A 284734-nucleotide genomic window follows, 5' to 3' on the forward strand; every position below is an offset into this window, starting at 1 on the left:
TGGCGTTCGGAGGTGTACGTGTGTGTTACCCTCCCAGAATCCCACATTCAATACGGTTTTTAAACGGTACACATTCTGCTTTTCAATGATTGGTAGGTTTAGGATAAATCCTAACTCTAGGTTCTGTGGGTTCACAGAGATCGGAATAGCACTGCCGAGACTATATGCCAGATGTACCTGTGAAGGTTGTACAACAGTGGTGGTAGTGGTCTTGAGAATCTGTTCAACCAGTGTTAGTGGAACTAAGTACGTGGGGATCTTCCCGGTACTGAGGCTACTCACGGAGGAACTGACTTCTCTAAGGAGATCTTGCATAAGATCCCTGACTATTCGCACATACGTTATGTCCTCACTGACGATACTTGACAAGGTTGTTAAGGCATGCAAGGTGTTATTGATTAAAGCAGAATGCAAGTTTACAGTGAGTATGGTTCCCTGAACCGTTTTGGTCAAGCCTTGTAACTGTTCACTCTGTATTAGGAGTCTCTGTTGGATTTCCGGCATTTCTTCTTCGAGTTCCCCGACATGTCTCTGAAGGGCCTTCAGGCTGACCGAGTTGGCTGCGGAGAGGCCAATCGAGAACAGCGAGCCGATGCCTGCTGCTGCGGAGAGCAGTGCACCGAGGAACCGCTTGGGTCGCTTACCGTCGCTGAGGTCTTTCTCAGTGACCATGAATTTGTCCAACTGTTCAAGCATGTGAACCGTTGCCTGTTTCGCATGCTCGATGGTGTCGGTGGTCTGGATTCCGCTTAGCCTTCCCTCAGTCAGCTGGGGGGGCTTGCGGATGTGGTTGCGGTATACATCCCAGGGGTCTAGGCGCACGTAGAACCTCTGGGTGTATAAGCCGCACCGGGTGATGAGAAGTCCAGGCGACCCCTGAAGGATGATGCCCGTTGGGGGGCCTGGTTCAACTATCACCATGGATGAGGTGACTCGGAGGCTGAGCAGGATGCCAAAAATCCAAGGGAGATCCATCCTGGAACAGATGAAGCGGAGAGATGTGATCACTATTGGGGAGTGGATGGTGGTAGCAGGGTTAGTGCATGCAGGGTGTTATTTGCATGCAAGTTGCCAGGCCCTACTAGTGAGCTTGTTATTGGTCTTGGCCGAGAAGTTCTCCCCCCTCGCTTGGAGGGGTTTCAACCTCTCGGCCCGGGAGACTGAATGGCTTGAATGGTTTGATCTGATTTGCATGGACCCATTTGTATACCGGGGGTTGTCTTGGCTTTGGGATCCTGATCCGGTAAGCCACCGGTGACAGTTTCCCCACGATTTCAAACGGGCCCGACCACCTCGGGAGGAACTTCCTTGAGGTCCCTGCGGGATGAGCATATTTGAAGTAGAACACCTTGTCGCCCACCTGGTACTCCTTTGGGGATGCAGCGCGATCATAGTAGGCCTTTGCCCCCTGAGCGCTGGCTTCCAAGTTTCCTTGGGCCCAGGAGAAGGTGGTTTTAAGGTGTTCCCGCAAATCGGTCACGTATTGATGTGCAGTGTAGGCTGTGGCCACACTGACATCTTCGGGGTGGTACAACAAGTGGAGTGGAAGGGTCATTTCCCTGCCGGTCATCATCTCAAAGGGAGTGACTCCTGTGGAGCGGTGCGGGGTGGACCGAATGGCCATGAGCACCAGGGGGAGTTTCACGTCCCAATCCTTACCATTGCTGCTGACATACTTCCTGAGCATGTGCGTGATGGTACGGTTGGCCCGTTCAACTTGACCAGATGACTGGGGGTGGTATGCCAGATGGAATTTTACCTCCACTCCTAAGATGTGGTACAGGTTTGTCATGACTTGGGACGTGAAGTGAGTACCTCTGTCGGAGTCGATGGAAAGGGGAAGTCCCCAGCGGCTGAACACGTGGTTCAGAAGGAGCACAGCGGTCGTGGTGGCTGTGTCGTTGGGTGCTGGGAGGCACTCGACCCACTTGGTGAAGGAGCAAGTGACTGTGAGGAGGTATTTGTTACCTCTGGCGGACTTGGGGACAGGTCCGACCCAGTCTACTTGCAGGTGCGACCACGGGAAAGTGACCCCCCTCCTTTGGAGTGGGGCTCGGTTCAGTGGTTGTGACGGTTGGAACTGGCAGCAAACTAGGCAGCTCTGGACGTATAGTTTGGTGTCATGGGCCATGGTGGGCCAGTATGCCACCTGCTGGAGGGTTTGGAGGGTTGCGTGGGAGCCGCGGTGGCCACCCACCGGTAAATCATGTGCGTGTGCTAACATGATTCCCCTGTGGTCGGTGGGAACCACCCAACGGGTGGGACCCTGGCCTTTAGTGTGAACCAACAAGCCCTTCTCTAGCGTCAGGTGTGGCAGCTCGCGGAAGAAGGCTTTCAGTTCGGTTGGGCTGCCCGCTGGAGCTTGTGGGGTCCCGTCCGTGTACAGGTCCTCCACCAGCTGTCGGACAATCACGAGCACGGGGTCTTGTTCCTGCATCGCGATCAGGTCTGCATCACTTGGCTTGCGTCCGAGGTGAAGTGTCTGTGCGTCAGCGTCGGCACCCTCTTGCCTCTCTCGCGCTTGCCTGCGGGTGATAGCGTTGACCCCACACGGTTGAGGAGGGAGCCACTCGTGTCGGAATTCCCAAGGCCTACCCTGTTCTGCCCCCAGCTTGGCTAAGCGATCAGCCTCATCATTCCCAGCTTTGTCGGGTCCTTCAACTTGGGAATGACCCTTGACCTTTTTCCAGTACACAGTCATTCCCTTGTCAGTGACGAGCTGGTCACATGTCAAAAACAGCTCGGCGTGTTTGACGTCTTTGTTCCGGGCATTCTTCATGCCATTCGCTTTCCACGTGGGGAAGTGCGAAATGAAGCTATGGCGGGCATAGTTCGAATCAGAACAAATCACCAGTTGTCTGATGGATTGCCCAGCTGCTTGCTGGAGGGCGATGACCACTGCTGCGATTTCGGCGTACTGACTGGTTTTCGGACCCAGCTGGAAGTGATCAGGCACCTCGCTTCTGCCGACCCAAACAATGCCCACGCCTGCCCTCATTTGGCTGTCGTGGTGGAAAGAGCAACCATCGACATAGACTTTCGGCATGCCGTCACAGATGTTTTCATCATGGTAATGATGATTGGAAGGGAGGGTCTGTGTCTTGACCAGGAGAGGTTGGATGTTGGACTGTCCCTCACAGTCACAATGTTGGCACGCAGCCAGACCTTGGCCCAAAGCCATTTTGTGGTTTTGTGCGTATTTAACCTCGATGTCATAACCTTGGAGTGCCATCATCCAGGCCGCGATGCGGCTGTTGGACACGCGTCCTTCCCTGAGACGTTGGCTGTTCAGGAAAGAGACTGGTTGATGGCAGGTTTCGATTGTCACCTTCTGACCCCCAATGTAGCTGCGGAAGTGCTCCACAGCCCAGACGGTGGCGAGGAGAGATTTCTCACAGTCGGAGAACTTAATCTCTACACTGCTAAGAGGTCGGCTGGCGTAGGCCACGACTCTCTTGTCTGTGTCGTACTTCTGTGCCAGAGCCGCGCTCAGGCATTGAGCAGAGAACCCTGCCTCAAGGAGGAACTCTTTGTCCTTATCTGGGTACGCCAGACAGGGTGCCACGCAGAGTTTCTCCTTCATGAGGCGGAAGGATTGTTCTTGGGGGGCTCCCCACTCAAAGGCCTTGTCTTTGCGGAGGAGTTCTGTGAGGGGTCTGGCAATGTCCGCATAATCCTCGATGAATTGACGGGAGTAGTTGCAGACCCCAAGAAAGCTCCTCAGTTCTGACACATTAGTTGGGGCTTTGATGTCTTGGATGGCGCGAATCCTCCCCGCTTGGGGTTCGATTCCGTCAGCGCCAACTGTTAACCCCACGTATTCAACCCTGGTACGGCACCACTGACCTTTGCGAAGTGCCAGTTTGGCGCCTGCCGCCAGGAGCTGGTTCAAGACGTGTCTTATCTCGGCTAAATGCTCCTCAAAGGTGCAGCTTCTCATGAGGATGTCATCCACATAGATGAGGTTGCCTCGGGCGGCGGCGTCACTCATCGCTTTGTGGAGGAAGATGTTGAACTCAGATGGTGAGTTTGAGTAGCCGAATGGGCACCGGTTCCAGGTGTACTGGCGGTTGCCAAAGGAAAAAGCAAGTTTGTACTGGTCAGATGGATCCACTTTCATGGTCCAAAATCCATTTGCCACGTCGACTGTGGAAAAGAAACGAGCACCTTTTACTTTGGCCAGCTCCTGATCCAGGTGGATCATGGGCCAGCGAGAAAGAGGAACCTGTTTGTTCAGCGGGCGATAGTCGATGGTAAGCCGCCATTTACCAGTGGGTTTTAATACTGGCCAGATTGGCGAGTTGTACGTCGAGTTGCACTCTCGGATAATGTTCTTCTCTCGCAGTTTGTCAAGGATCTCCTGGATGGATTCATAGGCAGCCAGCGGGATTCTGTACTGGCGTACGAAGGATGGTGGCGCCATTGGGTCGGTAGGAATGCGCACTAGGTGAAGGTCTGTAACCCCACAATCATGTGCATCCCTAGCAAAGATCGCTTGAAATTCGCGGAAAACATTTCTGAGTGCTTCTCGTTGTTCCCGTGTCGTGAGAGCATCTGCTTTTTCAAGTTGCTGCTCAATCTCTGACTCAAAACCAGAGTACGGTTCCTCCGGTGCAGACCCTGGCTGCCCACCGGGGTTCTCAGCACTTTCTGGTTGAGTCGCCAGCGCGTACACTATCATGTCACCTTCGGTGCTGAGGGTTGAACCACAGATTGCCTCCTGTGCGAGGGCTTCGTGACGAGCAATGGTGATCATGCGGGTGGGGAACGTGTACAACACCTTGTCGAGTGTCTCGTCCCTGATGAGGGATGGAGGTAGGTCGCCAATGACGGGCACCCTGAGCTCGAAGTCGTGAAATGAGCTGTCGACCAAGACGCCTAGTGGTTTTCCCGCATTCACCTGAACCGGATTGTGGGTCAGGTTCTGGACTAGCAGGTAGGCTGAGCGGTTGGTTAGCTCTAGAAGGGGTGTGCCACAAATTGTCAGGCAAAGGTCAGAAAAGCACGGTAAGGGTTGAAAGAATGCTTGTGGGCCAAGCATCCTCTGCCCCTTGAGGAGTGCGAGACGGATTGGGAACCCGGCTGTCCGTGCTGGAATTGTGGCTTCCAACTCACTAGCAGCGTGACACGCCTGCGGGATCGTCTGACCGGATGCCATTTGCTCCGGCTCGGTCGTCAGATGCTGCGTGTCCGCGCTCGCCAGTGACCACAAAACCTGGTTCACGGCGTCCAGCTGGACTCCAAGCCTGACAAGGAGATCCGCTCCTATGTGACAAGGAGGGCGGAGCTGCGGGACGACACTCATATAGTGCATGGCTTTCTTCTGCCCTATCTGCACGGAGAGGGCACATACACCAGTTGCTTTGATTAGTGTCTGCGGCGACCCTGCAGCAAGCAGGCGATGGCTGTGCTGCACTTGGACAAGGAGTGCGTTGTGTTGGCACAGATCCTTTAGAAGATCGGCATCAATGGCAGATTTCTCTGACCACAGAGCCAAGAGTGTCTCTGGGACCAAGGTCCCATTCAGGTGTACCCCCCCCACGATGTGGGGATTGTATAGTGGAGATCCATCGTTCGCCAGTGCGCATAGGAATGATGGATGCTCTCTCAGAGACTGATAGCTCCTAGACTGCCGCGACTGCTGGCCGTCAGGGAGCATGACAAGAGGGGTGTTTGAGCCAGATTCTTTGGAAGGCGTACACATGGGATTAGAACTTCTGGACTCGATGGCAGCGTTCATGCTGTCAGAAGAGGGAGGGTCCATGTCTGGACCGATTCGAGTCGGGTTGCGTACTTGGGCCCAAAGGTACCCGCGACGGCAATCGATCAGTGGGGCTAATCGGTTAAGGAGATCTTGGCCAATGAGTAATGGTTCTGTGTCCAGCGTGGTGACATAGATGGGATGCACCAAAGACATCTCTTGGAAAGTGACATCCACCCAGACGCGTTGGGTGATGGGTGAAGTGTCCTGAGTGAAGCTTCTGATGTTAATGCTGCAAGCTTCGACCTGCAGTGGCTTTCCAAGAGACAGCAGAGCTCTCGCAAGCTCGGCGAAGGTGGCTGAACACATTAGGCTTATTTCGGACCCGGAATCTAACAGCGCGAGGGCGTTTACACATCCTCCCACCACCACGGATGTGTAGATGCGGTTGGCGTTCTCTCGGTGCACGAGATTGCCTAAGAAAGTCAGGAACGGCAAATCGGTGGACTGGGAAGCTGTCGTTCTTGAACGTTCTCCCGCCTCACCTGTTTCTCCCCCCCACCCGACAAGGTAAACCTTGTTTGTGGTGGGTCGGGGCCGCCGCTCTAGTCAGGAGGGAGGGGGCCTACGTCCCCGTCCCCTTGAGGGGGGGTGGCGCCCCCTTTGGTTGGACAGGTCCAAGTTCTGTACAGCCTCTTTGATGCAGGTTTGAACCCACTGCTGTAGCTCAGTCTTTAACTGGTCAGCTCTGTAGCGACCGTGGTCCCTTTCCGAACCTTTCATTTTCCACTTTGAATTCGGGTCGGGCCCTTTCTTCGGTTGGAAGTTTTGTTCTGACCTGGCCCATTTTCCACCCTTTTGATTCTGTTGTCCCCCCTTTTGATTTGGTTGTGCGCCTTTCTGCTCAGACGGAGAGGGTGTACCAGACCCTCCTCCAGCATTCGTTCTGGGTGTCGGCAACTCATCGCCCTCAAGCCTCAAATCCGTGTTTTCCCTTGGCTCCATTTCCAGGACCCTCTGGTCAATGTCAGGCTTCTTACCCGGGCATTGACGCAATTCCCACACCATCTGCGCGTGCTGGCGCAGTTCCTTCATGGTGGGTTTGGCGGTCCTGCAAAATAGAGCCACATCGAACCTCCCACTGTCGTGGAGGTTGTTGACAAACAGAGACTTGAAGGCGTGATCTTCCTCCAACCCCGGTGCATTGCGGCCTTGGAAGTAGGCCACTCGTAGGCGCCTGTAATACTCCTTTGGAGGTTCAGACTTCCGTTGGGTGATCGCGAATGCACCAAACGTTGCCGAAGCAGGGTCATTGTACAATGAATACTCTTCCCGGAGAGCCTGGCAGAGGGTGGAGTACCGGTCTCGGGTGTCTGGCGGCAGGGATTCCATGAAAACATGGACTGTTCTGGACGTTGTTTTCCAGAGAAGCTTTAGCTTCTCCCGCATGGAAGGACGTGCGATGTCGAGGAGGCAGCGTTCAACCTCACGGAGGTAGTCCTCGATACTCGCGTCCTTGTTGCTCGGGTCAAAGCGTTCGATGTCCTTTGCGAGGGATTCGAGCTGGCGGGTCCGGACATCCCACCCCCTCACGGGACTGGGGCCGTCAGAGTCCTCTGACGACAGTTCCCCGTGGACTGCTGTCTGACGCGGGTCGGGGCCGCTAGGGCCATACAAGGGGGGTCTACTGGGGTGTAGAGGCACCCTCCTGGACCCCTGCTCCCGACTGCTAGCGTCGCGTGGGGGCTGCAGATGGGAAGGAGTGGCGGAGTCGTCGAAGCGCACCGTGCTGCGGCTGCGCGTGGGCTGAAAAGAATCACCATCTAAGCTATATGAGGCGTCATACCTCTGCGTTGTGGCGCATGAGGAGTCGATAGTGCCAGACCTCTCTGGCGAAGCCAGATTACGACGACCCCAATTAGGGTCACGTTGCGCACCTAGGGTGGCAGTGTAAAGCTGGTGTCGGAGATTTTCTTCCCTCTCCATGCCCATCGCGATTAGCGACTGAGCTTCTTCTAGGTTTTCCTTTAACTCCTGGATCTGAGGCTCACTCTCTAGTGTGCACTCATCGACCTTCGTCTCCTTATGAGGAGGCAGAGCCCGTTGCTTCTCGGGCTCTGAAGGCTGATCCTCGTCCTTGGAGGCGTCCAGCTCCTGTCGGAGGCGAGCGTTGTCCTTGGATAGCCTCTGGTTGTCCAGACGCAGCCGATCCGTACGCTCCTCCGCCTCCTTTGACTGTAGCTCTGCTCTACGCTGGTAGAGCAGGCTGATCTGGCCCAGGACGTCCGGCACTGTACGTGCCGGCTTGTCCCCTGGGTTGTTGACAAAACTTACCAGCTCTCGGATCTTTTCTTCGCAAATCTCAACGCTGTAGCGTTCGAGATTTGCTTTCTCCTCCAAGGAGAGACGGACGAGGTGGGACACCACGTCTCGTATGGCCGGCTCAGTTAGCACCGGCGGAGCCTCGGCTCCCTGTGCCCGGGAACTCTTACCCTCCATTGAGTGGTTGAGATTTACGCCCGAAGTCAACAACGTTAGCTGTGGTTAACGGCAAATTAGCTTTGCTACTGCACAGGTAACGGCTGTACCTGTGTCTTACAAACCTCTCGGTTTCGTTAATTGCTCGAGCTGCACCCTATCCAAGTTAGTCAGATGCGTCTAACACCTTGGCGAGCAATATTGTTAGTGTCTATTAATCGTAGTCAGAAATCTTAACACAGCGTGTTAATCATGCGTAGAATGCAGGGAAAGCAAGGCACTAACCACTTCACAACTGATTTCACACCACAAGTGACTTTGTTCGACAGTGCTGAAAAAGTGTATCTTGAAAACCAATTCTGGGAGAATAAAGTTAACGGCTACACCTTAAGTGAACGATTCAGGATTATTTTGTGCAGTTATTCGTAACAATGCTGGTTTACAACACCCTCACACGGGGCACCATTATGTTGGGGTCAGCGTGTGATCAGAATATGCAAATTACCCTAGTGGTAGGCTACCGGAAGGTTCTACCCTGTCAGAGGTAATTTACATATAAACGAATCGCCAAACAGAAGTAAATTGTTATTTACGGGTTGACAATTACTGATCACTAGCGGTAGGCCACCAAAGTAATGGATTACTGGAGTAATAGATTACTAAGGTAATGTACCAAGTGTAAGTTATGCAAAGCTATAAAGGTTGATTGGAGTAAATAGTCAGTTATCGGCCAACAGCTTTGAGCTAAAAAGGGTCGCCTGACGGGAGGAACCTCCACGGGGTCCAATCGCGAAGGCGGTCCACCAGTGGCACGACCGGTCAACAGGCGTGACGGGTCACTCCTTTGTTGACAACTGCGGGTCAGTGGCGTGACCTACCGAAGCGCCTGTGGACCCACAGGAGGCGACTCGCTGGAGTAACCGGGGAAAAGCTCAAGCTGCGAAGGCGTCACAAATGGCTATTGACCTATCAATGAACAACGGTACTTGATTACGAGTGATGATTAAATTACGGAGAGCAACCTATGATTCAAGTTATCAATGAAACAAACCTGCGATTTGTAAGTCAATAACTGAGGGGAGGCTGAATTACTTCGGTGGAGTGGACCACCGAAGGTGATCTGCAAGTAATTTAGAATGGATTGTTAATCAAACAAGTTTGGTTATTTATCTAATAACAATCGGGAGTAATCAAGGAGGAGTTGGAATTAATTAAGTAAAGTCGGGGTTTACTAATTAAATACAATGAGTTATTTGAATGAGCTAAACCATTGAAATTGAATTAAATGCAGTTAGGATTATTAATTGGATAAACTTGCGCTTTATGAATTAATAATACTGGATAATTGGATGCTGAGATGCACGAAAACCACTTAAAAAATGATTAAAAGCACTCTTGAGTATTAATTGAATAAATTGACTAATTTATTAATTAATAAAGCATACAAATTATCTATCTGCAACAAAAATAAATGAACAATAGCTTAGAGACAATTCAAGTTGTGATTAGGTTAACTGGGTAACAGATCAATCAATAATAGTGCGGGTAATTAACCACAGAAAATGCGATGAAACACTTAAAATTATTTAAAAGCAATGCGGGTTATTCCCGTGGAAAACCTGCATTCATTCGCCAACGCCTCCTAGGTGTGTTAAATTACCCAAAGCGTTAAAATCATTGAAATTGATTTAAACCATTCAAACTATTAATCAATTGAATATTACCGTTACTTAATCAAAGTCGGGGCACCAGCTGAAGTTAGGGTCTTAAACGAAACATCAGTCTTAAAAAAAGAAAGTTCAATTAAAATGTTTAAATTATTATTTCTGATTGAAATGATAATCGCAATTTAACTGAAGCAGGAAAGGAAGGCTGTAAATCCGAGCACTGACTGTTACAACCAGCAGTTGTCGCTGAAAAGCACACAAAAACCACCAAGAATCGTTCAATTCAACTATTAAGTGTTTATTAACAAACGTCTATTCCTAAATCATCAATCTATGAATCACATCTAATCAATAAACATCAAGCAAGATCTCATAAAACAACACAATACAAAACAAAGCCAGCTAATAAAGTGTGTGTGTGTGTGTGTGAGTGTGTGTGTGTGTGTGTGTGTGTGTTCGAGTGTGGGGGAGCGATGTGTGTGAGTGGGTGTGTGTGTGTTCGAGTGTGGGGAGCGATGTGTGTGTGTGTGTGTGCGGGTTTGTGGAGCGAAAGGGGCGTGACTTGGTGAGAGGGTAATGACCACGAACGTCCACCAGAGGGAGGTAGACGTCGGCGGTCCGGTGTAATCACCCGATCTGGCCACTAGGTGCGCGTCGGCGCGCGGGGCAGTTGTGATGACTTAATGCAACCACCAGATGGCGGTACGAGCGGTTGCAATTACCCACGCGACTACCAGAGGGCGCCAAACGGCTCGGCGACCCGGCGAGGAAATCGATGTGATTACCCACCCGGTCACCAGAGGCGCTCGGCGTGCTCTGCCTGGGATAGCGTGACGTCACTGAGCTCCGCACGGGCCGTAGCCGTCGGGAGCGCGCCGGATTCCTTGTGGCCGAGAAATCCGAGCCGCAGTGAACTACACACGGTCCCAGGGACGCACTGAAAGGAGGCGCTTGGAGGCAGCGGCGGCCGTACCGTGCGCTGGTTAGTGAACAGGGAAACAGAGGAGAAGAGGAGAGAGAGAGAGGAGAGAGGAGGGGGTGTCTGACTGTGTACACTGACGCGACCGCCTCAGCTTACACGTACAGAGTCCAAAAACGGCTGTTCAGGCAGATATGGACTCTGGGAGCAGAAGCGTGAGCTGAGGATGAGGAGGCTCGCGCGTGCGTGCGATGATTCGCGTGGATGGCCGTCCACGCGTAGACACAAAAGTACTCAGAAACAGGGATCGGCGTCCCAAAGTTACAAGTACCAACAATAAACACACAGCAATAATAATATCACGTTATTCTAATTCCTGCCCAGACTCTAAGCCTTACTTGGTTGGACGAGGGGGAAACGTGCTTCCGTGGCCAGGTGAAATCCGTCGATTTGTGGCCGCGGGCGGTTCTCTGGCGTCCCAGAAAATAGAGACCTGACGTGGACTACGGAGGGGAAACCCGTAGTGTGATCCGAGGGGCGATCAGCAGCTTCTTGCGATGAGGGGGGGAGTGAAGAAGCGATGCTCAGGTCGGTCTGCAGACGAGCGTGCGGTTGCAGCGCGCGCTCGGGGTCCGGAGGATGCAAACAAAAAAAGGGAAGAAAAAAAAGAAGGGGAAACCAAAAATAAAGGGAATTCCCGCTTTTCTTGAGCTCGTCCAGCGAGGTGAAGAAAATTCAGGCCCGGTCCAGGTGCGTTAACACGAGGCGCTTTGTCTCCTTACGAAAAGGTGCGTCTGGGTTGACGCGATTTCGTTTTGGAAGAGGCTGGATCTCTTCCCGGGCCTGAATTTATACCGTTATGATGTCTTCCGGGCTCCCCGCGGCGTTGGCCGTGGTTCAGCCAATCCACGCGGGGTTGGCTTGCGCGTCACCGGGCCGGTGACCCGGTGATGACGGGATTTTGGGTCCCCCTGCCGTCGAGCTGCAGTGCCGCAGCTAGAGGAGGGGGGACCCGGGGGCCCCCCAGGGGGGGGTCATGTGATCAATGGCGAATTTTCCAGGGTTGAGCACATGGTTTCTTTGTTCTCAAAGAAACGTGGCTCACCCCCCTCCTCGCCCCCCCCCCCTTCCTCATGAGGGTGAGTGAACAAAGGATTTTGGCTCCAACACCAGTAACATTGCTGCTCTGCTATTTCAGAGCAGGAATAAGAGCTAATCAGAAGATTCGGAACAAATTATTCAAAGAGGGACATGTTGTCCAGTGAAGGCCCAGACAGACCTGCAAGTTTACTTCACTGCCTCGGGTACTGGATGACTATAGATGCGGCATAAAACCAAAGAGTACTTGCAGTTAGTTTAGGATACAAATGAAAACTGGTACCAGGCAGCATCTGACAGGTTTACAAACACCCAAATAGTACATTCTGCAGGAAATTGAGATCACGCTGCTGATGTGAGATGAAGTGGAGATTTCAAAGGATTGCACAGTTTTCTACGGTCTAATGGTTTGCAGGCCTTTCCAGAAGAATATAATCATAAGTTCTTGTAGTAAGAAGGAGCATTTGTTGTGCAAGTATGTAAAATGATGCCAAGGAGTCGTTGCTATTTCTGTAACCTTGCAAGTGGAAAACAGACGCTAAGTGCTTCTGAGCGGGCAGAAACGTGATCGGTGGAAACTGGAATTTCAGTGCCTATAACTCCGCCGCCTTCACTGCATTGTCGATGCGCGTTTACACCGAGCGAAAGAACGACGGCCACTTTCAGGAGGCCTGGCAGGAGATAAACTCTCAGACACATCATCGATCGCATGCGCACTAAAACAATCACACAAGAGTTGTGAAGGTAAAAAGGAAGGCAAAAGCGTGACCAGTGGAATCTTGACAAATCTCTAAAAAGCAACAGAACCTGGAAACATGCATAAGAAAATTTGAGATGACTCAAGACAAAATGCAGATTTACAGAAAACTTGATTTTATGATGCCCAGATGGGTTGGCACTTTTTAATCAAGTTTCTATTCTTTTCTATTCTAACCCAGCGTTTGTTGCTAAGTGGAGATTTGGAGATTTTGATGTTCGGCTGCAATGAATGAGGTTCTCGCTTCCCAATTGAAAAAAAAGCTTCAACGTCATAATTCTTATTGTGATATGTTCAAACGAACTGGAATGAAGAGCAGCGCTTGACTGGATGAAAAGGAAATGTCAGGAGTGTTCTCTGGGAATCTCTTTCAACATGTTCCCCACAAAGACTTACTGTCATGAAGGACGAAGGGAAGAGCTTCAGACCGAGCAGGAACAATGTTGAGTGGCCACGGCCAGGGAGGACGGCACTGAAAGAAAAAGGCAGAAACATGTCAGTGTGTCATCAATCCGTGTGCGATCGTCTTCAATGGATACCGAAGTTGGGCTTGATGAAAAAAAACTGTTTAAATCCGACAGAATTAGTCCAACTTACATGGTCCAACATGGTGGAAGCAGCATTGCTTCCACTGGTACTGGAGGCACTGAATGAAAACAAATGAGAAGAGAAATCCACTGACTGTGTCCATATTTTGAAGACAAATGTGTAAGTTGGTAACAGGAGAAGTCTTGACTTCTGATGGATGTGAAAGCTATGTAGAGGTCACCATTGCTGAAAGAAAGCGACTGTTACCGAAAGACACCAATTGGTGTGACCTGGAGTTTCTATGTGACTGATGGTTTCGGTGACTGTACATTTTGTTGAATACTTTTGATTCATTTGATGATGAAAATTCACAGGGAGCCTGTAACACTGACACTGAGCATATGAAAGCTACGCATCTGGCATTGTGAACATCAATATTTCAGTCTGTATCTGTCACAATCAACAATTTATCGCCATACTTTCTCCTTTCTGGCAGGAATCCATTTTCTTACGGCGAGCCTGGGTGAGAAGATCATAAATCTCTCTCAGTCTCACTCTGGAGATACAAATGCTTCAGGCAGATTCCGAGATAATGTCAAGAGTTTTACTCTGCCACACTCATTGAAATCTGGTGGGCTTACGTGACGCCTGTTTAACAAAGCCGCAGATCCGCCTCGGACATATCCCTGCTTGTTGCTGCAGAGCTCGACCAAAGCCGGTGAAAATGCCTCAACATCTCAGTGCAGCTGTCAAGCAGTTCTGCACAGCGTGGACAGACTGCGGCGTGAAGTTTGGCCCTGGGAGTGTTGCTCTGTCGGGAGGTCAGTGGATCTGCTTTGTTCGGCTTCGCTCGGCGCGTCAGCACTTGGCAGCTCCTCGTTATGATTTCATTATTACGAGCCCGACTTCGGCGTGATCTCCCGGTCACTGCAGGCAACACAAACAGACACTCCACCAATTACTGTTGGCTTGACTCATCTGTTGCCGGGGCAACGCCCCCGCGGAGGCAGGGGAGCGGGATAGGGAGCTCATTTCTGCAGGTAATCTATGGAGGGATGTCAACAACAACAACACACACGAGCGGCCGCACACACCTTTTCTTTACCTCTCTGAGTGACAGAATGCAAAAGGCATGCAAGGCCTCGTCACCTCCCTTTTAGTGTCGACTCCCCTCCTTTTCTGCTCCTTTGCACCACATTTCTTACTTTTACCCATCTATCTTTCCTCTCCACCTCTCCCATCCCATCCTCGCGTCCCTCTTCCATTCTTACCCCAGCAGGCTGCAGATGGTGCTTAATGGACGCATAACTGAGCGTAACTGCCTCCTGAATAATTCGACAGGCACAAGGTGAGGCGTAGGACAGCTCCATATTCCAGAGACACACACACACACACACACACAAACACGCATAACCGTTGTGTTTTTTATATCTAAGTTATTCAAATAGCTTGAAATGTGTCAAAACACTGCGATGTATTCATGTTTTAAGCATTTAGTTTTTCAGATTTCACTGGTGGGCCTGGATCTTCTGATGCAGATGAAAACAGAACTGAAGTAATCCAGTGAAGAACACAGCATCAGCAGCTACAGTTGCCTCTGCAGTGGTCACTTTGCACCGAGTAGAGTTACAAACTTCCTTTCTCTTTACAGAAAACTCTTCTTTTCTCTTATCTCCCATGTCTATATACTTGAGATGTAACCACCTCATTCTATTTGTGTGTGAGGAGGACTTATGTTACTCATATTCAAACATGCTATTTTGATTGTTTGTTGTTGTATGTGTACAGTATACAGTTGATTGTTACTATGCTTAATGAGCCTTGAATTTCCCCTCAGGGACAATTAAAGTGACTTAATTGAAAATTTGATCAAAGAAGACATTCATTCAACCAGTATTTGCTGTTATTACTTCATAATATGCTTCTTCCTATTATGACAGGGTACTGCAGTTAATCAATAATTAATCAATAAAAAACATGAAAGATGATGATTGCTAACCAAATGAAACACAGAAAGTAAGACAAAGACCAACAAAGACAAATTAAAGACCTTTATAAACACATCAGGAGGTATAGGGAGGCAACAAGACGGGGAAAGCTGAGGAGGAGACTGTGCACAAAACATGGAACAGACAGCAACAAGAATGAATAACAAACACATCAGTTAAACACATAAAAACATGTAACATGAAGCCCAGGTCAGGTTAATATAGTGACTGTAGTTAAAGTTTTTCTCCGGTGCTGAATAACACACATTTGCTACTAATCCACACAGATTGATGCCTTTTGTGGATCATTGTTAAAGAATCCTTGCACATTTGAGTGAATAAGCGTTAAAACAGGAGTATTTTCCCTCGTCAAATTGCAACCTGAGCTGCAGTTTAAAGTCCAATCTTTGTTACATTGCTGCTCAGACGCTGTCAGATGTAAACAGCCTTATTCAAGTCCAGTCACAAGCCTTCAACACGGCGGGGATGTGGACTCTGCCTCTGCCATTTCACGGCATTAACACAGTTGTTTGGGAGCCATCCCTCTAGAGTTTTGGCTTTATACTTTGTCTTGCTGGAAAACAAATCTTCACCTCCGTGGCGCCTCTTCTTATGCAGGCTGCATCACGATGTCCTCCAGGATCCCCCCGGGTTTTACTTCAATCATTTCTCTCTCTGCTCTCAGAGGAGCATCTTCATAGCGTGATGCAGCTGTCATCACGCTCTGTGCTGGGGAATATGATGTTCAGCTCGATGGCTAAAAAGGGGAAAATTTGGCCTCTCCAGATCAGGTATGAAAAATTTTTTTTACATTCCATTTAGTCTCTTAGTCACCTTTTTGTGATTCGGCTCCATTGTGTTCATGTTGGTCACGACTCACCTGAAGGTGGACTTTTCTCATACAGCAGCGGTTACACAACAGTCCGACAGAGCTCCACAGGTGAATTCAGTTGGACTGGTTATATAACTGCAAAAGACAAGTGGCTGCAACGGCTCTGATTTAAAGATGATGAGTTTTCAGCTGCTTCCTTTCAGGGTCCCTGCAGCAGATCAACGTGTCTGATGTGGCACAAGCTGCAAGCTTCAGGTTAAAACCCGCATGAGCAGTCGGAGATAATTTTCTGCATTCTTGAATTTGGTGCTCTAATCTGTGCATTATTTTTTTTGGTTCAATTTGCATGAATCTGTATTAACTTTGCTGATAGTCTTCTTTCTTTCAGTGCTGAACTCCTACAGACACTTTGGTTTCTTGTAGACTCACCATGTGACACTGACCACTTCCCGAGGTGGTGTGAGTAATCAGATTACTGTACCCTGGGGACATTCGCACCTCTACTTTCCTGTGGTCAAGAACAATGCATCACCCGAAGCTCATTTTAATGCCACGTAGAAATCGGTTCTTCGACACTATAAATGTATTTAAGTTGGGAGTAAATTAAGCCGTGATTTGAGAAGTGCGCTGGAAGATGGTATTAAAAATTCCTGGCAGAAGCGTGTGGCTGTAGATACAGTAGATCCTGACAGCTTTGGCTGCTGTACGAGCTCCATTTGCATGCACACGGGCTCGCACTTGACAACCTCTTAAGGCTCATGAGCTTTGATTTATTAAATGGGAGACAAGGAGGTTTTCAGAAAGTTGGGCGTGGATTTCAAGGTTGTCCCGGTTACTGTAATATAATGTGAGGTGGGGATATGCATGGAGCAGTCGTCTGAGGTGGATCTAATTTATGGGCCGGCTCGCTCTGCCGTCTGAGGCAGCGTGAGAGACGAGAGAAACAAATCCAGCTTCCTAACATCTGACTTGAAGTGAACTCTCAGGCCTAACAGGGATATCATAACCAGTCCTAGTATTTATAGCTCCCGAGTGTGGAGAACGTCAGGAAAACTGTCTCTTTTCTGGACACGAATCATTACAGATTTTATATTTATATTATTTTCAGGGAGATCTCCAAACACTGAGACTTTTAACAAAGCTTTGTAATTTTGTAAACATAAAAATGCAATTGCAAAGAATTCAGAAGTGTTTAATGGGTTCGAATCTACGTTTACGGCCAATAATTTACAAAAAATTCTACTAAAATTAGATGTTCAAAACAATTTAATCCTATTTCTAATCAGGGATGATCGCTTTCTTCAATTCATAACCAGTTACATATTAATTTGCATTAATTCTCATGACTTGTAAATGTAACATCTGTAAAACATGTGTGTATTTTTTGTGTCTCCAAATGTTTCATTTATGTGTTGCTTACAATTATAAGCGTCTCAAAAATTGATTGTAATGGAAACGTTACAACATTGTTTTTTATTATTTTTTAACTGTATTAGATTAATTCGACTGAACACAGATTTCATTAAAGTTGTATCATGTAAACACTTCTGTCTGATTGAAATGGTCACCTTTACTAGTGGATTGTTTCACACTGTTAGAGCTTTATGGCCATTGCATGATCAGTCTTGACCAACAGAGCAAAGCATTATGGGATTGTGTGTGTGTGTGTGTGTGTGTGTGTGTGTGTGTGTGTGTGTGTGTGTGTGTGTGTGTGTGTGTGTGTGTGTGTGTGTGTGTGTGTGTGTGTGTGTGTGTGTGTAAGGCTGCTCCAGCTGTAAGACCCACTATATAAGTCAAGTTCATTTAGCACAATTTAACAAATGTCACAGTAAAGGTTTGGTAGGAAACAGAAGCAGAAGTGAGCCCCGCTCCACTCTGCAGACGCTGCTGCAAACACAAATTAAAAAGTTTTTCAGGGACATTATGTTAAAAAGAATAAGGTTCAAGCGGCTAAATTTTGTTAGGGAGCCCGCGGGCTGAGTGAAACACCTTTGTATTGGCAGAGAAATTAGTCATTAGAACTGCTGATGAGAAACACTAATAGGGCTAATGAAGCACTTTCAGGCAAAGCAAGGCAAACGTGTGAACGCCATTACTGTCACTGTGGTGCTGCTCTTGCAGTTTGTGTTAAAAATATACCTGACCGAAGGTGACACCGAGATAAATATTTAACATAAAGATAAGATGGTGAGAATGTGAGTGGCTCTCTCGCCTCGCAGTGAGACAATCCTTGCTTCTAGTTGCAGCGTTTGCATGTTCTCATGCAAATCAGGTGAAATAAGAAGGCTATCTGCAGTGTATGAGTGTGTTGTTATTTTTTATATCGGCAGACTTTGAGAGGGGAGGAGTTAACCAGGGAGGGGAGCTGAAGGTTGTGGTCTTCGGACGGCCCGTGGACACCAGCGCTGCCCTCGGTGGAGGAGTCACAGCGGTGGCGAGTCCTCGCGGCTCTTCCCCTTCACTTCATAAGTCCATCGCATGTCTGCGGCCTGCAGCGAGAGGAGTCAGCTCTTTAGGTAATGGTTTTTGTACATGGCCTCAGGCTGATCTGCCATTTAAACTAATTCAGTCCTGACAACGCAGTACGAATGAATGTCAGCAAATAACTGAGGAGTGAATGAGGAGCAAGTTGACAGAGCTGTGAGAGAGTCCGCACAGAACAGACAGTAAGGCTGCATAAATGCCTCATCAGCTAATGACTGGACATTAATCACGTGTGAAGCACAGTTAAGACAACTTTCTCCATGAGTAGTTCCTGATTAACTGTGAGCCTGCCATTGAGAAGCACAAACTGGTAATGACTCATTACTTTGTTGGTAATTAGGGTTTGTTTTTATTGTGTGTACTCTGAGTGGGATATTATACAGCGCAGCTATAAAGCCGTGTCTTGTTGATTCACGACGATCAGAATCAGCGATGCTATTGCCTTTCCAAAAACAATTTCATCTTCAAGATTTCTCGAATGCCACACAATCTGACCCGAATGTGAACACCCGGATATTAACATAGTCTGATGATTAAAAAACTTTTTGGAGAATCCTGCTGTCGCTGCGAGACTCTGTGATTGCTATGAAGGAACTCACGTTGAATTCCCATCACAAGCTCAGCATCCACTGGTAAATCATGAACTAACTACTCGGTATGATGTACTCCCCAAAAGTAATTACTGATTAAGTAATGAGCGGTGAGAAACGAACGAGGTGGCACTGCTTTGTGCAACTGAGCGTCTCCTGCTGAGCTAATCAGGAAGTACTCACAGAGAAAGTGGTGTTTAACTCAGTCAAAGTAGCAATAAAGACCTCGAGTCTGGGATGGCTGTAACCACGACAACAGAAGCCACATGTACCTGGATGGAGAGCGTCGCCCTGTGCCTGTTGCAGGCTGCGGTTGGCGTGAAGGACACAGTGATGAGGGCTCCAGTGGAACCGGCGGGAGGTAACGTCCCAGAGAGTGGCGTCACCGTGAACTCGCTGCTGCTGCCCGGTAGCAGAGCTGCTGCGAAGCGCTCGCTCCTCCTGGAAACAACACTTCAGATTTACTACTGGCAGAGCATGCACACGTCGAAGGAGTGGCGCACAGCTGCGATGTAAATATCTGGGAGTTTTACTCCGGCAGGAAGGACTCTCAGGGAGTCAGCGGTTTTAACAGATGTCTCCATCAGTGAAACCAGAGATTCAGTCGTGGCGTCTTCGACGTCTCTGATCCAAGGGTGGCGCTCTCCAGAATGATCCAGACAGATGGGATTTTAGTGTAGATTATTTCTCTGTCACTTTCTCACCTGCAAGCATTTTTAGTTGCCAAACCTTTACAGCTATTCAGATAATAGCTATAATGGTATAACAATAGTCCTTTCACTTCCTTCTTTTTTGTTGTTGTTGTTGCTTCAAAACAAATCCTTCTCGTGATTCGACCACATTTTGGGAGAACAGAGGAAACAACAATACTTCAACAGCAAAGCCAGAGTCTAACCTGACTGTCCGGCCGACTGCGCGTTCAGGCTCCTCTCTGGACACTAACACAGTGTCAGATTTTAAGATCAGTCTTAAAACTTTTATGATCCGTCTTTACACTGCTCACACTCCTCAGTCCCTCCTCCGCCAGTACATTTAGGTTACCACTGCATGTCTCTTCTCTCTCTTTGAACCTTCCTGCAGTGATCTCTGCTCATCCTGCAGGTTGTTGATGCTTGTTGATGCTGTCTGTTGTCCACTTGTTTGTGTCTCTAACACCAAACAGTCCAAGCAGAGAGCTGTCCCCCCCTGATTCTGTATCTGCTGGAGGTTTCTCCTTCTAGACAGTCACTTTTTCCTGTCCATTCTCGCCTTACCAATTTCTATCTATCTATTTCTTGTGTGAGGGCAGATAAAAGTGAACAGGGGTTTTATTGTGCCGTTGCTTCAATGGTTCATTGAGAAACAGTGAATCAGCCAGGGAGCATGAGGTGACAAATGAAATTTCGGGTTAATTTTTCACTGAACACATCTTCTTTATCACCCGTCTCTACATCCATTCAAGCACTGCTCTACAGTAAATACAAAGGACACGAGGACGACTCCGGGTTCTGATTACCTCCAGTGTGAATTCTAATCTGTTATCAAACCAATTTTTCTTATCTTCACTCTCCCGTGCGGTCGATACTGCAAACGTGCGGGACACACACACCAGGAGATCAAAAAGAATATCTTATGGCTGCGCTTCATGTTAGAAGGTATCGTGAGCTTGAATTCAGTGATTAGAATACTTGGAGGGAATGAAAGAAAATAATAATAAAATAAAAAAAACTGATAACGGGGGCGCGCACGCACGCACGCACGCACGCACGCACGCACGCACGCACGCACGCACGCACGCACACACGCACACACACACACACACACACACACACACACACACACACACACACACACACACACACACACACACACACACACACACACACACATTCACCTGGTGGTGCTGGTCAGACGGAAGCCCACCGCTGAGGTCTGGCCTAATTTAGTCGTTTCCATTAAAATTACATCATCCACCTGCGGCTGTGTTGCAACAAGAGAAATGGTGAATTTCCAGATCTTGCCAGACACAGAGTGAACTGCGACGATCGCCAAGCTCCTGGACGCACACACACACACAAGATAAAAACACACACACACATTATTACACATTGTTTCACAGTCTTTAAGGTAGTTGTCACCCAACAGTCAACAGGCTCTATCAAAATACTTTGCATAATTTGATATACAATATTATTTAAATTAGTGAAGGAAAAATATTCATCTATTGTATTTAAATTCAGAAACACAAACACGAGTGTGTGCAAGCATACATTACAACAAAGAAAGAGCCAAGTCTAAAGATACCGGAGCAACATTCCCACATTCCGAGTATGTTTATTGATAACAGGTATACTGTTTATAAGACCCAGAGAGATCCACTGCTTCCACAGCCGCTGTCACCGAGGCAAGAGGAGCAGCAAGTACAAACGCACCCGAGCTGAACTGAAAGGACTTCAGCAGTACGGCTCGTTTTTGCCGCTTTGGCAGTTTTGAAGCACTCTACATGATCATTCACATACATCCATATACATCCTAATGGTGAGGAAGGTTGGACTGGTTGACAGATGGCGGCTGAACAAACCTTGGGATTGGAAGATAACTTGCTTCAGTCGCTACTGACCTGCCAAAGTTAACTTCTGATGTGTTTTTCTTTTTGGTTTTCTTAGTTTTCTGGAGTTTTGCACTGTGTGGGAGTCTGCCAGAGAGACAGCTGGCGGCTACTTTTTATAATGGCTGAGCTCGTATTTTGTTATCTGTTCTTGTTGGTGGCTTTTTATTTTATACTACACTTAAGATGGAACTTCTACTACATGCAGAAAAAGGCAAATAATTGAGTTTTATTTTTCTACCCCAGCGGGATCAATAGAGTTAAATCTAACGTAATGTAATCTAAAATATAACATTAAAGAGGCAAAACCATGGTAAGATTCATGATGCAAAGACAAATAGGTAATGAAATATAACTGAAAAAAATGTTTCTCTCTTGATATATAGATAAATCGATAGATAGACCCACAGATAGATAGATTGATTGATGTAATTAATAGCCACTGAGATGTACCATGCAACTGAATCTCAATCTGACTCCAAGAAAAGTTGGAGAACCACAATACTCATCTGAATGTATCATCGCAGCAACATGAGTGGCTGCGAGAACCATAATATTTCACTAAAAGTGAGAAAAATGAAACGTGGCGCCTGAGGGAAGTCAAAAAATCATCAAAAAGTCATTACAATAAATCTTCTAAGGATCTGGAAGATAAATTCTAGAAATAGAAAAGTGATTAACATTCCTCCTGTTGGGATTATGAATATCTGTAGAAGATTTCACAGCAATCCATCTATTTGTTCCAGTGAGGATCTGTGAAGGCAAGCCGCCCTGCCGCGATGGCGACATAAACATAAGTGCAGTGTTTACCAATGAAACAGCTTTATGTGTGGGAGAGCACCAGCCGATTTTACTTATCTAGCAATAAGCAACTAATAAGTGAGTTGCTGTGGGCTGAAAGTGGAAAAGGGAACCTGTATGCAGTCAGTTCCCCGTGGTGCACGGACGAATGCCTTCGATTTAGAGTCTGCATTCCGCGTGTCTGTTTTCCTCATATCAGTCCTCCTCTCTAATCTATCTTGAAAAGTGTAATTTGAGCATTCCTATTTATCTCCGCAAACATAATTCACTAAACTGGTCTTTAATATTCTCGCTTTCCGCTTATGGTCCTCGACCTCCTCATCTAAGCGTTCACGGTGGAGGAATAACATGTGGATAATGGAAGAGCCTATTAGCAGCACCACACCCCCCGTCATTTCCTCGTGGAGAAGTCATTAGCTCTCCGAGGTATTGATTCGACCGGGGAACGCCTCATTAATGGACTCTCCGGATGGAGACAGGAGCTGATGAATGAATGCACTCTTCACTCAGCAGGATGTCACTGCCAGTGTACAGTGAGCAGGACAGTGGGGAAAAGCTCACTCGTGATTGAACAGCGTGTTTTCATTAGACACAAGCTGGAATTAAATGAGGAGCTGAAGTGATTCCTGTTTTCAAACAAGGTATGTTCCCATGTCAACAGCAGGAACGTAAAGGAGATTTCCAATTCAAATAAATAAGATTAGTGCTTTCACGTCATTCCCACGTCCTACAGGTGAAAGAAAAACTGCAATGCACCAAAAAGACTGCATGCAAGTAAACATGAATATTAACAATCCAGGAGGTATAAAGCCTTTAAAAATCAGTTTTGCAAATGTTTAATGAGTGAGGATGCAAACTGTGTGTTTCAGTGAGTCTCCCCGAATGTAAACACAACTTGTGTTTGTTTCCCTGCAAAGTCCACAGGGTATTGAGCTGCTATGGAACTGTGCCAGCATGAGGTGCAAAGTGGAGAAGGAACTCTGAAGGGAAACTCTCTGCTGGTGGCACCGAAGACCAGACTGTTCATTCAAAGAGGTCGCAGTAGCAGCTCGGCTCAGCTGCATTAACATGATTTCACATCACTTGTGTTTTTGTTAATCTGATTAAATCCATTCCGACTGTCCTGTACACATGAACACTGAATAAAGTCATGACATGGACACTGATGTGCAGGCTCATATGAACCAACATCATCAGTGGAGCGATCCCAGAATGCTTTGCGCCTTGACGTTGGCCGACTGTGAGACGCACACAAGATCCAGCTTTACCTGGAAGCCTGCTGGTGTTGGAGAGAGATTTGTCAGCTCCAGACTGTTGGTTTCTTTTGGACTTAGTTAAACAAGTAATTATGATGACTTTAACAACTGCTAAGTCTTGCAACTATTCAATTATAAGTTCAAGAGCAGCAATGTGTCTTTAATTGAAGTGGGATAGTGCCAGTCGAATCTGGTAGAAGTGTTTACAAGACACAATTTTAAATGGATCATCTTTTATCCATGTAAAGCAAGCATTTCTATTTATTTATTTTTATTATAAACCAACTTGGGATTTCGGGGACTGAAGTAGATCCCAGCTGGCTATAGTTATCAGTCTGAGTCAGATCCAAACTTATACATATTCGATTCACTCATTAACCTGCTTCTGGACTGCTATAGGAAGCCAGAGAATCTGGAGAAAACCCACACAACGAGAAAAGCTCCCAAGCCTGGGCTAAAACCAGCAAACTTCTCACTGTGAGATGGAAAATTGAACTACTACACCAGTGTGCTAATGTAATGATGTTCAAATTAATTTATAAATTATTTTACATGCTCCAAACAGACATGTAAAGTAATATCAGCAAATACACAAGAAATGAGAGTCTAAAGATCATAAGACTATGAAAGTATATAATATGAGTAGAAACTTAAAGAAAAAGGCTTTTTCAAATGGTTAAAGGCCATCGAGTTGTTAAAATATTGATCTGTAGAATGGTTTAATAATGGGTTTTCACCAAGTCACGAGAATCCTTTTTAGAAAGTGAAAGGAATAGGAAGTGGAAGCTCTAAAAGGAAGCCTGACACACTGTTCTATTAATCAGTAATGCATTTCAGAAGCATGTAGCCCTGTGGGCTTGACTGGTGGGATCAGTTGTTTGAATGCAATTAGTTTAGGATTAGGGTAGTGTGGGCAGAGCATGAATAACAAACCAGTGATTTAAGGGGCTTGTTGTTATTGGGGTGTTTTTGTGTGTACATTGTCTGGCTGATGACTCACAGGACTGTGGACTGTATTTTTGCAATTATTAAAAGTGGGTTTTTTGATAGATGGTATAAAAAAATGCCATAGTCATTAAAAGTGTTTTTTTGATAGATGGTCGAAAAGAAATGCCATAGTCATTTACTTAATCTATAAAAAAAATCTAATCAAACCTCTCATCAGTGTCATCCATAATACAGAGCAGCGCTGCGTTACATGATGACAAGACATTAGACTGAGACTCATTTAAAGCTCTGATGGATATTCATCATTTCAGTCAAGCACTTCAAAAGCAACCCAAAACTATCAGGGAGGAGAGACGATTTCTTTCTAGTCTGCATCAAAACATAAAAGCTTCCCATCGTCTGATCTGACGTGACAACAATCATTTTTATGCAACTTGAAGAGGTGAAACAAAATGCCATGAGATCCAAGGCTACATAGACTCAATTTCCAGGGGCTCGTTGTCGTATTTTCCTTCTTATACTTTTCCTTCTCATGCTGAACATACCAATTCAGTAACTGTACAATTAAACAAAGTTTATATTCCATTTACTAAGGCTCATAACATGTTAACGCCAGAGGACCTTTGTAAAAGATCAGATGAATAAACTCTTGAAAACATGGTAGTAATCCATAGAAGTTCTCTGCTTACAGCTCTGAAGATCATCACATTTTAAGCTGAAATCTCAATGCAGAGCCTGGTGAAGCAGAGCAACTACATCAGCAGAAGAACAATCTAAAATCCACAGACTGACCGTAATTGCACAACAGCAGTATGGAAAAATGCCTACTGGTCTGATGCGTCTGGATTTCTGCCGCTACATTCAGTTTGTTGACTCGGAAATGAAACGGTGGATTATCAGTTCAGCAATCCCAACAAACTGAGTCTGTTCACAGTTTGAGAGTCCTTGACGTGCCAATTGGCCCTTTTTCTGAGCAGCGTTGATACTCGGAACGTTTCCAGTCAGCACTGGATCCCTGCTGTTCCTTCACCTTTTTTTCGGATCTCTACCCAGCGGCAATGGTTTCAGTTCCCAGCTTGAAACTCTCCCTTGTACTCACCAGTGCTCCAGCTGAACTCTCTGTGGTGATAGTTCAACTGAGGGGCACCGACGACTGCAGCTAGGACGGTATCGCAGAAAGAAAATCAGACTTTATTGATCTGCTTGAGGGAATTAGTCCTCTGCATTTAACCTGTCGTTACATTAACTACACATACTGGGAGCAGTGGGTAGCCATAGTACAGTGTCCGGGGAGCGATGGGGTCAAGGGTCATGCTCAGGAACCACAACTGTTCCAATTAAATGTATTAGCACAAGGTCAGCCAATACGCTGATCACAACTGATGAGTATCTCAAAGATCGTGCAGGTTAGGTTGTTTTTTTTTATATCTATTTTCAACATATTATCAAACCTGCCAGATTCATGTTTGCAGTGTTATTTTAGTAAATGTTCAGCCTCTTGGGGAGATTCATAATCATATGTGGCTTTACCACAAAAAGCAGCTGGCAAATCTATAAAATCCAGTTTTCAGGTTCCACCAAAGTTAATGTGTCGTCTTTGGGGATCTGACCTAACATGCAAAGGCCTGTTAGAACCGCGGGCAGCTAATGAGCCGGCCTCCTCTTTTACCTTCATCGGAGCGCAGCGGCCTTTAAGCTACAAACATTAAGACTCAGCACATGCCGACAGTAACAAATGGATGCAGTAGCCACACCCACTTGAGAGGGGCAGAGAGAAGACGGGAGGAAAACTGAGAAGGACAGTAGATAAATGAATGCAGTGTTTACACATGTGTTTGTGTTCTCTGGATTTTACGCAGCTGACAGATTGTTTGCATGCCTTCCTTCCTGTTTTGCGTCTGTGTTTCATCCCTGTATGTTTGTGCAAGAGCGAGCCAGTGCTGTGTGTAGCTGTTTGTCTGATTATTAGACTCCTTTTTTTCCCCCTCGCCTCACAGAGGAGGTGTGCACATTAGTTTCTCTGAGTGTGTGCAGTTTTGTAAAGGCTTTGTAACTTCTGAGGCGTTTGTGTTCCTCTCGGAGAGTCTCATGCTGGTGTGTGGGTTCGTCTCACTTTCTCTCATAATGAGAGTTGGTCTCTAAGTCTTGGGATGTGCAGGCGAGCGCTGGTTTGTTTGTGTTCTTTGGTGTTTAATGCGTCTGTGGTTTGGGTCTCAAGCCTTTATTCTGTGTGTGCACTGCTTCATGCTCCTCACTGCACTGTGCTTGTGTGTGTACTTAAGATGGAATATTTCCAACAAAAAGACACACTCTTCCTCCAACTGCCTGAATATATCTCTGTGTGGTTCGTGTCTGTGAATATGTGTGTGTGTGTGTGTGTGTGTGTGTGTGTGTGTGTGTGTGTGTGTGTGTGTGTGGGTGTGTGTGTGTGTGGGTGTGTGTGTGTGTGTGTGTGTGTGTGTGCGCGTGTAGAGAGAGAAGTAACCTGCATGCTCTGAGAGGAGTGTAGACCAGATTAAGGCTGAGCGTTATGATGCCGTTCTCCGGGTCCCTCCTCACTGCTCCAACCGAGGCGGAAAGGCAGTCCTCCGCCTCGCGGCGCTCCCCTTCACCGTCTGAGAGCACCTCGCACTGGAAGTCTTCCATCACCACTGTCAGCAAATGAGAGGATGTCACCCAGGAACAGCTCAATGAGCTGCAGGAACACAACTACTCCCAGGAGTCAAAATGTCCACAGTTACATTCAGAAATCTTACGGGAGACGTTGTTTGACAACAGTTCGGGCTCTAAGATCACACGAGGAAGGTTTATCATTTTGTCTGCACTGATGTTTTAAAAAATAACTGTGAAGGAAAACCATATAAAGTCAAATCTAATCAATATCATACGAACAACATTCTTAATGCTGCTGTTAACGATCCACTTGATCATAATCAGTCCTCCAATTGACTTTATTAAAGTGATCATGAGCAGTCAGATGTGTTATCTTTGTACAATGCATTGAGATCGATGATGGAAGATTTTAGAGATTAGATTGAGTTTCCCAATAAGTGGTGCAAAAAGATAACAGCTTATGATTAATTACACTGCTGCACCATGTTGTATGATGTGAATAGCACATACTCCCTTTACACATGGTGTCCAAACAGCAGGTCTTATACAGCTCATTGTTCTTACGGATGATATAAAAGCTTCTTTTTTTTTTTTAGATACTGGATTATCTTTGATGCTTTATCTTTGATCACCGATATCCGGTCCATGCATCACAGAGGAACAGTGAGAATTTGAAAACATTGCCAGAAGGCATTATGGAGATATAGTATTGACCCGAATGGAGCAGAGGTATGAACACTGAGCAGCAAAGTCACAATGCTGAATAAAAACTTTAAAAGATGCTACAGAGGGGCTGTGTAAAGATGTGTGTGTTGGTGTAAGTCTGCAGCACAAAGCTAAGTAGAAGCCAGGCTGAGTCATCCTGTGATCAGTGAGTGAGTATTTATGTGGTGAACAGTGATTGTGACGGTAGCCTGAGCCTGGTGTCCGACCTGCGGTGCTGAGGCGTCGTTTTAACACAGTGACATGCTACTCTGATGAATTACTGTCAAACAAAGTTGCAGTGTGATCATCAGTCACCTGCTGGGGTGCACTTGATTTCCCAGAGGATCTGATCTCATCATCAGTGTTATTGTATTCTCTAACCAGTCACAATATCTGTGAGTGGAAAAGTGTTGTCACTGCACTAACTTCTATCCCTGAGTGCAAGAAGCTAATTCTTATTGAAAAGCTTCAACTTTTTCCAGTAACATGAGACCATTTGGGCTTCACAGAAGTGTGAAAAAAAACACTGAACAATAATCACCTCCCTGCCCTCTCCGGTCTTCATTCCCTGGTACACATTCAGTGAGCCGTACATCCACCTTCTTCACCAGCTGGCAGCCCGCTTCACACCGGAGCACGCCAAGTTCAGAGTCCTCAGCAGCAACCGCCGCAGGAATCCCACAGAGGGGGTAAGTCCAACAGATGGTGGAGCGCTCCGACTCTGACCTGAAATGTTGCACGTTGTACTCTCCAGCATTCAGAATGAACACTGCTGATTTTAGACACAGTCCATTGGAACAAAGCACATGCTATTACAGTGAGCCATTAATACAAACCTCACTAATTTAACAAAACAACATTCAACAAGTGAGAAAAAGCACACACAGAAAAACTAAGGACATTTGTTGTTGGCCAATCGTTTTTTTTTTAAGGCATTCATGCTTTATCTTTGTAAATTACAACTAGTTCTCAACTGACCTACCTAGTAGAATAAAGGGGGAATAAATCAATGCATAATTCTCTTAAACCAGCTACTTATCTGCAAAAATTAATAGTTCTGCTGCTCATCCCACAAATGCTCAATGCAACTCTGGCACAATCTGAAACGATCTATTGTTATACAAAGAAATATCATGCAGAAACACATAATATAAACATGTTGTATCATGTGTAAATGGCACATGAGGTTGTTTTACTACTACTACTACTTTGAAGTATGTACATATCTTTAGATAACACTTGGTTGTGTTTTTTCACTGTTTGTCTCATAAAGCGTTAAAGACCTCACACCTCGGATATCGAAGCTGATCACAGCATATTGAAATACAATAAAACTACAGTGTACACTAATGCAAACTGTTTATTCCACCAGATTTCGTTGAGCACTTTACATTTGTGAAACTCAAAGTGCACATGTAGCAGTCAGAACCACTCTACCACAGCATGGAGGCACTGAGTGATGATACTGTGTCAGCCAGAGTTTCCTCCAGGTGTAAGAGTGTGTGTGTGTCTTGGATTCAACCCGTCTCATACTAATTGTACAACAGATATGTTTGATAACATGGACGCTCGGGAAGACACACCTCATGCCGTTGTCCAGACGTCTGATTGGCTTCATGCTGATGCAGAGCCAGGCCTGCTGCAGCTCCACAGATTTGGGGGCAAACACGACAGGCACATCCAAAGTGTCCCCTTCACTGATCAGTACACCTGCAGCAGAGAGGGAACAGTCACCAACCTGTTTCCCAGAGCAGGAATAAACAGCTCACTCAGGACACCAGAGCTCATTGAAATGCATCACGGTGGCTCGTGTGTGGACCGATTCAAATGAAAGTTAATGTAACGAGGTCCGACTTGATCTTTGCAGGAGGCTTAGCTTTTTTCTGATTCATCGAGGCTGCTTTTGAACATCTGCTGAAAATGCTTCTCAGTTTTTGCTTCTAATTTAAAGTTACTTACTCAGGAGTCTGCAGGTTCTCGTTGCATCAAAGCACATTTCATAAACTTTATAGTTGGCATGTTTTGTGCACTGTGCCAAAACCACTTAAAACATAACGTGTGCAGCATGAAAACAGATCCCGGCTACTCCTGGCTTGATGAGACTTGCAGATTATTGACTGTGATTCGCTTCAAAACGTAACCCTAATTGGATCCAGTAAAAACAGATACAGCAGCTGCTTCTGTTTGATGCTTCTTTGTGCATCCGGTTTACAATACATGTTGTTGCTGCATCACCTTCAGTGTGGCTCAAAGGTACAGAGAAGACACCCCCTCCTCTGACGGGGCTGGAGCTGGGCGCTCCACTCGGGTCTTCGTCTTTAACATGAAGAAACATGCACAGCTTTATGAGCATGAGTGTGTCACATACATGTAACAAGAACAAGCGAGTGGCAGAGTGCAGCGCCTGTGACCTGTGAGCGTGACACTGAGCGTAGCCGGGAGCTCCGTGGGGTTTGTGAAGGGAATGGTGATGGAGGCGGTGGAGCCAATGGCTGATGAGACGCTGAGGGGCACCTCGCTCTGCGGCGTGAGCCCGCGTCCGCTCAGAAGCACACACCATTCCTGCAACTGAACGGCGACAGAGACAGATTAACACAGAGAGAAGTCGCCAGAGGGAGAGTAATGAAGTAAAAATAAGAAAGCATGAAAGGAATACAGAGGGGAGGGAAACAAAGAGAAGGCCAGGTCAAAACATGAAGCCAGTACATTGCAGGCTCTCTGCATCATAACTAATCACAGACTGCTGAGTTGATCAGGACCAGTTGGAAAATCTTATTATAATTTTGTCAAGGGTGACCAGAAAAACATTGAGGAAGCCAAATGAGAATGTCTGGCTTCAGCGGGAACCGAACCTAGTCAGTACAAACGTGACAGCTTCATTATTTTGACTCAAATATTGAAAGATTAAGTTCCAAACATCAGAAAAGTGGCAAAATCTAGCTTTTTGTGTGTGTGTGTGTGTGTGTGTGTGTGTGTGTGTGTGTGTGTGTGTGTGTGTGTGTGTGTGATATGTTTGTATTGTGTGGTTAGCGTACAGTGCCTGGTTTGAGTCTGGGCTTAGGGATGGCATGCAGTTTGCATGTTCTCCCTCTGTGAGTGGTAACCAGTGTTTTTTCTCCTTTCACCAAGGCTTCCAGGATTTTGTGCAAAACTTTTACAACTAACACTGTGCCTTTCTGGCCTAACACGAGTCATAGAGTCATGGATTTGGAGTCCAGAGGTCACAAGTTTTATATGATACAATACAATAGCAATTTATCCAGAAAATTGCGGAACTTGCACATAAAATTGCACCATCTGCAGCCACGTTCTATCAATATTGTAACATTTTAAAGTCTTCTGCCATCAAATGACCAATAAAAGCATTGAATTCAGGTAATTCTGATCTTTGTCAAGTCAAACAATGGCTCAAATTTGCACAAATGACAGAGAATCAACATCAAAATAAATCCATTAGTTTGGTTGGGACAGTTTTAGTTATTTGATACCGCTGATAAATAGTACTGTTTCTATACTGTTGCACAGTTTTGTCATAGTCAAGGTTTAACCCTTTTGAGGGACACTCACTGAAATAGTCGATGGACCTTTTGAAGTCATAACAATGGATAAAAAAAAAACACGATTTATTTTGAAAGAAAATCTTGTCTCAAAATGTCTCAAAAACTGAGTAATCTTCTCATTGCATTACTGTAAATGATTATGCGGACTCTATTATATTGTTTATGTTTATTCTAACTTGTTTAATGGGTATCGTGATTAATTATTGTAATTTTCCTCATATTTTACCAGATTTAGAAGTTAAATGTTTGAATAATTTTTAATGTCAATTTGAGTTTAAAAGCAAAAGTTTTATGTTTTGTTGTTGTTCGCACAACTTCGTTGACAATGAAAAGCAATGTGTAACACAACTCTCTTCTTATGTCTTATGAAACTGTAACATTGGAAGAGCTGGGAAGAAATGATAAAGATTCCAAATATGATTGTTTGTCCGATAAAGGATTTCTTACTAAATACATGGAGTCTTCTTGATCTATGCCAGACTTGTCACAGCGTTTATGGATTTGTAATCATAGATTAGAACGTGATTCTCTCGACTCTTCATGAACACAAATACTGGATTATAGTTTCAAGATGTGGACATCCATCATCTTGTACAGTAAAGTGAAGGTCAGAGAGAAGCAGGGCCGGGTGGGGGATTTTCTGTATTATGTGGCACTGGGGATGTAAAGCTTCATGAGGCGATCAGACTGCTCTGGGTTTTATGTGGACGACTGAGAATGATGAGACACTGAATTAAATGAGAGCGCCAGCTTAAACCAATTTAAGATGGAAAAGATGTGACGTGTCCCCGTGTGAGTGCGAGTCTGTGTGTGAGACATCACAGGGGATTGTGATAGATGTGATCCACTTTCTCTCTGAGTGTGTGTGTGTGTGTGTGTGTGTGTGTGTGTGTGTGTGTGTGTGTGTGTGTGTGTGCACACCTGAGGGCAGGTGAATGTGATCTTTGCTTTGTGGTTCCCCTCTCCGATGGCTGAGGGGCTGAAACGAACACCGAGCTGGGAGGAAGACTGGGGCTCCACGGTGACCTGGAAAAAACACACACACACACACAAACACACACACACACACACACACACACAGGAAGCAGCTTTTAAGGGGACAGTAAGGACAGATTACTGCACTCGTGCTCAAAGAAGCACTTTAAATCACACTGCAGTAAAACTCTCAGCTTCCATCCAGTTGTGCCGTAAGTCTTTCCCTTTATGTTGCCAACACTCACTCTTTGTTGCTGGGTGTATGTGTGAGAAGACAACCTGCTGTGTTCCGGGCCTTTTATGTGATGAAATCTAAAGCCAATCAAATATCCAATGAGAACAAACACTATCAGCTTCCCGAGGGAAAGGAACAAAGTGGCTTTAAATGTGGGGCTAAAATTGATTCAACATTTATTGTGAACAATAGATTATAAAAAGAGGGGTAGTGGCACAAAGGTGAGAGTGAGTGTCTGTGCGTGTGTGTGTGCGTGTGTGTGTGTGTGTGTGCGTGTACTGACAGTGCCTCCTGAATCCATCTCCAGTGTGTAGTTCCTGGGGTTGCTGTTCCGTACAGTCAGCTGCAGGGTCTCTGCTGTTGGGTTGACCAGGGGAATGTTCAGTCTAGTCCACCTAACACACACAAACACACACACAAAATACACAATCAAATGACACAACTGGCAAAGCAGCGGAAAGAGAAGCTCCACCTGACCCAGATAATGTGTTTACAATTTCCTCAGCTAATTACAGCGAGTGCAAATAATATGCAACTCTGATCATCGTTCATTAGTGTGGTAATGTAGTTACTGTCTCTGAGCTTGTTAGCTCGCGTTAAAACTCCATGAATCTGAACTTTTTTTAACGCCGACATAATTATTGCTCTGCTGAAAAATGTACCTGCTGCTCTTTTTACAGCCAATTCAGTCTGAAACTGTTTTACAGTGTGCATCAGATCCGTAGGCTTTCCCACCTCAGGCTTCAGAGAGATACACATTAGAAATAAAATGTTAAAAAACAGAGTTTAATTCAACGTGGACAAACACCATGTTTCGTTTCAGGATTGCAGGCTGCATGTTCCATCAATTAGAGTGTCTTTTTATGTAACTGTTATTTCATTTTTTATTTTTATTTTTTCACATCTCTTTTCAGATCTCCAGTAGGACGGTATACCTCTGTGGTTAATTCATCTGAAAGCAGGCCTTTGCATGCCAAGGCATTTCTCATCTGTCAATATCCATTATTTTTGCCCTCCAGAGTTTGGTGTGCTGTAATGGCTACAAAAAAGTCTCGGATTTCACGAAGGACTACATTTAAATGGTGGAAAGGATTTGAAGGTTGGATTTAAATGTGCAGATACAGATTTTCTTAGGTGGGAGGATGTTAAAAAAAACAAAAGGTCTCATTTGTGTTAAAGGTTATAGACTCTTTGTTGCCATAAATCCTCTATCTTTTTTCTTTGTCTCCTCGCTGTATGTGGCTGTGACACACTGCCTCTTTCCACCTGTGATCACTGCAAACAGGTACATTACATCTCCCACACTGACTGATGACTTCCTGATCTTTGTTACTCGGGCGGAAGTGACAGCACATCTTTCTCTCTGCCGTGTGGCTTTTGTCACCCCACACATTCCCGCTGCTCCAATAACCGGGGTTTTGCAGTTGAGGGAAACCTTCCTGTCGACTCCTCACATGTTGAGCTCTTTAGGGAGCTCGTTGAGTAAAAGCTGTCAGGTGAAATTGGTCATAAATTCAGGGAGCTGCGCCTCAAAATAGGTGAAGGCAGTCAGGGGGGTGATGACAAAGACGATGTCCCACAGCAACAACCACAGTCCATGGTGACGGCTGCAGTTTTTCTTTTCTCTCTCGCTTTCTTTTCTGCTATTTTCATCCACTGCATTGTTGTGATGCTCAGACACACAACAGCCACAGTAATGATGACACTGAATCCAGACTGTGAACCTCTTTGGACATGGAAGACTTCATTAGAGGAGGGACGTCAGTGTAATAACACAGGAAATGAATGTGGGTTCATCAACACAAAAGTTACAATTTTGGAAGAAGTATAAAAGTGGATGTTTTTTTCCTTGTTTATGGTGCATGAGGACATCGACAGCGCAGTCACAAGGTTTATCTGTTTTTATTGTTATCCCCGTCTTTATTGTGCTCAAAAGAAAAAAGTAATAAAGTCCAATTATAAACAGCAGCACTGTGGTTGTGTCTTAGTTCTTGCAATTACACTCCTCATGAAGATCCAGCCGCTATATTACAGATACAGTGTGTGTTTACTGAAGGAGAGCGTTTGCATGTCATTTCCTAAATTACTGTATATGAGCTATAATGCAGGAACTCTACACAGACCGTATATATTTGCACTTCAGTTTTTTGGTCAGATTGTACCCAGAATCCCCATTGGGATAATAGATTCACTTGCTCTCTCATATTCAGCTGCTAACTACTAACACAAAGCAGCAGAATTAAAACATCTAAGTATTTGTAGCTGAAAAGTTTACAGATCTCAATCTTTATTAATGTAATTCACTTATTTTCATCAAGGCACATCTAACAAAGTTTGATCAGGGATGAAAAGCCACGATACAAAAGAAAATCTAACATCACAGTTAAAGACATAACATGAGGGTTCAGAAGGCAGCAATAACTCAGATTTCTGAGGAGCGATAGGCTGGAGAGAAACCCTGTGGCAGGTCAGATTTCAGCTAATACTCATTTTTAAAGTAAAAGTTTTGGCTTGTTTGTGGTGCATTTCCATTAAGAACAGCTGTATGTGGCCCCTCAGTCACTGCAGAGTGAAACCCTTCAGTTTATTTACATCACTTCAGGTTCCGAAATAATCCTGGATGTACTTATACAGACTTTATAAAAAAAAAAAAACCTCTTTGAATATTCTTAGATATTTTATTTTCTACAGAAGAGGAGTGCTCTTTAATGTTTCAACATCTCTGGAGGGGATTGTTTAACATGCACAGAGAGTGAGAGATTAAATATTTTCTTCTAAGTCCACTGTACTTCATAATTTCATAATCATCCGTTACACACATCAAAGAGGAGTGATGTAATCTCATTCCTTCATTGCCACTAATCCTGCAGAGGATGAGTGCGGGCGTGAGACTGTGTGTACCTACTTTCCCAGCTGACAGCAGGTCTGAGGCTCAGTGATGACAGGAGGAGGAAGAGCATAGAGCTGCAGCTGGTACCAGAACTCCCCCACCGCCTCCGACTGGAACAGAACACTGGCAGAGAGCACAGACAGAAAAAAAAAAAACCAAGGCACATAATGATGCACGATACAGACATCCTGCATTGTTCAGTACTGATAATACAATGTTGGCTTCCTTACAAGTTATGATCTCTAACAATGGATGGTCATGGCTGCTGAAAGAATAAAAAATGTGTGGTTTTAATCAGTTTTAGATATATTTTATTGTATAGATGAGACTGTCTCAAGACTTTGCAGTTCTGCAAGCCAATTCCTAAAGATATATACATTATTGTTTTTCACAGGGAATTGTTGGATGATGGTCAAGGAAGAGATTTTATGATCATAGTTGCTCATTCCTGGTAGAAAAAATGCATCATCTCTTTTTATATACTTACCCACTGCTTTGTTTTCATGATATATATTTTGCGAGTCCTGTGAAGGGCTATAATGAACAATGAGGTCTGGGCTCACCTGCCTGTGCACTTCCCGACTCTCCACGGAGAGAAAGAGGCTTTGTAGATGAGAGTCGCCCGCGGTGGGACTGAAACCTGCACGGCTCCGCTCAGGCTGCCTCCTTCCACGCACACGTCCAGCGTCAGGAGCTCTCCTCCAGGGTTGTTGACAGGGATCTCTATGGCAACGGAGCTCTGCGAGTGAGGAAATGATTGAAAGATAATCTTTAATTTTCCTATCTGATAACACCCATTATAATTAATCTAATTTAAGGGATTATTGTCCACTTCAAGCGAGCATGTATTTGTGCCCAGCAAAGACAGAAAAAAAAAAGTCTGACCACAAACTCGTTTCTCCTCTTCACATCTCTAGAACAGCAGCTTATTGAACTTACCATACTAACACACTGCACGTCAATGACCTTGATGGGTGCTGCTGGCTCACAAATGATCTCCAGGGAGAAATGCACTTCATAGCATGCCGATGCATTCCCTGAATGACAAGCAAACATAAGCATGAATACTGTGTTGGTGAAGAGACGTGTCCACACACTATATCATACAGCTAAGTATGGAGTGGTTCATTGAGACTACACGGTATGAAAATCACAGATTACCTTGGCTTTCATTGACCTCCTGCATAGCACCACTTTCTACAAAGGACACACAGCCTGAAAGAGAAGTCAGGAGGAAAGATATTGTTACGGCACATGTCAATGTGCATGCGGACAAGTATTAGATGCGTAGAAACAAATATAGTAATGCAAGTTGGCAGAAATGGATGCAAATCAGGAGGAAGGTAAAGAGGTGTTTTTAACCTTAAGGCAGCTGGAGGCTGCCGTTGGTTATTTAGACACATATGATGGAAATAAACACACACATTCATCTGTGTTTCATCTGCCGCTCAAAACACAGAATGCCTCAATATGAAAGACCTGTTTGTTTTCCACGCTTCCATGGTAACACGCTCAGGGTATATGGAGCAGTGCGACCAGGTTCGATCTCAAGGCAAGGAAGACCCGTTACAACGGAGAGGTCTGTCACCACCTGTGTACACACAAACAACCGCAGCTTTGAATGTACAGGTGCCATGTGATACATGTTAGTTTCACATGATTCCTGTAAAGCATCTGTATTCCCTTCTTTCTTTTAGCAATGACAAAAACATCTTTGAACTAAACATATAATTTCTTTGGAAGAAAATGAGATTGGAGGTTTATGTTTGCATAAGTTTAGTCATCTTTGTTCCAACTCTTTTACTGCTTCTTTTTTTGTAAATTCATGGATAAAAACACATTTTTATTAACAATCACACAAGCCACAAGCAGCGATCGAATGCAACCAATGTTCTGTTTATGGCCACAGATTGCATTTTATGCTTTTCAGGGTTAATGCAAAAGGAAAAACTAAAACCAATACCTGTGAATTAAACAATAAACTGTACTGACACAACTTAACAGTCTATTTTTTTCCAGTAACCAAACCCAAACCCATGCATCAATTAGAGTTCACCAGCAGTGTGTGTGGCTGTTATTCATATTCATACCTTCAGAGAGCGTTTATTCTGGCTGTAGTTGGGCACATCGAGCTGAGTGTGAGTGGTCTTTCCAACAGGGCAGTGTATTAGCACATGGTCTACAGGCAGGGGGCGCTCTCCCACTCCTCTGAGGGAAAACACGTGTTTTGTGCCATTGCAGTTGTTCTGTAAAGACAGCAGGCCCTGTGGAGGGGACAGTGAAGTCCGGAGGGAGTTCCAACAGTGTGAAGAAACAAAAACAGCTTTTTAAAAATCCACTCCGGACAGGGTTCAAATAACACAGTTAGGTCTGGTCAAATGTGAGGTTAAATGACTGGAAGGCATTGGAAGTACTCGTATTTTAAGAATTAATTGCATATCTGGTTGCATCATCAATTCAATAATGATATAATTGTGGAGGGTTTCAAACATCTGAACATTCGATAAAGTAAGACAACTCCTCTCAGTGTTTCTGTCAGAGGTTCTAAGCTCTCGTTTGGTCCTACTGTGTAAACTTTAATTTACAATACAGGCTTTTAAGCCCATTTTACACACAGTAAACTGTAGTATTCTGTGCATGATGCCAGTCAATCTATCTCCGTTGAAAACCAACCAATGAATATTCTGAAAACATTTATAATAGTATCTTATTGAGAAAAATAGGAGGAATTTCAACATGAGGGCATTTTCTTAAGGACGACTCATTGTGCAAAATATCAAAATATTCTGATTTTCTTTTTTAATTTGCAGCTCTTGCTTTGTCCTTCATCCAAAAATGCCACAAACAAATTGATTCTTGAGTCTTTTGGCAAATTTGCTGAACGATCTGAAAGAAAAGAATGAACTGATTCCTCGTGTTAAAGATGGCTTTCCTGCTATTGCCACTTTGGCAGCAAAAAGAGAGCTAACTGCTTTTGCTGCTCTCTTGGAGGTGTCTGCTACTTGAACTAAAATGTGAGATTCTTAGAAGTAATCCCCCACCGGAGAACCTGAAGGGAACCACTGCTCCAGGAGAGCAGCTCACCCTCTGCATTAGAGCAAAAGTTTGTCCAAAGATTGTTTCTTATAGGCGGTGTGCTGCTGTGTGTCATAGAAAGTATTGGAAGATGCACGCAGCAACAGAGCAGGCTTGAATTCCCAGATATCATCTTAACACCCACACAGGCCAGACAGTGTGCTGCTGTTTGAGGCCTGGAAGATAAGTGGTGGTACTTGAGCTGAAAGTTCCCTGTGCGGATGCAATGGAGAAGGCTAATGAGCAGAGAGGCTAAAGATGAGGGTTTGGTGGATGAGCCGTGGCAGCGGGGGATTTTTTAAAGTGGGCTTTCTTGAAAATTATTGCTGATGTGTGTAAAGTTCCTGGACACACACCAACCCAAAGCACAGATTGCACAGTCGATCAGAGAGTGTACTAAAGCACAGAAGTGAAAGATAGGAGCAATAAAGCAAGACACAACAAAGCAATGCTGTACCGTGACGGTGTGTTGTGCAGCAGGGTGAAAGGTAAGAGGGTAGCAGACCCTGGTCCCTGCAGGCACGCTCAAAACACTTGGCCCGGAGAATCCTTCCCCACACAATCCAGCCTGTATTTTCCAATCCTGCTGCGTCTCGTTGTGCTGCAGGAGACAAGTAGCCATCAAATAATCTACCAAGCAAGTGCTACAGGCACTGCTGTGGGCAACATCAAGTCAAAACAACACACATTGTCACAGTGTTAGATGCCATCAAGGATCCCAATTTAACCTTGTTATTATTCAGATTTATGCAGCAAGGCGCCCTAAAGTTCATCAGATCATCTACTCCATAAAAGGCACCTGTGGTGTGCGAGCTTTTTCTCTGTCTCTTGTTCTTGAGTTATTTTTCAGTTTCTTGCAAAACAAGTCAATTAGCCTCGTAATTATCAGAGACCTTTTCATACCAACATTTGCATGTCACATATTTTTTACCGTTTTAATTTGCCATCTCAAATTGTTGCGGTACAAAATCTCCAATTCAAAAAAGCGGTTGAGATGAAGCATAGAAGTTGATCAAAAACAGGTTTACGGATCTCATGACCTCATATTGTGGAATGTGCCTTTATACCCAGGTGTGTCATGTTTTCATCAAAACTACGTAGTTGTCCAGGTCCCTCACCAGTGGTACGAGTTGTGTTACAGAGCGGTGAGCCGGTGAAGTGAAGTCCAAATGGATGGATTCCTCCTGTCGTCACAAAAGGGGATATTTAAGCAGATGAAACAGCAGGAAGTCCAACCTGATGTTTGCTCTTCAATCAAGTCCACATGTACCTGTGAAGTCACCATCGCCTCCAATGAGTAGACCCTGGTATCGCACCAAGACCTCAGGGCCAACTTGCATTCATATTTCCCCACCGCGTCGGCCTGGAACTGTAATGGGATATCCACACAGCCGCAGTCTATCAACCAGAGAGGAGAGGAGATTCAGAGTGCAGGAGGAGGACAGCCAGAGCAAAAATATTGACAGCAATTTAAGTAAATGCCATAAGTGAGACTATTAGTGGGTTTCAATCATGAGGATTCAACCTGAGGGAGCAAAAAGTCAAAAACTTGAGGGGTATTTCAAACTGGAGCAGCCAGGGACTAAATTCACTCCTGTACAATAACTCGGGATGTCAGGAAAAGTCATTTCTCCAAGGGAAGCACTTTCTAGCAGTTCAGCATCTTTTCAGATGAACTGAACTTTGCTGATAGATCAGACACAGGCACTGCAGTTGCCATAGATGCAGATATTAAGAAGTTAGTGGGACGTCATGACTTTGGATTACACATGTTCCTATTTTGTTAAATCAATAATACATTCTGGATAGAGGATAATGTCAGCTCCACTGTAAGTATTCAGTCAAGACCTGGCAGGAAGAACAAGTAGAATAGGAAGCAAAGATGAGTATTAATTGAGAAAATTACATTTCCTGATTGTTTCATTGTGTTCTGCCACGATTTCACCTGCTCATTACATTGACTCGCAAATCATTTACTCAGCAGGGTTTCGTTTTTTTGTTTTTTTGTTTTTTCTGCGTGTTAAAAATAGCTCCTAATCAGCACCATTGTTTTAAATCTGTGATCAGTGCGACTCAAGTCATGTGTCAAAGGGAATTCCATTTCACACTTCAGCTAAAACAAGGCTGGCTGCATTTAATTAAAGTGGCTTCACCAAAATGAAAGTGTCAGTCACTGAACACCTCTCCATCAACGACACAGAGAGACACCAGAGTGACAAAAAAAAAAAAAGTGGGGTCTCCTTTTATTCTGGGTCTAATATTCAGCTCATGGTGTTATGATGAGTTCTGCTTCACAAACAAGAAGGACCATGCCAGTCAGACATCAGCTGGTGATCATACCAGGGAGGTGAGAAGTCGGCTGCAGGAGCTGCATGTTGTTTTTAACAAGCACTTTCAAAGCTGGAGTGAAAGCAGTGAGCCAAGGGATGTGAGCTAAGAATAGGCTGATGACACTGGAGAGACTGTAAATAAAACTGTACGTAACCAGGAAACATGCAGTTCAATAAAGTAAAGCTGTTAAATGTGCGGCCCATGTCCTGATTCAATGTGCTTCCATTATCTTTATTTTAGAAGATGAAATTCATCGTCATATCTTTATATTTGTGTGTGTGTGTGTGTGTGTGTGTGTGTGTGTGTGTGTGTGTGTGTGTGTACCTGCAGGGTTTTCCCACGGTATATCAGTGTCTTCTTTTAAAGGTATTGTAACAGTGCAGGGTAGAGTGAAGTATTGAGGCAAAGAAACTTCCACACTGTATTCCAGTTCTTCACCCTGCACACCAACATGGATCATTAGCACAACATGCATCATGAACGCATGAATAAAGTGAAGTGTGCGTGCATGTGTGTGTGTGTGTGTGTGTGTACCAGCTGTCTGCAGAGCTTCTGCGCGGCCGTGGTCGCCCTCACAGTGCTGCTATGCATTGTGTGTGTCAGCAGTCGCCTCCTGCGCTCGTCGATGCTCATGCAGTGCTGAGCCCAGACGGCCAGAGCCTGCTCCCACTGCATATTGATCCGGGGCACTCGCAGCACCTCCTCACACAGCTGCCCCACCGTGCACTGAAGCCTCAGCACTGACACACACACAGCTGTGGCTGCAGCACAGAACAAATACATGAGGACAGATCGTATATAACGTGCTATAATGTAACACAGTACGGGCAATAAGCAGATGTGTAGTACACACAGTGTAGTTAAGCTGCACCTATTGATCAGATTTTACAACAGGGATGCTCAACTTTGAACTTTGTGAAAGCATCAAACGAAACTGCTTCCATCACCTCTATCACGAGGATTTCGGAGCAATCTTTAATCTAAATAACTTTATGTGTGTCAATCAATGCATGTATTTGTTATTTTGACCTTGAAATAAATTCAGTCACACAGTTTTTTGGAGGAATGTTGATTAAAACCTGATTCACATGTGATTAAAATGACACTCATCCTCCAATTAACTGTGAAAATAATAATCTGCCAGTTTTTGGCTGCAAAGTATGTATACAGGAGCTGCATGTGGACTCATTTTTATGAGTTTTAATCAGGCCGGGATGTCTTCTAGCTGCTGTGCATGAGTAGGTGAATGACTTCATTCTTAAATGCATCAATCCACTGAAAAGTTAGGTTGCTGTTGCTTTGCACAATGCTGGTATTGAACACTTTCTCTGGTCGTATACACTGTAAAAGGTGCTGCTTTAATCAGACGATACTACACAATGTGGCACAGTCACATTGTGCTACGATCGCACCTGAATCCTGGGGGATGGACTCGATGTGAGCACTGGGCTTTGCAGTCAGAGGGGAGGGAAGGGGCAGTTGTGACGTGGTTTTCACCATATACACCATATCTCCCACCTGGAAACACAAGTGAACAAGCAATTTCAAGCATAAGTCCTCATGTTTTCTCATCAGTTGTTCTCTTTCAAGAAGATTCAGCTTGCACAACAACCAAATGTTTACCTTTATACACACGCTGCAGGATAATGTGTTTCTGCTTCCAAGTAGAATGTGTAGAAAGGTTTGGCAGCATGAGATTTCAGGATGCTGGTGTGTAATTTCCATTTCTAATGTGTTGTCTCAGATATTGATTGGAGGGCAAGAAAAGCGATTCAATTCAAATTTATTTAAACTCATTGCTGTCATCTTGTTCCAGACTGCCAGAGGAATTAGAAACTGGGATAATCTTCCGTCTGCACTCAGAGCTGTCTGCAGTCTTTCAAAATAGGAAAACAAATGTGCATTTTTTTATATGGGGGGGGGGGGGGGGGACTGAGACACTGAAACTCATAGCGACTCATACTGACCAGTGAAACAAGCAGCACGGAGCAGTGCTTAGTGCCGGGGCAGAAGGGCAGATAGTGAATCCTCAGAGTGGCTGTTTGGCCTGGCTTCAGATAAACGTCCCTCACTGCACTCAGGAACTCACTGCCTTCACTGTCTGGATGCATAATAAAATGTCAACAGCACGCATGAATTAAGGCTCTGCAGTCACACAGAGATGATGATTAGAGCAGTAAAGCCTGTGTGTACATTAGTGCTGTTCGCTCACCTTCTGTCTGCTCAACACAGATCTGGTGTGAAGGCATCTTCTCCATACTGAAACAGGGAAGAAGAGGAGGGCAGAATATCACAGCCATTTGAGGCTTGTAGATATCAAACTATGTAGCTTGATTTGGGTAAACCACAGATGACTCCAGCTCTTGAGTATAGAGCTGCATATATACACGATATATTTAGATATTCAAAATTAAGTACAAAAGATGTGGAGTCTTAGTGACCAGCCCCAGAAGTAAATATTCCTCCTGTTATATCAAGACTTCTTCAAAGTTTGTGGATTGTGTCCCTTTTCGGAGTGGCTGTGGTTCAGTTGGTAAACTGGATGTCACCTAATCCAGAGGTTGGTGGCTCGAGCTCACATTTCACTCTGTCCGTATCTCTGAGTGTCATTAGGAAAGACCATGTTACCCCCGGCTGTCATCACAGGTGTGTAACTAAGTGAAAGCCGTGAAATGTGGTTTATAAGTAAAGTCTATTTACAAATCACTTACATAAACCAGAACTGCTGTCAAGTCTTCTTCCTGGTTTTTATGTAAATGTGAGCCTTTGTATTTACTGTACAAACAAGTAAAAGCTGTTGTCTCATCCAACTCTCTGCCCCAAAGCGTTGTAAAAACAACACGCTAGACTTGTTGTCACTGTACCAGACAGATGATATATAGCCATTCGTTACAAACAATTTACTCCATGTGTGTTCTACATGTTACTGACGCAGCGAGTGAGTCGTGTGTCTCGTACTCGACCCTCGACGAAGCCTGATCAAACAGACTCTGTGTGGTGGTTTCCGGCTCCAGTGGGTTGGACCCCGACTCCACCAGCACCACCCTAAACACACAATTGTTTTTTAAAAGTCTTTAAAAATCTGCCTTTCCAAAGTGATCACATACAACCATGTTAATACGGTCTAATTTGGATCCCTCCATTCACCCACCTGAACTTTGCCTCTTCATAAAACATGTTTGTTAGCGGCACTTGGATGACTTCCAGCTGGTAGCATGGAGACTCGCACTCGACAGTTTCCTGAGGAGAGACAAAGTGAAACAGGGACTGTGTCGTCTCTTCATGTCTGTACATTGTTGGAACCAGCCATCCCTGTCACGTCACACACCGAAACATTGGTGATGTGCTCCCGAAACAGCACGTCAGCGCTTTGCGAATCAGTGAGAGGCTTGAAGACAACTGCTCTGTCAGTGGGGTGACCGTCGGTGTAAATCACACTCACTGTGGGCGTGATGTGAGTGATGTGCGTCTTCAGAGCGAAGGTCAGAGTGGCACAGCAGAGGCCAAACACAGGGCTGGATATGAGCACGAGGACTGCCTCCATTGGCTGCAGGAAGGAGCAGTTGAAGTTGACGGTCACTACTTTGCTCGACCTGTGAGAACAACAAGACTCGTTGATGATTTCAATTTCGAACCTGAATGCATTCAGTTTGGACTGAGCTGGATGTTTAGTGTTTTTCCATCACACAGGTCTGCCCAGGACAAGCCTTTCAGAAGTACAGATGCAAAGGCAGCACATACTCACTAACGATACAAGTTTTATTGAAGTATTAATTGTTTATGCAGATTGCAAAGGAGCACACAATGTTTCATAATTAAAATCTTATTGCACAAGACCGCTATTTTTCCTCAATTATTTACGCTTCATCCCAGAAAAACATGGCTGTAAACACATCATTAAACAGTATGTGTGGTCTGAGCAGATTGTGCTCAGCGCACTGCAAACAAATTTTAGATTAAAATGGAATGTTTCAATTAGTCTCCCAAGGTAAGGTGACTTCAGTCTGGATACACAGCAGACACAGCTCCACTTCTACTTTCTGTTAGTTTTCTCATTTTCTAGATGTCACAAACAGTGGAGGAGGGACGGTTATGAGAAGTATGCGTGCAAGGTTTGGGATTGGTTAATTCACCTTTTGTCACTGTGTGTTGACAAGTGTGATTACTTGCAAGAAATGCAGAATGTCTACGGAAAATAAGAGGATTGGTAAAAGATCGAAGAATCTCATCAAAGATCATGACATGTTGTGAATACAATGGAGCTTAAGGGGATGGAGAAGGAACCAGGAATGAATATGAATTTGTTGATCTTCTGTTGAGTGGATTATTCTCAAGCTGCACACGTTTTATAAAGTGATAACGTTTCATCTTAATATTAAACAGGCGACTACAGGTGTGGAATAAATGAAGCGGAACAAAATAGAAAACATTTGCCTCTGAAATATAAAGCAGCATGTAAAAGGAACACCTCGTAGCTGTTTCTTGGTACATTTCCTTGAGATAAAGTCACCCAGGTTGGGAGTCACTGCTTTGAGGGATTTCAGGTCAAAATGATTATGAACTTTAATTTCCTGAATTTTCCATACTTGGGAGGAATGGTGATGGTCGATCCATCGGGAAGAGAGAAGAGAGGCGCATCCTCTCCAAACAGGAGAGCCTTGTATCGAACAGACTGGGAAGATGGGTTCTTCACACGCACCTGTACACACACACACACACACACACACACACACACACACACACACACACACACACACACACACACACACACACACACACACACTAATCTTGCGTTGCCTTACAAAGTTAAACCTATTTCTGCTCAGGTTGTAATGTGGCTTAACCTGACTGTTTGGATCATTATCCCGATGTATATTTGTCAGTGTTTCTAATCCTGTTAGTGGATGTGACGGGGCCTATAATCCTATTCATGTCTGTCTCTGTGGTCCTGTTGTGTGTTTGTGTGTGATCTGAGTTAGTGAGCATGTATGTCTGCAGGCGGGTGTGTGTGTGTGTGTGTGTGTGGCGAGGGGATTATCTATCTGTCCGGGTTCTTTTCTGAGCTATTTCCAGTCTTTATGCACCTCATTTATTTGATTTACAAGTCATGCAGTCAAATCTTTCTTTCAGTGTCTCCTTAAAAAAGTCAGTATCGTGTGTGTGTGTGTGTATCGTGTGTGTGTGTGTTTGGGGGTTACCTGCTTGCTGAAGGTGCTGTGCAGGCCTCCTGATAGAGTAATGGTATGTACCGGCACATACCGAGGCAGCTTCTCGTACAGGTGAACACACAGGATTAGCATCTGCACCGGGTTGGGATCTGACAGGTCTGTGGGCTGAACACATCACGCACACACACACTGAGATGCACAGAAACACACAATGTGGGTTGTTGTGCAATCACTGACATAATCATTACAATATAAAGCTAAAATAATCAGCTCATTATTAATGATTGATGCCAAAATTAGACAATAAATCGGAGCAACTAAGCATAAAGAAATGAAATGAATCAGCTTTTAACACTACAACTGATGTGACGTTCACAAAGTGGCATTACCTCAGAAATATTTGAAGCAAGCTGTTAATCATCAAATGCTCACAGATGCCTACAGCTAAATATGAATCAGTTAAGTGTCTGTTGTATCCCCACTTTGCTGGTATGACATTTAGATGTGGAATAGAAATGCCGTGTTCATTGTAATGTTACATCTACTTTTCAAACATAGACTCCCTAAAGGGGAATTCCAGTGTTTTCAAAGAGAATTTACAAACATGAGGTGGACAAATGAATTATTTACCATGGAAGAGACCGTATTTAGTCATCTCCACATTAAAGTAATGGGATTCACAGGATCTGTATGCACGGTGTGAATAATAATCATATATATTATTTGAAACATTATGCAATTCTAAGACTGTAGGATCTGTTGTATGAAGCTGTTACATCCACTGACAAATCTGGGTCTCCCCGGTTCTCTGGTGTTTACCTGAATATTTATGTTCAGGCCAAGTGTAGTTAAAGCCCGAGCCACAATGATGTTGTTGTGGAGGATCTGCTCCAGACTGCTGGGTGAGGAGTACATCCTCCGGAAGTGGCTTGTTATCTGTTCATAATCACACGCTCAGTGAGTAAAATTATATCATTTGAACATCTTCTGAAAACTTTTATTTTAGGGTGTTTATGTCAGGGTCAAACTCCTACAGGTACCCCCTGCCCAGCCAGGAGACATCTGTAAAAAAAAACCCTGCATGTGTGCACTATCTAATAATTGTGTCTCTTTAGGAACACACACACACACACACACACACACACACACACACACACACACACACACACAAGTAGTGCTTAGCATGATAAGAGTCCCCCTTAATCCTGTTCAAGACTAATTGCATCCTCATCACATCAATCACACTGCCACTTGCAGGTATTACCAACCATCTCTCACTCTAAACACCCGACCCACACACTGAAGACGACCTACACACACACACACACACACACACACACACACACACACACACACACACACACACACACACACACACACACACACACACACACACACACACACACACACACACACACACACACACACACACACAGACCAGATAAGGGCAGTATGCAGCGAGAAGAGCAGCGAGCACCAGTCCATCTGCCAAGTCCAGGTCAAAGTTCACTATCCAGCGTGCTGACGGGACTCCACCTGCAGATCAATACCAAGCACAACCCGTCAATCAGTTATATTTGTGAATCTGTAACACACACAGAGGTACCAACATAAGAAGAGGTTTTATGTTCTTAAAACCTACGGAAGCGTAATAAACCAGGAGAGACTCTTTTGGGTTTGGGAAAAAATGCATTGAGGATTCATTTGTCATCTATTGCAGAAAAGCAAAGGTAAAAATGTGTTTAGTGGCTGTTGTTTGTGGGGTTGGGGGTTGGGGGTTGGGGGTGGGGGGTTGACTTTTTACCAGCCTGGCCTTAAAGATCAAAATGAGTTATGCGTGTCACCTGAACTAAAAAATAAAGTTTGACATTCCTGGTACATGAGATCTGTATTTGGTCGGGGTTACTTGAAAGACTTTGAAATTAAATTATAAGAAAGACTTTAGACACCTTATTGAACAAAACAGCTCAATATTCGACTGGCTGACAAATGAGCCTGCAATATATCACATATGTGACTCAATTATCAAATTAAAGTCTGAACATCATGTTTTGATCTCGGAGCTGAAGCACCTCAAAACTCTGCATTGAACCCCCAATTTAACTTGAATTTGAAAAAATAAAAATAAAAAAAGAGGTAGTCTGTCTTGTACCTGTGCCCCGCACTTTCTCCCTCATGCTGTGATAGTGCACGTTGAGCCATGAGAGCAGCTGGAGCTCCCTGGGCGAGTAGATGTTACTGGCTGAAGTGGCTGTGAGGACTTCATCTGAGTGCACGTGGTCCAAAGGTGTCTTCACATCCTTCTCTGACACACGGCATAACACCAGCACCTGTGTGGAACCAGATCCTCATATAACTGTAGTTATGCGAGTTGAAGCTATAATATATGTAAGTGATGGCCGGTACCTTGAATATCTGCAGCAGCACATCGGTCCAGGATCGTTTGCTCAAAGATTCATAGTCGTAGTTCAGACTTTGCTTCGTATTGTTTGACTGGGAGGAACACAAGCAGATTTGCTCTTTAAATTCAAGTAAAAGACAAACAATTGGACTTTATGATGGAACTATAGTGTAAGCACACTTCATACCTGCTGGGAGCACCAGTGTTTAAACTCCAGCACATCCAGCAAGTACTGTGGTCTGATGTGACAAAGGCTGGCTCCCTGCACCCTGAACACACAATGACCGTCATCCAGAGAATCTTACAGTCTGTTTTAAATGGTGCCACATGTGTCAATAAGTTGGGAAAGCTGGCAAATAACCAGGAGTTTGCCGGTTCGAATCCCACGCCTGACAGGTCAACAACGGTCTGCTCAGGTCAGTGTCAGTTGAGATGTGTAGCATGTAAAAGAGGCCCACCTTAAAAAATCCAACACAGCTTTATGCCACTGGAGCAGCCGATTGGTCCGCTGCTCGATATCAGCAGAAAGAGTCTGACAGCGAGGAATACCTGGAATCTGTCTGCCTGTCAGGTGTTGGAGCATGTCAAACACAGACCTACACATGCAGGGACACAGCACATAGTCATGGAGAGACAGCTGAACGCATGTATGTACAAACACACGAGTGTCCACTCCAGTGTGAAATAGAATCCCTGTGGGACTTAAAAACAAAAACAAAAGAAAAGAAGCTAACAAATTTTAAACCTTCATCGAGAAAGTGAACGGATTTGTGAACATCTTTTCTTTTTTATGAATAATAACATGAAATGAAGAAAATCCGACAACATACAGACGTTTATAGTTTCTTAAGTAGTTCTTATAAATAGAACATCACAGTGTCTTCCCCTCTTCACTTTTGACACTTTTCAAGGGCTAATTGTTTTTTCATACTAAAAAACATCGTCATTAACACATGTGGGTTTTTTTAAATACTAATACATTTCTTATCTCCAACCAGCTATGAAATTGCCTTTGGTAATTTTAGACAGTAATTTTTGAATGCATTATGAGCATGTTAGCAAAGTCAATCAGAAATGTTAATTATCATCATTGGATTTCTCTCTTCACTGCTGATGTAAGTACTTACTCACCTTTGGTTTTTATTTTGACTGACACGATGAGCTTGTCCACTGGACTGGTCTGCATCAGTGTTTGTATAGACGCTGAAAGAGGAGAGGAGATGAGCAGATGTGGCCTCTTTCGCTGTGTTTGCAGGGTGTCTGGGGTTTCTACCTCCTGAGTGTGTGCGGGACAGTAATGGGGTGCATTCCACCGGGCCATCCAAAGAAGCTGAACCACTTCTCCACAGCAAACAATACATTTTGGTAGTAAAGTCCCTCCTCTGTGTCGGCAGCGGGGAATTCTGGGACACCGAGGGTGGATGAGGACTCTCTGTGAGCAGAGCTGTCCGTGTCCCTGCTGGCCGTCACGCTGTCGCTGTCTGGAAAGGAATCTGGAGAGGGAAGATCCAGGCACTGTCCACACCAGCTCGCATGTGATACAAGATACACAGCACTCAAAACGCTTTCCGACCTGAATTCTTATTAGCTGAGCTGTTGTGATCAAACGATGAGGCTGAAGATGAAGTGGGGCCAGAGGCAGGACTTGGTGTGTGATAGCGCTGAAGGATCGCCTCAACAGCTGTGGCTCCTAAATGAAACACAGGCTCTAAGAAACAAAGCTGAAGGTCTGACAATGCATGCAGAGCTTACATATTGAAAACAGTTTGAATCCTGCAGACTTGTTTGGTGGCACATATATCATAGGTGTTCTATTCCATCAATGTCACAACACCTGTCTTGAGAACGATCTGCTGCTCGGAGTAGTTCACAGCCACGTAGGGCCACACTGTCAACAGACAGTTCTCAGTGATTGCATACAGCTGCACCTGAAATCTGAAAACAGGCATTAAGATGGATGAGAACAAGAACATAGAACTGTGCTACCTTATAAAACAAGTCAAATACTAAAACTAAATGTTGACCAGCAGAAAAAGTGAACCTATGACCAAATGAATCTGGACTGAGCACAAATAAAACAAGGTTACCTGTTGTGTAGGTGGTCAGAGAAGGTGATGGTTGTGCAGAGAGACAGAGGTACGGCAGAGCTGAACTCCACTGTGCACATCAGGGAACGGGCACTGGTTTCCTGTTGGTGTCAGACAGAATGAAAACGTGATCTTCAGGCACATACAGGGACATATTAGCACAAATTTCACTCATGCCATAATAAACTATTCAATCACTTAAAGCCTCTCGTGATTCCTGACTAACAGAAATGCCACACACAGGATCGTCCAGGCTTTATTTACACCACATGAAGCTGAATTCCTCAGCGATGGTTCACTAATTAGATGAACTGCTCCGACTCCAGCACTGTACCTGGTGGAGGTCCTCAGCAGGGATGGTGTTACCCTCAGGGAAGATGATGGAGACAGGCTGTATCTCCTTCCCGTCTTCCAGTTTTACCTCATCCACTTCAACTGACACGCTTGTTCCCCTGCAAACGTCAAACCAAGCAGACAACAATCAAACTAAACTAAACTTGCTTTCTGGGATTGCAGGTTTTCTGGCAATATTACAACTGTAGACTGGACCTAATGGGAGTTTTTAATTCAGTCCTGGGAATGTGGGACAGTAGCAGCACAGCCAGAATTCAGTCTAAAATCTGAAAACAATTTAAACCACTTAGGAAAGTGGATTAGCATGTTGGCTCACAATATAAGCACGCATCTAACATGGCTGCAGAGCTGACAGTTAATGAGCCCTGTCTCCACTGATCAAAGTCCCAGTGCAAAGAGTAACGTCGTCAAGTCTGCGAGTGCGGCTTTGTGTCCTCTGCATTCTTTGAGCTCCACCGGCTAAACGCAGATAGTAAATTGCCGCAAGCGAGAGAAATGTAAATACAATCACAATTTATCAGCATTATTGCTCAGCCGACACAAACAACTGACAACTAGGTACAACAGTGATCGCAGTGCAGTCCACATGTGATGCAAATAAGAAAAATGGAGTTACACATTAAGTCTCAGGTATGCTGAGAGGGACCTTGGAAATTACCTGTGTGTGTATGTGTGTCTGTGTGTGTGTGTGTGTGTGTGTGTGTGTGTGTGTGTGTGTGTGTGTGTGTGTGTGTGTGTGTGTGTGTGTGTGTGTGTGTGTGTGTGTGTGTGTGTGTGTGTGTGTGTGTGTGTGTGTGCAGTACAAAATAGCCTGTTCGTGTGCCAACCTTGGGTATCCGTCAGTCAGCAAGGTCAGAGTGGCTTCTGCGTTGGTCCTCAGTGGCACTGGCTGGAGAAGAATTATTGGGGGATGGATGGTGATGGTTGGGACCTGGAGGGTAATCGTGATTGACAGCTCTCTGTATGGCTCTCGTCCCTCATCTACTCCCATCTCCTCCCCTCTCGTGTCTCCCAGGTAAAGAGGGAGAGATAGTTGGATTACTCTTTCAGAGCCTGGAAAATAATTGTAAATGCAAAGTTGATGAGAATGATTTCACAACACATATATATTTCCTGTTTGATTACATTACTCTCTACACAGCTGACATACTGTATAGTCTGTATTTACTCCAAGAAAAACACAAGTATTTCTTTAATGCCAAAAATAGCCTTTAGATCTTAAATAGAAGCAGGTTTATCTAATCTAAAATATAAGGATTTACTTTTACTTTACTGAAAAAACAACATCATTTAATAGAAGTATGCATTCTTAATTGGATTTTTCTCAAAGTACAAATTGCTGCTTTGACAAGAATAAATGCTGTTCCATGTCGTGTTGGTTGGTAAGATACTGGCACATGCTAAATGTCCCTGCTTTCAATACAACATAAAAATAAACTCGCTGCTAAATATATTTCACCCTGACAGGTGCCATTGTAATGAAAAAAGCTTCTGATGATGTGAAGGATGTTGTGCATAAGAAAAGAAGGTATTTACAGCGAGGTGTGTTTTTGTGAGAGAGGGCACAGCGGAGGGAAATACAGCCATCCATCATAGAAACGTCTGTCTAGTTCCAATCATTGTTCACCTGCTCCGATGGCCTCAGGCTTGATGCTGACCATTAAACACACCGACCGGCCCGGCCCCAGACTGCCTGAAGACGGAGACACCATACAGAGCGCCCTCTCGATTCTGTTTTCTGCCGGTGCTGCTATGACACTGCAGTCAAACCACCAGCGCACCCGGCCCCCGGTGCACGCACGCCAACACACGCTGCCTTCACAAGCTGCTTTCAGCTCCACTTTCTGCAGGGGGAGGGACGAGGAGCACAGCAAACAGAGAAGCACAAGAAAAAGCTGTCACTGTCTGAGAGTCATAGAAGTACAAACAGGAAGGAGTGAACAAGAGAAATCTAGAGAGAGTTGACAGATGTAATCAAATGAATGACAATCCGGGTAATAATTGTGGCGGTAAAATGAAACATGAAAGTACTGAGCATGAACATATGGTGCTACCTGTGTTGGAGTGTCAGACTGTGGTTCCACTTCAAACTGCAACCTCGAGGGGGATATTTCCAGTGGGGCACACAGCACTAGATTCATTTACACAAAGCAAAAGAAAGAAAAAGCATTGCATTTCACCATATGAACCTTGACACAATACTTTCTATTAAAGTCCAGATTAAAAAAAAATCCCATGTTTAGATCTTGTTGTTCATTTGTCTCGTCATTCAACCCAAATAATTGCCAAAAAAAACGTTCAATATTAATTTACTTTCTTCTCTGTCATCTTGTCAGGCTGTCTCTGACGTCTGTTAATCGTTGACTGAAAAGGTCTTTTAAGACAAATACAAAAACCCTGCTTCTCTATAGCGAACCCACCTGTGGCCTGTACGTGTGGACACTGTTGTGTCGCCATGGTGACGGTGTGAGACAGAGGTATGGCCGTGTGCTTCCTGCTGCCAGAGGAGGAGATGGACGAGGAGGTCACGGTGGTTGAAAGAGAGGTCAAGGTGTAGGGCCATCTCACTCCGTTGACCATGATTGGCAGGACAAAGTCATAGCTGGCCATCTGGGGAAAAAAAAGGACAATTCCTTCACTGGTCATTCACTACATTTTTATAATTCTAACTAAATGTAGCCTGCATCCATAACGCGCTCTGATTTGGAATAAAATACCAAACTTGACAGGTGTGCTGAGTTTCCTAACAAAGCGTCAATTCACAGACGCTTCATAAGCATTTCAGCTCGGTGTACTCCATCATCATTAAACTGTTTGTGTTGCAGACATTCTGAGAGTCTTTGCCTCAGTCAAACCTGATCTGGGGAGAATACAAGGGAATAGTCCAGTGTCTGAAAGCCCTGCAATTCCACAACACTCACACCTGGCAGCCTCTCTGCACACAAGACAAACACAGCAAATCAATGACTTAAAAATACACATAAAATTGAAATACATCCATTAATAATAATAGATATGAAATAGTAAATCTGCATATGTTGCACAGCCTCTACAACATAATGTACTGTCCTCATTAAGTGCTTACTTGCTGACGGCTGAGGAAGTCCAACAGAGAACTCGTCATGTTCAGACAGGTCAAAAGTGACGCAGGCGACAGCTGATGATCGGTTTGTTAGAACAAATGGCGCGACGCTCTGTGAACCGGCATACACCCCATAGAAATGGAAATGGTCCTGAAACATAGAGAGGGAATTATTATGAGAAGAAGAAGCCAATAGCAGAGACAGACATGGCAAAACTTGTAAAAAGTCAGCAGAGAGCCAAATCAATATCAAATTCTCAATAGTGTAATTGACTATCATTATTCTTTCAAAAAGTTAAATGAATAAAAATTGTCTGAATTCTTTTTTACTTTAAAGTTTGAGGGAGAAAAGTTAGGCAGTGACTCTTCTTGAAGGTCCAGAGATACTTAAGAATCGTGTCCTGCCACAAGGAAACAAGTCCAGCACCTCCACAAATAAAAATGAAGAAGAAAGAATTTTATTTTATTTTTATTTCAAAGAGGAGAAATGTACGAAAGCAGATTGGCCTTGACTCTGCTTCTCTCAGAGGAGCAACCCCTGCTGTTTCTGAATGCACACACACACACACACACACACACACACACACACACACACACACACACACACACACACACACACACACACACACACACACACACACACACACACACACACACACACACACACACACACACACACTTTACTTTCCCGCTCTCCTTTATTTTAAGAATCAGCCAAGTTATCGTAACTCTGGAGATTAATGATGATTAAATGGGTGGATGGGTGGATGGATGGATGGATGGATGGATGGATGGATGGATGGGTGGATATAGTGAATTTAATTGCTTTTGCTTTAAATTGCCAAGAACTGAACAGTGTGCCATCTGGTAAATTCTTTTATCCACAACTTTGAAGTCACGCAAACAGAAATCTTGGAATAGGTCCCATTGTGATGTAAATCTATTGAAGCACGCTGTACACAGGAGGAAAAGAAGGAGGGGTTGTATTTATTTCACTTATGCTGACTCACTTTAACAGAATAAATTGAATTGCAGACAGTGAAGACGGTCACTATGGCGAAAATATCCATCATATTTCCGTTCATCATGACCTACTCTGCAAGCAGAATGCTTAGAAAGGGTTTGAAACATATGACATGTTAAGCGACTCATTCATCATGCGGCATAATGAAAAGGCAGCCTGACTGGTCTCCATTCCAAACGCACTGTCACTTTGTGAGACTATCATAATTTGTAACCTGCTAATGATTTGAATGCCTTCTCCACCAAGCATTATGCCGTTGAAATGATGTGTCATTCATAAATCTGTCGAGGTGTCAAAAGACTGCTTCGACTGTGGCAGAGGGAATTCATTTTGTGAGCTGAAACCTATGTACAGATTATATATTAAACAATGAGTGTACTCTTTGTTCAACTCAAGCTTGCTGTGTTTGAGAATAGCTTTACAGCAGCAGCTGTTAATTTTTATTTGATTTATTGTGTAAATTCACTTCAATCCTCTGAGGAAACTGTATGAACCAGACAGATTGGAGCTGTTTATAGATGAGGATCACGTTTCAATCAGCTGCTCAATGATGAAGGATGGACATGATTATGGATGGATGGATGGATGGATGGATGGATGGATGGATGTTTTACAGGGTTGAAATTGAGACTTGTTCAGGTTTAATTGTGGTATAATTAAAAGCATGGCTTGGATTTAATTTGTTAGACTTTCTTATCTGGCAGTACTGATTGCTGTTGTTTACCGTCCCCTTGTTCTTTCAGAGTGTGTACACAAACACTCACCACACTGATGTCTACATTTGGAGGCTCCACTGATCCGCCCACTCTCATCTCAATGGACTTCATGTTCCTCAGAGCTATCTGCAATACACCAACAGCCTCAGCGTTCTGCGAGTTCTTTCCTGCACAGCTCCCGTCTCTCTCTTGCACTCGCTCACCTCGACTGTGGCGTCAAACTTGACGACGCACTCTGGAATAAAGTTGATCTTGAGCACGGCCTGCCCTCTGCTTGGCACCGTGCCTTTAGATGGACTCACCAGCATGCCAGACATTGGGCACATATCTAAAACCTGCCTCGGACAAAACACGCACATAATCAGACAAGTACACAACGGTTAAACAAGTGGGAAATACTGTATGGTGTGTGTGTGTGTGTGTGTGTGTGTGTGTGTGTGTGTGTGTGTGTGTGTGTGTGTGTGTGTGTGTGTGTGTTTGTGTGTGTGTGTGTGTGTGTGTGTGTTTGTGTGTGTGTGTGTGTGGGAGGGGGGGGACCTGGTAGTAGGCATGGTTCTGTCCTGTATTTTGTAAAACTGCCGTCCTGGTTGAAGGCATGTTGAGAGGCACTGATCTAAACATGACCCACTTCTCTGCCAGCTGAACACTGGTGGCTCCAACCTGAGAGGACAGAAAACTCATTGTCTTATTCAATGCACGTTGTTGTGCTAATTCATATGTAGGACAGCCACTCTCCAATAACCTGCTATGTCTGATTAGTCATTTTTCCAACTCCTCTGGATGTGACAGCCCCGGCAGCATGTAAATTAGGAAGGCGAATACAACTTTTAAAACTGAACGACAGGTGCAAAAGAAGAGTTTGTGCACTCCAAATTTCACAAAAATCAAAGGACTGACTCAAAACGCAGCACATGTTGTTGCTAAATTGTGCTCTGCTCTCCCGAGGCTGCTGTCGGAGCAGAAATCCATATCTGGCTCTTTGACAGATTTGGGCTCATATAGTTGTTGAACACCAGGTGAAAAAAAATGAGTCAACAAAGAGGCTCCTTCAATTTGATAATTCATCACATACCATTTATCAGTCGTGGTTTAACTGGTTTAAAAATATATATTTGCAATTCACTCCAATTGTGGGTTTTTGGACTGACATCAAGGTGACATGATGCACTTTCTGTTTCAGTATCCATCCGCGAAGACGAAGCTTCAAAATAAGAAATAATACAACCAAAGGATGCAGGGAAGACTCTTTTACCAGGACTGGATTTCGAATGAAGCTTGCGTGGGCTGAGAGAATGGGTTTATTGATGCTTTGCTACCGCGTTACTGCATACCTCTGGGATCCAATGCAGCCTTCATGAATCAAAGGTGACAAGCCTACAAGTACTGTGTTTGATTCTCAAATACGACATTGTAAAGTGGTTCTTGCACACAGACGTAACACGGTATGTTATAGACAGACCTTGGCGACACAGTGAAGACGTTGTGTGTTGCCCTCATGGACGCACAGGTCAAAATCTCCCTCTGAAGGCGAGGTGAAGGAGGGTTCCCACACCACCTCGCAGTCCAACTCTTCGCCTGCTTCCACCACACCTGGAGAGGAGAGGAAAAGCTTTAACCGGTCAGCTACACATCCGGATTGCTAACATAGTTCTATCCAGAGAAAACTACAATGACGAGACTTGTGGCACCTGTGGCCGGCCGAACAGAGAACAGGATGCCGCTCTCTGTGACGACTGGTCGCCATGTGAACTCGGCGGCGCGGTTAAGCTGGTTTCTCAGCGTCACTGAGCTCCTGTATCCCGAGGCAGCGAGCAGACTGGGGCTGGGCTGAATCACCAGCAGGTTGGTGGAGAGGTCCAGAGCCAAGGGGACGACCTGGGCCTGGACCAGTATCTGACCTGGGTGCTGCTGGTTCACAGAGAAGGAAACCAGACTGAAAGCCAAAAAAAGGACTGTGTTTTAGGTGGAATTGGGAGTTGGAATTGAGCTGTTTCTGTCACATACCCATAGAAGGGACCCAGCTTGTTGCTCAGAAATGTGAGGGGCAGGGCGCTGTGAGAGTGCGGTGGCAGCACGTGGGACAGCGGAGAGGAGCCCTGGAGCTCAGGGAAGTCAACTTCCAGCTGGATCCAGACGTGCGCCGACAGATTGTTAACCAGCTCCAGGTTCTGAACACACACTGATTTCACACACACTTCACCGAAGTCCACTGACAGAGGGCCTGATGAAAAAAGAACGAGATATTTACCTTCTGTTTCAAACCTGATACTACTCTGACATTCAGTGTGAGGAATTTAAAGTAAACCATAAATACACTCGTGTCTCTTTGCACTAAAACAAAGGAAAACATTCGGAGGAGCCCAAAGATTGATATTCAACAGTTATAATGCTCCAATTTGACTTGGAATCAAACTAAGCTGTATATGGTCCCAGGACTGAAGTAAATTTGACCTCTGGGCCTTTGACAGATCAGTAGCTGATTTCAAATATAATGTGTTCTTGTGTATTTTCCAAAGGTTTTTCCAAAGACAATCAAACCTATAACAACTTGGTAGAGCTCCTGAGCAGTCAGAGTCCTGTTACAGTCTGCCACCTCCTGGTTGGTGGAGGGAACTGCATTCATAACCGCTGAACCCTGAAGAAAGACAAGAAACAGTTCAGCTGATGAGAAAAGTTTAACGAGAAATGTTCAATGTGAACATCAGGACATTTACCGTATTGGTGACCTGTCGGGTGACTGATGCTGTGTTTGGTTTGTCTGACTCTGAGACCTCGCTGTCCGTCAGGTCGGTGATGCGCAGTGAAGGAGGAACGAGTCCTTGGGCAGGAACGATCCCAATGTCGACGTCCTGCATCAACCTTTCTTGCTGTCTGAAAGCAAAAGCCCACAAACCTTAGAACATGTTCACAAACAGAAGTGAAAAAAAAAGAAGAAAAGATCCTCAGATGAGCTTTTATCTCATAAAGAGGCTCACTTTTCCTTGATCCTCTGGAGTCGTGTTTGTCTGAGCTGCTTGGTGAAGTCTGCATAGACCTGACGATCCCGCTGCCTCTGCTCTTCCTCATCCTCGGTGAGAGCATAGTCCGTGTCTACATAGCGATAGCGAGGTAGACCAGTGAAGATCGTCCTGAGGATTGCAATGAGAGGAGTACCGTAGTAACGGTACATGCAGTATGTCTATATGAGTCACACCATTATTGTCAGTTCAATTCAACCACTCCTTGACCAATTGTTTGGATTCTGAAGACATTAGTTTGTTAAAGGAAATCTATGAAGATGGGAGCTAAAGATGAAGGGAGTCCCCTTCTAACTGTTGTGATATTAATCCATGAGAGGTGATTGTGGCCATTAGCAAACCGTTGTCTTCACCTGTACAGTGTGTTTGGAGAAGCAGGCCTGATGCTGGAAGCTCGGTCATTAGGGAAGGCCAGGAACTCCTCTTCCTCTGTGTCGGCACTCTTCTCCCTGCGATGTTTGTGTAGCCGTGTTTTGTCAGCACTGAGGACGGCGGTCCGTACTATTTGACGGCAATGAGCAAGTTCACTGCGTTTCACGTGAAGCGGAGATGTGACTGAGCTGGACACTATTGCAGTGAAAGGCAATCGAGGGCATTAGTCTCAGACACTCACATTACTCATAATTCTTACGAGTGATACTCACAAGGATTTATTTTTGGCATCCTGTGTGTTGTCTCACTGTGGCAAACAGCAGAAAAATGTAGCGTGACCATGTGGAAGCTGCAACGCTCAAGTTCAGCGACGTCCTCCGCCGTGCCATCGTCCTTTTTGCAAACCACGTAACCCAAGACATCCAGTTTCTGATGCACCTGGAAGCTCCCTTGCTGCCGTGCATTGAAAGACAAGACTACATCCTGGGAGTCACAACAGAGACAGCAATATTACGTCACTGCTGTACCTGAGTACACGGATAGATCACTGCATCTGTGTGAATACCACTGTTCTGGCACTGTTGTACTGTGAATACTGCAAATATTTTAATACTAAGACTTCTAAGAGTATTTTTCCCTCGGTATTTCCATGTGTATAGATCTATATTTATCTAAATATCAATTTATATATAGTCTATTCTCTTGTGAACCATCTTTAAGTATTTGTGCAATATTGAGCTGATGTGATGACTGAATTTCCCCATGTGGGATTAATAAAGTCTGATCATATCTTATCTCTTATGTCATCAGGGGCTTTTTGTCACCTGGCTCTGCCCTGGGCCGATGGTGCCGGAGGACGGCTCAGTGCTGAAGTGTGCCACTTTGCGGAAGCTGAAGCTGACAGGAAGCTGAGGACAGAGGTTCTGCAGCACACACAGAAGATCAACGTGTTGGCCTGTCACGCAGCTCAGGAAATCAAACCTCCCAGAGGGACTGGGAACCAGAGACACAGGCAGGCCGGAGCCTGTTACTGCCAACTCTGCATTGCTGTTTGCTGCAGAGACAAAGAAAAGCAACATGATCACTGTCAGCCTCACTCCATCAAGGATAAGCTCAGAGCATTGATCTGACCACAGCTGTAATTAGTATTGTGAGTACCATGATGGTGAGTGAAGCCATGTTTGCTCCCCACAGACTCAAAGAGCAGGAACAGACAATAGTCCTGCCTGCTGGGTAGAGAACCACGCTTCTTTTCTCTCGTCACACTGAAACAGACAAAATGCAGCATGCCAAGGTGTTACGGAAAAAAGAACAATGGCCACTGCTTCCTTCAACCAGCTCCTCGTGAGACGTAACAGGCTTTCACAGCTGCAAAACAGCGCCACCAGGTCATAGTGGCAAGAAATATATCACATCCGTAGTGACAACCGTCGGCCAGTAGGGTTTATATACGATGTTTCCACCGACCGTTAGTATGAAGCATTGGTGGTTCAGTGGTAGAATTCTCGCCTGCCACGCGGGAGGCCCGGGTTCGATTCCCGGCCAATGCAACATCCTTTTCATATTTTTTGTTCCTGAGTTGACGCAGATCACACAAATATTGGTAGTATTTCTTCTTTTTTGCAAAAGTTTCGAAATAAACTTTCTTTAACCCTTTACCCCTTCAGTGAATTGTCCATGCTTCATAATTGCCGTGGAAAAAATGTAAATGCACGATTAAATCATCTTGAATCAATATTTAGTTTAAAAATGACCATAGAGAGACAATATGAAACACTTTAAGTTCGATAGTGCTTTGAAAGTACCTATCAAGCTCCTCGTTAGTATAGTGGTAAGTATCCCCGCCTGTCACGCGGGAGACCGGGGTTCGATTCCCCGACGGGGAGTAGCTCATTTTTATTCCCCCTATTTTTTTGTTTGTTTTCACGCAAAACATAAAAATCCTTAAATAAACAAAAAACTAAAAAATTCACATACATACCGTCAAGTAAAATATTAAAATGACTGTTTTCACTGTGAGGTATTGGCTGTTTTTAAATATGCAGTCGGCCATTAAAGGGACATTCCCTGTTTTTGCACATAGTTAAAGAAAGAAAAGTACCTCTTGCTGACAGGGCTGAAGCGTACTGCCACTGTGGTTTTTCCAAATGGACCCAGTTTTCCCTGTTTAGGAACACAAGCCAGGACCTGGGAGACGTCATGGCTGGCTGGACTGCAGTTCTTCATCTTTTCCAGCAGGGCGGCGTCTGTGCTCCGCTGGAGGTCTGTTCCCTGCACAGGCAGCACAGTTGATGTTGCATCCTTGTATAGTGTCTCAATTCCATCCACGCCTTTGACTCCTGGGAGACTCACTCACCACCTCAGTCCCAGCAGCACTGCTCTGGATCACACACAACCAGTCGCAGGCTTTAGGTGAACTGTTCCTGAGAACCACGTTCTCCACACAGGAGGTCCCGAAGTAGACCGGTCCAAGCCAGAGACAGGACAGTGGATCCCCCTGTGCAATGCCACAAAGTGAGATATGTTCACAGCAGCTCCTACGTGGACATTACACTAGGTGGGGTCTGGAGTTCAGTGCTACCTGCAAGTCAAAGATCTCAAGGTGTTGGTCCATCACGTCAGCTTTGACGGTGAGAACGACAGCAGAGCGATTCTGGAGCTTCACTCTACAGCAGAAAGACTGTGTCACTCAAGAATTCTGTTATTTTATGAAAGGGCTTTTCTGTGCAGGATACCAAATGTCTAATAGACATCCACAATTAATTCACCACATTAATTATAAATTATTATTGCATTTCGCTGTATTATTTGATACTTGAGCATAACTGGTGTTATAAGAACAAACGTACTCGGCTTGGTCAAAAATGTGTCTCGGTCTGTCAGCGCACAATTTCAATTTCAGCCACTGGGTGGCGCCAGGAGCCACGACTCCACTGCAAGGTGAAATACTGAGAGAGGACTCTCCACTGTACTGCACCTGGAATACACCTGCAAAACACACACACACACACAAACACAAACACACACACACATGGGTCAGTAGCTATTGTTATAAAATGATCAAGATATTTGATTTTTTTCCACGGTCTGTATGAGCATAATTCACTTCTCACCTGGTGCTGATCCTCGATTGATTATTGGATGATGTTTGCTGACCAGTTGACCGCTGGCGGCAATACAGCCAAAGTCTACTTCTGAATCCATTAAGAGGGAACAAGTCCTGGGAATCCTAGAGGAGTATTAACAGGTTCATTTAGTGTGTTTACATCTTATCACTCAGTCCCTGATGGGTTTATGTCACATTTGTTGTGCGCTCACCCCATGAGTGGAATTTTTAAGGTGTGTTCACCATTGACATGAACCAGGAGACCATCTCTGACCTCCTCCTCTTCCTCTGGAGTGAACTCTAACACGCCACTGACAGACAAACCAGGAGCCACCACCACAGCTGGACTGGAAACCGTGAACCTGAAAAACTGTAAAAAAACGAACAGGCATCGCAGGTTAACTAGAGCTTGGAGAACATACAGAAACAACAACTTCAATTGACAAATGCAAGAGACTATTTTTGGACATACTAATGGCAAAAGTCATAAGTTTTCTCAAGAGATCAAGGATATATATAAACTGAGATTCCAATTATGGACTTTAATAGCGAACAGAAACTAATTCATGGACAGTTTGCATGTTGTTAAACCAACAATTTGTTTATAGAATTAATTAGACAACCTTATTCATCCCAACTGGGCATAAAACCATATACTGTACAGAAGAAAAAAAATCAATACGATCCACTAAAGTACATTTATTTTAACTATAATCAGTGATATTTGGAACAAAGGCTTTTCCTTATTCCAACAGAAAATGTGTCACTTGCTCCATATATTGTTAATGCAATGTAATTGTGCCACATTAACAGGGCACAGCTTATGACGTCATAAACAGTATAGTTTTGTGGACACAAAATACTTCTTAAGTATTTCATGGTCGCAAATTGCTATTTTGTTTCCACATTACAGTATTTCTTGGCCATAACATTGTATTTCATAGCCATTAATATTTTGTGGCCACAGAGTACTACTTCATGGGCACATTACAGTAATTCCTGGCCACAGACTAGTATTTCATGGCCACAAAATAGTATTTCCTAGCCATTAATATGTTGTGGCCCCAGAGTACTACTGCATGGCCACAAATTACAATTTTGTGGCCACATTACAGTATTTCATGGCCAGAGAATAGTATGTAATGGCCACAGACTAGTATTTCATGGCCATAAAATAGTATTTCGTGGCCAAGGAATTCCATTTTGTGACCACGAACGATAGCTGTCGTTTACCTTAGTTAAAAACTCACAACACCACGTCTAACCTCGTAAATTGTATTTAAGTAAAATGTGACTTCACCGTTGTTGCAGGCTTTTGGAAAACGATCTTGTTGGACGTTTTTCCTGCGTTCGTCACGGTGACAGTCGTTCTGTACACCTGGCCGACCCTCACGTCCCTGAACGTCACACACGGAGGCTCGACTCGAACACAAGCCGCAGACATGGCAGCAAACTTCTCGACTCACACGCCGAACGTCTCACGGTTATAATTTCGACTTAACAAGAAAATGTCTGGGTGACTCGCATACCGACAGATAAACTTTACCGCAAACAGGTGGTTGCTAGGCGACGACTCCACGAGGAGCGCTCGTTTTAGGACCTCGCGCTGGCCGAGCGGAAGAGGCGTGAAGAGGCTTTTGGACTCCAAACCTTTGTGCTTATTTAAACCTTACTCTTTAACCTTACTCTTACCGTACTCATTTTTAAAATAAAATGTTTTTCATTAATATTTCCTCACCCTTTCCTTGGTTTTTTAGCTTTAACACCACCTGTGGGTAAACCGCAATTTGATGGTGCCATGCACAAATCAATCGTACCTTCCAATTAGCTAATAGACTAATTAAATACAAAAATATTCAGACTGTATATGAAAGAAATCACAGTGAACGCTCACAACAGAAAACACTTTTATAAATCAAATAGGCCTATGTACAAATGTGTACAAAGAGGGAAAAAATACTAATAATTCTATAGATTTATTACACAATTGTTTTTATATCTTTATGAAATAAAAAATTTGTCAATGGTAACACATCATCAAAGTGTGACATTTACGTCAAATAAAAAAAGATGGAATCAATCAGGAAACAGCAGCAGTACTCTCCCAGATTTCATCATCATACATATTGGAAGTAGGTTTGATTATATCCAAGTCCATTTCTGTGGTCTCCTCAGTATTAATGATGCAACTTCCTCCAGCATCATCAGCACTTTCACTGGTTTTTAGAGAATCACTGGTGACACCTGCTGTGATCGAGCCCGACGTGCCACTCAGACCTGACCGTCCCTCTCCATTCATCAGAGGAGTATCCTGGGGAACAGTCCGGTGCGTCTCTGGTGTCTCTTTCTGCTCGTCCTCATGCTCTCCGGCTGCTGAGCTTCTGGTCTTGATCTTCTCCTGGTTCTGTGGTTCGCTCTCCAGCCCAAAGAAGCGGTTCCGAACGACATAGCGGACACACTGCAGGAGGACGTTCCTCTCGTGGCGGATGTCAGGTGCCAGCAACTAAACAAAAGGAGAGAAATGAAGAAGGCAATCAAAAAGTGAAGGAAGGCACTCAAAACTCAGTGATTCACGAGCAAGAATTTTAGAGTCTCCATACCATCTCAAGTAAAGTGGGTCGACGTATCTGTGGTGTATCGTTGCGTCTTCGTCCCCTTCCTCCTCTGCCTCCTCTTCCCCACCTGCCTCTTCTGTTGCTCTGCAGGTGATAGTCAGGCTTTTCCAGCATTCCTGGATGATCTGAGTTTGTTTGAGAGCCTCTGAAGGCCCCTCTGTCCTCTGTGCTTGGTGGTGTTCTGCTTAGAGCAGTCTGGGTTTTCGGCACCAACTCCTTGGCTCTTCGGATGGGGGCGGCTGAGGGAAAAAAAACAAAAAAACAAAACATGAAATGTGACCAGCGAGCTGAGAGATTACAACCTAACTTTGAGGTATTTGTGTGTTTTTTTCCCCCACAGCAGCCAAGTAGGTAACAACACATTATTTTCTCGTAGCTCAGACCTGAAAGCTGCATGGTGGAGGAGGGTGGTGAACTTACCTTCTGGTTCTTGGTCGCTCTCGCTTTCACTCATAGAGCCGTAGTTGGCCATCAGGCAGCCCAGAGCTGAGCTCATCTGTTTCGGGGCCACGACCAAACTGCTGGTGGTGGGATCAGCAGCCGGGTCGTCCGGGTCAGAATCTGTCAGCACGTAGGAAAAAAATCTAAGTCTTTGCAAAAATGTAATCAAGCAACTGTAGCGTGAATATCTAACAAATATCATTTAGACTCAATCGCTGCTCCATGGAATATTAATATACATAATTACATTAGAAACACTTCTTATTCTCAGGAATGATGATGGTTGATAAATTGTGAGGTGAAGATGAACTGACCGCGGTCATTGCAGGCCAGAGCGCCCAGTGGGTCCCCGTCCCTGCGGGGCTGTGTGGCGGGTTTCGGAGTCCCTGCGGCGCTGCTGACTGACTGGTGATGAGGAGCATGTTGATGTTGCCCTCTGTTACCCCACCACTGACCTCGATCCCGGCCTCTACCTCTACCTCTTCCTCTCATCCGTCTGCAAAGGAAAAGTTTACATGGAAGATTCAGACTTTAGTCTTTAGACAAGCTTCATTTGAAATTAAAGCAAATTGTTCTATAAAGGACAAGAACTTATTTTTTCATTTTTTATTTTATTTTAACATTGTTGTTCATATTTTAGCATCACTCACCCAAACTGAGCCGTTTCTAGAACACCTCCCGTCTCCTTACGCATCTCCATGATCTTCCTCTTTCTCTCAATATTCTCAAGTGTTGGAAAGTTTCTGAAACAGCAAGTGCAACCTCTTCTTATAACATGATCTCAGGGATCATTTCTTCACTATTTCAATACATACACATCCTAAGACGTCAACATTTCTGTGGTCACTAACTTGCGCCTCTCCTCTCTCCATTTTGCAATCTCCTCTGGTGTGTCCAGCTTGATCCGCTTCGCTCCTGGCGCATGATTCTACAATCGACACAAGATAAAATTATAAATTGGGGGGAAAATACAGCAATTTCAAGCATCAGACTGTATGCTAGTGGGGTTACGTACATTTTTCCAGTGTATGTTGACTATTTTTTCATGAGCCTTGAAGCTGCAGTCCGGCACTGAACACTAGGGACAGATTTGATGGAGAAATGTGACTAAGGAGTAAATAAACAACAATAATCCACTGAGACAGTCACATACCTTAACATGCTGGGAGATGTGTTCATTGTACTTCTCCTGGTGTTTGAAGCCTCGGTCGCATGTGTCGCAGTAGTGGGAATATTCAGGCTCTTTTGTGTGTTTCTGCTGTGGACCAAATTAGAAAGTCATCTATCTGTGCGACGTTGACTCACAGAAGCAAAGTATAATAAAGTTGTCACACTCTCACCTTTTTTCCACCATGATGGCCAGGCCCGTTATTGTATCTTCCAGAGGGTTTTCCATCTTGATGACGTTGGTGGCCAAAGTTTTGATCTGATGACAATACACAGCATCAGTAGAATACATAATATACCTTCTAATTTTTGAGACAGAACTACTATTTTATTGAAGCATGCGTTTTTAGGGCTGGCCCTCAGGTAGAGAGCTTAAAAGTTTGCATGCACAGTGATAAAAGTGAGCCATTCCTGCTCCAGGCTTTCATATCTAACTTTTTCAGTAGAACTGAGTAAATCAGAGTCACTTTAAATACTCACCGAATGGAGTCTGTGGTCCGTAACTTCCAGATACCGGGAAACCAGGAGGCCAACCGGTCCCTGGCCCCTGAAACCAGCCCGGATTGAAGCCCCAGGTGGACTCGGAGGGGGTCTCAGCCCAGCTCCACATGCTGGGATGGAAGCTGCTGCTGCAGCGGGGCGGCTGCTGCTGCTGGAAGGCACCCGGAGGAGGACAGCTGAAGTCCGGCGGAGGATACCGACCCGGTTCGGTCATGGTGCTGTGCAGAACACTAACTTCCCCTCACGTCCACAAGAAAGTCAAAAATCAACTTCAGGCAACGGAGTCACCACCATGCAGTTCACACATGTGCGTGTTTTGCTCACGCTCAATTTTGTGTCACTTCCGCAATAGGTGAAGTGACGTCAGAACGTAGCTACAATACGTAAATATTACACCAGAAATTTTGTATTCTATAAAAAAAGAAATTGTAAGTAGAACGCTGAACTGCAACTGCACAGCATTAATAATTTGCAGTAACTGTACAGTTAAAAACAAAAATCTGACAAAAATGGCACGTTCTTTCACAATTTATCGCGAGATTTAAGATGTAGTTCTGTTGCCAGATAAGATGAAAGAATGAACTGTACAGAAATGCGTGGGAGAATAAGAGAGTTACCAAATGTGATGAATTGTCTGCTAAAGTGTTTGATTTCATTAACATTTTATGATTTTTTTGTTGTTGTGAATGTTCGTGCGATGAGTTGTGAGTGCTTATATGAAAGTGGGGGATGGCCCCCTGGATGAACGGACCTGGCAGCCCTCACCTCAACATGTGTTTCAGTGAGAGAAGCAGCATCAGCATCGTGCGCGTGGTAACTTCAGGAGGAAAACCTCAGCTTTCTCATCGTGAGCGCAGCTAAAGTGTTCACAAAGAACCAAGCTGCTGGCACGATGCTTGTTTTATTTGAAACCGCAGCTGGTTTCGCCATCTTCAAGGTAAATATCCGCCTGTTGGCCATTTACAGACTAAAAATCGACCTTTTTTTAGCGCCCCGGCTACCTTAGTTAGCTCGGGTTAGCCGCACAACTAGCCAGTACCCGGTATTCAGTCACAGCGCAGCTGTAAGTAACTTTACCAGCAGAGAGTTAAGTTGATTGTATTATTCAAGATATCATTACATTGTCTTTAAAAACAAAAGTATTTTCTGCAGAGGAACCGGTGCTAATCGTCAAGCTAACAGGTAACCGTGTGAAAGGCCTGTGACCACGTGTGCGAAGCGTGTGCTTCAACTTCAGCACAGGCTCTGCAGTTTTCTGCTGAATCTGCACACAGGCAACATAAGAAATAGTTCCGATCCTATTTACATTTTTTTTTTGCTTAATTAGTATAATAAGTAATATCTGTACAGATTATTGCATGTGTAGTTATAATCGTTGGAATGCAATCCTGGTCCACGAGAGCCTCTGTCTGTAAAGTTTAAGATATATGGTGTTTGGCTTGAAATGTGCTCTTTCGTATATATTTTGAAAGGAAAACGGATCGTCAACCTCCCATCAATCGCTGCCGTTCTTTGCATTCACACTGCAAAAAGTGCTTTAAATATTGTACTCATTTTTGAATGTGCAGCAATAGCCACGATTATATTCAACCGCCACTGTAGAGGGTCTTTAAAGCTGCTCCACATCATTTCTAAACTAATGTATGACATGAAATGTCTGTTGTGTTTCAGGTCCTTGATGAATCCAAACTGCAGCAGGTCGACAGCCTCTTCAAGGAGTTTGAAACTCCTGAGAAAGCCAATAAAGTGTAAGTAACGACTGAGTGTCTTATTCTTCACCAGCCACCATGTGTTGCATGTGTGAATAATCTTCTCTACCTGTTGATTTTGCTCCGGGCAGTGTGAAGCTGAAACACTTTGAGAAGTTCCAGGACACAACAGAGGCCTTGGCAGGTACGTGCATGCTGCGTTGTACTCTGATGTGGTCTGTCATGTATCTCTGTCTCCGAGTGAGAGTGTGAGGCACTCTACAGTGTTCGTCACTACCCCTGAGACCACTACTGATCACAAACTGCGAGTTGTGATAATGTTTAACAGGTTTTGGATGTCATTTCAGCTGCCACCGCCCTCGTGGAGGGAAAAATCGGCAAGAGTTTAAAGAAGGTCTTAAAGAAAGTGGTCGCCAAAGAAGCTCATGAGCAGCTGGCCGTCAGTGATGCCAAGCTGGGCGGCGTTATCAAAGTATGTTTACATCAATACAGCTTGCTGCAAATTGATCGACTACAGAGATTATTCTTAAACCGTGTCTGTTATACAGGACAAGCTGGACCTGAGCTGCGTCCACAGCCCTGCCGTGGCCGAGCTCATGAGATGCATCAGGAGTCAGGTCGAGAGCCTCGTCACCGGGCTGCCCGCCAAGGAGATGAGCGCCATGTCTCTGGGTTTGGCTCACAGGTCGGTCAACACACGGCTCGCATCAGTTATTCTGACTTCCTGCTGCCCATGATTACACACGCTGTCTGAACTGACTGTGTGGATTCTCCTCAGCATTCGTCACTACCACTGAGGCAGCACTTCTCTCAGGATTTACCGAGAGAGACATACACACACACTTCAAGTAGGAATAAACTGAAAATCTCTCTTCTGTTTCTAGTTTATCCCGCTACAAGCTGAAGTTCAGTCCTGACAAGGTGGACACAATGATCGTGCAGGCCATCTGTAAGTGTTTCTGTGCTTCTGTTCCCCCACATACATGCAACAAGCAGTCAATAAACATGTTTTCCCCTCGTCTCTTCAGCTCTCCTCGATGACCTTGACAAGGAGCTCAACAACTACATCATGCGCTGTAGAGAGTGGTACGGCTGGCACTTCCCCGAGCTGGGAAAGGTGGTCACAGACAACCTGGTCTACTGCAAAACTGTCCTCAAAATAGGTCAGAAAAATATCACTTAGATTTTCTGTGACTGTTTGAGAAAGTAGGAATCCTCTTAACCTCAAAGTTAGATTAGGAAGTCAGAAATGGGCAAGTGAAGGCTTGTTTGTGCTCTACATACAACATATTTTCATTTGTGCTATTGAGTGTTTAGAAATGTGACTCTTGAGACGTCACATACAATCAAAACTTTCAGATCACAAGCTTAAGTATTCCCGTGCAGCTTGATCCTCATCTCTCGCCGCGTGTTTGCAGGTGATCGCACAAACGTGGCGGGCTCCGACCTGTCGGACGTCCTCCCGGAGGAGATCGAGGCCGAGGTCAAGCTGGCCGCTGAGATCTCCATGGGAACAGAAGTGTCAGAGGAGGACATCTGCAACATCAGGCACCTTTGTGATCAGGTAGGCACCGAGCCGTGCTAACGCTGAGCTGGACTTACTGTGGTGATGATGATGACGACTCAAGTCGTTGCCCTGAAATTCTCCATGTGGGCCTTCAGTCACTACCTCATCTGAACAGTCTGGAGACGCCGTTCCTCCACCACAGACTTTATGCGGCAGCTGAGTCAAGTGTGGATTCTTGTCCTCAGGTTGTGGAGATCACGGAGTACCGCGCTCAGCTCTACGACTACCTCAAGAACCGAATGACGGCAATCGCCCCCAACCTGACAGTCATGGTGGGCGAGCTGGTCGGCGCTCGGCTGATCTCACATGCTGGTAAGTGACTGCCGAGGAACGGCGTGGAAATGCAAGCGAGCGGTGATGATGTCGACAGTCTGTCAATTTCCTGATGTAAACTGATGGTTTTAAGTCACTACCTCTTCTGAGCTTGAGCTACGAGCTTCACTCATGCAGCTACTTGCTAAACCGACGTGCTTACTTGAGTTATTGTTTGTTCTCAAGGTTCGCTTTTAAATCTGGCCAAGCACCCAGCCTCCACCGTGCAGATCCTCGGAGCAGAAAAAGCTCTGTTCAGAGCGCTGAAAACCCACAAAGACACACCCAAGTACGGTCTCATATACCACGCCTCCCTGGTGGGCCAGACCACCGCCAAGAACAAGGGCAAGGTGAGTCCAGGACACAGAGCTGACAGGTGAATTCCACCCGAGTGTCGGGGAAACAAAACCCTTGTGTTGTGTGCACAGATCTCCAGAATGCTCGCGGCTAAAACGTCCCTGGCTATCCGCTACGACGCCCTGGGAGAAGACACCAACGCAGAGATGGGAGTGGAGAACCGAGCCAAGCTGGAGGCCAGACTGCGCATGCTGGAGGACAAAGGAGTGAGTACATTTGGAATTGGTGCAATGGTGTTGGGTTAAAATTAAGTGACCTCAAGTTTTGCACTTAAATCTTGACACCAGTGACCAAAATGTTATATGCTTGTTTATTTAACGGCATTTCTTTTCAGATCCGAAGAATCAGTGGTACAGGCAAAGCAATGGCGAAGGCCGACAAATACCAGCACAAGAGGTGAGACATCACTCCATTAGGTAATCTTGTATTTGAAATCGTTAAAGCTGTTGAATCCTGATCTATTGTTGTTTCGCAGCGAGGTGAAGGTTTATGACCCGTCCGCTGACTCCACTATTCCGTCCACGTCAAAGAAGAGGAAGTTTGAGGAGGTGGAGAAGGAGGAGGCCGAAGAGGAAGCCGTCACGCCATCTGTCAAAGCCAAAAAGGTGAAGAAGGAACCTGTAGCAGAAGAAGCAGAAGCTCCTCAGGAGACGCCCAAGAAAAAGAAGAAGAAAAAGGACAAATCGGCGGAGGCAGAACAGGAGGAACCCACGGTGAAGGAGGAAGAGCCGGAAGAGGAGGTGGCAGTAGCTGAGGTGAGACTCAGGAGCCAGTTTCAAGATGATTTAAAGGAAATGGAGCGTGAACTTAATCATTTCTTTTCTTTCTAGTCCTCAGAGAAGAAGAAAAAGAAGAAGAAAAAGAAGGTCAAGGAGGAAGAAGATGAATGAATGGAAGCAGAATGGAGTGTATATATTTTCATTTTTAGTTTTTTATGTCGTCAAATAATTTTGGGGGTCAAGCAGACTGGTTTTTATATTTGCAGGATGTCACTGCAATGAAATCGTAAATGTGCTCTTCAGTTTGTAATTTTACGACACAGTTGTGTGGAATTCATCATGCTCTCCCACAAACTCACTCAGTGTTGGGGTTTTTTCTTTGAGAATGAAAAAATCATTCTGAGCCGACATGAACACGCTGCATTTATTCACGTTCTCCCAAACATTAAATATTTTCCTGCTCAAACTGTTGGATGTGCTTTTTGTGATCAAACACGTGTTTCTTGTAGTGAAGTGGCAGAATGTCAAGTTCCCCTATTTTCAATATAGAACATTGAAGCCACACTGCCGGTTTTCTTTTCATTCAGTCCATCTATGTGTATATTTAAGTTGTGAAAACTGGTTTGCATATTTCGATGAAAATATGAACATTTCCTCAGTTATTTGGCTCTTTCTATTACCTGAACATGTTGACTTCATTGTCAGTGGAAGACTTTTTTTTTTTAATGTTAGTTGAAAGATACTTTACCATGGAAACACAAAAATTGTTTGCCTTTCTCAGTGTGACCAATTTATATATTAAAGATATACAATATTTCTATTGTATTCCATTTCATTCTTTATAGTTTATTTCTGTGCCTTGGGAACATAATTTTATTCCAGGACATGTGGCAAAAACCCTTGGATAAAATTGAATAATGCACTTATTTCAAATCAGATTTGCAAACGAAATTAAAATTTTAGAAACACATTGAGAGTTTATTTTGGAAATGAAATTATTCTGTGTGGCAGAGCATTTATTCATGCAAATTTTCTAAAACAGATTGGAGATAGAATTTAGACATTTAAGGAGTAAGGATTATACAGGTTTTTCTGTTTATTTTCAGTCATTAGAATTTGGCTGCATTTATTGAGTATTTCCATACATTGGATTAAATGTATGTAATTAAATTAAACATAGTGTACACAAGGTGGTATGTTATTTATTTAATCTATTCATTTTTAACAATTTGTAAAATTATTTCCAAATTTCTTAAAATTGTTCTTGTTTTTGCATTGATTTATAAGTCAGAATTAAACTCCAGGAACTTTAATAGTATGATCATTATAGTAATAGTAATAGTAACAAAGTAATAATAGTAATGATAGCATATAAATACTAATAGGAGATAAAAGTGTAATTGGTGTATTGCATAAACTGTATATATACTTGTACAACTATAATATATGTGTATACATGTGTATTATAATATATTGTGTATACTTGTATAAATGAAATGTCTTATGTTTTTCACTTTATATATGAAGCTTAGTTCAGATTCTGATGTATTGCGGTCTTGCTACATCTTGTATTTTGATTTGTTAATAGGGTTAGGCGAAATAAGCGTTTAACTTCAGCATAAACCCTTTCGGGCTGTAAAATTGTCAATCTTTGGATGAAAAATTGCTCTTGCTTGTTTTATTTTGTTGACCACCAACCGAAGAAGTAATAATGAAAAAAAAGAATTAATAAAGTAATAGCAAGTAATTACCGAAACGGAAAACTACTAATAAACCTTTTATATTGATAAATTAAGAAATTTACCATAGGAGAACATGGGTATAATCTAAAAATATGCAAATAAATAGCCTTCAGTATTTCCGTTTTTTTCATAGAAGGATTTTTATTGAATTTTTTTGGTTTACTTGTGTTTTTCTAACCCTTGTCCATAAATGGCACTGGGCTAAATCCTACTCGTACACAAGAAATTTGCGTTAAAAGAAATAATATATGCTGTATTGTGCTGTCGTTGTTACTTTGTTGATAAAGTTTGATTCAATTTCATTTGACGCGCCTCCTTCCGGTGTACATACCGCGTGCTGCAGTCACGTGTGTGTGTTTGTGTCTGTGTGTGTGAGAGAGAGAGCACATTAGCTGTAGTTTATGGTCCCATCAGTTTGGAGTTAGTTTGAGACACACACAGTTTGGAGAAATGTCGCAGCTGCAGGCGAGATTCTTCACGGAGAACAAAAAGTGAGTCTTGTCCCCGTCGCTAAGATAAAGCCAGACATGCTAAGCTAAGCTAAGCCTGCTCGCTGTAACTTCTCCATGGAGATGCTGCAGTGGGACGTCGCTCTGTCTTATAAGTATAAACTCTTCCCTTTGCAGGTATGTTGTGGATGACGTCCCCTTCTCCATCCCAGCCTCCTCTGAAGTGCAAGATCTCAGCAATGTCATCAACAAGCTACTGGAGGCCAAACATGGTAAAAACACGTGTTGTTATGGTTTAGACATCTTTAAGCATTATTTAGAAGCTTAGCGTTTAAAATATATTGGGCAATCTCTTGTATTTTGTATTCAAGCAGTGGTATAGCAGAATCTGGGGCATTTCTCTGTGACTTGCAGACACTCCCGCAGCATCCCTAGGATCACTATAGTATCGAAAAAGCCACAAACACACATTTTGACTTGCATCTGGAATACCACTGCTTCATTGATCAATTTACATGATCAGTCATTTATACATCGGTGTTGACAACTGTCTGGAAAAGCCCCTGGGGTCTAGTTCATGTTGTAGTTGATTACAATTAACCACAATACCGCATCCACTGTTTAGAAAGTGTGACTTTATCTTGTCCCAAACAACAGGAGGCTGTTTCATGTTGGCTTGACTTGCTTAGAATTAGTGCAGGGAAAAAAAGTTGAAAATTTAAATGTGGGAAACCGCTGGTATTTCTCTCAGCATCTCACACTAAAGTGGACTTCGACTTCCTGGTCAAGAGTCAGTTCCTGCGAATGCCGCTGTCCACCTTCATGGACACGGAGGGGATATCCACGGTACGCCCGTCCTCAGAGCACATGCCACACACACTAATTAAATCAAGGGACATTAAGAGAACACGTCCACATGTGCATGTGTGGGTTTCAGGAAGAAGTGGTGGAGATCGAGTACGTGGAGCGGATCACGGCTCCTGAACCAGAGGAGTGTATGATGCATGATGACTGGATCAGCTCCGTCCATGCTGATAACGAATGGTGAGAGGATGGTTTCTGTACCAGATCCTGCTGATACGAGTGGCATTGTTGGTTCGTAATGGAACTATAAATGTAGTTTTTGATAGAATAATTTGGTGGTCTCCATGCACATCTGTCTTTTTCAGGATCCTGACTGGCTCATATGATAAGACAGCCAGGATCTGGTCCATGGAGGGCAAGGCAGTGATGACGGTGGCCGGACACACAGACGTGGTCAAAGACGTGGCCTGGGTCAAAAGAGGTGAGAGTGAGACAGATATTAATATATGTGATATTAAAGGGGACATATCATGCTAAATCCACTTTGTTAGCCCTTAAATGCATTTTGTTGTATATTTAGAGTGTTTAGAAGTACAGAAAAGTTCAAAGTAGTCTCTTCAGGTGCTCCGTTGATATCTTTATATTCTGTTTTGGTCATATTTTGCGATCGGTTTCGATTTTTCTATTCTCTATTACGTTTTTTGAACAATGACGTCACAGTATTCTCAGCGGAACTGCCAAATTAGGACATCGACATTTCGAGCAATCCGCCATTTTTGTTTCTCGCTGCGATTTTGTAGTCCAACCGAAGTTACGAGAGGATAAGTCGAAATGTTCGGTGGTGGATGTAGTAACCCACAAGCTTCGTTACACCGTCTCCCAGCATCAGAACCTTTTCGAAGTGCCTGGTTGAGTTTTATTTTTCACAGAAATGTACCCACATCTGTGGGTAAGGTCATTTTTGTGTGCGCGAATCACTTTAAGGACGACTGCTTCAGCAACCTCCGCCAGTATAAAGAAGGATTTGCCGAAAGACTTGGTCTGATTGAGCGGTCAGTTCCTTCTATCTATGGAGACGACGAACAGAGCACTTCGGTAAGCTGTATATAACGCTAAAAAGTGTGATGATAAGACGTCCCTGTCATTGTTTTGTTAGCATTAGCAGTTGCACCGTCTTCATATGTTAGCGCTGTGTGCTCGTTTTAGATTATAATGTAACTTCTGTGTTAAATAGTCGTTGTAATACAGGCAGTATTGTAGTAGTGGGCATGGATGGAGAAGTTAGTGTAAATATAGTAACACACCATTGCGTTACATCCATATGAAGACGTTGTTCTGTAGGTGCATCATCGTCATTTTCATCTCGCTCCGCCGGGTCCGACTCTGGCTCCAACATGTATGGCTGGATGGACAAATCTTCCGTTGTTGACATTTTGTAAATAATGTGTGAATATAAAGTTTCTGCGCCGCTAGATAATTGTATCTGTTCTATCAAACTACAAAGATGGCCGAACAGGGTGGCGTTGAACCGAGTGTCACCTCTGCAACCTGGAGAGGAGGAGGGGTATGAAGTGTCTCATTTGCATTTGAAGAGACCGCCCCAAAACGAGTTGCTCTCAGAAGCACATCAGAAAAGGGGTTGAAAAGGGGCCTGTGGAGCTCTAATAATGATGAATTCAGACCCAAGCATTGCAGTTCCGCGTTGTATAGACCACAACTGTATGATTTATATGTAAAAAGGAAGGATTTAAAAGCATGATATGTCTCCTTTAATATATTTTGGTGCGACAAAGTGCTGTTGTTCCATCCTGTGAGAGCCCCTGGTAAAAGATGGATGCTCTGAATGCAGACGGCCTGACCTCGCTGCTCCTGACGGCCTCTCTGGACCAGACTGTGCTGCTGTGGGAGTGGAACTCGGAGAGGAACAAGGTGAAAGCCCGACACTGCTGCCGGGGGCACACAGGCAGTGTGGACACGGTCTGCGCAGACCCCACCGGGACAAAGGTGAGAGCAGGGTGCAGAAAGAGTTGGAAGAACTGCAAAAAAAAAAAAAAAAGCTTTTTCTTCGGTCTCAACATGTCGTCTGTGTTTTCATGGTTTAGTTTTGCAGTGGCTCATGGGACAAGATGCTGAAGATCTGGTCAGCAGGTATGAGCAATATTCCAGCTCTGCACATTATTAAGACAGAACCCACTGAGGAGGTACCGTCCCAAGTAGCTTGTTCACATGTATGTTGTCCTGTTAGTCCCCACGGATGAGGCGGACGAGGTGGAGGAGCCCGGTGATAGACCGAGGAAGAAACAGAAGACTCAGCAGATGGGCTTGACCAGGGTGAGCTCTGAGCCGGTTCTGGAAGTAAATCTTTTGTTGTCTCAGTGAAATTAAACCCATCATCTTTTACATCGGGTGCAGACTCCGTTGATGACGTTGTCCGGACACAACGAGGCGGTGTCCTCGGTCTTGTGGTGCGACAGCGAGGAGATGTGCAGCGCCTCCTGGGACCACACCATCCACCTGTGGGACGTGGAGACCGGAACGATGAAGACAACGCTGGTAAAAGGGTCATTTATTTACTCAAACTGACCCATCCTGGATCCTTTCAACTGTTTTTATTCTGGCATTCATAAAAACTAAATGTTTTTCACAGTATCTGATCGGAATAACAACACCACTGGGCTTTGAATAGCAATAATAAGTTTTTTTCATCATTCAGATGAGTCACTCATGCATGAACTGCGAAACACATTTAAAGTTTTAGTCGTAAGAATAGATTGAAGAAGTCCTACTGCTGTAGTGGAAGTGTAATAGTTGAGGCTGACTGTCTCCTCGACACCCTCTCTTCACATGTTTCTACTTGCTTTAGAGTAAATTAGACTCTGTTGTCTCCTCCACAGACGGGCAGTAAAGTGTTCAACTGTATCTCTTACTCACCTCTGTGTCGACGGCTGGCCTCAGGCAGCACCGACAGACACATCCGGCTCTGGGACCCCCGCACCAAAGGTACCACTGATCTCCAAACACCACAGGCCTCGTTTCTTCCTCCTCCTCATTGTTGTGCACTGTTTTCCCCCTCCTCGTTCTCAGATGGGTCTCTGGTGCAGCTCTCGATGACCTCTCACACCGGCTGGGTCACCGCCGTCAAGTGGGCGCCGTCACACGAGCACCAGCTGGTCTCCGGGTCGCTCGACAACCTGGTGAAGCTTTGGGACACCAGAAGGTCCGTGAAGTGAAATTATCCCTTTTATTTTAGCAGGAAGACGAAGCACTATCATTTTTTCAGTCTTTTCAGTGTTCACAACTTTTCTATTGCTGTCTAGAGCAGAAAAGAGTGTTACTATTACATTTCAACAACATTTTCAAGATGAAAGCTGTTAGAGAGCAGGAAGCCAATTTCATTGTGAACAGGCACTAACGCTTCCGTCTGGGACAAACTTCCTGCGTTTGTCCGTGTTGGATCTTTATATGGTCGTGTAATGTGACGGTTCTTGTTCCCCTCTGCAGCTGCAAGGCTCCTCTGTACGACCTGGCAGCCCATGAGGACAAAGTGTTTTGTGTGGACTGGACAGAGAGCGGGGTGAGACGCTGCACACAAAAGCCCCGTCTGCAGAGAAAACACTTCGATTAAACACGTTTCCTTCTGTTTTGCAGGTGATGCTGAGCGGAGGAGCGGACAACAAGCTGTACACCTACAGATACTCCGCCTGTCAGACGGATGCAGGGGCGTAAAAACGGACCACATGAGACCGTTTCTACTTTGTTTGCTCCTGGTTATTTCTACTCTCCTCAGCACACATATTTTCTTATGGATTATATTTGTTCCTCTTTAAACCAGCATAAATTAATATTGTATCCTATAAAGTGTTGTCTCTTCTTTCTATTGGACTGTTTGTGTTCTGAGTGTTGATGGTTTTATAACAGAAAGCAGGGCAGATGGATGAATCTCTCTCCAGATGGAGGGATAAACAGATCTGTTAATGGATGAATGAATCAGTTATTGAGTGAATGAAATCATATATATGTATGCACGAAATAAATAAATAATTTCACTAAGTAAATGAATCGGTCAATAAGCTAGTGACTGGATAAAGAAATGAATGGCATAGCCAATTGATCATTCGGAAGTATGAATCATCTGTCAGACAATTAAGTCCATCACTAATCAAAGATAGAAATGATGTGACAAGAGTGCACCATGTTTTTCAGATATCTGGTGGAAAATTGATCCAATTTAAAGGACTTTCCAAGCCATAAATAGTGACATTTGTGTGATTTTCCATCAGATTTCTCAATACTTAGACTACCTACATGTCATGGTGTAGTGTTTATTTCCACTACTTTCAAAATAAATCACAAAAGTTTAGGAAAGACATAGTTACAAGAAAGGCAATCTATATATACTATTACTTAAGTGCAATCTTTATTTCCTGGTGTTTCTCTGACGGAAAAAAGATAATCTTATCTACAAGTCAACTTTTTCCTCCTCTAACCTGTTTGTCCAAAGATCTCGTATGAATAAAGAGCACTCACTCTATACGTTTACCTTATACCCTCGATTTATATGTCGTAAAACCAAAGCATCTGCTTCTTTTGCACGGGAAAGGCACCGAATATATTATTTCATTGATTTTTATTTTTATTTTTTTAAGATTTTAGTTCGTTTTTAGTTTCAATTGTGTTACACTCAGAGGACGGCGCAGATTTGTATTGCAGTGTGGCGTCTTCCTGATGGATGATCTTTGTGCGGCCGTTCGCCGCCGCAGCGCCCCCTGGTGTCCGACTCGCCGCCGCTCAGCAGCATATCCTGTTTCAGTGAGTCAGATGAAGATGTCTGTCTGGAGAGGAGCCTAGGCGAGCCTCGATGCTACTGACTGCGAGAAGAAACGTACAGCGACACACCGGTACGACCCACATTTCTTTTTTGAAATATCACGTTATAGAATTTGAAGAAAAAAGAAGGTTTGGTCGCTTCGTTGTGTTAGCAGCGACACCTGCTAGCAGCTGCACAGCTGCTAACGCACAACGGCTGCTTTTCCCGACTTCCTCCACATTCCTCCTTTATTTACCTCCTCCTGAAATCACCCTCCCCCCTCCCGGTGTTAAAACGTGTCAGTCCGACACGGTACCCCCCGATCTAAGGGTGAGAAAGACAGGCTTTGCTGTAACTGAACACCTGTTTGTGCAGCCAGCTGGTTGCTGGAGGGGGGAGGGGGGGGAGGGAAGGGGGGGGGGGGGGGCAGGTGAGATTAGCTGCGTTAGCCTTTAGCACTGTACTTCAGATCACCCAGATTACACCAAACAACAACAGAGCACTTTATTATGATCACATCCACTCCGGCAACCCACGGGTTTCTGTTAAATTTGCTTTTCTTTTCTGACAGAGAAAGGCTGATCTCCAGTGATGGACAGGTATGTCTATACATCTTCTGCTCTGAACATTATGAATGAGAGAACCATCATCACACACACTTGCATCCTTGTAGGTAACCCTACACTAAAATCTTTTAATGTTTAGCTCTAGTCATACACTCAAGATGCTCTCTCTAAACCACTGCATCATGATGGACCCTGGGAAAAGTCCAGTTCCTCCAGAAACAGTCAATTCGAGGCTTTCTGTTTAAATTGTGCAGCTTGCAACTTATATCAGCGTTATAACACAAGTCTATGCCAAGGGGTGGGAGAGGATGTGTGAAAGAAATGAACATATAGTATGATGAAGCATCTCGTAGTGGGTGTGTGGTGGGAAAACTACTGAAAACCAACAGGAAAAAGATAAGATGTACTTGCCTCTTTTTGTGTGACTTCCCAGATAAGTACTGTGTATTAATAGAGGCGTTGACCTTCCTCCCCGGGGCTGCAGGTTTACAGAGGAGATGCTGAGCAGTGGCCGGGCCATGCTGGGCGAGGACAGCTCGGTGATGGCCCGCATGCAGAAGAAGTTCTGGAAGACCAAGCAGGTGCTCATCAAAGCCACGGGCAAGAAGGAGGACGAGTACGTGGTGGCGTCGGACGCCGACCTGGACGCCAAGCTGGAGGTGGGAGATATGTTTTCATCCTGGTTCACTAGTTTCTTTTCCTGCTGATTTGTTGGGTCATACAAATGGAACGTTTTCACCTTTACACTTAGAGAACTACACTTTGGAGTTGGGCTGTGTTTGGCAGCAGCAGATTGAAAAAAGAGGGAATGTCCAAGCCTCACAAGGTGCCCATTGTTTGGGGGAAGAAGAGCTTTTCTCTCTAATGGAGATGAGAGTGGACGGTGGGGACCGGCTGTGCCTCGGCTGGTGTTTAGCTGTGACAGGAAGTCTCCTGTGAGACTGAGCTCAATCCACTGCGAGGTTTTTTTTTGCGCCGGAACAAAATCGGACCTCTTCTGGGGTCCTAACTGCTTTGTCCCGAGATTCAGACAATGGTGATGAGAATAATAAAGATTCACTCTTCATCCGATCACTGTGGGAAGCAGTTAAAAAAAAAACACATCTTTTCTTCTGACCTGATTTTTATGTAAAACCCGTCACTGTAATGTCTAAATGTCTGTTTGTATAAAAGCGTCTCTTTGCCTGTGGAGCTGCTGTGACTCATCCCGAGCACGAGAACACACACTGTGACTCAGCGTGTGTCGCTCGCTGTACAGCAGCACCGGAGATGTTTTACGCCGTCAGGTGTTTGTTCCCGCTCCGGCTGTTTGTCATACAGTTAATGAGCAACTACGAGCTTGTCACGGTGCGGCCGCCCTGCTTGCAGGTACACTCTTCAGTCTGACATGGTGCACGAGGACAATCGCACACTTGTTCGTCACTTGAGCTGCTGGTTACACTTTCATTTCAGTTGTTTAACCTCACAAAGAGGTAGTGAGGACCGGATCTACATGCAGCAAGAGCAGGTTTTTGACACATAAGAAGAAAGTTTTAGTGAGACACATGCATTTCTAAATGTCTCTGACCACATGTAATCGCACAAGCACATCTGCTTTTGTCTCTCTGAGCCTGCCTTCTCTTTCCAGTGCTCTACTGCTGTATACACTGATCGCTCTGCTGCAGGGGGAAGAGAACCACTCTGGCTTATTGGTCTAGATCTCTGTGATAAACACTCTGACCATCTGGGAGGAATATTATTGTCATGCAGATAGTTCTGATAGCCCTACTGAGCCATGCTGTCCTGTTCTCCGTCCACCAGCTGGTTTTAAAAGTGAAGATGAAACTGTTGCTATGACACATGCTCATCATGTAGTCGCGTCTGCTGCAGACAGGAGGAAGGGACGCTGTCGTCATGCTGCGAAGCCGCAGTAGAACAAGTGTGAGCGGTTCGGTGTTCTGATATGAATCGTTTGTGTCCACAGTTCTTCCGCTCTGTTCAGTTCACCTGCACGGAGCTGCTGAAGGTGATCGAGAAGTACCAGCACAGGATCACACGTGAGTCTGACGCGTCTCAAACCTTTGTGCCGCCACGCTGCCATGTGCAGGAATGAACCCTGTGAGATTTCCCCCTCAGGGTTGTCCCAGGAGGAGAACGAGCTGGGCCTGTTCCTGCGCTTCCAGGGAGAGCACGACCGCACCAAGGCCGGCAACATGATGGACGCCACCAGCAAGGCCCTGTGCGCCTCGGCCAAGCAGAGGTGAGCGGCCACACGGCAGCAGGAGGCGGCTGGGGGGAGGCAGGGTGCTGAGGCGTGTTGGCTTGTTTCCAGGATGGCGCTGTGCCCGCCGCTGCAGCGCCTGCACCAAGAGGTGGAGACGTTCCGGCGGCGCGCCATCGCTGACACGCTGCTGACGGTGGGCCGCATGGAGAAGGCCCGCACCGAGTACCGGGGAGCTCTGCTCTGGATGAAGGACGTGTCCCAGGAGCTGGACCCAGACACCTACAAACAGCTGGAGAAGTTCCGCAAGGCACGACCAGCCTCCCTTCTCTCTTTGGTGTGTGTGTGTACGTGGGTTTTGACGTGTGTGTTTCTCCGCGACCAGGTCCAGGCTCAGGTCAGAGAAACAAAGAGCCAGTTCGAGAAGCTGAAGAACGACGTGTGTCAGAAGGTGGACATGCTGGGAGCGAGCCGCTGCAACATGCTGTCACACTCGCTCTGCACCTACCAGGTACACGGCTCAACAACTAACAGGCCTCTGGTTCAACAAACAAACTACCAAAAATGGGCTCAAAACTGCTTATTTCTGTCAGTTAGTAGTTACTTCTACTCAGGACCTACATCTGGCCAAGAAAAATCAAGAAAATGTCTGATGAATTAAAATAGTTTGGTATTTTAAGCTGCTTTGGTATTTTAAGCTGCTTTACTTCTAATTTTCAGGACTTACAAGCTAAAAGCAAAACTCTGCTTGACATTTCTCTTAATAACATCAACACATTTCATGATAAGTGCAAGAAAATTCATCTAATCTGGGAAAAACTGTAATCTTTAGACAATTTTCTTTCAATTAACATGATATTGTCAGGCGGCAGCACCCAGAACAATCTGGATTATTATAGACATTAAAAAATAGTTTCTGTATAAAGCCAGTGGTTCTAAAATATACCGCAGGAAAGTAACATTTTATATTTTTCTGACAAGGTTTGAAATATTTTAGATTATATTCAATAAATGCAAAAATATTTGTAAGATTGATAGTTTTCTGGCAAAAAGCATCAAGAGTCGTCTGTATAGGTTAATTTGAAAAGCCTTTCTGTGTGAATTTGTCCCATCAGACCACCCTGCTTCAGTTCTGGGAGAAAACGGCTCACGCCATGTCGGGCATCCACGAGGCTTTCCAAGGACACGTCCCGTATCAGTTCACCACGCTCAAGGTGGGTCACGCACACACACACACACACACACACACACACACACACACACACACACACACACACAGTGTGTGATGGCTGCTCAAACACACTCTCTCCCTTCTGCAGGACCTGCGAGACCCTCTGGAGCTCATATCAGACTCCCAGGAACGAGAGGAGGAGGAGAAAGATCTGTTGAGCAACACAGACAAGTGAGACAAAACACACACACACACACACACACACACACACACACACACACACACACACACACACACACACACACACACACACACACACACACACACACTCTGCCTCTGTTTTCACCTCCTCTCTGCCTTTTTCCATTTCACACCACCACCTCAGCTACATCTCGATTAAGCACGAAGCCAGTGTCGTGCCCATGTTCACTCATGAGTGAGTATGCAGACCGCAGTGCCGTCGTAGTTCAGCAGTGCTGCAGATTCAAACCTAATAGAGGCGACTGCATCGCTATGAATAGACACACCGGGTCTCAGCAGCCAGTTTCCGCACGTTTTCATTTTATTCCCCCCTCTCTTCTTCCTCTCCTCCCTCAGTCTGGTGTCCTTGGATGACGACAAGCCATCAGGAAGTGATGCAGGTATGTGCTGCCCCCTGGAGGCTGCAACACAGCAGCCACACTGGTGATCCATGCTGTTGCTATGAGGCGACTCATTTCTCTGCCGACTGAATGAAAACACTGAAAACATCCAACAGTTTGTTGTAAAGCACATTAAACTGATTATATTGTGTTTATTAGGAGTCAGTGGAAGAGCTGAAATACAATCCAAACGAATGGAAAGAAACAAAAAAACCCTGAAATAAACAGTTTTATTTCATAAAAAGTGTATTAAATGTTAACATTTTCAACTCGTTTAAATAAACACTTTTGACAGTTTTACCAAAAGGTTTAAACAAAGTTTTAATTTCTTTTAAATGACATTTTCTACTTTGGTCTCAACCTTTTATGGAATTGTGGCATTGCAGACCCCCCCCTCAGCAGTGATGGGCAGAGCCTCACCAATGACGCTGGTGAGTGTGCGTGTGTGTTTGGAAGTGTGTGTGTGTGTGTTGCCTCCAGTTGTGACCCTCTGATCCCAGCTGCCCCCCGTCCTCCAGCTCTGACCGACCTCAGGGGGCTATCGGGGGGCTCTGACGACGACCTGCTGCTCATGGCCTGCGATGAGCCACAGCCCCCACCCTCGCTCCTGCCTCCCCCCCCACAGACTGGAAGCCTTCAGAGCAGCCGCTCGCCACAGCCCGTCACCGGTAACCTGGGCTGGCTGTCACAAACATTCTCTTCCCCTCAGACTTTCCCGTTTCCTGCACTTTCAGGGTTCTGGAGGCTCCTTCTCTTCTGTATCTGCTGCTACTTTAACAACTCATGATCAAGCTTCACCTTTATCTTTATCTCTGCGTGCTGCTCTTGTGTAAACTGCCACTCAGCTCTGGTCTGCCTCCTCCAAGGTGGTCTGTCCTGTCCTGCAGTGAGACCAGAGGACGAGGAGGGCGAGCACAGCGACATGGCGTTCCTCAAAGACTTGCTGAGCTCGGGTCCAGGATCCAGTGACGAGTTCAGCAGAGAGTGGCAGGACGCTTTCGGGATGTTCGATTCGCAGCCCGCCGTCTCCCCAACCAGCAGCGGGGCGCCACCACCATCAGCAGCAGCACGGCCCCCCTCCAACCCCCCCAGCCCCACCGGTTTCCTGCCCTCCCAGCTGCTGGATCACAGTCTGAGCTCCACAGGTCTGCCGCCCTGCCCCCTGCTGGACAGTCAAGCTCACTGCAGGTCACTGACCCGTCACTCACGTTCTCCTCCTCCTTATTTTGACTTCCAGGCTGGGCGACGCCGCCAATGTTCCAGGCTCCACCTATGCAGCCTCCTCCCGGGCCCAAGCAGTCAGCGCAGCCGGCTCAGAGCTCAGCGGCTAACGGTGAGCTCTGGTTTCTTTGTTTTAACACTGTGACTCCCACAAAGTACTGATGATACTGTGTGTGTGTGTGTGTGTGTGTGTGTTTGTGTGTGTGTAGCTCCAGGAGGCTCCAAAGACATGTCGGCCTGGTTCAACCTGTTTGCAGACCTGGACCCCCTCTCCAACCCGGACGCCATAGGTCGCTCCGCAGACGAGCTTCTCAACGCCTGAAGTTCTGTGTGTTTGTGTCTGTGTGTGTAGGTGTGTGTGTGTGTATGTTTGCTCGAGAAGCATCACGATCAGTGCAACTTCTAACGTCATCGACCAAGTAAACAAACTGTGAAACACACACAGGCTGTGCACTCACACACACACTCTAATCAGGAGAAAGCGCTGCAGAGACACAGCAGCTCCACCTGGAAGCAGCTCCTCTTCTCTAAAAGACTGTTGAAGCCACAGACTTCTGCACCCGATGAAGCTCGTCTGCTGTGTGATTCCTCCTTGTTGGGTTTTCCGGGAGGGGGGGCTGACTTTGTGTGTTTTTTTTTTTTTCTTTGTGGTTTTTCTGCGTTTGTGTTGTTTGCGGTGTGCACACCGGTCGGGCGGAGCTCTATTTACTGCTTCTGGATGTTCAAAACGGCTCACGATTGCTACATGTTGAATGAAGGATATATATAAAGCCACGACTTCTCCAGATCTCACCGTCACACATCCAAGGTTTATTTATTTTGTGGGAAACGTTTTATTGTTTTGGGTGTGTTTATAGATGCAAAATGTATTTATTTCCAAAAACTATCACAACCACTGTCTGCAAGGAGAGCTGTTTTTTTATTATTCTTTTGTGCAGTATACTGTAAAGATAAGAGTAACACTATGAAGTAAGACTGTAAAAACCACTATTTTTAGCTCTGCGGTGTCTTGGGTATGGAGCATTTTCTGGATGTTTCCACTGGATCTGCTGGCTTCTGAGGGGAAAAGGCAGCGCGGTTGGATGTGTTAAACCAAACGCTCAGTTATATTTGTGTGCCTCTCGTTAGACCTTGGAAAAAAGTTTTCTTTTCTTTACATCACTACTTATCGAGCGGCTCGTTTCAGCTTTTCATCGTGATGCATCATGGGAGTTAAAAACCCCAAAAAGAAAACACTCTGGACACAAGCGTCTTCATTGTTTGTTTCTGTCTGCTCTTGATTTCCACACATCCAATAATAAAAGAATGTATTTCTTAAGTCAACCACGACACAACGCTTGGTTTAATTCAACTATGCCTTTTTATTTCACTCCGGGGGGGTTCACAGATGAAAACTTGGCAGTTCTGTTACCAATAGTTAGTCTCCTTCCAAAATGCTCTTTATCCACTTTGAAAAGGACCTCCACATGTATGAATCTTGCTTTTTTTTTTTTTTTTTTTCCTTTTTGTTTTTTGTAAACAGACAGTCCAAAAAAAAACCTAAACGAAACACCTCGTAGCTGTTGGTGTGATTGTTTTTCAGCAAGTAGATTTGAGACGGTTTGTGTTACATATCCATCTGTCATCGGGTGACGGAACGAATGACTTCTACTTGTACTCTGCTACAGGTCTGGATCCCTGCGGATGGATCTGCGCTGTGTGGGGCTACATGGATCGCAGCGAGAAGTCGGTAAATCTTTTCTCTTCTATTCGCTACAACCTGAGATGGAACCATGTAATCTATTCTGGAAAATTCTCTGAAGACCCCGCGGTTACTCTCCTGTCCGATAAATAAATACATTATTATTCACAATAATGAGACGTGTAGTAATTCACAGTAGTCAGCGGAGGAGGAAGAAGAGGGACAGAGAAAAGGGGGGGGGGGGGGGGGGTCATATGTTACACATGTTGACTCATTCGGATACATATCTTTGTCAGTCGATTATACAAACACTGTGTGCCTTGAAGTATTTACAGATCCAGTACATTCCTGTTCCACCGTAAGCAGGCACAGTCGAGTAGTGATGACGTACACGGGAACACAGGAGGAAGAGCGCTGGGCCGGGAGAGGAAGGTCATCCTCCAGCTGCAGACACTATGGGGGGACTGCGAGGTGCGCCATAAAGCATTTGTTGATTGTTGTCTGCGATGGAAAGTTCACGTCAACGTGATTGTCCTTGTGCTCCAAGCAGGGACATTTGGAACTATGGGGGACTAACTATGATTATTTGCATTATTTCAGTTCACGTCAACACAGTTGTACCTATATAGGACTTCTTGGCGCATTATGAGGGATTCTTTTGTGAAACCACATTCATCCTAATTGTTTTTTTTGGCGCTATGGAGCACCACTAATCAGAAGCTAGAGTAACTTTATATTCTGGCTCACCAGTAGGGGGCCACGTCTAGTTTGTTTGCACCATGGGGGTATCTGCTCTGTCAGCTGTTGGTTCACCAGTCTCTCCATGCTCAGGGCCCTGCAAGCCTGAAGGTTTGGCCCCATCCAGTGAGGGCGCCCCCTTCAGGACACAGTTTAACAATACAAGCCGAGCAAGACGGGAGGAAAATCAGTGTTGAGGGTGACGGCGAGGGCGGTGCAGTGAAGGAAACATAAGTAGGGATGCTGTGAGCAAAGGCTGGCGCTTTAGGAAGGAGGGGCACGCAGACACGGGTGGAACACGCTGCACACATCATAGCCCTGGCCTGCGTTTCCCATAGATACACACCGGCCAGCTCCTCACGCTTCACTCAGATTTGGGCTTTAAAAAAAAAAAAAGAAGAAAAAAGTACAAAATTGATGTTTGGGCTCGTGCACCTCCTCTCTTGTAGTTTTGGCCTTGCTGTGTGTATCTATGGCCGCCACAGTGCAAAGATCAACCAGGTCAGAGCACCGTGACGGTTTGGGGAAACGAATCGGTCTCGAGTATCAGGCACAATTTTGACTTTTCCTTTTCACAACCCTTCAAGTTTTGCTACGATAAATCTGGCAGCACCAAAAGTTAGCCTCCGTGGTCACTCTCGTGGTCGCTTTGGAAACCAGCGGCCCTTTTTTTTTTTTTTTTTTTTTTTTTTTAGTTTTTAAACAATGGAAGGCATATTTTATATATCAAGAGAAACAAGTATAAGATAGAAAAAAGAGATATGTCCGTGGAAAGGCGCCATGGTATAATACGATGAAAAATAAAAAGTCTGTCCTTCACCCTTTTACCTCTCAAAAAAAAAAAAAACAGCACTGAAGGTAAGCGATGAAATGTTCACGCTGCAGTCGTCTGAGGAGGAGAGGCAGTGGGAAGCGCTTTTTCAACAAGATAAAGACATCAGAGAGAGCTGAGCTGGCATGCTGAAGGCATTTCTTACTTTTTTTTCTTCTTTTTCTTTTGTTTTGTTTTTTTTGGGAGAAGATTTTGTTTCATCAAAATGTTTTCTGATTCTGTCGGACGGACGGGGGGGTGGTGGTGGTGGTGGTGGTGTTGACTTTTAAAGGCCGTCAGAAGCTCTCCGGCTCCTCCAGGAGGCAGGGCTGGGTGGACAGAGGCACCAGGGACGGGGACAGGCTTCGGAGACCCACCCCGGGGCGGAAGCTGAGGTCCGGGGCGGGCAGTAAGGGCTTGAGGATGCTGACCAGGCAGAAGGCAGAGCCGCTGTTGGGGATGAAGTTGACTTTGTTGCGGTCGGGACACAGGAAGGGGGGGATCTCCTGCAGCGGTTTGGGCCTGGAAACAGGAGGACAGAGACCATGATTTACCGAAGCATTTAAATTGTAGTTTATCCTCAAACATTGAAAGCGAAATGTAAACAATCCTCCTCTTTGACCACCAGGTGTCAGTGTTTTAATCCACAGAGGAAGTGAAACAGGAAGTCAAGCCAAGTTGCTTCACTGGTGAGTTGTTTTTATCATTTTCTAATTTCTATTTCACCAACTATTTTCGATCTAACCCGACCAGACGAAACCTGTTTGGACTCACAAGGTCTCCTCGGACACTTTGACCTTCTCGCAGCCCTCCGGAGGTTCCCTCTTGAACATGTAGCTGTTGTTGGGTCGGGGAGAGGCAGCGTACTTGGGCAGCGGGGAGCAGGGGCCCAGCTCTGTGGGGGGAAGGGGGGGGGTCAGTACCACAAAATACTTGGATACACAACTTCCTGCTGTGTGTGTGTGTGTGTTCGCTGGTCACCTTTGTCCTCGTAGGGGCTGCCTCCGCCCGTGTCGTTGAGGACGGTGAGGTAGGAGGGCGAGATGGAGTCGGGGCGGCTGCTGCAGTTGCTATGGTTACTGCTCAGGCCGCCCCCCGAGGGAGTCTGCGTGTCGATGCTGCGGGTGCTGCTGCTGCGCTGTGGGGGGACCGGCGGGGGGGCGCGGTGCCCATCGGGGACATCCTGTGGCTGTCGCACACCAACAACACAGTGGTTCCCATTGAGCCATTGTAATTTGACACCGGATCAGATGACCATATAAGGAAGTGATGTCAACTCACGACAATGGTCTCCTCCTTCTCGGGGGTGTCTCGGATAATGATGCGTTCGATCTCCTGATTGAGGCCCTCCACGCTGTTGCGGAAGCGAGGAGCCGAGGACTTGGATATCGGGATGGGAATCAGAATGGTCTTGGGCATCGGCGACTGCAAGAAGCCAGACAAGTTAAAAGTGTGTCTGCATGCGCTCCCGGTGGCGGAGGCGCGAGGCTCCGTGTCACACTTCACCCTCACCTGCGACTGGATGATGGTGTGGCTGCCATTGAAGGGGGACTTGCGCTCTTTGTCCCTCCGATGGCGGCTGCTGCGTTTGCTGCGCTGGAGCTGCTGACGCAATTTGGCAATCTGGGGAGATTTCACAGATACCAAACGTGAGCAGGGACGAGAGGAAGGAGCGTCTAAATCCATCACAGGCTGGACACGGACCTCCTTGAGCTGGTCGGTGCTCCCGCAGGAGGCCGAGCGTTTGTGAGAGCCCCTCCTCCTCTCATCTGCCCAGGCCCTGGGGGTCTGAAACACAGGCACAGAGGGTAAAAGCTCACATTCAAGGGAATCCTCTGTCGTCGTGCTCCGGGCGGCGCTCACCTGCGTCGCTTTGTCCCTCATGTAGGGAACGTGTTGCTGCTGGCTGTCGTCCTGAGGCCAGGGACCTGTCAGGTGAGCGCCAGCGACCGCGCCCTGTAGGGGCCACAGCTGGACGCGATGGCGGGAGCCCGAGAGGAGAATGAGGACGCAGAGCGCTCGTAGAGAGGGGGGGCCGGGTAGGGGCGGGGGCGGCCACCGCAGTGAGGGGTGTGACTTTAAGGCCACGGGTGCGGTCTGAGGAAGAGAAGCGGGTGGTAAACACATCAACAAATCAACAGGCACACAGCTGGCCCACAGGATAATCCCCCCCTGCTCTGTCTGTCTCAGCAGATTGATGCTAATTCGTCCCGTGACGGGGGAGCGGATGTCCCCCCCCCCCGGCTAAGACTCACACAACCCTTTGCTTAATGACATTAATACAGCTTAAAGGGGGGGGATGCAGGTAGTTTCTGCCCGACTGACCCCGATTCTGCAGCATGTTTTGCACTAGAGACCCATCCAACATGGCGGCGAGGCTCAATGCTGTATTTTCTTGAAAATATCACCCTAAATAAAGCCTGGCTATACCCTCTGATGACAGCATTGGCTCTCTCATGATGAGTAAAACGGCAAAGAATAATTCATTTTGTGGTCTACTCAACGAAATTAGAAAAGGAAAAAAACAACAATAAATTCAACTCTATAGATAATATCAACTCAACAAGTAGATTTGTGGTGTTAATTCATCACATTTTTGCGTTGTACGTTGGATTAAAAGACAGAAATTGTTGTTGTTTTTTCATTAAAACTTGATCAAAATGTCACTTTAAAGGTTTAAATCATGCAATAAATGAGTGTTTGCTGCATATGATCAGTGCTGACCATTTCCAGAATAGATTCCAATTCTTCTGTGTAAAAAAACGTTTTTGTTTTACATACAAATACAGCAAATCGTGAGTGTTTGCCCTAATACAAATCCTAACTTTAAATGACACACACACTCTGCAGGATGCACAAAGGAGAAAAACACATGTACTGTATTTGTATTTCTGAGACGGTGCTCATGTTTTTGCAGAGTGAAGTGAGCGCGGCGTGGCGCGGCGTGCACTCATTGACTGACTCCGATTCGTCCTGGAGCTAAATTTGGCAGGGGGGCCTTGACCAGAGCACATCGCTGTTGCTAGGCAACGGGGAGCCGACTGATCTCCATTGACATACACAGCAGCTCCGAGCAGCGAGTAAACAGGTCCGTGCATCAGCAGAGTGCTGCTTAAACCTGCTGCCTCGCTTTCTTTCTTTCCTTTTTTACATTTTGTTTTCACTATAGGGGGGAGTGTTTTGGCATATTGATGTTTGAGGATGTGCAACATATGGCACGCAGGCCACACCTGAACCACATCACGGCCAAATTGGGCCCTAAGGATACAAAATGTACAAAACAATAAGTAGCTGCTGTTTTTAATAGGAGCATTTCTGACGTATCAACATCGAATCTGGGTGTTTGAGGGTTAAACATGGCAGATAAATATGTTTTTTATTAAAAATAAACATGTGTGAAATAGAATAAAGCACTAAAACATGTTTCGATCACATCCAACTCGCATAATAATCATCCAAAGATAAAAATGGATCAATCCTACAGAAATGTAACGCTATTTGAAGAAGAATGTGTTGTTGACACATCTGGCTGATTCAGATGGTTTCCCCTGCATGCCACAGAAGATAAGATCAGTGTTTTTTTTTGTCGCATTTGTTTTTATGGTGAAGAGGAGATAAAGCGAGGAGCCTGTTTAAAATCCACAAACTGATGTTTGGAAATTCCTTGATGCACATCATCATCATCATCCTCAGCATGGCGGGCTGACATGATGTAATGCCTGGAAAACGCTGCTCGCGGGCCGGACTGTGTTTACCGTCTGCAAGCATGCATCTACATGAGCAGGATGAACGACATCAAGAAGAGATGTGCGGGCGCGTGCTCACCTGCGGGAGGAGGTCTAGGTGCGCTGCACGCGCTGCATGCGCGGCGGCAGCAGCACGGAGATCCTCGAGCCTCAGCGGCTAGAAGAAAAAGGCGGAGGCGGCGGAGAGCGACCGCGGGGAGGCTGCGAGCGAGGGGAGCCCTCTCGGATACATGGAAACCGGGCAGAAAGCCGCTTCACGGTGGCGATACAGGAGGAATGGGCGTCGCTGGGCTCGAACCTCCTCCTCCTCTTCCTCCTCCTAGTCGTCGCGGATGGATGTTTTTCTCTTCCCCCCCCCCCCCCTCCGGTTGATGCGACACGACAGCCCGGAGCGGCTACCGACGAGCGGTCCGATCGAAGAGCAGCGGAGAGAAAACGGAGGGAGAAGAGCCGAGCATCTGCCGGAGGTTTGGAAAAAGACCGGAAAAAACAAATAAAGAAAGGGAGAGAAAATCCAGGAGGGAGAGACAGAAGACGGCGGTGATGCTGGGCTAGCCTCGGCTGACACGACGGAGGACCAGAGTGAAGCTCGAGGAGACGGACAAACACACTTCCGGTTGGTCCTTTCAAAATACAAGTGGAGCTCTGCATTGCTGTATGCGATATCTTGCACCATCTGCATATAAGTCTCCCAATAAATGAAGTCCAATTGATAGTTTTAATGACTAAAATGTCAGCCCACCCCAACTCAGTGTTTCTCATTATTCACAAATACAAACATATTGCATGCCTATCAAAGAAGAAATATCCAATTGTTGGTTTTATAGCTTTGCATAATGCTGTTCAAAATGTGTCGATTTTTTAATTATAAAGAAATAACACATTTTCAAAGCAAACTGGCATAAGATATTACTTTTTTTTCACTTGACATGCCTTCTTTTTATTGATTTTTTTGTGTTATCAAGTATAAAAACTATCAACGTCGCCTTCTGTCAGCTTATGTTTCTGCTGAGCTGTTTGTTGATCGTGTGTTTCCAGAAACCAACGAACGAATAATGGAATGGTTCATTTCTGGTTCAACACATAGAAAGTACAAATAGTAAAAAATACTGTTCACTTTAAACTACAAATAAAAGTCACTTATTTATGCCTACCCTATACATTTTATGGAATAACCTGGAAAATGTGCAACATACAAACAAAAATCCCAAGTCAACAAAACCAACATAAAGAGCATAACATAACAAAACCATAATTAATGACATTCCCTTTCACTGGACATCAGTCTGAACTGTAACTTCTGATAAATATACTTAAGGAAGAAAAACTCTTAGAATATCATTTAAAAGTTTGTTTTGTTAATTATTTCTACACTCACTAAAGCTGACCAAGCATGAAAAGAAGGGCAATCAGAAAAAGTACTTGTTGTACTGTACCGCTTAATCCTGTTCAGGGTTGCGGGTCGCTGGAGCCAATCCCAGCTAAGTATGGGCGAGGATTCACCTGGACAGGTCAACAGTCCACCACAGGGTAAACACACAGAGGAACACATCTACGGGCATTTTAATGTCATTAACCTCACATGGTCTAAAACCACAATATACTGTTTAAAGAACAATATTTACACCAATAGTAGTAATGGCATTAAATTGACCATAAATCACTATTTTGATCTTAATAATGGTCTGAAATCGAACAATTTCTCAGTGGATTTCCATTAAAGATTGATTACACCCTTTCAATTACCTCCACTCAACTGTTTATTCTGTTCTTCGTCTGTATGTATGACTAACAACCAGGATTGACTTAATATTACTGCTGCACAGTGCTGTTTGATGGGTTTTTTTCATGTCTTTAAAGTAAATGCATCAATCAATCAACCAAGTGCTCTGACTGAAGACACATAAACATCCAGTTTAATATCAATATCTTCCAATATCGTGTTTTCTAAATTCTGCCCTTTCTGGCAAATAAACGTCGACCGCGTTTTGTTTTGTGCGCACGCAGACGGACTTCCGGCGCCGCTCCTGGGCTGCCTTGACGCCGCCTCGCCGACGCCGTGACGTCGGCCGCGACGCTGCACGGCTCGCGCTGATGCTGCAGTTGCTATGGCGCGTGGAGCAGACAGAGGAGAGGAGAGGTAAACAAGGCGGGGAGACGAAATGTCTCCCTCGTGTGTCCGTTTCTCACTTTGTAGAGACAGAAAAACAAACAACTGCCACCTTTTATTGGTTCAAAACAGCTGCGCCACGACGAAAGCTCGTATAAAGGTAAGTGAAAGGAATTAATACAATTCAAGCAAGACTAAATCTGCAAAATGACATCTTATTTAGAGTGCAAGTCTTTAAATGTTTCACTATGTCTTTAACAAGCTTTTACACTCTCATCATCTGAATACAGTGACATTAGTGGTCACATACTTCTTTAAAAATCAGAAATGGATTCTGTATTCGTCATCATTGAATCCGTGAAGCTTTATTGAAACGAGAGAAAGTTGGAAAGTGACCAGAAAGGGTTAATGATGCGTTCAGCGCATGACAGGAAGAGCATGCAAACAAAAACCAAAAGATAACAGCAGTAGGTGGGATATTAGATTATAAAAGGTAAAGAGCACTTTTATTTGCACACCTGCCGGATGTTAGCATGTCATCATGCACCAGAATGTAAAGGTGTCCCTCCTCCAGTGAAAAGTCAAGCTCAACGCTTCTGCTAAACCTGCAATATTAGGAAAAAGTGGAACCTTTGAGCCTGACATTTGCCACAATTTTCATAATGAAACAGCCGACAACCAAACGAGACACTTCCTTTAACATGTATATACCCAACAATGGTTTCATACATTTATTGAGACTTTTTTTTTTCTTCCATATTGACTTGAAAATGTTTACAGAAACTGTACCAAGCAGACGCATAGCAATGGAATCGAAGGCCATGTCCATTGAATGCAAAAACAGAATTCCATAAAAACGATGCAAATATTAATGCAATACACATACATGAGTGTTTTTTTTTTTGTTTGTTTTTTTTATATCTCATACAAATTACAGATTACAAAAACATAAATGAGATTTTATTCATATGCCCTGAAGCAGCGCTGAAAACACAGAATGAGTACGAAGACATTTCAGCACGCCTGTACAGCGCTTTTAGGCCCCGACCACTCGGAAAGAAACACGACACGTGCACTCACACTCTCGCACACACACACACAATTCAATCGTTCACACATTGGGGGATGAGACGAGGAGAAGCAGAAATAATATCCAGCGTGCTTCAGAGGGGGTTTGGTTGGGTTTTTTTTTTAATCTTCTGTTTTTTGTGTTCAAAGAGCAGAATCTGGGCTTTCTAGTAGTGTTTCTGGTCGTTCAGTGTCTCTCTCGCACACACACACACACACACACACACACACACACACACACTCCCATCAGTCCACAGTGAGGTCAGCGCGTGCAGCGGTCAAGTCGGGTCCCTCCGCGGGTTCGATTCCGGAGAGTTGGGAGCCAGCTCGTGGCTTCGGTAGCTCACAGACGAAGGAGAACAAGAGGATTGTCGTCTATTTTGAGGAGGGGGGGGGGGGGGGGGATTAGTGTGTGTGTGTGGGGGGATTGTTCACATAAAAAAAGATTGTGACTACTCATAAGTGCAACAGAGAATAACATAAAAAAAAACAAAAACTGATGGAAGCAGTAAAAACAAAGCGACTAACAGCTACATCCTATTGCACAATTAAAAAGTATGATACAAAAACATGGATACAGTCAAAAGAAGGATTGGTATTGCATACAAATCAAGGAAATAAAAAAAAAAAAAAGAAAGTAGTTCTTGTCTTTAAGACCGATTATTCTTTGACACGCTCGCCTGATACAGCGAAGTGTGAGTCAAGAAAAAGCTCCAAGTGTTGATTGTTTCTCACCGCCTCTATTTTTTTTCTTCGTCTAAAGTTTAGAGACCACTTTTAGTCGACAGGACTCAGAAACACTGATTTGAATCGGTTCAAAGTGCAAGTAGAAAATAAAAAAACTAAAAGGGGGTGGTTTTATTTCTTCTTTTTCTCTCTCTCGTCATTCCAAACAATGCTATGCTCATGAGGGCGAAGGGTAAGAACGCGGGAACAGAAGCGGTGGGGGAACGCTGCATAGCTGATTTCCATTTAAAGCAGGACACAACGGGAGCGAGTCACTGTACACCGTCACTGCTGAGTTCACCACACTCCCTAGCTTCCTCGGGCTGATTCGCAGCAGAGACGCTCTGCTTTCTTCTTCTTCTTTTTGTTTTTTTCCAGTCTTGTCAGAGGAAGAGGAAAATGGGGGTGAAAGGAGAGGTTGGGGGTGAGGGTGGGGTGGGAGTTCACACGTGAGTGTCGCTGGGCTCGCTGGCCAGGCTGCCCCCCCGCAGGTAGATAGCCGAGCTGGACTTGGGCCGGTTCTGGCCGTGGCCCTGACCCCGGGCCGAGCCGTTGTTGTTGACCTCGGGCCCCCGGGGGTCCGTGATGACCCACGTGGTGGGCCGCCACTTCTTCAGGGAGTACGGCGTCTTCACGCGCTTCTTGATCTTCTCCCCCGTGCCCAGGGCGCCGTCTGGCCCCTCCCCTGGAAAACAGGAAGCATTTCCACGCTGTGAGCGAACTACACTTCCAACTCCAGATGGCGCAATCACAGCACAATCTGTGCACAAGAAGATGCTGCTCGGTCTCCTGACTGCCATTATTAAGGTTGATTTACACTTAAAATGAAAAAAAGCAAAATATTTATCATTCTCTTGAGATGAATTAAGATGATAAACTAAAACATTTGAGAGGAGAGTGCAGTGACGGTGGGTTACCGAACGAGGCGAGGTCCTGCGTGGTGAAGGACAGGTCCAGGGAGTTGGGCCTTTCGGGTCTGCGGGCTCTGGGCTGCCTGAGCAGGGCCTCTCCTCTCATGGTGACCGAGGAGCCGCCCTGGTGTTCCACGGCGGCAGACCCCGACCCCTCCCCCGGCGGCCCCGCGGGGTCACGGCTGCCACCCTCGGTGCTGCCCTCGTCCTCCCCGCCGTCGCTCTCCCCCCCGCTCTCGCCGTCGCCCCGGCCGTGGCCCGTGTTGCTGTTGTTGTTGTTGGTGTTTGGTCGGGCCGAGCGCAGCACGGCGACACCCGAGGGCGCCCCCCGGGGGTCCGGCTGCTCCTGCTCGCGGCTCAGAAGCGGCTCGTGCTCGTCAGGGCTGGCGGTGATGACGCCAAGGCTCAGCCGGCTGTCGTCCGACCTCAGATTCCCGGACCCGTTCTGAGTTACGCTCGATCCTCCGAAGCCCGCCGCTCCCCCCGCCACTATAGACGAGAGCCCCGTGCCGGCGTGACCGTTGATGGCGCCATTGGCGCTCCCGTTGACGTGCGTGTCTCGTAGAGCGGGGATGTTGTTTGTGCCAGTGCCACGGTGGGCCTCGGCAGCCATGTTTGTGCTCGCCGCTGCACCAATGTTCATCTTTGTCCCCTCCACCTGCCGCAGATTGGACTTCCCCGAGCGCCCAAACTTGAATCTGAGTGAAGAGGACGACGACTCCTTCTTGGGGGGCTTGTTGCGTAGCGGCAGACTGGACGGTCTCTTGGGCAGGTTCTGCTGTTTGGGCAGGGGGAAGATGGCGGTGGGGATGGCGGCGGCGGGGTCCGAAGCCCCCGAGGCCTCGCTCGCCATCTTGATGAGCGGGTAAAGCAGGCTGGAGCTGCCGGGGCTCAGAGGGTCCGGCGAGCAGAACTGCTTCTGCGAGTGCTCCATCAGGTTCTCGTCCGAGCTCTCCTTCAGGTTCTTGTCCACCTCTTTCGGGTCCAGCTTGGTGGTTTCCAGGTCCTCCTGGGTCAGGTGTAGGCAGACAGGGACCGTGGCGGCCCCCGTGGTTCCCTCGGACTCGGAGATGATGGTGGTGGTGGTGGTGGAGGCCGAGGGGCTTCCCCGCATCCCCATGCTGGTGCTGCTGCCCTCGGGGCTGGGCAGGCGGGCGTTGGCTTGCTGCTGGCGCTCCTGGTTGATCGAGTTCCGGTTCCTCTCTCCGGTTCCCGCCCCCGATCGACCCGTCACAGAGCCGTTGGCCTCCGCCTGGGTGTTCTTAGCCACGCCCTCATGCTCCTCGATGTAGGAGGACGGGTGGTCCGTGTAGGGGCCCGACTTCGGCGTCATGCGATTTCTGGTTGCGGAAGGAAAACAGGACGTTAGCGGGTCGAACCCAAACAGCTTCTGGCGCCGGAGCGGTGGGTGCTGGAGGTTTACCTTTCATTGTGCAGGGTGGTGGACATGGGGTTCAGCGTGGGGCTCACGGACTTGGATCGGTCCCATATGAGGAGCAGCTCCGCCAGCCGCTCCTCGGCGCACTGAGCGGTGAGACGAGCCTCGGCGTCTTGGTCCCAGCAGTCTTCCATCGTCTCTTTGAGCGAGCGAACCGCCTGAGGACGCACAAACGCCATGTTGTTAGGCACTGAGGCGTTCCCCAGGGATCAATTTCAGGCCCATTTTTTTTTCTATCCCTGACATCATGAGCAGGAATTTTATTTGTATTTCAGACATTAAATCTTGGATTTTAAAATGTTTTTTGAGACTGGATTCAACAAATCATGTATTTTACATTTAAAGAACATCGCAAAAGTACATCATGTTTTCCTTAATCTTAACGCCACCTCTTGTGCTTCTTCCAACTTCAAATACATCTATATTGTGGTTTTTGTTTCAGTCTTAACCCTACAACTGAAGTGACAAAAATGTCCAATAAATGACATCTTCTGCTCGTATTTCCCAGGATAATTTGGGAAATGTAGTTATAGAGATATAGTTAGGAGAAGTACGCCTGCCAAATACTGCCAGAAAATACTCTGAGTGATAAATGGAAGTCTTGAACCAGACAACGTGGACTTGGAAGCTACATTTTCTCAAACAGTCTATTTGTTGTACAGAGTGAAAAATAGTTTGGAGGGAGCCAAAACAAACCCGCGCTACATTCTGCCGCTGCCTCTGGGAGACGGTTGCTAGCTTCTCTTCATGTTGTAAAGGATTTATTTGCATTTTTTTTTTTTTTTACTTCTCAGACTTGATGTAGGAGGCGGGATTTTAGCAAAGTTCATGTTTCAAAGTGTGACGTTATCATTTTGAAAAGAGGAACTTTTTTTGTTTTTTAATAGAGAACACAAGAACAAATGTGGCATTTAGAATAGTTAAATAGTTTGTCAACTGAAACTGCTACTGCCTTTTCTCAATAATATCACCGTAAACACTAAAACAGCTTAGACAGCTACACAGCTGAAAAAATAGCAGCAAAAGCTAAAAACAGCTAAAAATGCTAAATAGCTAAAACTAGAGTAGAAACAAAACATGGCTGTAACGGAAACAACTGATAATTCCTAACAAAAAACAATGAAGTAAAGGCACCAGCTAAAACCGCTAAACTGACTTCATATAAGAGCCCAAGATTCTGAAATCACTAAAACTAGAGTAGAATGATTCAATGAGAACAAAACTGGATTCTTTTCCCCTCGGAAGCCATAACTATCACCGTAAAACTAGATTCAATTGGTTTTTAAATGAGTTTTACTGGTTGAGCTGCTTATTTACAGCCTGTTGGAGACATATGGTGGCTGAGCTGGTCCAAAATACGGCGAGGCCACTTTGACATGAGGCAGAGGGGGGAATGCCAGGAGATGAAGGAAACGCTGCAAATTGACAGGTTTTAAAGCCTCTGGGAAGTTAATGTGATTGTCACCGTTCTTCTATTATTCACAGTGAAATCCACTGTTTTAGTCAGTGTGCTTGAGGTGGAAACTGAGAATGTTGGATTCCTCCTCACACACACACACACACACACACACACACACACACACACACACACACACACACACACACACACACACACACACACACACACACACACACACACACACACACACACACACACACACACACACACACACACACACACACACACACACACACACACACACACACACACACACACACACACACACACACACACACACACACACTCTCTCTCACCAGACTGTTCTCTTTCCAGGCTTCTGGGAATTTGGGACGCTGCTTCTCCCTGGATACCAGGACCTGCATGTCCTCGAACGTTGGGTGGTTCCCTGCCTCCGCCTGGAAGGCCATCTGGTACTCTGGCACCGACTCTCCTGGAGGAAGGAAAGGACGCAGAGAGGGAGGATGTGACAAGGCGGCCATATTCATCAGGCCTGCCGGGAGCAGCTCGTGCGCTCTCTGGGAAATGGGCCCGCCTCTCCGTTTTGCCTCACCAGGGAAGAGGTCGGTGCATCTCATGAAGGTCTCCCAGTAGACCAGGCCCAGGGCGTACATGTCCACTTGCTTCAGCGCTGACTCGCAGTCCCTCAGGTTCACCGCGCCCTCCAGCACCTCTGGAGCCATGTAACGGATGGTCCCCACCTGCAGGTGGGTCACAACATCAAACGCACCCGGTCATCCCTCAACGTGAACAAACACTACATTTGTAGGCCACATCTTTCTTAGTGTGTGTTCTCAGGGACTTATTCTCACTTTTTAACGTGTTTATGTCTTTAAATATCAGCATTGCAGTGATTAAACGAAGCACCAAATCAACTGCATCTGAGTTGATTTATTTCTCAAATATTACAAATGGAGCGGCGATCTGAAAGTGCGAGCTGGACTTTTTAATGATGCATCGTGTGACTGCCGCCCACGTAACGTGGTTAGTTTGGAAGACAAGCGTGAAATGGAGGGTTAAAGGACAGACAGAAGTGTAGAAAAAGGCAGGAATGTGCTCCGAGCATGTGAGGTCACTGATGGTGTGTGTGTGTGTGTGTGTGTTGCAGAACTGTCAGCTCGGCGCTGTGCAGATGACGGCGATAATGTGGAGGGGACACATGTCATCCTGATTACACTGACAAGCTGCAGGGAGGAGAGGAGTGTGAGAGGTACGACGTGTTCCTGACTGATCACAATCTTTCTTTTCAGAGGAAGTAGAAAAAAACACCGTCACACGATATGACAGATGTCAGGACTCTGGAAGAAGAATGACTCTACTGACTCCAGGACAGTGATATTCGAGACAATAACATCCAGGCTCTGCCTCTGCTCGGACTCTCACCTCGCTGATGGCGGCGTTCTCCTCCTCCCCGTGACGCGCCGGCCGGTTTCCTGTCAGCTTCATGGACAGCCCGAAATCGATGATGACACACGTGCCGTCAGCCTTGACGAGGATGTTCCGGCTATTCAAGTCCCTGTGGGAAACCGCTGGCTTGTACAAGTCTAGGAAAGGAGCAGAGAGAGAGAGAGAGAAGGTGGGGATGAGTGGGAGACACAAAACACAAACACTCCCTAAATTGTTCCCGCCACTCGCTAATGAACAATATGATCTGGAGAATCCCTCATTGTTCAGCAAAGTGAGCTTCACTGTCAACAGACAGCTCAACCTTCTAATCTGATCTCCAACAATGAGATTAGGAGCGTATCAGAGAGCAGCGTCTGCCTGCAGTGGCAGGTCTGCACCAGCAGGAGGCACAGCGAGCCGGGCGGCTATGGGGGAGGATGAAGGCCAAAGCAAAGCCCCAGAGATGCACACCCTAAGCCCCTCCCCCCCTCCTCCTCCTCCTCCTCCTCCTCCTCCTCCTGTGCCCACTTTTACTCCCAACTTCTGCACTCATGAGGTTGTTCTGATGTGTATCTGTGTGCATGACGCAGGAGGAGGAGGAGGAGTTCAGTTGTGGCTCTGGAGACTGATTTCATGGAGCTGCGGGGATCTTCGCGTGCCGTCTGAATCCCTGTCCTGTTTCCCTTTCGCTTCTCTCTGGAGCCAGAGGCTCGCTCTATAAATACCCCTGGCAGGGCGTGCACGCAGTGTGTTTGTCGAGACGCGGGGATGCAAAGCGTTCCAAGACGAACGCAGCGCGTAAGACGGCTTAAGATCCCCAAACCCACACACAGACACAAGCCTTTTTTAAACAATCTAAACTAAGTGGGCTCAATCAGCGACAGCCTGGACAGTAGTGTTTGAGTATCAGATGGAAGTGTGAGTAAACTGCACCTCCTTTGAAGAGCTCCGTGTGCAGGTAGGCCAGGCCGCGGGTGACCGAGTGGGCCAGCCGGCAGCTGCCGACCCAGTCGTTGGTCTGGACGCTCAGATAGCGACTCAGGGAGCCCTGAGGAGGAGAAACGGAGAAACACAAATGTCATTTTAATTTCCCTTCACCGTCTCGGTCCTTTTAACGTTGTTTTCTTGCCCGCTGCCACAGATGCTCCGGATAGAAACCAGACTCAGAACTGAATGTTTTATATGCATGCTCCCCGACAATTAAATCAATCAAATACAATACAAGAGCAAGAATGTTCCCAGTTGGACTCCAGTTAAGACATTTTACCTCCTAATCAAACCAGTAAATGACAGTGATTAAATCAACAGAACTCTTAAATGTTGTTTGTATTTGCGGGGATTTTTGTCTTCTAAATATATTTATGTGGTTCCCACCATGGGTTCTGAAAATATGCAATTCCAAAGCATTAATAGCCAAAACATGAATTTGAGGCCAATTGATGGCCGTACACTTGTCCTGTGATGGACTGATGTGGTGGCGGATGGAGCTGCAGCAGAAGACGGGTGGATGGACTCCACTTTATCGACATAATTGGCCGTATGAACAAACATGCACTTCATCTTTCCTCTCCGGATCAATCGCGAGGCAATCCTCACATCCGTTACTACACAGAATGACATTAGATCTCTTCAATTACAATGAATCCCATTATCATTTACTTGAATGCATTAGGTGTCCCGGGCTCCTGTCCCGGCTCGCACTATGTTTCCATGACGACGTGATCCATAATGGGCTGTTTTGATAGGCTGGGAGAGGGAGTCAGCTGACGGTGTGCAATTAGCTGCAGGTTTGGACGGCGAGCTTTTAGGTACATACGCATTAATATTGAAGAGCTCCTCGATGTGGCTTTTAGCAGCCTGTGTTTTTTACTTTTTTTTTGGCCACGACACGAGCTGCATGTTAATTGGTCTGCGGGAAAAAGATGGGCGATGGCTGGAATAATTAAAAACTTTTTACAACGGCTCCGTTCTGTCCGCACACACACACACACACACACACACACACACACACACACACACACACACACACACACACACACACACACACACACACACACACACACACACACACACACAGCAGGATACAGAAATTTGTGATTTGTAGTCGTTAGAAGATCAGATCATTCTTCATAATCTTTTTGTCTTTTAAACGAGACGTTTGCCGCTTTCTTTTGATTTATGGTGTCAAACTTTGCTGTCACTTTAAGCTCTGAGCCAAGAACAGAGACTTTTTCCACTTTGACCAGACATTTTATCGACTTAACTGTCTTTAAAAAAAAAAAAAAAAAAAAGAGCAGGAGACAGATTAATGGATAATACAGTAAGGAGTTTGCTGAAGACGTACTTCTTTGCACGTTTCTCTTTTACCTCCACTGTCTCCTCTGAAAACTAAAACTATGACTGAGCCAAATAAAGCTGATTGAATTACCTCGTTTCATGTTACTGTAGCTTATGATTTAGTCACAAATGTGTCATTAGCAGTCACTTCGCTTTACCGAAGTAGCTCCAGAATCAAGGTTGTCAGTCCTGTCTTGGATTAAATGTGATGACTAACATTAGATTTACAAGAAACCACCAGATCCAGTGTTATTGTTGGAAATTGGCTCCCACTGACGTATCAGCTTCACTGGGTTTCTCAGACGGGGCTACTGGTGCCAATGATAGTCCTCAGGAATACTGTGGGGGGTAACTTAATCTAAAAATGAGCAGTCATGCATTTTTAATACATTAATTAAGGAAAAAAAGCTCAATAAACCACTTTTTAGATCCGGTAGTCATATTTCAGTGTCAGTGTCAGAAATCATGGACAATAGGAGGGAAGAAAAAAATAATCAATGAAATCAAAGTGGAGTCAGTGCTCTTTCTTTTCTTAGCTAGCATCAACCTGCTCTGTCGTGTAATACCACTTTGCACCAAAAGGTGGTGTATTGAGTCACTGTAACCTGGTCTGAGTACAGCCTGGATGCTGCAGAGTCTTTTCTCCGATAGCTAAAGCACAAATGTGGAATAAACAGCATGTTTGGCTTCACTGCGGGCAGCTTGAAGGAACAAAAGACAGAAAACCTCGATTCCATAGCCCGCACTCACATGTGGGTAGTAGTCCATGACCAGCAGGTACTCGGTGCGTCCCTCTGGGCCCGTCCGCTCGTCGGCAGCCACAAACCGGGCAATGTTGTCATGCTCCAGCAGTGGCAGCCGGTAGATGGAGCACTCATTGAGAAAGTTCTGGCGATTGGCGGCGGTGAACACCTTCACAGCGACGGGCCGCTCGTCCAGAGAGCCGCAGTACACGGCGCCGTATCTGCCTCGACCAATCAGCTGAAAAGGAGCAGGGGAGGGCAAATTACAGACTATTATTAGACTCCTTTTGACATTCTCGACCTTCAGCACGAGTCTTTCTCAAAAGAAGGTGCTGAATGATTTAGTTTTGCGCCGCTTTGAACGCCTCGTTGCTCAAATCCTGACGAGAAGCTACACGGAACCACTTACAAAGGAAAAGTACAAATACAGACAGGCAGAAGAGAAATGGGGAATAAAGTAAAGTACAGGCAAACAGCAGGGTTAAACAGCTGAAATGGCCCTAAGTCAGTCCCAAATCATTCAATTAGCCAGAGCACAGCATGCCATTAAGGACCAAACCAAGTCTGAAAAGGTCTCTGCATGGGAGGAGGAATAGACCTCAGCAATGCATTTATTTCTATGCAGTTTCCACTTCCAAACATGATCTATCGTGTAGGAAAACAAAGGAACTGTTTCGTCTGTCGCTGGCCTCTCCGCCCCTCCCTGTAGGCAACAAGTCTTACATGGAGAGAAAAAAAATGTGCCTGCTTTTGATAAGGTACAAGGACAGACTGAATTCAACTCCTGCCTGAAGAAATGCCTCTCTCTCTCTCTCTCTCTCTCTCTCTCTCTCTCCAAATAGATGTCAGAAAAAAAAGGTGAGAAACATGTCTGAATGCACCTGTGTGGCTGGATCATTATGTTCCCTGCTGATTGGTTAGTCCACTCAGCAAAAACCTCTTTTTGTGAGACGGCTCACATTTATGCTAATCAATTAGCATTTTGAGCCATGAATTAACTTAAAAAAAAAAAAAAAAAAACTTTTTTTTTTTTTTTTTTAAATTCCAGTTTTCACGAGCTCATTCTGCAGTGATCGTTGTCGCTCGTGTTGTTTTCGGAGGTGACACTGGTGCGACAGTATCTTCTGAAGCTGAACTCGCCAGCTTTGTTGTGGAGATTTGGAAAAACATGACGAGCACAACAGCCCGGATAAAAATCTGTGTCAGACATCAGTGTCGAGGCATGTTGGATGTGTGTGATGACTATGAGGTGAATCATCGCACTTGGGTGTAAATATGAAAAAGGAAAAAAAAATAAATAAATACACAAGCCGCAGTGGTGTCATCCATCCGTTTTAAATGTGCGGTTCACAAAGCCTGAGTGGTCTGACTTCTTGCCTGGTGGGCGTGAAGTCGTGTCGCAGACTCGCCGGCTTTCCTTTCACTTCCAGTCGATTTCTGACAGGAGCTCCAAATCAGCCATCAGTGAGCGTGTCTCACTTTGTCATCCTGTTTTGGATCAGCGGCCACAGATTGACCCAAATTTTTTATCTCACAGCTGCTTTTCACCTCGGACAAGTATAAAGGGCCTTTATAGTGCGTCTCTTCACGAGAGAAGTAGAAGCTGATGGCGCAAACAAACGACTCCCGGTCTGTTTACTTGGAAATCTTTGCAAACTCAAAATTACACCAACACTGTCAGTCTGTTAAATGTGCTCACAAATGCAGCGGGTGTGTGGGAGAGTTTTTGTGTACGTTGGGGAAAAGCTCATCTTTATTGGTGAGAGCGTCCAAGTGGAGGTTAGAGAGTGAAAGCTGGCCCTCAGACTGACTGTGGCGTCCGTCCTGCTGGCGAATGAACCGTCACTACAAGGCAAATTATGTTACTTGAGACTATGGGAATGTTGTGTTTGTAACTTTCTGTTGAGCTCTTAAAAGTCAGGATACCGCCTCCTCACCATGGGGCAAAGCAGATGATTTACAGGATTGTTTTGAGTATTGTATTGTGTTCAGGTATTGTTGGAACTATGGGGGGGTGTTTGGTCGACAAATACAACTACAAGGTGGCTGAAATTAAAAACATCGACAATGTTCAATCTTATCATGAAGTTCACTCTTCTGCTAGCCAATCGCTTAGACTATAAAGCAATCAAATCAAATTTTATTTCTTTCCCTCTCTTATAAACAGTTGTAAGTGACTGAAGATAATTTGGCAGTTCGCCAACTCAGTTGAATCTATTCAACTTTTTACGGCTGGTGCCACCTGCCAAGAGGAGAGCACTCATTTTGTACCATTCACACTCAGAACTGACGATTCTGAGAGAACCACTACTCTCCTTTTAAATGTTCATATAAAGCCAAAAACAAAATCTCTATTTTGGTTTAGAATTTATCTCATTGCTGCAAAAGAAAGTGACCTTGTTTGAGACATTCATGAGAGTAACCTGCCTCCTTCATTTGAATTTGTTCAATTCAGCCACCACGTTGGTTTGAGTATCATCCAAACTCCATTGACTTCCTATGACAATATGAGCTCTTCCTCTTCAATATCAGGTTTTCAGGATCCTCTGTCGGTGCAAGCAAATTCCTATTTTCGTCACTGAATGCCTCCTGCTGTGATCGAATGATAAAAGTCACATTGAAGCGACAGATGTAACAGTAAACCTTGATGTATTTCGGGTGTATTTTTGACTCGCTTGCCTTTGGTCTCTCCTTTCTCTTCCCAGCTCTCGTTTCCACTCCCTCCCCGAGATGCTGAGACTTTTGGGAGCGCTGCACGTCTGAAGTGATGATACAAGCTTTCATCTTCTATAAACAGGCCAGTATAAATCCACAGGATTTGGGGAGTGAAAGATGTAGTACAAGGGATTGAATTCATAAAACCCTAATACTGTTTTTACATACATCAGCACTGGTATCATAAAGAATTAAAATGAGGTGCTGCTGTGGATAATCTGGCTAAATCTTGATTAGTCAAATTGCTGTAGGATAATTTGCAGTGCCGGCTCCCTATTGGCTCCTTTGTTTGCAGAGAGTGTTGTAGCACTGGCTCTCCACTCGGCTACACTAAATGCTTTGGCTCCTTTCTGGGCCAGAAAACCAAGTGGAGTGATGAACAGATGAGCTCAAAATTCAGACTAGCGCTGCAGCCAAAGTAGTATGGCGCCTGAACCCAGTGTAACAGGGGTCCAAACCACACCCCCCACACCAATCGCTATGGCAACTCGATGCTCATGTAAGTGGAAAAGAGAATGGCATGGAGGATGTCTGAGTTGAGGGACATGGGAGTTATATGAAGTGCAAGAATTTCATATATAGTGAGAAAGATAAGGCGCCCTGGTAGAGATGTAAGAATGGAAACCTTAATTCCAGAAAAGTTTGGACCTCGACCCTGAATTGGACAAAGTGGTCTGGAAGGATGGATAAAATAATAATTTGCACATCAGTACATTTTGTTTTTGTTGAGTCAGGCTCTGATGGTTATTCCCGGAACAGTGTTTTGGTATTGATTTGATGTGGCTGAAGTGTATTTACGTTTTGGAGCAGTGCAGTGCAGTGCAGCCTGGGAGGAGGAAAAAGAACACGATGGAGTGGAAGTTGGAGATGGAATGGAAAGAGGCAGAGGATGCTGACAGGGAGGCTGATGTGAGCACTGACCTCAAGCAGTTTCAGATTGTCTAGGTCCAGCGAGCTCTCCGAGCCCGCAGCCTCCATCATATTCAGGTTGTGGAGGCCTCGCTTTCCATCTCCTGTGAACACACACACACACACACACACACACACGCTCATATTAGTTCACACCAAAAGCTAAAACATGCAGATGCATTCGAACAAAAGATCAGCTTCGCTTCCACGTGCTAAATTAATTAAATGTCTGCCAAAAACATTTAAACATCCTTGAATAATGAATGTTCCCCGCTCTTCCTCACAGCGTGGTGCCATGGTAACTCACCGTGCATCATGCGGTAACCAAAGAAAGCTGCTACGGCGACCACGGCCAGCACGGAGACTGTTGCCAGGGCGATAATTACTGTCTCTTCGTGGCGCAGTGCGCGAGTGGCTGCGAGCGGGAAAAAGGACACACAACAAAAACAAAAAGTACAAATCAGAGTGCGACCTTGCTGTGGCGAGCCGACCTTTGATTTGTGAGCTGGAGACAGAAGAAGGCCAGCGAAGGCTATCAACACAAAGTCTAACAGGGACACTGGTTCAATGTGATGCAATCCAACACAAAACATGTGCAATACATCAGCTTTCATTCAGCCCCGTCTATAGGACCTCCATTAATATTCATGAGTGTTTGGCGAAAGCTGCTTTGAGTTACGAGACACGACAAGTAACACTCCAAATAAATCACATAGTTCAAAGATTTCACCGGCATAATCGCACAACAGAAGGATAATTGGCCAATTAAGATGCCGGCTGACAGTAGTGAGCAGCTTTATGTTTACATTACATGATTTATCGTTTCGCTGCTGCGTGGCCCGTAAGAGCGCACACCTCAGAAAGCCACAGTTGCACCGGCTGCATTTCGTCGTTCAATCGATGACTCAGCTGTGTTTCCATCGCCGCCTTCACACCAACACAGTGTAATGGAAGTGCTTCAGAAGTGACTCGCAAAGAAATGATTGATTACAATTAAAAGACGTGTACATCAGGATCTACACTCATCGGGTACCCATGCAGAGAAGCTCTGCCACAAATGCAAAACATATGGCCCACACAAGGCTCTCAGTGAAGACAAATAGAACTGCCACCCACTTCACTGCAACCTCCGCTGGACTCCATCCAGCTATCGAGGCTAGCGATCAACACAGGCTGCGAATGAAATTCTCACAAAGGTCAGTTGGCACTTGTCCAACAATCATATAAACATTTTTAACATCCATCATTACCGGTATAATGCAACGGCCCTTATAACGACATTCAAACTAACAAGGTTCGAATTAAATCCTCAGTGTGAAAGTTTCGTCCATCCTGTGTCCAAATAGTTTTTTAACCAACTTCCAATGCAACGTGGCCTTGAGATAAACTCTGACCCTTCTCAGATCTGAAGACAATGCAGGACGTCTTCCCCATGATCACTGCAGACGCTTTGACGTTGCAGTGAGCTGGATTGCATTACACTGAGGAGTTTGTCATTTTCTGGTTTCTATAAAAGAAATTAGTTCAAGACAATCAGACAGACGGTAAAAAAACAAGAACAAAACGAGACAATAAAACAGGAATATTGAAGCTGATGAAAAATAAACAAGATAACAGTGAAATTGTAATCAAATAAGATGGATTTTTTTTTTTATTGCCAGTTGAATACTGATAAGCCAAACAAAAGAGCCTCACTAAATTTGAGAGAACACATATATCTATATTAACAAATGTAAGTTGCTAAGTCACCCAACTGTAAATGCTTAATTCAACGGTTTTGCATGTTTCATAATTACTTTGATCATCTACAGCATTAAAAAATAAAACCTCATTAATCCGGTTGGCATAGGTGATTTTGGTCTGCAGCCATCCGGCTCCTGAAATCTGACGTTTAAAAGGCCCCTGTGGAGTTTTTGCCCGCTAACAGCCCTGTTTTTATGAGTGTTTTTCACGAGCGCACGGCACATGCGCATGCGAGGTTGCACACGCTGAGCAAAATGGGAGAAAATGGGCTCCGCACGGATGCAGGTGGGGCATTAGGATTTGTCTGGAGGAATAAAATAGTGAAGTGCAGTGCAGTGCGAGTGTGAGCAGCCTGTGAGTAAGGGCCGCGCTAAGTTGTAATTCTCCCTTCCCAAATTACAGGCAGCGCAGACACACGCAAACATTTAAATGTCATGGCGTTGGGAGAGTGTGCGTGTGGACTTTGGGGCACGCCGTGAAGTGAATGACGGCAAGAAAACATCAATTAAGCCCCAAGAGCCAGAAGAAGCAGAGCAGGAGGAGAATGAACAGAGCAGCAATGGTGTGGAGGTCCACATTCGCCTGCATCGCCAACATCAGTCAGCGTGGCGGTGCTGCCGCGAGACACCAGCTTTATCAATAATTGATGGCTCTGAGAGCCTCCGGGCGGCTTTGACTGACATGCTAGCATGAGCAGGGCACGCAGCGCTGCACGCAGCCTGACAGCCCCCCCCCCCTCCAAATGCCAAGGTCAGCAGGTTCACTCACAACAAGGAGGCTGAGCAGGAAGCCATCTGACACAAACACACAAGCCAGCACCTACTGACTTCACATTACAGTGTCTCACCACATACCAAGTCCTTGAGTAACTCGGCACATCTCAGTTTCCATTTTGAGATCAAACTTCATTAGTCATCAGAAGAAGTCATTTGACTGGTGACAGTAATAGTCACTCATGACGTCACAGACCCAACTCTGGCATGATGGACGACCTTCTGAATGAGAGCGGTCCTGAACACTAATCTCAACGCTTAATGTCTTAATTCCTTCATTTATACATTTTGTAAAATGGAAAGAAAAAATACAATTGATTCTAATATTTCCATTGTCTTTAGCCTTGACATCCTATTATAATCTATTCAAGGGGCGAGCAAAGTTTTGGGAAATGCTCAAACCAACTGTTAATAACAAGATGGTTAGTTGTATTCAGGTATTTTCTACACAATTACAGTATTTCCTGTTAATTGTTGAGACTGTGACGGCCCACTATAGTCGAACTAATGAATATTCAGCCATTTTCTAAACACATTTCTCCACTATGGCAGTATTTCTCAAGAAGTTACTAGGATTGTTGCAACCCATCATAATCCATTTTAGCATTTTTTATTGCAAATATTCGTCCATTTATTGTAAAGCTTTTAAAGTGTCTCCATTGACTGACGGCCCTCTATATTCTACTTTAACCCAATGCAGTTTCACAATGAACCTTGAAGTGTTTTTTACTGCTTTTCAACTGACATAAACACTATTATCTTGCCTCATTGCATTGACAAAGCCTCTTTTACTCCCAGTTAATGCACCAGTGCACAAGATTGATGGATTTAATTTAAGAATCCCCACAATTTTCTTGTTCATTTACAGTCGAGAGAGTCTGAGCGAGGATCACCTGCTGCCCGCTCAGGTGCTACTGCTTCCTAAATCACCTGGCGCTGTGTGTCGTCACCCTGGAGCCCTGGCTTCAGATCACTCGCTGAAACCGTTTCCTCCTTCTAATAATACTGCCATACATCTGCCCAGACATGTCAGGCATTATCTAGCTCAGGGAAAACACAAACAGGATTTACAGTTATGAGACACCCCGAACTTGAATTTCACTAATTACTCCAACATCCTATTAGCACCCGGTGCTTAATTCTCCTCAGCGCGGCGCAGCGCTTTGTTTCCGTGTCTGTCTACAGTCACGGGCGCGCCCGCAGACAGAGCAGACACCGTGTAATCCGAGGAATGCAGCGAGACCACGTCGGATGGCGGCGAGCGTGCCTTTAAAGTGCAGGCAGGAGGGAGGATGAGCTGGCGTCGCCGCCACAACACGCGCCGCTTTCATTCACCGCCAAACAGTTAACAATACATCTGTTTGCTTCGCTTGACATTGTACACCTAAAAAAAATACCAGCAAGTGTTTCCTTTAGTTTCATCAAAAGTATGCCTCATGTGAAGGTTTCTAATAGAAGCTGAAGCTCAGTTCTCAGTGTTTGGGGCTGAATGATGCGGCAGAGTAGGAAGAGGTGGAGGAGTAGCTACAAGTAGGCGTGGGTATGACAGCTCAGATCGTATCAAACATCCTTTTATCTCTCCTCTTAATAGCTTTGTGCTTCTAAGCTGTGTAGGCCTGCGTTCCTCTTCCACCGTACTTTTCTCTGATAGTCATTTTCTTCTTTCGTCCACTCCGCGCTGCCTGCTTGTGTGAGAGATGACCGTAACCAAAACGCTCAAAACTGTTTCACGGAGGATAAGGGTTGAGTCAACGTTCTGCAGACGGCAGCGTATTCTACCAAGCAGTTTAAAACCTTTTTAAAAAAAGGCATTTTCAAGGAAATTACCAGTACAGCACACTTTCCGCCATTGTTACGGTTAAATCGGTAACCTGTGGCTCCGGGGACACAAAGCCACGTTTTCATCTTATTTCACTCCAGGTGATAAATGTTGAGTGAACTAATCACCTTAACTGTCATCGGCACAGCTTTATGGTGTCCAATCCTGAAAATTCTTCCATGGCCAAAAGAGCTAAAATTGCCAAACCTACTACAAAAGAGCTAAAACCATTAAAATATCTGTAACAGGGCAAAAGAGCTGAAATAGCTAAACACTACTAAAATGACTACCCATGAAAAAACAGATAAAACCTGTAATATAATGTCGACATAACTTTCAGTTTTGGGAAATATACCAAAACTACAATCCAACTTTATGAGTTGTGTTATCTTCCCATCGCAAACACGACTCTTATAAGCTTGGACGATTTCTAAATGAAAAGGTCAGCATAAAATAGAATACTAAAACCACAGAAGCAGAAGGGATTTTAAGCCTTCTGATTTAATCTCTTGTATTGCATCGCTAAACTTTGAACGTTTTGAGGTTAAACTTGGTGGCAAACAGGTGTGTGTGTGTGTGTGTGTGTGTGTGTGTGTGTGTGTGTGTGTGTGTGTGTGTGTGTGTGTGTGTGTGTGTGTGTGTGTGTGTGCTTACAGATGGGTGCGGTGGTGGGGCTCGGCGGTGGGAAATCCTCGGTGAAGTTCACGTTGCACATGTCGCTGCCGCAGCAGCAGAAGTGGTACGTCCCATTCTGGATCTGCGGAGGCAGGTTGGTGACCACGCAGCGGTCATCGCGGCAGCCCTGGTTGTCGCCCAGGTGAGTCCAGCAACCTGGGAGGGAGAGAGATGCTCAGTCCTCCCGTTCCCATAATGCACCCTGATTCAATACGATCGGTTCGGTTCACACAAACGGCGCGTCAGTACCTTGTTTGACCAGCCGCACTTCCCCCGGAAGACTCTTCTCCCACAGCCCGAAACAGTGGCTGCCCTTGGAGCATCTGATGGTGGTGTTCTCCGGCGACACCCGGCCCTCGCCCCCCGCCACTCGCTCCACCTCCCACTGCTGCTGCTGGTCGGTGAAGGCACACTCCCTCTCCTCGCCCTGCGCCGCTGTGGACACACAGGAAGCACAGTTGTCAGGCAGTCACAACAACTCAGACATGTAAACAGGAAGCCGGCACATGAAGTTTGTGTTAACGATCAGCTGCGGGCGGCCTGGCTAATTTATGCCAGTTCCAGCTCATCCTGTCACACTTTTAATGGGTGAAAACAGACACATTTGCACATTTCTCCGAGAGGGAAGACATACATATGCATACATCTCTTTCAGCAGCTACAGGGGCAGATTGATACTGCTGCTGCATCTGTCAATACAGGAATCCACAGATGAAAAGTAGCTGTCTGCCAGAGACGACTGCAGCCTCTCATAAGCCCGGAGATCAATAGAAATACCAATTTAAACTCTAGCCTGGAGCAAGTAACACACAAAGAGGAGTGGAGGGAAAGCAGACACCAGAGTCCTAATTAAAAACATCAACTGAGAAGTGACCATTAAAATCCGAGCAGAGAAAATGAGATGTCAGAAAATGAGAGAGCGGGAGGACATGTGTGCTTGATAAATGCGGCTGATTTGTAGCGCGATGTAACGAGACTGGGAGCCGCCACGCCGGTGAGAACGAGCTACAGTGTTTGTGTACACAGGCTGTGTGGTGGGTAGTTTCAGATAAAGGAAACGCGATGTGCCACTTTGTTTCCCTTCGCTCCCAGCTCCTCCCTTTCCTCCATCCGGCAGAGGGGGCTGCAGGGAGGGGAGGGGGGGGATGGAGAGGCTTTGCCCTGCCCAAGGTCGAGCTGGCCTGTGTGGGCAGAGGGCAGCGCGATGGAAGTGGTAGCTCTGCCGGGCTCGGAGCCAGCTTCCCTCCTCTGCTCCCATGATAAAGCGATCAGCCTGGGCCTCTGCTGCCCTCAGCCTGCAGGCAAACGCTGGCCGCTCCGAGTTCGGTCGGCGCAGCGAAGCCGTGCACGTGCAGGAAACACAGAGGAGTTCAAACCCAGGGTTAAATATGTAGAGGAGTCATCATTTAGATGAGGGAAACAAATTTCAAGACACTGTCAGGGTTAGACGTAGTTAGAAATATGAAATCCCATCCAAAAGCCCCCGGGGTTGAAATGACCGCCGAATGCGAGCGTGGAGTTTTATTACCCAATATGACATACTACACATGCTATCAAATTTAAAAAAAAACAACACAGCGGTAACCCTACACCGAGGAAGAAATATGCCAGAGAAATGGCGTGCAGATAAAAACAGAGAAGCCGTCTTCTGACACAGCTGTGTTTTCCTTCCAGCCCACACACACCAGAGTCCAGCTATTTACTTGGAATATGTGAAAAATAACTGATCTCAGAGAAGCATGATCTGACTTGAAATACACGCAAGCACGGACGATAAAAACGTGATCAGAGTGGCTGATTTAGAGCTATTTATTGTTCCGATATTACATTTTATGGTTATTGAAACGTAAAGAAAAAGCCTTCACTCATTCAATCTGCTCAAAAATGATCAAATGAAATGAATTTATGTCTTTGGTAATTCATTTGGTTGGTGTTGGAGTCGTTTGGAAAACAGGGAAAAAGTGGCTGATTTGTGCTTTTATATAATGCCACTACATGAAAAAACTAATAATAGTGAAATGTATCTTAAAGCGTTTCTTCATTATCTGTTGTGACCAAACACGCAACACATTGGGAGACTTGGATTTCTCTCGGTAAATCCAGAGATCTGTGAGACCTTCTCTGCCACAGTGTTTCCCTTCAGATTAATATTGGCCTGTCGCTTTCCAGGACATACCGTTACTCGATGTTTTTACAAATTAGATCTCGAAACACGCGTTGGATTCTAATGCTACTTTGCTCGCAATGAGGGAGGAATAACTGATTTGTCGGCTCTGGTTTCAGGTCTTTAGTGTCGTGGTCTTTCGTATGGCTGTACTCATATTCTGTATTCCTCCCAATGTCTTTGACATTCGTAAACACTCCAGAAAATAGTATTATTTTGTGCTGTGGTTTGCAGATTTTGGTTTGCACTGTGGGGGGTATCTGTTGTAGGAGCAATCTTTTCAAAGTTTTCTTGTAGATTAGCATTAATGTCTTTGTGAACTAGTTTAACAGTTTGCACTGTGAGGGGTGTTTGTTGTTAGCCTGCTCTCTCATGTTTTGTTGCTTGTTTCCTCTGAAATACTTTTTTTTTTTCCCATTCACTTCTGACTTTTAAAGAATAATATACTTCCTTCTGCACCACAGTGCGTTATACAAGAGACATGTCGTCTTTCTGCAGCAGTACAAGGACAGAAGAAGTGGTTCTATGCAGCATCTCTATTCAAGATTTATTTTTTTTTGTAAAGAAAGTGGCGAGCGCTTTTGAGGCGCCCTCGCTTACAGACACATGTCGTGTTGCCCCGTCGCTATTGTTTTGCAGCAGAATACTTTTTGTCACATGTAGTGGCTTGGAATTTGAGTACAGTGTTGAGCTGAACCCGTAGGACAGACATAAACAACCTGTTCAAGTGGATTCCGAATGAGAACGGGAGGAACAAGGAATCAAAATGAATCGTGCTTTGTTGCACGTGTTGACTTTTCCACTACGCGTGCAACCGACATTACTGCCACTAAACCTCGAAATGAATGACAGAACTCTGATTTGTAAAATCTTTTTATGATTCGGCCCATATTAAATTATTCAGTTTCTGGACGGGGTGATTGAGGGAAATTAAACTTTTTCATATTTTGATCATATTTTGAATATCAGGGTTGGCTGCACTCCAGAAGAGTTTGGGAATAGCTGGAATAAAACATGCAAACCAGAGCTTTTGTATTTGTGAAGCACATATAGATGCATTGGACCCGACTGACCATATTTATGAGATTTGTATGGTCATATACCACGTTTCTATCTCTCGAATCATCTTTTTATTTCTCGAACGTTTCCCGTCCACGACTGCAGCCGCAGAGGGGAGTAGTCGTGGAGGTGAGGACATGAGCTGTACAGAAGGAACTCCAGTATAAAGAGGAGAAACATAAAGCAACAATGGCAGGAGGACAATAGAAGGAAGTGCAGAGCCTGTGACAACACCCTCAGACAGTTAGAAAAACACACACTGACCTTGTGTGCCAGAAGAGTTTCTCTCGTCTTTCCCTCAAAATTAGTCAGACTGGCATTAATTATTAACATTTATACTCGAGTTCAAGGCTATGAAATGAATCTCCATGATGATGCTGTGCACATAAACTCCTGGGTATAAAGAAGTGAAACATCAAGAAGTGGAGTTCAGGTCTTTGCAGGTGAAATTTATTTAAAAGAAATATAGATTTTTTGAATTCACCACCAAAATACACCTTCAGTACACTTATATCGTATTTATTCTAAAGCTGAAAAGCAGTTCCTCTCTGTGAACACTACTAAGTAAGCAGGGGCTATTAAGCACCGCCACCATAAAGTAAACTAAGACCTCTGTGGTGGTTTTAACCCTCATCCTGCCAACAAACAGCCCCACAGTCCCTCCCCTCCCTCCCTCCCTCCCTCTCTCCCTCCCTCCCTCCCGGCCCGACGGCAACCCGTGACCGGCTGTCTGACTGAAATAACATTATGACACACAGCACGTTAAATAGTTTCATTGAGCTGGAGGGGCCTGTTCATGAAAAGCGAAATAAAAGGATCACGCGGCAGCTTCTTTAACTCCTGTTTCCTCACGAAAAATAAATAAATAAATCACTCAATACCGTGTTTGTAACTTTTGATATGCGTGTAATTTTCAGCTCCACTTATGGATATTTATACAAAACACCAGCTGAAGCTAAAATGATGAATTCAACATCATTGCTCTGCCTCTGATTTAGTCAAATCACATAACTGTTAGAATCACAAGAACATTTATTCTAATCAACGTTAAATTAAAGTGTATCACTGTCACTTTGAGATGAAACACTCGTGTTGGGCCTACGTGGTTTTGATGAGGGCATTTCATGGGACTAATTAGATTAGTTCTATTAGCAGTCGTTCTCTTTTTAGCTCCTCCATGAACTCCAGCTGCATTTATATTGCAGTGGTGTTGCTTTTATGTCACAAATAAAACCTGCTACGTTTTTATTGCAGGTGGCTGAAAATCTACTGAATCGAAGCCATTACAATTGGCTCAAGTAATTGGCTTTGTTTACTGTGAAAATATGTATTATGGCAAAACACACGATTTATAGTTAGTAAGATTCATGATAACAATTAAAGGACGTTCTTCACTGATGTGACTTTTCTTTGGCTTAATTTGGAGAAGGTCATTTTGGATATAAACACTCCAGACTTTAAAAGTATAGCAGGTCAGTGAAGATTTACTGTTAGCTGGATCAGTCACTTGTAATCAGAAGGAGATGATGCTCTTTGTTTTTGAAGTAATTTCCCTGCTAAATGTCAGCAAGTTCTGTCAACAAACATTTTATCTGACTTTATCTGGAAAGTCACATGAATGTTGCTGTGAATTGACTTTGAATTCCTCTGTGGATGTGAGAGTAACAACACAAGCTCAATCATTCATTCTGCACATAATCAAGCCTTTTATTAACGTTTATCCACAGTTTAGTTCAGTCGTGCTAAGAACTCTGGCCCCCACAGCAACAACATCCCCATTTGTGTCCAGTTGCATGTTGTCCTGTGCATGCATGGGTTTGCGAAGGATTGGCGACTCTAAAAATGCTCATGGTTGTTCTCAAGTTTGTCCTGTGATGGACTGGTGACCTGTCCATAGTCCTAAACTCCCAGCTCAGTGACACTAGTCATGAACGTGTGGACAGAATTGAGTAACCGGAACACTTTAATAACCCCTCTTTTGACTTTTGCATTGGATGCCAATCACTTGTGTTTATCGCGCCGGGCTCTGTACCTGGTTCTGCTCCACAGGGCTCGCCATGTAATCTTGGCTCCCACTCCAGTGTTGGGATTGTGGGTCAGAGTATGCAAGCAAGGCCAACGACGCGAGGCGGGGAGAGGGAGGAGAGAGAAGAGGGGTAGTCATATCAAAAGGCCTCGGAGTAGTTTTCTGCTCCAAGCCTCTTCATTGGATGATGGCGGGCACTGCGGAGTGTTTACCCATGGCCCAGTTATTTGCTAATCTCTCCCTCCCTCCCCCTTCTGGCCTTCAGTGCACCCTCCCACCGCCACCACTACCACCACCCCCACGGACTACCCCCTTCCCCACCGCCTCGCCACTGAAAAACAACAGCGATCTAATCTGGCTCTCTCCTCTCTCTCCTCTCCCTGCTGCCAAGGCCCAGAGGAGAGACGCAAGACACTGCAGCTAGGGACTTGATTAAAAGTCACCCAGTGCACGGGTGTGTTGGCACTCTTCTCTCCAAGTTCACGTCCAAGATTACAGATAGAAACAGAGGAATGGAGGGAGGAGGGGAAGGGGGGAAAAAAGAGACTTTTCTCCACTGAAGAAATCGTCTCCTTTGCACAAATCCATGGCTGTCCACAGCCACTCCACTATGCAGCTTATGTCCATGTCTTGATTAGCTTTTCATAGAAGCCTGTTTCCCTCTGACAACACAAGAAAACAACAAAAAGAACTTGACCAGGCGTTATCTGTGCCCGGGTGTTTGATGTTTTCCCCATCACAAAGGCTTCTCGATAGCCATCGCAGGCACACGCCTGATCCGTACCTGCTGCGGCTGTTTGGGTGTGCGGCTTGTTGCTGAAGCAGGATTCACGGGGTATTTGCTGACACCCCCAATTTTCCAAGTCCCCTGGTTGAATTTAAAGATGTCGACAGGGTGGGTGGTGGGGATGCTGTATTGGTGGGTGAGCGGGGTCTTAATCTGTCCCATCTGTTGCCCTAGGACTGCCCAGTCCACAATCTGCCCCCCCTCACCTCAAAAACACCACCACCAGCACTCAGTCTGTGGCTGTCTGGGTCTGGTACAGTTATGCTAATCCTGGGGCTTAAACTCCCCTCAAAGCTTAGAGGCCTCCATTATTGACCACCATGCATAGACCAAAATCCAACCCCCACCCTCCCTCGCCCCTTCTCTGTATACCTAAACTTTCCCAAATATGTCATGAAAACACGGATGATGACGAGGCCACCAAAGTGGTGTTTGCCATCAAGTCTGTGAGGGATAATCTCAGATTATTCATGAACAAGCTAAAGTCTGGTTTTAGGCTGTGCCTGAATTTAGTCTCCATCATTCCAGCGTGGAATAAATGAACAGTGAGTGTGGTGCAGGGCTGCAGCCATCTGACACAAAGAGGTTTTTACCTGTGCTGTGGCAGCTATGATGTCATCAGCTCGCCGCAAACAACATAATTGCAGCATTTAGCTGATTCACCGAGTCCAAAAAAATGAGAAAAGGAAGTACTTCTCAAATTTCAGACCTGTAAAACATCACATCTGAAGATTGTTGCGTGAACCAAATAAACTCTGTACTGGAACTGGTTTTCGTCAATTATGGAGTTCCTCAAGGCTCTATTCTGGGATTGTTTTGAATAGATTGTGCAGTTTTTCTTGGCTTTGTTTAAGAGCGGCTTAAGGTCTCGATTCAGTACGTTTTTCGATGAACTGCGAAGTTCCTCACGGTTTTGTTCTGGGGCCACTTTGGTTTATCTATGTAGTTCCTCAAGGCTCCGTTTTGCAACTGATTTCATGAAACTGTGACTTTCCACATGGATTTGTTCTGGAACCTTTATGTAATTTTACTTATACAAAAACACAAGGCAATCTTTATTTGATGGGCAAGTGCAACTATATCACCCAGTACATCTCTCAGAAAGCTTAACAGACAGTATATTTGAGTACTTTCAACAAAATAACATCACGCCATTCAGTCCTGTCTTGGCTCGTTAGCAGTGGATGTTTGCCATGTTGTCAAAACTGAGAGGACTTGTTGATTTGAAGCTCCCGTTAAAACACATGTCCATATTTCACAAAGGACCTGAACACAATCTGTGCTCATTTTCAAGGAAAAGTCAAACACGAGTCCCTGTATACTCCATTATTGATAGCAGTACATTGGGAATTAACGAAAGGACTTTGTAAAAGACACATCACTTGAAACCTGGTACAAACTGAGGTCCTCGGGCGGTGACCTGACAACTATTTCCTCTGCACGGTTAAAAACAAAAGGGGGCTGAGCTTTTGTTGTTCGAGAATCGCAGCCGTGGAACAATTTGCCTGAGGAGAGTAGCTTCCTCTAATTCACTTTTAACAAAGAGGCTTCTTATAACTTTTCTCCAATGACAAGATCAACTGTGTAGCACTCGTTTTAATAATACATCTTGATTTTGCTAAGCTCTGAAATGTTCTCGTAGCATGACATTCTTAACTTTCTTTCCTGCGGTTTTGACGTTCGCTTCAAGCTATCGACTGTTCTTTGGATAATTCCTCTATTTCTTGTTTTCAGTCCTTTTCTGTCTCGGCTTATTTGACTGCAACATAAATGCATTTTTAAAGAAGAACCTCCACAAATCTCCTGCTTCCCACTTGTGAAAACCTGGAGCATTAATCAAGAAAACCCAGATCTTTAATCAGCGATGTGTCGACAAATCAATCATTTAAGACGTCATGTACTGCAACCCTGGAGGCCTGCTGGGTCTAATTTGACCCCCATCATGCCTACGCATCAAGATTTCTTTTCAAATGTAGTTTTAATATGTTTTTAAACTGCAGCTGCAGTAGAGCATCTCCATTAGAGTCTGATATAATGGTGGGAAAGGGCTGCAACGGTTACTTTTGTGAGAAATCAATGCCTGGTTGTGTCTTGGAAATGTCAGAAGATAGACATAAGAATAACAATAAATAATTTAAATATCACAATATTAGGTTCTGTGAAAGGTTATTGATCCCGTAGAGCACTGTATGGACTTTCAAGTAATAGCTGCATTTGTTTCTTACCATTTTCTTGACTTCTCTTTAGATATAATGTTCCACTGTCAGCCAGCAACTTAAATGTGAGACTTAGATAAATGCAACTGATCCCCTTTGAGTCGCACAGAAGACATTACTTGTTGGCTGTTTGAGGGAGACTGTGGAATAAAAAGGCAGATCTCAGACTGTCTGACAACACAAAAAGATGCATGTTGTTGTTTTCCTCATCGGTTTTAGAATATTACCTTAAGTAAATTCCACATAGCATCACTTAAAGGATAAACGACATATTGTCTGATTCTTTAACTTAAGATGATGATGGCATAATAACTCAAAAAGTCTAACTTTATTTAGTGCAAAAAGTATGACTATGTTATTATGAAGACAATTTTATCTTTCTTGATGAAACCTGAAGTTTAAAAAGAAATGTCTTTCTTTTTTTAATTACTATGCCTCCTGGCAGAATCCAGTTCATTGAATTATCAAAATCAATTTCTGGTGAAGTAAAGAGACCTGAAGATATTTTTGACAATGGGATCTTTTCAGTTTTGAAAAGGCTCAAAATGAGAACTGTAGACTTATCGTCCAAAGGATCTGGATTATTGCAGAGGGTTGAGAACCTTTTGAAACAGCGACTTTTTTGCTCATGTTTTTCAGGTATCTTTGCCTTAATTGTTCTTTTCGTGGTGACTTTTGTTGATTCCCAGTCTCAACATGAATGTAGACGTCGATAATCCAGCCTCACTCCTGACCTTGCCTTTGCTCAGGCGTCCTAAACCTCCCGCCGTTGGGATCGTGGAAATGCACCTTATTCTGCTGTTGCAGCCACTCTAAGCTGACGTCTGCAGGAACAGCCGGGCTTAAGATATAAAACCAAGGCGGGGGGAAGCAAGAGCAGCAATATCCACAGAAACTAAAGCTACCAGGGAAATAAACGGGACCTTGATCGCTTGCAACCAAAGAAAACTTTTTAAAGTTTGTCCGCGAAAATCAGATTAAAACCCAGCGAAACTGCTTGATCCATAGTCTCAGCAACATTTTTGGCGTGCTCCAGACTTATTGTCTCTGCTGGTCAAGGAGAACGCTTCGTGGTAATCATGAGCTGTCACTCCGAGTTACCATCTCAAGGCTGCACCTTTTGTTTCCTAAAACATCCGCTAATTTCTCTTTTTTGCCCAAGTAAATGGTTGGTCGAACACTGTGCTATTGTATCTCTGGATGCTTTTTTTGTTTTTTAACCTCAACTCAGATGTCAAAGCGAAAGGTACTAGGAGAGACCGACATTGATTTTGTTCATCTAATAGAGTAGAAGACAGGCTGTATTAGAGCGAATGGCCTCCCACCTCCCCCTGCAGTCCACCATTCATTGGTCTGTTTCTAGCTGCAGTCGGTGTCATCCCTTCTCACAAAATAATGATGTGGACCGAGTGCAAAATATTATGGAATCAAAGAGGGCGTAGTACTTTCACATCCTCCAGCTTTGGCAACTACTTCCTACCCACCCACCCTAAATTGCGCAGCTCTACTCTTGTTAACGGCAACAGCAAATTGCTTGTACGAAGTCAGCAAACATTCACTCCTGCGAGTACACCTCATGTTTTTGTTTTTTTTTCTTAATATATTATCAATAACAAGGTTTTTTCCACCAGTACTTGTATCCTACAATAGCCTCCTGAAAGGAGCCAGCTCAGCAGTCTACTTTAATGGGCAAAGGTGATGCAGTTTGGTAAATTACGCCTCTGGGCTTCAGACAAAATCACTCATTAATGTCACATTTTTTCCCATTACTGGTGCATAAAGTTCATTCATGTACCTTGATTGGATCCAACTGTTTAACAGCATATGGCTTTCTCTGTCATTAAACAGGACATTTAAGTGGTTCCATCATGTTACAGTGTCATAAGTCCAGGAAAAGTGTCAAATAATAAAGTAAATGCGTGTTTTAGTGAGTTATCTGGACAGACTGTTTCGGATTCAGACCGTTGTGAACAATCTGGCCATGGAAGTCCTTCATATGTATTTATAACTCATCTGATGAGAAAGATAAAGCTTTACATAGCTGTGAACTAGGGATGTCCAGGATAGAGACAGGGGCCAAGTAATTGATGAGCTTGGTGTCAAATTACAGGATATCGCATCAGCTACCTTGAAAGCTGACCGTTGTAAAGACAATTGAATTATCAAGAAGAGCTTCATCGAGGCAGAGGCAGACAGAAAGTCAACCGAGGAGCTTATCAAGCCAACAGACACCAACTGAGGAGTTTTTCTGAAATGTAAATCGTTAAATCTAACTCAAGTGGAGCAGCAGAATTCTAAAACAACCTTCAAAACGAGCACAAAAGATCACCTTTGACGTGCAGTGATTTGTAGTCATCAGTAACTGAAGCACTTGACGGCTCAAGGATGGAAGACTATGTCTCAGCTTCGGTTGCTTAGCAAATTACTCAGAATTTGTTTGAACGTTCTGGTGATTTTTATGAGTCCTCCAACCGAGCACGTCATTAAAAGCCACCAATCTGACACCGGGGGCTGACGCAACTCTTTACCTGGCTTGCAGAAATCCCCAATACCGTATGCTGGGGCGCCAAGCAACCTCAACACGAGCGTGTAATCTGGAGCTGCTTTCTGTTGAGCCGCTGATGTGACAGCAGAGTTGACAGCCCAGAGCCCCCGCCCCCTCCTCCTCCTCCCCTCTTGCCCTGGGAGACTGACGGGGAGAGAGCATGGTTTATGGGGGAACAGTAGGTCTGCATGGACACAATGGCAGAGTGCGGACAGGCTCTGTGAATGAGGTACAAAACTCCCACTCTAATCACGTTTGGAAACCAAAACCTCAGTCTGACCTGAGACTGTACAGCTGCCGCGCCTCCTGAATTATAAACTGTGATGTCCCACTCGTGTAATTCAAACAATAAAAGCAAAAATCCATATGCAGCAGGAAAATATGGAAACTTTAGACAAAGAGCAGAGAGTGTGCCAGAATGTGGGCAGAGCCATATGTTAGGAGGGTGAAAATGCTACTGGTTATGAAGATTTCTGGGTCGAGCAAAGCCCGGAGCTGATGGCAGGATTCAGGAACACCTGTGGTCCTGCCGCAGGTAGCGTCTGCAGGCTTTGTGCCATCATCAGGACGCTCTCCAACTCCAGATTTCGGAGCAGCAGGCGTACGCCCACATGCTGATTAGTCACCAGGGAAAGGCAGCGGCAGGGCGACCCGCGCCCAGCTGCAAACAGGTTAAACACATGGCAGCTGGAGGGAAATCGATGGCGACTCGGGAGGGAAATAAAGGGGAGAGAGCAGGTGAGGAAAGGGGACAGTGAGAGGCGACAACGGCGGGTCAGACTGAAGAATCCTCTGCTTCCTCTCGTCACTGTCAGAGGCAGACACTGGCACATCTCTGCTTTGCATTCATCAAACAGCAGCAGCTTGGAGCGAGCGGCCCGTCCCTGTCTCTTTACAGCCATTATGCCAACAAAGTCTTGGTCGCTGCCCTAATTAATTTGACACAGAACAACAATTTGGATTTATGGGCTGTTTACACGGCGCACATAAGTATCCATTAATCGTCCACGTGCTGAATATCGAGTGAATATATCCTTTTTATTTTTTTAATGGTGAGAGGTTCACTTAATAAAGCAAAAAATCCCCCGAGTTGATGCAAAGCTGCGTCATCACATTTGATATTTTGCTGATTCCAAATTACGCTCGAGTTTTTCCACACGCACCCCGACCCCCTCCCCTTTTTACTGTCAGACGGATGAACCCACGTCACAACCTGACAGCTCATCTCTTCGACACATGTTTCATCTGCTGAATCACCTCAGCTTCCTTCCCCAACTTATCTGCTTGCTCCGGTTGAACAAGACCCAATTATTTGCCAATTTATCTTAAATCTCACTTCCAGAAAAGTCTTTTTTTTTTTTTTCTTGAGGGTTTAAGCAGCTCCACATTTCAGCCCTTTTAAATGAATGCACATGCAGCATTTGATGGCTTGTAATTTCACACCAGCTTCATCATCCTGTTGCCATGCTTGCAGCAGATGATTGTTGTTATACACACACAGACACAGGTTTGAAATTCACATCTGTACTTTTAAATAGTTGATATGCAGCAATCAATGTCTTGTAATTTGATGCCAGTCTTGTTTCGATTGCCACTAACTTAATTGACGTGCTGTGGTTGTAGCAGATGATCATTCAAGGAGTTTATGCAGCACTGACTGCTGTAATTGGACACCTGCCTCATGTGTGAAGGAGTTTACATCATGATATACGTGCAGAATGCTGATAGTATTGTATTTTTTGACACTTTGTCTTTGAATACCAGCTTCTAATGTTGAAATGATAAAAGCAGGGCTCATGAGTGTATAGCAGTGAAAATCACCCGAGCTCCTCCTTTCATTCACTTACAAGCTCAACTACACTGCTACACAATTACGGAATAAAAATAAATACTCAGACTGCCACTTGTGTCGCATTCAAACGTGGAAGCAAACAGGGTCAAGACCTGCGAGCACGAGCAGCTTCGAGTAATGAACACGGTCTCGGTGTGTATTCAGAAACTTCCCCTGCAGCAGCATCTCATAACAGTCCGTCCATGAATGGAGAGAGGAGCCTCGGCAATAACACACTCAGAGAAAAGATAATACATTATTAAGCTGTTCTTACACACAAACACACCCACACGCTGCAGCCCTGCACGAGATGGGATGGGATGGGACCACCTATTTTCTGCCTGGCCACAGGCCCGTGGCACGACGCTGAACTTCCAGCACCTAAATTACCCATCTTGTAAAATACTTTTCCTGTCTTCCCACACATTCCTCCTCCGTTTGTGTGCAGCCCTGCTGCTATCTTATCATGCACAAGGTCTCACAGAAGCCTGGCTTCAGCCCAAAGTCTTGAACAGGGGGCACAACTTGGCAGACAGGGACTGCAGTATGTTTGGCAGTGTTTTTTTTTTTTGTTTTTTTTTTAAACCAGGCCTTTGTACATTGAGTGATTTAAAAGAGGAGCCAGGGGTGCACTTTACTGCTCTGGTCACAAGAAGATATGTGGAGGCTGCACAGATCAGTCCAGAAAATGAGGCGTGCAGAAGACAAGATGGAACAGGAGATAAGGGATGCAGACACATAAACACACGGGGAGGGCAGAGGATGGGTTGGGAACATTGTGTATTTCTGGAAGTGTACAACAAAACAACAATCTCCAGTAATGCAAACAACACAGGATGAGTACATGAGAATACATTAGTCCAACATCTGCACACAAGCAGCACAGCGCATGAAACATTAATGAGACGCTACTAATCTGCTAATAAGCCACTCACCGGCTACAGAAGTCAGGAGAATCGCCAGGCAAACGCCAAATTTAGCCAGGGATTTGATGGTGATCCGGCCGGCTGCCATGATGACACCGTGCGGGGGACTGTGGTGCGTCCGGTGGTCGGTGTCCTCTCCTCCCGCAGCTCCCACTTTGTTTTTTTGTTTTTTTCACGTCAGCTCCACAACTTGAACCGCTCTCTCAGGCGCGGAACAACACATGGAGGAATGGTGCGGAAAAGAGGCGCTCCCCGGCCGCTGTAACCCGCATCGGGCTCCGGGGGGGGGGGATGACGTGGAGTTTACTCCCTCGGAGCGGAGCGGCGACCCGGGAAACTAAGTCGCTCGGCGGACCGGCCGTCTGCAACGTCCATATCTGCTAGCTAGCATGCTCGCCGCCGACTGTCTGGGACCGCGAAACTCACCAAAACAGCCCCAAAATCACCAGAATAAGCCCGATCGCAGCTCAACTCGGTTAAATAAAAAACATCCTCGGCGGTGCGCGGTGTGAAAGTGCCCGCTCGCTCGCTGCTCCGGTCGGGGATTCGGTAAAGGAATCCTGCGCCAGTTAGCTCGTGAGGGCTGCGAGGCTAACCGCCGCTAGCCTCGGAGCTAACCCGCTTTAGTTCTCCGCGTCCCGTCTCCCGGTCCTCGATCCCGGGGTGGTGGAGGTTGATGCGGGGGATTGGGGGGGAGGGATATGTTCACCAGCCGTCGGCGCCTTCCAGGGGCTTCTCCGGTGTGCGGTACGCGGAGATCATTCCTGCGACAGCGGGGGGAGGAGATGCGTATCTGTCGGTGTGATCGCGGCGGCTGGGAACGCCTCGATTGCAGGCTTGTCTGGACCGCTCGTCTCCGGTATCAGGTTGCTGTGGGCTGGCGTTGGGGGTGGAGGAGGACGGAGCTCCACAGCCGGAGGAGGAGGCGGAGGAGCAGCGCCGCTGTGCCGCAGACTGGGGATACGACAGCCTGGGAACGGGCGCTGCAAACGAGCTCCCGGGGCGCCTCGCCTCGCCTCGCCTCGCTTCTCCCCCCAGGTGGATTTTCTCGGAAAGTGCGTGAAAGCCCTGCGGTAACGCACTCTGCTCCAGCCGCAGTACCGCAACAAAAACAACAACAAAAAAACAACCTCCCCGAGGAATAATCCCGGGAATCAAACTCTTCTGAAAACATAACATCTCCAAAAAAGTTCGACATCATTAGTCATCTTGACGTTTTGCAATAATTGAAATACTTGATGTATGGAGCTGCCATGAACCAAAACAACCGAAATACATTCAATTACATGGGAAAAAAAAAAAGCGATTTAAATGTGATTTCTTTAAATCAAAGCAAAATGTTAGATCTTACTACATAATAGTGTATTTTTTTTATATTAATATAGACGGTATATATAGTATTTGTTTTATTACACTATGTAATGACTATGTAATGTGAGTATATAATAGCAATTAATAGAATAAAAATATACTAAACTTAACAAAAAGGTTATATGAATACACAATAAACATTTCTAACGGTATATCTGCAAATATGTTAGTTTTTATTGGACAATTATATTATTATTTACTAACAGTTATTAGTTAATATCACTTACCAAACACATCAATAGTCTGAGGATTATTATTATTATTATTATTAGTATTATTATTGTTGTTGTTGTTGTTTAAATGTTTTTGAATTTTCCAAACTTTTTTTTATATTAACTGACTTTAAAACATCAGAAAAAGCTAAATAAATCTTTATATAGCCTTGAACAACACCGTCATTCAATTTAAAAGTATATAGGACTTGAAAGACTAAACACTGTTAAATATACAGTACAGCTCTTGTGCCAATCGCAGCCCAACACAGACTTTATACTCGCCTGAAAGCAGGTAAAGATTATGTATTTTTAGTTTTTCCACAGCATGTAGCATTGGCTTTGCAGAATAAATCACAAAGTAATGTTAGTCAGAACTGAACAACAGATGAATGAATATGGATTTGTGAAATGTAAGCGGAGTCATTCGCACAAAGTTAAAATTCAAACTGAATAAGAAAGGACATGCAAGTTGTAAAGCTGGGAGATACTACATCTTGAACAAGAACAAACTCATGATAGGAAAACAATAAAACAGATGATTCAGATCAACATTAACACATCTTGAGCCAATATTCCCATACAGTTCAGAAAAGGGGTGATTCCCATCAGTGTTACTTTACTGCCCCTGTGTGGTCAATCACTAGAGATATAGTTTAATCCTTTAGCCCTCTTGGGAATATTTTACACATTTGATCAAAGGGTCTAAATACTTGTGAATACTAAGACACCTAATCAACTCCCACTGACCGATCAACCGGTCTTTGCGCAAATAACGCATCCATTACGCAGCGCAATTATGTTAATCGCTAAAAGGATTTACACTTTCTTCTGATTTGGTAAATTAAGAGAAATACCAGAATGCTAAAAAAAAAGTTTATTTGTTTTGAAGTGTTTATTCACTTTGATTCAGTAGAGAATCACTTAACACAAGTTACTGCACCTGATTGATACAAAAATATGAAATATGTGTTCAGTATTATACTGCAAGTGACAGCATTTATTAAGGACAGATTACGAAATCAGTGTCAGTGTTTAGCCATTTTACCAGAGGTTTGATTGTAGAATTGGAATATGACGTTGTGTGAATTGTCTTGAAATTTTGAGAAACTCCTTTAGGGCAAAAAAAATTTAACTTAAATTTTACGCACATTTTCTTGAAATGTGAGGGTTAATACAAAATCACCAGGGTGGATCGTTACAATAAAAATGTTTCCAAAAGGTGGCGCTGTTAGTCTGTGTGTGTCAGGGTACTGAGCGTTTTATAGTTATATAACCTTAAAAACAGAAATTAGTGCCGCGTCAATACTTCAAAATATATCTTTGATACAAATTATGCACAGATCCTTATTATTTTGACTCAGAGTGCTTTGAAAACGTTAAGTGCGACATCAGAGATGATGAAATAATGCTGAAAAGTCAGATTATTAAGACAGCTGCTGATAAATATGAGCGCATGCTCCTGGTGTGATGGATGATGGAGGGGGGAGGAGGGGGGGGGCGTGCCAGTGGAGCTCCTCTGATGGGACAGAGCACTCAGAGCAGGCTGTAATAGTGGATGTCTCTCTTCGGTTTGCTGTGTTTCAGGGCAGTAATCGTCCCGTACCGGTACCGTCTGTTATGACCCCGCTGAAGTTGACCGGAGGCGTGATGGAAGGATAAAGAAGTGCGCAAGCGGTGCGTTTTTACGCACAGCCCGCAGCGCGGCGCGGCGCGGAGCGGCTTCTCGGCTGTCTGATGAAACCTGGGGGGGACACCATGGCGGCTTCTGCTCCACCCGAGGCGAGGAAGTTCACCCGGGGGCTCAACAAACCGGGAACCGCCGCGGAGCTGCGGCAGAGCGTTTCCGAGGCCGTCCGGACCTCCGTGCTGATGGTGAGGACACAAACTCACGCAAGAAGACACACACTATTGTTCTTGATAACACAACGCTGACATTTATCCTCTTCCGAGGTTTCACCTCTCTCCAATGCGAGGTCAGAGGTCACAACTAAGTCTCCTTTTTGCTACAATCCCGACCTACTGTATATGCACCCAGGCTTGTGCAGTGGGGCTGAATCCTGTTACCACACGTTGAACCACTCCTCACTTTTCACACATTTCCATGCATGCAGTCATACTCCTGCTTGTTGGTGCATATTCCCGATGTTTGACTCCTGTTACAACTTTCTCAAAGAGGTTGCCATGTAACTGAAATATACACCAGCAACTCTACATGGATGGCTGATCACACACGCACACGCACCTGCACGCATGTGCGCACACTTCTTTGCTGTTATTTGACCCCCCCTAAGGTGCACCATGCAACCTGATAGGTTTGCTAGAAAGGTGCAGAACCGGTGATGATGGTGATGGTGATGATGATGATGATGATGATGTGTGTTGCTTTGAGCTGTTCAGTTCACATTCCTGACTGACCTCACTCACACTGTGATCGGCATGAGTAATTCCTCTATCTAATTGCTTTTGCAGTCGATTATGACCCATGTGTGCCGCTGATCTGGTTAGAAAATCGTGGAAAAGGAGCTCAGTTTATCCTCAGCTGTTATGAGACCTGACAGCTGAGGATTGTTTCATTTCAGATGACCTGCACTGACAATTTGCACCTGAGCTTCTACATGAGAAGTTGCTGCAGCTGTCCTCTGCTGAAAAGCGGCACTTATTCAATTTATGATAATACACTCCTTATCTTGGGTGTAATAGTTCATCTACAAAACGTTTCAGTACTAAACTCTAAACAAGTAAATGTGTTATTTGCAAAAACTACTCTTTTTGTATTTTTTTTTTTTCATTTTTCAAAGCAAGTAAGATCATTTTAATTCCTGAAAAGTATCAAAACTACATTTGTCTGATTTAGAGAAGTTGCAATTAGAAGTTATACAAGTTACACCAATGTCAATGTATTACTCAACTGTTTAATCATGTGCTTAATGATTGCTATTAACTCTATATGGTTGGCTTGCAAGAAACGGGAAGAAACAGGGAAGTTACCAAATGTTTTTTTCATTTTATTTCAATAAAAGACACATTTTTAGATCTTGATCTGATGTCAGTGTAAAAAAAGATAAGTTCAGATGATAAAATGATTGATAGTGACACAAACACAAGTAATACAATTATATCCGGATATCTAAAGACTTGTTTTCCTCCCAATACAAATTTTTATTTAAATTGACGTCATTAATGTTGGATATTCATAGGCTCTACAACATGGCATGTTATTGTTGTGAGTTAAAACCCCATTCTAAACATTTAAGAGGCTTTTTAATGTATAAACCATGTCGAAACATACATGTTGTCCTTATTTCTGATATCTTAAAAAGAGGTGATTTCATTCTTTTTCTGAGGCTTCATATCCACACCAGCTGGCCTCGCTCTTTGAACTTATTTCAAATTGATGAGATGAAGAAGTGGACTCATTCAGTTTTAGTTTGGAGCCATGCCGATTCAGATCCGTTAGCATTAGCAGCTCCATTAAGAGGTAAATTATTGACTCTCAGTTGGTGTGAAAGTGTAACAATGACATCAAGAAGGATTTACTACGCCACAAAGCATGTGTGGCATGAGTTTGGAGCGAACATGTCACATCCTCTTGTTTAAAGGCTTACTCCAGGCATGTCTGGAAGCTTGACGCTTACAAGCCTCTTGAGATCTTTATTTTCCTATATTGTCAAATAGCTCTCTCGAATGCTCCTAACAAATCAAAAGAAGGTAAAAAAGAAAAAAAAGAAAAAGTAATTAAATCAAATGAAAGGATCCTTCAGCAAATCACTGATGCAACTCGATGAAATTTAAGGGACTTGCAAGGAAACGGTTGGTTTCTGCAGAAGGATTAAGACCCAATTATTATTGGTGAAAGTACAGCTCTGTCCATTTTCTGTCTTATTATGTCTTGTTTCCCTGATTTAAACTTATTTTTAGTTGAATTCCCTCACCTGTTTTCCTATTAAATTGGCATTTATACACTGAACACCTACACTTTTAAACCAATTAGTGGAGCAGACATCATGTAGAAGCAACTTTTTGATTATTTCTCTTTCTGCCTCCACAAATTTTGAACAATTTCCGAAGTGAGAACAAAAAAACCACTTTGGTTAAATGTAGTAATTAGGTTGCTCCACTGCGTGTCTGTGTTTTCAAGTTGAACATTCTGGGGCTAGAATCGGTTCACTATTGATGAGTACAGGTTACTTTGAGGGTACATAATGTTACGTGTCATATTTACAATCATCTTAATGTTGCGAAGAGATTTATCAAATGGAACCAACGAACCAGTGGGCACTAGCCTGATTCGTCTTGTAATACCACTTTGTACCAGAAGGTGGTACATTGAGTAGCTGCAGGAGGTTTTGACAGGAAATGTGATGTGTGTTGAAGTTTTTGGCGACAACGAACAGCTCGCCCATGAAGCTCAGTGGACTCACTGCTGCCACCGAGTGCCCAGCAGTGGCATTACTTCAGTCTTCCAGTCTGGACCTTCTCCGATGAGGCTTGCTAATGTTATGCTCCCGTTAATGTCCATGTGGGTAAAATGTCTCTCTTTCTATTTCTGCCCTGGGGCAGCTGCTTCCCTTGCCTGTCTGACATGGAGCTGACATGCTGGTATGGAAAAAGCAAATATATATTTATATGCGCGGTATGCTGGACATCAAAGAGTTTCCTCCTCCACTCCAGTTTCACCCAGCAATGTGGACCACGATGACGGCGACTCATCACTGTGGATTTAGAGTTCTCAGCTGTAGAATAAAAGAATGAGGAGATGAGCTTTTATTCCGTTTCATATCTCTCTAGAAAACAGTCCAGCAATTATTTATCTCCATTATGTCACAGCAGCTCATTAAGTCCGTCCCAGCCCACAGTGTGTGGAGTGGCATAATGGATGCCAGATCGGGTCTCTGGGTCGTGTTTAATAATGGATGAGACGATGGTAGGTGTCCTGGCTATTTTTAAACCCGCCCTCTTTTCTCCTCCGTAACTTGGTGTCGTACCAAGCTCCCAAGGGCACCATCAATTATGAATACCTGCATATGCAAGGAAAGAAGAAAAAAATCCTCTCTATTGGAGGGCGAAGCCACTGTGGGTGCACATGCCACAGTTAGTGCAGGCGTGGCTTCCTCTGTCAGCTACACCTTAGTAAACCCAGAGGAAGCCAAGCAGGAGAGCGGTAAAGAGAGCTCCTGCAGTTTTAATAATCACTTCCAACTGTGGGAAATGCTGGCTTCAAGTTTTTCAGACCTTCCTCTGCCCTCTTCCTGCCTTTCTCTCTTGCTCAAATTCTCTAAATATTCTGCTACCTTAATCCCACCTCACATTTTTTTAGTTAGTTTGATCTGTGGACCTCCACTTAACTTCAACTCCACTCCAGAGGATTTGGTCTGATTAGAGCATAAAAAAAACCTGGCTGAGATAATCTGCAGCTTTGCAGATGCTTTAGCACTGCTGACCTCTATCAGTGTCATGATACAGGAGCTCGGCCGTCGCTTGTGTTGGTTTTTTTGGGGGGTTTTTTTTCTGTGGTGCCACCGCCGGCCGAGGCGAGGGCTTTTCTGCCCATGTGGTTTCCTTTTTGGTCTTTATTTAGGCTACCTCTGTGTCATTACCACGCTCACTCCTGCCAGCCTGGCATGTGTGTGTTTGTTTTTCCAAGGCCAACATGTTAGCTGTGGTTGTCTCATTTTAAAGAAGACAATCTTTTAAACTGATTCTTACGTTGCACAGTCATCTGCCTTTCCAAGTAAAATAGGCATGGGATACCTTTGCATTTCACTGCAAAGTTTTAATTGTTAAGTTTCTTACCTCACCATCTTGTAACAGATGAATAAATCCAGTCCAGCTAAAGATGAAAAACAAAAACAAAAAATGCTTGAAAGTGTGAGACCCCCCCCCCAAAAAAAGAAATTATTTTTAAAAAGTTAAAAAAATTAAAAAATGGATAGAATAGCCCAAAATATATTAGAAATTATGAAACAGCTAAAAACTATATATATATATATAAAGAAACGAAAACACATCAAACAGCTAAAACCCGCCTCTACAGAAACAGTAACTAAAAACATAATGAAAAAAGGGCAAAGCAAAACAGCTAAAAACACTAAAACTGACAAAAGTAGCAACAAAAAGACAAAGTAACACTCAAATGAATGCAGCTTAAGTCATAGTTTTGATATAAATAGTAAAACTGCACTGTACATGTTGAGAAGCGGCGTTGTCTTCACTTCACGACTCTCCAAGAGTTTCATTTGGTGGAAAGTGTTGAAGAACTGCTCTTTTGGTCCTAAAGTTTGCAGAGGTTGACACTTTTACTTCTACAGACTGAAACAAAGCTGACTCGGCAGATGAAAAAATTCCTGCCTCATGACATGATTCTGATTCTGTCTCAAATTCTGGGTGCCTATCGTGAGCCTGCCAGCATGTTTTCTGGAAGCGTGGTTGCAGCACATTGTTTTCATTTCTGCACCGTTGAGTCAAGCCAGCGTGCGTTGAGGTTTCAACTCATTGCGACATCTGTGCTGTTTTTTGAGGTTTACGCTGCTGTTTATTGTGGGGTTGTGCCTCAGGTTGATGTAAAAAGGAGCTGCACTTTGAATTTTTTGAAATCACGCAATCTTAAAACAGCCATTTATAAGAAATTTCTGAATGCAACTTTGCCAATTTTCCTGAAATTAGTTGATTAGAGATTTCATAAACTACTATATTACTCATCACTAGAATATCTCTAATAGTTATAAAAAAAAAATACAAAAGTAGTCTTCTTTTGTGAAGTAAGCCAGCATATCTTCTCATGCACAACTTGGCTCTCTGGTATTGGAGATGATGAACTTTTTCTTTCCCAGTTTAAAAAAAAGGTTTCAGAGCCATCAGCCTCATTGTGGGTGCCGGGGGAAAGTTGGGGGATTCCCAAAGTCAAACGACTTCGTCCTTCTTTTCTCACCACCAATGTCTGCTTCAACTTTTATTACAGTTGGAGAAATATTTTGGTTTCAGTCAAATGACTATGAGACAAACAATGGCGTCCATAGACACACAGTAATGCAGTTCAACTCGCATGCAAAGCTTTTCCTACGTCACTGTTTATGTATGAAAGCATTAGCCGTGTCTGTACATGGGAGGCTAATCCTTCTATAACGTTAAGAAGCACATCCCTGAATGTTTTAGTCCTTTAATAGTAGAGATTTACAGATCAACCTCTGGAAGTACTCAAACCTACATTTCTAACGACTCCTGTTTACAATTCAAAGATTTAAATTTTTTTTCTTCTGGATGGCATCATCTGGTTTCAATGACAACTCTCAGCCGCTCCAGACATTCAAAAGTCAGGACACAGGAGAGTTGATGAGAACTTTCCATGCATGAAACAGTCGTGATTTCAATCAAGCCCCGTCTGCACGTAAAAAATTCAGTGTTCAGTGACCATAAAAAGTTCCTCTGACCCAGTTGACACAATTGCACATGCGGAGCTGCAGTGTGTAAAAATAAGCGTTTAGTGTTGGAAACATTCCTTCCATGACAAGGTTGAGCAGAAAATGGAGGAGTTTTTCTTTAAAGGTTGGCAAACGTGCAGACAAATCCTTGCTGGCGTCTTTATTTCCTTTCCCAGTCTGCCAGAATACCTGCAGGGCCTTCATGAGACACTCAATACCAAAATCACTTGAGCGTAACCCAGATTCACCCATGTTCATTAGTGTTCGCCTAAATGTAGGTCCCGGATCAAACTGTGGGCACAGTCGCTGGAAACACAAAGAGATCAGGAGATCTGCACCTCAAAAATCCTTCGGATCCTCACACGGTTTTACAGGGAAATGAAATGTTCCCATCCAAGAATATTGAAGGATATTTCCAGACTGTTCAGTGAATCTCCTCCAAGTACGATGTCATTTAAAAAGGAAATAGTACCCGAAATCCCACCTGAAATCCTGTCCCTTTATTAAATAAATCAAGTAAAAAGTGGTACATCACTGTATACTGTTACATCAGTTTTAAGAATAATGTGTGTGTGAGTCATTCTCCTGGAGTAAATATTTCACCCCTTTTACAGAATTAATTTGCAATGGAGGAATCTATGTTAGAAAATGAGTTTTAACATGGTTTCTTTAATGTTTTCGATGGGATAACCTATTATACGTACCTTGTTGTGACTATAGTTCATGTTTATATTCTTAACTAGCAAAACCAATAAAACACAAGTCATAAAAAAACAAACTCCATGACCTACCGAGCTGTTTCTGCCACTTTTCACCCAATTAAATATGGCTTGGAACAAGTTTTCCCTTTCAAATGAGGACAACACAGTTTGTAAAGTTGTTTGGCTTTGCTACATATACTAAAATTGTGTCTTATATTGTTAGGTTTCATAAAAATATTAATAATTATTCCAAATTTGGGGTTGTTTTGTAGCATTTTGCCATATTACAGTATGTTTTGGCCAAAGCTGTAGTGATTATGTGCTTCTAGATTTTGTCTGGGTTTTTTTTCTTGTTGTTTTTGCTCAGGCTTGCAGAAGTCTGCCTGGAGTCATCTTTGTTTTCATGTGCAGGAGGTTTTAGCAGGAAGATGAGGCTTTTTCCTGGGAGTCGGTGTTGTTGCAGTGTCAGGCGCGGCCTGCAGGTGGCAGCAGATTTGCATGATTTCTGGTCCCTGAAGCACTCAGAAGAAATCATCACATTGATGTTGAAAGAATTGAAACTTGTTCAGACAAAGATGTGGGCTCGTTTAGAGAAGTGGGGTGGATGCTATCATGTGTCTGATGGTGTATATTCCAGCCATTCCTTCTTTTTATTTCATACTTTAATGCAACTTTTGTTTTTATGAATCAAACACAAAAATCTCTATCTTGAATATCCCACTGTGACCTTCAAACCATCTGTTTTTGCTCATTGTTCCATATATTTGTTAACCCTTTATCATTCAAGTGAACTTATTTATTAAGTTCTGCATTTCCTTGTTTTTTAGGTTTTTTTTAAACAAATGACAGCAAATTGATGAAAATGGTGGAATACGTTTAACATTGAAGTATATGCTACTGTATGTAATATAGTTAGGCAGTGGAACATAATATATATGGGTACATAATGTTTTACAGAAGGGTTTCTCTTGCAAGAATTGGTGGAATAGGTGGAATATGTATGTATTATATTCAGTTCAGTGCATCCTAACAGATTTTATTACATCATTTTGGCATAATAAGACATTTACTCACACTGACTTTACTGTTTCATAAACTCTTGCTCTATAAAATGTTTCACTGCACTGAAAACCTATAAAGCTGTTCTTTGGAACTGGCCAATGCAGAAAATATTCAGTTTGCAATCGCAGAGAGCCAACTTTTTAGGGATTTGAAGATGAGCAAGCGAGAACAGCATTATGACTGCTCTGAGAAGGATTCCCTGTTTTAGGATCAAACCGACGACTCGTGACCTATAAAATTGTTTCACAGACGCCTGTGTGAGAAGCTTTGATTTGATTGAGCCTACAAACACTGCAATTAATGCACTGAAACCTTCCAAAAAAGGTTTGTGGAGGCTGGGTGTGTCTGTTGACTCAATTGGACTGAATTCTCTCCGATCAGATCGTCCTGTTTACATGTGCACTGGGTAAACTGATCTGATTGATGTGCAGGTTTATTTGGACCAAAAGTATCACATGGTTCGGCCAATGGATGGACTGTGATGGGAATATAAACAGGATTACACCTTCTCCAATCCCAGTGTATACATGATGCATTTAATCAGATTGCTTCCTCCTGTATTGCCTCAAACATTACAGTGAATGGAAGACATTCAGAAAGCTGTAAAAGAAGTGATCTGCTTTTTAACGTGTGTGTGCTCAGGGACCATAGTTTGTAAAACATCATTTTGAGTGGAGGAGAAGTTCTTTTTCTCACATGCTTACACTTTATTCTTAAGCTGTTTCACCATTTTCTTGCACAATACCATTAAAATCTAGTGTAATTCACCATATTTACCATAAATGAGTATTTCCTTCAGTGTGTGGTGAGACTTAACAGACAGAGTGTCTGCCTCCATCTCCTCAAGCAGCTTTAACTTATTCCCACAAACTGCTTTCTCCGTTTTATTATGATTCTCCCCCTTGTTACCCATTTCGCTGCATCATCCATTTAAAAGTAGGTGAGTGTGTCAGCAGCTGATGAAATATTTACACCAGCCACCAGTGAGAATCTGAGGAATTAGTTTGCATGCGCATTTATCTTGCATAAACAAGCCGGTGTACTTCAGGTTCTTGCTTCTGGGACGAGTTAATTAAGGAACGGTGGTTGCCAGGGTTGTCCTGCTTGTCCTATGACGCATGCAGTGTTAATGGCCCGGGTCAAGAGAGCAGGGATCGTTCATTTTTATGCGTCTGGATGAGCTCAGAAAGATGACTGCATAGGCTGAAATCCCAGGGCAAAAGGGGGAGAGAGTGAGGAGGGAAGGAGAAAGAGAGGGGGAGTGAAACACCGTCCGCAGCAGTGTGTGGGTGAGTGTGCGCCTCTCTGTTGGTCGCAGTTGACAAAGCATGCCGAGTCAGAGAAATGACTAAGCTGTGCGAGCGAGGGGGAGGGACTGAGGGGAGAAGTGAAAGTGAGAGATGGCGAGGCTGAGGAGAGAGAGAGAGAGAGAAAGAAAGAGAGAGAGGGAGAGGGAGAGGAAGCAGGCAAGAGCATCCTCATCCTCCAGCAGAGTGAGGAAGGAAGGAGGCTGCGAGTCGACGCCCTGCTCGAGCTGAGCGAGCGGCTCTCCGCTTGGTGCACTCCTCCCTCATCCCTCATCCCTCCATCCCTGCTGAGGACAGAAACACCTCCTCTGCATGTGTGCTGGCGGTCAACTTCAAGAGGATAAGTTGGACTGCTGCACCTGCCCGGAGCCGGACGTGGGCTCGTCCCGGGGGGCGCCATGGGATGCACCACCAGCGTGGTTCTGCTGGAGAGCCTGCGCTCCATCCTGGAGAGGAACTGTGTTTATGTGAAGGGGGCGGTGGAGCTGGGAGTCCTGGAGGAGGACGAGGAAACACTGAGTCTGAGGGGGTCGCAGCTCTGGATTCCCACAACAGCTCTGGTAAAAGAAGAAATATTTTCACTGCATCATTTCTCAATCTGTACCGAGTGGTTGGTTGGTTCTCTCAGTTGTAGCTTGTTATGAATGAGTTTCGATCTGTATACTGGCACAGTGTGTGTATTTCTGAACAGATTGTGGAAAATTTCCACTGGCTACAGTTTGAATTCTGCCTTCTTTCCATATCCCTCATTTAGTGGTTTTCGTGTCGGGATGAAAATATGAATAATTTACCTATATAGGGGGGTAAAACTGTGCAGATCAGCAGAGTTTGGGCTAATAATCTTGCTAATAGACTCCCCTGAGCAACAAGATTTTCCAGCAGATATTTTCAGCACCCCCAGATCCCTCAGTTTCCCGCCGATCACCATCAAAAAGTCACTTCTCTTTCCATACCTCCAGGAAAGTTGTTTTTCCTGCAGCTTGGATTTATGCTTTGCTGCATTAAGCTACTTCCATCATGTTAGTTCCATTAGCCAGCAGGCTGCCTTGTGTTCAGGTCAAAGAGGTTTAATGGACAATCAATGGAGAAGGGGGGGTTAAAATAGGGCTGGTGGTATAAGAAGTCAAGGGCGCTCACTGTAAACCATTATCACTTATGAATGCAATGTTTTCACTTACAGCCATTAAGATGGGAATGGCTTCTGGCAACCATTACCATAAAGGCAACCATGGTCCAGGAATATCCTCCATTAATGTGGAAGTATTTATAGAACCGTTTTTTCACAGTGGAACATAAATATCAGTGAGAATGCATACCTAAAAGTATAATTTTTCTTTAATTTGGACCTATACATTAACCTGTAATAATATCTGTATTAATCTGAATGCCCTTGATGGTTGCATGTTCGCTGTTATAACGCAGCTGTTTCATAGTGAATTGAAAATTATCAAACAAATCATCATCATATTTGGACTCAACACGTCTTGGAGAGCTCTTCATGTTCCCCAGTGGTGCACACTGTAAAAAGTTGGAGAAACACAGATTTTTGCCCAGCATTAGCATTTTACTGACCGTGTTTAACCCTTTGGAAGTCATTCAAATATTGCTGAGGTGTTCAGATCATTTTCCCAAACAGAACACATGAGTTTGATAAACAATACAAGCAATGATAGAAAATCAAACTGAGACTTGCTCTTTGCATGCTTTGCTGCTTTTCACCTCTTTTTTAGGGAAACAAACCCAGAAAATCCATGTGTGCGTTGTAGCTTCAGTCGCTTAGTTCTGCCTCCGGGATCACTGACATCATCAAGACTTTAAAAACTCACATCTCCAGTATCACATTTAACGCGGTCCACATGTTTACCACCTGCACAGTAATCACTTGGTGAAGTTTAACGCACGGCGGCTGCGTGACACATGCAGCGAGGTTTTATGCCAGCAGCTTCCTTGCATATGTGAAAGGGAAACACCCTCACACTTTCTCCCGTAGTGAAGGTCTGCTCCCAAACATTACGTCAACACACCCTTGTGCAATTCTCCCCAGGCCTGCGCGACGCTCTTAATTTGCGTGCGCGTGCGCTCCTCATGGGAAGGGCGTGGAAGGCTCACATGTCCTAATTGCTTCAAGCTGTGTTAAAAACAAACGGACGCCCCTTCCTCTTTTTTGCCTCGGCTTCTTTCCTGAAAGCCCCTTCGCAGATGGCCCCGAAAAGCGACTTCATTCAGAAGTAGCCACATCCTCGCGGTGTGGCTGGCGCGGCACCAGCGATGGCTCCCGCGAAGCGTGACCATGGTGCGAGGAGCGCTGGCCGAGATGTGGGTGAATGTTAGCGGGATGACCTCAGTGCATCCCTGACAAGAGGCTGATTATCACGCTGAGCTGGTGACGCTGTCACTGGGGCCTGCGCCGCTCTGCAGGGGCGACGCACACTCAGCACTCCATCAGGGAGCTCAAGTCTTTCAATCCTGCTCAACCCACTGACTTTACATGAGCGGCACCAACTTTAAATTCTAATGGAAACCAAGTAAAGACTGACCTTTGTGATAGTCTTTAATTTGAAGTAGGAAGATTACGACAGTGGTCACTTTGAGGCAGGGCTGCATATCTTATCATATTTTTCATATAATGATATCAACTGAACATTTAAAATACTGACTGCAAATTTTCCAGAAATTGAGATTAAATATTGTATTTTCCAGACATTTAGTTTGTGAGCTTGTCATGTGACCTACTAGAAAAGTGGCTTATTCTAAATATACATGTACATACCCTCTCGGACTGCTTCATGTCAGTGTACGACAACAGAATGCTGCTACAGTACCACAGGAAAACCTCCAATACCACTCTATTGGACTGACAGAGCCGTCCTGGTCTTTACATGTGATCCCAAAGACGCTTTAGCATGAGAAGTTGGAAATCAAGGCACGTCTCTGCCTGCCTCTGAAGTAAATGAAGCCTCCCGGGACTTTTTGAGATTTTACAGGATGCATTTCTTGCTGCCCTTCGAGCTCAGAGTCACATGTGTGATCATGATAACATTTGTCTCTTCAAGGGCAGATTAGTGGTAGAATATTATAATCAAGAGATGTTTACATTTGATTCAGTGTTTGGAGTTATTTATTCATCATACATAACACTTTTGGATAATATTAGTCTTGTCTTCCAGTGTGTGTATCAGCATCAACACCACAAGTTCAGAACTGACTCCACAAGCATTCATTATTCATGAAGTTACACATATAAAAAAAGGCTGCACTAGAATCTGAGATGGATTTTGTGGATTTGTTACATAAAGAGTTTCTTACGCATAGTCAGGTTTTTATCAACCACCCAGACAAATTTCAAGTATATTGAGGAAATCTTGATTCTTGATTTGGGAAATGTATTTTTAAAAAAATGCAATCCCAATAATTTGGTAACTGTATAAAACTGAGGCCCATTTTAAGGCTTTATTTCACTGCTTCTATTTTCCAGATGTACCCTCAAACACTGACAGAAGATCCTTAAAAAAATATATCAGATGCTTCCTGAAATACATCCACTATTAACCATCAACGGCATTCCTGTGTTTTTCAAACGGATGTGTGTGAATAGTACATCTCAGCTAGTCTTTTTGAAGTACGGTGGAAAGAGCCTATGCTGATGATCAGCCAACCCTGCACACACACACACACACACACACACACACACACACACACACACACACACACACACACACACGCTATAGAGATAATTGGGTGAGTGTTGAATACTAAAGTCTGTGGCTATTAAACATCAGTGTGATTTGGGGTGGGAGAAATGGAATGAAAAAAAAGAAAAATCCCCTCCGAAATAAAGGGATTTGCATAAATTTATTCACAGTAATTCCTCCTGAAAAAAACTTCAAATGTCATCGTTGTGAAACACGCGCTCCGATGGGAAACAGCTGAGCCGAGGCGCCTGCGTTACTCGGCGATTAAAGACGAGCGATTGTCCTGAAGGAGAGTGTGTGTGCTGCATGGAGAGGGCCGGATAAAGGAGGGAGTGTGTTTCCACGGAGCGGATGTAGTTCAAAGCCGAGTGTGAGCGCGGTGGGGTGCACGACTCCGTCAACACAGATCAAGTTTAAACACTGTCACAGTAGTTGGAGCCAGTTTGGAATCTGCTGATCTGTGTTTATGTCTGTTCAGAAATGACCTCCTCAAAAAGCGGCATTGAATTTTCAATAATCCTGAATCTAAATTTAGCATGTTGATCGTGACTCTAATACTATCCTTAAAGGTGGACTTGAAGATTTAAAAAAAATAATTTGACCATAAGCCATCATAACTCTTCAAATTAGGTACACTCTCTGTTACACCATAACATCATAAGCAATTCTTTCATTAGTTAAACACAGACTGTGGTGGGGGCGTCTGAAAGCTATGTGTAATTAGAAAAGTACTTAAAGGTATTTTAGCTTCTTAATACTTACGTACAGAATATTTAAGGTGAAGATTTCAAGCTCTGATCTCAATCATCTCCTCAGCTGCTTTCTATTTCGGTCGTACATACAATAGGCAGGTGGGGCCGTCCCATGACGACATGATCTCTGGGCCCCTTCCAACGTTTTAATGGGGGAGTGGTTGAGTTCCTCTCTCCTCCTACACACACACAAATCACATACTGTACATCCAGACGCACTCACACACACACATGTCCACACACTCTCACAGCTGCACAGCTGTGAGGGTGGGAGGGGCCCTCTGATGAGAGACAGAGAGAGAGAAAGCTGGAGAGGGAGGCTGGTCCGACGTGATCGAGCGCCGAGGGGATCTCACAGAGCCGTCACAACTTCCACAGACCGAAAGCAACGCCGTGCCATGCGGCGTCCCACCTGGCTGTAAGCCGAGCAGGATGCAGGGCCGCGCTGGCAAAGCCCCCAAGAGGGAGATGGTGATCGAGTCTCCGCAGCAGTACAAGAGCCTGGCTGAGATTGAGGCGGAGGTGGAGGCTGGGTCACAGGTGGCAGCGGTGAGTCTGAACGGTACCATCCTCTGAGAAAACTCCGCTTCACCAGGCTCCCGCTAAATGGGACCGATGTGATTCGATTGTTTGAACAAGCCTCTTATCTCCCAGATTCTCTTTTCAAGACCGTCTTTGAAGATTTTTTAAAGAGGTTGGACGGAAATGGGAAATAGCAGCTCGAGGGTACACCTCTCCAGGGGGTTGAATGTTGATCTTTTTTTAGGAAGTGGAGCACTTGTGGCTCCTTTTGTTCATTAGCTCTTCCTGTGCCTCAAAGTCGGAGAGTTTGACAAGTGGGCTGCAAAGCTGGTGAGGTGGTGAAGGTGAAAAGCCTGATCCTGAACTGTTCAGATATCTGTCATGTCATTCTGTTGTCCTAAACATGTGAATACTGCCATTTCTTGTCATTTAAAAAGATCATCTCTCATCAGCTCAATTACAAACTAATTTGCAAGGTAATTACATGGAAGTCAGACAGTTCACAGCTGCTTGTTGTTATATTGTGTCTGGCCGGGAAACGTCCAGTCAGAAATCAGAAGGGTGATTTTTCACCTTATCAGATGACATTTGACATCCAGGAGGCTCAGAGATCCAGAGCGATATCAATCCCACGTCATGGGGAAAGCCAGCCGCATGAATCAAAATGTATATCTCCAGTCGGACGGCTGTTTAATTTTCCTCGGTTTGTTTTGTGTCCGTTGGACTCAAACCAGGAGGCCGAGCCAAATAATGTGTTTCACATGAAGGTCGTGTGACCGCATTCCCTGGAAACATGAAGCCGTTCAGAAACGTGGCTTGACAACTCTGTTTTTGACTGAAGCGTGTCTTCGATGGAAGATGAACCCTGAAACACTTTCTACTGTCGCCAAGAAAACTTTGAAAATATTGATTTTTGTGATGAGAAATTTATCTTTGACGCGTCGATGTTCAGACATTCATGCTCTCCTGAGGATAATTCAAGACATTTCATTTTTTCACACGTTCAGAGGATGAATCGCCTCACGTTGGTCGTCTCCCTGCTTTGTCTTTGTTACTACAAGTTTTTCTAATAAGAATGCGGTGAGGAGTGATCGACCGTTTGCCTTTTTCACCAGCAGAAGACTCCTATTTGCCTGTTATGTGAAAATCACAACAAGTGTGAGATATTCCTGTACTAGACAATCATTGTCAGCATTTGATGAATCGGTTGATTTCTGTTGTCATCCTTCTTTGTCACTACTTTCATTTATTCATTTACTTTTGTTGTCGCCTGATTTATTATATTTTTTTAAGTTTTCTTGATACGTTTTGGAAATGTAGCCTGCTGAACATGATAAATCTTTTTACTTCAGCTGACGACTAACCTTTTCTCTTATCATCACTAGTAGTTTTTACATTTAAAATGTTGAGAAATATTACTCATGTGTAAGTACAGAAATTTGTGGTCTCGTGAAGTCGTTTGCACGTGCACGTTTGTAGCTGTATTCAGTCTCACGACGAGGAATCAATGTAGATCCTCTTGCATTTTCTCTGTTCACACCAGAAATCAAGTTTTCAGATACCACGAGAACCCCTTCACTCGTCTGTTGAATTTGTGGGAGCCGATCTTTGTGATGGTATTTGTGGTCTCCAGAGGACAAATCGTGTATCTTTGGTTGTCTTCTTACTTTCACAGTCTTGCTACTAGAAAGCCCAGGTCTTTGTATTTTGATTGAAACTTTTAACTTGTATTTTCATGTGTGGACCCAAACATTTGTTCAGCTTTTCATGGTCTGTCGATCACTAATTCCAGTGATACTCTTAATTTTTCTTAGTACTGAGATGATGAATCCATGAACTTGATCTCTTGTATATTTTTTTTGCAGTTAAACACTGGAGAGTTTGCCCACATCTCTCACACTTTTACACTAAAAAAACTTTAAAAAAAAACAAGCAAACAAACGCGTCCTACAATTTATGGAAGCACCAAATAGTGAAAGTGCTCTTGAATCTTTCCTCTGGTGCCGTTATGTGGTTGTAGGTTGAGTTTTAAATAGATAAAAGCCTTGTTTATTTCTTTGAAATGTTATTAAGCAGAGACAGTAACACGTGTGTCACATGTGAAGATCTATTTTGTGAAGTCGCAGGCCGGCTTTTCAAAGCAGGACACACTGCAGGAATCCCGTGGGTCTATTTTGTGGAATGTTACAGCTGATGTCTGGTGTGCCGGGAGAGTTCAATCTCAGGATATACACTCTGCTATCTCACTTACTTCCAAGCACCGCTGACTACAAACTCCCCTCTCTTATGATGTAGCATAAGGATCCGCTTCGGCTGTATACCTTGCAGCAGTCGACGGAGGTAATATGCCCTCCTTTAAATTCTTACAGGCTTATCTCGTTCAGGTTTTGAGTGTGAGCTCATGACACTGTGACTGGTACAATAGCACACACGGGCTCCGGCTCAGCCATTCATCCCTTCCCTCACCCACACACCCAGCATCTCCTCCTCTCTTAACCCACATTCATGGCTGTGCTTGTCCCTGTGTCTGCGGCCATCAGCCGCCGTCATTCTCCAAGAGGACAATGGCAATTTGTTGTCCGGGCAGTGTGAATAACACACATTTCCCTCAGTAACAGTAACACGATCCACACACTGATGTGTTTGTTACCTGTACAAGTTTTTTACAAGCTGGACTGATGCCGTCTTCTCTTCTTGCAGGTGAAGCCAAAGATCATCGAGCCTCTGGACTATGAGAACGTGCTGGTCCAAAGGAAAACTCAGATCCTCAGCGATGTTCTGCGGGACATGCTGCAGTTCCCCACCGACGACTTCCAGGTGAGAAGAAAGAAAGAAAAACTTGAATAGTTTGTCATTTGTTTCACTTCACCCCCTTTGAGAGGTCAGTTTGTGGCTGCACAGCTCCGACAAAGAATGGCAATAGATTTCCTTTTTGTTCCCCTTTCCGCTAGTGGGTGAGGCTGGAGTCCAATTACACACACTCAGTGTAGCGTTTAAACACACTCAGTCCTGATAATAGTGATGTTAATAAAAAAGAAACGCTAAAGTGAGAGGTTGCATGAAAGGTTTGCTTTTTCAGCAGAAAATCATGAAAAGCTATTGAGCAAAATGTGTATATTTATATATATATATTGCAAAATTGCAACATTTAAAATCTACATATCGCAAAAGACTGAAGTTCAATAAATGCATTTTGTTTCACTTCATTACTCCAAAATTACTTCATGCTGGTGGCAACAGGCCAGAAACCAAAAGTGCAAGAAAATGGATGAAAAAATAATTTATAACAACAAAGTGGAAATGGCTGCTGGTGGAATCTGCAGACACACTTGCATCTGGTTGTGAATGGGTTCAAAAAAGTAGCAACTAAACACTGGCCACTCAAAACGGGATGATGACGAGCGGCTCTGAAAAGCCCGACCTCACCTGGTGACCCTGTCAAACACTCACACGCTCCGCTGGGTGTCAACATCACATCCCAGCGGGGGCTGCTCGGCTGTAGGGGCAGAAGCAGAGGCCACAGTGTGATGGTATTAGGAATAAACTAGAGCAGGAGAGTGCTCAGAGGCAGCGGGGATAGAGGACTGAACAAGAGCACATAGCAAGCTGATCCACACACTGCAGACCTGGCGGTGGGAGATCACTGCAGGAAGGTAACGTCTTGCCTTCTCTCCTTTTAACTCGGCCGCCGTGAGAAACAGTTCACAGTGCTGTTACAGACACATAGTCCTATCAAAGTTCCCAGTCGCTGCTTCCAGACTATTTCACAATCGGTAGATGATGGGTGGGGTTCATTACAAGGCTGTCTGCAGTGTGTGTGTGTTCATCTGTCTAACCCACCATATGTTTCACATCAGTGGGCTCAGGGACGGAAGAGAAGGGGGGGGGGGGGGGGGGGGGGGGGCGTCCAGACACACGTGCTGCACATGCACATACACATACACAAACGCAAGGTGGACGGAGGTGAAGTGTTGCCGAAAAGGGTCACGTCTTGTGTTTTATGTGCCGCAAGTGATAGGATTTCTCATTTGCACGAGTCCCACAGTCCTCGTCTTCCCAACCACTTCAGCCACAGCCTCTATCTCTAGCTGGAGTGTTTAATGGCTGCCCGGCATCGCCCGCTCGGCGGTGCGGCCTGTGGGAACATGCTCCCCTGACCCGGTGGAAGCCATCAAAGCCCGGCTTTAATGGCTGTGAAGGAATTCTGTTAATTGGCAGCCAGCAGTTCCTGTTCACAGCTGACAGGCAGTGGTGTGGTTGAAGCAAGAGTGGCGGTGTGTGTGGAGCGCTCTGTCGTCACTGAGCTGGCAGAAATGCAGCTCAGACCTCCAACAACTCATACTCATACTATGTAAGTTCAGCTTGATATGTTAGTATTGATTGGATTCTGTGTTTTTGCATCAGTTTGTTATTTCTGACTGGTTTCAGAATTGTTTATCTATTATTTATGGCTGTTTTGTGTCTCTATTTATGTTTTGGTGCTTTTTTTTTATCATTTTGATTTTCTTTATTTGTTTACTTCAGATTTTATGTGTATTTGTGATTGTTTTGGTTTCACTGTGGTAATTTCATGTTTCTCTGTGGCGACGTCATGTACAGTTGGAGCTGTTTGCTTTGTCCGTGTTGCTAATTTGAGTCTCCTTGTTGTGGTTTCCCATGTATTCGTGGCTGATTTTGTGCGTTGGTGTTTTAAATGTCTGTGGTAGGATTGTGGACATTGTGATCATCTTTGGGTATTTTTTGTTTTGTTCATACCAAATCTTTTTGTGGTACTTTTACATTAGTAGTAATTTTGTGTCTTTTCTTGAAGGGTTTTTCTCGCTTAGTGGCTGTTTTCTTTGTTTTTTTGGTCACTTGTAGTCTAAACATGGTGGTTTTCTGTGTGTTTGTGATTATTTTTGTATCTTTTTGGTCTTAATGGTTGTTTTACTTTGGTTTTTGGTCATTATATTCTTTCTTTGTGGTTATTTAATATCTACTTGTGGTTGTTTTAGTTTCTTCAGAGGGAAAGTGAGACATTACAGTATCCGACTTTGCATTTCACAAGTATGACATGATTCCTTCCTCTTATTTAACCCCTGCACACAAATAAAACAAAATAAAAGTGAAATTTGATGCTCTGTTGTGCAGCTGCAGTAAAAGTGAAAAATTCCACCGTTTTTCTGTCTCGTCAACATGAATGACTGATATTTTCCACCATCGATTCATCATATTCACAGGAGCTTTATGTGACGTGTGTGCAGATCAACCAGCACCGAAAACTCAAAGCCCTCTTGAATCATGCTGGATGGCTACTTTAAGACCTGATTTGTCAAATCAGGGCAGAAGTTCATGAACTGTAGACTCTGATGAGCGTAAGAATAAAAGATTTAAGACCAAAGTAGGTCATTGTACCACTGTTTCCTATACTCATCTTTGTGGCTTGAGTAGAAAAGCAGAGCACTAAGTGGCCGCAGTGGCAGCAAAAGCATCCAATAGCAGGGAAGACTTGCCAGCCCAGCAGTGTTTATGCCCTGAGGCGCCTTTTGCTCCTCCGCTATGGATCCTCGCTCTGCTTCTATGGTTGTATCCATCTAATAAGGCTGGCAGGGGAAAGAATTAGGACCTTAGGAAGCAGAGACTAATTCTTTTCTTCCCTTTGAAACCTTTAATATCCACTTCGCTCGTTATTATGACACAATCCCAACATATAAAACCTGCACATGTCCTCAGATAAGTTGTCCCACAGACACGCTTACCAGTCAAACAGTCGTCTTTGTGCCCAAGTAGATCTTAAAAGATATTCTTTCTACGTGGTTGAACAGCAGGATCTTCTATATTTGGTTCTTGATCGGCACCTCGTAGCACAAAACACTGACGTCTTTGTCCTCGTCATCAGATTGTGTCACACCTGCACCTCTCCACATTTAATTAGCAGATTCAAACAGTCTCATCCAACAACACTTTCTTTCTATTGAATATATGAAATCATCCCAGGCTGATGCAGTTCGGTCATTACCGATTTGCGAAGGAATCAGCGTGCACTCATTTTGTGTCTTCCAGCGGATGGCTGATGGCCGCCAGGTTTAGAAATGCTGCTTACCTCGATCTCTGACCTTCCTTTGAAGGAGAGTACAAAGAGGAGTTTCATCTAATCGCGAGGGGCAGCAAAAACACCGGCGGAGCGAAGTGGCTGTGTTGTGTAAACGTAGCAGCAGGACGGCTGAGCGGTGCCAGTCTGTTTTTCATGCCTGCTCCCTGTGTCTCTCCTCAGATCTCCACCCTGCGGCGCCAAGGCCGGACCCTCTTCTCCACCGTGCCAGAGGCTGCCGAGAAAGAAGCTCACTCCCTGTTTGTCCAAGAGGTAAAACTAACACCGGCCTGCTTTTGTCTGTTCTTTATCCCTCCATCTGGGCCAAAGCCTCAACCGGTGCGTCTTGACCGAAGCTCGCCTCCGTCCTTTTGCTTGGAGCGCAGCCATGCCTGTTCTCCCTTCAGGTGCTCCATCAGATTCTGGAGTTTCACTCAGATTTGTTTATGGGGTGCCAGGCAAAGCGCAGCTGATTCGATTCCGCAGAAAGTGAGTGAAAAAGGCAAACATTAGCGAAATACTCACGTGATATAGAAAGTAGGGGAAACTGATATGTCCAAATTGGTGCTGTTAGCCTTCGAATGAACCTTGGATGGCGTGCCCCGCCCGCCGTGGATTGGCCACAGATGGAGCAGTTGAGTGTTGGTTCACGTCATGTTGTTTCAGAGGGCTGAGGTCGGCTGGGGTGGGGTCTGATACAGACTGATAGGTGATCGTCCCCCTCGAGTCCAGCCAAGACTTACGTCATAACCTCATCTGGGCCAGCTGGGATGTTTGCTGCCTGAATTTATTTTTCCTCTCTTTTCGACCCTTTGACTCTCCTAACGTGTCTCCTCTGAATTCGCATGAGCGCATGTTGAAATGAATGCTCCTGCTGCTGTTTGCTTAGCTGCATCTCATGTTTATCTTTGTCTTCACTGTAGGAGCCACTTCAGATTAACCTTTTCAGCTCTGAACAACACAAAACAAAAATCTGGTGATTCCTCGTGGTGGGACTCAATTAAGAAAGAACAATCATTCATTTAATTCTAAGCTTTGGATTTCATTTTGTGTGTTTTGTTTAAATATTATTGTCGGAATAGCCATAACGCTTATGACTACATGTTTAGCATTCTGTGTTCAGCACAGCTGTGCTCTTATCCAAGCTGTCATCCCAGTATTTTAAACTGAAACTTTCCTCCGTTTCATCATCATCATTTGCTCTGCTACCGTCGGGATTATAGCTGAAAGATGGAGCAGGAATGGTCTTCAAACTGCCACTTTAATGTAAATTACCATTGAGACCAAAATCAGAGCATTAATACTGAAAACCAAAATGTTGAGATCAAAGACAGACATGTTAAGACTAAAGACAGAATGCTAAAGCTGAAGATAGAATATTCAGACTGAATTAAAGTCCAGTCTGGGGACACAATGTTGAGACTAAGGACAAAACATAAAGACTAAAGATGTTGTGAGTAATGGCGACCATTGGCTGGAAACAACATTCAACGTTTGATTTCAGGTAATAAGAGGATACATTACTGAATATATTGAACATATAGAGCCAGTTATACAAAGTCTCAGCCTTAGTTATCATGACACAGAATTCTACGTGACCCGTAAACTAAAGCTTCTGCTAATGGCTTCAGGTTTTAAGGTCTTGTGCTTTTTTGAGAAATGTAAATACATGCTTTCATTTTCTGAACCTTCAGTGTATCAAAACCTACAAGTCTGACTGGCACGTGGTCAACTACAAGTATGAAGAGTACTCTGGAGATCTCCGCCAGCTCCCAAGGTGAGTATGAAGAGGTGGCACCAAGCTTCCACAGTCAAAACACTGACTTTTATATATAAATATATTCAACTTAGCTGGAGGGAACGAATGAATTTGCTATCTCTGTCCATTTCTCTTCAATTTTTGATTTTATTTTGTCTTGGAAATTAAAAAGATATAATAATACAACCAGTCATTTACAGCTTTAATTGAAAATATGTATAAAATTAAATACAGTATTGATACATTTTCCCTTTTTAAAAAAGCTGTCTGGAGTTTTGCTTCCCAATTGGAGCTAAAAAAGCATCACAATCTGTTCAAGTGATAAAATAAAGCAGAATTGGCTTTGGAGCTCTTCTTCTTTGTACAAAACCTTGAAATGACACCAATTCTGAGAGGAAAAACAAACTTGCGCAAGACAAAATGATTTAAATAAAAAGCTTTGTGTTTGCAATGGAGTTTGCTGATCTGCCCTCCACAGCCCGCAGTAAATCTCACTCAGCGCAGTGACACTTGGCTTTGTTTACAGTCAACCGTTTAGCCAGAACTCCTCCGACTCCGTCTGAAAGACTCGGAGATCTCCCGGCGAAACAATAGAAGACTTCCTATGTTTTTCTACCAAGGATAAGCGGCGCTATTCTGGGAGCACTGCTGGCTCCCCTAATTAAAATAAAAGGAAAATATCACAATGCTTCCAGTGTCCTTGGACGAGCCACTTTCCTTGAGGACAGGAACGAGCTCTGCAGATGTCTCGCCTGAGACGTTGTCGAGTAAAAACCGCTTTGGTCTTGGCCTTGAGACTGTTTATCCGAGTGGTTTCCCCAGAGCCAGCTGGGGTCTTGTAAAGGTCGAAGGTCAAACTGTCCGTCCGGGGATTGAGCTGCTCTCAGAGAAAGCAGCTGCAGACGATAAAACTAGGAGTTATTCCAGTGATATGTGTTACGAAATCGTATTATGTAGACGTCTTTTCCCAGCTTCATGTCCCCACAGTGATCGTCTCCTTGTCCTTTCAGTAAAGTGGTGCGACCTGACAAACTGGCCCCCCACCTATTCGAGGTGGATGAAGATGTGGAAAAAGACGAGGTAAGATCTCCAGTCCCAGGTTTCCAATCCTGCTGATGTGACAACATGTGGTTGTTTTTTTTAACATGACGCTGTCATTGAGTCATATCCAAGTGTGACTATACACCTGTTCCTTATGTTTGACCTTTAAAATGAGGGTTAACCCTAACCCCAACCCACAGCACATAAAGTCCTATAAACGTTTTAAAAATGTATCTTAGGTCATATTCATGAAGTTTTTATCATGTTTTCACAACTGTTGATGCTATTTAGCCATTTGCAATTGTTTTAGCTTGTTTGACTATTTGTCTTTTTTTCAACGCATCGTCATTTTCGCATTTTTAGCCTGTTGGGCTGTTTTCTCATTTATATCCATTTGGGCTACTTTGTTCTTTTTTATCATGTTTTTAGATCTTCTCCACATCTTACCTGTCAAAGCTGTTTCTGGCAGTTTTCTCTTCTATGTCCTTTTGATTTAGCTGTTTCAGCAATTTTTTCATGGCTACTTGCTATTTTAATAGATTTTTTTTTCATCTTCCAGCATGGTTTAATAAGATAACTTAACCATCTTAGGAATTTTAGCTATGTTTCTTTCTTTGCAGTTTTATCAGTTCTACCCTTTTTTATCTATTAATTTGAACATTCTTAGAGGCGCTGCAGACTCCTGGGGACAATGCAATACAATGTTATGTCATTTACAAAAGAAACTGAATTTGACCTGCCAGATTTATTGGTTGTATATTTAAAAATGAATATTGTCACTTGCACCAGTTTCCTGTTTATCTTCAATATTGAATACTGCAAGAACTATGAGCTTATTAGATAAATTTCCTCAATATTCTAGCATGTCTTTCGATTTACCAGTGTTGCAATTTCCTAATGTGGGACAAATAAAGGAATATCTTTTCTTAGATTATCTTGTTGTTTTTAGAGGCAGAAGTTACCAAAACTTGGGCACTTGTCTGATAAAGGGAAAATAATGACTCTGCAAAAGCAGGCAGTTCATGCTCCCTCGAGGCCCCAGCGAACTTCATCCAAACAACAACTGAATTACAGGGAGCGCAGACTTTAGCTTTTCATTCATTGCTCGACATTTATCTCATTTCGTCCATCTTTTACCAGCTGTCCTCTGGCTCTGTTCTCTGATGTTCTCGGCTCCACTGCGCTTCCGAGAATAGCCAACATTTTCATGACATTAGTGGAGTTAAAAGAGCACATCCCTTTGCAGTAATTACCTCGCTTCAGGCGCCGATCGGACTGAAGGTCGGTAACCTTTAGTGGACAAACTCATGGCTGAAAACCCCCTGAGATTACAGAGGTGCATGCCGACCTTAATGAAGAGCAGATTGTTGATCGGAAAGCAAAGTGGGCAAATAAATGTTCAACACATGCATACACTCAAATATGTTTTTAATGCAGCTGTATGTGTCGGCTCCACCTCACCCTGCAGGACACGGCCTCTCTCGGGTCTCAGAAGGGAGGAGTGTCCAAACACGGCTGGCTGTACAAAGGCAACATGAACAGCGCGATCAGCGTCACCATGCGGGTGGGTAAAGTTTACAGGTTATTAAATGTACCTGTGGGAGATCCTCCCACATTCCTTTCTGCTCTGAGAACAACAGGAACCTTCCCAGTACTGTCGGCCTCTGTTTGTTACTGCAGTCCTTCAAGAGGAGGTACTTCCACCTGGCTCAGCTGGGCGACGGATCCTACAACCTCAACTTCTACAAAGACGAGAACACGTCAAAAGAGCCCAAAGGGACCATTTTCCTTGACTCATGTATGGGGGTTGTTCAGGTAAACAATTCACATCGGCGACATTTCAGCCGGTTAAAGTTAAATCTGAGAATTCGTCCAAGTTGACTGCTTGTGCTTTGGCACCTTCAGAACAGCAAAGTGCGTCGGTTCGCCTTCGAGCTGAAGATGCAGGATAAGAGCACGTTCCTGCTGGCGGCAGACAGCGAGGCAGAGATGGAGGAGTGGATCAGCACCCTCAACAAGATCCTGCACAGCAGCTTCGAGCAGGCCATGCAGGAGAAGAGGAACGGGGACCTGCATGATGGTTACTGTTGCATTTATTCATGTTTCCCTCTGTTTGTGTGGCGCTCAGTGCCTGCTGCAACTGCAGGCTCCTTCAGTTCACCCGCACCTCGTGGGACAATATCTCTGCAGGATGTTTCATTATCAATATTTTTTATTTTTTTAAACAGAACAACCTCAGCTAATAATACTCATGCTAATCTCTCCAACAGATGAGGAACATGGAAAAACAGACCTTTCCTCCGGAAGTTTTCAAGACACCTATCAGGTAGCCTGTTTTTCCATCTGCTGCAACACGTAAAGCAACGGTTGCACCTGCTGTTTGTCCACTTAGGTCAGATCCCTCCCCATGCACGTTTCCCATCCAGCAGCAGTGCCTCTGAGGTCCCATGAGTTCACTTGGAAGGAGTCAGAAAAAGAACTGCAGCTTTGCTTTGTGTGGAATAGCTGAGCAGATGTGGTTCTTGCGACCAGTCTTCCTCTTGATGCTCACCAAGAAAACATCTGGTTCGGTGTGTTTGATCTGCAAATGTTGAACACTTGTGTAGCAGTGTTACGTGGCAGCCTGAAAACAAACTTTGAGTAAACAACATTCTATATTTAGCCGGATTATTAAGCCAGGATTTGCGTTTAAAGCTGCAAAAAAGGGCTTTTCACATACATGCTAGATGTACAAAATAATGTGATCTTTGCACTTCAGTGTCCCAAATATTCTCACAATGTCATGGTATTGAAGCCGTTCTCCTTCATGTAGCAAAGAGCCACATTTGCATTTGCAGCAACACCTGCCTCAGCTGTGATCACCGGCTGGGATTGCTAAATCGATCAGCGATTAAAGGATTATGAGTTACTGTTCTTGGTGAAAACATATTTTGCATTTATTCAAAAATATGTAAGGAAACTGCTACTTGATGTGAGACAAAGCATCTGTGGTTTGTGGGGCTGATCCTCCTATGCTTTGAAACTTCTCTGGTGTAGGGGAAGTAAAGCAACAATAGAAATTTGAAATGTACTAACATAGTATTCTATAAGATGTTAGGAGGTGTTCATAGGTACAAGGCCAGCTGGAGCTGCAGTCTTACTGTTGCTTGTCTTGTTTTGTTTAAATAGACTGCCAGGGATATCGAATCCAAAATGCGGAGCGAAGCCCGACTCAAGCTGTTCACTCTGGACCCAGACACACAGGTGACAGAAATAACACACACTTCCGCAGCAGTGATGAGTATCGATGTCTGACACGACTATTGTCGTGGCGCTCGGTAATTGAAGCCCGCCGACAGCAGTGTCTGTTTCCACAGAAACTGGACTTCTCGGGCATCGAGCCAGACGTGCGGCAGTTTGAGGAGAAGTTTGGGAAGAGGGTCCTTGTCAGCTGCAACGACCTGTCCTTCAACCTGCAAGGCTGCGTGGCAGAGAACGAGGAGGGGCCGACCACCAACGTACGTTGATAGATGCAGCAGCTGGATGCACATGCTTCCAGCATTATGTCTTTTTGCAAAGCAGGGTGAGGTTTAAATCACTTAAAGAGATCACAGACGGTTCTGTTGGCACAGAGCGTGGCCGCTGCTATGGTAACGAGCCCGCGCCTCCCAGCACGCATTAGCACCAGTGTGATTGACTGGTTTCCTGCTGAGGTACCTGTCTGCGAGGAAGATGGGCTCCTCCAACATAAAACCACTGCTGTTAGCGCCTCACAGCACACACACACACACACACACACACACACACACACACACACACACACACACACACACACACACACACACACACACACACACACTGGTGGGTCTGTGCAATGGAAAGAATGAATGCTCCGGATGAATAATGAGAAGTTCCTTACAGGACATTCCGCTCCTCTTCCTCCACAGGTGGAGCCTTTCTACGTGGTCCTGTCCCTCTTCGACGTCCAGAACAGCAGGAAGATCTCTGCAGACTTCCACGTGGATCTCAATCACCCGCTGGTTCGACAAATGACGTCCGGTCACAGCGGTAAGCCGGAGCTGCAAATCAACGGCAGCAGTGGCGACGGACCGCTAGGGGGCCACAGGCTGGCCAACGGGCTCCCGGAGGGGGCCATCCAGTACCCCAGGCAGGGCGTGTTCTCTGTCACCTGCCCTCATCCGGATATCTTCCTGGTAGCTCGAATCGAGAAGGTCCTCCAGGGTGGGATCACACACTGCACTGAACCCTACATGAAGAGCTCTGACTCAGCGAAGGTGCTCAACTCGATGGACACAAGCACTGTGCACATCTCCTCTCACAATGTAAAGTGAAATCAGTAATATTTTTCTCTTCCAGATCGCTCAAAAGGTGCTGAAGAATGCCAAGACGGCTTGCAGCAGACTGGGACAGTACAGGATGCCATTTGCCTGGGCTGCAAGGTAGCCTCAGTCTTTTATTTCCCAACAAGCACTCGACCAACACTCTCGTGACACTTGAGCGTAACCTTATGAGTGTGGGTGTGCAGAGATGAATGATACCCAGAGAATCAACATGGGAATGGGCTGCATGTTGCTGAAAGCCTGCTGACGGATGTGGAAAGGTAGAATCTTGCAAGTGCACTCAGTATCGTGGTCATATACTGTATCTGCTGAAAATGGACTAAAAGTGGAACAGAAGTCACAGTTACCTTAATTTAGTGCAATATAAAGTTTGCCTGACAGTGAAAATACTTTTCATTCCTCCAAAAATAGACTCCTGCTAAACTTCCTGCAGTTGAGGAAAAAGTGTGAAAAGCTGTGAAAGAGAAGACTGCCTATGGGGACACATCTTAAAACTTGTGGTGTAGCAGTGAGGCGTGCTCAATCTTCAGTGAAGTCACTCTTTTTTTTTCCTGTGCTCTCTTGCAGGCCTGTTTTTAAAGACGCGTCGGGAGTTCTGGACAAAAGCGCTCGTTTCTCGGCTCTTTACCGTCAGGACAGCAGCAAGCTGTCAGACGAGGACATGTTCAAACTGCTCACCGACTTCAGAAAGTATGCCGTCTGTCCCCTCTCGATAGAACCTGCTTTGATATGTCTCTCATCGTACAAATATCTTATCATACAATATTGCTCCTTTCCCAACAGACCGGAGAAAATGGCCAAACTCCCCGTGCTCTTAGGGAACTTAGATGTGACTATCGACAGCGTGGCGCCGGATGTAACCAGTAAATCCTGCAAATATTTATAAAAACTCTCCGAAACAGCTATTTTTAACCACTTCCACTGTGACTGCCTGTAACGAGCGTGCTCATCCTGCTCTGCAGATTGCGTCACTCCGTCCTACATCCCTGTGAGGGGCTTCGAGGGGAACGGGCCGGGCACCGCTCTGCTGGAGGTGGAGGAGTTTGTGCCGTGCATCGCAAAATGCTCCCAGCCATTCACCATTTACAAAAACCACCTGTATGTGTACCCCAAACACCTCAAATACGACGGGCAGAAATCCTTCACAAAGGTACATTCAGCTAACGTGTGTAATATGACTTAGAGAGCCAATAGAGATCCAAGTGATCCAATCGGAAACATTGATTAATCTGTAAACCTGAGCTTTTCCAGTGCCGGTTACACAATGTGCGCGATCATCTTTTACGTGCAGCGTAAATGATACGGCCAAAATGCATTGGCAGGGTGTCTCGTGTCGTCATTGTAGCCCGCTGGCAGCTGCCTGCAGCTCATTGAGCCAAGCAGCAGAGCTGTGTGGAATTATCCTCCTGCAGAGCAGCAGCTCCTGATTAATGCATTAATACAGGCTTGTTGTTTTCTCTAGGTCAGCTCTCTTTTATTTTAAATGAGCGCTCAGATCATCTCTGCCTCAAAAACTTCCCCTGCACATCTGAAATAGTCGCAGGAGAGAAAGTGTTCTCCAGAAAATTGCTCGGGGATATTAAACGGCTCGTGCTTTTCCATTATAACCTGCCTGTGCTTCTTTTGAAACTGCCGTCTCCTCTGTTCAGGCGAGGAACGTCGCCGTCTGCATCGAGTTCAAGGACTCTGACGAAGACGAAGCTCAGCCACTGAAGGTGCATTTCCATACCACAAAAACACTGAAATTAACAGACGAGTTGAATTGAGTCGCTTGAGTTGGACACAACTTCATGAATTAAAAAAAACAAACCTCAACTTCACTTGATGCTTTAGTTCTTTTAGACAGGACCTGATGTCCTCCATATGATAAAAAGACATTCTGCTGTGCACACCATCAATCCAATGTTGTGTTTGGCTGTTTTCTATATGTACAAATATAAACTAGGTACAATAATCAGATATCTGATCATTTACAGGTCACTTGTAAAGATAGTGAGCAAACAACAGGTACACAGGTAATGTAGATATTTTAGGACAGCAAAATAAAATGCTCACTCAAGGAAATTAGCTGTTTGACTTTAACAAAATATTATATACACTAATTTAATTGTCATAGAAAATCACTAAAGCCTGCATAACCTGTATATTTGTCAGCCCATTCTTCCAAATACAACATCAATGACTTTACTTATAGTTGCAGTCATATTTGAAGATTTGTACTTTAAATGACACATATTTGATTGAAATCTTAAAATGTATTTGTAAAATGAACATTAAAAAAAAAAAACATTTACAACCTGATATTTACTTGGATTAATAATGAAGTTGTATTTAGATGTTTTACTCATTTTTAAAATAATAAAATGCACTTTTCCGACTCTGTTATGATGAGTTATGGATTAAATCTTTCTTTTTTAATGTGCTGCAGTGCATCTACGGTCGTCCAGGAGGGCCTCTGTTTACTAAGCAGGCCTATGCAGCCGTACTGCACCACCAGCAGAACCCCGAGTTCTACGATGAGGTATTTTCACTCACGTCACTCAGAGTTTCATTAATGTAATGGGTATTGCAGTGGATTCATTAATGGCTGCAGAGTCATCTCATTCACATTACATTGAATCCTGTGGAAAGTCTCTGCAGGCTTTTCTGAGTTTGTATTGTCTGTCCTCACTTTAAGATAAAGATGGAGCTTCCTACACAGCTGCACGAGAAGCATCACCTTCTCTTCACATTCTACCACGTCAGCTGCGACAGCAACAGCAAGAAGAAGGACCTGGTGGAGGCTCCAGGTTGGCTTCACTCCCACTGCTAATCCCCAGGGTTTATTTTACGTGTCCACAAAGTGAAAGCCAGTAACCGCCGTGCACCTCTCTTATTATTGGTGTTACGCTCGTTCTGTGTCCTCAGTGGGTTCGGCCTGGCTGCCGCTGCTCAGGGACGGCAGAGTCATCATGAGTGAACAGCAGCTGGCCGTCGCTGCAAACCTGCCCGCCGGGTACCTCAGCTCACAGGACGGCGTCGGCAAGGTGAGGCAACAACATGAGCGTTAGATGTTTCCTTTTCGCTGCTCAAAGATGTTTGGTTTTTTTTAGGTGAAATAGACTTGATCCACTTGTAAATGGGCTTTCGTTTATTTCCACTTTCACCCTGCAGCACTCGGGATTGGAGATCAAATGGGTGGATGGAGGGAAACCACTGTTCAAAGTCTCGACTCATCTTGTTTCTACAGTTTACACTCAGGTACACACACGCCTCGGCCAATCCTTCGCAGCACGTCAGGGTGTCTCTGCATTAACTTCTGTGTTATGTACCTACATGTTTTTTGTTTTTTTTAATCAGGATCAGCACTTGCACAACTTCTTCCACCACTGTCAGAGCATGGAGGTGTCAGCTCAAGCCTCAGAGGGAGAGCTGGTGAAATACCTGAAGGTAAACAGAGCTGTGTTTAGTTCTTATGCCCCGAGGACAAACGAACACACCCTGCTGCTCATGCCCCGTCAAATAAAAAACATGATCAGTCATTCATTCACAGCTTTTCACCTCCTTCACTCCTTCCCAGAGCCTCCACGCTATGGAAGGTCGCGTGATGGTGAACTTCCTCCCCACCATCCTCAACCAGCTGTTCTGCGTCCTGACCAGAGCTACACACGAGGATGTGGCCGTTAACGTGACCAGGCGAGTCACACACACGCACACACACACACACACACACACACACACACACACACACACACACACACACACACACACACACACACACACACACACACACACACACACACACAGGAAGCGCCTGGTCTCCAGCAGTAGAAAGCTTTCCACAAACTTCATGTGGATAAAATCTAAATTGCGGCTTCTCTTCTTTCATTTGGAAGTCTTTTTAATGGCCTCGGTCCTTTTTCTCATTAGTCCTTTACCTTCAGCTCCTGCGCGCCGTGTGTGTTTTATATCTCAGCCGTGTGCGAGACGAGTCTTTGAAGCTCCGCGGGCAGCGTGTAAATGAGGATGAATGCATTTGACTCCTCTGTTCTTCCTCTCCAGGGTGATGGTCCATGTGGTGGCGCAGTGCCACGAGGAAGGGCTGGAACATTACCTGAGGTCCTATGTCAAGGTGCAGTCCTCTGTGATATATATATATATATATATCGGGCAGTGTTTGCCTACCGAGTGAGGATTGACGGATTGTAACCTTCTCTCTGCAGTTTGTGCTGAAGCCTGAGACATACTCCTCCACCGTGGCGGTGAAGACGGTCCACGAGGAACTGGCTAAAGCCATGACGGCCATATTGAAACCCTCAACCGACTTCCTGACCAGCAACAAGCTGCTGAAGGTATAAGTTTAGACCCCTGAGCTGTGAATTCACAACACCAGGGGCGGCTCATGAGGCAGCAGCTCCTCCATATGTCCTTTTGTTCAATTTTTTTGTCTGTGACACCTTTCGATGATAATTTTGTGTCTCTGCATAAAATGTTTTTGTCTTTATTGATTATTTTGAGTTGGTTTGCTGTCGTGTTGTTGTAATTATGTGTCTTTGTGATTGTTTTTGTGGTTAGATAAGATTTTTTCTCTATTTGTGTTTATCTTGGAGCATTTTGTATCGTTATATGGTGGTTTTATGTTTCATATTTGTGATAGTTTTATCTATCTTTTCTATACATTTGTATTTTTGTGATAGTTTTGTATATCTGTGATCATTTTGTGTCTATTTGTGGTACTTATATGCGTCTCTGTGGTAGTTGTATGTCCCTTTGCGGTAGTTTTTGTGCTGTTGTGATAGTTTGATGGTAGTGTAGTGTGATTGTATGTCTTCTCTCTCTTAGTAGTTATTTTGCACCTATCATAGTAGTTATAACTGCTTTGTCCTTCACCGTGGGGCTCTGGGGTGTTTTTTTTTAACATTTGGTAGAAAGTCAGACATGGAGCGTGTTACTTTTATGTGCACTGACGGTGTGTTTGCGTTGCAGCACTCTTGGTACTTCTTTGAGGCTCTGGTGAAGTCCATGGCTCACTATCTGATGGAGAGTGGGAAGGTGAAGGTAGGCCTGCTGTTCTCACTGTTTTCCCTCCGCTGAATCTTTCTCTTCTTCGGCCCGACTTTCCTCTCACTTCCTTCCTGCTGTGCGCATGCAGCTCTCCAGGAACCAGCGGTTTTGCGCCTCCTTCTACCACGCCGTGGAGACTCTGGTCAACATGCTGATGCCGCACATCACGCAGAAGTACAAAGACAACCTGGACGCAGCTCGCAACGCCAACCACAGCCTGGCAGTGTTCATCAAGGTCGGTCCGAGTCCCAGCAGCACGCGCCGCTGTGCTCCGAGATCCTCAGATTGAGGCTCGGCTGCACGGCTGTGTTTGAAACTAATGCCTCTATGTGACCCACGTGTGTTATATTTGCAGTTCTTTACATGTCTTTACATCTCTGTGGGGTTCTTTTTCTTGTGTTTGTGGTGCTGGATGTCTTTGTTTGGTTGTGGTTGTTGTCTCTTTGTGTGTTACTCTCTTGGTGGTTGTTTCTCGTGCCTCTGAGGATTTTTGTGTCTGCATTTGCTTGTCTGTGTTTTTATGTTGATTTTCTGTCTTTTTGTTGTGCGTTTATGTTTTTTTTTCTTCTGTAGATTCAGTGTCCTCTTTTCTATTGTTTTCTGTTGCTTTTGTGTGTTTTTCTCTCGCTTTATGTCCATGTGTGTTGATTATGTGCAAATCTTTATGTATCTTTGACTCAATTTTATGTTTTCTGTGTCTCTTTGGTGGCATTTTAGTTTCTCCATGCTTGTTTTTTGTATATTTTGATTTGAATTTTAACACATTCCTGCATCGTTTTTCCCTCAAGCGCTGCTTCACCTTCATGGACAGAGGCTTCGTGTTCAAGCAGATCAACAACTACATGAACTGTTTTGTTCCCGGAGACCCAAAGGTGATGCGACCTTCTCTCAGGATTTCATCCACTCTTTGAAACACTGTGCTGAAGCTCACAGAAAGCCTCTTGTGTGTTTCTTGCAGACTTTGTACGAGTTTAAGTTTGAGTTCCTGCGGGTAGTTTGCAACCACGAGCACTACGTTCCCCTCAATCTGCCCATGCCCTTTGGGAAAGGCAGAATACAGAGATTCCAAGGTACGAGTCACACATCATCTAATATATACTATATAAATCCCGTGAAATCAAACTCAATACACGATCTATTGCAGATTTGCAGCTGGATTACTCTCTGACTGACGATTTCTGCCGAAACCACTTCATGGTGGGCCTGCTCCTGAGGGAGGTGGGCGGAGCTCTGCAGGAGTACAGGGAGATCCGTCTGATCGCCATCCAGGTGCTGAAGGGGCTGATGATCAAGCACACGTTTGACGACCGCTACACTGCCAAAGTAAGATCTGCAGCTCTCTCGACAATGCTCATGATTTTATTAATGTCTGTCAACGGCAAGCAAAATATAATGCAGTGAAACAAGACACATGGAATAACACCAATATGTCTCATTATTGCAGTTCATTGAATTATGTGATGCACTTTAGCACTCACGGGTGAAATGAGTATTTTACACTTGAATCTCCTGCTCATGCTGCTGCTGCTTGTATATGTTCATTTATATATTCATGACTCTGCCTCTACAGAGCCAGCAGGCCCGCCTGGCCACCCTCTACCTCCCTCTGTTCGGCTTGCTTCAGGAGAATGTGTACAGACTGGACACCAAAGAGCCTGCTCCTCTCAGCAACCACACTGTAAGCCTGCCATCTAGTGGTGGAAAGAATATACTGCACCCAGACATTAGCGCTCCTGTATTTTGTGTGTTGAGACTGTTGCTTTCTGTTATAGAACATGAGGGAGGACTCCCTGGCACCCACCTCCATGGTGACCCCTCAGAAACCTGGGAGCTGCATAGAGAACGCTCTCCACAAGGATGTGTTTGGCGTCATCTCTGGAACAGGTGACTCTCTAATGTGGAAGGAACATATTATCTCATTAAAAATTCAAACTATATTTCAATTCACAAGAGACATCTCAATCCAGCCTGTTAATTAGATTTTGCACCGCGGGCCTCTTTTTACAGTAGGATCACTGCAGATTTGGATGTTTTTGTGGTCGTTGCTCCACTAAAAGCTGTTCTGTGTCTGCAGCCTCGCCTCACAGCTCCACTCCGAACGTCAGCTCAGTTCACCACGCAGACTCCAGAGGATCTCTGGTCTCCACCGACTCTGGAAACAGCCTGCTGGACAAGAGCAGCGAAAAAACCAACTCCCTGGAAAAGGTAATCTCGCAGCTCATCTGTAATGTCAAAGGATCATCCCTTACTTGCCTTTTCGTTTATTCTGTTGACTTATTTAAATGTAATCACATGAGGAAAATATTCACTTTGACCTGCTATCACAGCCTGAGTGATTAACTCATTATATATATGCATTATATTTAATTAAAATTTAATAAGATGAGTAATATCTTACAAAGTTACCCTGTAAACCAAGATACTTTTACACATTTTGTGCTTTGAGTCCCCAAATGACTAAAGTATCTGGCATTTTGTAGTTTTTGTGTCCTATTGTGGACATTTTGTCTTTTTTTGTGGTTCTTTTGTACTGCTTTGTGGCCTTCTTGTGTGCTTTTGTATTGGCATTATGTTTCTCTTTTGTCAGGTTGTGTCTCCTTGTATTTCTGTTGTGTCTTTATGTGGTCATGTTATCTCTTTTTGTGGGCACATTGTGTCTCTGTGGTTCTGCATTTCTGTTGTCATGTGGTCCGTTTTTGTGTTTTGTGTAATGATGATTCTACTCAGTTCACCGCTCTTGAAAACATCAACATATAAACATACAACATGAGCATATAGATCAGGGCAGCAGCTGCAGCAGCTGCTATCAGCACCTCACATCATGATGTGCACAGCATCCTTCCTCTGATCACTTTCATCGCTTCCTGACTCATTTCTTTGGTTTCTAAATAGGCGTTTTCACCAGAGTGGGAACAGCATGTTGTAACTTCCACCTTTTACACGTTATAAAACACTCAGAGCTTCAAGGACGAGGATGTGACAGGGTCCTCTTGAGCCACAGTCACCGGGTTTTTTATGTTCTGCAGTGATGACAACTGGTAGCTTCTAATCATGTTGAATTATCTCCATTTTTGGACGTCCTCCTCTCCCCAGAGCGCTCAAAGCCCCGTCCCCTGCTCTGTAAGCTCCTACCAAAGGGAGAAGTTCACCAGGAGGCACTCTGTCAACGTGCCCCCCCTCCCTCTTGTCCCCGAGGAGCCCCCTGCTGGCCGCGCAGCCAAGCGGGTGACGGTGGACTTCTCTGTGCTCACTGTGCCGTTCGGCGACAGTGACAGTGAGGCAGATCGGGCAGCTGCGGGCAGGGAAAGCCAACCTTTACAAGTATTCAGTGTTGTTTGAGCCTCCGAAACGTCTTCAGGATTGTTCAGTCCTGCAAACTAGCATAGAAAAGATTTGTGAAATCAAAGGAAAATCAGTTTGCAGACGTCTGTACAATACATGAGTGTCCCGTTGAAGGGAGTGCGGGTGCTTCTACCTTCGTCACCTTCTTCACTTCATCAGCTGAGTCTGAGTGATCAGTGTTGGATCTTTTTGTTTCAAGAGCTAAAAACTCTCTTTTCATTTCCTCCATCAGAATCCGTGTGCCACGGGCAGCACGGTGCTGCGCTGCGACAAGCTGGACCGCGACGAGATCAGAAACCTGCTCATGTGCTTCCTGCACATCCTAAAGAGCATGTCTGAAGGTAGGACGCCGCCTCTCGCTCTGCTCCGCTCCGATACGCTCAGATGATTGACAACAATCACATCTTCCCGTCTCCCTCCAGAGGCTCTGTTTGCTTACTGGAACAAAGCGGCTCCGTCAGAGCTCATGGACTTCTTCACGCTAATCGAGTGAGTACAGAAACAAACCGCCTCCTCCGGGTCACGTTACATTTCAGCCAAAGAGTTAAGAAACTCAGAGAGTGAAATCCAATGAGGCCCCATCGGAGCTGGGCTAATGGGCGCCAAAGAGCTGCAAAGTGAGGAACAAACAACAATAAACAAATAAGCATAGAGCGGGGCCTCTCAGAAGGTATCGAGGAAGGAAATAAGGACAAACGACAGACATTGCCTGTGAAAGGCATGATTCACTTCCCTAAATTAAAAAGTAGTGATCAAATACATGATGATATACAGTTACGCCACAGCACATTTTTATGAAGATGCTATATGTTTGTGTAGATTCGTTAAAGCGTGATTGATTTTTGTTGAAATGTAGCTTTGCTTCTGGTATTTTATTGGATCTCTCCCTGGTTCCCCCTGCAGGGTTTGCCTCCACCAGTTCAGATACATGGGGAAGAGATTCATCGCCAGGTAGAGTCAGCCTCCCTCCGTCCACACGGTGCTTCATACACTGATTCTTGAACTGATCTGTGTTTTAACATGAATGACTCCCACTCAGAAACGTGCAGATCTGCTTCCTCTCTGACTCTTTTAACCTTTTTTCCCTCTTGATTTGTCATTTTGTAACACTGCTGCCAAGTTTTTTTATGCTTGACGTTGCGGCCTCGGGCCCCTCCTGCATGGGTAAGAGATCACTGTGTCATTTTCTTTGCTTGATTCAGTGCATGATGCTGCCATTTGTCTCTGTCGGTGTGTAAATCAGATTAAACTCCCACGAGGCGAGCGTCTCTCAGGTTTTTCTGTTGCTACTTTCCTATAGATTCACAAAATCTTCACCGTGGACACAAAACTTATGTATTCAATGTGTAGCTCTTCCTCTTGGTTTATCCATCACTGATGTTTCCGCTCTCTCCCCAACAGGAGCCAGGAGGGGGCGGGGCCTGTGGCGGCAGACAGGAAGTCTCTGACTCTGCCCGTGTCTCGAAACAGGGCAGGAATCCTTCACGCCCGCCTGCAGCAGCTGGGCACTCTGGAGAACGCACACACCTTCAACAACAGTAAGGGCGGCCCTCGCAAACCAACTCATGTTGTCCAACTCATCAACTTTCCCAGAACATTACCAGAACAAAATGCACCCAATCGTTTGTTTCCACAACTTTTCACTGACATAGTAGTTCCCAACTTTTAGAGTTAAAGTCCACAGGAAATTCTTGTTGATTGGTTTATTTATGCCTTATCTTTTTTTTTGACTTGTGGGGTTTCTCTAATGGCTCTAATCTGATGGGTTCTGTGCAGTGTACTCGCACACGGAGGCAGACGTGAGCAGCCAGAGCCTGCTGGAGGCCAACGTGTCCACCGAGGTCTGCCTGACTGTGCTGGACACGCTCAGCATCTTCATCATGGGATTCAAGGTATTAACAGGCTCTCACACACACACACACACACACACACACACACACACACACACACACACACACACACACACACACACACACACACACACACACACACTTGCAGCCTGCAGCAGCCTCCTGACCGGTCATGTGCTTTCAGACACAGCTGAACTCCGATCTGGGACACAACCCGCTGATGAAGAAGGTTTTCCAGGTGCACCTGTGCTTCCTGCAGATCCCTCAATCCGAGGCCGCCCTCAAACAAGTCTTCACCTCACTCAGGACCTTCATCTACAAGGTGAGAAATCCCAACCTTTTTGTGACAGTTTATCCTTTGTGGCAGATTTTTTCGGTTTTGAGCGATCTGTCTACATGATGCTGAAGCGATGTTTCCTTGCCTCGCAGTTCCCTTGCACGTTCTTCGACGGCCGGGCCGACATGTGCGCCTCCCTGTGCTATGAAATCCTCAAGTGCTGCAACTCCAAGCTGAGCTCCATCCGCAGCGACGCCGCCCACCTCCTCTACTTCCTCATGAAGAGCAACTTCGACTACACCGGCCGCAAGTCTTTCGTGCGAACACACCTGCAGGCATGTGCAGATCTGCAGCCTTTTCCTCCACGTACATGGTGTCAGGTCGCTTCTGTCAGGTTGGTTTGACTCCTCCCCTCTCGCCCAGGTGGTCATCGCCGTCAGTCAGCTGATCGCCGACGTCATCGGCATAGGGGGGACGCGCTTCCAGCAGTCGCTCTCCATCATCAACAACTGTGCCAACAGTGACAAAAGCATCAAGGTGAGCAGATAAACACTCTGAACACTCTAAAAATCCAACCAGGACTTTTATTTTTACGATGCTGCTTCTCACAGAGATGGACAGTGTCAAACTGCAATAAGTTTTACAAGATTTTTCCTCATTTCCCATCAAATTGTTATTAATTATATCTCTCACATGGACCGGGTGTATTTAGGTTTTTAAAAAGTACAAGAAGTGGTTGCTTCTTCGTCTTTTTGCAAGAAAACTCCATCTTTCAACATCAGTCAGTTCTTTTATGTGTGTGTGTTTTTTTTTTAAAATGTACTGAGAAGCTGCTATTACAAAGGTTTTGTTTTGTTTTTTTAAAACGCCACGCTGCAGCACACGGCGTTCCCCTCCGACGTGAAGGACCTGACCAAGCGCATCAGGACGGTGCTGATGGCCACGGAGCAGATGAAGGAGCACGAGAACGACCCGGAGATGCTGGTGGACCTCCAGTACAGCCTGGCCAAGTCGTACACCAGCACCCCCGAGCTGCGCAAGACCTGGCTGGACAGCATGGCCCGCATCCACAACAAGAACGGAGACCTGTCAGAGGTACTGGACAGTCCCGCTCGGCTATGAAACCCGCACTGACTCTCCTTTAATGGGCGTCTTCTCCACCCGCAGGCCGCCATGTGCTACGTGCACGTTGCTGCTCTGGTGTCGGAGTACCTGTGGAGGAAAGGTGAGCTTCTGTTTAAATTCCAACTGCAATGTGCTTATGATGGCACGATTACCTGAGCAATCAAATGAGCCTGTGGTAAAAGTTCCCCACACTTATTGATCAATAAACACAGTAAAACAGTAAAACAGTAAAACTGATTGCAGGTTTGTTGTTCAGTTAAAAGAAAAACATGTTGTGATAAGCAGGTTTAAATGGTTATTCTCATGCTTATTTGTGTGATAAAATGAAATAACTATAACAAAATGTAAGTGTGAATCTGAAAAAAGCAAAAGAAATCATGTAAATGTCTTCACTCACCTGCCAGCTGAGCTCCGGTCCAAAGATCGCTGCTCACTGTTGTTGAAAACACTCCAACACAGCAGTCCACAGATAAGATCTCCTCTGCTTCCTCCTGCATGCTGACACCTGTCAGACCTCGGAGGAGCTGGGCTGTATAATGTGACAAATCACCGTCAGCAGCTGATTGCAGGGTCAGAGTGTGTCTCGTGTTGAAGAGATACTCATTAATGTCAGCACTTGGTTTGTAAACAGGCTCCACACACCGATGTTGTTCAACTTATAAGCTCAAATTCCAGGCCCATAATCCGATGGTGAAGTACAGTAGGATATATTTGCAAACAAATTCACACAGAAATTCCATCTAAACATGCAGTCTCTCACTTTCCTGCTGAATCCAAGAGGTTAGATTTTATGCACGAGTTCTTGGGGTCATTCACGTCTCTGTTTGGGTTTCAGGAATGTTCCGGCAGGGCTGCTCGGCATTCCGCGTCATCACCCCGAACATCGACGAGGAGGCGGCCATGATGGAGGACGTGGGGATGCAGGACGTCCACTTCAACGAGGTGCCTTTTCTTCTTCGGACCCACAATTACGGGATGCTTTCTCCTCACCGACTTCACGTTTCTCTCTGGAAGAAAATGCAAAGAGAAGAACTGACATTAGATCAATCTATCAGAAGAGGAAGGAAGATGCTCTAAAATCTGAGGATTGAGATGGACTTTTATGAAGTAATTATGAGTTGTGTGTGTGTGTGTGTGTGTGTGTGTGTGTGTGTGTGTGTGTGTGTGTGTGTGTGTGTGTGTGTGTGTGTGTGTGTGTGTGTGTGTGTGTGTGTGTGTGTGTGTGTGTGTGTGTGTGTGTGTGTGTGTGTGTGTGTGTGTGTGTTCAGGAGGTGCTGATGGAGCTGTTGGAGGAGTGTGGCGACGGCCTCTGGAAGGCGGAGCGTTACGAGCTCATCGCCGACATCTACCGGCTCATCATCCCCATCTACGAGCAGCGCAGAGACTTTGAGGTGCCGTTTGGCCGCTCGTACAAAGATCATAAAAGCAGAAATAACTGAAACATTAAATTACTTTAATATACGTTTGGTCTAGTGATACAGTATAGAAAGTTGTAAAACATTTTGATCATACAATTCTTTTAGTTGCGACCAAAATTCTTACTGACCAAATATTCTAGTCAAATATCCGTTAGTGGATAAATGATGATATCTCTTCTTCCTTGTGGTTTTAAATCAAATAGAAACTGACGCGGCTGTACGACACGCTGCACCGCGCCTACACCAAAGTGATGGAGGTGATGCACTCGGGCAAGAGGCTGCTGGGAACTTACTTCAGGGTGGCTTTCTTTGGACAGGTGGGGATGTGGTGTTGCTTCACACAGTGCAGGAACACACACACACACACACACACACACACACACACACACACACACACACACACACACACACACACACACACACACACACACACACACACACACACACACACACACACACAGTATTTCAGTGTGTAGTCTTCTTTAACTGACTGAGGTTTTTCCCGTTCTGCCTCCTGCTGCCAGGCTGCGGTGAGTGTGATGACATGAGATTATACGTTTTCCTCTGTTTTCATTTAGAAGTTTCAAGTTATTGCCCGTCGTCCCTCTTGGATGTTCACCTTCTCTCCACATGTACACTCTCAGAACTATGGATGGGTTTCTCCTGTGTTCTGAGCTGTTTCCTATTGGCACCGCAGGGTTTCTTCGAGGACGAGGACGGGAAGGAGTACATCTACAAGGAGCCCAAGTTCACGCCGCTCTCGGAAATCTCCCAGAGGCTCCTCAAGCTCTACTCCGAAAAGTTTGGCCAGGAGAACGTCAAGATCATCCAGGACTCTGGCAAGGTGGGACGGTGAACCATTGAGTGGGAAAGCCATGTGTCTGATGCGGCGTCTCACTGTAGTGACGGCGCTCGCTCCACCCGCAGGTCAACCCGAAGGACCTGGACTCCAAGTATGCCTACATCCAGGTGACCCACGTGACGCCGCACCTGGACGACAAGGAGCTGGAGGAGCGGAAGACCGACTTTGAGAAGAGCCACAACATCCGGCGCTTCGTGTTCGAGACGCCCTTCACGGTGTCGGGCAAGAAGCAGGGCGGCGTGGAGGAGCAGTGCAAACGACGCACCATCCTCACCAGTAGGCCGCCGCTCACGGAGCACAAATGGGTGTTAGTCAGACGAGTCCGCCGCATGAGTCCTGCTGTTTCTCCCCTCCCCCGCAGCCACGCACTGTTTCCCCTACGTGAAGAAGCGCATCGCCGTCATGTACCAGCACCAGAGCGACCTCAGCCCCATCGAGGTGGCCATCGACGAGATGAGCGCCAAGGTGGCCGAGCTGCGACTCCTCTGCTCCGCCTCCGACGTGGACATGATCCGACTGCAGCTCAAGCTGCAGGGCAGCATCAGCGTGCAGGTACAGCGGCTTGGCCTCAGCTTTGTGAAGCCGCCAATTACAAGGCCGCGATGAACGAGTGAAATGGCCAAAACCAGCGCCTTTCTCGTCGTCAGGTGAACGCCGGTCCCCTCGCTTACGCCCGAGCCTTCCTGGACGACAGCAGTGCCAAAAAATACCCAGACAACAAGGTCAAGCAGCTGAAGGAGGTCTTCAGGTACACGTCACATCACCAGCACAGCCATGGAGACCCGACTTCTTCCTCACTCCATCAGTATCTTTGGCTTGGACCGTGTGGCAGGCTGGTGTCATCAACTTTTCAAAATAGTTTGGACACATACAGTTTTTACCATAATACATACATTTCCAACATAAAGAAGAGGAAAAGGCCACATCAAGAAAAATAAATGAAAGGAGAGAGGGAGAAGTGTCTACGAGAAATTGGATTCCGAGACTGAATTCAAAGGAAAAAATGTCCCAATTCTAAGATTAAAGTCAGAATTCTGAGATTAAGTACAGAATCCTGTAGAAAAAAAGTCAGAATTCAGAATCTGAAGTTAAGTTAAATTTAAGATATTAAAATTATAATTTAGTCTGAATTCAGAGCAGAAATTCAGAGCAGAAAAAAAGTCAGATTTACTAAATTAAATTCAGAATCCTGAGCAAAAACAAAATCAGATTTGGCAGATTAAATTGAGTTCTGATGTTAAAATTGCATTCTGTGATCAAAAATCATAATTCTGAGATTAGAATTTTAATTTGGAGATTAAAGTTGGAAATTTGAGTGGAAGGTTTTTAAGAATTTTAGAGACTACTTCAGAATTCCTTTTTGTTTTAAAGACATTGCATATTATTATTTTAGTTTTTTGCTCGCCCTAATCTTCTTCTGTACCAACACATGATGAAAACTCAGTCAGTTCTCTGTGTGAGTATTAAAATGTTCTCATTAAGTCTTAAATCTTGTATTTAGATGTTTGTCACACATGACTCAGGATTAAATCTAAATTACTCGTTGTATTAATTCAGCAGATAAACAGGAAAAAAACAACAAACACTCCTGCGTGTGTGTGTAAAGGTGAAATGGCAGAGCCGTTATCTGATGGTTACTCTTTTCTGAGGAGTACAGATTACTTGTTAGTTGCACGTAGGCTGAGTGTGGCTGTGTCTCCCTCCTCAGGCAGTTTGTGGACGCCTGCGGTCAGGGCCTCGGCGTGAACGAGCGGCTGATCAAGGAGGACCAGCAGGAGTATCACGACGAGATGAAGGCCAGCTACAGGGACCTGACCAGAGAGCTGTCCAACATCATGCACGAGCAGGTACGCACATCTCACATTGAAGACATTATTTGATTCGGATATTAAGTTTTATTACTTTCAACTCATTTTATTCCATGAAAGTGTTAAAAGAATTTCCACTCATGTTCACATGTCATTGACCGGCGTTTTTTTTTTTTTATGATTGTTGTTATGCAACGCGGCGCTCGCGAGTTACTAACCCCGCCTCTTATCTCTGCTCTCTTCCTGCTGGCCCCAGCAGATCGGATGGTAATGCAGCAGTTGGGTTTTAGATATTTTCACCTTCTGAAAGACATTTTCTATGTTTGGGCTGTTTCTGTCCTTCCAGTCATCTTCTTCCCTGAATTCCCTGCAGATCATCCCCGTGGACGACGGCTCCAGGAGCGTTCTGTCGGACTCCGTGGGCATCTTCAACGCCATCAGCGGCACGCCGAGCGGCTCCGGGAGCATCCTCTGACATCCACTGGCCGATCCCTCCTGCTCTGTCTTTGTTTCCTATGGAGACCCCAGGCAGGACCGTCTCCAGGCCTCTCCGACACGGGAGCGCCGCCGCCGCCGCCGCCGGAGCCCAACACGCAGTATTTTTTACACTCCTCTTTTGTACTCCCCTCCTGTGGCTCAGCCACAGCAGACGTGTTCTTCTCTCTTATTTAATTTTTTTTTAACAACTCGTCCCTCTATTTCAGGCCAATGGACGTGTAAAGAATCTGTCCAAAGCCAAGTGAACCGTAATGTTTCAACCTATTTTCTGTAAAAAACAACAAACATAAAAAACAAGAAAGTGTGCAATTTCTTTTCTATTAAGACTACCTACTGCACAGACCTATCCCTCCTCCTCCTCCTCCTCCTCCTCCTCCTCCACCCCTCTTGCCAAAGACACTAAAAGATGACTGTGCAGTGCAAGACAAGGGCGGGGACAGTATGTAATCTCCCCCTTTTTTTGTTTCTCTGTCTGTCAGCCTTTTATTATCTATGAGGTCCAATTTTAGTGACTGACAAATAAACCTGTGATAATCCGTTTCGTCGCAATTTCTGGTTTGAACGTGACAAGTGGTGTCATTTTCTGAGGCCAAGACCTGTACTCCTCCGAAGCTTCAACGTTTACGTTACAAATCCAGGCTGAGGTTTCATAATGTGAACAAATACGTGCGTCAGGTTTTGTTTTTCCAGGACTTTATCCAAAACCCAACGAGTGTCTGAATGACAGTTGTTTCTTCTCGGTAAGTGAACAAAATCTGCTTTATGTTTGAATATTATGGACACTGTGCTCCTTCATGTGGTTCATAGTCGGTATTTTTTGAACAGAGGAATCAGCTCTGTCAGTATGACAAGCAGGTGTTTTGGGCTGTGATTAATAACAGAATCAGTGTTTAGTTATTTTCTCTAGATTTAATTGTACCAAGTCATTACTGTCCCTCCAAAACAAGAGCAGGTAGGAACCAATGAACTAATAAATGCAATGACTCCACTTCCATGAACATACAAATGGAATGATAATAATTTATACTGATATATAATAGTTTTTTTATATATATTTCTTTCTATTGTAATGTCTTGTATTATATATAGAATAAACTTTGTAAAAGGTATAGAAATTGTGAAACCAAAGCAATTTTTTTTGAGCTGTAGCATCAACAGCCAAAGTACACACACACACACACACACAATAAGGTTGAAAGGTCTTCATTATTTCAAGTATATTAGTTTGTACACATGTACTCGTGAACATAATGATGATTATTAAAAAACCTGTCTGGAGGGACTTTTGTCAGCTGTTAAAGCCGTTTATTATCTCCGAGCCAAACCCACTGATTGCCCCTGACTTTTCTGGACCATAAAATAATGACAGACGCACACGTGTGATAAGAGCCAGGAGGAGGTGTTTGATTCAGGGTGAGAGGAGGTTACTTAAGGGTCCGCCGGGCCTCGTCCCACTCTCATTGTGGTTCTGAGGTTGGATCACTACTTTCTCTCTGGAAACATTGGATCGGTAGAGTTGGGACACAGCAGCCATGGCAGGTGAGTATCAGACGAGACAGATGATAAGCACCACACGCAAAGTCTTGGATTCGTCATCATGTGACGTTTTTCTGCAGACAAAGAAGATTTAAAGAAGCCCAAGAAGAGAAGCGTAAGTATTTATTTATTTTTTTGCTAAAAACATGTGAGTGTTGTTTCATCCTGACACTCTTCCTCCCCCAATGACAGGCCACCATCTGTGGTTTCCCCATCAGCATCTTTTTCATTGTGGTCAATGAGTTCTGCGAGCGTTTCTCCTACTATGGCATGCGAGGTGAGCCACATTATTACTTCACGGTGAAACATAAAGATCTTAAAGTTAAAGTAGCGCCAGGCATTACTGAGCCTGTGACAGTTTCCTTCCATTGCATTCTGGGTATCTTGAACTATTATTCCCGCGTGTCCCTGCAGCCGTGCTGGTTCTGTACTTTAAGTACTTCCTGAAATGGGACGATGACTTCGCCACCACCATCTACCACACCTTCGTGGCTCTCTGCTACCTGACGCCCATCCTGGGCGCCATCGTGGCCGACTCATGGCTCGGCAAGTTCAAGTGAGTTTCAGTCGGATCTATTTTTGTTAGGATGGATCGAGTTTACCGTGACGAGAGAGTTTTATTAAGTTTGAACAAGGTTTGGGAAGTCGTAGAGCCAAAATTGATTCGGTAAATGTGCGCTCTCATGGAAGGGAAAACCTCAAATTTAATAAAGTAGAATAGAGTTCAATTTAATTAATCCTTCGCTGACCTAAGATAAAAAATATAATATAATTGAATAGAAATCAAATTAATTCAGTAGAATTGAGTTGAGTAAAAATTAAAATAAATTCAATTAAATCAGAAGCATTACTGGAATTTATCTGAAATTGATGAGATAGATCCGCGCTTGGATATAAAGAATAAATAGTTTAATTGATCTGAGTGTAATTAAATTAAAATAAAACCATTTGTGAAAGCAAACCTGACTGTAATTGATAGGTGTAATATAGGCCTAAATATATAAATATTTTTGGGAGTTGTTGACCGAGCATTTTAAAGGAAATGGATTGGAATTGAATGAATTAAAATCTTTTTTTCAGATAATATTGAACTACATAATCACAATGGATGTAATTTCTATTATGTATCCTTCATTTTTGTATTTTGAACGTTTTTAAAGTTGCACTGGCCTCCTCCTCCTCCTCCTCCTCCTCCTCCTCTCCGTGCAGGACCATCATTTATCTGTCCATCGTGTACGCGGCGGGTCAGGTGATCCTGGCGGTGAGCGCCATCCACGACATCACAGACACAAACCGGGACGGCGAACCCGACAACCTGACCGTACACGTGTGAGTTGAAGACACATCAGACCCAACAGAAACACAGCACTGACACACACACACACACGTGCTGACCAACGGTGTGTGTGTGTTTTGCTCTGCAGAGCTCTGTCCATGGTGGGTTTGCTCCTCATCGCTCTGGGAACCGGAGGCATCAAACCCTGCGTGGCTGCTTTTGGTGGAGACCAGTTTCAGGAGGATCAGGTGGGACGATCATCAGCCGCACACAAGTGTCACCTACTCACACACACACACACACACACACACACACACACACACACACACACGCGCTGCTGCATCTGCATGATCAGAAGACCTTTCTCCCCTGAACACACTGTACGGGACACAGCGGAGGAACCGACGCCCCTCTCTGCTATCAGTTGCATCTGCTCAGCACTTCTTCTATCAGGGTTTCATATCCGCTGGCTGTTCATTAACTAATAACCACATGCACCTCTGGGACTTTATAAGGCCGCTCAAGGCCGAGGGCAAAGGTAACTCCACGGCTAATCGGGATTTGCGGGACTCGATGTGTCCAAACAGGAGAAGCAGAGAGGAACCTTCTTCTCCATCTTCTACCTGTCCATCAACGCTGGCAGCCTGCTGTCCACTGTCATCACCCCCGTGCTCAGAGGTAGACCCCCTGAACACCGTCACACCACTGAACACACCCCTGAGTCACACAGGCAGCTCAATCACCTCTGTGTGTGTGTGTGTGTGTGTGTGTGTGTGTGTGTGTGTGTGTGTGTGTGTGTGTGTGTGTGTGTGTGTGTGTGTGTGTGTGTGTGTGCAGCTCAGGAGTGCGGGATCCACACGCAGAGGGAGTGCTACCCGCTGGCCTTCGGCGTCCCCGCTGCTCTCATGGTGGTCGCTCTGAGTAAGAACGCCTTTTCAAACATCCCCGACTCATAATTTCCCCTCTTGAATATTTTAATTTCTCTGTAAAAAAACAAAGCAAAACAACAACAACAACTCAAATATGAGCTCTGATGTAGACAAAAGATGTCCCTAATAAAACACATTTGGACCAATAATTGATCAGGTTTGGCAACTAATCAGTTGTTATCCTTGTTTCTATTAAGCTGAGAGTGTTTATCACCTCTGTTTCACTTGTATGACACTTTTAGAATGGGCTTTTCAAGATAAGAGTAACTTTGATCAATTCCAGGTTGTAAAGGTTTACTGCTCTGTTGTGGTGTTATTAAATAATGATAGTGTATCTCTGTGGCGTTTGCAGTCGTGTTCATTGTTGGAAGTGGGATGTACACTAAAAGCGCCCCTCAGGGCAACATCATGGTGAAGTTCTGCAGATGTGTTGGGGTAAGAAGGTTTTTTTTAGACGATTTTCACACCAGAAAATCTTCCACGCGAGCGTTATTTTGACCGTCATCCCAACCTGTTTTCACAGTTTGCCATCAAAAACCGCTTCAGGCATCGCGGCTCCGCGTACCCTAAGAGGCAGCACTGGATGGACTGGGCCGAGGAGAAATATGATGTGAGCGTTCAGCATCGACATTTGCATTGATTTAAAAAAACAAACAAAAAAACATCCGGGGATGCTAATTGTGTTTAACACTTGTGTTTAGAAACTCCTGATTGCTCAAGTGAAGATGGTGCTGAAGGTGCTGTTCCTCTACATCCCCCTGCCCATGTTCTGGGCTCTGTTTGACCAGCAGGTACATCTGCCTGTCCACATTCACCAGATCTCTTCTATTAGAAGTCTTAATAACAGTAAATAACAAGTGACACCCCCCAGGGCTCCAGATGGACCCTCCAGGCCACCACCATGAACGGAGACTTCGTAAGTGTTCATTTCCACACTGTCACACCTCGTAAGTGCAAACACTTCTCTAAAAGTGGGTCTGTTTTCCTTCTTCAGGGTCTCCTGACAATCCAGCCCGACCAGATGCAGGTGAGACACTCGTGCTGCTGAACACACATTGCTGCCGACACCATCAACCACCCACAGCGGTAACAGTAACTCCTCTTCCTCCACACCAGACCGTCAACCCCATCCTCATCCTGGTTCTGGTGCCCATCGTGGACAGCGCCATCTACCCTCTGATTGCCAAGTGCAACTTAAACTTCACGTGAGTTCTGGAATCGGTCGGACTCACTATATTGCATATTGACTATTTCATTTGTTTCCCCAGTAACGGTTCTGATGAACTAACGTTCAGAAGATGTAGTAACTGTGCCGGTGTTTGTCCTGCAGCCCATTGAAGAGGATGACTGTGGGGATGTTGCTCGCCGCCCTTGCGTTCGTCTCTGCTGGCCTGGTCCAGTTAGAGATCGATGTAAGTGATCCCACATGGGGTTTTTGTTATTGTTGTTTTATTTCCTCACCACACATGAATCTCCTCACACCAATCTGGATCTTCCTGCAGGGAACACTGCCGACGTTCCCCACAGGCACCGAGGGCCAAGTCAAGTTCATCAACATGATCGAGGGGCAGACGATCAACGTCAAAGCCGGCAACTACAACTTCTCGCTGAATCCTTTGGAGGTACGTGAAACACACACCGTCGGATCTGTGCTCACGGGTTTGAGAAGGTGGTGAACTCAAATCTGCTCCTACAGGCCAGTCCGGACTACCTGACCTTCACCGAGCCCTTTGGCCTGACTGTGGGCTCCGGCGCTCCTCAAGCACAGGACTTACCTGATGGCAGCAGGAACACCATCATCATCCAGCAGGATGGCGCTGAAATGTGGCATCGGATGGTGAGCTCACGAGAAACAAACAACTTTGATCTTTAAAGTGAAACCAACGCATCTCATAAAGTTTAAATATAGATTTGCTACACGTAGAAATATGCTGGAAGTATCACAGAACCCTGGTTTAGTCATCATATTTAGCATGGAGTGCTTGTTTCCACTAAACAAACTTCATGTGATTCTAGTCCACCTTGTGTTGTATCTCTTGCTATCAGTAAACCTGTGGGATAATCCCGTGTTTTTCTGCCTTCAGTTCTCGGACGTCACTTCAAAACCGGAGAAAGGTGCTAATTCCATCAGGTGAGTGTTCCGTTATATAGCTATAGATAGTCATGTTAGAGGAATGTTTACGTCAGGCTGACTTAACCTCCCTTCACCCTTTTCTTACTCGCTGAGTGAGCTAAATTTGTTATGAGACATTATTCCTCAAGGAAGGAGTTTTCTGCAACATTAGCATCAGTCAGGGCGGCTCATAAAGTTCCCTGATAAGCAGCTCTAATCAAAACGAGATAATGACCAAGCAGAACACGCCCAAGCTGAACTATTGAGAGCTTTTTGCTGTCTCGTCCCTCTACATGTGATTAGAAACTGACTCACGCTCTCTTTCCTCAGGTTCCTGAATGGTTGGACGTCCGTGCTGAACGTGACAGTGGGGGGGGACAGCTTCGGCGACGCCCTCGTCAACAACATGTCCATCTATGTTGATGTACCTCAGGGAGAGTAAGTCTGACCCGTCTTTCAGTGTGACGCCACCAGCAGGGGGCGCCTTCTGCTCTGACCACCTCTCTGTGTTTCCACCTGCAGGTCAGCGTTCACCATCATGGATCCCTCCGGAAACAAGTGCGTCTACACTCAAAGTCTGGGCTTCGGCAGCTCCTACACCATCTTCATCCCCTCCACCTTCGCCTTTGGAGAAAATGTAATGACACGATCCTCAACAAGCTGCTTCAGAGCTGAGATCTGTACGATTCTAACACGTCTGTGTGCTTCAGTGTGCAGAGAGCCTCCGGCCAATCATGAACATCAGTCCCAACTCCGTCCACATGGCCCTGCAGATCCCTCAGTACTTCCTCATTACCGCGGGGGAGGTGGTCTTCTCCGTCACTGGCCTGGAGTTTGCCTACTCGCAGGTAGAGGGCGCTGTAGTTTCGACTGGCTTCAGTGATTTGCGTTAAAAAGCCCTTTTAAACATCTGTGTGTGTGTGTGTGTGTGTGTGTGTGTGTGTGTGTGTGTGTGTGTCATCCAGGCGCCTAGCAACATGAAGTCGGTGCTGCAGGCTGGTTGGCTGCTCACCGTCGCCGTCGGCAACATCATTGTGCTGATTGTTGCCGAGGCCGCAACGCTCGAGGATCAGGTGAGGGAATCCAGATGTTCATGAAGGAGCTTTTCTTAGAAGCACAAAACGTGCGGTGCAATGAAATAAAATGTCTCTGTGTGTCTGTGTGCATCAGTGGGCGGAGTACATCCTGTTCGCCTCGCTGCTGGTGCTGGTGTGCATCATCTTCGCCATCATGGCCTACTTCTACACCTACATCGATCCGACGAAGATCGAAGCCCAGTTTGCACACCCCGACTCCGACGAGATGAAGAGGAAGAGGATGAGTCTGGACAAGAAGGACGTCCATGATCCCGACAGGAAGCAGAGGAGGAACTCAGACTCCAGCTGGAAGGAAAACAGAGGCGCTGAAACTAAGATGTAAAGCTTGTCAAGTTGTTGGTTTGAGGTGAAATTCAGTGCATCCGGCTGCACATGTCTTGGTTAGAGCAACCCCTTGGAGCCGCATGTGTCTCTTCAGCCCCTCTGGGCGGAGTGGCTCCTTGTTTAATCTTCTATTTTTTTCAAAAAGCTTAAAGGAACTAAAAATCTTTGACTTCTGAAAACGGCTTTTAATGGTAAAACAGCTAATGGACTAAAAATGTCTGATAAATGGCCAGTACCGCGAGAAACAGTGAAAATAGAAACAGTCAAACTGTCTAAAAGAGTCCAAACAGCAATGACTCAACCAGTTAAATCCTTTAAGAATGGCTGCAAGAGCTAAAACGGCAGCAGAACTCTTTACTGTGCCGTCTTCATTTTAAAGGTTAAACATGTTTTGTAAAATAAAAAACATCTCTTTTGCTCATAAAGGTTGTTGATGTGAGACAAACAGAGCCAACATGTGGTTTCTGTAGTGAAGCAGTGTTAGGAAACCTTTTTTAAGAGGTTACTCACATAATTCAATAATTCAGCCCCTGGATTATCATCAGTACTATAGTATTTTATTTTGTCTGTATAATCTTAGAAACAATTGTATTTTTTGTAATGATTATTAAGTAAGCGTTTCAATGTTTGTATTTATTTCCAAGCACAGTCTTGTATTGTAATGTATGGATTTGTATGTATGTGTGACGATCCAACTCTTATAGGTGGAAATCTTCAACATGTGATGTCACTGTATGTCCTTTTCTTCAAGGTTTCCAATAAAGAACCGACACACAGAGCTGTGACATCTACACATCCATGAATATTTATTCTTTCGGAGTCTCACTGCTTTATTCTACTTTGTTCTTCCACAAACCTTCAATTAGATTACTTGTTATAGTTGGCACAAAACTTGAGTTATTTGAAACAACAGAGTTGCGAAGAAAAGCAACATGTCATCACTTAAAACATTTCTCCATCTCACACAATGCAACGACCTTCCAGTTTCAGTTCTCTTAATGCATTCAATGTGGAAATATTCAAAAGATTTTAAGAAACTGCAAGTTATGTGCAGTTTAATTTGTGTAACTGCACTATTGTGAATTCAAAGTGTGTCATGGATCAATTCAATTTCGTTAGTTTGGCGTATCAAAACAATCTTATGAGTTCCGAATATCTTTGAACGCACCATGAAAGCATCATCCAATCACAGGCCAGGTGCGGACGACTCACGCAGAACAACACAGCTTCACGAGGAGTACGGAGCAAGTTTTCCGAGCTGGGAAGTGATCAAACATATTCCGTACATATTTTAATTACAAAGACAAATAAAACATTCAAAACTTTTGGACGGAGATGCAACAATTTGGTAAGATAATTAAAGCGGCAGAAACGCCGGTGTTTCGGATTAAAGTCTTTCCATGTTAACTGGTTGCCGCGAACAACAGCAGGTGTCAAAAAGCCGATAGAAACCTGTCGCTGCGTTTAATATCAGTGTCGTACATTCTGTGACTCTTATTTTGACATCTGCTAAGTGACCGACTAAGACGGACTGCTAAGTGACGGACACTAAATGAAGCTGGTCACGAGTGAATGGGGGAACCACTCAATCCGAAACACCTGTAAATCTCACGCCTGCCAGTGTTTGATTGACAGCCTGAAGCCCCGCCCCTCAGCTTGCAGTTGCAGGTATATTGATTATTATTATATGAAATGTGTGTTTTCACACTGAAATGTTTGATTAAGATCGTAATAGTGGCCTTTGTGTCAGCGTTTCAGGTCACAACAAAAGGTTCTCCACCTCACCTCCAGGCTGCTGGCTGTAACAAACCAAACCAGGTAAGAATTAGTGAAAAATTCAGAGTTCTGATTATTTGACTTGTGTAAAGACTCCTCTGCTGAAGTCAGTCAATATGATGATGATTTCCGTATGTGTTTTTTTTTAATCTGCTGCGACGTTCATTCTCAGTGACTTCAGATCATCAGAGAGGCTATAAAGGAATTTAATAGATTTTCTATAGAACCCATGAAAACAAGATAATTATATAAAACAGCTTTCTGACAAATCACATAATACTTAGGTTTATAAATTTGTATATTTATGATATACAAGTAAATATACAAAACATGTATGCACTAATACATTTAAGACTACTCAAAAATTTATTGTAAAATAGAATATTAACAGAACATAGTAAATCATTTATTATTAACAGATTATATATTATTTTATTGTATAAATGACTTCTATGCAATCAATCTTGTACTGGAGCAGGTAATAAAAACTGGAATATTTATAGGTTTTTTTCTATTCTTTGATGTCTGTACTGGATTCTACATGAACATACTAAAATAAAAGATAAGACGGCAAAGTTCTCACGAAATTCAACTTATTTTAAAAAAAAAAAAAAATTCTTTGAAGTTCAGCACAATAAAACGTTAATAAGTGTCACACTTACCTCCAGAAACTACAAATCCCTTTGAAATATTGTCACACACAGACGAGTAGTCAGTTAGCATTAGATCTTTATTTCTCATGTCACTTTGAAAGCTTACAAGGAGCTTACATTTAACTCGGGAATTCTCAAATGACACAAGCAAAGATTATATACAGTACTATAAACTGTCAGCTATGATAAAGAAGACCAAATGTACACATCTTGTAGTTATTTCCATAGCATATGTTTTTCTGTAAGGTATAGATGTTTGTTTTTTTTTCTTCTTTTTTTTGCCGTATCCATAAAGCATTCCATATTTTCCATACGTAACTCTTTGCAGTTATAAAAATATCAGATATTTCTTAATTTCTCTCCATCCCTGTGTTGACAAGTGCGTCTTGATGCAACTCCTCAACATTATTGCTGCATTAGCACAGTAGTAAATTCTGGAACTCTTAAGTAAACATATATAGTAAAACATGGCTATTAGCGACTTTTAACGGTTTGTTGTTGTTGTTGGGTTTTTGTTTCATTTCCTCCTCGTACGGGTTTCTTTAAATACTCGACACTTTCAAAGTGCAAAAAACAAACAAACAAAAAAAAAACAACAGCTGAAAATTAGAAAATAATAACAAAGGTGCAAATCATACTACAAATATGTGGTGAGAGCATAAAAGAGGACATGGCACTTCTATAGCAGGTGGTGATGATTCGTCCTGTTTGGCCACGTCTCGCCATGTGATTGCCGTTTTTTTTCTCACACCTTCTACCGAGAAGAGCGGCGGCGGCCGACTCCTCACCGCCTTCGTCCTACACGACTCGACGCACTACGAAAACAAAGGTTGTGCCCCTACAGAGCTTATTATGGGTTAGTCGCACCGTTCAGCGGGTGATTGAAATGAGTTCGATGGAAACACTGATGAGTGTCGAAGCAAACCGAGGAGAAGAAGAACCGCAGCGTGTGCATGTGGAGAAGGCATCTTCTGTTCCGTCCAAACTCCAAACTTGACCGGTATCTACAAAATGCGTGTGACCATTTTGTACACAGTGATTCTTTCCTGTTCGCATGTACAGCATGGCGACAACCCCCCCACCCCCACCCCCCCGCCCCCAACACCCCCCACTGCCTCCAAGGAAAAAGTCCACTTAAAGCACTTTACCTGAGGTTTCATTAAGAATGCTGCAGTTTGCCGAAACAGGGAGTCTTTTATCGCACGCACGCACACACACAGACGCACTCATGGCGTCCCTGCAGGTTCATCAAGCATGCTGTCAGAGGTTGTTGGGATATGCTGCCTGCACTGAAGGGGGGGGGGGGGGGGGGGTAGCTGGAGTCTTGCTGTGGATTCAGGGGGAGATTTTGGAGGAGTGAGGCAAGTCCACAGTCTGATGAGGCTGTTCTGCCTCCTCTTCCTCCTCCTCACTGCCAAGAAGGAGTTCTGCCGAGTTTCTCCTCCTCAGTGGAGTTTAGTCATTTGTACAGGCGAGTGGCAGCATCCTCCCCCCGCTCCGTCCACACGGGAGTCTAAATGCAGTCAGCTGGTGTTGAATGACGACCGACTCGCCACCCTGTGACCTGGCTGTGGCATTGGTGGCCCGAGGGCCTGGGAGAGCGGGGCGGGGCCGGGGCGGGGCGGGGCAGGGCGGCCATACAGCCCAGCACTAGGGGGAGGAAGAGGAGGAGGAGGAAGAGGAGGACGTCCTGCCCGTGGAGAAGCTGTAAGAAGCAGAAAGAGCTGTAAGCTGCCAGCGCTCCGCATCGCGGCTCATCACACGAGGGCGACGGAGCATTACCTCTGCAGCCTGTGCACCATGTGAGCCACCAGGGAGTCGGAGATGCCGGGAAACGCCTCCTCCGCCAGCAGGATGGCCTCCCTCAGCTCATCCAGGACCATCGGGTTCCCGTTCACCTGCTCCTGTCGCGCCTTCAGCTGCGTGCCAACAGACAGCAGAGGACACGGCAGCGGGTTGGAAATGTGCACAAGGAATACAGCCGCACACAGAGACGTGTGTGTGTGTGTGTGTGTGTGTGTGTGTGTGTGTGTGTGTGTGTGTGTGTGTGTGTGTGTGTGTGTGTGTGTGTGTGTGTGTGTGTGTGTGTGTGTGTGTGTGTGTGTGTGTGTGTGTGTGTGTGTGTGTGTGTGTGTGTGTGTGTGTCTTACCTCGGCGAGTGCAGGAGAGATGACTGTGGCCAGGCTCTGTGAATAAGGCCTCTTTGGAATGTCTTTCATCTGCGAGACACACGGAGGAAGAACTTTGACCGTTTAGTAAGTTTTGCTTTAAAAAACCCAGGAATCTTTGGAACACGATGAATTCTTGATGGTCCCACCTGGTCCGACTGCCCCTCGCCGTTCTGCAGCTTCTTGGGGTCCTTCTCTCGGATGGTGAAGATCCAGTCATCGCTGCCGAAGTCGTTCCCGCCCGACGCCTGGCCGTCCTGCTCCCTGATTGGACGACAGCAGAGACCATTTGAACACTACATTTGAGAAACTGAGGCGAGGCTTCGCCGCAACTTACGAGTCGGACTCGTCCGAGCTGGACTCGGCGGTCCTGGACTGCTCCGCCTTCCACCGCTTGTACTTGTCCACCAGCTCGGTCAGGTACGACGTCTTCTTGGCGTGTCGGACGATGAGTTTATGCTTGAGCAGCTCTTTGGCGGTGGGCCTCTGTGGAGCGGCGGAGAGGGAGGGGGGTGAGCGGGGGATCAGAGCGGTGAGGAAACTGCTGAGTCAAACACTCACAAAACTGGGCTCCTTGTTGAGGCAGGCCTCCACGAACTCCTTGAGCGGTTTGCTGTAGTTTCCCTCCAGCGTGGGCGGGTTGTTCTTTGGGATGAGGAATAACACCTTCATGGGGTGGAGCTCGGAGTGCGGCGGCTCGCCTTTCGCCAGCTCGATGGCCGTGATGCCCAGAGACCAGATGTCAGCCTGCGGAGCCCGAGAGGTCAATACGGAGTCAACTGACGGTGCTGACGGCGCTGACGCCGTTTCAACCCACCTTGGAGTCGTAGGCCGACTGTTTGATGACCTCGGGGGCCATCCAGAATGGCGTCCCCACAAAGGTGTTGCGTTTGATCTGGGTGTCTGTGAGCTGGCCGGCAACGCCGAAGTCGGCCAGCTTCACCTCGCCCTGCTCCGACAGCAGCACGTTGGCAGCTGCGGGGAAGCAGATCAGACCGTTTATCTCCATCTCCACTCCATTTAATAAAGAGAGAACAACCATCAGGAGCCTTTTAGGCGTCCGCCTCCCTGCCCGGCTGAAATACAAGCTACGTAATGACTGAAGGCAGGACTGGATGTCGATGCCATTAACCTGCCACGTGATATACGAGTGTGGGAGTCCGGGCCGATACCTTTAATGTCCCGGTGGATCTTCTTCTCGGAGTGCAGGTACTCCAGGCCCTTCAGGATCTCTCTCAGGATGGTGGCGATCTGCGTCTCGTCCAGAGCGCCAGGCTCCATCTGAGAGAGGAAAACACACGGTGAGCGTGAGCTGCGGCCATAAATCCCTCCTTTCTTACACGTTTCTTTACTTGACGGTGTCAATTTAACCCCATGAGTCCCGGAGCTCTGTTGTTTCTCCTCAAAACCTTCAGTCTGAAAGTTCTCCTCTCCGCCGCATTTGTTTCAGGAAGTAGGAGTGTGTGGGAGTCCGTCGAGCACATTTCTAAACTTGTTGCCGTGGAAACTAAATAGTGTCAAAGCGCTTGCAGTCTGCACCCATTCAGAATGACACAAAACATCCCAAAATATTCCGTTTAGCCTGAATACTGAGTGTGATGCGTGATATTTAAAATCTACAACCTTATTAAGTCACTTATTAACTTGTTTTTATTAAAATAAACAATTCACATCATTTAATCAAACTGGCACTAAAGAAGTTAAATTCCGGAATGTTTGTTATTTTGGTGCAGGACTCAAGTTGTTTCAAAGATGTGTGCATGAAAAAAGCCCATTGTACCACAGGCACCGCCACGATGCTGGACGGGTCAAGAGGAAGAAGTTGTCGCAGTGCGGCTGCACGTTGTCACGTTTCTCCAGTTTCAGGGTTTAACGGTTGTTTGTGGGTGACAGTCACTCACCAGGTCTAAGGCGGAGCCTCCACCCAGATACTCCATGATGATCCATAGCTTCGTGTCCTGGAGCAGGCGAGACACGAGACGTTGTCAGGTCACTGGACTTGTTTGATTTTGGATTATTGAGGGAACTCTTAACTCCGACGCACCTTCAGGTAGGAGCCGTAGTACTTGGTGACGAAGGGGCTGTCGCACTGACTCAGCACCGTGATCTCCTGCTGGATGTCCTCGATCTCGTCCTCCGCCTCCTCCAGGTCGATGGTCTTGATGGCCACCACCTTCTGCGTGCGATTGTCGATGCCTTTGAACACCTCGCCGAACGAGCCCTTCCCGATGCGCTCCAGCTTGGTGAACAGCTCCTCCGGGTCCACGCGGGTGTTCTGCCGGTCGGACGGGGCGGCGGAACAAGGCAGGGGAGGAAAGGGTAGGCGGATTTTTAAAAAAAGAAAAGAAAAGAAAAAAGGAAGGCAAAACACAAAGCACGAAGCCAAAACAGAAAAGGGGGGAAAAAAAGGAGCGTTTGAAAAGAACTGAATGCTGGGGAGTAAATAGGAAACACCAGCAGGGTGCCATTCTTACAGGAAACATTAATTCACTCATTGCGACGCCTTGTGTTTGTGTACACAGAGAGAGAGAGACACGGGAGAGTGAGAGGGAAAGAGTGTAACAGTCGGATAACAGGCAGGTTCAAAAATCAAAGTCAGATTTCAAGATTCTGCTCCACCCGTTGGCTCCAGTGTGACCCGGCTTCTTTCTATCGATCGCACACTTTCTCTCAAACTAGAAGGAACGTTTTTCAGCTTGAGCAGCAGTAACTGTGACGACATCCACTGGAGGGGCGGGCAGAGGCAGCCCGCTGGCTGAGGGGTATTAAAGATGTGTCAGCGTTATTAATAATAGCACAACAATGATTATTCCTTGTTGACAAAAAGTGACATTCCCACTGTGCCTCATTATAGATGAATAATAACCATTAAGTGTTGATTTTGTGCTACATGATCTGATGGGGCAACTAATTGATTCGACACCAACACAGTCTGAGGCTTGATATCATAAAAGTCATTCACTAAATCTGAACGTCTCAGTGGAAACTAATCATTTCAGCACATCAGTACAGGGACGTCCAGCCTGTTTAAAGGTCTGTTTCTGCTGCAACACACCTGATCACATTGATTCTGGATGCAAAACAAAGCTGTGTTTTGGGAGACGGGAGAGGACTTTGGAAGCACTAAGAAAAAGCTGAAAGTGTGTGTCGTGTGTCTCAGCTTGTCTGAGCCAGCATGCAGGCGATGGATCAGAAAGTAGCAGCAACCACGAGGCTCCAAATGACCAAACTTTGATAAATATTCAATCTGGAATGGAAACCATGCAGCAGCTTCTTTCTCATCAAAGTCTGGCAGGAAGTGGACTATAACGTGGAGGAAGAGTGATGTGAGCAGGCTGCTGTGTGATCAGTTCAGCAGCTGAGCAACACAGCAGGGACCTAAAGAGCTGACACCACTCTTCTCCTGTGGCTGTTTAATGCTCAGTGTGCACGGGCGGTGGGAGTGATCGAGGCTACCTCGCAGCAGGGGGGGCAGTGACTGTACATTGTGTCCAGGCAGTGGGTGTCTCGTCGGGTCTTACCTGCATCCCGGGCAGGTTGCCCTGGACGGGAGAGTGGGCCATGGTGAAGTAGCCGGGATGTCCAGAGATCACTCCGCCTCACACCTGCCCCCTCCCCTCCCCTCCAGGTGTGCTGACAGCCGCCTCAGGTACGTGCACACGGAGGGAACACCGTCCGGTCCCGAGCCCCCCCACCCCGGCCCTCCACCTCCGCCCCCCCCACCCTCTTAAGAAACAGCTGAGCCAGCTACCAGGCGGCTGCTAATGCTAACATGCTAACGCACCAGAAATCCGCAATGTTAGCCTGCTAGCTCGCTCCTCGTCCCGGAGTCCCGCAGAGCGTCCCGCCGCTGCAGCGCCCCGCAGCTCAACCCCCCACCCCCCCCTCCCCGCACACACCGGACCAGCGCGGAGAGACGACCGTTAGAGTCCGGAGCGAGCTGTCAGCCTCCGGGAGTCCGAGCGCTCAGCCAGCTAGCACCATGGCTAGCGGGCTAGCCGAGCCAGCGACCTGACGAAGGTTCCGTTTAGCGGCCGCTCGAGGCTCCGCGCGCCCCCCGCACCGTCCCGCACCGGCCCGCCGAGTCCCGCACCCCCGCGCCGCCGAGTCCCGCCTCCCGGGGCAGTTCACCGCAGGGCTGCGCTCGCCACTGTTGTTGTTTCCTCCCTCACTTTCGTCCCGTACTCTCGGCCATCTTGTCGGTGCTGCCGTGACGCCTGGCGGGGCGGATCCGGATCCGGATCAGCGGGGACGTCCCGACTCGGTGCCCACCCACCCGGCTACCGGACGGGGGGGGCCGGGGGGTCTGCAGCTCCACCGGGCTGTTATCACCCAGTCACCAAACAACACTCACCCTCTGTTTACATTGTTATTACATGTCAACTAAGCAATAAAATCATCCTGCGGGAAATTCAACTTCTTCTTTTTATTTATTTTTGCAACAATAAAAGTTCATCCACTTTTTTGTTTTAAAAAAAAAGAGCAAAAAAATTATAATTTTTCCGCAAATAATGGATCCGTTTTGGGCGCAGCGCAACCGGTCGATCAGTCAAATCGGCCAAAAGCACTTTACGCTACTTCGATAATATAATAACTAACTTCAATATTGGCTCTAATCATTGGCAAAACATCACACTACTGACTTTTTTTTTTACATTAAAAAAAAACCATGCAATCATTATGTTATTGGTTTAAATTGCATTTAAAATGGTCACAATGTTCTGTTGTTGACGATTAGATTTAAAAAGGCCAACATCTTTTACTTTATTGGCTTTATTACATTTAACATTGCCCAAATCGTTTATTTTATTGGCTTTATTACGTTTAAAATGCCAAATATATTTGACCTATTTATCTTTATTACATTTCAAAATGACACAATCTTCTACTGTATTGGCTCTACTACATTTCAAATGGAAATATATTATTACGTTATTCACAGTTATTACATTAATGGTTTCTACAGTGTAGCATAATTGCATTTAAATTAAATTGATCACACCATGCATGACATAGCAAGTGCAAAATACATGGCAGTGTGTTGGAAACAAGTTAATTCGTAGGTGAGACTATTATCCACTGCATTTAATTAACAACATAATAAGAGAAAATGCAAATAAATACATTCTACTGAGACTTTCGGGAATCATTCCAAATAAAATATTGAAGTAGTTTATTCACGAACTTTTCTAAGAAACGGCGATCTTATTTTTCAAAATAAAACGGATTAGTTCCACTTTAGTTGAAGAGACTGGGTGGTGGTCGAGAGATTAACACGTTTTAGTGCAGACTAATGTACGCTCTGAGCGGTTCAAACAATTGCTGGAAAACAAGTACAAGACTTTCCCCCTAAAAAAATCAAAAGGAAAATAAATTCTGCACCAACTTGAACCGGAAAGTGTCCACATAGCCGTCTGTTTACCTCTAAAGTGCCACAGCATTCCTGCTCTTGATGTCTGCACAAAGACTATTGCATTTCAGGCCATTTTTTCTCTCTAAATTTTATGTAAAAACTGTACGGTTAAAAAAGAAATTCTGAAGAATGTTTAAGATGATCTCTGCACATTGCCAAACGTTAACATTTCAAAAATAATCTCATTTCCCTTTTGTATTTGTTAAATTATTCATTTGACTGATTTGTAAAAACTTTTTTTTTTCATTGCAGGTTGTCAAAGTGTGCAGCTTGCCCTCCCTGAAGACAGGCTGAGAGTGTAATCACACAAACCACAGTGATCAAATAGTATTTAGTGTAAGAGTTATGGCAGTTGAAGGCAATACATATAAAAATCCGGTGTAATTATGATCAGGTTCGATCACATTGTAATGATGCGCCCTTGTCGACCTGATGGACGCTTCCCGAGTTCGACCAGATGAGGGCGCCACGTTCACACACTCCCTCGTGTGTTGTTTCCCCGTCGCAGCATGGCGTGCTTCAGCTCGAAATACCCGGGGGAGGATGGCCGGAGCCGTTTTATTGCCGCTGCGGTGCTTGTTGCGCGGAGCAGTGTCCAAAACGCATTTACGCACGATATGACAGATGCAGAGAGCGCAGCGCGGCCTGCCACGGCCTGCGTGTGTGACGCACGCCTGTATTGGAGAAAATCCACATGGGTAACTGACAGAAGAAGGCGCTGGTTTTAGCCGTAAGCTGGATTTGAAAAAGGAATCTGGCCTCTTCCACAGTGATCAGACCGTGTTCTGGACTTTAAAAATCTAATCTCATGATGCCCAGATTTTCCATTCGCCCCACACAGTAACAGGCTCAAATGTGTCCGCTTATGTGAACGGCAATATATATTCATGAGGGAATAACCCCCCCACAGTTGAATTCCTGCATAAAACTGTGCGCACAGGCTCACTTGTGAGCGCGTGTTCAATGGGAAGAAGCACTGCCTCCCTCCTTCATGCGTAAATTATGTAGGACAGGACGGGGATGCTCTACTACCTCCACTCGACAAAACCCGACCGGTGAATGTGAATGTGAAGGTGAGGAGAGAGGAATCACATCAACAAGAGGAGGAAGAAGAAGAGGAGGAAGAAGAGGAGCCACTCTGTTTATCTCTCTCTCTCTCTCCCAGCCAACGTTTGTTCGACAGAGGTAGAGGAGCGCATCACGATTCTCCCGTTCGTGAAGCCAAGGAGAAGAAAAGATGGACATCACGGATCAAGGGGCTCAAATGGAGCCGCTTTTACCCACGGTAAGACCACAGCCACACGCTCTGAGCCCGAGCCGGCTGCCGGTCCTGGGCTGATTTCTGTGCGGGACTCGTTCTCCGCCGCATCCCGACGCGTGGCCGGTGCGTGAGTGTGGCCTGCCTGTCGTGGATGCTGCGCACCATCACCGAAGGAGGGATGAAGATTATCACCGGTTCTCGCGCAGGTCTCACTGGCCTTTGTCCTCTATAGGAGGGCTGCTGCCAAGCTGTTGCTTAACCGTACGTGGATCAGGGGAGATGAGGCAGAGGGAGGCAGGTACCCCCTCTGCCTTCACTCCTGTTATTATCTACTACCTGTTTGGCTATTTAGGCTTATAAGAAATGTCATCTGCTGATGTTACATATGCATCCAGCTTGACCATTGCATCCAGTTCAGCGCAGTGCCACCTGGATGAGCCTGTAGCCATCATGGATGGATGGAACATGTCCACTTAGCTCAGATCTCTGAAGTCCCTCTCAGAAGAGCACCTTTGAAGGCAGGGCCTGCACACTGTAGTCAGGCGGTGCTCATTAACATTCAGGTGAGACAGTTCTCAGTGGCATTGTAAAGCCCCGGAGGAGAGACGGGCTGCATATTTGCTTTTGTGCTCAGCCACGTTTGAAAGTGGATATTTCCCTGGAGGCAAATCAATAGTGGCTGCTATTTGTGGATGTGCTCCGTGAGGATGGAGTTCTGATTTATTTATTTATTTTTATTTTTTTGAGGTGTGGGGATGAAGCGTGGGAGTTGGCGGGATGTCTTTTCTGTTTCGCCCTGCAGTCTAAATGCAGTGTGGTCTCTCCACCATCACTGTAACTCACTGCCTCCCTCCCAGCTCCCTTCATCCCTCCATCCCTCTGCCTACGCAGCAAGCAGCAAGCGTTGTCATGGTTTCACCGGGGATGTGTATGAGTATGTGAGGTGTTAGCATGGTGAGAATCTCAGGGACACTGTGTGGAAAAAAATTGGTCCCACCACTGTCCCATTCCAGCAAGTTACCAGGTTTCCAAGGTCAAACTAGAGAGTATGTCAGATTTACAGCAGGAAGGACCGTGTCTAAATGCATGCAGTGATCAACCCACATGTCAGATGCCTCCCTGTTCTTTGTCTTGCAGGAACAAAGTCCCCAAGAAAGCAAAGATGTGGTGAGTCCCTCTTTCTCCCACTCTTCTTCTTTTTTCTGACCTCGAATAAACAACCTATTGATTGGCCTAGTAATAACGATCGCAACTCAGTTGAATGCACTTGTTAAAAAGTTGTCATGAATGGCACAGCAGAGACATGCAATCAGAAAAATCAATAGCAAACACAGTAAAACAAGAAATGTGAAGGGCAAAGCAAATGCTGACTGCTGGTTCCCTAAAACAAGTTTTTAAAGAGTGCACAGTTAAGTAGGCTTTTAATTCTTTTCATATTTAACAATTTTAATTACACAAAAGTAAACCATTTCATTTTCAGTTTTTTTTATTAAAAAGTAGTCAACAGCAAAGCTACATTATATTTACAGTTAAACGAAAAGTAAAGTGATACAATTACAATCTGATATAAGAAACTATTTAAGATAATAATGTTTTAATATCATGTTGCTACAATATGAACAAGGAAAATCTATTAAGACAGTTCCAAAATATTCACAACATTTCTCCATGGAGCCAAACACAGGCATAAACATCCACTCACACCAAGTTTCCTATTCTTGTTTCTTCAGTGTATTCTGACAGCTTCAGAGCAGGCCCATCCTCAGGGTGTAAAATCACAACTTCTTATGATATAATTATAAGAAGAGATGACACAATATTAATGCAATGCAATTACAGTATGATATTGTTCAGTAAAGTCTGCCATGATGTGATTATGAGGGATTGCTTTCACACTCATAATGTAACATTATGATTATAATATGGTACAATTACTGTACAATGGTTATGACGCACCGTGATTCATTTTCTCGTATCATTCGTGTTGTTGTGAGAAATGCACTGGCAACATCAGAGTGATGGTTTTGATAACTAATTCAAAGATCGCATAGTGTGGCTGCTGCGTTGTCTGCGTGTTCCCCCCCCCCCACACACACCACATTGAATAGCAATCCTTTTCTCTGCACTCCGGTCTCCCTCCCTGCTCTCGTCTGTCTACTTACGTCTTTTATGTATTTGCGTCTGTCGTGCATGAATCGCACTGATGGAAACACAATGGGATCGTCTTTTTCTCCCCCTGGATGTCGGAGCGAAAGGCAGTGATGCAAACAAGACCAGTTTTTTTTTTCTCAAATGGCGACTAAAGATGTTTCCCTCCAGCATGTTGATTTGGTTTTGCAGCCCTGGCGCTGCTGTTTGGTGTTGGTTTTCTCCTCCTTGAACAGCTGACCAGCACATTTAGCAAAACAGAGATAAACAAACATTTATTATTCGTGCAATCGATTTGCACTCTTAGTTTACAAGTTCAAAATAAAAAAAAGAAGAAGAATAGCACCTTAACGACATACACAAGACAGTATTAGAAGTAAGGTTTGACTTGCTTTCAACACTGTTTATATGAGAACAATCGGCTCTATCACTTCTGTGTTACAGTCAAAAGCAGATTAAGTTTATTTTCTCAACATTAGAATGTCCACCTTCAATCAAGAGGAAATTATGGCACAAAAGTTTAATATTTATTCTACGGAATCAATTTTTTAAGCAAATATTTTTGGAGAAATGTGTTTAAAACTGATTCAACTGATATTGTGGGTGTGATATTTGTCTCCTTTTTGTCTAATTTTGACACTCAAAGCATATTACCCAAAGTCATGAGTAGAAATGTGAAGGAATCCAGGTGGTTTCCCACCAGTGAAGTCACAGTTCAAAGGGGTTTCCTGATGTTGTCAATATGATGACATTTATCTGCTAATCTACAGTAATATCACACAGCTGTATGGTTTATGTCTTCAATTAGCAAGCTTGCTCAGCGACTATTTTTAGACGTTGACTGTCACACATGTCAGCGTGTATCTGCCATCCACGGCGGGCTGACATGAATGAATGACGATATGTGACAGGAATTAAGTGGAGTTAAGGCTTTCAGCATGAGGAACAGCTCTGGAGAGTTCGAGTGGAGGCAGAGCAGCGAGGTTTGATGTGTGCGTGTCACCGGCTCTGACAAAATATTGCTTACGCAACAAGTGGGCCGAGAGCCAGGCGGAGGACAAATTGTCTGCCACTGGCCAAACCGCTTGTGAGAACCTCAGGACTTTATGAATATTGTTGCACTTATCATGAAGGAACACAACTGGCCTGAATATCAGCATCTCTAAATCGAATATGTTACCACATCTTCGTCTGTGAAAAGTAAAGATTAATCTGTCTTTTGAGTTTGATTGACAATATTTTTATTGGCTGCCCAGATGGTGAAATTCTGTTGTCCTCGCTGTCAACAGCTTGTGGCTGAAACTGGGTTATTAAACTAAGCTGGAAACATTTACACACACAATAACTTCCAGTAGCTGGTTGAGATCTGCAGTTGGTGATGGTCCCAGAAGCTGCTGCCTCTCATGACCGGTTTGTTTCAGTCCCACTGCCACATTGATGGTAGCGAATGATCGACATGGTCCTTACTGCGGGTTCTCTGCAAGGTGGCCTGGTTAGAGCCGAGTTCAGGCTCAGATTCGAGAAGATCAGCGAGAACAGACGGAGGAAACGTGCTCAGAGCCAGCCGGGCTTGTTCTGTTGAGTGTGGTGTTCTTGGATCAGTGTGAAATCTCTCTCGGCTTTCCAACTGTGCAGGACTGGAAGGCAAGGAAGGCAGGAAGCCTCCCCGCCGCAGTCAGGAGCCGGCTGTGCTCCTTTCCACGGATAATTATAGCCGTGTCAGCGTGGAGAGGAGGGCATGGAGGTAGGTAGAGGAGGAGGCTACAGAGCTGGAGGAGAAGATGTGAGACAGATGGTGCGATGAAGGGAGAGATTTACTCGAAATTCGGCCTCTGGGTGAAGTAGATCAGGGCAGCCCAATCCTCACCTGGACCACGTTTGCTGATGGAAACTTTTAGAAATCTCATGACACAGAGCACAACGGCAGCAGTGTTCTGTTCTGACAGTTGTGAGATGCAGCGCAGCAGAAATATCTGCTTGGTCCTTCGGATCCGTTTCTAGCACACCGTGTCTTGATCGCTTTCGCTGACGATGCATTCGAGGCGGAGATCAGCTCCTTTGCCTCAGGTAGGTTCTACAGACGCTTTAATATGCACGCATTGTGTACAGCGAGGCGGTAACACCAGCACTCTCTTCTCTTACTTGCCCTGCTTGAGGTGACCTGTGATGGGACACGTAGCTGCAACTTGACTCCCTGTGACCCGAGACTCTCTCGTAGGTAACTGAACCACAGAGCTGGAAGGCTCAGCAGAGCAAAACTGTGCACCGCACAGCATCGGTGATGTCAGAGCGCTAATCTCTCGAGGGGGGATTGGCGGATGGACGCTTGTCAGAAACATTTGATGCTACCCTGGATGAGAGCTGTCGGAGGCAGAGGGAGAGACCGAGCTGAGCTGTGCTCCCCTTGTTTCCGTTCCCATGTTGTGTTGGCGAGGCTCGTCGGGGTGAGGTTGCTGCCGTGTTCCAGCATGGGCAGATCGGCTGACGCGAGGAGGAGGAGAGGCTCTGACTGAGAGGCGCTTACAGACACGCTGACTCTCTCTTTCTCCGCTCTTCTCTCTGACTCTTCTACAACAGTCAGACTCCGAGCTCAGACCGGGGCTCGGGCCCTGAGCCTCAGCCTCGTATTGCACAACTGCCGCAAGCACAAGGGGACTTAGCGGGCGTCCTGCCCCGACCTGACAGGCGGCACAACATGCTGTCAGTGGACCTCAATAAAGGATTTGCTTACCAGGTAGGTTGAAGCTTTCAGAGCATCTAAAGGAAAACACTACTGGACGTCTCTGTAATTGTGATGCTAAATGAAGTACTTGAGTTTCTGATGCACGTTTGAGGTTAAATCCTGACCCGACGAGGTGGTACAACCGCAGTGTTTAAAGGAGATGCATGTTTGGCCAAGAGGCAGCAGGAGGCTTGGACCCTGTGCCGCAGAGACGGAGGGATGTGTTGATGTGCGAGTGAATGGTCCAGAGGAGCTTGGCTGACAGATGGGACCATCGTTGCGGGGCGAGAGAGGAGCTTATGGCTGCTGTGCTGACCCCTGTGATCTCTCGGGCACAAGCGGGTGAACAGAGGCTGGGAGCCAGATTTGTTGGATTTTAAACACTTTGTCACATGTATTGATTGATCCCGCTGTTAGCGTGACATGCTTAACGTTTTACTCCCAGCTTTTCTTTTCTTTTTTTAACTGTCACCCTCTCCTGCTGCTGTATTTGTATCACGGCCGTGTGTCCGAAACTAGTGGTGATGTAGAAGTGTAGCACTTTCCTCGCTGTCATACTGCCGATGCTGAGCCCGCTGCCATTGCCACGGTAACCACGGCCATCTGTAGAGATCAACACCATGACAGTAGATGCTCTCAGCCAATCATGGGGCTTGTACCACGGCTCATAATCCATCTCTCATCTGAAGCTAGCCACATGCTATGGAATCACTCAGGCTCCTTACACAGTCCAGAAACACAGATTGAAGGTAAAAGACATTTACTTGAGGACTTTCTGCACACCTGATTGGATGTTTCCCGGCTTTGCAGTTGTCCAGGACGACATTTTAACATACACCTTCTGGCCCAGATTTGAAGGTATCGTAATGTAAACATTAATCATCCCTGCTGCCGTGAAAGCCTCGGGAGAGATCGGAGGAGCGCAGAAAGGAGGTCACATATCTGCTTCCCAGAGCGCGGTGTGATAATGTATACAGGTTCCTGGAAAAGAAGCTGGTGAGAATCAATAGGCCCGGATGTATCTGTGCCAAGACAATTGAATACAAGCTGTACAGACAAATCTGGGGATGAGGCCCGGAGACACCCTCCCTGTTGTTTTGTAACTCGTCCCACCCTCAATCATAACACAACGGGATAGTTAATATGCCCTGCTAGTGTTGCCTTTGCTGATTCTTTTTTCTTTCTTTTTTTTCCTCTTGTGTTTTTGTTCCCATCTGGTCCAATTGTACAAATGTGAAGATGAAAAGTTTAGCTTTCATTTTTTGTTTGTCAAAGACTAATCCTCAGTCCACATGCAGCCGCTGCTGTGTCGCTAAGACTGTAAGCATTAGATTAAAAGCAGTTTTCATCTTTGCATCAGTGTACAGAATAAATACATGCTCGGAGAGACCGAGATATAAAGAAGCCAGAGGATTATTGTCCTGATAACGATACACTCACATATGTTAGCTCGCATGTCAGTTAAGAGGAGATACTTGTTGTTTTAGAGAAGATCTCGTGGACAAGCTCCACATCTCATTGAGAAGTTAAGCGCCTTTCCTTAGGTGGTAATACAGTACTTAATCTTTAACGTCATACGGATGCCAAAGCAGCAGTCAAACACACCAATCCACATTGCTCCGTGCTCCTATCACAAGCCGCATTTTGATAAAGTTTGAGAACTGAAAAGTGTCATATTAAAGAGAATAGTCAGCACTGCAGACTCCATTTACCATCATACAACTGGATATTGTGTTGGTGATCTGTCCAAAGAAGCTAAATCGACTAAAAAGTTAAAACCTTTTAGCCATTTTCATGACATTTTCATGGTCGCACCATTTTTCTTTTGTTAATGTAACTCAAACACCACAGGATTAGCGTTTGACACATATGACTATCAGTTTAAATTCACAGCCTGATATCTGGTCGCAGCCTGCGTCTGTTCACATGTTTGTGATGGAAAAACACCATGTAAGCATTCACATTTTGAAAGTTTGCCATCATTACAACCATAAGTCCAAGTCTGCGAGGTCCAGGTGCAATATTTAACATGAAAGTGCTGCGTAAAGCCTGTACAAACAATATCGTAAAAGAACTGGAGCTCTCCTTTCAATTCAAGATGCATTTTAGAAGAGTGCAATCTCCACACAAGTGAGTTTTTCACTTACGGCTGATCTTTTTCATAACAAAACACATTTCATAAGTGCCCTGTTTTAGTTTTGATCTTGTAACAAGGCCACCATAACAGCCATAATAGAGAAAATTCTGGTTACAATCGTGAATCATCTCTTTTTTTGTGTCAAAATTGGACTGTGGCAGATAATGTGTGCTATATTCTGACTAGTTTCAATTTTACAGCACTACCCGGCTCAGTTATGATTAGTTTGATTTGCCTTTGAGGAATTAAAAAAAGCACATTTAACTCAGCATTATTATAGAATTAGTAAGCAAAATCCAGTTTTCCACTAATTGTCTCTGCAGCAGCTTCAGGCTGTGCATCCATATGATAACATGTATTACAGCTTTACAACGCTGACTGAGCTGTCGCTTTCAGAGATTCAGTTCAGCTGCATTAACCTCCAACCGCTCAGTGACACTAAGGACCGAGTCAGGAGGAAAGTGGAGTGTGTCGTGGAGCTGGAAGAGTAAGATGTGGGCGACTGTGTGTGTTTTTAGAGCAGGATGTCCTCAGAGTTCAAGCAGGTCACTTACACCACTGGCTGAGTCTATTTTTAGACCGTATCACAACAACAAGACACAAATGCAAGATGTTATGGACATGCAATGCATCTTCAGCAGCTCCAGCTAGTCCTGATGGTATTATTCAGACATTCTTTCATTCGTTTTTATGTTAAATTGGGACTCCAACTCAAGTGCATTGTCATTGCAAATGTAAGATCATGTTGGAAAAGTTTGCTGCATTACCTGCTCAGATATCCAAAGAGATTTGTTCATCAGAAGTAATCCAGCCAGTGATTGGGGGGCTGCAGGTTTTCTCAGAGGCGGCTCGTTTCTAGGCCAAGGTGTCCTCAATAACAATGTTGAAACGTCTTTTATTCAAGCCATTTAGCACATAACAGTAAAATCCACCTACTCAACCAGCTGGTTTAAGGATGAGGACGCCTGTTTGTCATCAGTCTGACGTAGATTTAATCATCCTAAGAACCTGAAGGATTGACTGTTGTTGTTGTTGTTTCTGGCTACAGTGATATTTTTCCTTTGCATACGTGCTTTGTGGCAGAGGCTCACTTTGCAAAGCTGTGGTCAGGATTTAGCGACATTTGGAACACACAAACATGATAGCTGCTGCTTTTCTTGGATCTCTTTCAATTAGATTTTCTCAAGCCACACCTAGAGAGTCCCCACGCTCTCCATTCACAGTATAGTGTGACACGCAGTTGTGAATCAAAAAGGTCAACTTCATTCATTGAAACACAACTAGTAACACGAGACGTGGCAACAATAGACACACCTTGCTATTACGCAGTTAAAAATGATTGTCAACATAGAACATGATCAAGAAAGAATATATAAAATGTGGGACGTATAAAGACTTATGAAACAGACTACTAAATTTACATACATTTTATGGCTTGAATACTGTCATCAACTGTCTTTTTTAGGAGTGTAACTTTACATATTTGGCAGTTCTTTTGTGTTAATGAGTGAGAGTGCGGTAGTTCTGTAGAAGCTTTGGGGGACACTTTAATGATCTGCACAAGGCCAAAGACATAATAAATGCTGTATATATGCCAAGGTTACTCTGAATACACGGATGTATTTGATTCTTTGCATGCTGTGCAGCTCCTGTTGTGCAGTCCTTGCCAAACATGGATATATGGATGCTCGTACTAATGCTAGAGACTGAGTCTGGCTGCTGTGCATTGAATCAGAATCAGTTGAGCCTCAATGTCGGCGCTCTCTCCTGAAGGTCACGATGCTCAGCTTCACCCTCACTGCGCTCATGCCTGCACATACATTCACACATAACAACATGTGACATTAGGACATCCTGCTGGTCGTTGGTTTGTGTCCAGGCCTGAAGCCTTTCTGCTCTCTTTCCCCAGCGTGTTGCTCAATCGACCACACTGCTCCTCCCCGTGTCATTACTGTGTACATTAGCACGCCTGTACATGAAGCCTGTACAGTACAGCCTGTGCCTCGTGCTTCAAACAAATGTATAAAAGTGCGTACGCACGGACAGGAATACTCAACCTGTGCTGGAAAGATGAGAAATATCTTCAAGGTGAACCAATGTCGACATGATATACGTTCATGTTGCAGCCGCATGTCACTGTACATCATGCCTGGTTACTTGTCTGCCCCTCCTCCACCGCCGCCTCCTCCTCCTGAATCCCCTGGAGTGTCGGTCACGTGCGCCTCGCTCCCGTTCCTCTGACAGGCCAACCGGGAAACGGCTGACTTAATTCTCTGTGCCGCGCCGGGCCCTCCATCACTGATCCTGTGGTCGGGGACGGGGCTTTATCCCGCCGTAAAGGCTGGCAGATTAATCTCAACCCAGATTGGCGAGCCGGGATGCAGCTCTCCGCGCTGGTGTGGGGTCAGAAACATGAGGCAGAGAAACCGGCGTCTATAAATAGCAGCAGGGACCTGCAGGCAGGAGATTCAGGCTCATCTGTCATACTGAGCAGGGTGAAGCTTTGTTTGGGGCATAGCATCAGTCTGGAGTTCATATACATTGGAAAACAGTCAATCACCCACAAATTCTGCATTTTAATATCCATCTGTTACAATTGTGAGAGAAAGTACATGGATATAACCCACTCATACATCGGGGGAACATGCAAAGTCACAGAGGTCCTAAATACCTGAATCAAATTTTGTTTCCATTTTATGGAGCACCAATAGCTGATTAGTGACGCCATTGTTGATCTTTAGTTCATATTTCACATAAGGATAAATTTAGCTTCAAACCTTTGCGATCTAACTCTGAAGTGGCGACAGATCATCACAGAGTCGGTTGGTTTTTAAAGCAGTGACGTCTGCTTGTTTTCCAAAATGTGACATCTGCTTTCACATTTTAAGAGATATTTCTGAGTCATCTCCGACGCTCTTTGCCAGACTCGGGATATGACTCTCACCTGCTGTCATCTCAGCCTGAGGCAACATGTAATGGTACCATATGTATGGCACTGAAGGTTGGATGTTGAGGTGGATGGGAGCTGCAGACAGCCTCCTTAATGGAGAGTGACTTTGTTGGGCTTTTCCCTGGTAACAGCTTTAAACCAGAGACTGTTCTCATTGAAATATTATGTCAGGATTGCTTTGAAAAGCTTTATTAAATTGCTAAAATAAGTTGTTTTTTTTCCAACATCCATAGCTCAGGGTCACCAGTAGGCAACAAGGCAAACCGTGCAGTCATCATTATGATGATAAGTCAGTGATGATTGCCGCAAAGAAATACCGCAGCCTCTCTGTGTGATCTGAGATCAGCTATAACAGCTATATACAGTGAAGACAAAGACTTGGGGACACAGTTCCTCTAGATTGTTAAGACTGTTTTATTGTTGTTTTTGTCAAAATTCCATGTGTCTCGCCTTAAAACTTCATGTCCAACCAAGCCAAATTTGAAAGATTAAAACACTTTCAAGTCCATAAACTTATAAGTGAATTGGCTCACACGCAGTAAGCGAGAGAGATTCACATACTGGGAGTTTATGGTGCAAGAAGCTGAAACATAAATCTTTCTCCTCTCTGAACAATATTAGTGACTGGTCTAAAGTGTCTCACGTTGTTAATATTTTGAAGGAATTGAAAGAATAAGGCTGACTGACATTATGGCTTTCTGAGCATCACAGGTTTGGTCTGGACTCCCCCATCAAAGTGATCGTCATTGCTCATAGAACAAAACAACAAAACTGAACATCCTGCATTCCACCTCGTGAGATATGACGACACTGTCTTTTGCTTTCAGGCAGAACCTCATAAAAAGGTTCCTCCTCGCCTGGTGCAGTGGCTACTGCAGTACGACTGCGGAGGACCTATAAAGCAGATACCTCAGAGACACGGTGTGATAGATGGAGACGATTCCACACCCTGTTTTCTAAAACTCTTCTCTTGCTGCTGTCAGGTCGTACTCGAGCTGAACCTTTAGAGTTGCTTACTCGTGCTGTTCAGACGAGCTCTCCCAGGTCGTGGGCAGGGGAGACGCAGCGTGTTATTCAGACTGAGGGAGTTTCCCCCGGGGGGGCGGTGGGCCGGCCGGCGGTGTCAGCTTGGAGTCATCGTTCCTCCGGCGGGCCCGTCACAGTCACTCACATCTCCGCTGTCGCCACCGTGGCAAGAAACACCAGAAAGTTAAGAGATGAGCTTGTGTGATAGAGGCCTTCAGAAGCTTCAGTGGGAGTGACTCTGAACACGGAGGCATGGGCAACGACTAAATTACCACAATGAAAAAAATGTCAGAACATGTCAGATTACCATTAACCATCTGCCAGGGGAAACCGAGGCAAATCTGTTTACAGGGACCTGATGATGAATCCTCATCTGGGCCTGTGTGTGACTGGACGCAAGGGGAGGGGCTCTGTTTATGTCCGTATGTACAGTAAAGCCCAGTCTGCCAGCTCTCAGCATCTGTGCACGCTCTCCATCGATGTGCTGGCTTCTCTCTCACATGGTCGTCCATGTGTGTGTGTGCGTGCTTTTGCTTAATCTGGCAGGATGAGAGATTGATGAGTAAGTTTCTCTTGTCACACTATGTGCCTCATCCTATTTAATGTTGTCCACACAAAACTGTGGCCCTAATTATGTTTTGTTAAAAGGTCTTAGTTCCAGGAAAGAGGTTGGAGGAGCTCTTTGGGTCCTGCTGAGTTGCTGACCAGGCCGCATGCTGATGAATAATGATGCTTTGGCTGTTGTTTTTCCTTTCTGGTCACGTTGAACACAACGGCTGGATATGGAGTTAAATACACACAGTGCTGGGAGGAGTGTGGATGTTAGTGAAAGTGCCCCAGTGCAACAAAGTAAAAAAAATGTTGTATAACAAGTCGTGCATGAATTAAATATTTATATTAACGTATTGGTTTGGACACTGATTAAAAAAAAACCTGTGTATTGTTAATAGTAGGCCACGTATCGGTCATGTCATTTATTCTGATTCAACCACATCTGAAGTTTAAATATGCTAAAGACCCTCCACACAGTTTGAATCACCGTGTCAGAAGGTGGTTGAGGTTGTAGCTCACCCTGAACCTGACCTGTTGCTTTGTTTTTGTCTTTTTCAATCTCATAAAGTGCAGTGACGTATATATTTAACCGTTACTTGAATGAAAGGAGAAAAAAGCGATTAATCAAGACATCTAGATTCTTCCTTTTGAATAATCTATATCTATAGTAGTCACTGTGCAGTGATTATAAGTACTGTTGATGAGTACTGATGATACTGCATCAGGTAAAGGTAAAGGTGTTTATTTTTCCACTTTATAAATCGACGTGGAAGAATGCATAAAAATGTGTTTGTCACCAATATTTTGCATTATCATATGACAGTATTATGTGTGACTTATGTGGGTGAAACCACCGGGCAAAAATCATTTCTGATGCTAATGAGCGCAGTGACCTCTGCAGCGGGAGCCGTGCACAGAGAGACGACCTGCAGCAAACTCACAGAGGACGTCTGGAGAACTCACGAGGTCCACAATGAACATGAGATGACACACACACACACACACACACACACACACACACACACACACACACACACACACACACACACACACACACACACACACACACACACACACACACACACACACACACACACACACACACACACACACACACACAGATGGCGGGGGGACAGCGAGTCTAAGGCAGAGAAAGGCAGAAGGTGATGGAGGAGGCGTCGCCATGACAACTTTTTGTTCTGGTGTTCGGGGCCCGGAGGTGTTGACTCCCTGGGTAGTGGAGGTTTTGTATCTGATAAGAACCGCAGCAGGAAGTCTCTTTCTGTTCAGGGACGCTCTAACTGTCTGTTCCACTGCTCTATTACTGAAGTGACCGTGAGTTGATACCTGCGGCACCACGTTTAAGCTAAATACTACAGAGCTGTATGATGGAGTTTTCAGAGTTACAGACTTTATATTGAATGGATGAATTTGGATGAACTAGACCCTCTATGGCATAAATCCTCCTGACACAGTGACTCCACTCGACCTCTGAATGTGTCCGGTGATCCTTTAAATGCTGGAAGTTGTTTGGTCATTTACTTGACTGTATTGACATCTGATGACTTTCAAGCGGGCCAAATCCTCAGACCTCACTACTTTGGTTTCATGTTCTCTGCCTCTATGTGTTCAGTACAGTATATTTTTGCTTCGCTTTAGTGTTCTCCGTCTCTGTTTGTTGCCAGATGTGCCTTGTTTGTCTGTGCCTTTTCCACAAAATTTTAGTTTTCCCTGGTGTATCCAAGCCTTGTTGTGTGTTCCTTAAGCCATCCCTAAACCAATGTTGTTTTGTGGCAAAGTGCCTCATCCTGCTGAAATAGGCCAGGAGGGAATACAGGTGTATAAGTGGTCTGTAACAGTGTCAAAACCCAAGACAAGGGACCCCAACAGAGCATTGTCCAAAGCATCACATTACCCCTACTGGTGTAACCCAATCCCATGATGCACCCTGACTAATCAGGTCAGACCGCCTTCCCCCACTGATCCATGGTCGAGTTTCGATGCTCATGTACCCATTGTTGGTGTTATCATTGGTGGACAGGGGTCAGCGTAGGATGTTTTTCCTATCAGAACCAACACTGACTGATGCGGCTTAAAACACAGTCTGTCAGCAACTCAACTCTTTACCTTTTTTCCACAAGAGTCCAGTTTTGATAGATGTTGACCGCTGCTGATCAGACACACCTCACAGTTTCGGAGATGCTCTCATCGTGTCATATAGGCATGTACATTTGGTTAGATGTTGAATTTGCTCAATCTTTACATCAATTATGGGGACAAAATGTTCAACTCTTGCCCAATACATTCCACTCATCACTTACCATGTGAGTGGTCAGAATGTTACGGCTGATACGTGTATTTATAGCCGAGAACGGCCAGACCAAACACTGCACTGCATCCATTATCACCTTGCTGCTTCTTCCCAGTTTACACACTGAGCGTGCTCATTTTTCACCAGAACCCCGTATTGTGCGAGGTGTGGGTGACGGAGCATTTAAATGATTTAAGGCTTACGCACGATGAAGCATTTGTGTTAAAACCGTGACTCAGAAGCGGCGTAATCTGGCACTTAGCAGATGAGCGTGCTTTTTTAAAATGCTGCCGTTTGTTGCTATGGTGACAGTCGGTGGAAGTTATCCTCATAATGTGTATTTATTTAGAGACACATCTTTCCACACGCCGAATGAGAGGGGAGACGAAGCGACGCTGTGTTGTTATACAACTGCTTCTAGTGCTCAAGGGGCGGGGGTGTGAGGGTGGGGGGGGGCAGCCAAGCTCTTGAGATTGGCAGGTGCCATTTGGGGGCCATCAGAGATCACCATTGGGAAATGTACTGTTGATTCAAGCATGGCTAATGTTCAGGATTGTTTATCTACAAACAATTTTATGGAAAAATGCAAGTCTTCAAAAAGTTGGAACACAAAAATCTCAAAAAAACTAAAAAACCCTACAAAATGTTGACCTGTCTGCTTGTGTCTTTCGCAGAGGACTGATGAGGAGGCGGTGGTGGACCGTGGGGGCACTCGCTCCATGCTCAACACCAACTTTGAGAAGGAAGAACTAGAAGGTAACAACTGGCGCCGAGGGCTCCATCCATCCATCCATCCATCCATCCATCCATCCATCCATCCATCCATCCATCCATCCATCCATCCATCCATCCATCCATCCATCCATCCATCCATCCATCCATCCATCCATCCATCCATCCATCCATCCATCCATCTATCCATCACCAAAGAAGTATTCGGGCCTCGCATACCAAATTCAGCGACGGCAGACCTCAGAGCTGCCAGACAACTTATCTGCCCACCTGTCCAAATCACGACAAAAGGATGTTAGGTTTGGTTGTGAGTCGCACAGCATCAAAGACTGAGCACGCTTTTCTCTATGCAGCTGCTTCCGCCAGCATTTCAGACGTCATGAAAGGGACAGAGATGACTATTTCTGCACCCAAATAAACAAAGAAATCAGCTTGAAAGACACACTGTTATTAAGGGGCTTTCTTTTATTCTTTCCAAAACAGACTACATCATTTTTAAAGCTGCACCAGTTTTAATATAGAACAACAGTTTGTAGGATCCAGTGACCATGCAGGCTAATGCTCATGCCAGATCAGGATTACTGAGGGTCTCTTTTCCCTCAAAACACGAGTTTGTTAAAACAGTGATTGTCAGGACATTCGCTTCAGCTAACCGGAAACTGCCAGCATAGTAGATTCCATGCACAACAATGTACAGAGGACACCACGACACAAGACAAAATGAATGGACAAATGGGAAAAGTTAAATGAATAATGACATGGTAAAGATCAGATATCTGGATCTTGTATTGCTCAGGTGATAGAAAGTGTTGGCAGACAATCAAAGTGCATTATAACCCCAAGAAGAATTTGTTCTCTCCATCTGTCTCCGCTCGCTCCGGTTTCCGAGCAACGAGTGCCGCAATAGATGTGACTCTTTGATTGTGACACTTTGCACCGAGGTGCCACTTTCATCTGGAGGACCGCCGTCCCTAGATGATGGTTCCCATAATGACTACCTCTCTGTCTGCCGCCGTGGCAACGCCGTGGCTGCACGGCAACATCAGCCTCCTGGCTGTCTGAGAGTGCAACGAAAGCCTGTAATCACTGTAATAAAGCTGCTTCTATAGCACGGAGAGTAAAGAGAAAACAGTGTTTTGTTTGATTCAGTCAATTTTGATTAACATGCATATAGACAAGGCATTAAAGAGCTAGATGTTTCAATTCAAATATTTCACCAATATTTTGCCTTCTGCGCATGATTGCTTTCCAGAGATTTTGTCAGTCAGAACCACTGTTGTTCAGGGTGAATTGATGCTTCACTATTGAATCTATTCAGTCAGTTTGATCTCTGAAATACTAAGACAGTATTCAGAATTTTGAGTTTTGACTATTTGACATTCTGATTTAATGCTTTTTTTAATGTTAACTCATATGATCTTTGATTATGACATAGTCGTGTTTTCTTGGCGTGAGCTCGCTGTTTTGTCTATTGAGTTTTTGGTTGGGTTTCGTTTAGAAAATATGGCAATGTATGGTCAATATCTTGAGATGGGTGTATGAATTGTGGAGATTACTTGCACCCCTATATCAATTCTTTCAATTGTAGAGTTCCCCTATTTTACTTGTTGACTTTCTTGACTACACATTTGTTGGTGCTTGCTTGGCTTCCTTCATTAAAACTGTATCTGATTGGGGTGTTTGAATCTGAGGTCCACCCTTTTCCAGATGTTGGAAGATCTTTGAAGGTCAGCTTTGTCTTAGCACCCTGAAATATCTTTCTATCTTCCTTTGAAGGCTTCTGGCCCAGTTAACTAAATCTATGTCAGTTAAACAGCAGCCACAGTTGTACTGCTCCGGCAAAAAGAAGGGACGGAACGTGCCCTCACCCCCGGCCAATCGGAAGCAGCGGCGAACTAAAGCAGCACATACATGACTTCACACTCAAAGACTTGCGGATGTGGAACAGCAGAGCCCAGCACGTCACAGAGCGCTGCGTGAATTCAGGCCGAGTCTGACTGGAAGCCGCCGAGACATGGCAGCCGAAGAAAGGAACGACGACAACCTATGACATCAGCAGTAGATCAAGCCCTGGGGAGGAAGAGAGCTATTTTTAAAAGTCCTACACTTTTTCTGCTTTGACTCATGAACTTTCAGCCCTTCTGCTCTCCTTTGCGTTTTCCTTTGCTGCCTTCCTGATTCTGCCCTCTGCAAGGTGCTTTATATCCGGACCTTTGCTGGAGCCGGTCCCCCTCCTCCCCTCTGCTACACACATACATTATTTACTGAACTCTAACAGCGATTTGCTCTGGGTGGATGCACCTACATGCACTGACCAAACACTACAAATAGATTTTGGCATTTAGTAGATTTTCTTATGAGCCCCCCCTTTAGCCTCGATACTAGATTCCTCCTGGTGAAACTGACACGGTGATGCCACCAGTGATTCATTCTATGTTTCTTCATTGCTTCAATCTGATTAGTACGCTATGATTACATTCGTCACGTATTTGAGTAAGTAAAAAGAGTTGAACGTGATCGCTGGGGAATGGTTCCTCTGTGTCTGGCAAAATAAAGAAATTCGTCTCTGTAACTTTTCCAGCTCAATAAATGACAGATTTTTCCTTTACAAGTATAGATCGTGCGTTTTAACTTGATTGTTTTTTGATTTATGATCAAGTTCTGTGTTTTTTAGAAGATATGTCTGTTAAAATAATGTAAATTCCAGAAAATTGCAATCAGAACCAGAAATAGCAGTTTAAATGTTGCTTGAAAGGCATGTTATGCTTCTTTAGAGAATATTAAACCCTTATACGTTTGTAGTTTAAAGCTAGAATTAGAGTAAGTTATCACAGTATGTCACTATTTATTATGCAGTGAGTGGTGATGGTGAGCCATATTTAAATCTCGTGGTGGCATTGAATCAGTCTCAATATGTGACAGGCTTTTTTTTTTAAATAGGTCCGTGTGTGGTCCCATCGCCTGCGCAGTTTGTGAGCTAAAAACACTCCTGTGGTCTTGATATGGTAGACATGCAATCAGACATAATGAAGCAAAACAGCAACAGCCACCATTAAAACCAGATGCATGGCTACAATCCAGTATATGCAATCTATCCAAGGCAGAGGAGTCCAACTATGCCCGCAAACTAAATCATAGTAAAGAAATGGACTGCTGTTTTGATAGTTTTTTATATGTGGCTTTCAGTGAAAGAAAGTTTGGACAGCAGTGCTTTAGAGATTATTTTTGTTATCTGGCTAAATCCAACATTAATCACTCTTCCAATGCCACAAATCTGGTACTTCAATTAACTTTGGGTTTTCCTATGAAGCTCCAACTGAAGTCAGATGTGTACAGATAAAAACACATCTTGTCATGTGATGCATGATAAATATACCTGTAATTTCATGATAAGGGACTGAAATGCTGTAAATTCCCATGGTAATTATAGAAAGGGATATATTTTTCAAAGAACAAGTGATGAAAACCATTAAAAGTAAACTTGTCTCAGTGAATATCTTAATGACTATTTGGAGATATGTGTACATGCATGAATTACAGGCCTTGATTAATACGTTTATCGCTTTCATTCGTGAAAGTCCAGTCATCGAAGTTGCAGAAACATGTACGAGCTGGTTATCGTGTGAAAAACATCAATAAAGCACTGTTTATGCCAATCACACCCATGTTGAAATCCCGAGACCTGGAATCTGGTTCCATTTCGTATACCAGACTAAAGAGGAGCAGCCTTTTTGCTACGTAAAACTGCTCGGATTTCTGCAGTTTGTTGCAACATGAAGGCAGTGTTAAGCTGTTCTTGAGGCTACAGTGCTTCATCACACCATCTTGTGGTACAAAATAGTATTACAAGACATCGTACTACTAATACGTAATACTACAGATGCAATATAACCAACTTATTTCATCCCACATTGTGTCTCCCAAGTGTATGGATCTGTAGGGTGCTCTGCCGGCCTCAGTGGCCTCTCAAATGTTGCAGTAGGCATATAAAGAAGAACAGGGTGTCCGTAGTTTTGAGTGCGAAGCTGGAGGGAGGGCGGGGAGGAAGCAGTGGTCGAGCGGGGGAAGTCGGCTCGGATTATCTTCACGCTGACCCTGTGGCTCCACTCTCACACACACACACATCAGAAAAAGGCCTCAGTGCTCACATCGCACGCTGTCCTTTGAGAAGCTGCCTCAATGTAAAACGAAAATAGCTGATTATAAAGGCTGAAGTCCTTCCAGAATCGATTACAGCATCCCATAAGAGGAGAGTTTTTTTTTTTTTTTCAGGCACAGCGAGGCCTGGAGGAAGCAGTTTGTTAAGTGATACTCTTCTCGTTCTTCACAGACTCACATCATGGCTTTTATTGCCATTTATTGTCTGAATTGCTCTTTTTTCAAGCATTTTTGGGCAAATTGTCCACAAACTAGTAGCATGGAAATGATTGTATTACTCCATGTACCTTGAATTGTTTATTATGAGACTTATTAGAGGAAACAGTATGGTATGTAAACCTCTTTTAAGAGATTTCTTTTGTAATTTATGTAGAAAATAACACCATTAACCTTGCAACTGAATAAAGGGAGATTAACTTTGAGGAGTCACCCCTTGAAGAATTGTATTGCTTAAGTGCTATTTGATGCCATGCTATGTCATATTAAAGTGTGCTGTGAAGAACATAAAGTGTGTTTTGCAGTTCAGTTTAGTTTCACTCAATTTGATTGAATATAAAACATGCAGTCATTGACATTGTGACAAATCTGACGTGACCCCTCAGGCCACCGCACCCTCTACATCGGAGTACATGTTCCCCTGGGCAGGAGGTCGCACCGGCGCCACCGTCACCACGGTCACAGACACCGGAAAAGGTCCAAGGAGAGGGACTCCTCGGCTGACGATGGACGAGAATCCCCTTCGCACAGTAGGTGTTCACGGATGCTCTCAAAAGACGCCTATCTGACAACACAGTCAGAATCGCCCATTTTCAATACTCTGTCTTTTCCATTTGTTCTTTCCGTAACTCCTCGTTCCACAACTTCTTTTTTTCTGCAGCAGACACGCCAGCTCAGAGAGTGCAGTTTCTGCTGGGGACAGAGGACGGCGATGAGGAGCACATCCCCCACGCCCTGTTCACCGAGCTGGATGAAATCTGCCTCAGGGAGGGCGAGGATGCAGAGTGGAAGGAGACGGCCAGGTACGGCGCTGCAGACATCCAGCTGTCATCTTTCCCTCTGATGCACCTGAGACCTTGGTTTTGTTTCTCTCTGACTGTGCAAAATGATTCCCACACAAACCTCAACTCAAGCAGCTGCTCCAACGTTCTGCGCGTCTTTTCGTCCCATCAGGTGGCTGAAGTTCGAGGAGGATGTCGAAGACGGCGGCGAGCGATGGAGTAAACCCTACGTCGCCACTCTGTCTCTACACAGTCTTTTTGAGCTCCGCAGCTGTATCATGAACGGCACAGTGATGCTGGACATGAGGGCCAACTCACTGGAGGAGATAGCAGGTGAAAACCAACAAGTACAAATGAGTCTCTGTGTTTGTTATTGGCCAGAAAAGCCACGAGGAGTTCCCCAAGGTTCTGTTCTAGGAGCCTCTCATGTTCTAATTCTACGTATTCTGTGGAAAGATAGGAGCATATATTAGTAAATAAAAGTACAAACATAAAATAATTCTTCACATTTATAGACGATTTTAATTGAGAGCACTGTTTAAAAAATGGAATGTTCCCGCTCTAAAATGCACCATATATTTGTTATGTGTACATATTTATTTGATAATTTAGGGGACTAGTTTATAGGTGTAAAGTTCTAACTTTCCCCTAAATCTGCGTTACGTCTGTAGATTTAAATTATGATTTACTGCACTATTTCAAAGTCCAATGGTGCATTTTGCTATTTTTTCAGCGGATAATCCCAGCGTAAACATTTTAATAAGATCGTAGGAGAACTTTGGGTGTGAAGTCAAAGAAACCGCTGCCCGGCATTGTCTCTCTTGTGCAGCCTTTAAAAGGCGTTCTGTGGAGTTTAGGATGCCGCCATGTCAACAGGTTCAGTGTGAAACAATGCAGAGCGCTGCGTGGCCTTGTTTAGTAGGGATAAAGGAACTGTGTTTCAGTTTTTTAAGGTCAGCGGAAAAAAACAAACATGTTTTATCTGATTGTGACGAAAACTGTGCTGCCGCAGAGATATGTTGAACTCAACCTGGTTTGTCACGATTAAATCAGCAGCTTTTATTGGAGTAATCAGCTTAGCGATGCTGGCTGCCATGCAGCACCACACGTGACACACGTTTGCATCCACAGACATGGTTCTGGATCAGCACGAGGTGTCCGGCCCCGTGGGCCAGGACGCGCGCAGGAGGATCCGCGAGGCCCTGCTCAAACAGCACCACCACCAAAACCACAAGAAGCTGGCCAACCGCATCCCCATTGTACGCTCCTTCGCTGATATTGGCAAGAAGCAGTCGGAGCCTCACTCCATGGACAAGAATGGTGAGCACAGCATGCGCACTTGCCTGCACACACCTGTCAGGGGTCTGGACGACAGTGTTTCCCATCCTCGCTCCTCTTCGTCCTGATTATATATGTTGTGTGTACAAAATCCACCATGTTTCTATGCATAATGTTGTAATCCTTTGCATGATTTGTGACCGTTTTATTACTGTGTGGAAATCTCATTTTCTCCTCTTGTTTGTGTTTCTCCTTGTTGTGTTTGTCCTTGTCCGCTGTTTTGTGCATGTGTGTGTGTTTGTGTGTGTGTGTGTGTGCCATTTACTTACCCAGTAAATGAATTCTGCAATTCAATTGTAAAACCTTCCAAGTGTGTGCATGAAAAGACTTCTTTTGAGAATGCTTCAACCAGAAAGGGATTTTCCTACCGGGCGTATCAGCAGTGTGTATGTTGCGTGTCCTGTCTGTCCGCCCCTCCATCGCCCCAGAGCTCCTCCAGGAGCAGACGCCACATGACCACCGACCTGCCCCGTGGCGAGACCAAGACTAAACGTCTTAGTGTCCTTCAGGCACTCGCACAAGGCTACTATCCCATCTCACAGGAAGATACAGAGCAGGAAGTCTGCACAGGCAACCAGAGCGCCTACTAGATGCCAAAGTCTAGAGATAGCCGTAGTCATAGTATGTAAAAAGAACACATTAAAGAGGAGAGTATTATCATGAGAGGCCAGAAGTGGGTTATATATAGTCAATGGGGATGGGAAACCTTTGCAATCTTAAAGCTGGCTGTTGCAATGTTCTTCTGGCTGTTCTATTTTTGAGACTTTAAAGTGGAGCGAAGGAAATACTTTTAAGTATGCAAAAGCTTGAAAGTCTTTAAAGCTTTCAGTTCATTTTAACATCTGGGAATAAACTTGGGCACTGCAGAATTATTCATGCAATATGGCCATAAAGGACGTTCAGTGGACCCGTTTTTATTTACGATGATGGTGATGATGATGATGATACTCTCCACTTTTTTGTTTTTGTCCTAATTGTGACTAGAAAGCCAAATAGACACATTGGAAATAACGGACTAATTACTAATAGTGACAGCAACTCACTAAATATCCATCTTGTAAGTAACTCAATAACACAAACATCAGTGTTTTGCAGTATTTACTCACTACTGGTTTACCTGCCAGACGTTTTGGATCCAGCACAAAGACTGTAAATAACATAAGTCTGCATCTGTGTCTTTAAATGCTTTAATAGAGATAACTGCAAGGTTTACTTCACACGTTGTAAAGGTGCAATCTTTAATTTGAGTGAAACAAAGTGAATGCAGCTCCTTATTGAGCACCATGTGAGTCGAACCAGACACTGAAGTGAAAGTTAAAGATTGAACCTTGTTTTCTAAACACAACAATTCACGATTACCACTGCAATGCTGTGCATCCATTATTGCTATTTAAATCTATTACACCTCTACACTCGGTGCACTCTGAAAAAGGATGCAATATTGAGCCTTTTGCTATAGAGCTGAACATTATTTTATTCACCAAAAAGGCCCGGTGCTGTATCACATTTTTCAGAGAAAGTAACTGTACCCTGCAGTCGGTCACTGGAAGCCTTTGTCTCTGTGTGGGAAAGAGGCAGCGTAACGAGCTGTGAAAACTCATGTTGGTTCCCTGCTCTGCCTGACAGGCCAAACGGTCTCACCTCAGTCTCAGCCAGCCAACACCGAGGGCAAACAGGACGTCAGCCGAGAAAACAGCGCCGTGGACTTCAGCAAGGTGAGCGCCTGGACCCCCTGCTGGTCCCGCTGTTTATCCACAGCCACTGATAGCCACACACATAACCAGCGCTGTATATTTAACCAAGCTTGTGTTACGTGAGAAGTGGTCGCCACACGCCTCCTACCCTGGGAAACTGGTGAGAATTTACCAGGAGCAGCGTCTGTTTTCAGGACTGTGTTTTCAGGACTGTGTTTACAGTCGTCTCCAGGCATGATTGTTGATTTGTTTTGAGACGACAGGCCGTAAAAACCTTGCGTAACGTACCTTTTGGGAAGAGATGGCACGTTGCTTTACTTTGTTTTGGTTTGACAGATTGACCTCCACTTCATGAAGAAGATCCCTCCTGGTGCGGAGGCTTCTAATGTCCTGGTTGGGGAACTCGAATTCCTGGAACGTCCCGTGGTGGCGTTCGTGCGCCTGGCTCCCGCCGTGTTGCTCAACGGCCTTGCCGAAGTTCCCATCACCACCAGGTGCGTGTGCCACGTTTCTCACTGTCGATTCTTTGTATGGTCCAGAGAAATGTGCAGATAATACCCTGAAAAGGACCTGGTTTCTACCAAGAGTCATTCTCTGTGTTGTGCAGGTTTCTCTTCATCTTGCTCGGGCCTCTGGGGAAAGGGCCACAGTATCATGAAATCGGACGGTCGATTGCTACTCTGATGACTGACGAGGTGAGGCCCAACAACAAGGGCAAGTTTCGATGGTTCACTTACTCACGTTTATGCACCAAACTAAACTCTTATGTGACAGAAATACTTAGAGCGTCAACATAACCTGAGTAGATTTAGATTAGATCACCTAATAACTACTCAGGAAGATTTCGATTTCGAAGTATTTTGTTCAGTTCACTTGCTAAAACAACTTGGTGCCAAAAGTACTTGGTTGAGTGAAACAACTCACTACTCGGTTCGCTTCAGGTGCTAGAAGTACTTCGTTAAGTTTAATTCTCACGTTGGGTGATGTTGCCGTACGTGATCGTGAATATCAACTAATATTAACTAATTGCTGCGGCCACTCACAGTGACAATATCCTCAACCATCATTTAAGTGTTGGATCCTGGCCCTGATAATGATATGTGATGTATAAACATTACATTTCATTTAATAGCCTTACTATTTAGCATTAGTGTGATGCAATGCACTAATTCAGTCCACCTACCAGCTCCACGCTCAGATTTTCTTTTTTAACTGAACCCGACCGTTAACCTTTGTTTAAAAAAAGCAGAAGAAACAACAGCAAAAATGGCCGTCAGGGATCAGATGGGTATGATATAAAAAGCATGACAGCAGATTTCCCACACTGCAGCTATGAGCCAGTGTTTCTCACTACGATCCAAACCAGATGTTCCCTTGGGTGTGCATGTGTGTGTGTGTGTACGTGTGTGTGTTAGCAGTGTCCCTTTGGGATGCATGAAAATAGTCTATGTTTCTGCCAAGAGTGGATGGATAATCTGGAATAAAGTGACATTAGCAGGAGGAATTCTGCACAAATATCCCTTTTTATATGAAGGAGTCGGATAAAGTCAAATGTAGTAATAAATTATATCGGCAAATCTTGAAGTTTAGCAACTGTAACGTCACCCAGATTATAGAGCATCTTCCTCCCACTAACTTCTGCTGAAGTTAATGAGCGAACCGGTCCACTGACCCACACAGTCCAGAGCTGGTTCCAGCCCGTCTGTGACCTTCAGCTGCACAGAGTGAGTGTAATCGTGTGTAATTGTTTGTTTGTTTGTGTTCCCACGCAGGTTTTCCATGATGTTGCCTATAAGGCCAAAGACAGGAACGACCTCGTGGCGGGCATCGACGAGTTTCTGGATCAGGTGACGGTGTTGCCCCCCGGAGAGTGGGACCCCTCCATCAGAATAGAGCCTCCGAAAAACGTTCCCTCTCAGGTAAACACTCCCCGTCAGGCAGACGCATGTGTGACATTTCCATTAGACGCCTGTGAGCCCCGCCTGCTGAGACATATTTAAACATCTGCGTTCCCTTCTAATCTCCGCTGCGTTGTGCTGTGTGCTTTGATGCCCCTCCCCAGGGCTCTGTTCTCAATCCCGTTCAAAACATTCGTGATTTCCCTTCATTAGTTATTTTGGTCGCCTTTTGAAAAGAGATCCGCCATCTTTGGTTGGGGAGGGAAATGTTGTTATCTAACAGATTAAACAAAGAAGAGTGCAGAGGTTGTTCCAGGTCTTGTTTTTCTTTCCTCTTTTTAGTCATTAGGCTCCTGTAGTGTATTAACGACGCACCACTGTGCTGTTAGATTGCTCTGCTGATGCAGAGCGCTGCAGAACGATCCCAGTTTGTGCAGATGCGATCAATCATTCTGCGTTTAAAAGTGTTCCAGAGGTAACATCTGTTGTCCACGAGCATCCGCGGAGGCTTACCGCCGTACTGGTTGACAGTTGATTGACAGTGATCTTAACCTTGCAGGAAAAGCGGAAAATTCCCCCGGTTCCCAACGGAGTGGCGGATCTGGGAGACTCGGAGGAGCACGGAGGGCACGGCGGCCCTGAGCTGCAGCGCACGGGGAAGTAAGTTAGATTCATTCCCCCGAAGAGGAAGGCCGCTCCTGAACATTCAACTCAAGCACACACAGCTTTAGTTTGAGCTTTAATTCACCACTTTATATCTTTAATATTGTAACACAGCTCTATTATTCAGCATCAGCACACTGGCAGACAAAGCACGCTATGGGGCCGAGTGCGAGTTGGTACATCCTCTCAAAGGTTGTACTCAACTACGGATTTATGTTTCTCATACTCGTATTGCTTCACCGCTCAGAGGGAAATATTACACTACGTCCGTTTGACTAGAAAACTCACAAATTAACTATTTAATTACTCCAGCGATCCCATGTCAGTTCTCTTCAGTCACATTTCAAGGAAGAGATGTGAATATTTCACTAAGAGCTGATGTAATTCAGTCAATAAGTCATAACGCATCACCTTAAAGGCTTATTAGAGCTTCACTTCTGAATGAAAAGCTTCTAACTTGCACCTATCAAGAGATACAAGAATGATTTAATAAGCTGATAAGTAACTGCAGCCCAGTATTAATGCATGTATTTGCTGATCAAAAATGGATACGGTGGATGGCATATTCATGATATTTATTCATTAAGAATGAATTCCATGCAACACGCTCTTAAAATACTAGTCAGGAAAGTCTTTTTTCTGTTTGATTACATTATAGGCAAGTTATTTCATTATTTCATGACAATGTTTTCTTTACTGTTTGTCCTCTTGTGTTCATTTTACATGAGGCAACATGGTATATAAGTATTAAACGTTAAAGAAAAAGTAAAAAGATAATGCCAACTCCAAAAATAAGTTCAAGTCCATGTTGGGAGAAGAATATGCACGCTTTTTCGAAAGTATTTAATAAAAACAATGTTTTCTATATTGTTTTTCCTTATTTGTGAGTGGGGTTACGAAAAAGGGACGGAAAGAGAAATGTTTGTTTCTTTTCGTCAGATTCTAACTTTGTTCCCTGAGCTCTGTTTGTTGTCATAAAAGAGAACGAGGTATGAATACAAGACAAATTCTATTGTTTTATAAGACTTTGGCATCATGCGTGTAAAAACACAATTAGAAAATGTAAAGAGCTTTAACTTGGTGGAAGTTTCCTCCTGTTGAGGAGGTTAGAAGGTTAAACGTCGACCTTGATTGAGGCTCCTGGTTTTGAATCTTGATGCTTTCAAAGCAGCGGAGTGATGTGCCGCTGCAGCGCTGCGGTACAGCCTCCCGTCCCAGCGTAAGGCTGGCCCGGAGCCCGCTTTCAAATCAAACTCCCATCGTGAGGACCCGCCTTATGTTGCCATGGCAACTGCCTCCAGCCGGCTCGCCCCCTGTCCCGGTGTGCTGCGGCAGGAGATGCCGCACTCGCTGAAAGCGTGCAAGAGCAACACGCACGAGTTGACACACTCATAAATAAACAACACACGGTGGAGACGCTTTACTTTTTCACTACAATGTCATGTGCCTCGCTTTAATGAATACTGGAAACAGACCAGAAATAGGCCAGCACTTCACTGCAGTGGGAAGAAGGGCCTCCACACTCTGTCATGTGCATGCAGCAGATTATCTGTGATAAACAGAACTGTGGGTCAGTCACTCGTGGTTCCTCCTCAAATCTGCTCTTTTCAGTTCCTGCATCATTCTGAGGGTGTTTGTCTCATAAATGTCAGAATCTATGCATATTCACCTTTGTCCGGAGAGGACACATCTCAAAACAATTGAATCAGGTCAATTGGACCTTTTTGTTGTCTTAAACATTATTCATAATATGAATACGTTAGCACAAGAATGACCAAAAACAATCAAATCAGTCTCAGACTGCGAGTATGATGGAATCAATTCGGTCCAAGAGCAAAAACACAATAACATCATCTAATAGAATGGAAATCTTGAGCAAATAAAGGCCCAAATTGTAATTGTACGCATAAATGTTATATGTATTTAGGTGCAAGACCATTCAATACTTTAGATTAGATTCATTTTTTCTTCCCGCAATACTTTTCCAGTGGTGATCAGTTTTGTTATTTTCTTAATGTGGTTGTTGAATATCAGGTCTGAGTCCATAATAACGCCCCGATTTCTCGCCTGGTTTGTTGTTGTAAGCGACCTGGATTTTCCTTCCTGAGGCCAAAAATCAATGGAATGAGACTGACTGAACTGTCATAGCTTGTGTTTTCATGCACAATCATTGATGATGGATTACATTTAACTAAATTATTTCATACAACAAACCAGAAATTAGAAGCACAAAAAAAAAAACTTAAACTTGAGGGAAAATTACAAGTGCTATTGTCAACAGTGTTATAGACTGTTGAAATAATATTGCACACCCTGAATGCAGAGAAAAGGTGGAACTGGAGCAATATGTTCGATTGCAGGTTGTTCGGTGGGTTGATCCTGGACATCAAGCGAAAGGCGCCGCACTACCTGTCCGACTACACTGACGCCATCAGCCTGCAGTGTCTGGCCTCCTTCCTCTTCCTCTACTGCGCCTGCATGTCGCCCGTCATCACCTTCGGAGGACTCCTGGGCGAGGCCACGGAGGGCCGCGTGGTAAGAGCTGGGCTTTCGGCGTGTGAGGTTTCACTGGGGAGAGAGTTTAGAAAGAGCCGGAGTCAGACGGTTGTTTAAATGTCCAGATATGGAGGGTGGACGGATGACAAGCACCACAGTTAAACAGCTCATCCCACTCAAAGGAAGCTTGTAATTAGATCTTCAGGAGGTAGTTTAAAATTCTGTGCAATTTCAGTGATGCAGAATGCAGGGACAAGTACTGATTCAACAAATGACGGCCTTTTTCTTTTTTTTTTTTTAGCTTTTGAAATCGTCATTTTTCAGTCACATGATACCCAATTTAACGATTTGAGTCCATTTAAACAGTGCTGGACTCCTGAGACGCAACAGCACAATGTTTGTAATTTGACACCTGCTTCATATGATTCTTTATTATCCGTGACCTTATAAGGAATACCGATCATGCTGATATCTACTTGTGCAAAACAAGTTTTCCAGTTTACTGATTCTGTTGCTCTTCTGTTCACATTCAGCTCAAACTGTTTTAAGATTAGTTTGACATCCCTGTTCGACACATTTAATTTTCCTCCGACATATCGGCTTCCCTGTTCATGAACAAATTCAGGCCTGAATTAACTTGAACATGTGTTTTCAGAGCGCCATCGAGTCCCTGTTTGGGGCGTCCATGACTGGGATCGCCTACTCTCTGTTCGCCGGTCAGCCCCTCACCATCCTGGGCAGCACGGGGCCGGTGCTCGTGTTCGAGAAAATCCTCTTCAAGTTCTGCAAGTAGGTTATTTTGTGCTTTTGTTTGATGGATAGGTGTGTTTTGTGCCTCAGATTTTCCCCTGAGAGTGACTTCGTGCGTACGTGTGTGTGTGTGCTGTGTTTCTCAGGGAGTACGGCCTGTCCTACCTCTCCCTGAGGGCCTGCATCGGCCTGTGGACGGCCTTCTTCTGCCTGCTGCTGGTGGCCACAGATGCCAGCTCGCTGGTCTGTTACATCACACGCTTCACCGAGGAGGCGTTCGCCTCGCTCATCTGCATCATCTTCATCTACGAGGCCCTGGAGAAGCTGCTCCACCTGGGGGTGCACTACCCCATCAACAAGAACAACAACCTCCAGAAGCTCACGCAGTACTCGTGAGTTCCCTTTATGCTCAACACCATCTACATAGTACATTGTTATAATACAGAAGAAGATTAGAGCTACTGAATGAAAAAAGACACATTCTGAGTTTCTTCACAGAAGGTAGCATCCTTGGCAGTCACAGAAAAAGAAGTTCAAAGTTTTGAGGGGGGAAAAATTCAGAGAAAAAAGTAATTTTGGGGGAATATAAGCACTAAAGAAATTGTACAAATAAGCCAAGATCTTGGAAAAAAAAGAAAAAGTCAACTTCTGAAAGAAATGTCAAAATTCTGAGATAAAAGACATATTTTCCTTTGAAAAACCCAACAAAAGTATGACATAAAAATTAATTTTTTGGGGGGAAAAAAAGACACAAATCAGAAAAAAAGACAATATTTTCAGTTGGAATTATGAGGAACGATCTAGAATTCCAGGATTAAAGACTTGTTTTGAGATAAAAGACAAAATCATGAGGAAAACAGTATTTCTTGGGAAGCAAAAGGGAGTAAACCCATCTGACACTGAAGGATCCAGGAACAAAGTTGACTTTTTGAAGAAAAAATCTGAATTCTGAAACAAAAGACACATTTTTTATTCAAAAAATTAAAAACTCACTTTTTAGACATCATTTTTAAATAGATCATGAAGGGTATATTTCTGAACTCAAGGTGGCGACATTGAACTAATAATGCAAATCAGCAAAACAGGACTTTATGACTTGAAGTGTGCAGCATTTATCTGCCAGGACCTGATCTTAAAGCTCTTTATTTACCTCCACTTCACACCGTTTATGGCTTTAATCTTTCATCCTTGATCACTGTCTGCTCTTTATACGAACACAGCAGCTCACTTGGCTTCAGATTAGATTAAATATTCTTTTGTTAGTCTGACAGTTTGGGTTGGAAATGATTTGGTTGTCCGGTTGTTGCTGTGTCTCCTGAACGTTTGCCTCCACGTGCTCATACGTTTTGCTGCGTCACGAAACAACAGATGGCGACGCCGCATAGCAGACGCACCATCCGTTTATCAGTGATGGTTCTGCTTTATGGGGAATAATCCCGTGTCGGGAGCGCTGTCCATCATCCCCCGTCACAAGCTGGCTGCGTGTCACGCCAAGAGCTCCTTATGTTGGTTTCTATTCTAGAGGGATGGATGGCCGGAGATGTTCAGGTTTTCAGATAAAATGTGTGAATGCTTCCCTTGTAGGTGTGCGTGTGTGGAGCCGAGAACCCCCAGCAACGAGACCATTCGCTTCTGGGAGGAGAGCAACATCACAGCCTCGGAGGTCAACTGGACCATGCTGGAGGTCAAGGTAAGGAGCCCTCGCCACGCACCTGCTCTACCAGAGAGGAGTCAGGGTTGCGTTTCGGTGTCTGGCTTCATCGTTAAGCGTCATGATTCCAGACGAGGGGGATTAGGGAGAATGTGGGCAGGATTTCAGAGGATTTCAGTGCAGAAGACGCAGTGTGAGGATCAGGATCAGACACACCGCCGGTGGCGGCGTGCTCTATTCCTCCTCCACACGTCTGCAGCCAGCACCGGCTGACAGATCATGTTCAGACTTCAGTAACTCATCACTGACGTCCATCACCTCCATTGCCGCTCATCATCCTCACCCTCATGTCCTCTGCGGCCAGTAGGAGTGCGAGATGTTGCACGGGGAGTTCGAGGGCAGCGCCTGCGGCCCCCACGGCCCCTACATCCCCGACGTCCTCTTCTGGTGCGTGCTGCTCTTCTTCTCCACTGTCTTCATGTCCGCCTTCCTCAAGGAGTTCAAGACAAGCCGATACTTCCCCACCAAGGTAGGAAACAGCTGTGACTGCATGAGTTGAGATCAGGCTGCCACCTGCTGGCGGGTGCGGGACACAGCAGCGACGCTGTGGCCTGAGCTGCCAGGTTCTATGTGTGCAATTTCTATGATTTATCATTGAGCTGACACTCATGAGTGTAATGTACGGCTTGATGCAGAGACTGCAATTTGCAGTGCACTAACGCCACCAGGTGGTCATGAAAATATGCGTCACTGTATCTGTAGGCTACAGAGTGGACCGTTGATGGGGCTGGGAACTCTGGAACCATCTGGGAATTTCCCACTTCCGAGTTAGGAATTCTTACGTGACAACGGAAAGCTGCCTTGGAAAGTCAATTTTATGTTTGGACTTCTTCTTTCCTTTAATTTCATGAGGAAATCTTATTTCTCAAGTACAAATCTCATCAAGTCAAATCTCAGAATTTTCCCACTTTGGATGTTTTTCTTTTTTTTCTCCACTTGGAAGCTGAGGCTTTCCCACTCCCTGGTCACTCATGTGCACACGATATTCGTCAGAACAGTAACTAACTAAACTACGCACAAAATTCAACTGTTTGGTGAATTAATTCTTTGTTTTTCGGTGATGGATGGATGTTTCTCGGTGATAAAATAAGGATTTTTCCTCTTTTAAATTGTGCATTTGTGAGATGATTTGAGTGTCTTTTATTTGACCTTTTAATCGAGTGAAGAAGTTGATTGATTGTCTGCAAACCATGTGTTTGTTTGCAAATACTATTCGTTATGATCAGACAGTGGTCCTCAGTCGTTACTGAGAGAATTCAACAATTGACAGTATTTTGGATAGAAAATGGATGTAAACTCCAGGACGTTGTTAATTTACACTTTAACGCTTTAATGAGTGTGTGTGTGTTCATTCCAGGTGCGAGCCATCATCAGTGACTTTGCGGTCTTCATCACCATCCTCTCCATGGTGCTCATTGATTATGCCTTGGGGATCCCCTCGCCGAAACTACAAGTCCCCAACAAGTTCAAAGTAAATCCTCCTTCAGGCTACGTCATTCTGCCTTGTCTCTCACTCAGGAATCTTAAATTGAATGGTAGTTACATTAGACACTTATCCTCAACAGCATTCAAAAGGCTTCATATTAACTCTCCAAAGTTTATGGTCAGAATTGATCTGTGTTTTACATTTTGCACGATCCTGCAATATAAAGACTTTAACCGTGAAATGCTGTCATTGTTGCGTCCAGCCGACCAGAGATGATCGTGGCTGGGTCATAAACCCCGTGGGACCCAACCCGTGGTGGACCACCATCATCACCTTCATCCCCGCTCTGCTCTGCACCATCCTCATCTTCATGGACCAGCAGATCACGGCCGTCATCATCAACAGGAAGGAGCACAAGTTGAAGGTATCGCCTGCTGCTCCTGCTCTTCACGCTCTCTTCACGTCCAGGTTGCTGGAGACGCTCTCTCCCTTCTGCACTTGTCATATCGTCGTTCCTCTCGTCTCTTTGCAGAAAGGCTGCGGCTACCACCTGGACCTGTTCGTGGTGGGCGTGATGCTGGGCGTGTGCTCGGTGATGGGCCTGCCGTGGTTCGTGGCCGCCACCGTTCTCTCCATATCCCACGTCAACAGCCTGAAGCTGGAGTCGGAGTGCTCGGCGCCCGGCGAGCAGCCCAAGTTCCTGGGCATCCGGGAGCAGCGCTTCACCGGCCTGATGATCTTCACCCTGATGGGCTGCTCCGTCTTCATGACGTCTGTGCTCAAGGTCGGGAACGCAACCGCTCAACGTCAACCACAATAAAACAATTCCCAGGTTTTCCTTCATTCAAATGCAAAATAACAGACTGCTGCAGATTGTAGGTATAAACTTAGGCTGTATATGAGCAGCATCAAGGTTGAACTCTTTAGCCCCTCTGCCCTGGCTCCTGGAAGCTCTATTGTAATTTTAATTATCTTGTTTTCATTTTATTTGCACACCAGACTATTTTCCATATATATATATATATATATATAGCCATGTCATGTTAATTTTAAAGGTTTAACTTGTATTATGGCTCCAGACAGACTAAATTTGGTGGAAAGTTTCTAAAATGACTCTTTTGGCCATAAAGTTGGCATATCTATAAACTCAACTCTTCTATTTTGTATTTGTCTTTTACCCTTTTCTAGCCGTCACATCAACACAATTGAAGCTTTAAAAGCTGAATGTGTCTTTGTGTTTGCAGTTCATCCCCATGCCGGTGCTGTACGGAGTCTTTCTCTACATGGGAGCCTCGTCACTCAGAGGCATCCAGGTGAGTTTCTGCAGCCTCTCTTGACCCGTACAAACCCGACAAGCGGATTTCTTACACGTATTTTTTGCAGTTCTTCGACCGTGTGAAGCTCTTCGGCATGCCCACCAAACACCAGCCGGACTTCATCTACCTGCGCCACGTCCCCCTGAGGAAGGTGCACCTCTTCACTATCGTCCAGCTCAGCTGCTTGGCTTTGCTCTGGATCATCAAGACCTCCAAGGCGGCTATTGTTTTCCCCATGATGGTAAAAGATGCATGTTCACACGAGTGTGTGTGTGTGTGTGTGTGTGTGTGTCTGTCTGTCTGTCTGTCTGTCTGTCTGTTGTCCTCTGGACGTCCCTCCGTCAATAATCTCCTCCTGCCTCTCCAGGTCTTGGCTCTCGTGTTCATTCGTAAGCTGCTGGACTTCATCTTCAGCAAGCGGGAGCTGAGCTGGCTGGACGACCTGATGCCGGAGTGGAAGAAGAAGAAGCTGGAGGATGCTGCACAAGAGGTGCAGTGAAAACCGCCGCTTTATACACACACACACACACACACACACACACACACACACACACACACACACACACACACACACACACACACACACACACACACACACACACACACACACACACACACACACACACACACACACACACACACACACACAGCACCAACCTTCTGTTTTCCTTCCGCTTCAAGGAGGAGCACAGTATTATTGCAGAGGAGGAGGGCATTGTGCAAGTGCCACTGGAGGGACACTACAAGTAAGTCTTTTCTGGTTTAAATCTGCGTGATGGTCAGTTTCAGAACGTGTGTTTTCCATAAGTCAGTGTGCAGCAGAGTGAGTTTGCTTGCTCTGGTGTGAAGATTAAACTGACCTGCGTCCTTCTGATAGATAAATGTGTGTGTTTGTGTGTGAAGGAGTGATCCAGCCACAGTCAACATCACTGACGAGATGTCCAAAGGATCGTTTGGTAATGTGTGGAAGAGTGTCAACCCTGCTGAGAGTGCCAAGAAGGAAGCCAGCACTAAAAGGTCAGCCTCATACACTCTGATCCACATCGCTCTTTCACACGCTTCTTATTGAGGTGACATGCTAAGTGTGTTCCTGCAGGCCCGCAGCAGTGGCAGGTGTTTGGTATTGGAATACTGTAAAACATTGACGTTACATTTTTCCACGAAGCTCAATAGCTGGCGTGTTATTTGTAAGAGCAGCAGCCCTGGCCTGGCGGATTTCCTGCGGAGTAGACTAACATAGCGTCTCCCGCTTGCTTTTCTCGCTCCATCCCACCCCTAAGCTCCCCTTCCTAACCGCTCAGAAGCTGAAATCCCAAAGGTAAGCCGGTCCCAGCAGCGCCCGTCAGCATGCTTGTGTTCTGATTGCTCGGTGTTGCATGATGGGAGAGTGGTGCAGCAGTGTACTACGGCCGTGTGAAGGGAAGACAAAGCTTCAACAAGTCAAAATGTCAACAGATATGAAACTTTGACGGCAAAGTCAAAACTGTAACGGTAATATAAAATAGAGTAAGAAAAAAAAAGCGACAATGAAATGAGAAGAGAACAACAATAAAGTAAAAATGTACATTTTCAAAAGTCCAATTACAAAGGAGTTAAAATGTCAACAATAAAGCACAAATGTCAATAGTCAAGTTAAAACAAGAATCAAATTCAAATGTCAACAATTCTATTCAATTCAGCTTTATGTATATAGCGCCGAATACAACAAAGTCAGTTCATTGCACTTCTACAGAGAAAACCCAACAAATCCACATAGATAAGTATAAGCAACTGTGGAAAGTCCCAAACTCCATTTTTGTAGGAAGAAACCTGCAGAACGAGGCTCTAAAGTCCTAATGTCAACAGTGAAGTCAATAATAAATTCCTTAATTCCACCATGAAGTTAAATGTTCACAATGAAGTCCAGAGGACAACAATACAGTCTAAACATTGACAACAAAGTAAAGTCAAATCAACATGAAGTGAAAGTGTGGAAGTGACATTTTCTTGGTGTTTCACCTCAGTTCCTCACATTTTGACTTGTTGTTTTCCCGTGGTTGTTCGTCGTGGCGGCCCTGATACACTCCTGTGAAACAGGAATGATTGCGACTGACTTCACAGCGTGAGTTTTCGCACTGCCGGAGCGGCGTGAGCATGTTGTCTGCACCACGACGCACTTCGATTTCAGAATAACCACATCGTCTGGGGCGAGCCGTGCGTGACGGCGCTTTCTCGGACGTGTTTGCATGCGTGCATGTCACCGAACACTGAGCTGAGTTGAGTTTGCTCACGTTGTAACCGGCGTCTTCTTCTCCCCCCCGCGCAGCGTTCCCAGAGGCGGCGAGAAGCGACACAAGCGGCGGAGGCATGACAAGAGCTTGGACAGGGAGACGAGTTTGTGATGACACATACTGGCGGCGCCACCGTGCTGTCAGTCAGTAGATCAAAAAGAAGAAAAAAAAAATAAAAAATACACAAAAAAGCGATACCGTGCCACACTCAACCACCTTTGTACTGTGCTACACTGTGTTTTTCGTCATGTAAGTCTGTGTGCAAGTTGTGTAAATCAAAGAAAAATCTGTTAGTCAGTATTAGCATGAGGAAGCCGAGCGCCGCCGCTCCTCTTCCTCAGTGTATATCAGTGTTTGGTGATACCAGCAACAGAAGAAAGCCAGAATTAGACAACACCTCCAGTATCTGCTGCGTTCGTGGGCCAATTAAGTAGAAATTTTCAAAAAATTTTTAAACTTTTATTTGTATTTTGTATGTTTTTATATTTTTCCAGCAACAACTGCGAGTTGTCCTTTTTGGAAATCCTGCCACGGGGTGTGGAGTTTATGTGGAGCTGTTTAATGCTGAATTCAGCACCTCACATCGGGACACACTAAGATATTTGCCAACACTGACGGAATTCACTGGTATCTGAAGGAGTCGGCCTCGGAGCGAATCTCGTCATTTTTTTCAAAAGTATTAAATATACATTTTATATATTCTGTATATGTCAAGGTTTTTCTGTGACAGTGACTCCTCATATCACTCCAGCGTCTTCTCTATTGCTGTGTCACGTCTACATGTCCGTCTTCCTCCTGAGCTCGTCCCCGAAGGGTTAAACAAATGGTTTCTGGGAGATTTGTGTGCCGAGTTCAAATTTCACTAAAATTGAAGCTCCTGCTTGTTGGGCTTTTTAAATCTCTGTATTTTTATTCGACTTTTATGTCGTGTTGAGACAAAACGACAAACTACTAGATTTAGGAATCAAAGCTAGTTTGTGTCATTTGTTTGCGACGAGGTGTCAAAACCTACAAAAGTTCACTGTGTTTGTGTACTAATGATAGCAAAACTACTTAAATATCTTTAGATATCAAAACTGCTCTGAGGTTTTGGAATGAAGTCTGTAAATCTGGATCCTCGAACTCTCGCTACAATTCCTAATCACTAATCTCCTAGTTAATTCTTTTATTTCTGGGGCAGCTTTTTAGGAAAGGACATCGTCAAACAAGCATGGCAGTGTAGTTCAGGAATTTGGCCTTGGCTTTTTATGACCCCCCCCCCCCCCCCCCCCCGTCACCTCAAAAAACCCAGAAACAAACAAAAAAAAAAGCTTCTCAACTTTGCAAAAGCTGTTTTTTAGGCGAGTGTACAGAAAAGCTCCACATTCTCCACCCGTGTGCTCGTCGTCATCCTGTCAGTAAGTGTCATCCATGGACGTGTGATCTCCTCTCCAAACGACCCTCAGCACGTTAGCATCTGAAGCCAGTTGTTTTTGTAAAAAATGAAAAACACCTGCATGGCGGTGACGCAGTCTCCACTGACTGGCTGCAGGACCACGGTTACTTCTAGAGATGCAATAATACCTTTTTTCTGGGAAGGGCAACATGTAATAAATGGTAAAGAATCTTAACAATGTATAATACATAGTATATTTTGTTGATGTACAATGTTACTAATATATTACTAACATGAAGTCGGTGTTGAATTCAGGTTTTTGTTGTAGATGTTTTTTTCCCATTGTCGATGGTTCTTAGTTGATTAGCAAAACTACTAATGGGTCAAACATTATATCAATATCGACGATTTTGACCACTTCTGTGAGGAATTCTGCCTTAAATTTGGTAGTACTAGCTTGTACACTTTCTGTTTAATAATTGAAGTCACCTGTATAGAGACCTATGAGTTCAGATCTGTTGTTCAACTGTGATTTGTTTAACGAGAGCGAGAGTGAGCGACTGAGAGAGAGTGAGAGCGTCAATAAAGAGATGAAACCGCTGAGGTGACCTGGTGCTTCATTTTAACCCCTTCTACGTGTCCGCAGGGAGGTCAGAGGTCAGGTAGTGGGCAGCGCTTGTTTCTGGAAGAAAGGTATGCATTTCTCAGACAGGAGGTGGAGGCCATATTTGAATTGGACTTGTTTTCACCCTTGTCATTGTATCTCTCCATTATCCAGCTTCATTTTACCCAGAGGCAGAGCCAACCCCCCCCCCATAATAAACTAAACTGCTGCCGAGGGCCCCACCTCCACTCGAGGGCCCCCAGATGAACGCCAGGTAAAATCATACACAACATTCAAACCCTGCCGAGCACAATCCGGGACAGCAGGCGTCAAATCAACCAGAAATTCACTATAAAATGGCAGAGCGGCAAAATGGAAAGTCATTTTAATGTAATATTCCTATTTATTTCCCCTCATTTAGCATGTTGCTATCGTGACAATGATGAATTTGCAGCCACGGTTTTAGTAATTGATCAAAACAGGTACATTTCTATGTCAATCAATAATTAAAAACCTTATTGACACATAAAGGCACAATAATTACACTATAAATTGTAAAAGCAGATAAACATCAATGAAGAACGCAGTTTTTTTCCCCCGTCTTGGTCAAATGATCACAAATTTCTTATTTCTTGAGTGAAAATCAAAAGTCACCCTCTTGATAGGGCCCACCTGCAGCCCGGTTTGCATGTTCAACACCCCTGAGGCAGCTGCTTCTCAATACCACTTTGTGCCACAGGGTGGTGTAGTGAGTCACTGAAAAGCCGCACTCAATAAGGGATCATCATGTCACGTCACAGGCACAGAATGAATGGAAAACTTTATTTTGCAGAGCAGATGATTAATGTTAGACGACAATCAGCTCACCGCACATGCCTCCGATCAGCCTGCCTGAGACGTGTTCTTGTTTTCACATCAAAAATATAGAAAATAATTTAAATTTGTAGAAAATAACCTCATTGGGAATCTTTCTTCTGGTGCACCATCCCGTGGAAGAGTAGTTTTTTGTTTTTTTTTTTGTTTTTTTTTGTGTCTTTGCATTGCTGAAGTAAAAATAAGATGGAAAAGGTACACACTCAAACAAACGGTGTTAAAACGTGCAAAGCGGTATGGCTTCCAGTTCCTGGGGTGTATGGCTTTAGGGAGGAGGAGGAGGAGGAGGAGGAGGAGGAGGTGGAGGGAGGGGGGGGTCATTGGTCTTCTTGCCTTTTCTGACTGCAAAAGAAAGACAACCACAATGAAGCTGCGCCGACGGGAACACACCTCGTCTGGTGGCTTTGTCTGACTGTTACCTTTCCCCCGAGGGTTTGGAGGTCATGACCCAGAGTAAATACTCCTTGGCGGCCATGGAGTCCAGCACCTTGTTCACGTCGCTGGTGAAGCTCCCGTCTACGTGCCGCCTGCTGTCAGCCCTCCTCTTCACTTCTGATCTGTACACAGGTATACAACGTGAGCTCGGCCCACACAAGCCGGGAAAGCCCCAAACATGAAATCAGCTCACCTCATCTCCCGTGAGATCGGTGTGTGATTGTGTTTTTGATTGCAGAGACACATGAATCAACGCAGCAGAAAAGTTCCTTTGATTTATTTCAGCACATGTGGGGGGGGGGGGCAAAGAAGAAGAGGGAAGCAACAACAAGCTGAAGATCTCCCTCAGTGGACACAGGCAGAAGGAGGAGGAGGAAGAGGAGGATGAGGAGGGTCAGCCTACGCTCTTCGGACTTGTCCCGACTTGAGCCTGGCGACAAAGTCTTTGATTGCCTGGTCGGTGAGGTAGGAGCTCACGTCGCTGGTGAAGGTGCCGTCTGCGTGACGCTTCTCCGAAGCACTGTGAGGAGGAGGAGGAGGAGGAGGAGGAGTGATGAAGAGGAAGAGGTAGTATCAAATCCAGGAAGATTTAATACTGATTGGTCTGAAAAACAAAAGTTTCTGAAATCTAGAATTAGCTTAATTAAATTAACCTCAATACACAAAATTTATTTGCGTATTTAATAAAAGAAAACCTTTATCTATTTTTATATGAGATTCGCTGACAATTTATATTGCACTCATTAAAATACATTTAAATTGAGGCTTTGCAGCCACAGAATTTAATAATGCTAAAGAATGTAATAATTTCATCCATTTTAAATGAAGCAAAGTACTAACGTTTTCCATTGATTTGATAAGTCGTTAAAAACAACATTAGAAAAAAAAATCCTTTTCAAACGTAACAGTCATTTTAAAGAAGAGTCAAACGTCTCCCTCGTTGTTTCACATTCATGTATATGAATCAGTTTCTGTGTTAAAAACAAACAAACCAACAGATTGAAATCATTCAAAAGTTTAAAATAACAAGAGACTGATTTTAACACTGTGAATTTGTGTTCTTTTTTAAGCCTTTAAATAATAAAAGAGTTCAAATCAAACAAAATTGCAAATCAAAAGACTTTTGGGAAAAAAGGTTTTATGGAAAAAAATATGTTTTTTGTTATTAACGCAAAATTGACGACAAGTGAATTTATTTCAAAAAGTATTGCTGACAAATAGAATTTCTCACTGTGTTATAAATGTTTAAAGTCCAACAATTCATTGAGAATGATCAATTATGTGATAAATGAGCTTTTTGATTGGCGTCACTGTGCAACATTCCCTCGCTGGCAGGCCAAAGTTTGTGTTCAAATGTACCTGAATGATGTCATCGGATCCTATTAATTCAGTTTTTTTCAGTTTTGTTGAGACGTGTTATATTATATTATATAATATTCGTCTCCCCTCACACTGACCCGCTCCTCTTGTTGTTCATCAGCCACTGAACAAAGTCCTGCGCCTTCCGGTCCTCCAGGTATTTGCTGTAGTCGTTGGAGAATGTTCCCTCCGAGTGTCTCTTCAGGCCAGACGCCTCTCTGGGCTCGGCTGCTCGTGTGTCGTCTGCCTCGTAACTGCTGCACACACACACACACACACACACACACACACACACACACACACACACACACACACACACACACACACACACACACACACACACACACACACACACACACACACACACACACACACACACACACACACACACACACACACACACACACACACACACAGCACTTAATACATTTTACCTTAATGAATTTTACTTTTTACTTTAAAATTTTATCTTAACGACACTGAAATATTTGCAATTTTTTTCCCCTTTTTTTCCTGACAATCAACGATAAAGTTTACCTCTTAACGACAATCCGAGTACTTTTACCTTTTAGAAGTATTAGACTGTGGTCGGTTCACATTTAAAAGGCTTTAAAAGTAAAGACAGGAAACACACACACACACACACACATATATGCGGTGTGGGTTTCAGTTCATTTAGTTGTTTACTGTATCTGAAATACATTTACTTTTATTTCACGATACGTTCCACACTTTCTTCATAGAAAACAGAAAATGTCCACACAGTCAATCATTTTTTCCTTTTAAACACAGAAAATCTTTGAAAAAAAAGATATTAAACAAGTAATTTTCAAATTTTCAAGACGTTTTAAAAACAGTCCTATTTGGCGCGCTCAGGGTTTCTTTCAGGTTCCAGATGTGTCGTGAACGCAGGAGTAATCCAGATGTGGCAGAAGTAAAGAGAGTGACGCTCGTACCTGCCATCGGGAGTCTGCCAGCTGCTGTGCACCAGGCAGCAGACCAGGAGGAGACCAGCCAGAGAGTGGATGCAGTTCATGGTTGTGACTTTTGGACAGGAAACAAAAGAGTTAAATTGATCAAACGGACGGAGGATCGGTGGACAGAACCCAACTCACCTTTTTCTCTCTTTCCTTTAAGTTCCTCTGCTTGCGGCTGCTGTCGGCGTCTAACCTTTCCCCCTCCGCCCCGGCAGGCTTTTATAGCGGCCCCGGAGGCCCCGGCCGCTCAGGTGGGCTCACTTTTACCGCCTGTTACTCTCGAGCCATTAGGCCCGGAGGCCCTGCCGCATCAGCAGAGCCAACGAGGCGAGCGTTTGTTCAGGGGAGGAAGGACGCCGCTCATGCGTGATGCCAGCTGGTACTTAGGTGTCGAGATCAAACAAGTGCGGCTCATCCTGTCAAACACGGCGCTTTAATGTGCGACTATGTCATCATGCTGGGAAGGTGAGTCAGTGTTTGTGCCCGGGCACATTTCACACGTCGGAAACATTCACCTGTTTTGCATCTCTGACAGTCACCTTGATTCTTTTAAAGAAGGTTTTCCTGGAAATCCACCTGAAGACTATTAGTTTTAAACCGAGTTTGTAAGGAACATGCACTTGTGGGATGGGCGTGTATAGTCCGGAGTAGGGCGACATCGGACTCCCACAAGGTATATTAGATGAAAGAATGCTGCTCATCCCACAAATGCATGATCCATAGCATTTAATAGGTTTTCTAATCATCACAGCAATCTGTCCTCCTCTTTCTGCACTGTTAATTATTGGTTTTTATAAAGCATTATTGTAGTTTTTCATAGTTTGCTATATCACTTCGCATGTCTCCTCAAGAAATTTGCAAACTTTGGTGGGTTTTTTTTAGATAAAATTGAAATATATTATTTCCTGATTACTATCTTTTCCACTTTTCATCCGGCTCTGCTTCACCTGACCACACGTGTTAAAAATCACATGCATCAGAGAACCTCTAACTTTAAACTGTGCTCCTTTATTTAGACCAGGAAGATCTTTTATTGAATTCTAAAACATCTCACAGCTTCATGGTTTGATTCTTATGAGCTTTAAATTAAAAATACGGCTTCACTGATGTAATTATCATTAGCAATAAATCTGACTTTTTATAGCTGATTGATAAGATTTAAAGAAAAACAACAACACCAGTCTCATTTCCATCAATTAATCTTCATTATTATCATGATAGAAAACACTCAATACAGCAGGATCTTCAAAAATTAGTAAAATTGTATAAAATAATCCTTTGTACAGTGACTTTTTGTACATTCAGTGATGTGAAACAGTTCATTTCTATTTTGTTTTAAGAAATGTTCATTATCAGAAACCATAAACTGATAAACTGTTAAAAAGAAATCTGATTTGTTTGGCTAGAAATACAGTAGATAAAACAGATAAGCTGCTGCATTCGGCTCAGTGTATTCATCAAGACAATACATGTACAAACAGACTTGCTACATCAGAATGTTTTACTTAATTCTTATTCACATGAGGAAATTAAAAAAACCACAAAAATAAAAGTTGTTTTCATCCAGTGGACGTTATGCAAAGCACCTCTGCAGGAAGTGAGTCATGTGGGTGTAGACGTGTTCGTAGGCCGAGCCGCCGAGTCCGTGATCCTTGTCCGTGTACCACTGAGATAAAACAAGGAAGAGAGCCGTGAAAAACTTCAGTGAGGCAATATCTCATCTATTTGAGTCCTCTGGTTTACCCACCATGGCCTCGAAGTCCACCTGCTCGTCCACCAGGGCCTCTGAGATCTCAGCCGCCTGCTGGAAATGCACATTATCTGGAAAACACACGCATTTTCACATCAACAGACACTCTCAGAGAGTGTGTGGGTTAATAGTGAGAGGACGACGGGCTGGGTGGTTGGATCTCATTAATATACATCTTATCGCCTCAGACTCACCGTCAGCTGTTCCGTGAATCAGGAGATACTTCACAGAGTGGAAGTTCCTGGCTCGGGCCGTCACTGTTGTGTTCTGCACAGAGATTCGTGGTCAGCGTGTCATCAGAGTGTCATCAGAGTGTCATCAGCGTGTTATCAGCGTGTCATCAGCGTGTTATCAGCGTGTCATCAGCGTGTCATCAGCGTGTTATCAGTGAGACGCTTTTCGCACTTTTAGAAGAATTAGAGAAACTTACGGCGTAGAACTCTGGGTTCTCTGATGGCTGCAGCATGTAGCGCTCGGTGTAGATGGAATCTGGGGGAAAACATAAAGGATCATCATTTCATTCTCGCTCCTCCATAGTGGCTCCCTGGAGGCTTCAGTATCAGTAGACTTTAACTAAAATGCTTTAGAATTATAGTAAATGTGACATCTCTCTGTGTCAATCCAGTTTGTTTCAACTATTCCAATGAAATTGTAGAATAAAAGAACAAAACATCTGTACTGATCATTTATTAAATGAGTTTGAAAACAAAACAAACGATGGTTAAAAAGCAGGAAAGAAGTACCATAATATTTCCATTTGGAGACCGGTGCCACGGCCATTCCACATTTGAAGACTCCGCTGCCGGAGCCCAGGACCATTGATGTGACGTAGCCGCCATAGGACTGTGGAGGGAAAGCAGCTCACGTCTGAGAGGAACACTAAAATATTCTCTTCATGTTGGAACTTTATCTTCATACTGTCGTCCACCTGAACTCACCCATCCCCAAATAGCAATATTGTCTTTGTCGACGAAGCCCATTTTGATGAATTCCCTGAAAAAGAGGAAGAGCATGTCAGTGTGTTTTCGCCACGGCGACACGCGAAGTCCAGTTCCAACCAGATTTCTAGGGCAAAGGGGAAGAAGGTGTTTGTTTGAAGGTTGCTCATCGCTCTCCTCACCTGGCTGCTGTTATCTGATCTTCCACCTCATAGGTTCCCAGACGTTTGTAGATCTGATGCATTATCTTGTCGCCCTGGTAACCACTGCCCCGTCCATCGAACCTCGCCACGATGACTTTCTCCGTGCTGGCCAGGTATGTGTCCCACCCTATGCTGTAGATGAAGTCCACTTCCTGGCTGCAGGGGCCGCCGTACCTGGAAGGAAGGTTCGGTTCATCTTCATTTCAAAAAAGCTTCACTTTTATTGGGGTTTTTCTTTTATTTTATATATTTTTTTTTGCTCTTTTTTTATTTTCTAATCGGCTCTTACACATATATCAGCAAAGGGTACTTCTTGGATTCATCAAACCCTGGAGGCAAAATCATCAGGTACCACAGATCTGTGAAAACAAATTAAAATGATGAATTTCACTCTAATTTAAAGTAAACATTCTGTCATGAAATTCCACTTAAAGTCGTGTCTCTCTCTGAATCAGAAGGTCGGGGTGTTTTTTGTCATCCTTCCCCAAATTCTATGGGAATTCTAGAAATGGGCGGCGAAGCATTAAGGATGAGTTTACTTACCTAAATCAGCCACTCTGATTGTCTTTCGGATGGTGGAGGGCATCTGGATGTCGGAGATCAGCTTGGTGAAGGCCTGGTTATCCTCCAGAACGTTGTGCACTACACATGGAAACACCAGTCAGCTTTGTGAGCGTTTCTCTGATTCCTCTCGGTTTCACAGTCGGCCACACACGTGGGAGCGTACCTGTATTGTTCCTGTTGTCGATTAGATAATGGGAAGGCACGCCGGGACCTGCGGGTTGGAAGATATCTGTTTTTAATCGACGCCTATTGATCAGACGAACGCAGAGAAGAAGCAAAGCGTTACTGACCACTGCAGCTCAGCCGGTAGAAGGAGGCACCGTGGCTGAAGTAGGCTGCATTAGAGAGGCAGTTTTTACTGAGGTCACAGGTCAGACACTTGGTGTCATTGCTGGTCCACCTGACTCAGGCACACACACACACACACACACACACACACACACACACACACACACACACACACACACACACACACACACACACACACACACACACACACACACACACACACACACACACACACACACACACACACACACACACACACTGTACGTCAGATTGATTTTCTGATATTAGCAAATGCAAAGAAGTGAGCCGGACAACCTCACCTGTACACGTTTCTTCCTCCTGGCTTCCCACCTTCTTGGTTACTCGAGTAATATCTGGGGATTTAAATAATCATTGTTCATGTTAATGGTGTTGTTGTAGTGTATGCTAAACATACTGTGTGTGTCTGTATATATGAAGTTGGAACAGCAGATAGTTTCTTACTTACACACTGTCTGCAGTGACTTTCAGGATGCTCACCACCTCCCATTCCCCAGTGGTGATGGGCGTCCCTGTGCCCTGCGTGAACGAACCACAGTAGAATGTGTGTGGGTGGAAGCGCCACACAATGAACTACTCATGCAGGATACTTTGCAGGGATCCCCCCCCCCCCCCCATCATACGTACCCCTGACACATGGTGAATGTGCTTGAAGCCCGCTGTGTCGCTCTTCAGCAGGTAATAGCTGTTTTTGTCTGCGGCAAACACTGGATCTGGAGGAGAGAACTACGAGAAAGATGTCTTCTTAGCATCAAAATCAATGTCAAAGTGAAAAGACCGACAATCAGTAATCAGTTACTAAGTTGACGAACAGTTACTTGATCTACTTTACTAGTAGTTGTAACACAAAGTCCAGCAGTGAGACTCACCCATAAACATTTTTACAGGGTTTTTTGTACAACATTGGAGCTGTTAGACTCCAAGGTTTAACATTCATTAGCCTATATTTTGTAGTTATTTCCTTTGAGTTTTTTCATTGGGAGTTGTTTATTGGAAAAGGAAAAGGAAAACATGTCCAATCTTATCGGTGTTCTCGAACATACCCGTCCAACCCAGCCGGTGCTGTGCACCTCATGTCGCTGTAAAGAGATAAAACGTTTGTGTTTATAGCCGCACTGAGACACGTTTCACAACAATACAGCAGCTTTATCAAACCACCAACAAGTGCAATGAGACATTGCAACACAAGATCCACCTGAGTAACTCTTCAGTCAACACATCTCTAACATCTCTAACTCTTTAATGCAACTCGATTTCAAGTTTGTAAAAAAAGAGCTTGGAGGATTAATGATGGGCGAAGTTATACAATCTGATTTGGCTGACTATTATAAAAGCTTTGGATCATGGGTGTCAAAAACAAGGCCTCAAGGAAAAGCTGTCAGAGTGACTTTGTATAAACACCCAGAGTGCAGCAGCTATAGGAAAACTTTTCTGGACATTTGACTGTATGTTGCACCAGAAAAAAAGTCATTTTCAGCAGTGATTGTTAGTTTTTAGTGAAAATATCAGCATTCTCATCATGTATACACACAAAGAAAAACGTAAAAGTTTCAATTTAAAGGATATTACAGCACTATTTTACCGGTCACTCGAGTTGAATTTGGGATTATGTGGCCCCTGAAGTAAAATGTGTTTGACACCCCTGCTTTAGAGGATCTGTGTCCTAAATAAACACCTCTAATATCTAAAATACATTTAAGTCATAGTCAGATGCAAAATGAAACAGTATGTCTATTTAAAATGAATATTTGTCAGAAATAAACTCCTCTAATACATTTTTATCTCCAGTAAACTCTTTCTCCATGAAATGCCCGTCCAACCTCACGCCACAGATTAGATTTCTTTTCAGTTTGTTTTTCGATTTTACCTCGGCAGGTTCCCAGCCAGATGCAGTGAAGTTGTATATCTGAAGGATGAGGTGGTTCTGTACTCTCTTCAGCCACTGGACAGCCAGGCGGTCATCAGTCCCCCAAGTGACAGTAGACAAGTAATGATCACTGTGGAAGACATCCAAAAGGGAAAGAAATGCTCCTGTGATATTTCATCCAAAGGGAATAAACTAGAAAGTGATAGAAAGTGATGTTTACACTGATCTGAACGGCTCTGGGACGACGACCTCCGCTATCTTCGTTGTGTTGTCGCTGTCGACGACAAACAGCTTGACGACGGGGTTTGGGGTACCCGGCTGCAACGACAGAAGAGCATCACACCACATCACCGCACCACGGCTTTAACACAGTGGGAGTCGTTCCGGCCCGGCGGGGAAGTCCCACCTTTGGGTACGGGATGGAGACCGTGCTGGGGTACTGCTCATCGCCGTACCAGGTGTACTCGATCATGTGGACCAGGGTGTCGTTGAACTGAGCGTAGGCCACGTATTTCCCCCCGGGCGACCACCAGAGGCCCTGATTGGATGAGAACATCTCCTCTGGGGAAAAACAACGGCGTTGGTAAGCGGCCTGTTTTTTTTTTTCCTGTGGTGCTTCTTCACACGCAGTAACTGTCGTCAGTTCCCCGAATCGGCTCCTCTAACGGCCCCTAAGCCTGAAAGTTTATGGCCGCTGTCACTTTCCTGTCATTTGGTCAGTTATGGCACCTCTAATGCGAGTGTGACGAGGCCGTCTGAGGCGCCGTTGCCATGACAACGTGACATTAAGTAAGACGGCTGTGTGTTTGGTGTTGGTGACGCAACTCACCCTAATGCTAACTCTTTCCACTGGTGGTTTTCACAGTGGTTGGCTTCAGGTGTACATCGTAGACGTTTAGTGAACACAGACGTCTCGGCATCGTCGCCGTCACATTTTTAAACGTATCATCATTTGTCTGGGGAGACGTTCTGTCCTTCATCCACGAGTGAACGACTCCCATCTTTTAGTGAGATTATAGTGCGATCTCGCGTTGCTCCGGGAGGCAGGGGTGGACGGACGGTTCATGTCTGGAGCTTTAATGCTGCCAGGGGAGTGTTGGTCTTAAAATGACGTTAGAATTACATTCCAATCTTGAGGCAACAGTGAGCATTTGCTCCATTAACCAACTAAAATCTGGTCTTCAGTCAACATTGCAGTATTTTATTGTTAATCCCCAGTCCGGTGGTGCTATTTACAGTGAGCTAAACATTTGGTTACACTTAGTTTGGTTGCTCAAAGTTCAGCTAAAAGACTTTGAAGAGCTGTTTCAGTAAACTCTCAATCCTGGACTCCGGCTGTCACCGTCACTACTGCTTGGTTCGTCCCCTCAGAGTTCATCAAGTGTGCGGATGTGATCATGATTGCTTTTGTCAGTGCACAGAAAACACCATCGCTGTATGATGACGGTGATAAGCACAAGCCTTTGAACCCGTTGGACTTGGACACACCCTGGACTTAAGACTGTGCGTCATAGATTTTAAAAATAGAGCTCGCCATCATTTCTTCCATCAAACCTAGTTTTATAGTTTGGAAATTATTAAGTAATATTACTTGCTTTCCATCATTGATGTGTACAGTATATCGTATCTGGGAGTATCCGCTGAATTATATCTAGCATTAAACTGGGATTTGTATCAGGATACGATGCGTCATGAGGGAAGAAGAATGTGGCAGGATCAGCCAAACACATCTGGAGGTGATCAGCCTCGCATTATTAGGATGTTTTCTGCCCAGAGAAATGTAATCTGCGTAGCTCCAACACATTCTTGGAGCGAGAGAGGAAAAAAAAAAAAAGGCAGCGAATGTAACTGTGAATGACAGGAATTCTGTACAGCTTGTTCCTCTTACCCTCGTACACCCAGTCCGGGTGGCCGTTGAGAATCTCATTGTCACTGCCGTCGAAGGTGACTTGCTGGGACGGAGACGTGGGGCTGGTCTTCACATACACGTTGTTCCTCCAAACGTAGGCCTGCAAGTGCAAAAGTACACGTTTTTGAGATAATAAGTGCCCCACATTTCTGCCCGGCCGAGTGTTTGGAAAAGGCTCCGGTCGGGTCATTCATCACCTGCTTCAAAGCAGAAGTGTCGCCGTACGTTGTGTACATATGAGGACGTGACCGTTTGACTGATCGCGACTCACCATTTTGTGGCCCTCAGGGGCCCAGGCGAAGTACTGAACCTCGTGAGGAATGTCAGAGGGGGTGATGAACTTGCTGAAAGAGTTTGTGACACTTTAGTGAAATCAGATTTGCACTTTAAGAAAACCAGGCTAAAGAATTGCTCTTGGCTTTTGTAAATGTGTCCTCCAGCGATCGGCTTTACTCACGTTGCTTCGATGTCATAAATTGAGTAGGAAGCCAAGAACGAGTGTCTCCACAGCTGAGGGGATAAAACACAAGCCGTTAAGAACATCCAGCAGCTTCAGCCGAGCGTCACCACCCATTTCAGTGCCGGAAATCGATACCTTGCTGTAGTTGCTCACGAACGCGGCGTATTTCCGGTCGGCAGATAGGTTGTAATCGTCTGCATTTTTTTCATTCTGCGCAGTGGAGGAAGACAAAGTGGGACTCTCGCACTCTCACACATAGACACACACCTCAGTGTGAGCGGCGGTGATCAGGACTTACAAACTTGTCTTTGCTGAGGAATTCCAGCTCCTCGCCTGTGAGCACGTTGTGGCGAAACACCGAACCCTCTGATTTATGCAGATACTCGTGATCTGTGGTGCAAGATGAGAAAAATGACTCCAAAACAGAGTTTTACTTGAATAGTTAGGGGGACAATCTCACATCTGGATGACTCATGATGATTATATTCTTAAAAATAACCATGATTAACAGGGACATTCAATGGAATCTCTTCTAGTTGCTGTCATTTCAAAAATTCAAGAGTGTTGTCTTCATGACCAATGATGTGATGATCCTCTGGGGAGTATGTCTCTAAGATTCAATCATCCCGGACCAAGAACATAGAAAACGTCATGGTGATACAACTAATAATTGTTAAGTCACCATGACTTTAACAAGGCAAATGCACACGACTGAATGGAAGGAGATATTATTGAGTCAAATGTTCAATCAAACTCAGGATTCATCCTCTTCATCCTCTGAATTTGGCAAAATTGTAAATTCACAATTTGGGACTTATCCACCGAGGACAATAAAATGATCATTATCAACAATTCAACTACTGCTTCCCCACACATTTCTGTAAATGTGCAGGATGGCAGTGTGGGGTGAAAGGGAAGGAGATGTCTGGAGACCATGATATTAGGGTGGTGAAGGTTCATATATTGTTACCAGTCGAGCTGTTCTCTTGTCAGAGCAAATGAATTTGTCTGAGGCATAAATCAGGCAATACTAAATTTCTACTTAAATTCAGGGTTTTTTGTAGAGCATACAAATTAAAGGCAGAATCGAGAACTATTTTTCTTGAAAGGTGGGATTCACCCTCTGGGGACAATGAATGTCCTTAAAACACCAAGTGCTGCTTCTAAAGTGAGTTTGGAAGAGTAATGGGGAGGCCATCGTCTGGGGACGCGATATCAGCATCAGTAGAGTGGTACATTCTATCAGTGAAGACACATCTGAATTTGTTTCTCTTGTTTCTACTAATCTCCAATCGCGGTGTCCAGAGGATTCAATTTCTTTAAATGCCTTGAATCACCCAAACACCATAAACATGACACAACGATTCCACTTGGCAGACTCGCCTGAATGCACAATACCGTGAGTTGAACCGTCTCTGTGAATCAGTAACTGAGTCGGTGTTATATACTTCTACATTTAAGGAGCCCAGCTCAGGGGGTTTTCTCATTTTCTCAGGTGTGTCTCACCTGAAATCCACCGCATGTTATACGACTTTGGCTTCATTGAGCTGTTGAAGGCATCCTCCAGGGTGAAGGTTTTCATGATCACCGCCTCCTCCTCTGAAACGCAGCATTGGGGGTAATCAGTGGTTTACAGATAACATATCATCGATACACATCAAGATCGTGGCCATAACTGATAACCACTATCACGTCAAAATGCACATGCTTGAAAGTCTTTGCTGAGGCATTAAAGATACATTAAATTCAGGGTCCATCCTCTGGAGATCGTCAACGGCTTGATTGTGATGTGTATGAAATGTCAGGACCCTTTATGGAGCGGGGGTCTTAGAAATTTAGAAACTATCATCCTGTGTGGAGATGTTTGAACATTTTCATGTTGTTTTTTTTTACTTCACTCATGACAGTTTGGCTTTTCTTCCAGACGCTCTCTTGCATTGTGCGTAATGACGCGTGCGTAAAAGTCGCTTCTGGAGCGCGACGTGCCAACGACGACTTGATTAAAGAGCTGCGAGACTCACCGTTCAGATAGATCGCCGTGGGCACGGCTATCAAAATGACCACCACGGCAACCCCGAAGACTCCGAGGAGCACCTTGGCGATGGGAACCTGCCCAGGAGGGAGCAGAGAGACGATCACAAATCACCAACAAACTCCGACATGTGAGTGTCACCAAACAGAAACCCACCATTGTTTGTATTTTCTTTCTTGGTAAGTGTCACAAAAATAGTCCAAATCACAACTCCATCAATCCGGCGACTGCAGGCGCGGAAAACACTCTCGGCGTGCGCGCTGCGCTGTTAAATATTAGCCCTCGTGAAGTTCCAAAGGTGGGACCGTGAATGAATCACTGCGGAGTAAAGTTCGTTAAGCACGTTTGATGCTGTTCAAGCATTTTGAGGAAGTGACTGATCCCCGGGCCGCGCACCATCCAGGACGCATGTATTCAAAACCTCCAGTGCGCAGCGCGGCGGAACGCCGCGCACGGCAGAGCGCAACTGTGCGGCGGTTCGCGCTGCAGCCGCGTCCTGCCGCTCGGAGCGCGCGCCGCTGGGCAGACGCGCATTAACGTTTAACATGAATTATGACTGTTTCTGCAAGTTAAGAGTGAGACTTTGACAAGTCCAAGTACAATAAGACGGCTGAAAGCCAGATATTCGATGTTTGTCTGATTGATTGAAGACAAACATTCATTTGGGACAATTATTTAATTAGAACTTACAGATGATTCCTTCACCACTTATTGTTGATTAAATCTTCCTTCGTGCTCGCAATCTTCACATTGTACCTCACACTTATTTCTTGATGACATGATGAAACCTTTTTATTACAATATTGTCCAATTTTCTTCAGGGTTTAATTCACTTGCCACTTGTTGGAGACTTCATCTCAGATTTCTCCTCTTTGTAGCTTTGCTGTCTTGGACTGACACTCCCTGTTTCTCCCTGGACTACTTCATCACGTTCACTTGTACCTGTCATCTCGCGTCTACAGTCATTTTGTGGTCATTGTGTGTCTGTTTCGGTTCCTTGTTTTGCATGTGTGTTCATTCTGTGTCTGTGTTTGTTCACTTTGTGTCTGTTTGTGCTCATTCAGATTGGGGCTGTCTTTAGTTTGTGCTTTATTGGACTGATGCATTCAGTTTTTTTCCTTTTAATTCCACTAAGACTTAAATAAACTTGGTGATTATGTTGTTTATGTTCACTGCCGTTGTTTGATTCTCCAATATATTATCACTAAAAACAGGAAAGTCTATCTGTTGACAGTTTGGATGTTCAAAAACAAAAACTTTATGACGGCAGACTCAGTAAGATTTTCTTACTGAGGTGAGGTTTTGTTGTGTGTTTGTGTTCATTTTGTGTGTCTTTGTGGGAATGTTAAATAGTATATCAGTTGTCCTCTTGTGTTATATGTCTTTGTAGTCGTTTTGTGTCAATTTCATGTGTGTGTTTGGTCAGTTTGTGTCCCCACATAGCCTCAGAGCAGTTTATATAAGTGCTGGATGATTGATAACACAGTAAATAGCAGGATAAAAGTGGAGAAGTGGCCGTCAATAAAGCTCCAGAAAGAAAAGTCCTCTGTATTTACTCAGTGATTAATGGGCTGTCGTCCGGGATTGTTCCTGGAGGCAGCGTGAGAACTGCTCGCACTGTAAAACCTTTGACGGGAGTGCCACGCTTTGTGACACGGAGAGCGACATGGAGTAAAAGTGTGTGTGTGTGTGTGTGTGTGTGTGTGTGTGTGTGTGTGTGTGTGTGTGGAGTGCTAACAGCCTGTTAAAAGCTTCACAAATACAGATCCGTGCCTTTATGAGGACTGCACATCGCGGTGTGCACTCCGGACGTCCTCTGCAAACAGACGGACGAGGAGAAATCTTCTTTAATGCAGCCCGGCTTGTTTGAAGAGACTCACTTCGCAGATTTCCACTTCCAGGTGTCGGCGTGCACGCGCCTGCCGAACACATGTGGACAGATGTGATGAAGCCTCAAACCGTCCTGGGAATTAAACGCTCCTTACCACACCCTTTTCACCATTATTAGCGGGTTTCCATGGGTGCCTGTTGAGTTACTGGCCCCCCCACCAACACCTCACTCAAGAGACACATTTAGTCATTTTGTGTGTGTGTGTGTGTGTGTGTGTGTGTGTGTGTGTGTGTGTGTGTGTGTGTGTGTGTGTGTGTGTGTGTGTGTGTGTGTGTGTGTGTGTGTGTGTGTGTGTGTGTGTGTGTGTGTGTGTGTGTGTGTCATTAGTTGTTTTGGGCGTCTTTGTGGGCTCTTTGCATCACAGTGTCCTTGCTTCTGTGTTTTTCTCTGGACTTTCTCCTTTTAGTAGATTTAGGTTTCGATGAGGTCATTTTCTTTCTCCATTTCATAATTGTGAAGTCATTGTGTGTCTCTTTTTTGAACTTTTCTGCTTCTATGGGGACTTTTTTGTGTCTATTAGGACGTTTTGAAGCTCTTTTACATAATTGTATCTCTATTTGAAGACATTCTGTGTCTCTATTGGGACTCATTTTGTAGCTGTTTTAATAGTTTTATGTTTATTTTAGACATACAGTGTAATTATGAGGGCAATTTGGATTACTTTATAGTAGTTTTATGTTTCTATGAGTATATATTATGTCTCCATCACTTGGTAGCTGTTTCTAGTAGTTTCATGTCTATTTGAGGACAGTCTGTGTCTCTATTTTGTCATTTTCTTGCTCTTTACCTGCTGTTTGGCTCCTTGTGGCGATTTAGCTCTTCCTCTTTGCAGTTTGTTCATCATTTTCTATCTTTGTAATTGTTTTGTGGTGGGTTTGCTTAGTCTCGTCACAGTTTTCTCTCTCTTAATTCTGTGTCTATTTTGGATGGTTGGGCAAGAGTTTACACTCAGAGTAAACCCACAGAGGGGGTTTGGGGCTGTAACGGCATTCTTGGCTGGTGGATGGAAGTTATTGTTTTGGAAAACTGAGGAAACAGTTAGAAACGGGTCAGTGAAGCCTGTGCTAACATCCTGAGTGCAGCCACTTAAAGTCTGTGTCTGCATCTGCACGGGAGGCCTGTAACATTTTGCGCTGCATTTCATCACAGCAACTTACCCAGTCGTAACTCACATTTCTCAGATTCCTAATTATATGGATGTATTATCAAAGTGAGAAAAATCAGGGGTGGCAAGCTCATTTTAGTTTGCCCATAAAATACAATATCAATCATAACAATGACATAAAAGTAACTGCAGTTCTACATATTCCACTAAAAAACAGCTTCATTTAATCCAATATATTTAACAAAAATCTGATATATATGAACATATAGGCTTCAAGCACAGTGAGGCTGGTGTCAAACTACAACCACTTTTATCTCTACATTGTTACACAATGTTTAAATTTGGCAACATCAATAGTTATGATGTGTAAAGCTAAAATAACTTGTTTCTTCAGTTAGTCTCTAAAAATATTCACATTTTTGATTCATGTGTGAATCAATAAAAACCACTGGAGGGGAAGTGAGGATGAAATGAGCACACACACACACACACACACACACACACACACACACACACACACACACACACACACACACACACACACACACACACACACACACACACACACACACACACACACACACACACACACACACACACACACACACACACACACACACACTCGCCACAGAGTTCGTTAGAACAGGAAGCCATGCTCCTCCGACCGCACACACTAGTTTATCTTCTCCTTCACTCCCCGAGCAAGAAGAAATGAGTAAAGAATGAATCTTTTCATCATCTGATTCATAATTTCTCTTTGAAATCTAGCAGACTATATTTCTGTTAATGTTTCACAAATATACAGTGCAATAGCAAAGATTGAATGTACTTGAATTGAATTGAATTTGTGCAGAGTGCACTTGCTGGTTCACTGCGAGGTGCCAAAGCTCCATCTAGTGGCCAAAAGGAAGTTTATGAACTAAAACTCTGAACTCAGTCTGTCGACCCAGACACATACCAAAAGATAAAATGGTTCTAAAGTGAGGCTCCACATCCATTAAACTCTGAACCCCTTTCAGGTATTTGGAACACTGCAAAAAGCAGCTGTGAAGTTTGAAATATTTAGATTACTAAGATGATTTAGGATTTGTCTGTACTGCCACATATCTTGGCGATCGATCAGGAGCAGTTGTATTCTACTGGAGCAGACTGGACACTGTCAACATGTTTACAAGCTGTTCTACCTGTTTGCTGCACAGCAACGAAGCATCTACAGGAACATAAACATTTGCTGGATGTAATCTTGTAATTTTGTAGTCCCTTTTATCATTTTACTGGACAATTTGCTGTCATATAGTGATGTAAATGTGGCATAAAACACTTTTCAGCAGTACTTTCTGTGTACTGTATCCCAGTTTTGAGCTCATGAGTCATCCTGCCATGCATCTATAGTTTCCTCGGTCGTCTAAGTTGTCTTTGAACTTGCCGTCGTGGACTGTAAAAACTGGCAGTCGATGAGGACGATGGAGTAATTCAACAAGAGATTGCAGATCTAATGAAGTTGCCTGATTCTGTGACTCGTCATTTTGAAACTGAAAGCTCGTGTTTTACGACCGGCCGAAGTTACATGTTGTTTTTCAAACAATACTCCGGGAGACCCGCTCCGACACAGTTGACCAAACGCATGTTATGGTGACGCGAGTAGACGGGAGACTGACGGTGAGGAGGCATCAGGAACAAGCATAATGTTCCTAAAATGCTGAATATCTTTGCGGGGACAAAACAACAACCTGCACATTTTGGACAATGTGACCAGCTCACTGCATGTTTCTTGCAAATATAAGAGAGAGAGAGAAAAAAGTTTTGAAGCCTGAATATGTTTATATTGTTTTTCAAGGAAAAAACACGAGAGAGACTGATGAAGATGTTTGTTACTTGTTATTTAGTGTTTTAAAACTGACCTAGAAATACAGTGAAACTCCCAAAACCCAGTTAAAATCAGATCAAAATCAAATCCAAACCAAAGAAAAGCTGCCTAAATTTGATCTGAACGGAAGAAAACCATAAAACCATATTACATATTGTTACTTGTTCTTAAATGTACTAATATTGAACCTTGAAATCCTGTGATATTGCAGGTACCGGTACTTGATAATTGTGAATTTATGAATCTTGGTCAAAATCAGAATTGTACATCTATGACTATGTGTGTATGTAAGGATGTATGAAAGTAGAGGTATGTAGGGGTGAGTATGTGCATATATGTGTGTGAGAGTGGTTGTTTGGATATGTATGTATAGGTGTGTGCATGACATAGTCATAGGAAAACAAACAAACAAACAAACAAACAAACCAAAAAAGAAATACTGTGAAATTACCACATGTAGTTTTGGGATAATGTCCTTCATGTAGTGACTTGTGACCGGGGGCAGGTCCTACTTTATGTGAGTGTATATAAAACGCAGGACTGTGGTAACTTTCAGTCAGTGACAAACACTGTGACATTTTATACCCGATTAAATTCAGATTAATCAGATTAATCAGATTAATCAGGTTAATCAGATTAATCGGATTAATCAGAAGTTCAGAGATTGTAATGTTAAGAAGATAAATTGCTGAAAACATTTAGTTAATTGTTTATCAGGTTCTGAACGCAACATAAGTGTTGAACCTGAAGAAAGAATTTACAAGTTTCACGTGAAGGCAGCTGAGAGTTAGTGGGCGGGACTTAGCGTGGTGCTCCTCTCTCATTGGTCCGCCGTGCTGGCAGTCAAAAGAGTTCCTGCGTTACAGATGTGATCCTGCTGCTGTAAAAGTTTATGAGTTTGTGTAAAGAAGGAGTTTGATCCGCAGCTCGGTCACTAATTCAGCTTTTACGTCTCCACATCACCTCATCATGGCTTTCCCGGGATACGGAGGGGTGAGTGAACTAAAACTAGACGAGTTTCACATGATGAATAATAGTTGAACTAACCAGAGTAACACAATCTTTGCTTATTATTTTCCACTTTTGTGGCTTAATTCAGCAGCCATTACTGTCAACAGTTGGTTTTAATTTAACATTTCACCGTCATATGCTCAATATAAGATTTAAGGCTTCAGGGTTTAATTTCTAAAGTGGGCGGGGTGAGTGGGTTTGATTGGCCATGTCCCCATTCAAATTTAACCTCCTGCTGTTGAAGGTCATTAAACTGAGACTTTTGGGGGTAAAATAAAGACCCTTGAGTCATAGAAGTGATGTTTGAAAACATGAGCATGTCCTCCAAAAAGTGTCTGCAGGTTTTGTGAGAGGAATGAACAGTTTTTCCTGCTTGGTTTCCCACAATACCTGCAGACCGTGGTCCTCCTTGGATCCCCTGACATTGTGTTCCCAGTTTGAGATCCAGAGGTCAGTTTCACACGGAGTGAAGCTGCTTGTGCCCCGTGTGACGGAGGTGATCCGCGACGCTCCACCTGCACTGGCGGCTCACACTTTGTTCAGGTTTGGCACGATGACGAAGCACAATCTCCTTTCTGTTTCAGTCTGCGGGCCTCTGTCCGCCCATGTCTGCTGCCCCCCCCGCCACTGAGCCCGTGTGGGGGTTTTTCACGGCTGTCGCAGGCCAGGTACGTTTGATCAGAAGCAAAACTCCATTTACATTTGCATTAAAAAAAAACCCAATGTGAACCAAGTGCAAAACTAAAAAACAAGTCTTAATGTGAAAAACAGTCTGTCAGGAGAATTTCTTCTTAAAAACCTCAGGCAGACAGAATACACAGGAATCAGACTGAGAGCGATTTAAAAAGATTTTTATTACTTTATTCTTGCAAGAAAAGACGACGTCACAGTCCAACTTTTGAATGATTGTCCAGGAGTTTGTCCAACAATGAAGTGGGACCGCGGCTTCCTAAAGGCTGAACAGTTTGAGAAAGGTCTGCGTGCTTCCGGCACTTTAGACACTGAAGGTTCCAAAAAGTTGCACAGAGGTTCCATAAGTGTCGACACAGGTCATCCTTGAAACTCAGACTGTAAAATTACACATCATTCTTTATAAGACAAAAACCTGTGTGTGCGTGTGCTCTGTTTAGGATGGAGAGGTGGATGCTCAGGAGCTCCAGGCGTGTCTGACTCAGTCTGGCTTCAGCGGCAGCTACACCCGTAAGTCCTGACCTTCACTTTGGTTCTAAGTCAACAGCAGGTGATGATTGATTAACGAAAGCATCAGTGACCTTTGTGAACATAATTCTAATCTCCAGTGCATAAAATGAAATAGAATTCCCACTTCAGGGTTATTTAGTGGATCGTTGTCACTGAGCTTTCTTACTCTGTTTTTTGTTTGTTTGCTTCAGTCATTATCCAGCTCCAGTCTGTCCACAGAAATCAAGCAAACATTCCAGACAATGACTGAACTCTTTGCATTTACAACAACAACAACAACAACAACAACAACAACAACAACAACAACAACAACAACAACAACAACAACAACAACAACAACAACAACAACAACAACAACAACAACAACAACAACAACAACAACAACAACAACAACAACAACAACAACAACAACAACAACAAAAATGGATTGAGGATATGATTGTAGGCTCGTTTCAGGTCAGATTTTGGACGAGTTGAAACATTTTAATCGATTAGCTTTTATTATTTCTCGGTGATCAAGGTTTGCGTGCAGTGACATAAATCTGCCACAAGATGGAGACAGAGTCCACTGTCAAGCTGAGCGGTTTAAAAATGGACTTAAAAACGCCTTAAAAGAGTCAAACCTGGAATACTGGTGTTGTAGTTTAAAATAAAAAAAAGGAAGATAAATCGTTCCAACCTTTAACATTAATTATTGCTAAGTACAACAAGTAAACAATAAAACACTTTTTTTTAGACTACTTTCAGACTGGATTTATTATTGGAATAGTTTCAGTGACTTTTCTACTTTGTTATTTGCTTTAGTCATCATCCAGCTTGTTTTTATTTCCACAAACTGTTTGTCCACAAACATCAAAGAATCATTGTGGAAAATAACATAATTTGCTCAAAAAAAATCAACCAAAAATAGCTGATAAAGGTACGAATAACTCCTCAGCTTCTTCAGTCATCCCACCAATCACAGTTGAATGAATTGGCCTTCACTCTTTAATCTGATTACATCCATGGGACTTCTCTTCAGGAGTATTTGCAGCCTGCGCATCGATGGACAGCACTTGAGTTGACATTGATTAAAGTTTGTTGTCTCCATATTGAAATGGTTTGTGTCTCTGCAGCGTTCAGCTTGGACACGTGCAGGATCATGATCTCCATGCTGGACGTATCCTTTCATTAGTGCTGTCAGGCAGTCGGCGCTCGGACTCGTTCAGTACGTGAACCAGTCTTAACCACGCTCACCAGAGAGATTACTCTGGGAAGATGGGCTTCAGCGAGTTCAGGGAGCTGTTCGCGGCTCTGAACTGCTGGAAGCAGAACTTCATGACGTTCGACCTGGACCACAGCGGCGCCATGGGACGCCACGAGATGGCTCAGGCCTTCAACGCCATGGGTGAGGTTGACAAGCACAGAGTCGTCACCAAGTTTTTATTAATAGTGCAATACTCAACATCTACAATGACATTAAGTATATAAACAGCCACTAGACAAGAGTCGGGAAAAGGGTCCATATTTACATTTGTGTGTCAGGATACCACGTCAGTCCTCAGGCCCTGAACGCCATCATGACGCGCTACAGCAGAGGAGGGAATATCCACTTCGACGACTACGTGGCGTGCTGCGTCAAACTGCGAGCGCTCACAGGTGAGCTGCAGCCTGCAAGATACACACAGTCCTTCTGCTGCACGCTGACGCCCTCCTCTGGTTCTTATAGACAACTTCAAACGCAGAGACGCCATGAATCACGGGCGCGTCACCTTCCACTATGATGACGTGAGTTCAACATCACATGCTTGTATGCAGTGGCATAATTCTGCCACAAGATGGAGACAAAGTCCACTGTCTCAGTGTGAGAGGATAATAACGTTTAAAAAGGTCTAATCTGGAGAATTAGTGTTGTAGTTAAAAAAAACAAGATAAATAGTTACAGCTAATTACATTCACCATTAATTATTGTCCAGTACAGCAAGTTTACACAATGAAACATTTTCTAAAACTAGTTTCTGTGTCAAGTTCTGTGACAAATTTGAATTTATCCGCAAAACAGCTGGTTTGTGGAGGAAGTGTGTGGTATGAAAGGTAGTGAACAGTTTGAATAAAATGGATGAAAATCAACACAATGATTTTGGAGTTTTGTCAGATTTCCACCTGTTTTTTTTAAAGTTTTTATTCCATAACATTTGCACCTTCAGTTATCTCACTAAATGTCAGGACGAGTTATAAACCCGCAGCAGAGTGAGAGAAAAAGAATTCTGCCCAGAGTGTGAAAGAGAATAACATCCTGTGTCCTGTCCACAGTTCATTCTGTGCACCATGTCCATCTGAGAGCTGCTTCCAGTGGACCAGAGTCCCTCCTTTAAAGCCCCTCTGAGGAAACTCCACTTCCGTCCAGGAGAGGGCGACATCCTCCGAGACTTGAAAGCGCATTCCCTGCTGTGTCATGATCAGCCTGTACTGTAATCTAGAAAACTCCTGACTGTTATCAGACTGATGCTCCATGTCCCAATTCAGTACACGTACCTCAAAAAAGTGATGCTTTGTAATTCACATTAAAAGGAACTTTTTTTTTTTTTTGCTTTTTGGATTTATTTCTCTCCTGCAACATCTCTGGTTCAACCTGTTGTTCATAACAAACCTCCCTTCTTAAACAGGTCAAACATTAATTTATTACCTTCTGAATTCATAAACTTCCCCTTGGTTGTGTTTCTGTGTTGTTGAGCCTCTGTTACCATGGCAACTCACATGGTGTACAGTACCTAAAAGTGTTAGGAGGCTTCCTAAAGGCGTTAGTGAAAAGCGATCACGTTGTTGTGACCCTCAGACATGCACTTTTACTCGATGACGTAATAATGTGACGTCAGCCATGGTGGAAAAAACTAAAAATGTCCAAAAATAGACGACAAAATGCACTTTCTAACACTGTACACTGGGCCTCTAACCACTGATATAATCTCAAGTATCACAAAGTTCAAATCTAAATCAAGGGAGAAGAGGCTGCCAGGTGAATAAATAATCAAACTGAAAATAGGCGGCACAAAAAGTTTACTGTGTTCGTTTTTCAACATCCACATAATATTCAGAGTTGGGATCTGGGTTTTAGATTATATAAAGTTGTTCAAGGCATACAATTGCTTTGGTAACTTAAAATGATCTGCTTTGAGCCACAAAGAATTGTGGGGCAGCGTGATCTCGTCTCCTTTGGTGAAAGCTGCATCAGTGTTAGGAGGTTCTAATGAAGCATTGACCATCCTTTCCTAAGCTTATAGAGAATTTGAACGTTCCTTATCTCAGACTCACTCAGACTTCTTGGGTTGGCAGACATCTGCATACCATACCCACTTTATGTTTAACATACCATGTTTTGTTTAGTTTAAAAAGAACAAAAGTGAAAATGTTAAATAGCTAGTCTGTTCCACTGAGCTGTGACTTTAAGTTAAAAAGCAATAAGCTCACAAAGCACAACATTTACACATGTTCTATAGATATGAAGAGGGGAACAGGTTGTGTTTAAAGTTGTTTCTAACCCTACTTCGAACTCAATTACAGGCTTTCATTCAGAAACATACAACGTTTGGGAAAGAGAACCATAATGAAAAGTAAAATTGTGTCTGAAAATCGTTCTAAACTGTTACAGTCCACAGCTCCATAACATCTGGATCACCTGTTTCCAGCAGAAGGACGTCTCCTTTAGATTTCAGTCGAAGCTTCTTTGCAGAGCAAACTGTCGAGTCTGTTCCGTTGTTGTAATTCACACATCTGGCCACAAGATGGCGAGAAATCAGGAGCTGCCCTTTAACAAAATGGAGGTTTGCCCTCTAGTGGTCAAAAGTAGTAACTACTACCAGGGTATAGCAGAGAGCTAGTGACCACAGGAGGTCAGTAAATCATCTGTCGCGAGTCTGGATGAGAAATATTTACTTTATGGATCAGTTTGGTTTTCTGTGTTGTATTTGCAGATGATGTCCTCCTGGCATCGTCACATGAGAGCGCTCAGTATTCACTGCTGTGACTTTCTGGAGGACGTAGCTCAGTGGTCACCTCCACTGAGATCACTGTCCAACGTCACAGGTTCAAGTCCAAGTCAACCTCTGATTGAATAGTGTCTTTATTGTGGAATATTGTGTGTTCATATACGTATAAAGGTGTGTCCATGACTTGTATTGGTCAGAGCTGTAGCTCAGTGGGTAAGACCTGTGACCTGAGTATCACACATCAAGAGTTCAAGTCCTGGTCAGTGACCCTCCCTGCTTATACATGTTCTATGTTTCTATTGCATAGGTATATGTATAAAGTTGTAGCCATTCACGTGTGTCTCAGTTAGTGGTGGATGGGTCCAGGTAGGTTAGGGTAGAGAGAGAGGGAAACAGCAGCATTGTCTTTTTTTTTCCCCTCTCTCCTCTCCTCTCCTCTCCTCTCTCGCTTCCTCCTACTTACCTGCCCTACAAATTTCAGCATTTTTGGTAAGGCAATAGCCTTACCATCACTCTGTCACTCTGCATTTAAAGGTTGTGCAGAAATATTCCTCTTTGCTGTTCTCTACTCAAAGCATGAAAAGCTGGAATGAAGAACAGCAGTGTGTGAGGATGTGTAGCTCACACAGTCAGGATGGCGCTTTGTGTTTGAGAGGTCACGGTTCAAGTCTTTCATGTGCCAAATTTTAATGGTGAAAACTAAAATTGAAGACTTAAATACGCCAGGAGAAGTGTTCTGTGTATCCAGGTGCTTGTGGTGCAGAGGATTGGTCTGGGTTCCTCGCTTTGGAGGACTCAGACAGAGGTTGGAATCCTCCAGTACCATGACACTTCCCCAAGTGGGGGGTGTTAGATAGCAAGGTGTTCAAGTCTTTAATGCGCCAAATTTTGATGGTCAAAACTAAAATCGAAGACTTAAATACGCCAGGAGAAGTGTTTTGTGTATCTAAGTGCTTGTGGCGCAGCGGTTTGGTCTGGGTTCCTAACTGCGGAGGACTCAGACAGGCGGAGCTTCGATTCCTCCTGTACCAGGACACTTCCCCAATGCAGGAAATGGCAGGAAATGGAATGGTTGGTCACGGTGGATGGTTGGTCAGGTTGGGATGGCTGGCAGGAAAAAGCAGGAAAAGGAATGGTTGGTCGGGGGGGGTTGGTCCAGGTGAGGTAGGGGAGGGAGGGAGAGGAGGAAAATGGGTGGTATTGGTGGGTGTTGGATAGTGGGGATTGGGATGGTTGGTCAGGGTAGGAGTTAGTGGTGGATGGGTCCAGGTAGGGTAGAGGGAAAAAGCAGCATTGTCTTTTTTTCCTCTCTCGCTTCCTCCTACTTACCTGCCCTACAAATTTCACCATTTTTGGTAAGTCCTTACCATCATTTCTGACCCATTTCCACCATCATCCCAATTTTTCATTTTTTCACCATTTTTGGAAAGTCTATAGCCTTACCATCATTTCTGACCCATTTCCACCATCATCCCAATTTGTACAAATTTCACCATTTTTGGTAAGTCTATAGCCTTACCATCATTTCTGACCCATTTCCACCATCATCCCAATTTTTCATTTTTTCACCATTTTTGGAAAGTCTATAGCCTTACCATCATTTCTGACCCATTTCCATCATCATCCCAATTTGTACAAATTTCACCATTTTTGGTAAGTCTATAGCCTTACCATCATTTCTGACCCATTTCCACCATCATCCCAATTTGTACAAATTTCACCATTTTTGGTAAGTCTATAGCCTTACCATCATTTCTGACCCATTTCCACCATCATCCCAATTTTTCACATTTTCACCATTTTTGGTAAGGTTATATCACTCTGTCACTCTGCATTTAAAAGTTGGTGCAGAAATATTCTGCTTTGCTGTTCTCTACTCAAAGCATGAAAAGCTGTAATGAAGAGCAGCAGTGTGTGAGGATGTGTAGCTCGCACAGTCTGGATGGCGCTTTGTGTTTGAGAGGTCACGGTTCAAGTCTTTGATGGGCCAAATTTTAATGGTGAAAACTAAAATCGAAGACTTAAATACGCCAGGAGAAGTGTTCTGTGTATCCAGGTGCTTGTGGTGCAGCGGATTGGTCTGTGTTTCTCGCTTTGGAGGACTCAGACAGACAGAGGTTCGAATCCTCCAGTACCATGACACTTCCCCAAGTGGGGGTTGTTAGGTAGCAGGGTGTTCAAGTCTTTGATGTGCCAAATTTTGATGGTCAAAACTAAAATCGAAGACTTAAATACGCCAGGAGAAGTGTTCTGTGTATCCAGGTGCTTGTGGTGCAGCGGATTGGTCTGTGTTTCTCGCTTTGGAGGACTCAGACAGACAGAGGTTCGAATCCTCCAGTACCATGACACTTCCCCAAGTGGGGGTTGTTAGGTAGCAGGGTGTTCAAGTCTTTGATGTGCCAAATTTTGATGGTCAAAACTAAAATCGAAGACTTAAATACGCCAGGAGAAGTGTTCTGTGTATCTAGGTGCTCGTGGCGTAGTGGTATGGTCTGGGTTCCTTGCTTCGGAGGACTCAGACAGAGGTTCAAATCCTCCAGTACCTGGACACTTCCCCAAGTGGGGGGTGTTTGATAGCAGGGTGTTCAAGTCTTTGATGTGCCAAATTTTGATGGTCAAAACTAAAATCGAAGACTTAAATACGCCAGGAGAAGTGTTCTCTGTATCCAGGTACTCGTGGTGCAGCGGTTTGGTCTGGGTTCCTCGCTTCGGAGGGCTCAGACAGACGGAGGTTCGAATCCCTCCAGTACCAGGACACTTCCCTGAGTCGGGGGTGTTGGATAGCAGGAACGGGAATGGTCGGTCAGGTTCGGATGGTTGGTCAGAGTGGATGGGTTGGAAGAGGATGAGGATGAGGGGGATGGGGAGAGAGAGAGAGAGAGAGAGAGGGAGGGGGGAAAAAGGGCTGGCAAAGTTTTTATAAAAGCTTATGTGTTTATAAAAAAAAAAAAGCACCTTTGTCATTTTTTTTTCCCCCCCTCCTACTTACCACTTTTTTCCCTGCTCCTGTTCCCGCCCACACACTCTGATTGGCTACTGACACGCTCCGATTGGTTACTCGCCCGGTCACATTGGTTACTTGCACGCTCCCATTGGCTACTCGCACGCTCCCATTGGTTACTCGCCCGGTCACATTGGTTACTCGCACGCTCCCATTGGCTTCCCGCACACTCCGATTGGCTACTCGCACGCTCCCATTGGCTACTCGGACGCTCCCATTGGCTACTCGGACGCTCCCATTGGCTACTCGGACGCTCCCATTGGCTTCCCGCATCTCTGAGTCTTCTGGTGATCAGGAACCACCGTGAGATGGACTCGAACCACCACCTGTCCACCAGCACCAAAGTGTGGAAGACAGTCTTAAACCACTTGACCACCATGTCTTCTTCTTTGCTCACTTCTCCTGGCGGTTTTGTCTTTTATTTTCTACAGGTTGCACTTTGAAAATGATAAAGTTCGAACCATCAACCCTTCGCTTGATAGTCACACTCTTATCTCAAACAATAAAGAGACATAAGTTCTTCAAGTGGAATTGAACCCACGTCCTGCTGCATCAAAGAGCAGCGTCCTTCCTCACTGAGCTAAACAGGATGGTGTCGTCGGTCTCACCGATCTATGGATATAGAAACACATCAAATAGAACTTTTGGAATCAGGGTGCTCCCTGACCAGAACTTGAACCGCTGACACTTTATTACAATGAGAGCGTTGCTTCTCACTGAGCTAAAAATCAGACAGGTGTCCCTCTGGACACTTCAGCCTTTGTCCTTAGTGGTTGAAGAAAAATGACCAGAGACCAACGACCTTGGTGTGGGAGACTGAGGTTCACCTCCTGTAATCCCGGGTCCTTAAAGCTAGGGTTAGGTTCAGTTACTGGTCTGAAGGAACTGGGTTGCCCTGGTCTGGAAGACCAGGAACTAAATGTAGGAACTGAACAGGCCAGGAACTGAATCTAACCCGAACCCTACCTATAGGCTATGGCCTTACCATCATTTCTGACCCATTTCCATCATCATCCCAATTTTTCATATTTTGGCCAATTATGGAGTTAGGAGTTCGTGGTGGGTGGGTCCAGGTGAGGTAGGGTAGGGGAGTACAGGGAAAGAGAGGGAGGGAGAGAGAGGGAGGGGGGGAGGGAGGGGAAAAAGGGCTGGAAAATATGATTATTAACAACCCTTTTTTTGTGTTTTTAAAAAAATTACCATTATCTTTTTTTTTTTGCCTCCCCTCTGTCCCTCCTATCCCATCCTACCCTCTCCTGTCCTTTTACCCCACCCCATTGGCTTCCCACACACACCCTTCGGCTTCCCACACGCACCCATTGGCTTCCCACACCCTGCATCTAGCCCTCTGAGTCTTCTGGTGATCAGGAACCACCGTGAGGAGAACTTGAACCGCTGCCCGTCCACCAGCACCAAAGCGTGGATGACATTCTTAAACCACTTGACCACCGTGTCTTCTTCTTATCTCACTTCTCCTGGCGCTTTTGTCTTTTATTTTCTACAGGTTGCACTTTGAAAATGGTAAAGTTCGAACCATCAACCCTTCGCTTGATGTGTAAGTGACATCAGTGCTGTCCACTGAGCTATCAGTCTGTCTCAGTGACATATGGACGGGTTCAGCTCTATAGTCACACTCTTATCTTAAACAATAAAGAGACATAAGTTCTTCAAGTGGAACAGAACCCACGTCTGCTGCACCAGGAGCAGCGTCATTCCTCACTGAGCTAAACAGGATGGTCTCACAAAACAATTCCAGAAAGAGACATACAACGTCCACGATCTGAACTCCGTTAGAAACTTAAACACCTTTCTATGGATATAGAAACACATCAAATAGAACTTTTGGAATTTGTGTTTATAAAAAAATTTGTATTGTCTTTTTTTTGCCAGCCTGGAGCCATCCAACTTACCCTCTCCTGTCCTACCCCACTGACCTCTATCTGTATTCTCAGGCCCTCTAATGATCAGGAATCACCATGACGAAGACTTGAACCTCTGCCTGTCCTCCGGCACCAAAGTGTGCATGACAGTCTTAAACCACTTCACCACCATGTCTTCTGCTTCTCTCACTTCTCCTGGCGCTTTTGTCTTTTATACTTTTTGCACTATGAAAATCATAAAGTCTCAAGGCCCAAAGTTCAGTCCCTGCTTGACTTGAACCCTTGACATGTTGGACCAGAGACAGCAGAGCTTCCCACTGAGCTAAGTGTCTTACTGATGGAGGAGCAGCTCCACACATCTATGTAACACACAATACTGAAGATGTAGAAGAAGAGAGGGCACTCTCAAGGACTTGAACCCTCGACGTGGTGCACTCAGGTACGAGGGCTCACCCACTGAGCTACAGCTCTGACAGAAGAAGACACTCACACTATCTACATTATATTTTCCTGTTTTGTGTGTCATCAGGACAGCGAGGGCCTGGAAAAGCCAACTGTTGATCCCCGTCCAAGTCCAAGGTGTGTGAATGTATTTATTCCCTGGTGTGAAGAATATCAGTGATCTGTCTGGAAGCCTGTCAGGGCGACTCTGTGCAAAGAAAAGCTTTGATGAGCCCGTCCACTACAATTTTTCATATTTTCAGAATTTTTGGTAAGTCTATAGCCTTACCATCATCTGACCCAATTCCATCATCATCCCAACTTTTCTTATTTTGACCATTTTTGGTAAGGCTATAGCCCTACCATTATTTCTGACCCAATTCCATCATCATCCCAACTTTTCTTATTTTGACCATTTTTGGTAAGGCTATAGCCCTACTATAGCCCTACCATAATTTCTGAGCCAATTCTATCATCATTCCAACTTTTCATATTTTGACCATTTTTGGTAAGGCTATAGCCCTACCATTATTTCTGACCCAATTCCATCATCATTCCAACTTTTCATATTTTGACCATTTTTGGTAAGGCTATAGCCCTACTATAGCCCTACCATTATTTCTGACCCAATTCCATCATCATCCCAAATTTTCTTATTTTGACCATTTTTTTAAGGCTATAGCCCTACTATAGCCCTACCATAAATTCTGAGCCAATTCTATCATCATCTCAACTTTTCATATTTTGACCATTTTTGGTAAGGCTATAGCCCTACCATTATTTCTGACCCAATTCCATCATCATCCCAACTTTTCTTATTTTGACCATTTTTGGTAAGGCTATAGCCCTACCATCATTTCTGAGCCAATTCTATCATCATTCCAACTTTTCTTATTTTGACCATTTTTGGTAAGGCTATAGCCCTACTATAGCCCTACAATCATTTCTGAGCCAATTCTATCATCATCTCAACTTTTCACATTTTGACCATTTTTGGTAAGGCTATAGCCCTACCATTATTTCTGACCCAATTCTATCATCATCCCAACTTTTCTTATTTTGACCATTTTTGGTAAGGCTATAGCCCTACTATAGCCCGACCATTATTTCTGAGACAATTCTATTATCATTCCAACTTTTCTTATTTTGACCATTTTTGGTAAGGCTATAGCCCTACTATAGCCCTACCATCATTTCTGAGCCAATTCTATCATCATCTCAACTTTTCGTATTTTGACCATTTTTGGTAAGGCTATAGCCCTACTATTATTTCTGACCCAATTCCATCATCATCCCAACTTTTCTTATTTTGACCATTTTTGGTAAGGCTATAGCCCTACTATAGCCCTACCATCATTTCTGAGCCAATTCTATCATCATCTCAACTTTTCGTATTTTGACTATTTTTGGTAAGGCTATAGCCCTACTATTATTTCTGACCCAATTCCATCATCATCCCAACTTTTCTTATTTTGACCATTTTTGGTAAGGCTATAGCCCTACTATAGCCCTACCACTATTTCTGACCCAATTCCATCATCATCCCAACTTTTCTTATTTTGACCATTTTTGGTAAGGCTATAGCCCTACCATCATTTCTGAGCCAATTCCATCATCATTCCAACTTTTCATATTTTGACCATTTTTGGTAAGGCTATAGCCCTACTATAGCCCTACCATTATTTCTGACCCAATTCCATCATCAACCCAAATTTATTATTTTGACCATTTTTGTTAAGGCTATAGCCCTACTATAGCCCTACCATCATTTCTGAGCCAATTCTATCATCATCTCAACTTTTCATATTTTGACCATTTTTGGTAAGGCTATAGCCCTACTATAGCCCTACAATCATTTCTGAGCCAATTCTATCATCATCTCAACTTTTCGTATTTTGACCATTTTTGGTAAGGCTATAGCCCTACTATTATTTCTGTCCCAATTCCATCATCATCCCAACTTTTCTTATTTTGACCATTTTTGGTAAGGCTATAGCCCTACTATAGCCCTACCATTATTTCTGAGCCAATTCTATCATCATTCCAACTTTTCTTATTTTGACCATTTTTGGTAAGGCTATAGCCCTACTATAGCCCTACCATCATTTCTGAGCCAATTCCATCATCATCCCAACTTTTAAAATTTTGACCATTTTTGGTAAGGCTATAGCCCTACTATAGCCCTACCATTATTTCTGACCCAATTCCATCATCAACCCAACTTTTCTTATTTTGACCATTTTTGGTAAGGCTATAGCCCTACTATAGCCCTACCATCATTTCTGAGCCAATTCTATCATCATCTCAACTTTTCACATTTTGACCATTTTTGGTAAGGCTATAGCCCTACTATAGCCCTACTATAGCCCTACCATCATTTCTGAGCCAATTCTATCATCATCTCAACCTTTCGTATTTTGACCATTTTTAGTAAGGCCATAGCCCTACCATTATTTCTGACCCAATTCTATCATCATCTCAACATTTCGTATTTTGACCATTTTTGGTAAGGCTATAGCCCTACTATAGCCCTACCATCATTTCTGAGCCAATTCTATCATCATCTCAACTTTTCGTATTTTGACCATTTTTGGTAAGGCTATAGCCCTACTATTATTTCTGTCCCAATTCCATCATCATCCCAACTTTTCTTATTTTGACCATTTTTGGTAAGGCTATAGCCCTACCATTATTTCTGACCCAATTCCATCATCATCCCAACTTTTCTTATTTTGACCATTTTTGGTAAGGCTATAGCCCTACTATAGCCCTACCATCATTTCTGAGCCAATTCCATCATCATCTCAACTTTTCGTATTTTGACCATTTTTGTTAAGGCTATAGCCCTACTATTATTTCTGACCCAATTCCATCATCAACCCAAATTTATTATTTTGACCATTTTTGTTAAGGCTATAGCCCTACTATAGCCCTACCATCATTTCTGAGCCAATTCTATCATCATCTCAACTTTTCATATTTTGACCATTTTTGGTAAGGCCATAGCCCTACTAATATTTCTGACCCAATTCCATCATCATCCCAACTTTTCTTATTTTGACCATTTTTGGTAAGGCTATAGCCCTACTATAGCCCTACCATTATTTCTGACCCAATTCCATCATCATCCCAACTTTTCTTATTTTGACCATTTTTGGTAAGGCTATAGCCCTACCATCATTTCTGAGCCAATTCCATCATCATTCCAACTTTTCATATTTTGACCATTTTTGGTAAGGCTATAGCCCTACTATAGCCCTACCATTATTTCTGACCCAATTCCATCATCATCCCAACTTTTCTTATTTTGACCATTTTTGGTAAGGCTATAGCCCTACTATAGCCCTACCATCATTTCTGAGCCAATTCCATCATCATCTCAACATTTCGTATTTTGACCATTTTTGGTAAGGCTATAGCCCTACTATTATTTCTGACCCAATTCCATCATCAACCCAAATTTATTATTTTGACCATTTTTGTTAAGGCTATAGCCCTACTATAGCCCTACCATCATTTCTGAGCCAATTCTATCATCATATCAACTTTTCATATTTTGACCATTTTTGGTAAGGCTATAGCCCTACTATAGCCCTACCATTATTTCTGACCCAATTCCATCATCATCCCAAATTTTCTTATTTTGACCATTTTTTTAAGGCTATAGCCCTACTATAGCCCTACCATAAATTCTGAGCCAATTCTATCATCATCTCAACTTTTCATATTTTGACCATTTTTGGTAAGGCTATAGCCCTACCATTATTTCTGACCCAATTCCATCATCATCCCAACTTTTCTTATTTTGACCATTTTTGGTAAGGCTATAGCCCTACCATCATTTCTGAGCCAATTCTATCATCATTCCAACTTTTCTTATTTTGACCATTTTTGGTAAGGCTATAGCCCTACTATAGCCCTACAATCATTTCTGAGCCAATTCTATCATCATCTCAACTTTTCACATTTTGACCATTTTTGGTAAGGCTATAGCCCTACCATTATTTCTGACCCAATTCTATCATCATCCCAACTTTTCTTATTTTGACCATTTTTGGTAAGGCTATAGCCCTACTATAGCCCGACCATTATTTCTGAGACAATTCTATTATCATTCCAACTTTTCTTATTTTGACCATTTTTGGTAAGGCTATAGCCCTACTATAGCCCTACCATCATTTCTGAGCCAATTCTATCATCATCTCAACTTTTCGTATTTTGACCATTTTTGGTAAGGCTATAGCCCTACTATTATTTCTGACCCAATTCCATCATCATCCCAACTTTTCTTATTTTGACCATTTTTGGTAAGGCTATAGCCCTACTATAGCCCTACCATCATTTCTGAGCCAATTCTATCATCATCTCAACTTTTCGTATTTTGACTATTTTTGGTAAGGCTATAGCCCTACTATTATTTCTGACCCAATTCCATCATCATCCCAACTTTTCTTATTTTGACCATTTTTGGTAAGGCTATAGCCCTACTATAGCCCTACCACTATTTCTGACCCAATTCCATCATCATCCCAACTTTTCTTATTTTGACCATTTTTGGTAAGGCTATAGCCCTACCATCATTTCTGAGCCAATTCCATCATCATTCCAACTTTTCATATTTTGACCATTTTTGGTAAGGCTATAGCCCTACTATAGCCCTACCATTATTTCTGACCCAATTCCATCATCAACCCAAATTTATTATTTTGACCATTTTTGTTAAGGCTATAGCCCTACTATAGCCCTACCATCATTTCTGAGCCAATTCTATCATCATCTCAACTTTTCATATTTTGACCATTTTTGGTAAGGCTATAGCCCTACTATAGCCCTACAATCATTTCTGAGCCAATTCTATCATCATCTCAACTTTTCGTATTTTGACCATTTTTGGTAAGGCTATAGCCCTACTATTATTTCTGTCCCAATTCCATCATCATCCCAACTTTTCTTATTTTGACCATTTTTGGTAAGGCTATAGCCCTACTATAGCCCTACCATTATTTCTGAGCCAATTCTATCATCATTCCAACTTTTCTTATTTTGACCATTTTTGGTAAGGCTATAGCCCTACTATAGCCCTACCATCATTTCTGAGCCAATTCCATCATCATCCCAACTTTTAAAATTTTGACCATTTTTGGTAAGGCTATAGCCCTACTATAGCCCTACCATTATTTCTGACCCAATTCCATCATCAACCCAACTTTTCTTATTTTGACCATTTTTGGTAAGGCTATAGCCCTACTATAGCCCTACCATCATTTCTGAGCCAATTCTATCATCATCTCAACTTTTCACATTTTGACCATTTTTGGTAAGGCTATAGCCCTACTATAGCCCTACTATAGCCCTACCATCATTTCTGAGCCAATTCTATCATCATCTCAACCTTTCGTATTTTGACCATTTTTAGTAAGGCCATAGCCCTACCATTATTTCTGACCCAATTCTATCATCATCTCAACATTTCGTATTTTGACCATTTTTGGTAAGGCTATAGCCCTACTATAGCCCTACCATCATTTCTGAGCCAATTCTATCATCATCTCAACTTTTCGTATTTTGACCATTTTTGGTAAGGCTATAGCCCTACTATTATTTCTGTCCCAATTCCATCATCATCCCAACTTTTCTTATTTTGACCATTTTTGGTAAGGCTATAGCCCTACCATTATTTCTGACCCAATTCCATCATCATCCCAACTTTTCTTATTTTGACCATTTTTGGTAAGGCTATAGCCCTACTATAGCCCTACCATCATTTCTGAGCCAATTCCATCATCATCTCAACTTTTCGTATTTTGACCATTTTTGTTAAGGCTATAGCCCTACTATTATTTCTGACCCAATTCCATCATCAACCCAAATTTATTATTTTGACCATTTTTGTTAAGGCTATAGCCCTACTATAGCCCTACCATCATTTCTGAGCCAATTCTATCATCATCTCAACTTTTCATATTTTGACCATTTTTGGTAAGGCCATAGCCCTACTAATATTTCTGACCCAATTCCATCATCATCCCAACTTTTCTTATTTTGACCATTTTTGGTAAGGCTATAGCCCTACTATAGCCCTACCATTATTTCTGACCCAATTCCATCATCATCCCAACTTTTCTTATTTTGACCATTTTTGGTAAGGCTATAGCCCTACCATCATTTCTGAGCCAATTCCATCATCATTCCAACTTTTCATATTTTGACCATTTTTGGTAAGGCTATAGCCCTACTATAGCCCTACCATTATTTCTGACCCAATTCCATCATCATCCCAACTTTTCTTATTTTGACCATTTTTGGTAAGGCTATAGCCCTACTATAGCCCTACCATCATTTCTGAGCCAATTCCATCATCATCTCAACATTTCGTATTTTGACCATTTTTGGTAAGGCTATAGCCCTACTATTATTTCTGACCCAATTCCATCATCAACCCAAATTTATTATTTTGACCATTTTTGTTAAGGCTATAGCCCTACTATAGCCCTACCATCATTTCTGAGCCAATTCTATCATCATATCAACTTTTCATATTTTGACCATTTTTGGTAAGGCTATAGCCCTACTATAGCCCTACAATCATTTCTGAGCCAATTCTATCATCATTTCAACTTTTCGTATTTTGACCATTTTTGGTAAGGCTATAGCCCTACTATTATTTCTGTCCCAATTCCATCATCATCCCAACTTTTCTTATTTTGACCATTTTTGGTAAGGCTATAGCCCTACCATCATTTCTGAGCCAATTCCATCATCATTCCAACTTTTCATATTTTGACCATTTTTGGTAAGGCTATAGCCCTACTATAGCCCTACCATTATTTCTGACCCAATTCCATCATCATCCCAACTTTTCTTATTTTGACCTTTTTTGGTAAGGCTATAGCCCTACTATAGCCCTACCATCATTTCTGAGCCAATTCTATCATCATCTCAACTTTTCGTATTTTCACCATTTTTGGTAAGGCTATAGCCCTACCATTATTTCTGACCCAATTCTATCATCATTCCAACTTTTCTTATTTTGACCATTTTTGGTAAGGCTATAGCCCTACTATAGCCCTACAATCATTTCTGAGCCAATTCTATCATCATCTCAACTTTTCACATTTTGACCATTTTTGGTAAGGCTATAGCCCTACTATAGCTCTACCATCATTTCTGAGCCAATTCTATCATCATCTCAACTTTTCGTATTTTGACCATTTTTGGTAGGGCTATAGCCCTACCATTATTTCTGACCCAATTCCATCATCATCTCAACTTTTCACATTTTGACCATTTTTGGTAAGGCTATAGCCCTACCATTATTTCTGACCCAATTCTATCATCATCCCAACTTTTCTTATTTTGACCATTTTTGGTAAGGCTATAGCCCTACTATAGCCCTACCATCATTTAAGAGCCAATTCTATCATCATTCCAACTTTTCTTATTTTGACCATTTTTGGTAAGGCTATAGCCCTACTATAGCCCTACCATTATTTCTGAGACAATTCTATTATCATTCCAACTTTTCTTATTTTGACCATTTTTGGTAAGGCTATAGCCCTACTATAGCCCTACCATCATTTCTGAGCCAATTCTATCATCATCTCAACTTTTCGTATTTTGACCATTTTTGGTAAGGCCATAGCCCTACTATTATTTCTGACCCAATTCCATCATCATCCCAACTTTTCTTATTTTGACCATTTTTGGTAAGGCTATAGCCCTACTATAGCCCTACCATCATTTCTGAGCCAATTCTATCATCATCTCAACTTTTCGTATTTTGACCATTTTTGGTAAGGCTATAGCCCTACCATTATTTCTGACCCAATTCTATCATCATCCCAACTTTTCTTATTTTGACCATGTTTGGTAAGGCTATAGCCCTACTATAGCCCTACCATCATTTCTGAGCCAATTCTATCATCATTCCAACTTTTCTTATTTTGACCATTTTTGGTAAGGCTATAGCCCTACTATAGCCCTACAATCATTTCTGAGCCAATTCTATCATCATCTCAACTTTTCACATTTTTACCATTTTTGGTAAGGCTATAGCCCTACTATAGCTCTACCATCATTTCTGAGCCAATTCCATAATCATCTCAACTTTTCGTATTTTGACCATTTTTGGTAAGGCTATAGCCCTACTATAGCCCTACCATCATTTCTGAGCCAATTCTATCATCATCTCAACTTTTCGTATTTTGACCATTTTTGGTAAGGCTATAGCCCTACTATTATTTCTGACCCAATTCCATCATCATCCCAACTTTTCTTATTTTGACCATTTTTGGTAAGGCTATAGCCCTACTATAGCCCTACCACTATTTCTGACCCAATTCCATCATCATCCCAACTTTTCTTATTTTGACCATTTTTGGTAAGGCTATAGCCCTACCATCATTTCTGAGCCAATTCCATCATCAACCCAAATTTACTATTTTGACCATTTTTGTTAAGGCTATAGCCCTACTATAGCCCTACCATCATTTCTGAGCCAATTCTATCATCATCTCAACTTTTCATATTTTGACCATTTTTGGTAAGGCTATAGCCCTACTATAGCCCTACCATCATTTCTGAGCCAATTCTATCATCATTCCAACTTTTCTTATTTTGACCATTTTTGGTAAGGCTATAGCCCTACTATAGCCCTACAATCATTTCTGAGCCAATTCTATCATCATCTCAACTTTTCACATTTTTACCATTTTTGGTAAGGCTATAGCCCTACTATAGCTCTACCATCATTTCTGAGCCAATTCCATAATCATCTCAACTTTTCGTATTTTGACCATTTTTGGTAAGGCTATAGCCCTACTAATATTTCTGACCCAATTCCATCATCATCCCAACTTTTCTTATTTTGACCATTTTTGGTAAGGCTATAGCCCTACTATAGCCCTACCATTATTTCTGACCCAATTCTATCATCATCCCAACTTTTTTTATTTTCACCATTTTTGGTAAGGCTATAGCCCTACTATAGCCCTACCATCATTTCTGAGCCAATTCTATCATCATCTCAACTTTTCGTATTTTGACCATTTTTGGTAAGGCTATAGCCCTACTATTATTTCTGACCCAATTCCATCATCATCCCAACTTTTCTTATTTTGACCATTTTTGGTAAGGCTATAGCCCTACTATAGCCCTACCACTATTTCTGACCCAATTCCATCATCATCCCAACTTTTCTTATTTTGACCATTTTTGGTAAGGCTATAGCCCTACCATCATTTCTGAGCCAATTCCATCATCATTCCAACTTTTCATATTTTGACCATTTTTGGTAAGGCTATAGCCCTACTATAGCCCTACCATTATTTCTGACCCAATTCCATCATCATCCCAAATTTTCTTATTTTGACCATTTTTTTAAGGCTATAGCCCTACTATAGCCCTACCATAATTTCTGAGCCAATTCTATCATCATCTCAACTTTTCATATTTTGACCATTTTTGGTAAGGCTATAGCCCTACCATTATTTCTGACCCAATTCCATCATCATCCCAACTTTTCTTATTTTGACCATTTTTGGTAAGGCTATAGCCCTACCATCATTTCTGAGCCAATTCTATCATCATTCCAACTTTTCTTATTTTGACCATTTTTGGTAAGGCTATAGCCCTACTATAGCCCTACAATTATTTCTGAGCCAATTCTATCATCATCTCAACTTTTCACATTTTGACCATTTTTGGTAAGGCTATAGCCCTACCATTATTTCTGACCCAATTCTATCATCATCCCAACTTTTCTTATTTTGACCATTTTTGGTAAGGCTATAGCCCTACTATAGCCCTACCATCATTTCAGAGCCAATTCTATCATCATTCCAACTTTTCTTATTTTGACCATTTTTGGTAAGGCTATAGCCCTACCATTATTTCTGACCCAATTCCATCATCATCCCAACTTTTCTTATTTTGACCATTTTTGGTAAGGCTATAGCCCTACTATAGCCCTACCATCATTTCTGAGCCAATTCTATCATCATCTCAACTTTTCGTATTTTGACCATTTTTGGTAAGGCTATAGCCCTACTATTATTTCTGACCCAATTCCATCATCATCCCAACTTTTCTTATTTTGACCATTTTTGGTAAGGCTATAGCCCTACTATAGCCCTACCATCATTTCTGAGCCAATTCTATCATCATCTCAACTTTTCGTATTTTGACCATTTTTGGTAAGGCTATAGCCCTACTATAGCCCTACCATCATTTCTGAGCCAATTCTATCATCATCTCAACTTTTCTTATTTTGACCATTTTTGGTAAGGCTATAGCCCTACCATTATTTCTGACCCAATTCTATCATCATCCCAACTTTTCTTATTTTGACCATTTTTGGTAAGGCTATAGCCCTACTATAGCCCTACCATTATTTCTGACCCAATTCCATCATCATCCCAACTTTTCTTATTTTGACCATTTTTGGTAAGGCTATAGCCCTACCATTATTTCTGACCCAATTCTATCATCATCCCAACTTTTCTTATTTTGACCATTTTTGGTAAGGCTATAGCCCTACTATAGCCCTACCATTATTTCTGACCCAATTCTATCATCATCCCAACTTTTCTTATTTTGACCATTTTTGGTAAGGCTATAGCCCTACTATAGCCCTACTATTATTTCTGACCCAATTCCATCATCATCCCAACTTTTCTTATTTTGACCATTTTTGGTAAGGCTGTAGCCCTACTATAGCCCTACCATCATTTCTGAGCCAATTCAATCATCATCTCAACTTTTCGTATTTTGACCATTTTTGGTAAGGCCATAGCCCTACTATTATTTCTGACCCAATTCCATCATCATCCCAACTTTTCTTATTTTGACCATTTTTGGTAAGGCTATAGCCCTACTATAGCCCTACCATCATTTCTGAGCCAATTCTATCATCATCTCAACTTTTCACATTTTGACCATTTTTGGTAAGGCTATAGCCCTACCACCATTTCTGACCCAATTCTATCATAATCCCAACTTTTCTTATTTTGACCATTTTTGGTAAGGCAATAGCCCTACTATAGCCCTACCATCATTTCTGAGCCAATTCTATCATCATCTCAACTTTTCATATTTTGACAATTTTTGGTAAGGCTATAGATCTACTATTATTTCTGACCCAATTCTATCATCATCCCAACTTTTCTTACTTTGACAATTTTGGTAAGGCTATAGCCCTTCTATAGCCCTACCATCATTTCTGAGCCAATTCTATCATCATCTCAACTTTTCTTATTTTGACCATTTTTGGTAAGGCTATAGCTCTACTATTATTTCTGACCCAATTCCATCATCATCCCAACTTTTCTTATTTTGCCCATTTTTGGTAAGGCTATAGCCTTACTATAGCCCTACCATCATTTCTGAGCCAATTCTATCATCATCTCAACTTTTCACATTTTGACCATTTTTGGTAAGGCTATAGCCCTACTATAGCCCTACCATTATTTCTGACCCAATTCCATCATCATCCCAACTTTTCTTATTTTGACCATATTTGGTAAGGCTATAGCCCTACTATAGCCCTTCCATCATTTCTGAACCAATTCTATCATCATCTCAACTTTTCATATTTTGACCATTTTTGGTAAGGCCATAGCCCTACTATAGCCCTACCATTATTTCTGACCCAATTCCATCATCATCCCAACTTTTCTTATTTTGATCATTTTTGGTAAGGCTATAGCCCTACTATAGCCCTACCATTATTTCTGACCCAATTCCATCATCATCCCAACTTTTCTTATTTTGACCATATTTGGTAAGGCTATAGCCCTACTATAGCCCTACCATCATTTCTGAACCAATTCTATCATCATCTCAACTTTTCATATTTTGACCATTTTTGGTAAGGCTATAGCCCTACTATTATTTCTGACCCAATTCCATCATCATCCCAACTTTTCTTATTTTGACCATTTTTGGTAAGGCTATAGCCCTACTATAGCCCTACCATTATTTCTGACCCAATTCCATCATCATCCCAACTTTTCTTATTTTGACCATTTTTGGTAAGGCTATAGCCCTACTATTATTTCTGAGCCAATTCCATCATCATCCCAACTTTTCGTATTTTGACCATTTTTGGTAAGGCTATAGCCCTACTATAGCCCTAGCATTATTTCTGACACAATTCCATCATCATCCCAACTTTTCTTATTTTGACCATTTTTGGTAAGGTTATAGCCCTACTATAGCCCTACCATCATTTCTGAGCCAATTCTATCATCATCTCAACTTTTCTTATTTTGACCATTTTTGGTAAGGCTATAGCCCTACTATAGCCCTACAATCATTTCTGAGCCATTTCCATCATCATCCCATTTTTTCATATTTTCTGTCTCCATCCAACTTACCTACGTACATGACAGTCTTAAACCACTTCTCCACCGCGTCTTCTGCTTCTCTCACTTCTCCTGGCGCTTTTGTCTTTTATATTTTTTGCACTATGAAAATCACTCACACTATCTACATTATATTTTCCTGTTTTGTGTGTCATCAGGACAGCGAGGGCCTGGAACAGCCGAATGTTGATCCCCGTCCAAGTCCAAGGTGTGTGAATGTATTTATTCCCTGGTGTGAAGAATATCAGTGATCTGTCTGGAAGCCTGTCAGGGCGACTCTGTGCAAAGAAAAGCTTTGACCACGACGACATCGCCGGTCCACATAAACGCACCGTTTCGGCTGATCATCCACACGAGGCGGCGTTTTAGAATCCCCCAAAATATTTTCTTTTTTGTAACACGGGTCACAGAGTTGTTGGGGGGGGGGCAGCGCACGCCTTCCCTCACTTTCATTCCTCCACTTTCTTCAGCAGTGGTGGGACATGAACCCACGACCTTGACAGTGCCAGTCTGTTGCCACACCTGAGCCAGCCGGGGATACGATACGAGACCATCCCCAGCACTCCGCCAAAGACTGTGAGGAAATCACCTCAGACTGAAATCACCTGCGTCACTCCGCCTCCAGATCTGTGAAGACAAACGCAGAGCAGGCTGTTGAAATGAGCTCTCTTGGATTTGGAACTTTAAAAGTGCCTGTAGATCAAAACAAGAAAAGCCATTTTCACTGCAGTTTTTTAAAGATGTGAGACTATTTAATAGTTTTTTTTAGGAGGCATTGCTGGCTCTCAGGCTCAGCTCTAGAAATGTAGTGGTAGAGGTATATTTCTTCATTTCCTAAGTTTATAGGAAATAATTCCCATGAAAAACCAAGTTTGGACTTGATGAGATCTTCGAGGCTCAAACTGATTTTCACTTTAATGTCTGCAATGAAGTTTATGAACTAAAACTCTGAACTCAGTCTGTCGACCCAGACACATACCAAAAGATAAAATGGTTCTAAAGTGAGGCTCCACATCCATTAAACTCTGAACCCCTTTCAGGTATTTGGAACACTGCAAAAAGCAGCTGTGAAGTTTGAAATATTTAGATAACTAAGATGATTTAGGATTTGTCTGTACTGCCACATATCTTGGCGATCGATCAGGAGCAGTTGTATTCTACTGGAGCAGACTGGACACTGTCAACATGTTTACAAGCTGTTCTACCTGTTTGCTGCACAGCAACGAAGCATCTACAGGAACATAAACATTTGCTGGATGTAATCTTGTAATTTTGTAATCCCTTTTATCATTTTACTGGACAATTTGCTGTCATATAGTGATGTAAATGTGGCATAAAACACTTTTCAGCAGTACTTTCTGTGTACTGTATCCCAGTTTTGAGCTCATGAGTCATCCTGCCATGCATCTATAGTTTCCTCGGTCGTCTAAGTTGTCTTTGAACTTGCCGTCGTGGACTGTAAAAACTGGCAGTCGATGAGGACGATGGAGTAATTCAACAAGAGATTGCAGATCTAATGAAGTTGCCTGATTCTGTGACTCGTCATTTTGAAACTGAAAGCTCGTGTTTTACGACCGGCCGAAGTTACATGTTGTTTTTCAAACAATACTCCGGGAGACCCGCTCCGACACAGTTGACCAAACGCATGTTCTGGTGACGCGAGTAGACGGGAGACTGACGGTGAGGAGGCATCAGGAACAAGCATAATGTTCCTAAAATGCTGAATATCTTTGCGGGGACAAAACAACAACCTGCACATTTTGGACAATGTGACCAGCTCACTGCATGTTTCTTGCAAATATAAGAGAGAGAGAGAAAAAAGTTTTGAAGCCTGAATATGTTTATATTGTTTTTCAAGGAAAAAACACGAGATAGACTGATGAAGATGTTTGTTACTTGTTATTTAGTGTTTTAAAACTGACCTAGAAATACAGTGAAACTCCCAAAACCCAGTTAAAATCAGATCAAAATCAAATCCAAACCAAAGAAAAGCTGCCTAAATTTGATCTGAACGGAAGAAAACCATAAAACCATATTACATATTGTTACTTGTTCTTAAATGTACTAATATTGAACCTTGAAATCCTGTGATATTGCAGGTACCGGTACTTGATAATTGTGAATTTATGAATCTTGGTCAAAATCAGAATTGTACATCTATGACTATGTGTGTATGTAAGGATGTATGAAAGTAGAGGTATGTAGGGGTGAGTATGTGCATATATGTGTGTGAGAGTGGTTGTTTGGATATGTATGTATAGGTGTGTGCATGACATAGTCATAGGAAAACAAACAAACAAACAAACAAACCAAAAAAGAAATACTGTGAAATTACCACATGTAGTTTTGGGATAATGTCCTTCATGTAGTGACTTGTGATCGGGGGCAGGTCCTACTTTATGTGAGTGTATATAAAACGCAGGACTGTGGTAACTTTCAGTCAGTGACAAACACTGTGACATTTTATACCCGATTAAATTCAGATTAATCAGATTAATCAGGTTAATCAGATTAATCGGATTAATCAGGTTAATCAGATTAATCGGATTAATCAGATTAATCAGAAGTTCAGAGATTGTAATGTTAAGAAGATAAATTGCTGAAACCATTTAGTTAATTGTTTATCAGGTTCTGAACGCAACATAAGTGTTGAACCTGAAGAAAGAATTTACAAGTTTCACGTGAAGGCAGCTGAGAGTTAGTGGGCGGGACTTAGCGTGGTGCTCCTCTCTCATTGGTCCGCCGTGCTGGCAGTCAAAAGAGTTCCTGCGTTACAGATGTGATCCTGCTGCTGTAAAAGTTTATGAGTTTGTGTAAAGAAGGAGTTTGATCCGCAGCTCGGTCACTAATTCAGCTTTTACGTCTCCACATCACCTCATCATGGCTTTCCCGGGATACGGAGGGGTGAGTGAACTAAAACTAGACGAGTTTCACATGATGAATAATAGTTGAACTAACCAGAGTAACACAATCTTTGCTTATTATTTTCCACTTTTGTGGCTTAATTCAGCAGCCATTACTGTCAACAGTTGGTTTTAATTTAACATTTCACCGTCATATGCTCAATATAAGATTTAAGGCTTCAGGGTTTAATTTCTAAAGTGGGCGGGGTGAGTGGGTTTGATTGGCCATGTCCCCATTCAAATTTAACCTCCTGCTGTTGAAGGTCATTAAACTGAGACTTTTGGGGGTAAAATAAAGACCCTTGAGTCATAGAAGTGATGTTTGAAAACATGAGCATGTCCTCCAAAAAGTGTCTGCAGGTTTTGTGAGAGGAATGAACAGTTTTTCCTGCTTGGTTTCCCACAATACCTGCAGACCGTGGTCCTCCTTGGATCCCCTGACATTGTGTTCCCAGTTTGAGATCCAGAGGTCAGTTTCACACGGAGTGAAGCTGCTTGTGCCCCGTGTGACGGAGGTGATCCGCGACGCTCCACCTGCACTGGCGGCTCACACTTTGTTCAGGTTTGGCACGATGACGAAGCACAATCTCCTTTCTGTTTCAGTCTGCGGGCCTCTGTCCGCCCATGTCTGCTGCCCCCCCCGCCACTGAGCCCGTGTGGGGGTTTTTCACGGCTGTCGCAGGCCAGGTACGTTTGATCAGAAGCAAAACTCCGTTTACATTTGCATTAAAAAAAAAACCCAATGTGAACCAAGTGCAAAACTAAAAAACAAGTCTTAATGTGAAAAACAGTCTGTCAGGAGAATTTCTTCTTAAAAACCTCAGGCAGACAGAATACACAGGAATCAGACTGAGAGCGATTTAAAAAGATTTTTATTACTTTATTCTTGCAAGAAAAGACGACGTCACAGTCCAACTTTTGAATGATTGTCCAGGAGTTTGTCCAACAATGAAGTGGGACCGCGGCTTCCTAAAGGCTGAACAGTTTGAGAAAGGTCTGCGTGCTTCCGGCACTTTAGACACTGAAGGTTCCAAAAAGTTGCACAGAGGTTCCATAAGTGTCGACACAGGTCATCCTTGAAACTCAGACTGTAAAATTACACATCATTCTTTATGAGACAAAAACCTGTGTGTGCGTGTGCTCTGTTTAGGATGGAGAGGTGGATGCTCAGGAGCTCCAGGCGTGTCTGACTCAGTCTGGCTTCAGCGGCAGCTACACCCGTAAGTCCTGACCTTCACTTTGGTTCTAAGTCAACAGCAGGTGATGATTGATTAACGAAAGCATCAGTGACCTTTGTGAACATAATTCTAATCTCCAGTGCATAAAATGAAATAGAATTCCCACTTCAGGGTTATTTAGTGGATCGTTGTCACTGAGCTTTCTTACTCTGTTTTTTGTTTGTTTGCTTCAGTCATTATCCAGCTCCAGTCTGTCCACAGAAATCAAGCAAACATTCCAGACAATGACTGAACTCTTTGCATTTACAACAACAACAACAACAACAACAACAACAACAACAACAACAACAACAACAACAACAACAACAACAACAACAACAACAACAACAACAACAACAACAAAAATGGATTGAGGATATGATTGTAGGCTCGTTTCAGGTCAGATTTTGGACGAGTTGAAACATTTTAATCGATTAGCTTTTATTATTTTTCGGTGATCAAGGTTTGCGTGCAGTGACATAAATCTGCCACAAGATGGAGACAGAGTCCACTGTCAATCTGAGCGGTTTTTAGACTTAAAAACGCCTTAAAAGAGTCAAACCTGGAATACTGGTGTTGTAGTTTAAAATAAAAAAAAGGAAGATAAATCGTTCCAACCTTTAACAATAATTATTGCTAAGTACAACAAGTAAACAATAAAACACTTTTTTTTAGACTACTTTCAGACTGGATCTATTATTGGAATAGTTTCAGTGACTTTTCTACTTTGTTATTTGCTTTAGTCATCATCCAGCTTGTTTTTATTTCCACAAACTGTTTGTCCACAAACATCAAAGAATCATTGTGGAAAATAACATAATTTGCTCAAAAAAAATCAACCAAAAATAGCTGATAAAGGTACGAATAACTCCTCAGCTTCTTCAGTCATCCCACCAATCACAGTTGAATGAATTGGCCTTCACTCTTTAATCTGATTACATCCATGGGACTTCTCTTCAGGAGTATTTGCAGCCTGCGCATCGATGGACAGCACTTGAGTTGACATTGATTAAAGTTTGTTGTCTCCATATTGAAATGGTTTGTGTCTCTGCAGCGTTCAGCTTGGACACGTGCAGGATCATGATCTCCATGCTGGACGTATCCTTTCATTAGTGCTGTCAGGCAGTCGGCGCTCGGACTCGTTCAGTACGTGAACCAGTCTTAACCACGCTCACCAGAGAGATTACTCTGGGAAGATGGGCTTCAGCGAGTTCAGGGAGCTGTTCGCGGCTCTGAACTGCTGGAAGCAGAACTTCATGACGTTCGACCTGGACCACAGCGGCGCCATGGGACGCCACGAGATGGCTCAGGCCTTCAACGCCATGGGTGAGGTTGACAAGCACAGAGTCGTCACCAAGTTTTTATTAATAGTGCAATACTCAACATCTACAATGACATTAAGTATATAAACAGCCACTAGACAAGAGTCGGGAAAAGGGTCCATATTTACATTTCTGTGTCAGGATACCACGTCAGTCCTCAGGCCCTGAACGCCATCATGACGCGCCATCAGGAGGGAATATCCACTTCGACGACTACGTGGCGTGCTGCGTCAAACTGCGAGCGCTCACAGGTGAGCTGCAGCCTGCAAGATACACACAGTCCTTCTGCTGCACGCTGACGCCCTCCTCTGGTTCTTATAGACAACTTCAAACGCAGAGACGCCATGAATCACGGGCGCGTCACCTTCCACTATGATGACGTGAGTTCAACATCACATGCTTGTATGCAGTGGCATAATTCTGCCACAAGATGGAGACAAAGTCCACTGTCTCAGTGTGAGAGGATAATAACGTTTAAAAAGGTCTAATCTGGAGAATTAGTGTTGTAGTTAAAAAAAATAAGATAAATAGTTACAGCTAATTACATTCACCATTAATTATTGTCCAGTACAGCAAGTTTACACAATGAAACATTTTCTAAAACTAGTTTCTGTGTCAAGTTCTGTGACAAATTTGAATTTATCCGCAAAACAGCTGGTTTGTGGAGGAAGTGTGTGGTATGAAAGGTAGTGAACAGTTTGAATAAAATGGATGAAAATCAACACAATGATTTTGGAGTTTTGTCAGATTTCCACCTGTTTTTTTTAAAAGTTTTTATTCCATAACATTTGCACCTTCAGTTATCTCACTAAATGTCAGGACGAGTTATAAACCCGCAGCAGAGTGAGAGAAAAAGAATTCTGCCCAGAGTGTGAAAGAGAATAACATCCTGTGTCCTGTCCACAGTTCATTCTGTGCACCATGTCCATCTGAGAGCTGCTTCCAGTGGACCAGAGTCCCTCCTTTAAAGCCCCTCTGAGGAAACTCCACTTCCGTCCAGGAGAGGGCGACATCCTCCGAGACTTGAAAGCGCATTCCCTGCTGTGTCATGATCAGCCTGTACTGTAATCTAGAAAACTCCTGACTGTTATCAGACTGATGCTTCATGTCCCAATTCAGTACACGTACCTCAAAAAAGTGATGCTTTGTAATTCACATTAAAAGGAACTTTTTTTTTTTTTGCTTTTTGGATTTATTTCTCTCCTGCAACATCTCTGGTTCAACCTGTTGTTCATAACAAACCTCCCTTCTTAAACAGGTCAAACATTAATTTATTACCTTCTGAATTCATAAACTTCCCCTTGGTTGTGTTTCTGTGTTGTTGAGCCTCTGTTACCATGGCAACTCACATGGTGTACAGTACCTAAAAGTGTTAGGAGGCTTCCTAAAGGCGTTAGTGAAAAGCGATCACGTTGTTGTGACCCTCAGACATGCACTTTTACTCGGTGACGTAATAATGTGACGTCAGCCATGGTGGAAAAAACTAAAAATGTCCAAAAATAGACGACAAAATGCACTTTCTAACACTGTACACTGGGCCTCTAACCACTGATATAATCTCAAGTATCACAAAGTTCAAATCTAAATCAAGGGACAAGAGGCTGCCAGGTGAATAAATAATCAAACTGAAAATAGGCGGCACAAAAAGTTTACTGTGTTCGTTTTTCAACATCCACATAATATTCAGAGTTGGGATCTGGGTTTTAGATTATATAAAGTTGTTCAAGGCATACAATTGCTTTGGTAACTTAAAATGATCTGCTTTGAGCCACAAAGAATTGTGGGGCAGCGTGATCTCGTCTCCTTTGGTGAAAGCTGCATCAGTGTTAGGAGGTTCTAATGAAGCATTGACCATCCTTTCCTAAGCTTATAGAGAATTTGAACGTTCCTTATCTCAGACTCACTCAGACTTCTTGGGTTGGCAGACATCTGCATACCATACCCACTTTATGTTTAACATACCATGTTTTGTTTAGTTTAAAAAGAACAAAAGTGAAAATGTTAAATAGCTAGACTGTTCCACTGAGCTGTGACTTTAAGTTAAAAAGCAATAAGCTCACAAAGCATAACATTTACACATGTTCTATAGATATGAAGAGGGGAACAGGTTGTGTTTAAAGTTGTTTCTAACCCTACTTCGAACTCAATTACAGGCTTTCATTCAGAAACATACAACGTTTGGGGAAGAGAACCATAATGAAAAGTAAAATTGTGTCTGAAAATCGTTCTAAACTGTTACAGTCCACAGCTCCATAACATCTGGATCACCTGTTTCCAGCAGAAGGACGTCTCCTTTAGATTTCAGTCGAAGCTTCTTTGCAGAGCAAACTGTCGAGTCTGTTCCGTTGTTGTAATTCACACATCTGGCCACAAGATGGCGAGAAATCAGGAGCTGCCCTTTAACAAAATGGAGGTTTGCCCTCTAGTGGTCAAAAGTAGTAACTACTACCAGGGTATAGCAGAGAGCTAGTGACCACAGGAGGTCAGTAAATCATCTGTCGCGAGTCTGGATGAGAAATATTTACTTTATGGATCAGTTTGGTTTTCTGTGTTGTATTTGCAGATGATGTCCTCCTGGCATCGTCACATGAGAGCGCTCAGTATTCATTGCTGTGACTTTCTGGAGGACGTAGCTCAGTGGTCACCTCCACTGAGGTCACTGTCCAACGTCACAGGTTCAAGTCCAAGTCAACCTCTGATTGAATAGTGTCTTTATTGTGGAATATTGTGTGTTCATATACGTATAAAGGTGTGTCCATGGCTTGTATTGGTCAGAGCTGTAGCTCAGTGGGTAAGACCTGTGACCTGAGTATCACACATCAAGAGTTCAAGTCCTGGTCAGTGACCCTCCCTGCTTATACATGTTCTATGTTTCTATTGCATAGGTATATGTATAAAGTTGTAGCCATTCACGTGTGTCTCAGTTAGTGGTGGATGGGTCCAGGTAGGTTAGGGTAGAGAGAGAGGGAAACAGCAGCATTGTCTTTTTTTTTTTCCCTCTCTCCTCTCCTCTCCTCTCCTCTCCTCTCCTCTCCTCTCTCGCTTCCTCCTACTTACCTGCCCTACAAATTTCAGCATTTTTGGTAAGGCAATAGCCTTACCATCACTCTGTCACTCTGCATTTAAAGGTTGTGCAGAAATATTCCTCTTTGCTGTTCTCTACTCAAAGCATGAAAAGCTGGAATGAAGAGCAGCAGTGTGTGAGGATGTGTAGCTCACACAGTCAGGATGGCGCTTTGTGTTTGAGAGGTCACGGTTCAAGTCTTTCATGCGCCAAATTTTGATGGTCAAAACTAAAATCGAAGACTTAAATACACCAGGAGAAGTGTTTTGTGTATCTAAGTGCTTGTGGCGCAGCGGTTTGGTCTGGGTTCCTAACTGCGGAGGACTCAGACAGGCGGAGCTTCGATTCCTCCTGTACCAGGACACTTCCCCAATGCAGGAAATGGAATGGTTGGTCACTGTGGACGGTTGGTCAGGTTGGGATGGCTGGCAGGAAAAAGCAGGAAAAGGAATGGTTGGTCAGGGTGAGGTAGGGGAGGGAGGGAGAGGAGGAAAATGGGTGGTATTGGGGGGTGTTGGATAGTGGGGATTGGGATGGTTGGTCAGGGTAGGAGTTAGTGGTGGATGGGTCCAGGTAGGGTAGAGGGAAAAAGCAGCATTGTCTTTTTTTCCTCTCTCGCTTCCTCCTACTTACCTGCCCTACAAATTTCACCATTTTTGGTAAGTCTATAGCCTTACCATCATTTCTGACCCATTTCCACCATCATCCCAATTTTTCATATTTTCACCATTTTTGGTAAGGCTATATCACTCTGTCACTCCGCATTTAAAAGTTGGTGCAGAAATATTCTGCTTTGCTGTTCTCTACTCAAAGCATGAAAAGCTGTAATGAAGAGCAGCAGTGTGTGAGGATGTGTAGCTTGCACAGTCTGGATGGTGCTTTGTGTTTGAGAGGTCACGGTTCAAGTCTTTGATGTGCCAAATTTTAATGGTGAAAACTAAAATTGAAGACTTAAATACGCCAGGAGAAGTGTTCTGTGTATCCAGGTGCTTGTGGTGCAGAGGATTGGTCTGGGTTCCTCGCTTTGGAGGACTCAGACAGACAGAGGTTGGAATCCTCCAGTACCATGACACTTCCCCAAGTGGGGGGTGTTAGATAGCAAGGTGTTCAAGTCTTTGATGCGCCAAATTTTGATGGTCAAAACTAAAATCGAAGACTTAAATACACCAGGAGAAGTGTTTTGTGTATCTAAGTGCTTGTGGCGCAGCGGTTTGGTCTGGGTTCCTAACTGCGGAGGACTCAGACAGGCAGAGCTTCGATTCCTCCTGTACCAGGACACTTCCCCAATGCAGGAAATGGCAGGAAATGGAATGGTTGGTCACGGTGGATGGTTGGTCAGGTTGGGATAGCTGGCAGGAAAAAGCAGGAAAAGGAATGGTTGGTCACGGTGGATGGTTGGTCAGGTTGGGATGGCTGGCAGGAAAAAGCAGGAAAAGGAATGGTTGGTCAGGGGGGGTTGGTCCAGGGGAGGGAGGGAGAGGAGGAAAAGGGGTGGTATTGGGGGGTGTTGGATAGTGGGGATTGGGATGGTTGGTCAGGGTAGGAATTAGTGGTGGATGGGTCCAGGTAGGGTAGAGGGAAAAAGCAGCATTGTCTTTTTTTCCTCTCTCGCTTCCTCCTACTTACCTGCCCTACAAATTTCACCATTTTTGGTAAGTCTATAGCCTTACCATCATTTCTGACCCATTTCCACCATCATCCCAATTTTTCATTTTTTCACCATTTTTGGTAAGTCTATATCACTCTGTCACTCCGCATTTAAAAGTTGGTGCAGAAATATTCTGCTTTGCTGTTCTCCACTCAAAGCATGAAAAGCTGTAATGAAGAGCAGCAGTGTGTGAGGATGTGTAGCTCGCACAGTCTGGATGGTGCTTTGTGTTTGAGAGGTCACGGTTCAAGTCTTTGATGTGCCAAATTTTAATGGTGAAAACTAAAATTGAAGACTTAAATACGCCAGGAGAAGTGTTCTGTGTATCCAGGTGCTTGTGGTGCAGAGGATTGGTCTGGGTTCCTCGCTTTGGAGGACTCAGACAGACAGAGGTTGGAATCCTCCAGTACCATGACACTTCCCCAAGTGGGGGGTGTTAGATAGCAAGGTGTTCAAGTCTTTGATGCGCCAAATTTTGATGGTCAAAGCTAAAATCGAAGACTTAAATACGCCAGGAGAAGTGTTTTGTGTATCTAAGTGCTTGTGGCGCAGCGGTTTGGTCTGGGTTCCTAACTGCGGAGGACTCAGACAGGCAGAGCTTCGATTCCTCCTGTACCAGGACACTTCCCCAATGCAGGAAATGGCAGGAAATGGAATGGTTGGTCACGGTGGATGGTTGGTCAGGTTGGGATGGCTGGCAGGAAAAAGCAGGAAAAGGAATGGTTGGTCAGGGGGGGTTGGTCCAGGGGAGGGAGGGAGAGGAGGAAAAGGGGTGGTATTGGGGGGTGTTGGATAGTGGGGATTGGGATGGTTGGTCAGGGTAGGAGTTAGTGGTGGATGGGTCCAGGTAGGGTAGAGGGAAAAAGCAGCATTGTCTTTTTTTCCTCTCTCGCTTCCTCCTACTTACCTGCCCTACAAATTTCACCATTTTTGGTAAGTCCTTACCATCATTTCTGACCCATTTCCACCATCATCCCAATTTGTACAAATTTCACCATTTTTGGTAAGTCTATAGCCTTACCATCATTTCTGACCCATTTCCACCATCATCCCAATTTTTCATTTTTTCACCATTTTTGGTAAGTCTATAGCCTTACCATCATTTCTGACCCATTTCCACCATCATCCCAATTTGTACAAATTTCACCATTTTTGGTAAGTCTATAGCCTTACCTTCATTTCTGACCCATTTCCACCATCATCCCAATTTTTCATATTTTCACCATTTTTGGTAAGGCTATATCACTCTGTCACTCCGCATTTAAAAGTTGGTGCAGAAATATTCTGCTTTGCTGTTCTCCACTCAAAGCATGAAAAGCTGTAATGAAGAGCAGCAGTGTGTGAGGATGTGTAGCTCGCATAGTCTGGATGGTGCTTTGTGTTTGAGAGGTCACGGTTCAAGTCTTTGATGTGTCAAATTTTAATGGTGAAAACTAAAATCGAAGACTTAAATACGCCAGGAGAAGTGTTCTGTGTATCCAGGTGCTTGTGGTGCAGTGGATTGGTCTGGGTTCCTCGCTTTGGAGGACTCAGACAGACAGAGGTTCGAATCCTCCAGTACCATGACACTCCCCCAAGTGGGGGTTGTTAGGTAGCAGGGTGTTCAAGTCTTTGATGTGCCAAATTTTGATGGTCAAAACTAAAATCGAAGACTTAAATACGCCAGGAGAAGTGTTCTGTGTATCTAGGTGCTCGTGGCGTAGCGGTTTGGTCTGGGTTCCTTGCTTCGGAGGACTCAGACAGACAGAGGTTCAAATCCTCCAGTACCATGACACTTCCCCAAGTGGTGGGTGTTTGATAGCAGGGTGTTCAAGTCTTTGATGTGCCAAATTTTGATGGTCAAAACTAAAATCGAAGACTTAAATACGCCAGGAGAAGTGTTCTCTGTATCCAGGTACTCGTGGTGCAGCGGTTTGGTCTGGGTTCCTCGCTTCGGAGGGCTCAGACAGACGGAGGTTCGAATCCCTCCAGTACCAGGACACTTCCCTGAGTGGGGGGTGTTGGATAGCAAGAACGGGAATGGTCGGTCAGGTTCGGATGGTTGGTCAGGTTGGTCAGAGTGGATGGGTCGGAAGAGGAAGAGGAAGAAGAAGAAGAGGATGAGGGGGATGGAGAGAGAGAGAGAGAGAGGGGGGGGGAAAAAGGGCTGGCAAAGTTTTTATAAACACTTATTGTGTTTATAAAAACAAAAAAAGCACCTTTGTCATTTTTCCCCCCTCCTCCTACTTACCACTTTTTTCCCTGCTCCTGTTCCCGCCCACACACTCTGATTGGCTACTCACACACTCCGATTGGTTACTCACACACTCCGATTGGCTACTCGCACGCTCCCATTGGCTTCCCGCACACTCCGATTGGCTACTCACACACTCCCATTGGTTACTCGCACGCTCCCATTGGCTACTCGCACGCTCCCATTGGCTTCCCGCATCTCTGAGTCTTCTGGTGATCTGGAACCACCGTGAGATGGACTCGAACCACCGCCTATCCACCAGCACCAAAGTGTGGAAGACAGTCTTAAACCACTTGACCACCATGTCTTCTTCTTTGCTCACTTCTCCTGGCGGTTTTGTCTTTTATTTTCTACAGGTTGCACTTTGAAAATGATAAAGTTCGAACCATCAACCCTTCGCTTGATAGTCACACTCTTATCTCAAACAATAAAGAGACATAAGTTCTTCAAGTGGAATTGAACCCACGTCCTGCTTCATCAAAGAGCAGCGTCCTTCCTCACTGAGCTAAACAGGATGGTGTCGTCGGTCTCACCGATCTATGGATATAGAAACACATCAAATAGAACTTTTGGAATCAGGCTGCTCCCTGACCAGAACTTGAACCGCTGACACTTTATTACAATGAGAGCGTTGCTTCTCACTGAGCTAAACATCAGACAGGCGTCCCTCTGGACACTTCAGCCTTTGTCCTTAGTGGTTGAAGAAAAATGACCAGAGACCAACGACCTTGGTGTGGGAGACTGAGGTTCACCTCCTGTAATCCCGGGTCCTTAAAGCTAGGGTTAGGGTTAGGTTCAGTTACTGGTCTGAAGGAACTGGGTTGGCCCTGGTCTGGAAGACCAGGAACTAAATGTAGGAACTGAACAGGCCAGGAACTGAATCTAACCTATAGGCTATGGCCTTACCATCATTTCTGACCCATTTCCATCATCATCCCAATTTTTCATATTTTGGCCAAT

At 44.4% G+C, this 284734-nt stretch overlaps 15 protein-coding genes across 31 annotated transcripts; 8 read left to right on the top strand and 7 right to left on the bottom strand.

Annotated features, from left to right (window-relative positions):
- Positions 1 to 18391: 18391 nt before the first annotated feature.
- On the bottom strand, positions 18392 to 63789 carry LOC308127584 (cilia- and flagella-associated protein 47-like; the record flags this gene model as incomplete). The annotated part of the gene is given in 65 exon segments (XM_080492716.1): positions 18392 to 18457; positions 19315 to 19483; positions 20916 to 21077; positions 27120 to 27285; positions 28494 to 28678; positions 29536 to 29662; positions 30188 to 30268; positions 30364 to 30520; positions 32434 to 32538; positions 33006 to 33117; positions 35628 to 35735; positions 36176 to 36351; positions 36552 to 36649; positions 36774 to 36827; positions 37092 to 37203; positions 37703 to 37876; positions 39145 to 39288; positions 39806 to 39871; positions 39958 to 40085; positions 41343 to 41457; positions 41553 to 41779; positions 42431 to 42548; positions 42995 to 43119; positions 43231 to 43277; positions 43977 to 44063; positions 44170 to 44258; positions 44461 to 44611; positions 45605 to 45717; positions 46217 to 46351; positions 47006 to 47122; positions 47625 to 47722; positions 48339 to 48516; positions 48593 to 48679; positions 48775 to 48856; positions 49046 to 49183; positions 49861 to 50080; positions 50161 to 50277; positions 50422 to 50522; positions 50675 to 50775; positions 51009 to 51126; positions 52703 to 52872; positions 53462 to 53638; positions 53884 to 53888; positions 53952 to 53963; positions 54114 to 54261; positions 55899 to 55976; positions 56054 to 56185; positions 56388 to 56510; positions 57310 to 57440; positions 57539 to 57783; positions 57855 to 58071; positions 58389 to 58527; positions 58529 to 58721; positions 58826 to 58978; positions 59221 to 59434; positions 59548 to 59722; positions 60064 to 60293; positions 60398 to 60504; positions 61341 to 61510; positions 61596 to 61736; positions 61821 to 61905; positions 62089 to 62227; positions 62353 to 62468; positions 62558 to 62715; positions 63646 to 63789. Coding segments are annotated over 65 exon segments (8556 nt in total).
- Positions 63790 to 64237: 448 nt separating this feature from the next.
- Positions 64238 to 67571, bottom strand: nufip1 (nuclear FMR1 interacting protein 1). 2 transcript variants are annotated; one of them, XM_080493239.1, is made up of 10 exons: positions 67049 to 67411; positions 66742 to 66827; positions 66555 to 66656; positions 66417 to 66479; positions 66253 to 66329; positions 66052 to 66144; positions 65716 to 65897; positions 65381 to 65521; positions 64946 to 65199; positions 64238 to 64848 (listed from the first exon to the last, which is right to left on the bottom strand). In XM_080493239.1, exons 1-10 carry the CDS (start codon positions 67281 to 67283, stop codon positions 64426 to 64428), a joined length of 1656 nt encoding a protein of 551 aa, XP_080349365.1. In that variant the 5' UTR covers positions 67284 to 67411; the 3' UTR covers positions 64238 to 64425. The 2 variants fall into 2 exon arrangements, with proteins under 2 accessions (XP_080349365.1, XP_080349364.1); XM_080493238.1 differs by having other exon boundaries at positions 64239 to 64848; positions 66555 to 66659; positions 67049 to 67571.
- A 261-nt stretch (positions 67572 to 67832) lies between these two features.
- nop58 (NOP58 ribonucleoprotein homolog (yeast)) lies at positions 67833 to 72557 on the top strand. Its single transcript, XM_080493208.1, has 14 exons — positions 67833 to 68006; positions 68741 to 68817; positions 68910 to 68962; positions 69126 to 69250; positions 69327 to 69463; positions 69663 to 69727; positions 69807 to 69941; positions 70197 to 70342; positions 70531 to 70657; positions 70844 to 71007; positions 71086 to 71220; positions 71349 to 71410; positions 71490 to 71769; positions 71845 to 72557. The coding sequence occupies exons 1-14, from the start codon at positions 67962 to 67964 to the stop codon at positions 71902 to 71904; spliced, it is 1611 nt and encodes a 536-aa protein (XP_080349334.1). The 5' UTR covers positions 67833 to 67961; the 3' UTR covers positions 71905 to 72557.
- Positions 72558 to 73785: 1228 nt separating this feature from the next.
- Positions 73786 to 78779, top strand: wdr12 (WD repeat domain 12). Its single transcript, XM_080492672.1, has 13 exons — positions 73786 to 73966; positions 74102 to 74196; positions 74676 to 74770; positions 74862 to 74968; positions 75094 to 75209; positions 76578 to 76732; positions 76831 to 76876; positions 76974 to 77059; positions 77141 to 77281; positions 77623 to 77728; positions 77813 to 77945; positions 78230 to 78302; positions 78377 to 78779. The coding sequence occupies exons 1-13, from the start codon at positions 73926 to 73928 to the stop codon at positions 78452 to 78454; spliced, it is 1272 nt and encodes a 423-aa protein (XP_080348798.1). The 5' UTR covers positions 73786 to 73925; the 3' UTR covers positions 78455 to 78779.
- A 742-nt stretch (positions 78780 to 79521) lies between these two features.
- Positions 79522 to 86657, top strand: ical1 (islet cell autoantigen 1-like). 6 transcript variants are annotated; one of them, XM_080493336.1, is made up of 15 exons: positions 79522 to 79626; positions 80107 to 80134; positions 80586 to 80760; positions 82065 to 82137; positions 82217 to 82340; positions 82413 to 82611; positions 82687 to 82812; positions 83417 to 83515; positions 83621 to 83703; positions 84070 to 84113; positions 84500 to 84544; positions 84614 to 84781; positions 84980 to 85258; positions 85351 to 85446; positions 85544 to 86657. In XM_080493336.1, the coding sequence occupies exons 2-15, from the start codon at positions 80127 to 80129 to the stop codon at positions 85654 to 85656; spliced, it is 1632 nt and encodes a 543-aa protein (XP_080349462.1). In that variant the 5' UTR covers positions 79522 to 79626; positions 80107 to 80126; the 3' UTR covers positions 85657 to 86657. The 6 variants fall into 6 exon arrangements, with proteins under 6 accessions (XP_080349462.1, XP_080349466.1, XP_080349467.1 ...); XM_080493338.1 differs by having other exon boundaries at positions 79530 to 79626; positions 85001 to 85258; XM_080493337.1 differs by having other exon boundaries at positions 79530 to 79626; positions 84632 to 84781.
- Positions 86658 to 88453: 1796 nt separating this feature from the next.
- Positions 88454 to 92889, bottom strand: fam117ba (family with sequence similarity 117 member Ba). Its single transcript, XM_080493342.1, has 8 exons — positions 92390 to 92889; positions 90428 to 90661; positions 90269 to 90352; positions 90077 to 90187; positions 89846 to 89989; positions 89546 to 89753; positions 89339 to 89459; positions 88454 to 89086 (listed from the first exon to the last, which is right to left on the bottom strand). The coding sequence occupies exons 2-8, from the start codon at positions 90446 to 90448 to the stop codon at positions 88861 to 88863; spliced, it is 915 nt and encodes a 304-aa protein (XP_080349468.1). The 5' UTR covers positions 90449 to 90661; positions 92390 to 92889; the 3' UTR covers positions 88454 to 88860.
- Positions 92890 to 95248: 2359 nt separating this feature from the next.
- Positions 95249 to 127551, bottom strand: LOC308127808 (bone morphogenetic protein receptor type-2-like). The gene is made up of 13 exons (XM_080493141.1): positions 126686 to 127551; positions 113372 to 113557; positions 113102 to 113278; positions 108420 to 108527; positions 108125 to 108216; positions 104496 to 104726; positions 102342 to 102456; positions 101406 to 101566; positions 100576 to 100723; positions 100319 to 100455; positions 98549 to 98721; positions 97132 to 98465; positions 95249 to 96899 (listed from the first exon to the last, which is right to left on the bottom strand). Exons 1-13 carry the CDS (start codon positions 126762 to 126764, stop codon positions 96658 to 96660), a joined length of 3183 nt encoding a protein of 1060 aa, XP_080349267.1. The 5' UTR covers positions 126765 to 127551; the 3' UTR covers positions 95249 to 96657.
- Positions 127552 to 129807: 2256 nt separating this feature from the next.
- dock9b (dedicator of cytokinesis 9b) lies at positions 129808 to 173687 on the top strand (the record flags this gene model as incomplete). Of its 3 annotated transcripts, none has more annotated exons than XM_080492880.1 (52): positions 129808 to 130134; positions 146417 to 146533; positions 149970 to 150059; positions 151481 to 151563; positions 152556 to 152625; positions 154055 to 154150; positions 154267 to 154401; positions 154492 to 154666; positions 154857 to 154912; positions 155755 to 155829; positions 155943 to 156083; positions 156513 to 156860; positions 156943 to 157025; positions 157494 to 157616; positions 157710 to 157789; positions 157889 to 158076; positions 158576 to 158641; positions 159355 to 159447; positions 159604 to 159715; positions 159834 to 159952; positions 160080 to 160166; positions 160266 to 160355; positions 160486 to 160601; positions 160968 to 161037; positions 161129 to 161257; positions 161892 to 161963; positions 162058 to 162204; positions 162758 to 162841; positions 162928 to 163039; positions 163114 to 163292; positions 163540 to 163647; positions 163742 to 163853; positions 164044 to 164174; positions 165544 to 165652; positions 165734 to 165800; positions 166215 to 166262; positions 166713 to 166849; positions 167088 to 167203; positions 167346 to 167483; positions 167591 to 167773; positions 167862 to 167975; positions 168318 to 168533; positions 168606 to 168663; positions 169399 to 169505; positions 169832 to 169954; positions 170185 to 170298; positions 170679 to 170825; positions 170909 to 171119; positions 171205 to 171395; positions 171491 to 171591; positions 172552 to 172690; positions 173025 to 173687. In XM_080492880.1, the coding sequence occupies 52 exons, from the start codon at positions 129997 to 129999 to the stop codon at positions 173124 to 173126; spliced, it is 6246 nt and encodes a 2081-aa protein (XP_080349006.1). In that variant the 3' UTR covers positions 173127 to 173687. The 3 variants fall into 3 exon arrangements, with proteins under 3 accessions (XP_080349006.1, XP_080349004.1, XP_080349005.1); XM_080492878.1 differs by lacking the exon at positions 129808 to 130134 and adding an exon at positions 139149 to 139310; XM_080492879.1 differs by lacking the exon at positions 129808 to 130134 and adding an exon at positions 143627 to 143743.
- Positions 173688 to 174562: 875 nt separating this feature from the next.
- slc15a1b (solute carrier family 15 member 1b) lies at positions 174563 to 181220 on the top strand. Its single transcript, XM_080492881.1, has 23 exons — positions 174563 to 174688; positions 174766 to 174800; positions 174878 to 174962; positions 175100 to 175241; positions 175895 to 176014; positions 176110 to 176209; positions 176549 to 176639; positions 176799 to 176882; positions 177243 to 177325; positions 177414 to 177500; positions 177592 to 177681; positions 177762 to 177806; positions 177885 to 177917; positions 178007 to 178095; positions 178221 to 178302; positions 178393 to 178512; positions 178587 to 178727; positions 178975 to 179021; positions 179334 to 179441; positions 179526 to 179640; positions 179714 to 179851; positions 179969 to 180076; positions 180174 to 181220. The coding sequence occupies exons 1-23, from the start codon at positions 174682 to 174684 to the stop codon at positions 180420 to 180422; spliced, it is 2199 nt and encodes a 732-aa protein (XP_080349007.1). The 5' UTR covers positions 174563 to 174681; the 3' UTR covers positions 180423 to 181220.
- Positions 181221 to 182911: 1691 nt separating this feature from the next.
- Positions 182912 to 188713, bottom strand: stk24b (serine/threonine kinase 24b; the record flags this gene model as incomplete). Of its 2 annotated transcripts, XM_080492905.1 has the most annotated exons (11): positions 188543 to 188713; positions 187066 to 187296; positions 186923 to 186979; positions 186194 to 186302; positions 185839 to 185996; positions 185583 to 185768; positions 185359 to 185507; positions 185171 to 185285; positions 185004 to 185072; positions 184636 to 184772; positions 182912 to 184558 (listed from the first exon to the last, which is right to left on the bottom strand). In XM_080492905.1, the coding sequence occupies exons 1-11, from the start codon at positions 188582 to 188584 to the stop codon at positions 184504 to 184506; spliced, it is 1308 nt and encodes a 435-aa protein (XP_080349031.1). In that variant the 5' UTR covers positions 188585 to 188713. The 2 variants fall into 2 exon arrangements, with proteins under 2 accessions (XP_080349031.1, XP_080349032.1); XM_080492906.1 differs by lacking the exon at positions 182912 to 184558 and having other exon boundaries at positions 184632 to 184772; positions 188543 to 188687.
- A 2266-nt stretch (positions 188714 to 190979) lies between these two features.
- LOC308127892 (sodium-driven chloride bicarbonate exchanger-like) lies at positions 190980 to 228967 on the top strand. 6 transcript variants are annotated; one of them, XM_080493291.1, is made up of 28 exons: positions 191385 to 191507; positions 191600 to 191719; positions 192833 to 192862; positions 206216 to 206297; positions 211034 to 211177; positions 211309 to 211450; positions 211602 to 211762; positions 212561 to 212749; positions 214394 to 214482; positions 214798 to 214955; positions 215069 to 215156; positions 216234 to 216380; positions 216919 to 217019; positions 219383 to 219557; positions 220174 to 220307; positions 220415 to 220660; positions 221853 to 221958; positions 222287 to 222448; positions 223337 to 223450; positions 223668 to 223829; positions 223938 to 224189; positions 224650 to 224718; positions 224789 to 224962; positions 225089 to 225211; positions 225403 to 225467; positions 225625 to 225738; positions 226002 to 226039; positions 227027 to 228966. In XM_080493291.1, exons 2-27 carry the CDS (start codon positions 191672 to 191674, stop codon positions 226012 to 226014), a joined length of 3288 nt encoding a protein of 1095 aa, XP_080349417.1. In that variant the 5' UTR covers positions 191385 to 191507; positions 191600 to 191671; the 3' UTR covers positions 226015 to 226039; positions 227027 to 228966. The 6 variants fall into 6 exon arrangements, with proteins under 6 accessions (XP_080349416.1, XP_080349414.1, XP_080349413.1 ...); XM_080493290.1 differs by having other exon boundaries at positions 190980 to 191719; XM_080493288.1 differs by lacking the exon at positions 226002 to 226039 and having other exon boundaries at positions 191379 to 191507; positions 227027 to 228967.
- Positions 228968 to 230258: 1291 nt separating this feature from the next.
- LOC308127585 (glucagon-1-like) lies at positions 230259 to 232673 on the bottom strand (the record flags this gene model as incomplete). The annotated part of the gene is made up of 4 exons (XM_080492717.1): positions 230259 to 230400; positions 230682 to 230798; positions 231736 to 231894; positions 232594 to 232673. The coding sequence occupies 4 exons, from the start codon at positions 232671 to 232673 to the stop codon at positions 230259 to 230261; spliced, it is 498 nt and encodes a 165-aa protein (XP_080348843.1).
- A 1117-nt stretch (positions 232674 to 233790) lies between these two features.
- Positions 233791 to 243094, bottom strand: LOC308127818 (dipeptidyl peptidase 4-like). 2 transcript variants are annotated; one of them, XM_080493160.1, is made up of 26 exons: positions 242821 to 243094; positions 242654 to 242741; positions 242139 to 242231; positions 240931 to 241022; positions 240768 to 240842; positions 240630 to 240682; positions 240444 to 240516; positions 240152 to 240272; positions 238670 to 238824; positions 238484 to 238581; positions 238264 to 238393; positions 237440 to 237475; positions 237024 to 237122; positions 236845 to 236915; positions 236678 to 236731; positions 236360 to 236469; positions 236233 to 236280; positions 236049 to 236147; positions 235795 to 235864; positions 235485 to 235679; positions 235303 to 235357; positions 235108 to 235207; positions 234795 to 234853; positions 234559 to 234631; positions 234362 to 234435; positions 233791 to 234280 (listed from the first exon to the last, which is right to left on the bottom strand). In XM_080493160.1, the coding sequence occupies exons 1-26, from the start codon at positions 242821 to 242823 to the stop codon at positions 234188 to 234190; spliced, it is 2217 nt and encodes a 738-aa protein (XP_080349286.1). In that variant the 5' UTR covers positions 242824 to 243094; the 3' UTR covers positions 233791 to 234187. The 2 variants fall into 2 exon arrangements, with proteins under 2 accessions (XP_080349286.1, XP_080349287.1); XM_080493161.1 differs by lacking the exon at positions 237440 to 237475 and having other exon boundaries at positions 233796 to 234280; positions 242821 to 242961.
- LOC308127819 (grancalcin-like) lies at positions 242595 to 252304 on the top strand. Of its 2 annotated transcripts, none has more exons than XM_080493163.1 (8): positions 242595 to 242794; positions 249123 to 249206; positions 249669 to 249738; positions 250854 to 250897; positions 250978 to 251125; positions 251263 to 251376; positions 251447 to 251505; positions 252031 to 252303. In XM_080493163.1, the coding sequence occupies exons 2-8, from the start codon at positions 249144 to 249146 to the stop codon at positions 252055 to 252057; spliced, it is 525 nt and encodes a 174-aa protein (XP_080349289.1). In that variant the 5' UTR covers positions 242595 to 242794; positions 249123 to 249143; the 3' UTR covers positions 252058 to 252303. The 2 variants fall into 2 exon arrangements, with proteins under 2 accessions (XP_080349289.1, XP_080349288.1); XM_080493162.1 differs by lacking the exon at positions 242595 to 242794 and adding an exon at positions 248436 to 248520 and having other exon boundaries at positions 252031 to 252304.
- A 21909-nt stretch (positions 252305 to 274213) lies between these two features.
- Positions 274214 to 277872, top strand: LOC308127504 (grancalcin-like). The gene is given in 9 exon segments (XM_080492593.1): positions 274214 to 274291; positions 274894 to 274977; positions 275441 to 275510; positions 276562 to 276605; positions 276686 to 276833; positions 276971 to 277015; positions 277018 to 277080; positions 277151 to 277209; positions 277736 to 277872. Coding segments are annotated over 9 exon segments (564 nt in total). The 5' UTR covers positions 274214 to 274267; the 3' UTR covers positions 277763 to 277872.
- The last annotated feature ends 6862 nt before the right edge of the window (positions 277873 to 284734 follow it).

Source organism: Lipophrys pholis (genome assembly GCF_963383615.2).
Source record: "Lipophrys pholis genome assembly, chromosome: 23".
Lineage (NCBI taxonomy): Eukaryota > Metazoa > Chordata > Actinopteri > Blenniiformes > Blenniidae > Lipophrys > Lipophrys pholis.

What these genes read in the sequence shown, in the direction of transcription:
- LOC308127808 (XM_080493141.1), bottom strand. Translation starts at nt 126,764, where the DNA reads ATGGCAGCCGGCCGGATCACCATCAAATCCCTGGCTAAATTTGGCGTT. An exon ending in CCCCACCACCGCACCCATCT is followed by an intron (nt 108,528 to 113,101) that starts GTAAGCACACAC and finishes TCCCGCTCGCAG; the next exon opens with CCACTCGCGCACTGCGCCAC. An exon ending in AGAACGCCGCCATCAGCGAG is followed by an intron (nt 100,724 to 101,405) that starts GTGAGAGTCCGA and finishes ACCCACCTGCAG; the next exon opens with GTGGGGACCATCCGTTACAT.
- nufip1 (XM_080493238.1), bottom strand. Translation starts at nt 67,283, where the DNA reads ATGACCGAACCGGGTCGGTATCCTCCGCCGGACTTCAGCTGTCCTCCT. An exon ending in TGGAGAGAGGAGAGGCGCAA is followed by an intron (nt 66,145 to 66,252) that starts GTTAGTGACCAC and finishes TTGCTGTTTCAG; the next exon opens with AAACTTTCCAACACTTGAGA. An exon ending in CTAGAAACGGCTCAGTTTGG is followed by an intron (nt 65,898 to 66,051) that starts GTGAGTGATGCT and finishes TTTCCTTTGCAG; the next exon opens with ACGGATGAGAGGAAGAGGTA.
- LOC308127818 (XM_080493160.1), bottom strand. An exon ending in CCCCTGAGGGCCACAAAATG is followed by an intron (nt 240,273 to 240,443) that starts GTGAGTCGCGAT and finishes TTGCACTTGCAG; the next exon opens with GCCTACGTTTGGAGGAACAA. An exon ending in TACCCTTTGCTGATATATGT is followed by an intron (nt 235,680 to 235,794) that starts GTAAGAGCCGAT and finishes CCTTCCTTCCAG; the next exon opens with GTACGGCGGCCCCTGCAGCC.
- nop58 (XM_080493208.1), top strand. Translation starts at nt 67,962, where the DNA reads ATGCTTGTTTTATTTGAAACCGCAGCTGGTTTCGCCATCTTCAAG. An exon ending in TCTCTGGGTTTGGCTCACAG is followed by an intron (nt 69,464 to 69,662) that starts GTCGGTCAACAC and finishes TTCTGTTTCTAG; the next exon opens with TTTATCCCGCTACAAGCTGA. An exon ending in TCAGGCACCTTTGTGATCAG is followed by an intron (nt 70,343 to 70,530) that starts GTAGGCACCGAG and finishes TCTTGTCCTCAG; the next exon opens with GTTGTGGAGATCACGGAGTA.
- fam117ba (XM_080493342.1), bottom strand. Translation starts at nt 90,448, where the DNA reads ATGAGGGACAAAGCGACGCAG. An exon ending in GCACCGACCAGCTCAAGGAG is followed by an intron (nt 90,188 to 90,268) that starts GTCCGTGTCCAG and finishes AAATCTCCCCAG; the next exon opens with ATTGCCAAATTGCGTCAGCA. An exon ending in ACACCATCATCCAGTCGCAG is followed by an intron (nt 89,990 to 90,076) that starts GTGAGGGTGAAG and finishes GGCTTCTTGCAG; the next exon opens with TCGCCGATGCCCAAGACCAT.
- ical1 (XM_080493336.1), top strand. An exon ending in ACTCGCTCTGCACCTACCAG is followed by an intron (nt 82,813 to 83,416) that starts GTACACGGCTCA and finishes TTGTCCCATCAG; the next exon opens with ACCACCCTGCTTCAGTTCTG. An exon ending in TCACAGTCTGAGCTCCACAG is followed by an intron (nt 85,259 to 85,350) that starts GTCTGCCGCCCT and finishes TTTGACTTCCAG; the next exon opens with GCTGGGCGACGCCGCCAATG.
- LOC308127819 (XM_080493162.1), top strand. Translation starts at nt 248,497, where the DNA reads ATGGCTTTCCCGGGATACGGAGGG. An exon ending in TCACGGCTGTCGCAGGCCAG is followed by an intron (nt 249,207 to 249,668) that starts GTACGTTTGATC and finishes TGCTCTGTTTAG; the next exon opens with GATGGAGAGGTGGATGCTCA. An exon ending in CTTCAGCGGCAGCTACACCC is followed by an intron (nt 249,739 to 250,853) that starts GTAAGTCCTGAC and finishes GTGTCTCTGCAG; the next exon opens with CGTTCAGCTTGGACACGTGC.
- LOC308127892 (XM_080493287.1), top strand. Translation starts at nt 191,672, where the DNA reads ATGGACATCACGGATCAAGGGGCTCAAATGGAGCCGCTTTTACCCACG. An exon ending in TGGAGGATGCTGCACAAGAG is followed by an intron (nt 225,212 to 225,402) that starts GTGCAGTGAAAA and finishes TTCCGCTTCAAG; the next exon opens with GAGGAGCACAGTATTATTGC. An exon ending in CCACTGGAGGGACACTACAA is followed by an intron (nt 225,468 to 225,624) that starts GTAAGTCTTTTC and finishes TTGTGTGTGAAG; the next exon opens with GAGTGATCCAGCCACAGTCA.
- wdr12 (XM_080492672.1), top strand. Translation starts at nt 73,926, where the DNA reads ATGTCGCAGCTGCAGGCGAGATTCTTCACGGAGAACAAAAA. An exon ending in CGTGGCCTGGGTCAAAAGAG is followed by an intron (nt 75,210 to 76,577) that starts GTGAGAGTGAGA and finishes CTCTGAATGCAG; the next exon opens with ACGGCCTGACCTCGCTGCTC. An exon ending in GCTGAAGATCTGGTCAGCAG is followed by an intron (nt 76,877 to 76,973) that starts GTATGAGCAATA and finishes TTGTCCTGTTAG; the next exon opens with TCCCCACGGATGAGGCGGAC.
- slc15a1b (XM_080492881.1), top strand. An exon ending in TCTCATGGTGGTCGCTCTGA is followed by an intron (nt 176,883 to 177,242) that starts GTAAGAACGCCT and finishes TGGCGTTTGCAG; the next exon opens with TCGTGTTCATTGTTGGAAGT. An exon ending in CTGAAATGTGGCATCGGATG is followed by an intron (nt 178,728 to 178,974) that starts GTGAGCTCACGA and finishes TTCTGCCTTCAG; the next exon opens with TTCTCGGACGTCACTTCAAA.